At 44.0% G+C, this 288,358-nt stretch overlaps 1 protein-coding gene and 1 non-coding gene across 3 annotated transcripts; one reads left to right on the forward strand and one right to left on the reverse strand.

The window, feature by feature from the left end:
* Nucleotides 1-33,331: 33,331 nt before the first annotated feature.
* RAI14 (retinoic acid induced 14) lies at nt 33,332-211,480 on the reverse strand. Of its 2 annotated transcripts, XM_038743769.1 has the most exons (18): nt 211,419-211,480; nt 183,299-183,382; nt 116,812-116,942; nt 79,254-79,342; nt 67,582-67,646; nt 65,314-65,371; nt 63,995-64,065; nt 61,273-61,379; nt 58,132-58,310; nt 57,876-57,904; nt 55,724-55,810; nt 55,096-55,182; nt 51,376-51,433; nt 50,326-50,444; nt 44,649-46,181; nt 40,766-40,915; nt 36,476-36,541; nt 33,332-35,296 (listed from the first exon to the last, which is right to left on the reverse strand). In XM_038743769.1, the coding sequence occupies exons 2-18, from the start codon at nt 183,332-183,334 to the stop codon at nt 35,219-35,221; spliced, it is 2,943 nt and encodes a 980-aa protein (XP_038599697.1). In that variant the 5' UTR covers nt 183,335-183,382; nt 211,419-211,480; the 3' UTR covers nt 33,332-35,218. The 2 variants fall into 2 exon arrangements, with proteins under 2 accessions (XP_038599697.1, XP_038599698.1); XM_038743770.1 differs by lacking the exon at nt 55,724-55,810.
* LOC119926366 lies at nt 41,357-41,494 on the forward strand. The gene has a single exon (XR_005450248.1). It is a non-coding gene; the product is annotated as a small nucleolar RNA SNORA7 (small nucleolar RNA).
* Nucleotides 211,481-288,358: the final 76,878 nt, after the last annotated feature.

A 288,358-nucleotide genomic window follows, 5' to 3' on the forward strand; every position in this document is an offset into this window, starting at 1 on the left:
TTTATTGAGCGCTTACTATGTACAGAGCACTGTACTAAGCGCTTGGGAAGTACAAATTGGCAACATATAGAGACAGTCCCTACCCAACAGTGGGCTCACAGTCTAAAAGGGGGAGACAGAGAACAAAACCAAACCTACTAACAAAATAAAATAAATAGAATAGCTATGTACAAGTAAAATAAATAAATAAATAAATAGAGTAATAAATATGTACAAACATATATGCATATATACAGGTGCTGTGGGGAAGGGAAGGAGGTAAGATGAGGGGGATGGAGAGGGGGACGAGGGGGAGAGGAAGGAAGGGGCTCAGTCTGGGAAGGCCTCCTAATCCTAATTAAGAGGAAGGTCTTAATCCTCATTTTACAGATGAGGTAACTGAGGTCCAGAGAAGTTAAGCGACTTGCCCAAAGTCACACAGCTGACAATTAGCGGAGGCAGGATTTGAACCCGTGACCTCTGACTCCAAAGCCCTTGCTCTTTCCACTGACCCACGCTGCTTCTCCAGTATGACTCACGGTGCAACTAGCGACATCAACTATTCTTGTTTCATTCTCTAACAAAGGATTCTGCATACATCTGAGCACATATGTTTTTGATTTTGTAAGTCATAAGGCCAGGGTGCAAGGAAGGGAAACCCAGAAACACCACCACAGAGCACTAAGGGAGTGCTATGCCTGTGCTGCACAGAGGCCAAACTCAAAATCCTTGCCTGGGGCTGTGAATTTTGTTGAAAGCCGGAAGGTTTGGGATCTCATAATGAGATGGCATTAGCGCCAGGTTGAATCTCAGAGTGCCGGACAGCTGGAGGCTTGCTGATTCTCTCTGTCGTCTGGAGTCTGGCCCGACCAGGCACAAACTCCTCAGCTCCCAGCCTGGTTTCTTGCAGCTGATGGCTCTAGATCCTGAAGTTCCTGGGGAAGCTGGTCAGTTTGGGCCCTTGTGGTGACCGAGTTTCTATATCTTGGGTGTGACATACTGGAACTTCCCCAGATACCAATAATAATTGTGGTATTTATTAAGTGCTTACAGTGTGCCGGGCGCCGTACTAAGCACTGGTGTGGATACAAGCAAATCGGGTTGGGCACAGTCTCTGTCCCGTGTGGGGCTCGCAGTCTCAATTCCCCATTTTCCAGATGAGGTAACTGAGGCACAGAGAAGTTAACTCACTTGCCCAATGCCACACAGCCAACAAGTGGAAGAGCAGGGATTAGAACCCATGACCTTCTGATTCCCAGGCCTTTGCTCTGTACACTAGACCATGATGCTTCCCCAGTAGGGCAGACCCGGATCTGGCCCCTTTAATGTCCTTGGATTGGAGATGACCTCACGATCAGTTAAAAACCCTTGTACTTCCCAAGCGCTTAGTACAGTGCTCTGCACACGGTAAGCGCTCAATAAATACGATTGAATGAATGAAGGTCACAGCCAATCTGGGCTGACTCTCTCCATCCCCCAACCACAGGGGAGCACTGGCCCCAACCCAGACCGTTGTTGCGTAGGGATTGTCTCTATCTGTTGCCAAATTGTACTTTCCAAGCGTTTAGTACAGTGCTCTGGACACAGCAGGCGCTCAATAAATACGATTGAATCAATTTCAGGCAAAACTGAACCTTCTTTGTTTTTCCAAGGAGAGGAACAATGACTGATTATTTATAGTATTTCCAGCTCTCAGACTGGAACTGTGACCACCACAACCCATTCTCCTGTGGAAAAAAGAACCTAATTCTCCTCCTGGTTTGCCCAGAAACCCACACAGAGGTTGTTATCAGGTCATTAAAATACTCTTGAAGAAAAAAAAAAACCGTCAGATTTTTTGGCATAAAGCAGACCAGATAAAAGGACATGGTTAGTGAAAGTTTCTGTTGACCGCAAGGAGTAAAATAATACTTGGAAAAGTGAATTAATACTTCACCAATGGCCTTCCTCATATTTAGAGCTTCTGGGGTTACAGGTGACTCAAGCATATTCTTTTGCCATTAATATGAGAGGTCAAGGATCCATTTTTTAGAGGTTAGCGATAGTCTTTGAAAATGCGGGATTGGAATTTACGAGGTGGATTGGAACTAAATCTAGAAGGAACTCTTCAGGAAGAAACTCATTGCACAGGATTATTTGGAACCAGTTCCCCTTGTTTTTTATTAAAGGTAAAAAAAAAAAGGATCTTGTGGCCAGGTCTTTAAAATTGTTTTGGACGATATTAGCATATCTTGAGTCTTTGTTCTTTGTGCTTGCTGGTCTTATCTATTGCAGTGGTTCCAGTCCCCTGGGGGGTTACAGTGTTAAATATACAACAGGTCAAAGGGATTGGAAAACCGGGCCCCCAAAGTAGCATTTTTCTCTCTACCGAAGGTAAACAATCAAAAGTCCAGGAAAGGGACCAGATTCACTTTGCTTGTTCTGGTAACAAACTGTATCAGAGGAGGAGAAACGAATTATCCTACCTTAGAGGCAGCATGATGTAGTCGCACTGTGGACAGGCCTGAGAGTCAGAAGATCATAATCCCGGCTCCGCCCCTTGCCTGCTGTATGACCTTGGTCAAGTCACTTCACTTCTCTGTGCCTCAGTTACCTTATCTGTAAAATGGGATTGAGACTGTGAGCCCAATGTGGAACAGGGACTGGGTCCACCCAGATTTGCTTGTACCCACCCCAGCGATTCAGAACAGTGCCTGGTACATAGTAAACTTTTAACAAATGCCATAATAATAATAATAATTATTATTATTAGTGAAAGTCCCCCAGAGCGAAGGGAGTTTGTCGATGTCAGAGAAGGCTTTGCTCATGTCATTGGGCTGAAGACATCTGACATTGCTTATCTTTCTCCCCCAGCTCTGCCTCAAACTTCCCTTTCTTGTCTGTCTAGACTACCTTGTTCTTAATAATAATAATGATGATAGCATTTGTTGGGAACTTACTATGTGTCAAGAACTGTTCTAAGTGCTGGAGCAGCACCATGACATCTGTGACTTGGGCTGGGATGGGTTTGGGAGGGTATAAACCGAACGGCTGCAGCTTCATGAGGGCACTTAGTACAGTGCCTGGCACGCAGTAAGTCCTTAACAAATGCTATGAAAAAAGCACACACATTCCCTGCCCATAACGAGTTTACAGTCTAGAGAGGGAGTAGTCTGACTGCTAAGTTTTATATTTATTTTACTTGTACATATTTACTATTCTATTTATTTTATTTTGTTAATATGTTTTGTTTTGTTGTCTGTCTCCCCCCTCTAGACTGTGAGCCCACTGTTGGGTAGGGACTGCCTCTATATGTTGCCAACTTGTACTTCCCAAGCGCTTAGTACGGTGCTCTGCACACAGCAAGTGCTCAATAAATACGATTGAATGAATGAATGAACATATTGACTATTCTATTTACTATTTACTTTTACTTTTTATTTTTATTTTTTATCTATATTTATTTACTATTCTATTTAATTTTGTTAATATGTTTTGCTTTGTTGTCTGTCTCCCCCTTCTAGACTGTGAGCCCATTCATTCATTCATTCAGTCATATTTATTGAGTGCTTACTGTGTGCAGAGCACTGTACTAAGCGCTTGGGAAGTACAAGTTGGCAACATATAGAGACGGTTCCTACCCAACAGCTGGCTCACAGTCTTGAAGGGGGAGACAGACAACAAGACAAAACATATTAACAAATTTTAGGTAGGGACCGTCTCTATATGTGGCCAACTTGTACTCCTCAAGCAGTTTGTACAGTGCTCTGCACACAGGAAGCACTCAATAAATACAATTGAATGAATGAATACTGTTTTTTAACAGGAGGCAGAGAAGAATGCTGTTTACCAAGAAATCGCATCGAATAAGAAGATGATTCACAAAATAAATGAATAAATAAACCCCCCAGCTAACACTGGCACTGAATTCAAGTTTCCCCATTTCTGGAAATCAAATCTGGCAGGTCAAACAAGCACCAGCGTTAAAGGACATTTGAGCATCCCCCTCGAAGCCATTTGTCATACATAATAGTTAAGTGGCTTGAAATGGAGTCAATCACTATGGGCCGCCCATTATTCTCGTCTGTTGGTTCTCTCCCTGCTCCATGCCTTCCTCTTCAAAGGCCAGCTCTCCAAGCCACTGCAGAGGACTCAGCCAGAAGAGGATAATAATAATAATAATGATGGCATTTGTTAAGCGCTTAGTATGTGCCAAGCACTCTTCTAAGCGCTGTGGGAGATACAAGGTAATCAGGTTGTCCCACATGGGGCTCACAGTCTTAATCCCCATTTTACAGATGAGGTAACCGAGGCCCAGTTACCCTCTCTCCTCCCTCTCTCCGAGGCCGAGGTGTGAGGCCCTAGAGATAGAATCTGGGTGGGCAGATAATCAGGGGCTCACGGTGTCCATCCTGACTCTGCCACTGATGCTTCCATTGCTTTAATGCTTTCAACCGAACAGTGGAAAATGATCAGCCTCCCTCCTGCTGCCCCTCTGCTCTGACCAGCAACTGTTGAAATGATGGCTCTGCCTCATTTCCATTTCTTTCCTTTTGGCTGAGATTTTCCCAATGCCCACAGGGAGCTTGGCATTGCCCAGGGAACCTTATGACTCGAAATTCTTCTGACGTTCGTGCAGAACAATGTCGCTTCTTTTGTCTGAAGGCTCGCTTTCTTCCCCCAGGGTGAAAGAGGGAAGTGGGGCGTTTGGTCATCTGCAGATCAGATGAACTCACATGACACCAACTTTATATGTTCGAGGACGTCACGCTACGGGTCAGAAATTTTAGATACCGAGGGCCAGGTCTCGAGACAACGACCTGCCGGCTCCTGAGTGGAAAAGATCAGCAGTGAAATACAGCACACGCTCTGTGTTTGCTCTCCTCCCGAACAGGAGAACAGACCCACTGACAAAACTGAGGTCAGGCTTTCCGCATTCCTGGTCAGAAATCATCAGTCGTATTTATTGAGCGCTTACTATGTACAGAGCACTGTACTAAGTGCTTGGGAAGTACAAATTGGCAATAAAAGAGAGAGAGAAATATCATTTTTTTTTTTTTGGTACACAGCCCTTTGCAGACAGAGCATTTTACTCTATTATTAAATTGACACAGATAGACAGGGAAGAAACACACTGCGCAGGTGAAGGCAGATGCGCATGTACATTTACAACCTTATTTTACTTTATGCAGACGCTTACACACACCATTGTATTTACAACACTTATTTCTATACAGGCGCACATACACACACACACATTATATTTACAGACCGACCGCCAGGATTGAACCGACAACCTCTGAATTCAGAGACAGACCATTTACCCCTACTCCACAATCCAAGCCAGGCGTGAAGTCGAGAGGAGGAAGGAGGTGCTTTACCTCTAGCACCTCTTCCCGCCAAACGCAGGTCCTTTGCCTTACGCTTTGCGGTTAGTTTTAGGAAATTCAGGCCTCCAGAGTGTACCAACACACCCATTCCCTCATAACTTCTCATAGCTCTTTTTTGTTTTTTCCAAGGAGGGAACTGGATGTACCTTCTGAGCGGACTTCTGAAATGACCCGCAGAGCTGTGTTTGCAGCCTAGGTCTACAGCCCAGTGCACCAGGCTGTTGGGGACACCTTGCCCATCCAGTGCCAACTCATCCGCAGACCCTGGGTATTTCCAGAGATTCTAGAGGTTCCTCATGGGCTCATCCACCTCTGCATCAAACAGAAACTCCTCACCGTTGGCTTTAAAGCAGTCAATCACCTCACATCCTGCTACCTCCTACCTCACCTCACGACTCTCCTACTAGAGAAGCAGCATGACTCAGGAAAGAGCACGGGCTTTGGTGCCAGAGGGCATGGGTTCGAATGCCAGCTCCGCCACATGTCAGCTGTGTGACTTTGGGCAAGTCACTTCACTTCTCTGAGCCTCAGTTCCCTCATCTGTAAAACGGGGATTAAGACTGTGAGCCCCACGTGGGACAACCTGATCACCTTGTATCCCCCAGTGCTTAGAACAGTGCTTTGCACATAGTAAGCGCTTAACAAATGCCATTATTATTATTATGATTATTATTATTACTACAGTCCTGCCCCCATACTTCACTCCTCTATTGCTAACTTTCTCACTGTACCTCAATCTCGCCTATCTAGCCTCTGACCTTCCGCCCAAGTCTTGCCTCTGGCCTGGTACTCTCTCCCTCCTCATATCCGACAGACAATGACTCTTCCTTATTTCAAAACCTTATTGAATAATAATAATGATAATAATAATAATAATTGGCATTTGTTAAGCACTTACTATGTGCAAAGCACTGTTCTAAGCGCTGGGGAGGATACAGGGTGACCAGGTTGTCCCACGTGGTGCTCACAGTCCCAATCCCCATTTTACAGATGAGGTAACTGAGGCCCAGAGAAGTTAAGTCAATCGTATTTATTGAGTTAAGTGACTTGAGCAAGTTATTGAGCAAGTTAAGTGACTTGCCCACTGAAGGCACACCTTTTCCAAGAGGCCTTCCATAAGCCCTCCTGTCCTCTTCTCCCTCTTCCCTTTGCGTTTCCCCTACTTGTTCCCTTTATTCATCCCATTCCCAGCCCCACAGCACTTACGTCTGTATCTGTAATTTATTTATTTATATTAATATCTGTTTCACCCTCTAGACTGTAAGCTTATTGCGGGCTGTGAATATGTCTGTTATATTGCTATATTCTACTCTCCCAAGCACTTTATATAGTACTCTGCACACAGTAAGCGCTCAGTAAGTACGACTGATTGACTGACTGGCTCTGGAGGGTCCACTCTCTGTCATGGAGCCCTCCTCCCCGTTATCTCTGAAGGTTTGGCCTAAACTTCCAGTTCTGTGGGTTCTTTAATCTGGCCCAGACTGTCTTGGGGCCTCTCTCCAAGCAAACTGAAATCCCCAGACACACCTGCCCATCTGGGCTCCTCCAGACAAACATGGAAATCTCCAGCATAGATTTCTTGCTGCCTTTCCATCTTCTGCGGGGCAGGAGGCCTGTCTACCAATTCTGATGTATTGGTCTCTTCCAAGTGCTAAATACAGTCCTTTGCATACAGTAAGTGCTCAATAAATGCCATTGATTGATTACTGACCAACCCAGTGAGCCTCCCACATCCCCCTCACGTCTCTGAAAAATCCTTTTCTGGTGCCCATGAGAATGGGCCAGTCTCCCCAATTACCTGGACTTGATCCCTTTTGTTTTTGGGTTTTTTTTTTTCCCAAAGCACAACAAAATCCAACAGTATTTACAGTTATGTAATGGAAGAAATGTATTACCAAGCACCCACAAAGGCAAATCAAAACATGCCTTCAAAATACATACATTCTGTGTATGCGTACGTGGAAATTAGAGAACAGAGAGCTCACTGGCCACTTTGAGTATGGATACCGGACTCAAACATTTTCTTTACTTTCCATCAATTAACACCAATTATCCTTGGTTAGGAATCAAATGCCGTGGTAAATATAACTGATGCACCCATCGGTTCCAAAACAGCTTTCTTCTAAAATCCTCCATCTAGCTAACAATAAAAATAATAATTATCGTATTTGTTAAGTGCTTACCATATGGAAAGAGCATGGGCTTTGGAGTCAGAGGTCATGGGTTCGAATCCCGGCTTCGCCACATGCCTGCTGTGTGACCTTTGGGCAAGTCACTTCACTTCTCTGAGCCTCAGTTACCTCATCTGTAAAATGGGGATTAAGACTGTGAGCCCCGCGTGGGACAACCTGATCACCTTGTATTCCCCCGAGTGCTTAGAACAGTGCTTTGCACATAATAAGCGCTTAACAAATGCCATTATTATTATTATTATTATTACTAAGCACTGGGGTGAATACAAGTAAATTGGGTTGGACACAGCCTCTTGTCCTACACAGGGCTTCCAGGTTCAATCCCCATTTTACGGATGAGGTAATTGAGGCACAGAGTTAAGTGACGTGCCTGTGGTCATGCCACAGACAAGTGGCAGAGCCGGGATTAGAACCCATGACCTTCTGACTCCCACTCCTGTGCTCTATCCACTATGCCATGCTGCTTCTCAGATTCAGTATCTTCTCTAGGAAAATAGCCCTTGTAGACAACTCCAGTCCTCCCCCTGTGCTCCAACTTCTTCCATTCATTCATTCAATCATATTTATTGAGTGCTTACTGTGTGCAGAGCACTGTACTAAGCACTTGGGAGAATACAATACAACAATAAACAGATACATCCCCTGCCCACAATGAGCTTGCAGTCTAGAGGATGAGCTTATGGGGTGAAGCCACCAACCGAAAGGACACTGGTTCGGGGGGCAGGGAGCATCAACCGAGATGACCCCCGCGCCCCGCCAACCCCAAACTGCCCTCTGAGAAGGGGCAGTGTTTTTTCCTGTTTTTATCTGGCCGGTTTCCAAGATAGCCCTCTTCAAGTGAAACGTGCTCGCTGCTCTATAACCTTGCACTTGGAAAGACAACTGGCTAGACTGGCTTGTGGGGCCAACGTTGGCACTGCACCAAAGTTCGTGATGCAGTGCTTTGAGGGCACTTTAGACCTACCACGTAATCCAGGTCAGTAGCCTGCAATTGTTCCCTACCCTTGATTTGACCTAGGTTTGACGTCTAGCCAGCTCCGGGCCGACCCAAGAGAAGCAGCGTGGCCTACCGGATTGACCCCGGATCTGTGAGTCAGAAGGATCGGGTTTCTAATCCTGTCTCCTCCACTTGTCTGCTACGTGACCTTGGGCAAGTCATCTCACATCTCTCTGCCTCAGTTACCTCATCTGTTAAATGAAGAAATGAAGAACAGTCTTAAATGTTAAGACTGTGAGTCCCTTGTGGGTCATGGACTGTGTCCAACCTGATTACCTTATATCTATCCCAGCACTTAGAACAGTGCTTGGCATATAGTGAATGCTTAAAAAAAATCCAGAAAGGAGACACGTTAGAGGGGAAGGGACCCTGCTTCCTGTTGAATCGGGGACAATACCTTCCTACATTTTGAATACATTTGATCCTAGAATCAATCACTAGTATTTTCTGGGTGCTTTCTATGGGCAAAGTACTATACTGGGCATGGGTGATATCACACTGGGGCTCCATCTTCTCTTCCGTAAATGCAACCACAAGAGATCCGAAAACCGGCAAGTGACAACTCTGCCCCCAGTGACCTCTTCTCCATCCTATTTCTCCTCGACCTTTCAGCTTCCTTCAACATTGTGGACCACATACTTCACTTGGAAACATTATTTGACCTTGATTTCACTGACATTGTGTTCTCCTGGTTCTCCCTCCTATCTCTCAGGCCACTCATTCTCAATCTTTTTCATGGGTTCCTTCTCTGCCTCCCAACCCCTAAATACAGGAATCTCTCAAAGCTCAGTTCTGGGTCCCTTTTTGTTCTCCATTTACTCCCACTCCCTCGGAAAACTCATTTTTTCCCATGGCTTCAACTACCATCTCTATGCAGATGATTCCCAAATCGACCTCTCCAGCTCTTACCTCTCTTCTTCTCTGCAGTCTCATATTTCCTCCTGCCTTCAGAACATCTGTACTTGGATGTCCCACCGGCACCTCAAATTTAACATACCCAAAACAGAACTCCCTGTCCCACTTAAACCCTGTCCTTCCCTTGACTTTCCCATTACTGTAGACAGCACCATCTTTCCCGTAGCACAACCCCTAACCTTGGCATTATCCTACGCTCATCTCTCTCATTCAACCCACATATTCAATTTGTCACCAAATCCTTTCAGTTCAATCTTGGCCACATCACTAAAAGCCAACCTTTCCTATCCACTCAAACCGCTACCTTGTTAATGCAAGCACTATCCTATCACACCTTGATTGCTGCGTCAGCCTCCTTGCTGACCTCCCTACCTCCTGTTTCGTCTCCATTCCAGTCCACACTTTGCTCTGCTTCTCAGATCATTTTTCTAGAAAACTATTTAGTCCATGTCTTTCCATTGCTCAAGAACCTCCAGTGACTGTCCATCCACCTCCACATCAAACAGAAACTCCTTACCATTAGCTTTAAGACAGTCAACTTCTGCCTCTCCCCTCACCTTGCTGATTTCCTCCAACTCAGCCCATCCACTTCACTCTTCTAAGGCCAACCTACTCACGTACTACGCTTTGATCTTGTCTATGTTGTTGTTGACCCCTCTCTGACATCCTCTCTCGGGCTTGGAACTCCCTCCCCCTTCCTATCTGACAGACCATCACTCTCCCCACCTTCAAAACATTATTAAAATCCCATCTCCTTCAAGCGGCCTTCCCCGGCTAACCCCCTCATCTCCCCTACTCCTTCTCTACTGCACTTGGATTGTTTGATCAGCCTCACGGTACTTATGGACATATCCGTAATTCATTTATTTTTACTAATGTCTGTCTCCCTCTCCAGACCTGTGGATAGGGAACAGGCCTTCCAACTCTGTTACGTTGTACTCTCCCAAATGCTTAGAACTGTGCTCAGCAGGCAGTAACAACTCAATAAATACAATCGATCGATTGATAGAATATTTACTCTAAAATGAATGGGATTTTAAAATGATTTTGAAAATTAACTTGCATTGACACTCCCTTTCCCAACGTCAATATTCTGACACTAGCATATTCATACATGCTGGAGCCCCTTTGACAACTTGACTTTCACTAAGCTTAGTGCTTTAAATGCCCGCAGCAATTATTGTCTTTCTCTGAAACTCTAAATCCCACAATGGCTCTCCCACCCTAATCCCCACAACTTTTCCATGCTTTTCACGGTCTTCCACAAATTAAAACAGGATTCTTTGCCAGTGGAACAGTCAAGGGAAACACACACCGACACACATGCTGTCACAAAACAATGGTCGAAAAGGCAAACAAGAAGTCGGGATTCGAAAGCGAAAAAACAATCATTTCCTGGGCTCCGGTTTCCGAACCGTTGGGCAAAGACAAAATATCTTTAGAAAACCAACGGGGTATCGAATTTCTTGTGATGTTGGGGCAGGAAACTAATGGCAGCTGAAACAGGAGAAAGGACAAGATGTGGGAATTGAAGGCAAATAGAGAATAACAGGGAAGAGGTCATATTTCCCCAGTGGGTCATTAATGGTGGATTTTCCCTGAGCTGGTTCTGTGATGGTCGTGAAAGCAATTACAGAGCTCCTGGAGATTCCAATAATAACAGTGTTGTGGCCAAATAGAAATATTCTAAGAGGATGCATATTTTTTATGGTGTTGGTTGTGGGGGGCTTGCTATGCCAATGGCTATTCTGGGGCAGGTGACTTGTGCCCCCAGCTAGTTGGCCTCGAAGAGACAACAAAGGCAGAGTGGAAGAATTTACTCATAATGGCAAGAAATCCGAACCTCTTGGGAGAGTCTACATGAACATCTGGATTAGTACTTGATATCTCCCCATCCTCCACTAAGGTCTTTAGACAAATGATGGTCCCAACTGTGGAAGCAAGTGGAGGAAGACCACTGGAACCTTACAATCCTCACCAAAAAAAGTAGAAACCCAGTGGGCCTGGTGTTGGCTGATGTGCAGGAAAGGGAATTAAAATTTTCTGGAATTTTTTTTTAATAATAATAATAATGTTGGTATTTGTTAAATGCTTACTATGTGCAAAGCACTGTTCTAAGCGCCGGGGTAGATACAAGGTAATCAGGTTGTCCCACATGGGGCTCACAGTCTTCATCCCCATTTTACAGATGAGGGAACTGAGGCCCAGAGAAGTGAAGTGCCATGCCCAACGTCACACAGCTGACAAGTGGTAGAAGTGGGATTTGAACCCACGACCTCTGACTCCAAAGCCCGGGCTCTTTCCACTGAGTCACGCTGCTTCCCAATGGTATTGGGAATGGGAATGGTATTGGTATGGGAATGGTATTGGGAATGGTATTTATTGAACACCTACTGAGTTCAACATACTGTAGGAAGTGCTAGAGAAAGGACAACAGAAGCAAAACCCTCATTTCTGGTCCACAGAGAGCTCACAATCTCTCTCCCTTCTTTTTTTTAGTGGTATTTGTTAAGCACTTACTTTGTGCCAGGCACTGTACTAAGCGCTGGGGTGGATACAAGCAAATCAAGTTGGACACTGTCCCTGTCTCACATGGGCTCACAGTCTTAATTCCCATTTTACAGTCAAGGTAACTGAGGCACAGATAAGTTAAGTGACTTGCCCAAGGTGCCACTTGCCTGCTGTGTGATCTTGGGAAAGTTATTTAACTTCTTTATGCCTCAGGTTCCTGATAGGTAAAATGGGGATACAGTATCTTTTCCCCATGAACTGTAAACTCCTTGCGGGAGAGGAACTGGGTCTGATCTGATAATGTGCGTACCTCAGTGCTCAATACAGTGCTTGGCACAGAGTGCTTAACAAAAACACCTATTAGTATTAATATTAGCATTATTAGTACTATTATAATTATTATAATTTTGACTGCCAGCATCAAAAACATGTAAGCAGTGTCCTTCAAATCCCTGGGTTGCCCTAACACACATCTCTGGTAGCATGGCCAAGTAACAAGAGTACGGGCTTGGGGGTCCGAGGACGTGGGTTCTAATTCCAGCTCTGCCACTGCCTGCTGTGTGACCTTGGCCAAGTCACTTGACTTCTCTGTGCCTCAGTTACCTCATCTGTAAAATGGGCATTTAGACTGTAAGCCCCACATGGGACAACATGATGACCTTGTATCCACCCCAGCGCATAGAACAGTGCTTAGCACATAGTAAACACTTAACAAATACCATCATTATTATTATTATCTCTGTATTCTGGCGATTCTTGCGTCAGGGCAGCTGGATTTCTGCAGAGGTAATGAAGTCTATGTTCTCAAACACTGTCCAATGATAATAATAATAATAATAATAATAATAATAATAATAATGGCATTTGTTAAGCACTTACTATGTGCAAAGCACTGTTCTAAGTGCTGGGGAGGATACAAGGTGATCACATTGTCCCACATGGGGCTCACAGTCTTCATCCCCATTTTACAGAAGAGGTAACTGAGGCTCAGAGAAGTGAAGTGACTTGCCCAAAGTCACACAGCTGACAGTTGGCAGAGGCGGGATTTGAACCCATGACCTCTGACTCCTAAGCCTGTGCTCTTTCCACTGAGCCACGCTGCTTCTCTAATAATAATAATCATAATAATAATCATAATAATAATGATGGCATTTGTTAAGCGCTTACTATGTGCAAAGCACTGTTCTAAGTGCTGGGGAAGATACAAGGTAATCACATTGTCCCACGTGGGGCTCACAGTCTTCAGCCCCATTTTACAGAAGAGGTAACTGAGGCTCAGAGAAGTGAAGTGACTTGCCCAAGGTCACACAGCAGACACATGGGGAACAGGGATTAGAACCCATGACCTCTGACTCCCAAGCCTGGGCTCTTTCCACTGAGCCACGCTGCTTCTCTAATTTTAGTTGCACATTTTGTATCCTGGATTCTGGAAAAGTCAATAGGATTTTAAGAGTGGGAACGCTGCCCTTCTCGTGGACTGACTTGCCCGTCTCCTGAAGTGGTCCAACCACGAGATAGATGGCAGGACAGCCTTGATGAACATCAGACATGGCCTAACCCACCTCCTTTGAACGCGTCTTTAGTTTTGAAGGGAACCTTTTTATTAGGGGATGGCATGGGACAAATCGACCATTAAATGTCAATCTAACATCTGTGTTGAATGCACTTTACAGGCAAAATAACATTTTGGAGCGCCATACCAACTTTCCGTAATTATCCCTAAGATTAGTGTGACAGTGTGCTAGTATTCCAGTCTCCACCTCCTCACTTCTAGACTATAAACTCACTTTGGGCAGAGCCTACCAACTCTGTTATATTGTACTCTCCTAAGTGGTTAGTTCGGTGCTCTATAAATAATATTTATTTATTTTATTTGTACATATCTATTCTATTTATTTTATTTTGTTAGTATGTTTGGTTTTGTTCTCTGTCTCCCCCTTTTAGACTGTGAGCCCACTGTAGGGTAGGGACTGTCTCTGTATGTTGCCAATTTGTACTTCCCAAGCGCTTAGTACAGTGCTCTGCACATAGTAAGCGCTCAATAAATACGATTGATGATGATGATGATGATGCTCTGCATACAGTAAAAACTCAATGAAAACCATTCGTTGATCCTTTCTTCCCATCCCACTGATCACCATAATAATGATGGTGATTCATTCATTCATTCATTCAATTGTATTTATGGAGCGCTTACTGTGTGCAGAGCACTGTATTAAGCGCTTGGGAAGTACCAGTCGGCAACAGATAGAGACAATCCCCACCGAACAACAGGGTCGCAGTCTATTTACTGAGTGCTTTCTCTTGTGCCAGGTAATGTGCTGGTACTGGGTAAAATACAATATAATCAGATTAGACATAATCCTGACCTACATGGAGCTCACAGCCCCTACAATTGGATCCAGACTTCTTGTTTGGTTTTTTGACCATTGTTTTGTGAGAGTGTGTGTATGTGTGTGTGTGAGTTTTCCTTGACTGTTCCACTGGCAAAGAATCCTGTTTTAATTTGTGGAAGACCATGAAAAGCACGGAAAAGTTGTGGGGATTAGTGTGGGAGAGATTTAGAGTTTCAGAGGTAGGGAGAGAAGGCATCATATTCCCATTTTACAGAGGAGGAAACTAAGGCAGCAGAGCTAGGACTACTAGTAGTAATAATAATAATAATAGTACTTGTTAAGCACTTACTATGTGCCAAGAGCTGTTCTAAATTCTGGCATAGATACTTGCTAATCAGATTGGACACAGTCCCTGTCCCACGTGGGGCTCACAGCCTTAATCCCCATTTTACAAATGAGGCGACTGAGGCACAGAGAAGTTAAGCAATTTATCCAAGGTCACACAGCAGATAAGAGGCAGAGGTGGGATTAAACCCAGGTCCTTCTGACTTCCAGCCTAGTGCTCTATCCATTAACCCATGCTGCTGCTTCTACTAGTACGAATAATATTCTTTGTGAGCCCGTTGAGTGTAATGTCCTGTCCTGAGAGTCAACAAGGAGGGAGAAACAGTAGTTATGATGGGATCTAACTGCTTGGATCTGTACAGTAGCATTTTAGAGGGAGAGGAAAGGGGAGATTTTTAGTGATGTTGTGAAGGTAGAACTAACAGGATTTAGCGACACATGGAATATGTGGGTTGAATTCATTCATTCATTCATTCATTCAATAGTATTTATTGAGCGCTTACTGTGTGCAGAGCACCGTACTAAGCGCTTGGGAAGGACAAGTTGGCAACGTTGAATGAGAGACTTGGGCTTGGGAGGCAGAGAGAATCTTGTCTACACTGATGGCAAAGAGGTGGGAAGAACAAGGTTGGGGTGGGAATATTAGGAGCTCTCTATTGGACAGGTTTAACTGTACCAATGGGACATCAATCAATCAAACTATCAATGGTATTTATCGAGAATTTACTGTATCCAGAGTACTGTACAAAGTGCTTGGGAGAGTACAATATAACAGAGTTGGTGGCCACTTTGCCCACAGTGAGCTTACAGTCTAGAGGGGGAGATGTACATTAATATAAATAAATTATGGATATATACATAAGTGCTGTGGAGCTGATGGAGGCACGAATTAAGGGTGCAAATCAAGTGCAAGGGATATCTAAGTAGGGATGTCATGAAGACAGGAGGAAATATCTGTTCTTCCTTTTCATTCGTTCATTCAATCATATTTATTGAGCACTTACTGTGTGCAGAGCACTGTACTAAGTGCTCGGGAAGTACAAGTCGGTAACATATAAAGACGGTACCTACCCAACAACAGGCTCACAGTCTAGAAGGAGACAGACAACAGAACAAAACATGAGGACAGGTGTCAAGTCGTCAGAAGACTGTGAGCCTGGGACAAGGGCTGTGTCCAATCTGAATAACTTGTATCTACCCCAGAAATTAGAACAATGCATGGCACGTATTAAGTGCTTAACAAGAGCTATTCTCATTATTATTATCATTAAAAATAAAGCACTATGTTCCAGGCACTGTTCTAAGTGCTGGAGTAGATACAAGTTAATCAGGTTGGACACAGTCCCTGTCCCAAATTGGGCTCACACTCTTTAGGCTCACATTTTACAGTTGAGGCAACTGAGGCACAGGGAAGTGAAGTGATTTGCCCAAGGTCACACAACTGACATGTGGCAGAGTTGGGATTAGAACCCAAGTCCTTCTGTCTCCCAGGCCCATGCTCTATCCACTAAGCCACGGTGCATCTCCAGGACCATTTAAAAAAAAAGAGGAAATGTGAGACTAAAGAGAAGGAGATCAGGTATGGAGAGGTAAATTTGGGAATCATCCATGTAGTAATCAATCAATCAGTGATATTATTGTATGCAGAGCACACTAAGTGCTTGGGAGAGTACAATAAAACAGAGTTGATAGTCACCTTACCTGCCCACAAAGAGGTTTGAGTCTTGAAGGGAAGGCAGACATCAATATAAATAAATAAATTATGGGTATGCACATAAGAGCTGTGGGGCTGAGGGTGGGGTGATTAAGAGTGCCAATCCAGAATCCAGAGGATTAAGAGTGCAATGCAGAAGGAGGAGGGAGTGGGGGAAATGAAGGCTTAGTAGGGGAAGGCCCCTTGGAAAAGATGTTCTTCTAATAAGGATTTTAGGATGATGATTTTAGGAGGATGATGGTCTGTCAGATATGAAGGGGACGGGTTTTCTAGGCCAGAGGCCAGATGGGTCATCATCGAGATAGGTGAGATTGAGGAACAGTGAGTAGAAGGAGCCAAGTGAGCCATGCTGGGCTGAAGTAGGAAATCAGCAAGGTAAGATAGGAGGGGCAAGGTGACTGGGTGCTTTAAAGCCTGTGGTCAGGAGTTTCTGTTTGATTCAGAGATGGATGGGCAATCACTGGAGGTTCTTGGGGTGTGAGAAGACACGGACTGAGCAGTTCTGTAGAAAAATAAGGCGGGCAGCAGAGTGAAGTATCGACTGGAGTCAGGGGAGACATGAAGTGGGAATGTCAGTGAGGAGGCTGATGATGCAGTGGTCAAGGTGGGATAAGATAAATGCTGTCCTACAAGAGATAGTACTTGAAGTCACTGGAGCAAATGAGTTCTCCAAGGGCGTGGGTGTAGATGGAGGATAAAGGGTGACTCCAAACTGAGTCCCGAGGGATGCCCTCTCTCAGAAGGTGGGAGGCAGAGGAGGAGCCTTCAAAAGAGACTGAGAAGAAGCAGTGAGAGAGATAAGAGAAGAACCAAGAGAGGACAGTAGCAGTGAAGACGTCTCTATCTACAAATCCACCTATATACTTGCCTACTTTTGTTTTCATCTGAACTCATATTCCTTTATGTTTGCTTGTCTCTTCCATTATGTTTTAAGCTCCTCAAGAGCAGAGACTACCTATTGCTTTGCAGGATTTTTTCAGTAGCTTTGAAGAGCAAAGTTATGACATTTCTGGGGTTTTTCAGGTTTAAACCCTGCCAAAATAGCACCTAGAGTCACTTTAGTGGCTCCTGAATCCCCATTAGTTTCCCCTAGGTCCTCAATCCCTCCCTCTCTTCCCTTTGCAGGACATGCAAGATTTTGGAATCTCTACCGAACGAATTCCAAAATCCCTGCACCTCTAACACTGCACCATGCCTTCTCTCAAGTCCAGGAATCTTCCGGAAAGCAAGTGGATTATTCAGAGACTAGTCTGCCATTCCCATCCCAGACCTGGCTACAGGAAGCCCATGAAGAAAGCATTCCCTCCCCTTCCCTCTTCCTGCCAGATCCTCATGTCTCCCTGGTAGCTGGAACTTCTCCACCAGCCTAACTGCAGGCGGAAACCAAGATCAAACGCCTTGCAGGTATTCTTAGTGCATTCATCAGGTAACAAATCAACAGAATTACAATGCCAACCAACTTTCCTTATCTCTAATTCTTCATCCCACTACTCTCTCTACTGTCTTGGAGGTACTTTGGGCTCATTTCCTCTGATCCTTTCTCCTCTTCTCTAGAGGCATCTAAGTTTCCAGTCTCCCCTCTCCGAGTCCTTTGGGTTCTAGGGCACAACTGTGTCATTACTTTTAGACTGTGAGCCCACTGTTGGGTAGGGACTGTCTCTATATGTTGCCAACTTGTACTTCCCAAGCGCTTAGTACAGTGCTCTGCACACAGTAAGCGCTCAATAAATACGATTGATGATGATTTCTTCCTATCGGGGCAAGAGATTCGCCATTCCGGAGTACCATCACTTTTTTTTTTTAAACTCTGAATAAAACCTACCATGTATGTCAAGAAGCAACACCCTTCTGCAGGGAGTCAAGAGTTAAATTTCTAAGTAATGCTAGAATCTAGACTTCATTAAATTAACCAACACTGTTGACTGGTCCTGAATATTAGCCATTTTTTTTACAGAAGTTCTCAACTCCACAGCACTTATGTACATATCTTTCATTCATTCATTCAATCGTATTTATTGAGTGCTTACTGTGTGCAGAGCACTGTACTAAGTGCTTGGGAAGTACAAGTTGGCAACATATAGAGATGGTCCCTAACCAACAGCGGGCTCACAGTCTAGAAGGGGGAGACAGACAACAAAACAAAACGTATTAACAAAATAAAGTAAATAGAATAAATATGTACAAGTAAAATAAATAGAGTAATAAATATGTACAAACATATATACATATATACAGGTGTTGTGGGGAGGGGAAGGAGGTAAGGCTGGGGGATGGGAAGGGGGAAGAGGGGGAGAGGAAGGAGGGGGCTCTGCCTGGGAAGACCTCCTGGAGGAGGTGAGCTCTCAGTAGGGCTTTGAAGGGAGGAAGAGTGCTAGCTTGGTGGATGTGTGGAGGGAGGGCATTCCAGGCCCGGGGGAGGACGTGGGCCAGGGGTCGACGGCGGGACAGGTGAGAGCGAGGTACGGTGAGATTAGTGGCAGAGGAGCGGAGGGTGCCGGCTGGGCTGGAGAAGGAAGGATGGGAGGTGAGGTAGGAAGAGGTGAGGTGATGGACAGCCTTGAAGCCGAGAGTGAGGGGTTTTTGCCTGATGCGTAGGTTGATTGGTAGCCACTGGAGATTTTTGAGGAGAGGAGTAACATGCCCAGAGCGTTTCTGCACAGAGATGATCCGGGCAGCAGCATGAAGTATAGATTGAAGTGGGGAGAGACAGGAGGCTAGGAGATCAGAGAGGAGGCTGATGTAGTAATCCAGTTGGGATAGGATGAGAGATTGAACCAGCAGGGTAGCGGTTTGGATGGAGAGGAAAGGGCGGATCTTGGCGATGTTGCAGAGGTGAGACCGGCAGGTTTTGGTGACGGATTAGATGTGAGGGGTGAACGAGAGAGTGGAGTCGAGGAGGACACCAAGATTGTGGGCTTGTGAGACGGGAAGGATGGTAGTGCCGTCAACAGTGATGGGAAAGTCAGGGAGAGGGCAGGGTTTGGGAGGGAAGATAAGGAGTTCAGTCTAGGACATATTGAGTTTCAGATGGCGGGCAGACATCCAGATGGAGATGTCTTGAAGGCAGGAGGAGACACGAGCCTGAAGGGAGGGAGAGAGAGCAGGGGCAGAGATGTAGATTTGGGTGTCATCAGCGTAGAGATGATAGTTGAAGCCATGGGAGTAAATGAGGTCACCAAGGGAGTGAGTGTAGATCGAGAACAGAAGGGGACCAAGAACTGACCCTTGAGGAACTCCCTACAGTAAGGGGATGGGAGGGGGAGGAGGAGGCTCTTTAACTTATATACTAAAAATTATTTATATGAATGTCTGTCTCCACCTCTAGACTTGTAAACTCATTGTGGGCAGGAATTGTATCTGCTAACTTTGTTTTATTGTGCTCTCCAAAGTGCTCAGTACAGTGTCCTGCACATTCATTCATTCATTCAATCGCATTTACTGAGCGCTTACTGTGTGCAGAGCACTGTACTAAGCACTTGGGAAGTACAAGTTGGCAACATATAGAGACGGTCCCTACCAAACAAGGGGCTCACAGTCAAGAAGAATAGTAAGTACTAATTCATTCCATCGAATTTTTGGAGCGCTTACTGTGTGCAAAGCACGGTACTAAGTGCTTGAGCACTGCACTAAGTGCTCCGAAGCTTCCCTGACTTCTGATTTCCCAGAATGACAGCTCTAACCTTGATTTCCAACAAGGTTGATGGTCTTCCTCTAATCCACGAATCTTCGAATCTCCAAATCTCCGAACCTTCCCTGTATCCTGACCTCCCAGAATCACTCCAACCTCGATCTCCAACAGGGCTGATGGTCTTCCTCTCCCCATTACCTGTCCCCCCACCCCACTTCCTCCTTCCCAATCCTTCCCTTATTGCTGGGTTCCAAGTTAGGACTATAAAAGGCATTAGAAGCTGCTCATATTGGAATTCTCCCAGGGAGAGGCACTTTAGGATTCCATCTCCTCCAGGGTCCCTTCTTCCCCTCCTCAGTGTGGGGCTAGTTAATGTCAATCACAAAAGCACACCATGGACTGTGAATGCTTAAACACTACCCATCGGTGGTGGGAAGAAGGAGAAGTCTGTAATTACTGGGAACGTTTTGCTCAAGTAGAATCAGCTCTCCTTGAAAGAATGACTCCTGCGTGCTGAAGAGGAAAAATTTTCAATTCAAACATTTATCTCCCTTAGACAGGGAAATTAGTATAATCCCAAGGAGGCCGGGGGCTCAAAAAAGATCAGGCATAACCTTAAGTGAACCAGGCCTCGGGGTGGCAAGAATTCTAAGAATACAAAATATGGGAAGCAGCATGGTGAAGTTGATAGAACATGGGCCTGGGAATCAGAAGGTCATGAGTTCTAATCCCAGCTCCTCCATTGGTCTGCTGTGTGATCTCGGGCAAATCACTTCACTTTTCCAGGCCTCAGTTCCCTCATCTGTAAAATGGGGATTGAGACTGTGAACCCCAAATGGGACAGGGACTGAGTCCGACCTGATTTGCTTGTATCCACCCCTGTGCTTAGTACAGTGTCTGACACATAGTAAGCACTTAACAAATGCCATAATTATTATTATTATTAATGACCCCCAGCATGGAATGTTCCTATTCAGACTATCGATGTTCACTGAGGTGACCCCAATCAAAATCAAACTAGGCAAAGACTTTTCTGGTGTAAAGGCAGCAAGAAGCACAGAACTGCCTTTCGGCTCCTCCCGTGGGGATTGTGGAAGGTTTTATATGTGGTTTTGTCCATGGGGAGCACACTTGTGAATGAACGTGGGTTAGTTATTGCATACACAGCCATCTCCTTCCTGGGCAGTCTTCACCGAGGGCAGAGAGCAAATTGTTGTTTATCATCAAAAACGGGTCTCTGAAGCCCAGGACTGCAAAATCCTGGGGGGTCAAAGAAGGGACACTTTCACTGCTCTGGCTGATCCTTTATAAATTCTCTGGGTAGATTAGAGAGGATTTGTCTCTAGAGGGACGGCTGTCACTTTTCAAAAATGACTAATCTCAAACCAAACGCTACAATGGTGTTCAGGAAAATATACAATGGAGAAAGACACGACCTCTAGGCGGTTTTGTTCTTTTCCCTCCATCTCCCATCTATGGTTAGGGGTTGTAGGGAGAGCATGAGCCATCTCCCAGCTCAGAGGGATTCGGGAAGGCATTATGAGCTAGTTCTGACTGCTGAAGTCATTTTTTAAAGTGTGCTTTTTACCTTCTCTGTTGCTTTTCACTGTGCCTGCACCGATTTCTCCTTCGGTGCAGAAATGAAGCTGGAACTCCGTGCCTTTTCGTTTGGCTCGCTCCACTCTCCTGACCCGCTGTTGAGCCCCGATTCATTTTTACAGTCAGAAGCCCCGGTCCAAATGATTGCACGGCAGATAACTGGGATTGCTTATTCAGAAAATACCTCAGCCATGGTGCCGGGGATCAAACAGATGAGAACAAGAGACAAGGAGGCAAAAGAGAAAATAACATTAGGTGCTGCAAAAAATCAAAGGTGACAACATCATGAGGGACATTCTTTTTGTATGCGCAATGAGGCCAGAACTGTGGGTCCCCAAATGGCCTTTTCCAACATACCTGCATGGAGGTTTTCTTCAAATATGAAGTACAGCTATATTTATGTTTGAACCGAAGGGCAGAACAGAAAAAGGCTTCTTGGTAATGCACGACCACCGTATCTTTAGTCTGAGTAATCAAAATATTTTCTGTTTACCTTTGGGTGAAATGCAATTTGTACCAGAGTGTGAGATATTTTTAAGGGTTAATCACTCAGTCAGTCAATGGTATTTTTTGAGTGCTTACTATACGTGCAGAGCACTGTACTAAACGCTTGGGAGAGTACAATGTCACAAAATTAGTGGACACATTCCCTGCCCATAATGAGCTTACAGTCTACGGGGGGAGAGATAGTAATATCAATACATAGTTTTAATGTATAATTTAAATAATATAATCTTGATGCTAATGTGTCCCAAGGTGGGAGAAAATGAGAAGGGCTGAGGGGACGGGGCTGGGAGGGAGCACACTGGTCCATTGCTCCTGAATGGCCACCTACTCTGGGCTGATATGCCCCTCGCCAAATGGCCAATTTTGCATCTTTTGTAACCACAGAGCTCTGCCTGGGCCCGACGAGAGACTGGCTGGCGAGCTTTGTCCCGGACAGTGAGCACATCAGTCCATCCCTCCATCCGCTCCAAATTCAGAGATCCCCATCCACCCTGTGAATCTTCCGAGCCCCCACGTACATGAAAACACCGAGAAGTTGCTGCTTGCAGCCCATCCACAAAGAATCTGACTAAACTGGGCTAATGAATAAAGTTCAATCAACAAGTTTGATTCTACCCCACTCACCAGAGTTCACCTGTCAGTAGACACGCAAGGCCTGAACGATAAAGAAAAGATCTGGGGAAAATCTCCAGGGTGAAATTTGGACAAAGATCGCTGTGGAAACACAAGATGGACAGATTCAAGGCAGCCTCATCTTCTGAGGTTCAGTGGGAAGACTTAGAATTCCCTCTAGAATGTCCTCTAGACTGTGAGTTCATTGTGAGCAAGGGGTGTGTCTGTGATTATACTGTATTTCCCAAGTGCTTAGTACAGTGTTTCGCTTAGAGTTAGCGCTCAACAAATACGCTTGAATGAATGAATTCTATAATTCTGTGGGATCAGAATCGGGTCCATGATAAGCAGAGGGAAGAACATTTGGTCATTAAACAGGAGCTGTTCCTTCTGATGGAAAGGACACAAAACTGGACACCGACTACTTCTCAAAGTTTGTGGTTATTGCCTCCCTCACTGGACCTGACTAGATAAGTATAGAATCACATGCAGGATATAAAATTATATAGTGGTTGTTTACTGTGTCTTAAAAAATCATGATATTGCAGTTCAAATTAATTTCTTGGGGTAAGATTTGGATTTGTGGGGTGATTTCTGTTTTGCTTGTGTGTACAAGTGGGATTCTAGGGCGTCGTTACTGTTGCCCATAGGTTCGTGGTTGAGAGAAGACTGCATCTTCTTCCTACAGAGAAGCGTGAATTAGTCTGTGATCCCCATATGGGACAGGTTCTGTTTCTAACCCAATTAACTTCTGTCTATCCCACTGCTTAGAAACAGTGTTTGACACATAGTAAATGCTCAACAGATAAGAATAGTGACTAAGGTCCAGAGAAGTACTTCTTCCATTGAGAGTAAAAACACTAGATTCAAAAATCACAAAATTTTCCAATGACATTCTTGTGCTCTGGGCTTTTGTCATTATTGAGAAGCAGCATGGCTCAGTGGAAAGAGCCGGGCTTTGGAGTCAGAGGTCATGGGTTCAAATCCCAGATCTGCCAATTGTCAGCTGTGTGACTTGGGGCAAGTCACTTAACTTCTCTGTGCCTCAATTCCCTCATCTGTAAAATGAGGATTAAGACTGTGAGCCTCCGATGGGACAACCTGATCACCTTGTAACCTCCCTGGTGCTTAGAATAGTGCTTTGCACATAGTAAGCACTTAATAAATGCCATCATTCAGGGCTACACCCTTTTCCCATTCCCCTTATTCCAAAGTCTGACAAAATTGCACTAATACATTAGGTAAATGGAAGTCTAATAGTCAAACACCTCATTATCTTGGATAATCAGTGTGGTAGGGCTAATGAGTCTCAGAGATAGCCTTATGTTATTCATCATAATGCTTCGGTGGCCTCGCCTTTAAAATCAATCAATCGTATTTGACCAATTAGACCAATTAGACCAAAATTAGACCAAAAATTAGACCAATACTGAAAACAGACAAAACCCATTTCATATTTGCAGTATTTAAAGGTAGTTCGGTTTTTCTCTAGACCGTAACCTCATTGTGGACAGGGAATGTGCCCACCAACATTAATGAATTGAATTCTTCCAAGTGCTCTGCACACCATAAGTGCTCAATAAGTAGCACTGATTGGTTGATCGATTGATAGTCCCACCGGTTGTATTTATTGTATTTGCGCCTCTCCGGAGCTCTCTGTCTTGGTACCTCTCAATCTCTGCCTCTGTGTTTTTCAATGCCTTTTTGTGTCTCTCTTTTCTGTCACCTCAGGTGATCTCTCTGGGGATTCAGGAAAAATCCTTATAGGTCCCTTGTAAGAAACACTATTTAGGCCCAAATCAAAGCAGAGGGTTGAGCCGTGAGTGTGGAACACCACAATCTTCATTACTCAGGCCTGTTGCTTTATGTTCTTCCCCTTCTAGCTGGCTCCCTTTAATCATTTCATTTCTCATTAGCGACTCCATCCAGGGGCAGCTATGGGGAAATTAACAAATTGAAATTCAAACCAGTCAATCTTGCTGCTTTATAGTAACTCTGGTAAAGGTTTGGAGGGAGGTTGAAATATTGGATTTGGATGATCCCAGCTGAGGCTGACGCCCCAGAAGAGGGAACTGTTGGACCTCACAGACTTCTACGCTTTTCCAAGCTCCTAGTATGGTGTTAGACACCCTGGGAGTACACTGTAAGCTGATTATGGGCGGGGAATGTGTTGTTGTATTGTATTCTCTCAAGTGCTTAGCACAGAGCTCTGCACATAGTAAGCACTCAATAAATATGGCCGACTGACTGATTGATGGATTATCCCATTTGCATTCATTCAATCATATTTATTGAGTGCTTACTGTGTGCAGAGCACTGTACTAAGTGCTTGGGAAGTACAAGTTGGCAACGTATAGAGACGGTCCCTACCCAACAGTGGGCTCACAGTCTATTTCTTGGTTTGTGAACCAGCCATTTGACATGTGACAGCTTACTTTCCTGCTGTTCGGTACTGACGGCAAGGCTGGCCTTGGCCATACAATGTCTCTAACTGCTTTAAATACATAAGAGAGTAAAAGGATGCCCAGTCTTTATTTCCTGAGGGAAACTTCAGCGATGGCATCCAATGTGTTGCCCACTGATTCGGGTAATTGGGGTTCGTCACCGGCAACTAGTAGCAGTTTGCACTGCCTTCTGGTAGATATACCTTTCTTTTTTTCTTTTCAAACGCCAAGGGAACAGAGGTCTTCACCCAGGAGAGATCAGGGCACCATGGATGGAAACACCTGCCCAAAAAGGAATGACATTCTGTCATACTAGTAAAGTGTTCATAGAAAATTGGTCAGACCTCTTCTAACATGATGATGATAATAATAATAATGGTATTTGTTAAGCGCCTACTATGTGTAAAGCACTTTTCTAAGCGCTTGGGGGATACAAAGGAATCAGGTTGTCCCATGTGGGGCTCACAGTCTTAATCCCCATTTTACAGATGAGGGAACTGAGGCCCAGAGAAGTTAAGTGGCTTGCCCAAGGACACACAGCTGACAAGTGGCGGAGCCGGGATTCAAACCCATGACCTCTGACTCTCAAGCCCGTGCTCTTTCCACTGAGCCATGCTCGTTATACACCCACCACTGAACTAAGTGCTTGGGGAATCAATCAATCCATCAATTGGATTTATTGAGCACTTACTGTGTGCAGAGCACTGTACTAAGCACTTGGGAAGTCCAAGTTGGCAACACATAGAGACAGTCCCTACCCAACAGTGGGCTCACAGTCTAAAGAAAGATGGATACAGTATGGTCAGAGGAAATAGCACCTGTCCCACTTGGGGCTCACAGTCTAAGAAGGGAGGGAGAATGGATATTGAGAAGCTAAGTGACTTGATCAAGGTCATACAGCAGACAATTAAATTAGTAAACTGGGATTAGAATCTAGGCCTCCTGATACCCACTTTCCACTAATGCAAAAATCAATGTGCCTGCAGGCTAAGCATTCCTCACCTCCTCAAAGCTAAGTAAATAAGCAAAGATTGATTTAGCAGGTAAATCAGCAGGGATTGATTTAGCACCTTCCGGCTTCCCTACTCCAAAACTATCTACTCACAAAATGTTCTGCCTCAGATTATAATATAACAAAATCCTGTGGTTGGATATGACTCCGGCTCTTCTTCATCAGTACCTGTTCAAGATGGTCAGATTGTGCCTGTCCCACATGGGGCTCACAGTTTTGATCCCTATTTTACAGGGGAGGTAACTGAGGCACAGAGAATAAAAATAATAATAATGTTGGTATTTGTTAAGCGCTTACTATGTGCAAAGCACTGAGAAGTTAAGTGACTTGCCCATGATCACACAGCAGAGAAGTGGTGAAGCCAGGATTAGAATCCAGAGCCTTCTGACTCCCAACCCGTTCTTTATCCACTAGGCCATTCAACACAATCATCACCTTGTATCTACCCCAGAGCTTAGACAAGTGTTTGGCATATAGTAAGTGCTTAATACTATTAAAAACAAATACACACACACACACACTCACACACACAGTTCCTGTCCTACATGGGACTCACAGTCTTAATTCCCGTTTTACAGATGAGTTAACTAAGGCACAGGGAAGTGAAGTGACTTGCCCAGAGACACACAGCAGACCTCTAGATTGTAAGCTCCCACTGGACTGTAAGCTCATTGTGGGCAGGGAATGTCACTGTTTATTGTTGTATTGCACTTTCCCAACCGCTTAGTACAGTGCTCTGCACACAGTAAGTGCTCAATAAATCTGGCTGAATGAATGAATGAACAAGAGGCAGAACTGGGATTAGAACCTAGATCCTTCTGAATCCCAGGCCTGGGCTCTATCCACTAAGCCACACTGCTTCTGATGTGCAGGGAGTGGGGTCTCAGGGAGAGGCTCATCCAATAGAGTCAGAGCTTGTGGGGGAAGGCGGGCTGCTGGTGGCGGGGAATGACGATGAGAGGGAATGGGGGAAGAGTAGGTATCATCTCCTTTTTACGGATGAGGAGCAGTTGAGTGTCTTGTCCAAGGCCAACCAAAAGGCCAGTAGGAAAGCAGAGCCATTTGAACTGAGTCCCACAAAAAAGGAGCCACGCCAGCGTGGCTTAGTGGAAGTCAGAGGTCATGTGTTCTAATCCTGACTCTGCCACTTGTCAGCTGGGTGACTATGGGCAAGTACTTAACTTCTCTGTGCCTCAGTTCTCGCATCTGTAAAATGGGGATTAAGACTGTGAGCCCCACTTGGGGCAACCTGATAACCTTCAATCTACCCCAGGGCCTAGAACAGCGTGTGGCACATAGTAAGCACTTAACAAATACCATCATCATCAACATCTAGGGGCCCTGGGACCAGCCAGAAGCTATGGCCACAGCAGACTCCCACCCCCACCATCTCCATCTCCTGTCTCAGCAGGAGAAAAAAAGCCAGCCATCCCAATGACGGAACTGCTAAAACATTGAGAAGGTAGTACGGCCTAATGGAAAGACCACAGGACTTGGGAGTCAGGAGACGGGTTCTAATCCCAGCCCTCCCACTTATCTACTGTAACCTTGTTCTTATTACTTACCCGTTCTCTGCCTCAGTTTTCTCATCTGTACAATGGGGATCCTCTCTCAGGGTCACACCTGGGAACTCTACCAGTCTCGACTACAGGGGGGAGAGTCAGGCAGAGGCCTACCCATTCCATCCCTAGCTTGAGCAGTGGCTAGTGACTGGAAAGCAATCTGCTACAAGTCAAAACTCACCTGTTCTGGGCAGCAGCAGCGTGGGAGAAAATCAAGGGAGAGGACTGAAGTTTACTGCGCGGAAGGAGGCGATGGTAAACCGCTTCCATATTTTTACCAAGAAATGGATAACGCTATAGATAACACTACCAGAATGATTGCAGACAGAGGTGAGGCGTTCTGGGAGTCCCAAGCGCTTAGTACAGTGCTCTGCATGCAGTAAGCGCTCAATAAATACGATTGAATGAATGAATGAATGAATGAATGAATGGGAGAGATGTGACCATAGCGTCGCTATGTGTCGAAGACGACTCGACGGCATAAGACAAGACAAAATGGGGATTACTGTTCTTTCCGCTTAGATCGTAAGCCCCATTTGGGCCAGGGACTCGGTGTTTGTAATTGTATTGTAATTGTAATCTGATTGTATCTAGGGCAGCACTTAACCCAGTGCGTGACACATAGTAAGTGTTTAACAAATACCAAGGACTGTGGTTGCTATTCCTCCTCAGAATCCTCCTCCACAGAAACCTTTCCCACGTTGTTTTAATTTTGGAAGAGTGTGCAACTTAGTAGCTCCCTTTGTTATTGATTTTTTCCTTTGTCTATGTCTGTCCTCCCCCATTTAGATCATTCATTCATTCAATCATATTTATTGAGCACTTAACGGTGTGCAGAGCACTGTACTAAGCGCTTGGGAAGTACAAGTTGGCAACATATAGAGATGGTCCCTACTCAACAGTGGGCTCACAGTCTAGAATCATGAGCCCTTGTGGGGCTGTGTCCAGCCCGATTTGTTTGCCCAGTGCCCAGCACAGTACCTGACCCACAATAAGCACTTAACAAATACCACAATTATTATCATTATTATTGTTACTCTGGGACAGAGACGGTCTCTGAACTGTTTTACTTATATTTTCCCTAATGTTTGGCATACGGAAGTTGTAATTCTATTTGTTCTGATGATTTTGACACCTGTCTACACGTTTTGTTTTGTTGTCTGTCTCCCCCTTCTAGACTGTGAGCCTGTTGATGGGTAGGGACCGTCTCTATACGTTGCCGACTTGTGTTTCCCAAGCGCTTAGTACAGTTCTCTGCACACAGTAAGCGCTCAATAAATACGATTGAATGAATGAATACCATAATCAATCATTGTAGAGCTCGACAGAAAAAACCCGGGGCCTTCTGATTTCCAGTCGGATGTTCTTCCTCCTAGGCTATACTGCTTCTCAAAAGGAGAAAATCAAAGAGCAGGTGGCGATGGACAGAAATTAAGCCGACTGTTCATTCAACATAATGAAATGTTACAGTCAAGGCTTCAGTGTGATCCGGACAAGATCGTCAGTCCTCAAGGGACAAGAGGCAGCCCGCCCAAAGTTCCAGTAGGAATTGCTGATACTCAGGAGCTCTGAGTCTTATTTTGCCTTGCCCAAGTATCCTGTCCTGCTGCTCATCTCGAGTCCTTGAAGGATTTGACCTGGCCTTCCTTTTATCCTGTAGAGAAGGTGAAAGGAGCACCACAGGGAAATGAGGTTGGAACAAAACAAGCAGTGGGATTGAGGCATTTGAGCCCCTTTCCCTAGGTCCCTGATGGCCAAACCACACCGGCAAAACATTTCCTTTCTCTTTCACAGAAAGCCCATCATCCAACAGCGATTTGGGATTTTATTCCTCCTGCTCCATTCACAATCCAATATGTTAGCCTTGCTAATGTCCCAATTGAGGTAGATGTAACTTTTTACTTTGATTTCTATGAGAGGCTCAAGGTTCCTCTTTAGCATGCTCTGTGAGGGCTATGAGTAATTCAAGATGGGGCACTTTAAGATAATAATAATAATGGTAGTATTTGTTAGGCACTTACTGTGTGCCAAGCACTGTTCTAAGCACTGGGGTAGATGCAATGTAATCAGGTTGTCCCACGTAGGGCTCACCGTCTAAGCCCCATTTTACAGATGAAGTAACTGAGGCACAGAGAAGTTAAGTGACTTGCCCAAGGCCACATAGCAGAAAAGTGGCAGAGCCGGAATTAGAACCCACGTCCTCTGACTCCTAAGCCTGTGCTAAGCCACTAAGCCACACTGCTTCTCACAAAGCACAAGATACCAAAGAGAAGACACAATTCATTGCCTAGGTTCTCTCCAAGATGAAGAAATTAATTCCTATCATTTAATCGACTTTAACAAGATCTTTTAGATGACAAATATTATCTCATCTCTCCTTAGTACAGTGCTCTGTACACAGTAAGTTCTCAGTAAATACGATTGACTAACTCGCCACTGTTGAGGTTCATTATAATGTATGAATGTGCCTCCCCTTATTGTTACAGTCAGTCAATTGTATTTATTGAGCGCTTACTGTGTGCAGAGCACTGTACCAAACACTTGGGATAGCACAATGCAAACACATTCCCTGCCCACAATGTTGTTGCGTGTCTGTTTCACTTAGAGGCCCTGGGCTCTTAACGTGACAGTGGGAGAATTACAAGATTATCCACAATGTGAAGAGTCAAAAATGATCCATGGTGAGTAAATAACTGAGGGAGGTTGCTCTTGAAAAGTACAGGCAAGCTGGGAGTGGTACAGCTGGTGTGCTCTAGAGGTTACCTCCTGATCTTCGACTTAAACTGTGAGCCCACTGTTGGGTAGGGACTGTCTCTATATGTTGCCAACTTGTACTTCCCAAGCGCTTAGTACAGTGCTCTGCACACAGTAAGCGCTCCATAAATACGATTGATTGATTGACTAGAAAAGGAATCGTCCACTCACGGCTCAGGAGCCATAGCCTGCTCTTCTTCCTGATACAAAATGCGACTCTCGAGCACAGATGCTCGCTCCATGGATGGACTTAACACAGTAAAGGCAACACCTTGAATTTCACTGTTACAATTTGGGAGCAGAAAGTAGCTGGCTGGACTGCCCCTCGTAGTTAGAAAGGGGCTAAGGTTACCCTACTTGCCTTCCACCGGCGGGGCATGGTCCCTCTCGGCCTGGACACTGGCAAGCTCTGACCATCCTTCCTGCACAGCGAATTCAACTGGAGCTGCTCTCTTTCCCCTTTTCGCTCTGGGAACTGACCCAAGCAAGGTGAGCGATCCAAGCTGGCCAGGGAAAGGGTACACCCCTTGCTTCCCCAGAGGATACTCCAGGGGAAAAGAGCAGCAAGCTGCACTCTGGGCAGAGGAGCCTTGCCCGGATAAGGGCAAGAACAGTTTCCATGCCAGGGCCTGCCGGAAAAAACTCACACACATAAATTCGCATGTCTGGAACGGAGGCAGAGGCGGCTCTGGAGGAGGAACAGGATGGAGTGGGATGTGACAACCACAGGCAAGATGCTTTGCAATTCTGGAACCCACCCTTCTCCTTCCTTTTCCCAAATGTACAACTGGAATAACTTGGTCCCTTCTCTCTCTATGTGGCAAATTGGGATCCTCTCAACTCTGCTCCCAGATGAAATACCCACCTTAGGCCATGAGGAAGGCTCAGATGCTTCCAGCTTTTCCCTCCCAGAAGAGACCAGAACTCGATGGGTGGGGAAAGGGGTTAGAGGAACATTTCCACCTAGCAAACTCCAATCCTCAGCCCTTCAGGCCTCTATCCCCCATCCTGGCTCTCAGAGAAGCATCCTGAACAGTCAGGGCCCAGCCCAGCCAGCCATCCTCCTTCTCAAGCCTGGCAACTAAAAAAGCTCAGAGGCCTCTTCCCACCGACTTCCCAAACACAGCTCTCTGGCAACCAGAAATCACCCACACCCAGGAGACGAGGAAGTCAAAGTTCTGTCTTTGATTAGAAAAAAAGAAATCATCTTAATGAACATATTAGGCAACAAAACTAAAATAATTCCAATCCAAGTCACCACCTTTCCCTTTCCTCTAACACATTTCCCTCATGGTTAATTCCTTCTGTGGCCCTACCTCCAACAACTTTCACCTTTTCTGCGAGTGTTCCAGTGCAGCTTCCTATTTATGATAATGGTGGTGCATATTAGCATCTACTGGGTGCTAAGCACTGGAGTAGATACAACATTGTGGCTTAGAAGAAAGAGAACAGGCTTGGGAGTCAGAGGACATGGGTTCTAATTCCAGCTTCGCCACTTGTCTGGTGAGTGGCCTTGGGTAAGCCACTTGACTTCTCTGTGCCTCAGTTACCTCATCTGCAAAATGGGGATAAAGACTGTGAGCCCCACGTGGGACACCCTGATTGCCTTGTATCTACCCCAGCTCTTAGAACAGTGCTTGGCACATAGTAAGCACTTAACAAAAACCACAATTATTATTATTATTATTAATAAAATAGACAGGATATAGTCCCTGCCCCACGCTGGGCTCACAGCCTAAGAGGGAGGGAAAGAACAGGCCCTCAGGCCCTCCTCAGCCTCTCTAGGGGAAATCCTAAGATTCACGTTGACGCCCCTCCACATTCTTTGGATGTCAGCATGAAACTGTTGTCTACCCACACAATTGTTTTCATTCATTCAATAGTATTTAATGAGTGCTTACTGTGTGCAGTACTAAGCACTTGGGAAAGTACAATACAATAAGCAGACACATTGCCTGCCCACAATGAGCATACAGTCTAGAGGGATGAGTTTACAGTGTAGAATCTACATTCTATTCTCCCCCTCACACATACACTCTGCTGGGGAGAGTTTCCCTTTCCAGGGATCCTAGCCTTTGGATCCCAACTAGGAGAACCTTTGCTCCTGCGTCCTATCTCCAGGATCCCCCGGTCCCAACTTCTCAATTAACTAATTCCGGTGATTTTTCCCAATCCTCCCCTGTGACTGGCAGTGCTCCATGTGGGACCACTAAGCTAGATGCTTCGTTGCTAACCAGATTGGCTTTCCTTTAGGGAGAATGTCCCGGGAATGAGGCTTCCCTCCACGTCCCTATGGTATGTGTGAGATTGGCCTGAGTGACCATCAAGCTCCCTCTTCCTCCCCTCAACTCCCCTCTTCTGTTTCAATGGTCTCGTTGGCACTTTGCCCACCAACCACTAGAATTTTATTATTATTATTATTAGTAACAATAATAATAATAATTGTGGTGGATACAAGTAAATCGGGTTGGACACAGTCCCTGTCCCACGTGGGACTCACAGAGGTAACTGAGGCACAGAGAAGTGAAGTGTCTTACCCAGGGTCACCCACCAGACAAGTGGTGGAGCCAGGATTAGAACCCATGGCCTTATGACACCAGATCTGTGCTGTAGCCACTACGCCATGCTGCTTCTCAAAAGAGCTTTGGCTCTTTTGCCCAAAGAGGTAGCAGATTGCCGATCTAGGGATTAAACGGTAAGAGAAGAGAGCCAGGTTTGCACGATTTCAAGAAGGACCGGCAGTACAGGCAAGGCCAACCAAATATTGCTTTGCTGATCAGAGATGAGCTGTAACTCAACATCAAATCCACCAGTTGAGGAGTACGCTAAAGGGCAGAAATGAAAAAAAAAAGGGGACCAAAGTTTATTTTCTGAATAAAATTTTGTAAATTACAAACACGAAAGGCTAGAGTATAGTGTATAACGTTTCAATAATTAACCAGGATACTTGTAATAAATATGCATAATGAAAAATGATAAAAGACTAGATTCGTCAGGCAACCTACAAAACGTCTCAAGTTTTATTCTCTGTAGCATGTGCATGCTGGATTTCTTTTTTCGGAGGGGGGGTTATGCATTTTAAGTGCTGCAACAAAATGTCCTTTCGTATTTCTTGGGAGCATTTTCACAACTGGCTAACCAGAAAGGACACGGAATTAACCAAATTGAGAACAGTAACACCAAGGCTACTCCACTGCAAAGTTTTCAAGCCATTTTGCTTTGACACCGTTGGATATCATCTGATAGAGAGAATAGAGACTTGGAGTCCAAGCAGCCCGAAGCAGTGCAGACACTGTTAAAACAGGCAAACACTTCAGGTGCTAATAACCCTGAAGATTTACAGAACTGGATTTATCTCCTCCGACAAGGTCAAAACCATAAGGGAAGCAGCAAGCTAGTTAAAAGAAGGGTTTTTTTAACCTTTAAATGTAGTGGCTAACTATAAGGCTCTGTTCAGCACCGTAACTATACCATGTTTAGGACGGTGTCAATTCTCGCTTCAAGGTTTAAAAATTAGTGGGCAATGACAGTTCGTTCTCCCTATGGACAGTGGGCAGAAATATTGGCATAGTTAGACTGTTCAAAGAGAATTACCTGTCGCTATCTTCTGAAAAACTGCCCCTGTGGTATATGATGCAGACTCTTCTCATTTATTACACTTCACTACAGCTGAGTGCTTTGGGTCAAGGTATTTTTCTTAAGTCTAAAACATGGTTACCTAAAAGATTTTGCTAATATAGCTTAATGCAAACTTTCTGTAGTAAATGGTTAGGTACAAAAAAAAATGAAAGGGCCAATAAAAATATAAAGGGAGGAAAAAGATTTTTTACAAAAGTGAGGTGAGGGACTATGAGGCATTTCTTTTAGCTGTAAACACTCTGTTCACTGTAATCCCTTGTTTGAAAATTGTGTATTTGAATTTCCTGAGCTTCGCGGATTAACAGTAGTAGGCAAGCTTGCATAGAAAGTTCACAATTTTTCATAGTTTTGCTTAAAAAACCACCCAACCCCATTCGGCCTGTAACCCGGATTTTAACCGTGATTATAATCGTTCCCAATTCTCTGACTGCCGGGCTGAATGGTGGGGGTGTGGGGAGATGCAGCTCGGAAGGGAGACTGTAACCCAACTTGGAAACCTGTTGTGCTTACTCCACTGGGGGAGAGATGGAGGGGGGAGAGGGGAGTGATGAGCGATGGGAGGGTGGATCCAGTAACCAGGGGCAGGGACCGTCTCCTTCTACATCCCCTTCAGGAGAAACACAGCCTAGGAGCTGAGGTGCGGAACATGGAAAGGGGAAGGGGGGAGATGTGAGGAAGAACCAAGCCAGGGATCAGAATAGTGGGCCCTGAACCCCAGGCAGGATGCGGAGCAGACTGAAGCCAGAACCTCCCTTGGCTGGACCTCACAACCCCCAAAAAATACTCTTTGAAGCCTTCGGCCAGGCAGATCCGGACTCAGGATGGCCACCTGGACCCGCAGTGCTGGCGGGTCATGGGATCCAGGTTCGAGATTGTGAGGAGAGGAGGAGGGACGGCCCGGTCACCTCTCAGGACCCACAGACCGGTTCCGCCACGGGCCAGTCCTCATGGGCCTTAGTGAAGAAGGGAGACGCTGTTAGTGCTATTGTTAGCTCATAGTGCATTGCCGAGAACAGGACAAATGGCAGTGGTTGCCGACTACAACTTGTGTTTTAAGGCAAATCTGGGAAACTCCCTAGCTCCAGGACACCTGGGAGAGGGTTTCACTTCTTTTGGGACTGAGTCTTGCACATGGTGAGGATCTGTTTCAGAACCTTCTGGACATCTTCATCCATCTGACCCTAGGTGACAGAAAAACAAGAAAGCAAGTCAGCGACAAACAACGTGAATGAACAACGTAGCTGAACAAAAACAGATGCAAACACCGCTCCTTCTCTGGAGATGTAGTCTAAACTACTGGTTCCTCGTTACTCCACAAAGCAGAGGGGGCGAACCTCACCACTCTGATTTACACAGGGGAAACTGGGGTAGGGTGGGATTCGGGGGATTTGTCCTCAGCGCTGTGGGAAGGTAGTGGTGGGATCAGGTCCAGATTAAGGCTCGGGGGTGCCTTGGATATGCAGAACTGATGGGGTCATGGGGGCTTGTGAGAAAAGATCAATCAATCAATCGTATTTATTGAGCGCTTACTGTGTGCAGAACACTGTACTAAGCGCTTGGGAAGTACAAGTTGGCAACATATAAGGCAAAGATAAGGCAAAGAGGGAGAGGGGAAGAGAGGGAGAAAAGATGGGGAAAGTGAAAGGGCACCTTGGCAACTGACAGAGTCTCTGGCAGGGCTAGGAGTTGAGAGGAGCCTCTACATGATCTGAAACCCGGCAGAGGTAAAATGGGGAGGGGAGTGCTGGGTCCCGGGGTGGGTGGGAAACCTCAGTCGGTCAGCAGAATGCTCCACTTCCAGCTCTGAGGAACAGGGCTGTTCTGTCGAGACAAGGGAAGAATCCCCCCGACCGCCCCTGGACCTCCCTGGGCAGGATGGGCAGCTTTAACTAGCCCACTCTGCACAGAGAGCTGCGGACCTTCTCCTCCATTAGGGTTTGGTATCCCCGACTGACAGGGTTGGAGGGTTTGGGGGGCTACTTCTAGGACTTGGAGACTTAGGCCTCATATTCCTCCTGTCTTCCCTCGGCCCCCCAAAGCTGGCTCTGGGGGCGGCTGGGAACAGAATCCACCTAGTAGACTTCCAAGACCCAGTCTGCAGCCCCTCGTGTTCTCCCAAAAAACCCTGAAAGCTGATCGACTTCAGTTTGATTTAGCAGGAAGCAAAGGGCATGTGATGCCATTACGTTTAGCTGAACCCTCACTTGGACCTGAGCCAAATTAAACGGCAATTTCTTTGGCAGGGTAGAGATTCAGGCCATTTTCCTTCAGTCACGGTGTTTATTAAGCACTTACTATATACTAAGCACTGTGGTAGATACAAGAGAGATGTTCTGGGTTTCCATAGAAGGCTACTGTACCTGAACGGCATAGAGAAGATGCATTCTGTAAACTGATACAATCTCCTGGTGCTGCTTCTTGGTTTCCTAAAATGATCCAAAGGACACAATGAAGGGAGCACAAAGACATTAAGAGAAGGAAAGCTTCAGAGAGCCTGATTCTATCTCTGGCTCAGATGCCCTGCTAGCTTTTGATGTCAGTGGTTAGTGCACCTCTTGGTGACCAAGAGGCTTATTCATTCATTCAATCATATTTATTGAGCACTTACTGTGTGCAGAGCACTGTACTAAGCGCTTGGGAAGTACAAGTTGGCAACACATATGGACGGTCCCTATCCAACAACGGGCTCACAGTCTAGAAGGGGGAGATGGACAAAAAAACAAAACGTGGACAGGTGTCAAATCGTCAGAACAAATAGAAATAAAGCTAGATGCACATCATTAGCAAAATGATGATGATGATGGTATTTGATAATAATAATAATAATGATGGTATTTGTTAAGCGCTTACTATGTGCAAAGCACTGTTCTAAGTGCTGGGGGGATACAAGGTGATCAGGTTGTCCCACATGGGGCTCACAATCTTAATCCCCATTTTACAGATGAGGTAACTGAGGCACAGAGAAGTTAAGTGACTGGCCCAAAGTCATACAGCCGACAAGTGGCGGAGCCAGGAGTAGAACCCATGACCTCTGACTCCCAAGCCCGGGCTTTAAAATGAGTAGAATAGTAAATATGTACAAGGCTTATGAATGAGAGTCACTCCACCTGCCTCTAGCTAGCCAACAGGCTCTGCTCTATTCTAAGAATAACAATAATAATTAGGGTATTTGTTACCCTGTGCCAAGGACTGTACTAAGTGCTGGAGCAGACACAAGATAATCACATTGGACACCATCAGCGGAAAGAATGTGCTCTTTCTTTTACCATCCAGAAAAGCGACCTTCCAATTATCCAATTCCTTTCTTGGTTCAGGCCTAAGGTATAACCGATGCTGGGCAGATGGAAAAGGAAGCTAGGTGAGGTGGTAGGGCAGACCTTTCCCCTCCACTCCCCGCCCTAATATCTAAACTGGTGACAGAGTCAGCCCTGGTCTGACCATGTGAAGAGAGAGGCAGCAGTGCCGTCTAACAGCACATTTGGGGTCTGAGCAATGCCCAACCTTAAATGGCAAGGGACCACAAACGGTACCCTACTGAATTTTCATGGGCACAGTAAGCAGGAGATCCTCTCTCACTCTTGGAGACAATTTCGCCATCAGCAATATCATCTTCCAACCGAAAGTCAACTCTACTGGGGTTTGGATATTCCCATGAGTGGACGGAGTGGGTGGGTACATCTTTAGTGCTCCTCTGCAAGGCTACAGTGTGCCAGTTTCTACATCTGCCCAGGTGAATCAATCGGTCATCATCATCATCATCAATCATATTTATTGAGCACTTACTGTGTGCAGAGCACTGTACTAAGCTCTTGGGAAGTACAAGTTGGCAACATATCATCATCATCATCAACATCAATCATATTTATTGAGCACTTACTGTGTGCAGAGCACTGTACTAAGCGCTTGGGAAGTACAAGTTGGCAACATATCATCATCATCATCATCATCGTATTTATTGAGCGCTTACTATGTGCAGAGCACTGTACTAAGCGCTTGGGAAGTACAAATTGGCAACATATAGAGACAGTCCCTACCCAACAGTGGGCTCACAGTCTAAAAGGTCAATAGCAAGTACGTCAGATGAACGTCTTCCACAGTAGAGCAGCAGCGTGGCTCAATGGAAAGAGCCCGGGCTTGGGAGCCAGAGGTCATGGGTTCAAATCCCAGCTCTGCCAATTGTCAGCTGTATGTCCTTGGACAAGTCACGTCACTTCTCTGTGTCTCAGTTACCTCATCTGTAAAATGGGGATTAAACTGTGAGCCCCACGTGGGACAAACTGATCACCTTGTATCCTCCCCAGCGCTTAGAACAGTGCTTTGCACATAGTAAGCGCTTAACAAATGCCATTATTATTATTATTATTATTATTACGGTATTGTGGATACAGCATGGGCCTAGGAGTCGAAAGGTCATGAGTTTTAATCTCATGCTGTGTAAACTTGGCCAATTCCCTGGGCCTCAGTTATCTCATCTGTCAAATGGGGATTAAGGCTGTGAACCCCAGGTGGGACAGGGACTGTCTCCAACCTGATTAACTTGTATCTATCCTAGCGCTTGGCACATAGAAAGAGCCTAAACAAGTACCAGAATTATTATTATAATTTACTGAGTTCATATGGTGGGTAAAACACTATTTTAAGTGATTGGGAGAATAAAGTTAAAGTAAAAGACACAGTCCTTGTCATCAAGGAGTTTACTACTTCCCAAGCGCTTAGTACAGTGCTCTGCACAAAGTAAGTGCTCAATAAATACGATTGAATGAATGAAATAAGTTCCAGATAGGAGGACATAATAAGGGTGCCTAAAACATGTACATAAGTGCTACAGGGGGTTGTAAGTATGTAAGTACATACAAGGGGCAAAATATGGGGCTATGTGGTGGAGAGGTTAGAATTTTGTTTTTTTGATGGTATTTATTAAGCGCTTACTATGTGCAAAGCACTGTTCTGAGCACTGGGGAGGTTACAAGGTGATTGGGTTGTCCCATGGGGGGCTCACAGTCCTAATCCCCATTTTACAGATGAGGGAACTGAGGCACAGAGAAGTGAAGTGACCTGCCCAAAGTCACACAGCTGACAATTGGCAGTGCAGGGATTTGAACCCATGACCTCTGACTCCCCAGCCCGTGGGAAGGCCTCCTGGAGGAGCTGTGATGTCAGAGAGGCTTTGAAGATGGAGAGAGCAGTAGTCTGCCAGATATGAGTGGGGAGGGAGTTCTAGGCTGCGACAGAAGAGACCAAATGAGGCGTGAGAAGTAGGTTGCTTGAAATAATGAAGCATGAGCGATGATATGGTTAGTGGGAGAAGAGAGTGGGTAACAGGGAGACAGCTGAGTGAGTACTTTTAAACCAAGTTTCTGCTCAATGCAGAGTCCGACGGGGAGACACATGCAGAGTGAAGCCAGGGCGATCAATACAAATCCTTGTTAAACAGGCAAGTGGTGGTTTTGACTGGAGGAGATGAGAGCAGGGGTAGACGAGCCCCAGACTCGACTGTCTCCCGCAGCCAGTCTGAGGCAACCCTGGACCAGGCTCATCACTGACCTGCCTGGGAGAGTTTCAAACGATTTGACAAACTGGGATTGAGAACCAGACGGGTGATGAAGGGATTTCTTAGGACTCTAGGAGAAGAACTCAGAGGCTGAGCCTAGAAGCAAGATCCTGGGTACAGTCGTCTCTATGGTGACGTGGTGGCAGGGTACCATAGCCTTTCGTAAGAGCACTTGTTGACAGGGCGGCTGTGCCCAGGTGGCAGTGCCCAGGGAAGCAGTTCCCAAAATGGGGAGTGATCTGCTGAGAGCTGAGGGGTTGGGGTGAATAAACAGCCTGTTATCAGGTTTGTAGTTTATTTCCCTTCTTCCCCAACTCCTTCAGGATGTCAATCAATGGGATTTATTGAGTGCTTACTGTGTACAGAGCACTGTACTTAAGCAGCTGGGAGAGTACACTAGAATAGGTGGACATGATCTCTTGACCTCAAGGAGCTTGGAATCTAGTGGGAGAAGACACTATTATATATTAAAATAAATTACAGACAGGGGAAGCAGCAGAGTATAGGATATGTACATGAGTGCTGAGGGGATGGGGTAAGGACCCAATTGCATAGGTGATGCAGAAGGGAGGGAGAATAGGACGGGGAGGCGAGAGGTTAGTCAGGGAAGGCTTCCTGGGGGAGATATGATTTCAGTAAAGCTTCGAAGATGAGGAGAGCCGCAGTCTGTCGGATAGGAAAGGGGAGAGAGTTCAGCTAACTCCTTGCGGCTCCACCTCGGCCACCACTCCCAAAATGGCTGAAGTCCACTTGATTCTCAGTCTCAGTTGGCGTTAATTTAATCTGCTGAGCCGTTAACCCTCCTAATAATAATAATAATAATAATAATGGCATTTACGAAGCGCTTACTATGTGCAAAGCACTGTTCTAAGCGCTGGGGGGATACAAGGTGATTAGGTTGTCCCACGTGGGGCTCACAGACTTAATCCCCATTTTACAGATGAGGTAACTGAGGCACAGAGAGGTTAAGTGACTTGCCCAAGTCACACAGCTGACAATTGGTGGAGCCGGGATTTGAACCCATGACCTCTGACTCCAAAGCCCGTGCTCTTTCCACTATGCCACGCTGAGACAGAGAGAGAAGCAGGTCGGTACTTACCGCTAGCTGATTCTGCAGTTGTTTCACCTGCTGCTGTAGAGCGTCGAGCAGCTGACTTTGCCTCTTGGGGGTGCTTGTTGAATAGGACAGCTGAGAAAGGCTGTTCAAGGCTTCCTTTAACTTGATCACTTCCTTTGACATCTCATTTATCTAATCGGAAATAAAGAGACCATATAAAACTGCAAAGATAGGTTAAAAATATTTTCCTGACCTCTTCCTTTTTGCAAAGCTGCTCTCAGGAACAACAATAATAATATGGTATTTGTTAAGCGCTTACTGTGTTCCAGGCACCGTAGAAAGTGCTGGGATGGATACAAGCAAATTGGGTTGGACACAGTCCCTGGCCCACATAGGGCACGGTCTCAATCCCCATTTTACAGATGAGGTAACTGAGGCCTAGGGAGGTGAAATGACTTGCCCAGGGTCACACAGCAGACAAATGGTGGAGCCGGGATAAGAACCTGATTCCCAGGCCAGTGCTACGCCATGCCACTTCTCAGTAAACGCTACGGATGAATGAATGAGAGCCTGCTGTGTCCATATAACTGAACGGAGAGCTTGGGAGAATGTAATAAAAGGATAAGGTATCGTCCCCTCTTAGGGTCACACCTGGAGAGTTTCCAATACTCTGCCGGTCTCGACTACGGGAGGGAGAGTCAAGCAGAGGCATTTCCATTCCATTCCTAGCTTGGGCAGCGGCTAGGGAGCGGATGGCAATCTGCTACAAGTCAAAACTCACCCACGCTGGGCAGCAGAGACATGGGAGAGAGTCGAGGGAGGAGACTCGAGTTTACTGCGAGGAAGGCGGCGGTGGTGAACCACTTCCATATTTTCACCCAGAAAATTGTATGGATACACTACCAGAACAATTGGAAATGGAGGGTGGGGCATTCTGGGGAAGATGCGTCTGTGGTATCGCTATGGGATGTAATCGACTCGATGGCATAAGACGAATAGGGTATGGCCCTGCCCAAGAGAAACTGAACAGCTAATGGGAAGAGAGGCAGCCACCAATCAATCAATCAATCAATCAATCAATCGTATTTATTGAGCGCTTACTATGTGCAGAGCACTGTACTAAGCGCTTGGGAAGTACAAATTGGCAACATATAGAGACAGTCCCTACCCAACAGTGGGCTCACAGTCTAAAACACACACCAACGATATACATTCAGTGGGACGAGGAGGGAAAACTTCAGGAGAAATGAATGAATTAATTTAAAAATGGAGCATGTATATCGACAGATACCCAAGTATCTAGAGAAGTCGAGGGGCCTAGTAGACGGAGCATGGGCCTCGGAGTCAGGCGACCTGGGTCCTAATTCCAGTTCCACCACCGGCTGCTGTGTAACCTTGAGGGAGTCACTTAACTTCTCTGGGCCTCAGTTTCCTCATCTGTAAGGTGGGGATAAAATACCTGTTTTCCCTCCTGAATTGTGAGCCCTTTGTGGTACAGGTACTGTGTCCGACCTGATTATCCTGTATTTATCCCAGGGCTTAGTGCAGTGCTTGCACAAAGTAAGCACTTGTCTAATTCTGCAATTATTATTATTATTATTATTATTATTATTATTAAAAGTGCAGGGTGTGGGGGGGCTGTGGGGTGTATAGGGGTGTGGGTACACAAATGCTAGGGGGTTCTGTGGATACACAAGAGCTGGGGGGAGCTGGGGAAGAATTTTCAGCAGGGCTTTGGAAATATGGAAGAACCTGGGTCTGGTAGATTGGAACCCGGGAAGTGGTTCCTGGTGCGGGAAGGGATCCAGGGTGCTCAGGACATCGGAAATCTGTTTCTTCGTCTTCTCCCAAATGCTTAGTACAGTACCCTGCTCACAGTAAGCACTTAATAAATGTCACTGATTGATTGATTTTTGATCTAGTTCAAAATGTGAACCGAAAATGAAATTTGGACATCGGTAGGTTTACCGCAGCACTGACTCAGTCCTCTTTAAGGAAAAATGCGGCGTGAAAGTGATAAATAATGGGGTCAGTCAGTTGTATTTATTAAGCGCTTACTGTGTACAGGACACTGTACTGAGCGCTTGGAAGAGTACAACACAACAATGTAACAGTCACATTCCCTGCCCACGTTGAGCTTACAGTCTAGAGACAACAAGCTTATGGCCAAGGAAAATTCAATTATGTTCAATTTGCTGACTTTGTTAGGTTACTTGCCCATGGTCAAATGGCAGTGGAGTAAGGGATGGACTCTGGAACAAAGCCATAAACACAGACAACAGCCCCTGTAAATTTTGTTAATCTCTCACTGCGTTTGAGAGAGAGGAACAGTCCATCTTCTCAAAGAAAATAGCCCCAACTGTGGAATGTTAGGTTTGAATGCCACATCCCACAGTTTACATTTGGAAGTTTGAAGGGCAGAGGTTAATCATTACGGATGGGAAAAGCGGGTGCAGGATGAGAGCTATCCTGTTCTTCTGCTCCCCCTTGTCTTTCTTTGTGCGGGTTCCAGCCACGTTTCCTAGTCTCGGCAGCAAATCTCCTCCTCCTTCCCTGCCGCTCTGTGTCCACTTTTAAGAATGAGGGCTCAGGGGTCATTGTGGAGGGCCTGGGGTCTGGAGGAAAGGGATGAAGCTGAGGGTTTGCAGGCTTCCCTGCAGGCGAAGAATCCGGCAGACTCCTAACTAGTGTTGGAGTTTGGGATTTTGGCTGAGTCAGGGAAAGTTTATCGGTTTGAGAGTTTGCTTCTACTCTCGGACGCTAGCTGAGCTCCCACGGTAACAGTTGTAGAGAGAGTCAACTTCGGAACGCTGAACAACTGGAAATCACTTAATGATGGATGAGCCGCTGACAGGCCGGTTTAAGAGGAATTAATCCATACCACACAGGCAGGTCTCAAGACTGTAAGCTAGTTATGGGCAGGGAATGTGTCTACCAACTCTGTCATACCGTTAGATTGCACTCTCCCAGCTGCTTAGTACCGTGCTCAATAAATATGACTGATAACCCGTCTAGGGTCAGTAGGGATTTATGTTTGGCGCAATTGTAAATCATGTTAGTTCTATTCATTCTTGAGAAATGGCTAGTGGAAAGAGTATGGGCCTGGGGGTCAGAGGACCTGGGTTCTAATGCTGGCTCCGCCACTAGTGTGCTGTGGGACCTTGGGCAAGTCACTTAACTTCTCTGCACTCACTTCTCTCCTCTGTGAACTGGAGATTCAGAACCTGTTCTCCCTCCTACCTAGATTGTGAGCCCCATGTAATAATGGCATTTATTAAGCGCTAACTGTGTGCAAACCACTGTTCTAAGCACTGGGGAGTTACAAAGTGATCAGGTTGTCCCACGTGGGGCTCACAGTTTTAATCCCCATTTTACGGATGAGGTAACTAAGGCACAGAGAAGTGAAGTGACTTGTCCAAAGTCACACAGCTGGCAATTGGCAAGGTAGGGGTTTGAACCCATGACCTCTGACTCCAAATAATAACAATAATAATAACAACGGCATTTATTAAGCGCTTACTATGTGCAAAGCACCGTTCTAAGCGCTGGGGAGGTTACAAGGTGATCAGGTTGTCCCACAGGAGGCTCACAGTCTTAATCCCCATTTTACAGATGAGGTAACAGAGAAGTTAAGTGACTTGCCCAAAGCCACACAGCTGACAACTGGCGGAGCCGGGATTTGAACCCTTGACCCCTGACTCCAAAGCCTGGGCTCTTTCCACTGAGCCACGCTGGGACCCGATTATCCTGTATCTACCCCAGTGCTTGGCACATAGTAAGTGCTTAACAAATGCCGCTATTACTGTTACTAGTAGTGTTACTATTTTACTATCAGTAGAATACAGGATGCCAACCTTCCTGGAGGCTGCTGCAATTTTCACTTCTAGGCCACGTCTGCCAAGCTGCCTCACGAAACACCACTCACCTTTTTATCTTTATCTTCCTCCAGTTTTGAAGAGCTCTCTGAAGACCGCTTCATTTCCGTAAGCTCTCCTTGAGTCTGTTGGCATTTCTGAAGAAGCTCGTGCACCTCCTGCTCCTTAGATTTCAAGAGACTGTGAACATTTTCCTTTTCCCTTTTGAGCTGGGAGAGCTCACTTTTCACCTGAGAGGCCTCTAAAGTGGTCTTCTCTCTTTCCCTCTGCGAATCCTTCAACTTGGAAGTCAACACGCTGACTTCACCCTCCAAAGACACCCGGAGCTTTTCGTAGGAAGCCCGGGGCACCATCGCGTCGCTTACTGCAGCTTTCTCATCCGACAGATTTTTCTGGAGGCTTTTCACTTCGGCTTCCTTGTTGGCGAGCTGTTCTTTGAGACCGGCCATCTTCTCCTCCGTTTCCTTGGCCGAACTCCGGAGTGCGGTCACCACCTGCAGGTGCTCTGTGATGGACACAGAGTTCTGCTTCTGGGCATCGACCAACAGCTTGAGCTGCGTCACTTCATTCAATACCTTCACATACTGGGATTTCATGTCTGACAACGCCTCTTCCGCTTTAACTCTGGACGCGTTGTTCACCTGCATCAGCTTCTCGTGCTCCTCTTTATGGATGTAGTCGGACGTCACCTCCTCTAGCGACTTCCTCTTCCTGTAATCCTCCAGCTCTGCTTGCGCTTCCTTGTAGAGGTGAGACAGCTCGCTCACTTGTTTATTGAGTTCGTCTATCATTCTGTTCATTGCTTCTTTCATCTCGCCGGTTTCATCGCTGGATTCCTGGGGCACCTGACTTTTCAGGGTGTCTTGCAACCTTCTGATCTCTTCTTGCGCTTCTTTGTACTTTTCAATCACAAAAGCCTTCTCCTGGTTCATATGCTCGATAATTGAGGCATAGGAACTCTTCATTTTCTCGTACTCTTTCGCGGACATTTCATTAACCACGTTCCTTTCCTTCTCTCCTAGTTTCTCCTCCATCTCTCGCACTTTCTCCTTATTTCTTTCACTTTCTTCGAAGGCGTCCTGAAGCTTTCGTTTTAGCCCCTCCATCTCCTCCCGTGCCATCCCCAATTCATCCATTTTCGAATGGCCCTCCTTGTTTACCAGGGGAGGGCCTGATTCCATCTGCTTTGGTAGAGCTGAAACCACGTCTCTGGCCTCCTCGCTCTTCCTCTCGGTTTCTTTAAACTTCTTGTTCAGATCGGAGTTATTTTCTAACGCCTCTAAGCCATTCAAGCCAAGTGATTCTGGGACTCTAGACTGGAGCTGGGCCTCCAACTGCCTTCTCTCCGCTTCAGATTGGTCAAGCTTCATTTGAACATCTTGCAAAATTTCTTGTAGCTGCTGGATTTGGACCTCGCTGCTGCCGGTGGCTTTATCCGGAGGAGGGGTCAGTACAGGCTTAGGTGATCTTGGCTCTGGAGTCGTGGTGTCATTTGGTCGGTCTATCGAGGGTTCCAAATCAGTTTGGGTGGAATGATAGGAATCAATGCTCAGGTTTCCTTCTAGCCCTTTTGGTGACTTGTTCTGTGGGAAATAAGTAACAACATTGACATTTAGTTCAGGAAACTGGATTGCATTTGCAAAATAATTACAACTAATTGATCCGTCTCTATTAGATTGGAACAGAGTCTCCATTGTACCCTCCTAATAATAATAATAATGATGGCATTTATTAAGCGCTTACTATGTGCAAAGCACTGTTCTAAGCGCTGGGGAGGTTACAAGGTGATCGGGTTGTCCCACGGGGGGCTCACAGTCTTCATCCCCATTTTACAGTTGAGGTAACTGAAGCACAGAGAAGTGAAGTGACTTGCCCAAAGTCACACAGCTGGCAGATGGCAGAGCCTGGATTTGAACGCGTGACCTCTGACTCCAAAGCCCGTGCTCTTTCCACTGAGCCACACTGCTTCCTAAGTGCTCAGGACAGTGCTCTGAATATGTAAACATCCAGTAGAGTGCTCTGCACATGCTATCTTCTCAAGAAAATGGCCGAATGGTCTGCCTCTCGTACAGTACACCGCTGTGTTTATTTACAGGTAAACACACTTATGTGGTAATTATCTAAAATGCACAACAGTAACTCTTGAGATCTCCTATCTACTCTCAAAATCCACCATATGATCCTATTCCTTCACACTTTATCAAAACACTTGCCCCTCACACACACCCACACACACTTCCCTCCCTAACTGCCATCTTCAATTGTTCTCTCTCCAGTGGCTTTGTCTCCACTGCTTTCAAACATGCCCATGTCTCCCTTATCCTAAAAAAGACCCTCCCTAGGTGACCTCACAGCTCCCTCCAGTTATTGCCCCATCTCCCTCCTACCATTCTTCTCCAAACTTCTTGAGGAAGTCATCTGCACCCGCTGACTCAAATTCCTCTCCTCCAGCTCTCTCCTTAAACCCCTCCAATCTGGCTTCCATCCCCTTCACTCCACAGAAACCACCCTCTCAAAGATCAACAATGATCTCCTTGCCAAATCCAACGGCCTCTCCTCCATCCTAATCCTCCTCGACTTCTCAGCTGCCTTCGACTGTTGACCACCCCCTTTTCCTGGAAACGTTATCCAACCTCAGCTTCACTGACACTGTCCTCTCCTGGTTCTCCTTTTATCTCTCTGGCTATTTAATCTCAGTTTCTTTCACAGACTCCTCCCTGTCTCCCACTCCCTAACTGTGGGTGTCCCTCAAGGTGCAGTTCTGGATCCCCTTCTATTCTCCATCTACTCCCACTCCCTTGGAGAACTCGTTGTCCAAGTTCACATGGCTTCAACTACCACCTCTATGAAGATGATACCCAAATCCACAACTCCAGAGCTGATCTCTCTCCCTCTCTGCCTTCTTGCATTTCCTCCTGCCTTCAAGACATCTCTACTTGGACGTCCTACTGTCACCTCAAACTTAATGTGTCTAAAACAGAACTTCGATTTTCCCACCTAAGGCCTGCCCTCCCCCTGACTTTCCATCACTCTAAAGGGCACCACCATCCTTCCTGTCTCACAAGCCTGGAATCTCGGAGTTATCCTTGACTTCTCTCTCTCTATCGACCCATGTATTCAATCCATCACTAAATCCTGTAAGTTCCACCTTCACAACATCACTAAAATCTGCCCTTTCCTTTCCATCCAAACTGCTGCCATGTTACTCCAAGCACTTTTCATACCCCACCTTGCTGGCCTTCCTGTCTCCTGCCTCTCCCCACTCCAGTCCATACTTCATTCTGCTGCCCAGATCATTTTTCTATACAAATATCTTTTGGAAACTGAGAAGGGAAAATTTTAGCAGGTTCAGAAGGATCACAGAAAGAGTGTGCATGTTTTGGAATGAGCAGAGAACGTTCAGGAGATTAAATACTTGTTCTGCCTTCTATTTGGTTCCTGAGACTCATTTGGGACAGGGATTGTGTCTGACCTAATTTTTTTGTATCTCATTACCTAGTACAGTATTTGGCATGTAGTAAGCACTTAACGAATGCCACAGTTATTATTATGAAACTTCTGAATCTCACTATATTGTAAGTTCCTTGTGGGCAGGAATTGAGTCAATTCATCCGCCAAGCTAGCTCTCTTCCTCCCTTCAAGGTCCTACTGAGAGCTCACCTCCTCCAGGAGGCCTTCCCAGACTGAGCCCCCTCCTTCCTCTCCCCCTCCTCCCCCTCTCTATCCCCCCCGCCTTACCTCCTTCCCTTCCCCACAGCACCTGTATATATGTATATATGTTTGTATGAATTTATTACTCTATTTATTTATTTATTTATTTTACTTGTACATATTTGTTCTATTTATTTTATTTTGTTAATATGTTTTGTTGTCTGTCTCCACCTTCTAGACTGTGAGCCCGCTGTTGGGTAGGGACCGTCTCTATATGTTGCCAGCTTGTGCTTTCCAAGCACTTAGTACAGTGCTCTGCACGCAGTAAGCGCTCAATAAATACAACTGAATGAATGAACGTATATATGTTTGTACATATTTATTACTCTATTTTTTTTACTTGTACATATTTATTCTATTTATTTTATTTTGTTGATATGTTTTGTTTTGTTGTCTCTCTCCCCCTTCTAGACTGTGAGCCCACTGTTGGGTAGGGACCGTCTCTATATGTTGCCAACTTGTACTTCCCAAGCGCTTAGTACAGTGCTCTGCACACAGTAAGTGCTCAATAAATACGATTGAATGAATGAGAGTCTACCTTGTTGTACTCTCTCAAGTGCTTAGTACAGTGCCTTGTACATAATAAGTGCTCAATAAATACCATTTACCGACTGACTGATGCTTGAACCAAATAGGATCTTCAATCAAAGGGAAGTCCAGAGGAGGGAAGAGCTGGGAGAAAGGTTGGGAAAAGACTTTGAGCACTCACTGTGTGCAAAGCACTGTACTACGTGCTAGGGAGAGTATAATGTAACAGGGTTGGTAGACATGTTCCCTGCTCACAATGACATGCAAAGTTGATTCCAGATTCAGTACAGAGTTGACCGGTAAAAAAAAGAAGACCGTGAGCACTGGCTGATTAGCTTCTCTAGCGCTCACTCCAAGCATGTTTTTGGACTGCATCTAGTTCAGCCTCTCTGTTTATCAGCATAGCCTGCTGGAAAGAGTCGCGGCCTGGGAATCATAGGATCTGGGTTTCTAATCCCACCTCACCACTTGCTGTTTGCCCGTGGGAATCTTCAATTTCCTCATCTGCGCAGCAGAGGTTCAATACTTGTTTCTCCCTCCTACTGAGACGGAGAACCCCATGAAGTCTTTTAGACTGTGAGCCCACTGTTGGGTAGGGACTGTCTCTATATGTTGCCAATTTGTACTTCCCAAGCGCTTAGTACAGTGCTCTGCACATAGTAAGCGCTCAATAAATACGATTGATGATGATGATGATGATGAAGGACCTGATTATCTTGTATCTACCCCAGCACTTAGTACAGTGCTGGGCACATGGTAAGTACTTAAGAAATACCACAGTTATTATTAACTTCTCTATTCTGGTTAGGAGCTTAAAGAACCAAAGTTATAAAACTGAGCTAATTTGAATTCTTTGGGGAAGAAAACAGAAAGTTACAGAATTTACCTGATAACAATAATAATGATTATGGTATTGGTTAAGCACTTACTATGTGCCAAGCACTGTTCTAAGCGCTGGGGTAGATACAAGGTTGTCCCACGTGAGGCTCACAGTCTTAATCCCCATTTTACAGATGAGGCAGCTGAGGCACAGAGAAGTTAAGTGACTTGCCCAAAGTCACACAGCTGACAAGCGGTGGAGTCGGGATTAGAACCCATGAGCTCTGACGCCCAAGCCCGGGCTCTTTCCGTTAAGCCACGCTGCTTCAAGGTAAGGTCCCAAGGGCTAAATTGTTTCAAACTTGGGGACATGCTCTGCAATGGATGGATAGTATAATAATAAGTAATGGTATTTGTTAAGTCCTATGTGCGAAGCACTGTTCTAAGCACTGGGGCTGGTACGAGGAAGTCAGCTGGACACAGTCCCTGCCCCATATGGGGCTCACAGTCTTAATCCCCATTTTACAGATGAGGTAACTGAGTCACAGAGAAGTTAAATGACTTGTCCAAGGTCACACAGCAGACAGGTGACAGAACTGGGATTAGAACCCATGACTTTGACGCCGAGGCCCGTGCTCTATTCTCCACACCATTCTACATCCTGCTCACCTGTAGCTTGTCTTGTAATTCTTTATTGTGCAATGTAAGAGAAGTAACTTTTGCTTGCAGCAGTAGAAGAAGATCCTGATGGTCTGCATCAGAGCTTACATCCAATAAGCTATCAGCCCCTTTAAAAAGTAGAACAATTTAATTTAATGATCAGTACAGTGCTCTGCACATGGTAAGCACTCGATAAATACCACTGATTGATAGGAGGGGGTGCCTTTACCTTAGATGCTAATGCACAGCCTAACCCTAATATTTCAAGTTTAGGGATGTGGAGATGATTCTTCCCAGAAAAATGATGCTTCGTCTCCAAAGCCCGGCTTCATTGGATTTTTGCTATCTGACCATCTGACTTCAGCAAACTTGGTGAGCACAGAGGCCTTATACCAGCAGTCAGAGAAACTTGCCAACCTGACATAGTCACTAATGAGTCGAAAGGACCACTTTGTTTCCAAAGGACTGCATTTTTTTCTGGGCAAGATGGAGTACTTTGGAATTATAATTTGCCCCAGACCGATTGTGGACCCCTCCGACTTCTCCGGGGATTTGGGATTCCCTCCTGTCAGTGGCTGGGGGATGATATTAGGGAAGCCTCCATCTTTTTAACTTGGCATGGCCTGATGGATGCTGCAGGGAAATGGGATTTCTTGTCCAACCTCCACTTCAAGTCTGGAAAAAAGTGAGGAATTTCCTCACAACACGGGACTCACCAACCCAACCTACAAAGTGCTGGGGACTTCCTCATCCTTGGGTGCTAAACAGGGCTGGTGGCTAGGACTCACTATGAATGATTCGGCCCCACCCTTAGCCTAAAGGACCATAGGATGGCATGGCCCTCCTTAATCACAAAATATACAATGGGGGTCATTCAGAAAGGTCACTGAGACAGGTTGGAACTCAAGCTTCAAAACAGGTTCAAACTAAACTTCAAAACTTTCTCCTTAAATTTTCCAACTGAGTCTCTAAATCCTCGCACAAGAGGAAGCGGGTGGTTGTTGGAGATGGGGAAATGTAATAAGGACTAGTTTCTGGAACAAAGGCAGGGGATCTTACCCGCAGTGCTATCACTCAGCCTGTCCTTGTTTTCTCGTATTAAGCTGACTTCTTCTTGCTGAAAAAAACAAATGGGTCTTTTAGGGAGCATTCTCTAAGACATTTTCCTAGTCAAAAAATTATGGATATTTTTTTTCCCACAAGTTCAGGTGCAATGAAACCATTTAAAAGATGGCTAGAATTATTTTATAGAGAGAGCAGTAGTACATTTAACATGAACTGCTTCTTCAAGCCCTTTTTAATGGTATCTGTAATGTGCCTAGTATGTTCCAGGCACTGTGCTAAATGCTGGGATAGATATGAGCTAATCAGGATGGACACAGTCCATGGGGCTCACAGTCTTAATCCCCATTTTACAGATGAGGAAATGGAGGCACAGAGTAGTAAAGTGATTTGCCCAAGATCACACAGCAGACAAGAGGTGGAGTCTGGATTAGAACCCGTGACCTTCTGTCTCCCAGGCCTTTGCTCTATCTTTGCACTACACCATGCTGTTTCTTGGGAGCCTGTACTCTTCCAAGCACTTAGTACAGGGCTTTGTGCCCAGGAATTACTCAATAATTAACACTGATTGACTGAATGATTGACATCCATGTATGGGCCTAATGTGTGACTGAAAAGGCCAATGTGGGGGACCCCCAGTCCCGACCACACTATGCACACACTCAAATTGTCCTTTGCTGTGTTGTCATGTTTGTTTACAGTTTTTGCCACTATTTTTACCTCTGCCTTTGTGTCCCACTTTCCTTTCAGAGATTCTGTTTAAGAAAGGCTACACTTTTTCACGTTGCAGTATGCCATGCTAATCTGTTCGCAGTAGCCGTGTTCCAGTTTTTATTTTTCTTCTTATTGAATTGTTCCTTCTGACCTCTTTGTTTACAGTCAACCCTTTCTAGTTCACTGTACAATAGCTGTTTGGGTATTCTACCTATCATGCTTCCCAGATGGATCATTCTTGAGTCATATCACCCTTTTAGCCAGATTAGCAATGATGAATTTATTTATACCCCCCTTAGTAGTCATTTTTCTATGTCTACTCAGTTATTGACCCCTCTGGATTTATATATCTTTATGGTTTTGTCTCCCTTTAGAGGGAAAGCTTCTTGTAGGCAGGGAATGCGTCACTTTTTTATTCTGTTCTTCCCAAATGCTTAGTAAAGTGCACTACACAAAGTGAATGCTTGATAGACGCTTCTCCTTCTCCCATGTGTCTCCCAGTGAAGCTGTGTTGCAAGAAGCATCGCTTCACTCTTAGGAGACTAAAGTTTTTCCAGGACTTCATTGTCTGTGATGCTGTCTTGTCATTTGATGTTGAGTAACAGTGATAATTGTGGAATTTGTTAAGTGCTTACTATGGGTCAAGCACTGTACTAAAAGCCGGGGAAGATGCGAGATAATCATTCATTCATTCAATCACATTTATTGAGAGCTTACTGTGTGCAGAGTACTGTCCTAAGCGCTTGGGAAGTACAAGTTGGCAACATATAGAGACGGTCCCTACCTAACAATGGGCTCACAGTCTAGAAGGGGGAGACAGACAACAAAACAAAATATGTGGACAGGTGTCATACGATAATCAGGTTTCACATGGGACTCATAGTCTAACCAAAATGGAGAACCGGTATTGAATCTCTATTTTGCAGATGAGGGAACTGAAGCACAGAGAACTGAAGTGACTCACCCAAGTTCACTCAGGAGCGAAGTAGTGGAACTGGGATTAGAACCCATGTCCTATGATTCCCAGACCTGAATTCTTTCCGCTCGCTATGTACTTCTCTAAAGTGTAGGGTTTGTAAACTTCAGGAAGCCAGAATGCTGGGATGGAAGATTCAATTGTCTGTTCCAATATGGCATTGCTTAAGCCCTTATTCTCTTTGGAGGCTTAAAAAATTAAATGGAACAATGCAGTCCATTAAAGTATTCATTTCCTATATTATGAGCCCCCCAGGGGGAGAGAGCCCTGTCTAATTCCCATCTGTGTATTCTCTTCCAGCCCTTAGGACAGTGCTCTACACAAAGTACTTAATGTATACTATTACTACCATGACTAATACTTCTGGTTTTCAATGAATTTAGAAAATACATTTTCAAGCAAAATAATAATAATAATGGTATTTTTTAAGTGCTTACTATGTGCCAAACACGGTTCCAAGTACTGAGGTAGATACAAGGAAATCAGGTTGTCCCAAGTGGGGCTTACAGTCTTAATCTCCATTTTATAGATGAGGGAACTGAGGCACAGAGAAGTGAAGTGACTTGCCCAAGATCACACAGCAGAAAAGTAGCAGAGCAGGGATTAAAACCCATGTCCTCTAACCCCCAAGCCCGTGCTCTTTCCACTAAGGCACACTGCTTCTCTGCAAAAGGGATCAAGTCCTACACTGGAAGGCTCTTTTAAGGACATTCTAGCCTTGACTGAACATATTCTGGCAAGTTTTCTGGGTAGTCATAACTGCTGATTAACTGACTTGTTAAACAAATCATGAATTACCTTCTCGTGTTGATGGTCCAACAACAATATTTAGGAAAAACACCACTGTAAAAAAATTACAATAAAAACATCTAAAAGTATCTATGGACCTTAGAAATAACAGATGCACCCAACTCTAACCTTCTACTCAGTTTTCCTTATGAGCACAGAATGACCACTGAGCCTAGAATAATTTCCTCTAACCCTTTGTCCTTGAAAAGTCTACATGGGCTCATTTATCAAAAAAATAATCTGGCAGTGTCAAATAAGACTGTCACTTCCTGAAGTAATAGAGAAGAATGACCTCTTGCCTCCAGATTCGGCCAACTTGAGATGTTTATCACAAGGTGACTGTCAGCAAATACCCACAGTTAAATCGAGGGGTTCATTTTTGGAAAAAAAACAACAAAATAAAAACAAAAAAACACAACCCCCCAAATCATCATATATTTTCTTTTTCTTCAGCATTATTAAGCTATGGCAAGCATGTTTGCCTTTAAGTCCAGCCACTTTTGGAGAAAATAGAGTACTATTTTATCAATCTATTGTACTTGAGTGCTTAACTGTGTTCAGTGCACTGTATTAAGCACTTGGGAGAGTAAAATATGGCACACTTAGTAGACATGTTGCCTGACCACTGTGGACTTGCAGTCTAGAAAATGTTACAACATCAAGAAGTAGTATGGCCTAGTGGAAAGAGCCTGGGAGTAAGAGGACCTGGGTTCTAATCTTGTCACTTGTCTGCTGTGTGACCTTGGACGGGTCACTTAACTTCACTGTGCCTCTGTTTCCTCATCTCTAAAATGGGGATTAAATCTTCCTACCCCCAACTAAGACTATGAGTCCCATAAGGGGACAGGGAAATCCAACCTGATTAGCTTGTATCTCCCCCAGTGCTTCGAACAGTGCTTGTTATATAGTAAGCGCTTAACAAATACCATAAAAAACCCAAAAAAAAAGAGCTTCTTTTCCTTACTTCAGGTTTACTTTTCTCTTTTAAGTCTTTTGTCAAACAGTGCAGTATGAAGAGACTAGAGCCCACACTGTAATAAATCAGCATTTTTCTCACAATCAGGCCTCCCCATGGTAAGTACAGATGTGTAGTAAGGGGCAAAAAGTGTAATTTATACTCCCATTACCTTTGTTGCTTAAATCCACTTAACATTCCCATTTAACCTCCATTTACCCTAACAAACAAAGACTACTCAGTGACACAACAGTTAATAAATAAGTGAAAACAAGGGGAATACCTTGAATGGAGTTTCTGAGAAGAAAGCTGACTCTTTGCCAGACACTGGAGTTGAGGTAATTGAGCGTGGAGAGGAGACATCACTTAACTGGTAAAACAAGCACAAAACAACCGATGTAGGCAAAACCACCAATACAGAAGACCTCTCCCAGCATCTTCCATTTAGGTAGACAAGCAACTCACAGCTCAGGGCTAAACTTCCTTAATTACTCATACAGTGTTGACAACACAGTAGATGTAATACAATTTTTCTGCAATGAGTTAAAGTCCAATTTTTAATATGAAGTTTGTAGTTCATTCTCATTGTAGAAAACATAACCACCCCAAAAAATCCTATCGAGGGGCCGAACAATGTTTGGATGCATCAAAAGGCGTCTGAAAAAAAGCAAAGCAGGAAACGTTGTACTGTCTATTTTTCTCATGTCCGATCGATCCTGCCTTCCTTCTTCCAGAAGTCTGAGTGGCAAGAAATGATACCATTTTTCTACAAATCGCTGCCGCTTAAGCTAATCTCCTCAACATGCTACACTTGACTAAATGGCTAAAGCAAGTTCAGGTGTAAGGGTGCAAACCATAAAAACCTTCTTCTTTTCAATTTAATGACACTGAATTTGTTTGTTTTTTTTTACCTGGGAAGGACTGATAGGAGGAGGTGGAGCTTTGCGTTTTTTTGGAGTTCCACTTCTTTCTGAGTTTATTTTAGAGACTTGATCATGCTGAAAGTGTCACAGCCAGAAAACGGAGGCGGGTTAGTTTGGTTAGTAAGGTCTGAGCATGTTGCTTTAAACAATAAACCAGAATAACTCATACAGTTCATGCATTTATCGTGTTTTCAGGCTCAAAACGGCAAACCCCCAGAGGGTCTGGGCATGCTCCGAATGACTTCTCATGACAAACCATGCTTTAATATGAGACCAAAGCAAATACACAAATCCAAAACAGATTTGATGGGTGCTGGAAGGTGGGGAAATTCAGGATGACGAATCAATTGCTAGCAATTTCAAAACCACAGTTCACTCTCTCTTTTTCCCCCTGTGATTCAAAAACTGCATCGCCTATCTTTGAGAACGTGCACTGCCTTCCCTTGAAAGACGTAATAAAGCTGTCTCGACAGCAGCACCCCATGTTATCCCTGAATTCTGGGTCCACCAGAACGAGTGGTGGTCGTGCTGCCGTCCACCTGGTTGTCCCCAGACTGTCTCCCCTGCCCACCATGTCACCCAAAATCCTTTCTCACTCTCCTCCCCTGGACCTCAGTAGCTCCTCAGGTGCCCCACTCCCTCCAACCCACCAAATCTAGTCCTACGCAACTGGAAGACCAAGACTGTGAGCTCATTGTGGGCTGGGATTGGCACTCTTTATTGTTGTACTGTACTTTCTCAAGTGCACACAGTAAGTGCTTAATATGATTGAATAAATGAACGAGTGAATGTCCAGGAGGCTTTCTAGGGCTGGTTCCAGGGCATCTGATGTACTTTGCCTTTCATCTTCCCTTTCCCTACACTGACTATGATCCCCGGAGGCTGCCTTAGGTTTCTAGGCATCTCAACACAATCATTCTCCCCCCATGACCTAAATTACTCTGGGAGGACTAAGTACTGAGTTAGCCATGGATGGGAGAGAGACCTGGGAGCAGAGAAGTGGGCAATCAGGCTGGGATGTGGAGGAGAAGGAAAAAATGCCAGTACTGGCCTTGATAGTCCCTAAATGATGGAAATAGGAGCACAGCTAAATCCACACCATTGAGCTAACCAACTCTCACCACCCAACATGGCAGAGAGGGATGGCAGAGTACAACGGGACAAAAAGGTCGAGATTGTCATCCACGCTAAGGACCCTCGCTCTGGACTGTTGTCAGGGTTCTGAAGGTCAGAAACTCTGAACCTCAATTTAAAGATTAAGAAGCTCTTTAAAAATGCTTCCCCTCATCAATTTATCCTGGGGGCTAGGGAAGGCAGATTTCTAGTTCTTCCTGGAGGTGTTTTGATCTATCTGGGATGTACGATAGCCAGTAAATTAACCCAGTCAAGGTCTAGGTGAGGATTTTCTCCACCATATATATATTTAAAAGCATTAAAATGCCATCTGCACAAACAAGTTTCCCGATGAAAAGTTATTTTCAAGAAAGCAGACACATAATTAAGAGCTCTTACAATAACAGACCAATAATATCCTTACTGTTGAAGGGGTCAGATTGCTAAAGGAAAAAAAAAAAAACCTTCAGGAGGGATCCCAGACCCTAAGGATCTGAAAAAGTAGTTCCCTCAAACTAATTCCACCGCAAGCAACCTTCCAAGTATTTTAGAGTGTGCTAACTTCATTAAATAAATCTGGGCAAATAAAGCACTCCATTCATTTTCCCCTTTCCTTTAATAATCTCAGTCTATGTTCCTGGTTACTGGAATTTGTAATTAAAATGAATAGTGAAAATAATATAATGGGGGCAGTCTCTACAACCTTGATGTACACAGTATATTGTCCTAGGGTTTCAATTCTAAGATTGGGTCAATTCTCCCACTACAGAGAAATGAGTATTAGTTCATTTTGTTGAAAAAGTGCATCCAGGAGTTAAAAGTTTAATGCTACATGCTTTTGAACTGTGATTTGAAATAGCTTCTCAAAGCATCCAGTACACATTTGCAGTGGCATAACAGATAAAAGTCCCTGGGATGGTATTTCTTCTCCGCTAAGCACTTCATTTTCCTACTAGATCAAAAACGTGTATAGGTGGAACATTTTCAAACATCTGTAATAGAGAGCTAATGTCAAAAATGATCAAACCTGCTTTGGCTTTGTTGGAGTCTTTATGTCTGTAGAGGAAAAGAAAAAATATTTTGTACTTCATAATTTGTATAGACACCCATCTCCTCGCCCATTTCTCGGATGCGGAATATAGAGCAGTGTTTAAATTGCCTATTTCCCCAAATTACTCCACGAAGGATTATGCAACATTATTCACTGGGCAAATTCTTTTAATCTTTAGGGAAAGTCAGAGAGTCTAAATTTAAAACAACACTGGCTATTTTCTTTCACATACCAGGATCCTGAGAGATTTTGGATACTAAGAGGTTCTGAATTCCTGCATTTTCCACCAGCTGGGAATAATGAAGGGCATTGTGTCCGAGAGAGTCCACCAAGTTCAAGTCAGCCCCCTTCTGAACGAGAGCTTCCACGATGTCGGAGCTGCCGTGTTCACAAGCCAGCATCAGCGCTGTCCTGCGGGAGAAAAGCGATCACTTAATCACTTCTATCTGGCTTGTAAGTTCATTGTGAGCAGGGAATGTACCTGCTTATTGTTGTATTGTACTCTCCCAAGCTCTTAGTACAGTGCTCTGCACGCAGCAAGCTCTCAATACATTTGATTGAACGAACTGAATGGAATGGGAAGATTCTTTGCTGGAAAATAATTCCTTCCTCTGAGCATGTCAGCTGAGGCAATACTGGGAAAAGAGAGTGCAGAGGGGCATATTAACTTTGGCTGTTTTCACACAAACAGTTCTGTGAGCTTTACATTTTTTTATGGTACTTGTTAAGTGCTTAGTATGTATGTGCAGGCACTGTACTAAACACTGGGGTGGGTACAATATACGCAGATCTGATCCAGTCCCTGTTTGGCATGGGGTTCACAGTTTAAGTAGGAGGGAGAACAGATATTGAACCCACATTTTATAGATGAGGTAACTGAGGCCCAAACAAATAAAGTAACTTGCCCAAGGTCCCACAGCAGACATGTGCTAAGAAGCAGAATGTTCTAGTAGATAGAGCATGGGCTTGAGAGTCAGAAGGTCCTAATACTGGCTCTGCCACTTGTCTGCTACATGATCATGGGCAAGCTATTTAACTTTCCTGTGCCTCAGTTTCCTCATCTGCAAAGTGGGGATTAAGACTCTGAGCCCCAAGTGGGACAGGGACTGTAGCCAACCTGATAAGCTTGTATCTACCCCAGTGCTTAATACAGTATCTGGCACATAGTAAATCCGCCCCCCCGCCCTAAAAAAAAAGTGGTGGAGCTGGGATTAGAACCCAGTTCTTCTGCTTCCCATTTTTCATATCGATTTTCCCCATTCCTCTTCTGTTTCTCTCCTACTACTTCTCTCATCCCAGTTGTCTTTCCAAGGATCCTCAGGTTAGGTGTTGTTTCCATTTCAGTGGGCAAGCAGGGTTCAAATTTATCTGAGCAGGCCCATAGCTCCCTACCTCAGTGTGGGGCTTTAACACTTTGTAGGTTCAGCCCCCACAAACCTCCATAAAGGGATACTTGCTTGTGACAAACGGGTTAGGTCTTCTCCCTGACTCTGAAAAACATCAGTTAGGGACATTTCTGCTAGAACACATGCTTTCATTACAATATTCAGACTGGACTTGGTGGAGGCATTGGACATGTTCTTTCCACAACACAAGTCTACCTTGGGTGTAAGACAATCCTCAAGTTGGTATTGGTGTTTCGGTGTAGGAAGAAACAGTAGTGTGCATAGAATCGGTCACGACATGATGCTGTTAGCCTTCTCAGCCTCTTTCTCAGCCCTACTGTACGTATCACAGAGCACTTTGTGATTTTACAACTTTCCAGTATTTAATATAGCCTAATAACAATGAATGGCAAAGATGGAGGGCGTTTTGCTAGTGGTGGATGTAACAATAATGTGGGCAAGACCCACGATACACCTGTTATGTTCTTTGAAATGTGGTTGTCTCATGAGGTACCCTTTACCAGAGACTTGCATATGGTTAGTTAGATTCCATTAAAGAACCAGCCTTGACATGGTGGCCAAACCCTAGAGGTAAGTAAAAATGACACTGTAAATCCCTCCCCACCCTGTGATCCTATCCCCTGTTCCTAGCAGTTTTCTTGCCCCTCGCCCTCTCCCATACCCCAAACTCTTCTCTGACGTTTCCTCAGTCCTCACCCCATACTCTATTTCTTTTGTTGTTGCTTGAACTTCAGTCAGTGTAGTTAAGTAAACCCCCTCTTTGTCTGTGCCTCTCCCCCACTCCCTTCCTGCTCTACATTGTTCCAAGTAGTTTTCCTGTCCTCTTCAGGCACTCTAAACTTGGCCCCTTCTTTCCCACCTTCTCCCTCCTCCAATGTTTCTTCTTTTTAATAAAATTAGTTATAGGCTTGTCACCACTGTGTCAAGCCACATGGCACCTCCTCTTCCCATTCTTGGATTGGTATCCATAGTTGGGGCGAGGGAAGGGAAGGGGAGCAAAAAGCAGGGAAGAGGAAGAGAGATAGGTGAGCAACATTAGTGTCTGCAACTTCATTCTTTCATCTGCTATCCCTATCCTATCCTGGTCTTCCCTGTTCCCATTCCTGGCTGGGCTTGGACTTGAAGGTGGGGTGGCCAGTTGGAAGTGGAAGAAAGGGCTTAACTGCTGCAGGTGTTACTAAACTTAAAGAACAGAGAAGGGAGCGGGGAGAGAGGAGGAGGCCCTGGGGAAGGAATGAACTTTCCTGCAGTGAGTGGATATAGCATTTGGGGTAGGGCTTAAAATCCTGGGATATGCCAGCACAAAGTGTAGTGCAGGATATATCTCTGGTTCACAAGTATTGTGAAGTGACTACAACATGTGTTGTGCTTTAGACTGTAAAGCTCCTCCTCTAGGCTGTAAAGCTCCTCCCTTAGGCTGCAAATCTCCTCCCCTGGACTGTAAAGCTACTCCTCTAGGCTGTAAAACTCCTCCCCTTGACTGTAAATCTCCTCCTCTAGATGTAAAGCCCTTCCTCTAGACTGCAAAGCTCTTTGTGGGCAGAGAACGTGTCTACCAACTCTGTTATATGTACTCTTTCAAGTGCTTATTGAAGTGTTCTGCACACAGTAAGCCCTCAATAAATAACAATGATTGATAGGAATTGGAATTGAAAAATGTCAGCAGGGTGACTTCCACTATCTACTCCATAACCTACTAATTCCCACAGAATCAGTGTGTTTTAAATGATTTTTCCAGAATACAAGGAGCACAATTACTATGGAATAGCAGAAATATCACAAACAAGAAACTTTTTATTAAAAGCGAGAACTGCTAACTGTGGCCATAGCTCAAAGAATCAATAGCGTGAAAATAGCAGGCAAAAATAAAGAAATAAAGAAGCATCAGAACAGGGGTATGGCTTTTTAAATTGTTCCCAAAGGGCAGCATTAAAATCCCTTGATCACTGAAACTCAATTTAAGGTACCTTCCATTTTTGTCCCTGGAATTGATATCCGCACCATGATCCAGGAGCTGCCTGCAGACGTCGGTATGGCCATTTTGTACTGAAAGAAGTAGAGGTATATTCCCATCCTAGGAAACACATGTAAATCAACATTTTCACCTTGCTGAAGAAATGCCAGCTTCACAGAGAGGCCCCCATTTCCTCCTCCCTCTCCCTTCTTCAATCATATTACATTTGGCAGCTCAAACCATCTTCCTAGAATATCGTTCAGCACCCTTGCCTCATCAAAATTTCCAGGGCTTTCCATTATCGTCCCTATCAAGAAAAAAAATCCTGACCACTGGATTCAAGGCCTTCCAGCATCTCTCTCCTCCTTTCTTATCCACCTTTTTCATCTACTACCCCACAGTCCATTCTACAGTCCTCTCAAACTAACCTGCTCACATTTCTCCCACCAATCCAACCTCCAACCCCTGGTTCCTATTGTCCAACCCCTGTTCCCTTGGCCTGAAACTCCCCCCCCCCTCCCTTTAAATCTGTCAGACCAGAACACTCTCCTTGTGGGCAAGGGATCGTGTCTACCGACTCTGTTGTATTGTACTCTTCCAAATGCTTAGTACAGCGCTCTGCACACAATAAGCACTCAATAAATACCATCCATTGACATATTCTACTTCCATATCCTTTCTCTCATAACCACCTCTATCTCTTTCTCTTCCTAATTCTAAAATTTTTGAATCTACTTGTCTCCTCTGTAAGCTCCTTGAGGAACCGTGTCTTTTCCTCTATTAAGCATCCCGATATACTTAGCGGAGTTCCCTTCCCTGTTCACCTCCCAGAAGGTAATCAATACAGATTGATTTTATTAGGTTCCCAATCCATAATAACTGCATTTGTAGTCCTATCAACATTAATCAATCATCAGTGGTATTTATTGAGCACTTACTATGTGCAGAGCACTGTTCTAAGCCCTGGGAGAGTACACTACAGACTTTAAATTTTAACTATTCCAATCCATCATGGCTAACCTGGCAACCAGGCCAGATGATTTGACTGGGGGCAAGGAAGCAAGAAGGGGTAAAGACATGACTTGCAGTTTCCCTTGGGTCCAACTTCCAGGCTGGCTCTAACTGCGGGCCATTGTTAGCCTCCCATAGCTTGTATCTACTAGTGGGGAATCAGTGAGGTGCCTCTCCAACTCAGACTACAAGACAGGAGATTTTTTTTTTTTTTTAAAGTGCTTACTATTTGTCAAACACTGTTCTAAGCACTGGGGTAAGTGCAAATTAATTACATCGGACACAGTCCCTGTCCCACATGGGGCTCATGGTCTAAGTAGGAGGGCAGACAGGTATCCCTATTTCACAGTTGAGGACACTGAGGCATACAGAAGTGAAGTGACTTGCCCAAGGTCACATAACAAGCAATTGGCAGAGCTGGGATTAGAACCCAGGTCCTTCTGACTTCCAGGGCCCATGGTCTATTCGTTAGGCCATACTGCTTCTCTTGGAAGTTCTAGGGGGAGAGGAAGAAAATCCAAGAAGGTTGGCAAGATCCACCCTCTCACCTAGGATTCCTCTGACAGCTGATGGAACCAACCCTGAATCTGCAGAGGGGTGGGTATGGCAGGGCCGTGCATGAAACGGAGATGGGCACCAAAAGCTCTCAGCAACCTTGATATCTATCATCTTTCCCTTGGCTTGACCCTCCAAAACCTTTCTCACTTTCTAATCCTGGCCTTCTTTTCCCATTCCAAATCCCCAAACTTTAGGGTGCATCAACAGGTAGACTACCATTGGCAGAATCCACGCTTGAAGTGAGATAGTGAATTCACATACTGAGTTCACTTTTTCCCCTTTAAGATGACCCAAGAGATCAATCCAGGAAGCAGCGTGGCTCAGTGGAAAGAGCACAGGCTTTGGAGTCAGAGGTCATGGGTTCAAATCCCAGCTCTGCCAATTGTCAGCTGTGTGACTTTGGGCAAGTCACTTAACTTCTCTGCGCCTGTCACCTCATCTGTAAAATGGGGATTAAGACTGTGAGCCCCCCGTGGGACAACCTGATCACCTTGTAACCTCCCCAGCGCTTAGAACAGTGCTTTGCACATAGTAAGTGCTTAATAAATGCCATCATAATTATTATTATTATTATTATTACTGATCTATGTAACTTTTTTCTCCAAAGGGGTTAAAGTGTAGCACAGTCATTTTAACAGAAATCTCGCAGCATTACGGGAATGAGGGATAATACTAATAATAATGATATTTTTAAGCATATACTATGTGCCAAGCACTGTTGTAAGTGCTGGAGTAGACAAGGTTATCAGTTTGGAAACAGTTCCTGTTCCACTTGGGGCTCACAGAGTTGGGGGCTGACAATAGTAAGTCTGGTTAACAAAAAAGGCCAGGCAATTCAGGGTGACTGAGAATCTCCATAGCTGGGCCTAGAATCCAAGCACTATGGTGGGGCAGGAGGGGAAGGGAGTTTCAAGCAGACCTCCAAGAGTGGCAGAGTGCTTTGCTAAGCAGCCTGCATTTTCCCTTCCAGTCCGGGAATCACAAGCACCTCTCGCTCTCACCTAAATCAACAGTTCTGAGTACCTGCAGACTCCATTTCCCCAGCTCTGTGTCCCACATATAAACCCAGGCCACTCTCCCTCCCCAGCAAGATGACTTAATGGGAAACACAAGCCTTGTGTTTTGGGGGACCGTGAGGTTGGGGGGGTGTAATCGCTGGCACTCACCAAATCCTTGAGGTTAATGGGGCTTTTGTGCTCACACAGAACCTGAACCGCTTGAAGACAACCAAATGCCGCTGGAGAAAACAGTGTGAGAGAGAGAGAGAGAGCGAGAGAGAGAGAGAAACAAAAACCACCAAACCAGATCGCATGGCTACTTCTGCAGAGGGAAATCCCCTTACCACTCAAATACAGGTAAATCCTCAGAATTTCCAACTGAGGATTAGGAAGGAATGCCATTTACAGACAACACTCGGAAAGTTGCTAGGACCCTCAGATCCCCACTGGTTTCTTAGGAATGCATATCACTCTGCCCATGAGCAAATTAAGCTTGGCCCATTTATTGATTTCATAACCCAGACAGCATGCGTCGGCTGGCCAGTTCTAAGAACAATTCTAAGGGCCTGAAGCAAAAATGCTATAAACACATGTGTTACTACCCCTGCTACTGATACAAGATGTTTTGACTTTGTTTCCAGTCTCCAGACACAATTTTCAATTGTTCTAGGCAGAGCCACAGAATAATTTTATTTTTGGTTTCACTGTGCGTTAGTACTAGCATAGCTAATGACCAATGGAATTTATGCATATAATAATAATAATTGCGGTATTTGTTAAGTGCTAACTGTGTGCCTGGCACTGTTCTAAGCACTGGGCTAGATACAAGATAATCAGGTTGGACACAGTCCCTGTCTTTTTTCCCATTTTACAGATGAGTAACTGAGGCACGGAGAAGTTAAGTGATTTGCCCAAGGTCACACAGCAGGCACGTGGAGGGCCAGGATTAGAACCCACATCCTCTGACTCCAAGGTGTGTGCTCTTTCCACTCGGCCACGCTGCTTCTCATCTACCCCAAACAGAGTGTCCAGTGGATGTTTTCCCTGACTTTGTGGTAGCACAATGGATGGCCATGGTGAGTGAACAAGACATTCATATTTTGTGGACATCGGGGTTCAGAAATTCAGTAACAGTGCTCAGAGCTGAAAGGAAAATGGAAGGGGCCCCTTACTCCTCACGTTCCCCAAATGACTTGAACTTTCCAAAGTTTAAAAGGGCTGAGATCATATGCACTGCTTTGAGTTTTGTAAAACTGTAATGTTGTTACCGGTCAGTTAGAAGCGGAAATTTAGCGAAGTGATACACGGGGTGTGGGGAGACATACAAATGGGGCGAAAAAGGTGATTAATAAGGGTGCCAGGAAGGAAAGATAATCAGTGGTATTTATTGAGTGCTTCCTGTGTGCACAGCAATGTACTAAACACTTAGGAAAGAACAGTATAACAGAGTGGGCAGACACGTTCCAAGAAGAGAGAAGGAAAATTACCTGCATAATGTAAAGCTGTTTTTCCAGAGTTGTCGAGGCTCTCTACTGGACATTTAGACTATAAAGCAAGTACATAACATATATACAATTGTATTAGGCTTTGAAGAGCAGCTATTCAAATAAAATTCAATGCCACCCACCCTCCACCCCAACATTACAAGCTCTTTTATAGAAAGACCTGAAAGGCTTGGTCCTCCTAACCAGAGGACCAGCAGTTGGTATAAAGGGAGGATGGAGCAGTGATGATGTCAAGTAGGCCTGGGATGGGAATCAGAATACAAAGGATCCTTGGAACAAAAAGCCTATTATTATTCGATGTTGGAGAAGATGAGAAGTCCCTGATTCAGTCTACAAAAAGCAATTAAAAGGCTAGAGCTGGTTTTAACTAAATTCCAGGGGAAGAAAACTATCAGGATGCAAACCCTTGAGCCAATCCGTTAGAGAAGCCTGGGTGGTCTAGTGGAAAGAGCATGGGTCCGAGGGGACTTGGACTGTAATTCCATCTCTTCCTCTGGCCTCCTGGGTGACCTTGGACAAGTCACTTAACCTCACTGGGCCTCACTTTCCTCATCTGTAAAATGGGGATAAAACATTTGCTCTTCCTACCTCTTAGACTGTGAGTCCTGTGGGGAAAAGGTACAGTGTCTGATCCGATGAGCCCACTGTTGGGTAGGGACTGTCTCTATATGTTTCCAACTTGTACTTCCCAAGCACTTAGTACAGTGCTCTGCACATAGTAAGCGCTCAATAAATACGATTGATTGATTGATGACCATATATCTATCAAGTGCATGGCATACTGCAAGCGCTTAGTACTGCGCTCTGCACACAGTAAGTGCACAATAAATATGATTAATCAATTGAACACCACCAATGATAATGAATAATAATACCTATTTTTCTGGAATTCAGCTTCAGAAACCTGATAAACCTAAGCATTCCTAGCACTAGCAACGGCTAAGAGCAAAGCTCAATTGGTACAAGCTGCTTGGTTCATCATGGTGCTTGTGAAACTATGAACACTGAGAGATAATACAAACCAAAAGTAGTTTGTGGCTGGTTGGTGAGGTGAGAGTCTGCCTTATATATTGTTTCAAAAGACTGGAAGGCAACAGGAATCTTTGATTTTTTTTTTTTTACAGGTGCATGTTAAATGCTTCATCTGTGCCAGGCACTGTATTAAGTGCTGGGGTAGATATAAAATAATCAGGTTGAACACAGTTCCTGTCCCACATGAGGCTCACAGTCTTAAACCCCATTTTACAGATGAGGTGACTGAGGCCCAGAGAAGTTCAGTGACTTGCCCAAGGTCACACAGTAGACAAGTGGTAGAATCTGGGCCAGAATCTATTTGTTGCTCATTTTTGGAGTTGGAGTTTTTGCTGTTAGCGGGTGGCAAGAAACAGCTAGTTGTGAATATTTATTGGCCAAGTTTCACTCACGATTGGGCATTCAGTGTTCGATATGGATCATAAAATTTTTGTTACAGTTATAATTGCGATGCTATTTATTAAGTGCCTACCACGTGCCAATCACTGTGCTAAATGGTCGAGTGGATTACAAGATAAATCAGACTGGACACAGTCCCTGGTCCACATAGGGTTCACAATCTATGGGATAGAGAATTGGTATTTTATTCCTATTTTATAGACCAGAAAAGTGAGGCTCAGAAAAGTTAATGCAGAGAAAGTCATATAGCAGGCACAAGGCAGAGGTAGGACTAGAATGCTCTTTCCACTAGGCCCCATTGCCTCTCTAGTCAGACCCATGATTAAAAATACAAATGGTCACCAACCTCTGAAACATAAAGAACAGAATTCTAGAAACTGCTTAAGACTCACCTCAACGTCACAGGGAAAAAGACTTTTGTGGATTAAAACCCTACCCTCCTTGCCCTCCACCCCCCCCCCCAACAAAATAAAATAAAAAGAATTTCCTTCCATTAGGGAGAGAAAATGACAAAGTCAATAGGATGAAGGTATTCTGACCAACTGGGCAATCTTAGGGACTGGGTTTCTATGCTGGCCGCTGGGAAGAGAAAATGGATTGACTGGATATAGTAGAGTTTGAGGACCCCATAGGACATTGATAAAGAATTCTGCCTCTCTCTGGGAATGATCTTTCAAGTTGATGATAGAGGCTTGAAAATATAGGATTTTGAGATGGTTAATGTGAAAAGGGAACACACTTCACGATTTTCAAGGGGGGAAACCATGACCCTATCAAACCAAGTGACATAATCTGATCTTTGCATCGTCTCCGCTTTACCTGAAGAAGCTTCTTGACGCATTCATGGTGGCCGTTCTTTGCTGCAAGGTGTAAAGCACTGTGCCCTGAATGGCAGGAGGAAAAGCATACCGGCATTTAGAAACTCAGCATATTTCCATCATGGAGCAGTGACAAGCGAACAGGCTTTTCTACTACTGAGGTTACATCGCAAATAGAAGGTTCGGAGGTTCAAACACAGGCTCGTGGTAGAAGATGAGTAAGAGAGCAGAAATTCCGAGCTTAGAATAGTGCTCAGTGCTTAGAACAGTACTTGACATATAGTAAGTGCTTAACAAATACCATCACTATTATTAGTCTTCTAGACTAGTCTAGAAGTCTAGTCTAGTCTAGTCTTCTAGACTGTGAGCCCACTGTTGGGTAGGGACTGTCCCTATATGTTGCCAACTTGTACTTCCCAAGCACTTAGTACAGTGCTCTGCACACAGTAAGCGCTCAATAAATATGATTGATTGATTGATTGATTATTTTATCCCCATTTTACAGGTGAGGAAACTGACTTGCCCAAGGACACACAACAGGCAAGCTACCCAGCCGGGACTAGAAACCGTGTCTCCTGACTGCCGGTCCCAGCTCTTTCCATTTAGCCAAACTGCCTCCCAGGGTGGCGGGGGGAAGAAAAGTTTTCCAGAGCAACGTTGGGTCAGGTTAAAGAAAACTCCACAGGAAATGCAAGACAAGGAGCACGCTCTCCCTTCAAACACGCTTATCAGAGATGGGAAGCCCAGGTTTTCAGGGATCAAAGGAACGTTTTATTCACTTTGCCCTCATTTGGATAGAAGCAGCCAAACCGTATTTAAGTACAGTAGTAACTTAGATTAGCCATCATGCAATCTAGACCATGTTCCATCACCATCAAGCAAGATCGTTCTCCTCAACTACCCCTTCTTTCTATGCTCCCTGGGTTTGGAGGTAGTACCAGTCTCTTCCTCTTCCCTAACCTACTTCATACAGAATAAGTTGTGGGGGATTTCCTCATCCTTTGTTCTTTCTGGCACCCGCTGTCCTGAAACCCAGATCTGAGCTCACTCAGAGCTCACGGGGAAGCAGCGTGGCTCAGTGGAAAGAGCCCGGGCTTTGGAGTCAGAGGTCATCGGTTCAAATCCCGGCTCCTCCACTCGTCAGCTGTGTGACTTTGAGCAAGTCACTTAACTTCTCTGGGCCTCTGTTCCCTCATCTGTAAAATGGGGATTAAGACTGTGAGCCCCCAGTGGGACAACCTGATCACCTTGTAAACTCCCCAGTGCTTAGAACAGTGCTTTGCACATAGTAAGCACTTAATAAATGCCATTATTATTATTATTATTATTATTATTATTATTATTATTATTATTATCACTCATGCTTGCCTAGGCTTGCCAGTGCCCCCTTCTATTGTTTCCACCTGGTTCTGTTTGTCTGCTCCAACAAGGAAGCCAAATGGAGATGGCACGGTCTGGCCTAGCCAGAACCATGCAACTCGCCTTCTTGCCTCATCTCCTCCCCTCGCAAACTTCCCTCAACACTATTTTAACTAGACCTTAACCTAGCAATCAGGTGACAATATCGGTCATTTTTAAGAACGGTATCTCAGCCCTTTTGTCAAAATGTTTTACTTGGTTCCTTAATTCTAATCTTGCATCTGCTCTGCGTAATCTCTCTGGGCCTTGGTTTCTTCATTCGTAAAATAGGGACAGTGCCTCTCTCACAGGGATGGTGTGAGGATAAAATGAGAACATTTCACGTTAAAGTATTCCAGAAAAAATTACAAACTCAAGATGTTATTATTATGAAAGTGACAGAAGGATCTCCCCCTTCTAGACTGTGAGCCCTTTGTTGCATAGGGACCGTCTCTATATGTTGCCAACTTGTACTTCCCAAGCACTTAGTATAGTGCTCTGCATACAGTAAGTGCTCAATAAATATGATTGAATGAATGAATCACCCCTCATTTGGAAAAAGAAAATGCTAAAAGAAAGACAATGTTCACATGGTCTGATTGTTGTTCACAAGACTTCCACAGAAGTCTTGGGAGCTTTTCATGTGTTCCTATGTACAGAGCACCTCCACAGAACACACCTGCTACTTGCAGAGCACTGTACTGAGCACAAACTCTGTAATAATAATGATGGTATTTGTTAAGTGCTTACTATGTGCAAAGCACTATTCTATGCGCAGGGGGGATACAAGGTGATCAGGTTGTCCCACGTGGGGCTCACAGTCTTAATTCCCATTTTACAGATGAGGTAACTGAGGCTCAGAGAAGTTAAATGACTTGCCCAAAGTCACACAGCCGATAAGTGGCGGAGCCAGAATTAGAACCCATGACTTCTGACTCCCAAGCCCGTGCTCTTTCCTCCGAGCCACGATGTTGTACTGAGCGTTCCTGCTGTGCAGAGTGCTGTATGTCCGGGACAGGGACTGAGTTTTACACAAGAAATTGTAAATTTAAAATAGTGCTATTAATCCCATAGAAATGCCCTGCAATGATTTATCGAAAAAAATTCACCACCCGTAAAACTCAGATGCTTCATCATCATCAATCGTATTTATTGAGCACTTACTATGTGCAGAGCACTGTACTAAGCGCTTGGGAAGTACAAATTGGCAACATATAGAGACAGTCCCTACCCAACAGTGGGCTCACAGTCTAAAAGAATTTTAAAAGAATGTTTCTGCTTATTTTCTCTCCCCAGCTACCGACTCTTGGGTTTCATTAGAATTAATAACAGTCACAGCACAGGGTGTTTCCCACAGAGTACTGACCAATTAATGGTCCTTTCCTGCCCCTGAGGACACCTGTCTCTTTCAGTTCCTCTTTAATCTGGAGGAAAATCCGTGAAACTCTGCTGCGGCTATTTAATTCCACCCTTTTGGCAAAGCTGTATTGCTGCTCTTATTTAATTACTTTCTAAATAGGCTGACAACTATGAGGTAGCCAAAAGCCCTATGAAGGGTGGGTGTTTTATTCCCCCAGACTGATTTATACATTCAGATACCGTCTGAATACCGTCACCAAATCCTGCCGGTCTCACCTCCGCGACATAGCCAAGATCCGCCCTTTCCTCTCCATCCAAACTGCTACCCTACTCATTCAATCTCTCATCCTATCCCGACTGGACTACTGCATCAGCCTCCTCTCCGATCTCCCATCCTCCTGTATCTCCCCACTTCAATCCATACTTCACGCCGCTGCCTGGATCGTCTTTGTGCAGAAACGCTCTGGGCATGTTACTCCCCTCCTCAAAAATCTCCAGTGGCTACCAATCAATCTGCACATCAGGCAGAAACTCCTCACCCTGGGCTTCAAGGCTGTCCATCACCTCGCCCCCTCCTACCTCACCTCCCTTCTCTCCTTCTACAGCCCACCCCGCACCCTCTGCTCCTCTGCTGCTAATCTCCTCACCGTGCCTCATTCTTGCCTGTCCCGCCGTCGACCCCCGGCCCACGTCCTCCCCCTGGCCGGGAATGCCCTCCCTCTGCCCATCCGCCAAGCTAGCTCCCTTCCTCCCTTCAAAGCCCTACTGAGAACTCACCTCCTCCAGGAGGCCTTCCCAGACTGAGCCCCCTCCTTCCTCTCCCCCTTCTCTCCCTCCCCATCCCCTGCCTTACCTCCTTCCCCTCCCCACAGCACCTGTATATATGTGTATATGTTTGAACATATTTATTACTCTATTTATTTTACTTGTACATATTTATTTTATTTGGTTTATATGCTTTGTTTTGTTGTCTGTCTCCCTCTTCCAGACTGTGAGCCCGCTGTTGGGTAGGGACTGTCTCTATATGTTGCAAACTTGTACTTCCCAAGCATGTAGTACAGTGCTCTGCACACAGTAAGCACTCAATAAATACGATTGAATGAATGAATGAATTCAGAGGAATATAACCTTTCAGAGGAAATACATCAGAGTTAGCCTGAGGCCAAACCCCTGCGTGCTGAAGGAGAACTCCATCCAATAGTTGACAAAGGAACACCAAATAGCCATGTTATGTCTGTTTCCCAATGTCCCCCTACATAACCAAAAGCACTTTCCCCATTTTCAAAGCCTTACTGAAATCATACCTCCTCCAGAAAGTCTTCCCTGGCTAAACTCTCATCTCCTTCCCTACTGCCCCCTCAAGCACTTAGCCCCACTCCCTAAGCACTCAGGCACCCCCCACCTTAATAATAATAATAATAATGACATTTGTTAAGCGCTTACAATGTGCAAAGCATTGTTCTAAGCGCTGGGGAGGATACAAGGTGATCAGGTTGTCCCACATGGGGCTCAAGGTCTTCATCCCTATTTTACAGATGAGGGAACTGAGGCCCAGAGAAGTGAAGTGACTTGCCCAAAGTCACACAGCAGACATGTGGCAGAGCCGGACTCAGAACACAAGACCGCTGGCTCCCAAGCCCGGGCTCTTTCCATTGAGCCACGCTGCTTCTCTTATGTACACATCTTTAATTTATTTAATTATATGATTGTCTCCGCCTCTAGATTGTAAGCTCATTGGCATGTTTCTGTTTACTATTATATTGTGCTCTCCAAAGTGCTCTGCACTTAGCGCTCAATACAATTGACTGACTACACTTAGGCATAGATCCTTACACTCAATTTCTTCACTTAATAAATCTGTAATTTATTATAAGGTCTGCTTCCCCTCATAGACTTTAAGCTCTCTGAGGGCAGGGATAATGTCAGCCAACTCTATTGAACTCTTGCAAGTACTTAGTTCAGGACTCGGCACAAAGTCATCACTCAACACCCCCCACCCCCGATTGATCGAAATGAAGCTATCACTGTTAGCTGCCATCATGGACCATCACCAAACATTAATTTGATGCAGGTTGTCTTCATTCATTCATTCAATTCACTCAATCCTATTTATTGAGTGCTCACTGTGTGTAGAGCACTATACTAAGTGCTTGGGAAAGTACAACATGACAATAAACAGTGCCATTCCTTGACCACAATGTGCTTACAGTCTACAGTCCGCCCTATTCTTCCTCTCTTCTGCATTACTTACCTGCGCTTTAGACCAGAATCCCTAAATAATTTGAAACTCACTCCACCCCTCCACCATTTATGTTCACAGCTTTAAATCAGTCATCATCAATCGTATTTACTGAGCGCTTACTATGTGCAGAGCACTGTACTAAGCACTTGGGAAGTACAAATTGGCAACATAATGGCATTTACTAAGGGCTTACTGTGTGCAAAGCACTGAACTAAGTGCTTGAGAAAGTTGGAAGACACACTTCTCTGTTGCTCCCCCCTACTTCCCAGGACTTAATCACCTACCTCACCTCTTTGATGCCAATACAAATAAACAAAATTACAGATAAGTACTATGAGTCTGGGAGGGGGGGGGGGAAGAACAAAGGGAGCCTGTCAGGGCGACACAGAAGAGAGTGGGAGATGAGGAAAAGTGGGGCTTAGTCTGGGAAGGACTTTTGGAGGAGATGGGCCTTCAGTCAGTCTTTGAAGGGGGAGCGTAATTGTCTGTCAGATATCAGGAGGGAGGGCGTTTCAAGTCAGAGGCAGGACTTGGGCGAGGGGTCAGTGGCGAGACAGGCAAGATCAAGGCTCAGTGAGAATATTAGTACTAGAGTAGCCAAGTTTGGGGGCTGGGTTGTAGGAGAGAAGCAAGGCGAAGTAGGATGGGGCTGGGCGATGGAGTACTTAAAAGTGGATAGGGAGGAGTTTTTGTTTGATACAGAGGTGGATGGGCAACCACTAGATTTTTTTGAGGAGCGGGGTGACATGTCCTGAGCCTCTTTGCAGAAAATGATCCGGAAAGCGAACCTTCCCTTTTCATTCCCACACATCATCAAATGAATCAATAGTATTTACTGAGTGCTTACTGTGTGCAGAGCACTGTGCTAAGTGCTTGGAAGAGTGCAATATAAGAGTTGGTAGACATGTTCTCTGTTCATTCATTCATTCATTCAATCATATTTATTGAGCGCTAACTGTGTGCAGAGCACTGTACTAAGCGCTTGGGAAGTACAAGTCAGCAACATATAGAGACGGTCCCTACCCAACAATGGGCTCACAGTCTAGAAGGGGGAGACAGACAACAAACAAAACAGGTAGACAGGTGTCAGAACAAATAGAATTAAATGGAATTATTCACAAGACGATGGCTCCACCGTTATCACATTCAGGAACAGCATCCTAAGGAGGTGACAGTAACTTCCACTCTCTCCTGGAAACTCTTTTCAGCATTATATCCAAGTGGAAATTTCCCAATTCTCCAGCCCCACCTTATTCTTCCTCTCTTCTGCATTACTTACCTGCACTTTAGACCAGAATCCCTAACTATTTTGAAACTCACTCCACCCCTCCACCATTTATGTTCACAGCTTTAAATCAATGGCACTTACTAAGGGCTTACTGTGTGCAAAGCACTGAGCTAAATGCTTGAGAAAGCTGGAAGACACACTTCTCTGTTGCTCCCCCTTACTTCCCCGGACTTAATCACCTACCTTACCTCTTTGATGTCCTACTTCCACTCAGCCGGGACACTTGGCTCCTCTAATGCCAACCTACTCACTGTACCTCAGTCTTTATCTCGCCACTGAGTTCTTACCCCCATCTTGCCTCTGGCCTGGAACATCCTCCCTCTTCATAGCTGACAGATGACCACTCTCTCCACCTTCACGGCCTTATTAAAAATACATCTCTTCCAAGAGGCCTAACTACACCCTCATTTCCTCTTATCCAACTCCCTTCTGGGTCGCCCTCACACTTCTGTACTCTTTATTCACCCCTCCCTCAGCCCTACAGCACTTAGGTACATATCCATAATTTATTAATATTAATGTTGGTCACTCTAGACTCTAAACTAGTAGGCAGGGAACATTAATTCATTCATTCAATTGTATTTATTGAGTGCTTACTGTGTGCAGAGCACTGCACTAAGCACTTGGGAAGTACAAGTCGGCAACACATGGAGAAGGTCCCTACCCAACAACGGGCTCACAGTCTAGAAGGGGGAGACAGACAACAAAACAAAACAAGTAGACAGGTGTCAGCACCATCAGAATAAATAGAATTATAGTCATATACACATCATTAATAAAATAAAGTAATAAATATGTACAAATATAAAATGTATATTTATATACATTTATATACAATTCAATCATATTTATTGAGCGCTTACTGTGTGCAGAGCACTGTACTAAGCACTTGGGAAGTACAAGTCAGCAACATATAGAGACGGTCCCTACCCAATAACAGGCTCACAGTCTAGAAGGGGGAGACAGACAACAAACAAAACATGTAGACAGGTGTCAGAACAAATAGAATTAAATGGAATTATTCACACAACAAGAGGACGGCTCCACTGTCATCACACTCAGGGATAAATATACAAATATAAATATACAAGTGCTGTGGGGAGAAGAAGGAGGTAGGGCAGAGGGAGGGGGGTGATGAGGAGAGGAGGAGGAGGAGAGGAAAAAGGGGGGGCTCAGTCTGGGAAGGCCTCCTGGAGGAGGTGAGCTCTCAGTAGGGCTTTGAAGGGAGGAAGAGAGCTAGCTTGGCGGATGTGTGGAGGGAAGGCAATCCAGGCCAGGGGGAGGACGTGGGCTGGGGGTCGACGGTGGGACAGGCGAGAACTAGGCCCGGTGAGGAGATTAGCGGCAGAGGAGCGGAGGGTGCGGGCTGGGCTGGAGAAGGAGAGAAGGGAGTTGAGGTAGGAGGGGGCGAGGTGATGGACAGCCTTGAAGCCGAGAGTGAGGAGTTTTTGCTTGATTTGAAGGTTGACAGGCAACCACTGGAGATTTTTGAGGAGGGGAGTGACATGCCCAGAGCAAATACTCTTCCCCGCTTCAAAGCCTTATTTGAAGGCACATCTTCTCCGAGAGGCCTTCCCTGACTAAGACCCAATTTTCCTTATTTCCTATTCCCTTCTGAGTCACCCTTGTCTTGCTCCCTTTGCTCTTCCCCCTCTCCCAGCCCCACAGCACTTATGTATATATCTGTAATTTTATTTATTTGTATTGATGTCTGTCTCCCCCCCACACCCCACCCCACCACCGCAGACTGTGAGCTCGTTGTGGGCAGGGATTGTCACTCTTTATTGTTGTATTGTGCTTTCCCAAGTTGCTTAATACAGTGCTCTGCACACAGTAAGCACTTAATAAGTATGACTGAATGAATGTGTGTGTATGTATATAATAATAATAATAATAATGGCATTTATTAAGTGCTTACTATGTGCAAAGCACTGTTCTAAGTGTATATATATATAATATATATGTGTACGTATATATCAGATTAAATGAGTATAGAGAGAAACTAGGTTTTGTCTCTCTGATCCATTCATATCCTCTCTGTAAACAAGAAAAGGATAAACAGGAGTACCAAGCTCCATCAGCCCTTGCTGTTTAATCAGTTGATAGTGTCTGAGCGCCTAACAGGTGCCGACATTGGCACTAAACATTTGTTGAGGGGAGGGGACAGTAGAGGCGTGAAGGAAACATGGTCCTTGCCTTCAAAGAACTTACAATCTAATGGAGGAAACCGACAGACCAACTGATCACTGGCAGTTTTTGAGACAGACCCAAGCCATTCATAAATAGCTGTAGAAGCCGATAGCAGGAATATGGAAGGGTAGACATAGAAATGAGTCAGTTTGATATACACTGAAACTATGTATTAATCTAAGGGTAGGAATGATGCAATCCGGGGAGAAGCAGCATGGCCTAGTGGAAAGAGCATGGGACTGGGAGTTAAAACTCGACTCTGCCATCTGCCTGCTGGGTGACCTTGGATAAGTCATTCAGCTTCTTCGTGCCTCAGTCCCCTCATCTGCAAACTGCGGAATCAATCCCTGTTCTCCCTCCTACTTAGACTGCAAGCCCCACGTGGGACCTGAATTTTTTGTATCTGCCCCAGGGCTTAGTACAATCAATCAATCGTATTTATTGAGCACTTACTGTGTGCATAGCAAGTGCTTAACAAATACCACTACTGTTCATTATTATTATTGTTATTATTATTATTATTGTTAGGAGGACCTTAACCTGGGAATGCCTTCTGGAAGAGGTGGGATTTCAGGAGGGCTTTGAACAAGTTGGGAGAGCTGTGGTCCTGCACATTTAAGGGAGGAGGAAGTTCCAGGCTGGGGGTAGAACCTGTATATATGTATATATGTTTGTACATATTTATTACTCTATTTATTTATTTATTTATTTATTTATTTATTTATTTATTTTACTTGTACATATCTATTCTATTTATTTTATTTCGTTAATATGTTTGGTTTTGTTCTCTGTCTCCCCCTTCTAGACTGTGAGCCCACTGTTGGGTAGGGACTGTCTCTATATGTTGCCAACTTGTACTTCCCAAGCGCTTAGTACAGTGCTCTGCACACAGTAAGCGCTCAATAAATACAATTGATTGATTGATTGATTGATTGATAGGGCCTGAGCAAGGGGCTGGCTGATTACCATTCCTAGATTCTTTGTTCATGGATTTGCTCTTTGCAGTGACCCTCCATTGTGAGCAATGTCATGGTCCCCGGTACCAGGATCTGCTTAATCCCGGACATTTTCCCAGGAAGGGAATGGTTGAATAGAAAGGAAACAGTTCAGAACTGGCTGGACTTTGGAGACCGCTCTGGAAGGAGTGAAAACTGGGAGGAGTGAAGGCACATCTCCTCCAAGAGAGCTTCCCAAACTGAGCCCTACTTTTCCTCATCTCCCACTCCCTCTTACATCACCCTGACTTGCTCCCTTTGCTCATCCCCCTCTCCCAGCCCCACAGCACTTACACACATATCTGTACTCTTATTTATTTGTGTCGATGTCTGTCTCCTCCACTCTTGACTGTAAGTTCATTGTGGGCAGGGAATGTCATTGCCTATTTTTAATAATAATAATAATTATGGTATTTGTTAAGCACTTACTACGTGCCAGACACTATACTAAGCACTGGGGTGGATACAAGCAAATCGGGTTGGACACAGTCCCAGTCCCGCATAGGGCTCACAGTCTTATTTCCCATTTTACAGATGAGGTAACTGAGGCCCAGAGAAGTGAAGTAACTTGCCCAAGGTCACACAGCAGACAAGTGGCAGAACCAGGATTAGAAACCATGACTTTCTGATGCCCAGGCCCGTGCTCTATCCACTCTGCCATGCTGCTTCCCATTGTTGTATTATACTTTCCCAAGCACTTACTACAGTGCTCTGCACTCAGTAAGCGCTCAATAAATATGACTGAATGGATAAATGAATAGACAGAGCAGCAGCAGTGGCAGTCTTAACGACAGGAGTAAGGTGTCACTAGGATTTTGATGTTTCAGGGACGTGAGTCCAAGGAGGAGACAGGTGTTCTTATATCTCTCTCCCCAGCTGCCAGTCACTGTGGGCACCCATTTTCCTTCGCAGAACTCCTTACTTTCCCAAATCCACCAGGCCACATTACCATCAAAGCCCTTCTAAAATCCCACTTGTTGCAATTTCCCCAACTACTCCCCACTTCCCTGGTCAGGCCTCTCTACTGGCTCCTCTGTTAGCTCTGTTGGAACTTGGGCATGTAATAATAATAATAATAATAATGGCATTTGTTAAGCGCTTACTATGTGCAAAGCACTGTTCTAAGCGCTGGGGAGGTTACAAGGTGATCAGGTTGTCCCACATGGGGCTCACAGTCTTAATCCCCATTTTACAGATGAGGGAACTGAGGCACAGAGAAGTGAAGTGACTTGCCCAAGGTCACACAGCTAACAATTGGCGGGGTTGGCATTTGAACTCATGACCTCTGACTCCCAAGCCCAGGCTCTTTCCATTGAGCCACGCCGCTTCTCATGTACTCCATGTAATCCATTTATTCATTTATTTCAGTCTGTCATCTTCATGACAGAAGCCGTCATAGAGAAGCAGCGTGGCTCAATGGAAAGAGCACGGGCTTTGGAGCCAGTGGTCATGGGTTCAAATCCCGGCTCCACCACTTGTCAGCTGTGTGACTTTGGGCAAGTCACTTCACTTCTCTGTGCCTCAGTTACCTCATCTGTAAAATGGGGATTGACTGTGAGCCCCCTGTGGGACAACCTGATCACCCTGTAATCTCCCCAGTGCTTAGAACAATGCTTTGCACATAGTAAGCGCTTAATAAATGCCACCATTATTATTATTATTAGCTTGTAAGCACCTTGAGGGCAGACTTTGGTTCTTCCACTCTTATTGTGCACTTCCAAATACACTATAGCACAGTACTTTGGCATCCAATAAATCCTGATAATAAGCATACGTCCTTTGAGAGGCAATTGGGCACCTTGCAGAGAATATTGCGGATCTTATAACTGAACCAAATTACCTCCATTACTTTATCATTTGCTGTTTACAAGGATTGCGGGAATATAACCTCTAGGAACAGTGAGCGAGACCTGATCTGTAATCAATCAAAGGTATTTACTGAGTGCTTACCGTGTCATGGCACTGTACTAAGTGCTTAGGAGAATACAAAGCAATATAGGTTGAGCCCTGCCCACAAGGAGTTTAATGGGGGAGTTTACAATCTAATGGAGGAGTTTAGTCACCAGACCTAAATAGTTTAGAACAAGTGCCAGAACACACAACTGTTGTGCAAGCCAATACACACACACACAAACAAACACACTTCCAGGAAACCAAGATAAGACATTTTTTCCTTCCCGCTTAATAGTGGGGAAACCTACCAGCAGTATCCTGGGCTGTTACGTCCGCGCCATGGGTAACCATGCTCCTGAGGCACTCTGCATGACCTTTTGTGGCAGCCAGATGAAAACTGGAGATAAAAACAGAAGAACATTAAGGTTTAGCTAGCTAAGATTCACTATCCCCCTTCCCTCTTTCTCTCAAGCGCTCAGTACAGTGCTTGGCACACAGTAAGTGCTCAATAAATACGACTGACTGAGTGAATGAAAAATCACTAATGATAAGTGGCATTTTTTAATCACTTACTGTGTGCCAAGCATGGTACTAAGCACTGGGGTAGATACAAACAAATAGGATTAGCCACAGTCCCTGCCTCACATGGGGCTCACAGTCTTAATCCCCATTTGGCAGATGAGGTAACCGAAGCCCAGAGAAGGTAAGTGTCTTGCCCAAAGTCACACAACGGACATGTGGGGGAGCCAAGATTTGAACCCAGGTCCTTCTGACTTCCAAGCCAGTACTCTATCAATCAATCAATCATATTTACTGAATCAATCAATCAATCATATTTACTGAGCACTTACTGTGTGCAGAGCACTGTACTAAGCGCTTGGGAAGTACGAGTTGGCAACATATAGAGACAGTCCCTACCCAACAGTGGGATCCATTAGGACACACTGTTTCTCAAACTTTTGTTGCTTCTTGGATCATTACAGTTTTTCTAAAATGCCTTGAGCTAGCAGAAGACCATCTATAATCAGTCAATCAATGGTATTTATTAAGTGTTTACTGTGTGCAGGCCACTGTACTAAGCTCTTGGGGGAGGACAATGCAACAGAGTTTGTGTAGACATGTTCCCTGCCCACAGTGAGCTTACAGTCTCTAAGGGCTCAATATGAGTTGGTATTCTTTTATCCGACGCTCTCCCCTTTTCTTCCCTCTATGGATAATCAGGGGCAAATTGACCAGAGCATATGATCAGGAAACCTTCCACTCAAGAGGGGGCTTCTTTTTGAAAAGGAATGAAAATGACAAAAGGAAGGAAAATTTCAATCCCCCACACCAACCCTCCAAAATCACAAAGGGGTGCCTAACCCTGAAAAAGGAAAATGCTCAGGTGAAGGGGGGAGAAAGAAGGACAGGGGGAGAAAGAAGGGCGGGGAGAGAAAGAAAGGGGAAGAAAAAGAAAGGGGTGAGAGGAGAAATGAGAAGGAGAAAGCTGACCAGACAGATAGGTAGAGGACGCATTGGTCGGAGACTGAGATCAGAACCTGGTCTAAAGCAGAGCATCATCCTCATCCTTGTATAGCTTAGTGGGAAAGCAGCATGGCTTGGGAGTCAGAGGACGTGGGTTCAAAACCCAGCTACACCACTTGTCTGCGGTGTGACCTTGGGCAAGCCACTTCACTTCTCCGTCCCTCAGTTACTTCATCTGTACAATGGGGATTATGGCTGTGTGACCCACAACCTGATTACTTTGTATCTACCCCAGCGCTTAGAACAGTACTCTGCACATAGTGAACGCTTAATAAATACCATAATCATTAGTATTATTCTTCTTCTCATCTTGAGGAATGCTACTGCAGCAACCTAAGGGGATGAGTCAGAAAGAGTAGAAGGCCGGCAGCTGTTCCTTCCCTTCAATAGTCTTTTCTTTGTCCTTTTGTCTCTCCTCCCCTTTGTCTCCTCTCCCCGGGGCCCTCCCCTGAGGTCTAGAGGAGCATCACTATGGCAAAGGCTCTGTGGGGGGACCCAGCATCTTTCCCATCCAGCTCCGAGCAGTCAGATGCAAATGACTATTGTCAACCCTGCAGATTAATCCCCTGAAGCACAATGGAGCTTGGAGCACAGCCATGCCCCTGCCAAGTCACACTCAACTGGAATGTGGCCTCAGGATGCCAAGAAAATTATTGCCTCGGCTAACAAAAGGCAAGCCGGGGGCTGAAAGAACAATCTGGAGACATGTAGAAGCACTGGAGTACCAATAGCTGTGGGCCTGCTGGGGAAGACTTTGAACAAAAATCTTCAAATATTTCATCCTACGTTGGCAAACTAATTTATGGCTTTATGATTTTGATTGGATTGGTTCTTTTATGACTCTTAGATGAGCTAGGAGCATTTGGCTCTCTCCAGCAGTGACTGGCCATGAGAAAGTCATGGTTACGCATACTATGCATTATATTATTATGCATGTTATACACATTGTTGCCAAAAGCCTCTAATGTAATAGTTCAGAGAATTTCTTTGTTTCCATTAACCAACCATGCAAGACTGGATAACCAAAAGTAAACCCCTCAGGCACAACTATGGAAGTTCAAAGAGCAATAGATTTAGAACCTGAGAGACAGGAAACTCAGAAATGCATTTCAATCTGGGTACTCAAAGAAAAACACAGGAATGTTATGTTGATCCAGAGCCAGGGAATGCAATGGGAGGTCTTCCATGTGGAAGTTAGTGGCTGTTAAATTAAATGGCCCCCATAAAACTGAGCAAGAAGATACCAGGCTTCTAGATTCTAATAGGGTAAACTGAACAGGAAGGAGCTGTGAAGAGTGTTTCGAGGTGAGTTCATTTCAGATAACCAGACACATATTTTCAGGACAAGAATAAAGGCAGAGGAAAACTCCTTCTGGATACGTAAGGAGAATCAGCAAGGAGCAGCATGGCCTAATGGACAGAGCAAGGGCTTGGGAATCAGAAGGACCTGGGATCCACACCTAGCTCTGTCACTTGTCTGCTGTGTGACCTTGGGCAAGTCACTTCACTTGTCTGGGCCTCCGTTATCTCACGTGTAAAATGGGGATTAATACTGCAAGCCTCAAGTGGGACATAATATCCACTCTGATTAGCTTGTACCATCCCCAGCACTTAATACAATGCTGGCACACAGTATGTGTTTAAAAAGTTTCATTTAAAGAAAAAAAATAATTTGCATATTAGGAGGTGGATTATAAACTCTCTTTGAAACCCATGTGAGTTAATCATCACGCTAAAGTGAAGAGCATTTTGCTATTCAATCAATCATATTTATTGAGCACTTACTAAGGATGGAGCACTGTACTAAGTGCTTGAGAGTACAATATAACAGAGTTGATTGACACACTCAAGTGATGAGGGCATCTCTAATTAGGAATGATGGGGAAGTCTTGTTTTGAAGATCAAGGACCAAGAGCAAGCACTTTGTACAGTGCTCTGCACAAGGTAAGCACTCAAAAAATACAACTGAATGACTGACTGAATGAATGAATGACAGAGGAACTGATTCTAGTGATAGTGGCTTGCAGGGCATCCCTTGCACTATATTCATTCATTCATTCAATCGTATTTATTGAGCACTTACTGTGTGCAGAGCACTGTAGTAAGCACTTGGGAAGTACAAGTTGGCAACATATAGAGACGGTCCCTACCCAACAACGGGCTCACAGTCTAGAAGGGGGAGACAGACAACAAAACAAAACATGTGGACAGGTGTCAAGGCATCAGAACAAATAGAAATAAAGCTATATGCACATCATTAACAAAATAAATAGAATAGTAAACATGTACCAGTAAAATAGAGTAATAAATCTGTACAAACATATAAACAAGTGCTGTGGGGAGGGGAAGGATGTAAGGCGTGGGGATGGGGAGGAGGAGAGGAAAAAGGGGGCTCAGTCTGGGAAGGCCTCCTGGAGGAGGTGAGCACTCAGTAGGGCTTTGAAGGGAGGAAGAGAGCTAGCTTGGTGGATGTGTGGAGGGAGGGCATTCCAGGACAGGGGGAGGACGTGGGCCGGGGGTCGACGGCGGGACAGGCGAGAACGAGGTACGGTGAGGAGGTTAGCGGCAGAGGAGCGGAGGTTCCATGCCAGCTGGGGTCCTGCTGGGGCACTGAGGGCAATGAGCCAGTTGGCAGTCAGGGGTACAGCGTATTGTGAAGACCCAAGTTTGTTGCTAGCCCCGTTTACAGCCAAAGTCACCAGATCACAAAGCTGGTGCCGTGCTGTAGTCCCTGAGCCCAATTGTAGTCCTTGGTGGTGGCCAATCAATCAGTAATATTTATTGAGCACTTACTCTCTGTAGATTAATAATAATACTGATAATTATAATAATGGTATTTGCTAAGCACATACTATGTGCCTAGCACTGTTCTAAGCGCTGGGGGAGATACAAGGTAATCAGGTTGTCCCACGTGGGGCTCACAGTCTTAATCCCCCTTTTACAGAGGAGGGAACTGAGGCCCAGAGAAGTGAAGCGACTTGCCCAAAGTCACAGAGCTGACAAGAGGCGGAGCTGGAATTAGAACCCACGACCTCTGACCCCCAAGCCCGTGCTCTTGCTACTAAGCCATGCTGCTCCTCTGATTGCTGTATTAAGCCCTTGGGAGAGTACAATATAAGAGTTGATAATAGTAATGATGATGGTGTTTGTTAAGCATTTACTATGTGCCAGGCACTCTTCTAAGCGCTGGGGTATATACGAGGTAATGAGGTTGTCCCATGTGGGGCTCTCAGTCTTAATCCCCATTTTCCAGAGGGGGTAACTGAGGCACAGAGAAGTTAAGTGACGTCCAAATTCACTCAGCCGATAAGTGGTGGAGCCGGGATTAGAACCCACGATCTTTAACTCCCAAACCCATGCTTTTTCCACTAAGCCACGCTGCTTCTCTGCCTCATTTTGCCATCCTTGCTGGCCAGCTACTTTTTCAGAATTCCTACTGGGTCTATCCACCTCCTGGAATGCCCAAGGTGAATCTTGGGTCAGAACCAGACTGAGCCTCTTTTTTTCCTCTCATCCTCCCCATCCCCCCCGCCCTACCTCCTTCCCCTCCCCACAGCACTTGTGTATATATTTGTACAGATTTATTACTCTATTTTACTTGTACATATTTACTGTTCTATTTATTTTGTTAATGATGTGCATATAGCTTGAATTCTATATGTTCTGATGATTTTGACACCTGTCTACGTGTTTTGTTTTGTTGTCTGTCTCCCCCTTCTAGACTGTGAGCCCGTTTTTGGGTAGGAACCATCTCTATGTGTTGCTGACTTGTACTTCCCAAGCGTTTAGTACAGTGCTCTGCACACAGTAAGCACTCAATAAGTACGATTGAATGAATGAATGAACCCTCCATAGCCCCAATGGGCACAACTGCACTAGCACAGATACAACCCACTTGATAACTTGCTTCTTGTTTCCCACTAAGGTGCTCTCTCCAGTGGATCAAAAGCAGGGCTCGGGAGAGTGCACCATAATAATAATCATAATATATGTTAAGGGTTTCCTATGTGCCAAATACCATACTAAGCACTAGAGTGGAAACAAGATAATCAGGTTGGATACAGTCCCTGTCACTCATAGGGATCACAGTCCAAGTAGGAGGGAGGATAGGTATGGAACCTCCATTTTTCAGGTGAGGCACAGAGAAGTTCATTCATTCAGTCACTCGTATTTATTTATTTATATATTCATTCATTCACTTGTATTTACTGAGCGCTTACTGTGTGTAGAGCACTGTACTAAGCCCTTGGGAAGTACAAGTTGCCAACATATTGAGATGGTCCCTATCCAACAACAGGCTCACAGTCTAGAATTGGGAGACAGACAACAAAAAAAACATGTGGTCAGGTTTCAAGTCATCAGAATAAATAGAGGTAAAACTAGATGCACATCACTGACAAAATAAATAGACTAGTAAATAGGTACAAGTAAAATACATAGAGTCATAAATCTGTACAAACATATATACAGGTGTTGTGGGGAGGGGAAGGAGGTAGGACAGGGGGATGGGGAGGGGGAAAGGAAAAAGGGGGCTCAGTCTGGGAAGGCCTCCTGGAGGAGGTGAGCTCTCAGTAGGGCTTTGAAGGGAGGAAGAGAGCTAGCTTGGCGGATGTGCGGAGGGAGGGCATTCCAGGCCAGGGGGAGGACGTTGACCGGGGGTAGACACGACGGGACAGGCGAGAACGAGGCACAGTGAGGAGGTTAGTGGCAGAGGAGCGGAGGGTGCAGGCTGGGCTGGAGAAGGAGAGAAGGGAAGTGAGGTAGGAGGGGGTGAGGTGATGGACAGCCTTGAAGCCGAGAGTGAGGAGTTTCTGCCTGATTTATTGAGAGCTTACTGTGTGCCGAGCACTGGACTAAGCACTTGGGAAGTACAAATCAGCAACATATAGAGACGGTACCTACCCAAAAATGGGCTCACAGTCTAGAAAGGGGAGACAGAAAACAAAACGAAACAAGTAGACAGGTGTCTACAAGCAGGAAAAATTGTTTCTCATGCTGGGCTTTGCTGTTGGGGCATGGGTTCTTGGGTACTTGAGGTCTCACTGTCCATCTCTCCACTGGTGATGTGAAGGGGATGAACCAAAAAGCCTCATATTGTTTTTCTTTTATTTAAAAAAATGACACAAATAAAATACCCTGAGATCAGCAGCGGTGATGCAAATCAAAGTGGAAAATAGCCTTCAGAATTCTCATGTTTGTTTTCTCTGTATTCAAAAAAAAGACAAAAAGTCCCCCAGGTCTAGCTTCAGTCTGAGGCAAGGGTGACTCCCAACCAACCAAGTTAAATGACTTGCCCAAAGTCATCCAGCAGGTACGTGGCAGATGTGAGATTAGAACCCAGATCCTTTGATTCCCAGGCCTCGGCTGTTTCCACTAGATCGTATTGCTTCTCTCTACAGAAGCAGTCCTCTCTTCTAGAACGTGAGCCCGCTGTGGGCAGGGATTGTCTCTATTTGTTGCTGAATTGGACTTTCCAAGCACTTAGTAAAGTGCTCTGCACACAGTAAGCACTCAGTAAATATAATTGAGTGAACGAATGAATGAATAGAAGCAAAAGACACAGCTCCTGCCTTTTAACAGGTTAAATAAATAAAATATAGTTAGATGTGAGAGTTATTCTGAGTTAAGGCAGATCATATCACTGTCCAAGTCTCTCAAATGCACCATCTAATACCTAGATTCCATGAAGTCTAGACCTTGTCTCTTGGCATATGGAAGACACACAGAGGCCCAGAGTCTGGTTCAGAAAAGAGGCAAGTTAGGAGATCATTCGTTGGGACTTGTCTGTTTACATGGAGAAGTGGATACATGTAAAAACAATAGACACTAATTAAATGCAGACTGAAGAGAGGGCTTCATTTCCCATCATGACTAAAAGCCCTCATCCTCTACAAAGCACATATTGAGTAATCTGGAAATTACATCTATGCTATTGAGAGGAAAGGGCAGAGGAGTGGAAGCATATTTCTCTATTGTTTATTCTATACCTTTCCTTTGGAAGTCCAGAGGGTAGGAATTTTCCACTACAGGAAATCTGGTACCTATCACTAACACTAATTTCTAAAACGCAACAAAACAGATACAAACATGGTAGTGAAATATGTGTCCGAGAGGGAGAAAAAAAAGGTGTTCAAAAGAACAAGATAATCAGAAACAGATCTCGTCCATTTATTAAGGACGTGCATTGAATCCTATAAATGCTTCACAATGCAAAGAATGTCTCTAAGTTATGGTAAAGTGAAACCAGAAATACCTAGTAGTCTCCCCACCACCCCACAGTCAGCTAGTTAAGAAAGCCAGCTGTAGGCCCTAAGCGCTTTTTTGATTCCTGTCCATCTACCTGGATTTTAAGTTGCAGTCTTATGTCAATCAACACAGCTACAAAGTTAAAGTCAGTGGTTCACTACTCTGTCAAGTTAGGCACAACGTCTATTGCCCCGATCCACCCTGATACAGAGTTGCCGTCACCAGACGCAGTCTCAGTCTCCAGCAAAGTGCTCCACTTGAGTTGTTTACATTTTGACAGTCTTCAGAAGAATGATAAACACTTAAATTCAGTTTGGCCAGAGCAACGACACTGCATTATACTGTCAGAACGTGAACAAAAAACAGGACCCATTCATAAGACATTCAAGTTGCAAAGTTGGTTTTGCAAAGTTGGTTTGGTTTCATGGAAAAACACAAAGAGGGAAACTGTGCGTTCAAATAGAACAAAGACTTTCTTGACACCGAATGGAATGGTAAGCAACTCACACCTCTGTGGCAGTTAGCTGGCTCATTTCCAGAGTGCACTGCTTAGTTGACACTTAATTGATCCTTTCACTGAAAGGACATGGATTGGAGGCTTTTATCAAATAGACTGTAAGCTCACAGTAGGCAGAGATCATGTCTGCTTACTCTATTGTATGATACTCTCTCAAGCTTTTGGTATAGTGCTCTGCACACAGCAAGCATTCAGTAAATGCCATTGATTGAATAAATACCACTGACTGAGGAGATTATCCTATCTGCCTCCTGTCTCTCTCCGCTCTAATCCATACTTCACTCTGCTGCACGAATCATTTATCAGCAAAACGTTCAGTTCATGTCTCCCCACTCCTCAAGAACCTTCGGAGGTTGCGCATCCACCTCTCCATCAAACAGAAACTCCTTACCAATGGCTTTAAAGCTTTCAATCAGCTCGCCCCCATCTTACCTCACTTCACTTATCTCCTGCTACAGCCCAGCCCCTACACTCTTCTCCTTTACTGCCAGCTTACGTACTGTGCCCAATCTCATCTAACTCACCACCGACCCCTTTTCCACATCTCCCCACCACCCCCAGTCTGGAATTCCCATAATAATGATAATAATAGTATTTGTTAAGTTCTTACTCTGTGCCAGGCACTGAACTAAGTGCTGGGATGAATACAAGCGAATCGAGTTGGACGCAGTCCCTGCCCATATGGGGCTCACAGTCTCAATCCCTTCCATAAATGCCAGACCACCAATCTCTCTCCACCTTCAAAGCATTACTAAGGTCACATCTCCTCCGAGAGGCCTTCCCTGATTAAACGCCCTTTTCCCCGGCTCACTCTCTCTTCTGCATTATCTGTGCACTTCAATCTGTGATCTTTGGATGCTTGATATTCTCCCCACCCACAACCCCACGGCACTTATGTACATATCTTTAAATTATTATAAATTACTTATTTATTCATATTAATGTCTGTCTCCCCCTCTAGGCTGTAAGCTCATTGTGGGCAGGGAATGTGCCTGCTTGTTTTGCTGTATTGTACTCTCCCAAGTGCTTAGTACAGTGCTCTGTACATAGTACGTGCTCAATAAATACAACTGATTGATTGGTTGACTCATTGGTTAAGTGGGTGTTCTAAAAGCCAAAGGGTAGGGATTACAGACGTTGATGACCCTCTAAGGGGTAGGAAAGGGATTGAAGAGTGAGATGAGGTGTGTGAGAGAGAGAGAGATTTGGGAGAGACTGGGAGAATAATAATGAGAATAATAAAAGAGAATAATACTATTAATAATTTGAATTGCAATTGTGAAACTTTTTTTGTCACAAAAACATCATTCATTCATTCAATCGGATTTATTGAGCGCTTACTGTGTGCAGAGCACTTTACTAAACACTTGGAAAGTACAATTTGGCAACAAATAGAGACAATCCCTACCCAACAACGGGCTCAGAGTCTAGAAGTGGGAGACAGAAAACAAAACAAAACAGAAACAAGTAGACAGGAAACAATAGCAACTCATACTATCTCTTTGGGGCAGAGGCTATAATCCCAATTTAATAGCTGAGAAACCTCAGGCCCAAAGAGGTTAACTGAGGTGACCAAGGTCACAGAGTAGGCCTGTGACAGAGTCAGGACTGGAGTCCATGACTCATGACTCCGAAACCCATAGACCTTAGGCTGATCTCACTCTCCTCTCTCTTCAGGTGATCCCATAAACTGCCCAAATAACTATTGTTATTGTGGTATTTGTTAAACACTTAATATGTGGGGCTAGAGATATAATTACAGTTAGAGCATAGTCCCTGTTCCACATCTATGGTCTCTACACTATAAACTCACTATGGGCAGGGAATGTGTCTGCTAATTCTGTTGTATTTGTATAGTGTTCTGTGCACAAGTGCTCATAAATACAATTGATTAATCTCTAATTTTTCAGAGGAAATTGAAAGAGAAGTTAAGCCAGTTACCCAAGATCACGAAGCAAGGGTAAGCGGAAGAGCTGGGATTAGAGCCAGGTTTCCTGATGTCCAGTCCTGTGCTCTTTCCACTAGGCCTGGGAGAAGGGGAAGGGAAATAAGATAAATGGAGAGAAGAAGAAAAGGGGGAGAAAGAGAAAGGGAAAGGGAAGGTGAGGAAAGAGGGGAGGGAAGGTAGTTGGAAAGAGGTGGAAGGTTGTTAGTGGAAAGAGTTGGAGAGACAGAGCAGCAGTATGTTTTGCAACCACAGCTTTTTTCATTTAGAGATTAGAGAATGCATTTAGTGACATCAGTGTCTGGGGGTTGATGCTGACACAGTTACAGGATAGTTTTGCATGCTCTGAGTGTATATACTTGTTTTGTCAACACACACGATGGGAAAAACCGTTTGAGTTTCTCCGACTGCTTCAATAAGTTCTTTGGCCTTCTTTGGCCAGAGCTTTGCTGGATGCCCAGGTCAAAGAGGTCAGCGCAGCTCCATTTGCCCTCCTGCCTAAACCCATGCCCCAAGAAGCAGTTTCTGGGATGGGGTGGCAGCCTAAAGAATCTAAGTAATCAATTCCCCTCTCCCTATTCCCTTTGAACACCTGCTCATGATCAAATCCAACTTCATTTCCCTTTAACTACCTTCCCAACAGCTTGAAATCTGATTTTGAATCATAAAATCATATCCCAGAGAGGGACGGTTGTACAGTCCTCCTCTCCAGCCCGCACACCTGCTGTCAGGTGAACAAATGACAAAGCCAGTTCAGACAGATGGTCATCTTATTTTCCTCAGGTGTTGAATGTCTATGTATCACCATGGAAGCTGCCTATTTCTCCCTCGAGTCACTGAAGACAGAGAGAAAAATTAGGTGATATTTCATTAAAAAAAATTTCCACCTGTTTGGCGACTTGTCGCCCTTCAGTCCTTTCTTCTCCAAGCTAAGCAATCCTAATTCCTTTTCTCTTTCAACTCTCCATCTCATCTTTTCAGAAGTCAGCTGAACCAAACTCGATGAAATTATTTACTAATAACTTAGAATTAGTATTGCAGTTGTAAAATATGCACTTTCTCATGCCAGGTATGACATTTTATCCTTCCACTACCCCTTTGAGGCATAGGCTAGACTTAGTACAGTGCTCTGTACTTAGCTCTTAGTACAGTGCTCTGCACACAGTAAGCGCTCAATAAATACGATTGATTGATAGGCTAGTACCATTTTATAGCTGAGGAATCTCAGGCCCAGAGAGGTGCATCCAAGGTCTCCTGGCTTCCAAACCCATGCTATCTGTCCTAGATCAATCTTGCTCTCCTCTCTCCTCAAGTGATCCTGGAAGCAAACCAAATAAATGGCAAAGTCTGCTTCTTCTGGGAGCTCATGTTTACCAACTCTGTTGCACTCTTTCAAGCATGTAGTACAGTGTTCTGCACATAGTAAGTGCTCAATAAATACAATTGATTGATTGGTACCGACCTATGGAATCTGGAAACTGGGCATTCTCCTCCTGGGGCCTTATCACCTAGCAAATCCTCACCTACCTAATGCAGACAAGAAGAATATTTTGCTTTTTCCCTTCCATTCCCCCTGGTTGCTAGCACCTCTCAGTACCAAGTTGGCTCTTTAAACAATGGTACCACTTTACTAGATTATAAACTCCTTGTGGGTAGGGATCATGTCTATCCTCTCCCAAGAGCTTCCTAAACTGCTCTGCAAATAGTAAGTACTCAATAAATACCATTGTTTGCTACCCCACTCCTGGTGAGAGGATGTCCAGTTGTGACCCCAAAATAATGAAAAAAAAGTTGTGGCAATAATAATGACATTTGTTAAGTGCTTACTATGTGCAAAGCACTGTTCTAAGCACTGGGGAGGATACAAGGTGGTCAGGTTGTCCCACGCGGGGCTCACAGTCTTAATCCCCATTTTACAGATGAGGTAACTGAGGCCCAGAGAAGTTAAGTGACTTGTCCAAAGTCACACAGCTGGCAAGTGGCGGAGCCGGGATTAGAACCCATGAACTCTGATTCCCAAGCCCGGGCTCTTTCCACTGAGCCACGCTGCTGTTGTATTTGTCAAGGTCTATGTGCCGAGCACTGTGCTAAGCACTGGAATAGATACAAGATATTCAGATTAATCAGTGCCCTAGGTCTTTCCCTGTTGTACTTGTGAATGGCCAGTCTTCTCCACCTGGATGGTGATGAATATTTTTTATTGCTAATTGCACTTATCTACATTTGCCTAAAATTATTTCATCCTTGAAGTTTAATGTAGCTCCACAACAAGTCTTCTAGTGACACAAAACCCCCATTTCCCTCCCCAAGGTCTCATATAAAATCCCTGGGGGCAGATGTGGCTCACGGAGAAACAGTGTGGCTCAATGGAAAGAGCACTGGCTTTGGAGTCAGAGGTCATGGGTTCAAATCCTGGCTCCACCAGTTGTCAGCTGTGTGACTTTGGGCAAGTCACTTAACTTCTCTGCGCCTCAGTGACCTCATCTGTAAAAATGGGGATTAATACTGTGAGCCCCCAGTGGGACAACTTGATCACCTTGTAACCACCCCAGCACTTAGAACAGTGCTCTGTGCATAGTAAGCACTTAATAAATGCCATCATTATTATTATTATTATTATGATATAAAATCCCCGGGGGCAGATGTGGCTCACGGAGAAACAGTGTGACTCAATGGAAAGAGCCCGGGCTTTGGAGTCAGAGGTCATGGGTTCAAATTCCAGCTCCACCAATTGTCAGCTGTGTGACTTTGGGCAAGTCACTTAACTTCTCTGCGCCTCAGTGACCTCATCTGTAAAAATGGGGATTAAGGCTGTGAGCCCCCAGTGGGACAACCTGATCGCCTTGTAACCTCCCTAGCTTTGCACGTAGTAAGCGCTTAATAAATGCCATCATCATCATGTGGAGATCAAGCCTAGACTATATTGCATTCTGGCACATAGGTGGATGGACAGAGGCGTGGGAGGAATGCGAGACCCCAGGCCCAGACCAGATTCCAGGCAGCCCCAAGGGCTCTCCCACCCATCCCTGAGGTAGGAACTCCCAACCTCCCTCGTCTCCTGCTTACCCCCCATGACACTCCTCTCCCCCAACTCACCACAATGGGGCTTCTGCAGCATGCAAGGTGGATGCCCAGCGAGTCCTGGGACGGGGCAAATGGACCAGCGGTTGCCCCCTGGCAAGCAGAGACCCTCACTCACCCCCTCAACCTCACTGGGTCTGGGAGGGAGAAGAACTGGCCCACTGAGTTGCAGAAGCCCCTTCCAGGGAGAGCAGATGGACCTGAGGAAAGCAGGCTTGAGTGAAGGAGGTAGTGGAGGGAGACAGAGCTCCTTGTGAGCAGGGGACATGGCTACCATTTCTCATCATCATCATCATCAATCGTATTTACTGAGCACTTACTATGTGCAGAGCACTGTACTAAGCGCTTGGGAAGTACAAATTGGCAACATATAGAGACAGTCCCTACCAAACAGTGGGCTCACAGTCTAAAAGGGGGAGACAGAGAACAAAACCAAACATACTAACAAAATAAAATAGACTAGATATGTACAAGTAAAATAAATAAGTGGAGTAATAAATATGTACAAACATATATACATATATACAGGTGCTGTGGGGAAGGGAAGGAGGTAAGATGGGGGATGGAGAGGGGGACGAGGGGGAGAGGAAGGAAGGGGCTCAGTCTGGGAAGGCCTCCCGGAGGAGGTGAATTCTCTTGTACTGTACTCTCCCAAGGGCTTAATACAGTGTTGATTGATTAAAGAGGGGGCGGAGATCAAGGGGAAGAGAGATGAGGGGGAGAGAGTGAAGAGGACAGAGAGAGCAAAGGGGGGAGAGAGTAGGAGGGAGAGAAAGAGTGCTAGAGGGAGTGTGAGCAAGGGAGAGGGAGAAAGGGAGAAAAAGAGACAGAGATAGAGAGAGAAAGAGAGAGACAGAGAGAGACAGAGAGAGACCTGAGGACAGTCAGGCAAGTAGCCATGTACGGGTGCAGGGAGAGAGAAGAGTTGGACAAAAGAAAAGGGAACGGTTTTTTAAAAATGGAAAAAAAACCAAAACTTTTTCCAATAGGGAGAAAGAAGCAGCTGAGCAAAGAGCAGGAATTTCCACTTGTATTTTAGTCGACAGAAAGGGTAATTTTGAGATTTCTAAAGCGTAAACACATCTTGCTGATGTTTAAGACTCCAAAGGCACAAAAAGCAACAAAAGTACTTTTACTTTCACTGAAAAGATTTTCCAAAAGTAAGGATTTAAAAGCAAGAGCTCCAAACAGTCTTAAGTATCCTTCTTCATTTGAAGGACAGTTGTTTTCTTTCAAAATTCATCACTAAAAAGGATCTTGTTTTACTCAATGGCATTTATTGAATGCTTAATCTATCAACCATATTTTTTGAGCACTTTCTGTGTAGAGAGTACTGTATTGAGTTCTTGGGAGAGTACTACACAACAGTATAACAGACACATTCCCTGCCCACAATGAGCTTACAGTCTAGAAGAGGAGAGAAACACTAATATAAATAAATGAACTTTGGATATATATGTAAGTGCTCTGGGGCTGGATGGGGGTGGTGAGTAAAGGGAGCAAGTCAGGGCAGAAGGGAGTGGGAAAAGAGGAAATGAGGGCTTAGGGAAGGACTCTTGGAAGAGATATGCTTTTAATAAGTCTTTGAAGGTGGGTATGATATGAAAAGGGAGGGTGTTCCAAGCCAGAGGCAGGACTTTGGGTAGAGATCGGCGGCAAGATAGACGAGATTGAGGTGCAGTGACTAGGTTGGCATTAGAAGAGTGAAATGTGAGGGCTGGGTTGTAGCAGTAGATGATGGTAAGGAGTGTCTGTTTGATGTGGAGGAGGGTGGGCAACCACTAAAGGTTCTTGAGAAGTGGAGAAACATGAACTGAACATTTTTATAGAAAAATGATCCAGGTAGTAGAGTGAAGTATGGACTGGAGTGGAGAGAGACAGATGGCAGGGTGGTCAGCAAGGAGGTGGGTACAATAATCAAGGTGGGATAGGATAAATGCTTAGATTAATGGGTTCTAATCATGGCTCCACCACAAGTCTGCTGTGTGACTGTGGGCAAGCGACTTCACTTCTCTGTGCCTCAGTTAACTCATCTGTAAAATGAGGATTGAGACTGTGAGCCCCAAGTGGGACAGAGACTGTGTCCAACCCGAATTCCTTGTATCCACCTCAGCTTTTAGTACAGTGCCTGGCACATAGTAAGTGCTTAACAAATACCATAAGCAGAAGTGCTGAAGGCAGCAATGGGGAGGTGGGCCCAGGAAGGAGGACCATGACTGGTGTGTTCACGGCTCCTATCCTGATTGGTATTTTTACAGAAACAGTGTGGCTTAGTGGAAAGAGCACAGGCTTGGGAATCAGAAGTTATGGGCTCTAATCCCAGCTCCGCCACTTGTCTGCTGTGTGACCTTCGGCAAGTCACTTAACTTCTCTGTGCCTCAATTCCCTCATTTGTAAAATGGGGATTAAGACTGTGAGCCCCACGGGGGACAACCTGATTACCTTGTATCTACCCCAGTTTTCAGAACAGTGCTTGGCACATAGTAAGTGCTTAACAAATACCATTATTATTATTATTATTATTAACGAGGTAGTTTGGATGGAGAAGAAAGGGCAGATTTTGGCGACGTTGTGAAGGTTGAACCAACAGGATTTAGTGATAGATGGAATGTATGGGTTCAATGAGAGAGAGAAGTCAAGGAGAGTGCCAAGGTTACGGGCTTGTGAGACGGGAAGGATGGTAGTGCTGTCTACAGTGTGTGCAGAGCACTATATTGTATTGCGTTATATTGTATTGCGTGCAATACAATAGAGGAGGCAGACATGAATCCTGCCCACAAAGAGCTTACAGGCTAGAGGGGAAGTCAGACAACAAAATAAATTATGGATGGATATGTATGTAAGTGCTGTAGGGATGGGGAAAAAAGCAAAGTATGTGAGGACCGCAGACCCGAATGCATAGATGATGAAGAGGGAAGGCCAATAGAGGAAGTGAGAGCTAGTCAGGGAAGACACCTCTTAGAAGATGATAGATTTTAGAACAGCTTTGAAGGTAGGGAGAGTGTTGGTCTGTCAGATATCAAAGGTGAGGGAGCTTCAAGGCAGAAAGGAGGATGTGGGAAAGGAGTTGTCAGTGAGAGCAGGGTCCACAGTGAAAACATTGACAAAAGAGGAGTGAAGTTTGCTCGGTTGGTTATAGTAATAATAATTATTATGGTATTTGTTAAGTGCTTACTATGCAAGACACTGTACTAAGCACTGGGGTGGATACAAGCAAATCAAGTTGGACACCACAGTCCCTGTCCCACGTGGGGCTCCCAATATCAATCCCCATTTTACGGATGAAGTAACTTAGGCATAGAGAAGTGAAGTGACTTGCCCAAAGTCACACAGCAGACACATGTGGCAGAGCCAGAATTAGAACCCAGTACCTTCTGACACCCAGGTTTGTGTTCTAAGCACAGTAAGCACAGTCCTATTTTTAAAAATAATACACAAAGGAGGATCCAGTGTAGTTTTAAATACTGAAAATAATTTAAATAACTTCTCATCAGGCCAATCTTTCCAGGGGCTCCTCATCACTCAGCAGCAGCAGAAGACCACTTCAGGGGTATCCCTGCTCTGGCATTTCCCAATAACTTCACACAATGCATCAAACTCAGTAGAGGCTCAAACACTACCATTTCTTCCCCTATGATGTCCGAATTCTGAACCTGTCAGAAAAGCAGAATACAGCAGCGACACAAGGGCAGGGGAAACTCTAAGAATTTCAGCCTGATCTTGACCTCTGCTGTAGACACCCACATTCCCTTCCTGAACTACAAATTAATAGATGCACTCCATTAAAAAAGAATGCTCCTTGCTCTGCATCTGACCGGAATAGGCAGTGTTTAGGTTTACTCAAATTCAGCTGGGATCCTTCTTCCGAAACACAGTTTAAATGCACAAACAGAGCAGCTTGCGAATTTATATAAAACCACTTTGATCCCTTTGACCCCCTAATGATACTTGGAATTTCTCTGCTCATGTTCCTCAAAGAGTTCCCAAGGTTTTTATTCTGGTGATGGTGGGGGCAGGAGGGGAAGCGGGGGCTTGAGAAGAGATGGGAAAGAAGGAGGGAGGAGATGGTGGGATGAGAAACGGGGAGAAAGAGGTAGGTATCACCTTGTTTTTAGGTGAAGGAGAACCTCTCCCGTCCAGACTTTAAGATCTTTGTGAGCAGGGAACACGTCTACCAACTCAGTTATACTATATTCTCCCAAGCACTTGATTCAGTGATCACCATCATCATCATCAATCGTATTTATTGAGCACTTACTATGTGCAGAGCACTGTACTAAGTGCTTGGGAAGTACAAAGTGGCAACACATAGAGACAGTCCCTACCCAACAGTGGGCTCACAGTCTAAAAGAAGGAGAAAGAGAACAAAACCAAACATACTAACAAAATAAAATAAATAGAATAGATATGTACAAATAAAATAAATAAATAAATAAATAGAGTAAAAAATAGAGTAAAAAATGGAGTGATCTGCATGTAGTAAGTGCTCAATAAATACCACTGACTGATTGACTGTAATGAGCATTCCGGTCCACAGCAAGAGTTGTAGCAGTTTCCCCGAGATGGAAAGATTTGTAGGGAATGCTGTCTTTGCCAAAAGGGCAGGAGACTTTAAAGTTGAAAATAGGATGCTCCTGGAGCAGTTGTTTTGAACCCCCTATGTTGGTATTCCTTGTACGGGCAAGTAGAAGAACATGTTCCAAAGAGTCCAAACAGGAGCAACCGTGCAGGCTTCGTTTTTTTCTACAGCTTCTTCAGGGAGCTGTGCCTAAACAAACATTTACGGCCAGTGATGACACCTGGAGCCAGCCTTCCCGAATAAAGGTCGGAGAATCTGGCCGTCAGGGTTACAGTGAGGCCGTTTCCTTCTATCTTTCAGGGTGAAACATCCTTTAACAATAACAAAACCTATTCCGGTTTCCCGAGGATAAATCACATTTAAATACCCAATTTAGAGCAAATTCATTGGGCTGGTTTTAGAGTTCTGGTTTCAGTACTGCAACCACAGCTTCATTCATTCTACATTTCTCTCCAGCATATTTCTTCCCCACAATAGAGTTGATAAACCATCATCCTTGCCCTCAAGGAACTTGCAATCCTTATACCTAGATGGCCCTTCAGTGTCTCACATTAAACAAAGCCCCAGAGAAAACAGTGTCAGTAAAAACAAACCAATATCTATCATTCCTTTGCAGCTGTTTACTTATTTGGTGTTACTTAAATTGTGAGTTCCTCAAACAAGGAGCATTACATACACAAGATCTACAGGTTCTTCGGGGAAATGTCAAAAGTTGCCTGGGTTACTTTAGGCAAGTCACTTAACCTTTCTGTGCCTCATTTTCCTTATCTGTAAATTAGGGATCAGATAACTGCTCCACTTACTTTTTAGATTGTGAGCTCCATGAGGGAAAATGTCTGTCTAATCTGATTACCCTGAAACTATTCCAGTGCTTAACACCTGGATAATACTTAAAAAATACCATAATTATTTAACTGGAGGCATGAGAAGCCTGAAAACTATTCCTTTAACAGAAACATGTTGTCCTCATTGTTGTTAGGTACTGATTTTTGCTTTACAACACATGCTTTCTTTTTTCCCTAGTTTTTCCTCCCTCTTCATATAGACTCTGAGCTCTCTATGGACTAGGGGTTATGTTTGCACTATCCCAGCAGTCTTGCCCAATACACTAGACCCTTAAAAATGCCAAAAGAATGATGATGATGATAATTATAATTATAATAATCCCTACTGGGCCTTGTACAAGCTTGGAAATAGGGGACAATTCCTACTAGTGCCTGAACTGGTTTGGAATGGGCTTTGGCCAGTGCTACAGACCTACTTTCCCCAACTTATTGTCAGGGAATCATTTCGTCACTATTATCGCCTGCCTTACATTCCTGTCCTATTTACCCCTTGGCCAGCTTTGGGCTTTCGTGTGGTTGGTTTATGCAACCCCATTCACTTGCTGATATCGTAAGTCCTTCTTTAAAGGCTTAGCTGAGTAGGAAATAGGAAATATAGCTACCTGTGCCTGCAGTGAGCTTTAGAGTTTTTTTGTTGTGGAAAAATAATCCTTAGGTTACAAAAAAGCAAAAAAAGGAAAAGAAAAAGCCTTGTTTAGTAAACTACCGGGAATTTATGCGCCAATTATTCTCATGTGGATTATTCCACAGAGTTCAGGGCCTCTCTGGTGGACCATATCTTCCCTTCAAAGCCCTACTGAGAGCTCACCTCCTCCAGGAGGCCTTCCCAGACTGAGCCCCCTCCTTCCTCTCTCCCTCCTCCCCCTCCCCATCCCCCCCACCTTACCTCCTTCCCCTCCCCACAGCACCTGTATATATGTATATATGTTTGTATGTATTTATTACTCTATTTATTTTACTTGTATATATTTATTCTCTTTATTTTATTTTGTCAATTTGTTTTGTTCTCTGTCTCCCCCTTCTAGACTGTGAGCCTGCTGTTAGGTCGGGACCGTCTCTATATGTTGCCATCTTGTACTTCCCAAGTGCTTAGTACAGTGCTCTGCACACAGTAAGTGCTCAATAAATACGATTGAATGAATGAATGAATGAATGCCAAGCTGGCTGGCTTGGCTGGCAAACAGCGTTGGCTGGCTTTCAGATTATCTGTTAGGGCTTGATTTCCCAGGCCAAGAGGACTCATATTTGCCCAACTCAGCTTTATGGCCTCTGACGAGTCCACTTGGCAGGACTAGCAACATCCTGCCCCTCATCTGGGTTCAATGAGGGGTGCTGCATGGAAGTTCAGGGAGGGTCAGGAGTGAGATGGGACTCAAAGATCCCTCCATCCGTGCTTATTTCAGCCCTGATGGTGCCATACTGTACGATGGAAAAGGATCACGTCACACCCGTGAATCTCTTCTTTTTGTCATGCCAATGCAACAGGAATGCCCAATGGAGAAATTAACAACCTTGACAGGCAGGACTTTTGGGAGGTATCAGAAAGCAACGGGAAAGAGTAGAGGACCCGAAGGCCCAGTTTTTTGGTGGGTCCTTGATTGCTTTCTTTCAGTGGCATCACCTGAGCACGCCATAGTTTGCATCGGCCTCCTTGCTACCCTCTTTATCTCCTGCCTCTCCCCACTCCAGTCCATACTTCACTCTGCTGCCTGGATTATTTTTCTAATAAAAAACATGTTGGTTGCCTTTCCACCTTCCAGTCAAACAAAATCATCCACCATTGGCTTTAAAGCACTGAATCACTTTGCCCACTCCCATCATACCTCACTGATTTCCTAGCCTGTTCACTTTGCTCTTCTAATGCCAACCTTCTCACTGTACCTTTTCCATCTTGCCACCAACCCCTCACCTCTGGCTTATAACACCCTCCCGTTTCATATCTGACAGACGATCACCCTTCCCTCTGTCAAAGCCTTATTTAAATCACATCTCCTAGAGGCCTTCCCCAACTGAGTCCTCATTTTTCCAACTCTCTGTTCCTTCTGTGTCACTCTTGCACTTGCATTTGTATCCTTTATTCACCCCATGGCACTTACAATGCCAATCCATAATTTATTTCAATGCCTGTCTCCCCTTCTAGACTGCAAATTCCTTGTGGATAGGGAATGTGTCTTCCAGCTCTGTTATACTGTACCCTTCCAAGCTCTGCACACGTTTATGCTCAATAAATACAATTAACTGATTGCTGCATGATAAAAATGGGATGGGTGAAAATGAAGGGAGCGGTTGTAATGGAATAATATATTAAAGTCATCATAAACTGCCATGTAAATGCCCAGTACCCATAGGAGAATGCAGGGACTTGGGAGTCAGGAGACCTGGCCTCTAGTCTTGGCTTTGATACTGGCTTGTTCTGTGATTTTGGGCAAGTCACTCTGACTCTCAGTCTCAGTTTACTCATCTGTAAAATGGAGAGAATATCTGCCTCTCCTTGTGAGTATAAGATGAGATAATTAACACAAAAGTGTCTTGGAAAAAAAAATGGAATCAAGAACACGGATAATAAGAACACTGATGATGATGATGATGATGCACATAAGACATCTATAAAGGAGATACAGAAATCTGAATGTGCATGCTAGGAAAAAAAAGTTATTGAGAAACAGTGTTCTCTAGTGGGAAAAGCACGGGCAGGGCAGTTGGATGATCTGGATTCAAATTCTGCTTTGCCAATTGCTTGCTGTGAGACCCTGGGCAAATCACTTAACTTCTCTGTACCTCATTTCACAGGGACCGTGTTCAATCTAATCAACTTGCATCCATCCCAGCACTTAGAGAACAGTGACACATAGTAACAGCTTAACAAATACTATTAAAAATGTATTATGGAGATCACAGGACACAAAATACAGGGGAGAGCTTTGATGTATGCCTATTATTGCCGTTTCAAGTTTTTAGGGTGCACGACAGAGTATCTCAACTAGCTGAAGAAGGGAAAGATGCAAGCCTCCAAGATTCTAGTCATAAACACAATGAAGCACTAAGTTTTGCCCTGCCTCTGGGGACACCAACAAAGTGTAGCCAAACTGGCAGAGAAGCAAAAGTTCCCAAGACAAGAAAGTGTTTTGCTGGATGGCAATGGGGATGCATTGCTTTATGTTTTCGAAAGTAAATCGAAAGGGGGCTTTAATGATGGTCCCATTTAGAAATCTATATAGTGGAAAGGTACGAAGGCTGAAATATTGTTTGCTTTAGAAATGAAGGCACCGTTCCAAGGGGTTGGCTCACCGTCGACTTTAAAACACTCGATGAGCTCACTCCTCTCACCTCACCTCGCCTCTTACCACAACCCAGCCCACATACTTCACTGTTCTAACACCAACCTACTCACTGTACCTTGATCTCATCTATCTCATCGCTGACCCCTTCCCCACCTCCTCCATCTAGTTGGAATTCCTTCCCCTTTCATATATTCATTCATTCAATCGTATTTATTGAGCGCTTACTGTGTGCAGAGCACTGTACTAAATGCTTGGGAAGTACAAGTCGGAAACATATAGAGACGGTCCCTACTCAACAACGGACTCACAGTCTAGAAGATAAATATATGATAGACCACCACTCTCCCCACCTTCAAAATCTTACTAAAATCACATCTCTTCCAAGAGACCTTCCCTGACTAAGCCCTCTCCCCCCCCTCCCCATCTCCTTCTCCCTTCTGCATCATCTATGCACTTGGATCTTTAGCCTTTAATGACTTGTTGTTCACCATATCCTCAGCCCTACAGCATTTACGTACATATCCATAATGAATTTTAATATCTCTCTCCCCCTCTTCCCTGTAAGTTTGTTGTGGGCTGGGATCATGACTACTGGTTCTGTTGTATTGTGCTTTCCCAAGCACTTACTATGTAGTGTGCTGTGCACAGTCAGCATTTAAATACCAATGATTGATTGGGAAAGACTTTAAAAAGTAAAGTATAAAGAAAGATGAATGGCCCCTTCATCCAAGAAATGGATTGACTGCCCCAAAGTTGCTGCCATTTCTTCAGCGACTAGGAAATGGGAATTCATCTTGATATAGTGAGAGGATATGCAACTCTTCTGGGCCAACAACTGACATGTGTTAGGAAATTGAACATAAACTTAACAATAGGGATTTAAATTTTACTGAACTTTGGTTTCATTTAAAAAAAATGAGCTAATTGGATATTCAAAAAGTGCATGAAATCTACTGCAGCACTGTTCTGGAACCACTTTCATTTGATGTTTTATTAACGTGAATTTTCTGAACTCTCCCATTAGAATGGAACTTCCCCGCAGGGCATGAGGCATTTACTGTACTCTCCCAGGCACCGGGACAGGAGTCTCCTCACAGCAGACACTCAGTTACTGCTCAACAAATCACCACTGGCCCTTATAATGTGCTTAATTATTTTTTAGAGGTGCAGAAGAAGCTCGTAGCTCCCATTGTTTCAGTCTATCAATAAATCATATTTCATGGATGTAATCGTATTTATTGAGCACTCACTGTGTGCACAGCACTGTTCACAGAGTACAGAATAACAATAAACAGATTTCCTGCCCACAACTGCCTACTGTATTATATGTGGAGCACTGTACTAAGTGCTTGGGAGAGTACAGTATAGCAGAGTTGGTAGACACATTCCCTGCCGACAATATGCTTACAGTCTAGAAGGAGAGAAAGACGTTAATGTAAAGAAATTAATAAATTAGGGATATGTATGTAAGTTGTGTGGGGCTGAGGGACGGGTGAATAAAGGGTACAAATCCAAGTTCATTCATTCATTCATTCAATCATATTTATTGAGTGCTTACTGTATGCAGAGCACTGTACTAAGCGCTTGGGAACTACAAGTTGGCAACATATAGAGACGGTCCCAAGTGCACCCTTTATTTTTTTCCTGCATATAAGGCAGGTTCTTTCAACCCATGATGGGGGTCACCATCTTCAGAAAAGAGAATGTGTTGCTCATGAAAAAGGAAAAAAAGCTGAGGAAATAGGTAAAAGACTGAGGAGACAGAGAGAAGATATTGAAGTCATTGACTACTTCAAAAAAGAGAAATTCATTACATGGGAAACCCTTGAAGATTAGAGCAAAACTTTTCTCAGATTTTAGCAAAATTTCAAGGTTTGGAGAGTTAAACCTCAAAATGATATCTCTAAGTAGAAATGAAATTACTAGAACTTGGAAGCTAATTTTGAGATGTGCCTCACAGGAAAGGTGTGTTCTAAGCAGTCCAGAAGCCGTCGGTGAAGAGCTGAAGAAACGTTGAAAACCCTTGAGACAAGGTTCTATGCTTTTTCCCCCTAAATGTGTATAGGTCCTGGCTGTGTCCAAGTGACCAAACCCCAAAGCAGTGTCATTTGATTTAAAACTCCAGTATGGCCTGGACCCCATTCTTAAATTACTTCAGGGCACTAAGCTTCATCCATCTCAAACAAAAACTTCTTAATACTGGCTTAAAGGCACTCAACCAGCTCTCCACTTCTATCTTATATTGTTCATCTCCCAAGAAAACCCAACCAGCAAGCTGTGCTTCTCTGATATTAATTTAGTTACTGTAGTTACTGACGTTTCTCTCCCCATTCAGCCCTCCCGCATGTCCTCCCTCTAGCCTGGAACTCTCTTCCCCTTAACATCTAACAGATCACCACTCTCCCCATCTTCAAAGCCCTTCTAAAATACCTCATCCCTGACTAATCTTTCATTTCCCCATTCTATTCATCCTCCTTTTTCACTTATGCACTTGGGTCTGTACCCCTTTAGCACTCTGTTACCCACCCGACTCCCAGCCCCACAGTCCTTATGTACATTCATTCATTCATTCAATCATATTTATTGAGCTCTTACTGTGTTCAGAGCACAGTACTAAGTACTTGGGAAAGAACAATACAAAGTGCACATCCTTATACTTTGCTGGCTTCCATTATTTGTAATTTATTTTAATGTCTGCCTCTCCACAACTGTCTCCTAACTATATTACATTCTCTCCCAAGTGCTTAGAAGAGTGTTCTGCATCATAGTCCAGTGAAAAGAACACAGGCCTGGGTTCTAATCCTAACTCTGCCAATTGCTTACTGTGTGACTCTGGGCAATCAATCTATCAATCGTATTTATTGAGTGCTTACTGTGTGCAGAGCACTGGACTACCTGCTTGGGAAGTACAAGTTGGCAACATATAGAGACGGTCCCTACCCAACAGTGGGCTCACAGTCTAGAAGGTGAGCTCACAGTCTAGAAGTGGCAAGTGACAAGTGGCAAGTGACAACTTCTCTGTGCCTCAGTTATCCTGTTCTCCCTTTCAGACTGTGAGTCCCATGCAGGACAGGGACTGTGGCCAACCTAATTAATTTGTATCCACCCCAGGCTTAGAACAGTGTTTGACATATAATAAGCACTTAACAAATATCATAAAAAGCACTCAGTAAATAATAACAATCAATTCACTGATCTTCATGCTGAAGCAGCATGGCTCAGTGGAAAGAGCACGGGCTTTGGAGTCAGAGGTCATGGGTTCAAATCCCGGCTCCGCCAATTGCCAGCTGTGTGACTTTGGGCAAGTCACTTCACTTCTCTGATGTTCCCTCATCTGTAAAATGGGGATTAAGACTGTGATCCCATTGTGGGACAACCTGATCACCTTGTAATCTCCCCAGTGCTTAGAACAGTGCTTTGTACATAGTAAGCGCTTAATAAATGCTATCACTATTATTATTATTATTCTAGGCCAGGCTTTCTTTGAGCTCCATTCAGCAGAAAACTCCTCTTTCTATTCCAAGGATGAACGCAAAAGTTCAAGGATACACAAGAAAAAGACTTAACACCAATGACTTCTTGCAGTCCACGAGTCAGGGCCAGGCCCGGGTGTCACTGAGAACGATTAGCAATAGCAGCCAACGGGTTTTGGTCAACGATGCCGGAAGGCGCTGGAGTCAATCAATCAATCATATTTATTGAGCGCTTACTGTGTGCAAAGCACTGTACTAAGTGCTGGAGTCCCATTTTCCTCACTGTTCCTATGCATCGCTCACTTCCTCAGCTCACTGCAGAATCATGTTAAGGTTAATTTGGAGATGCGCCTCTGAGCCGGAATGGAGCTGCTCTGTAAAATGATCCTTCCAGACATCTGGCTGACCAGCGTTTTACCTCCCCACATCCTGAGGAAATTCAAGTCATTTCTGATGTCAACAGGACCGAGGGCCTAAATTATATCACACCAGGGATTCCAAAGTGGTGGTGTCACTGGGATTAAAATCCAGGTTTCTCCTGAAAAACCACAGCGTCGCAGATCAGGAAGGACTTTAGAGAGGTCACCTGGTCCATCCTCCTTAGGGCAGGCCCTCATGTCCAACAGTCCAGGCAGATGAGAACATTCAATTTTTATAAGATAATTTTTTTCTCCTTGAAATTTAGCCCAGCCCCGTTACAGAGAGTTATCTTCAGATGATAATAATAATAATGGCATTTGTTAGGCGCTTACTATGTGCAAAGCACTGTTCAAAGTGCTGGGGGGGATACAAGGTGATCAGGTTGTCCTATGTGGGGCTCACAGTCTTAATCCCCATTTGCCAGATGAGGGAACTGAGGCACAGAGAAGTTAAGTGACTTGCCCAAAGTAACACATCTGACAAGTGGCGGAGCCAGGATTTGAACCCATGACCTCTGGCTCCCAAGCCCGTGCTCTTTCCTCTGAGCCACAAGATAGCCTGGCCTAGTGGAAAGAGCATGCGCCTGGAAGTCAGAGGACCCGAGTTTGTTCATTCATTCATTCAATCATATTTATTGAGCGCTTATTGTGTGCAGAGCAGCATTCTAATCCTGGCTCTGTCGATTGCTTGCTGTGTGACCTTGGGCAAGTCACTTAACTTCTCTGTGCCTCAGTTTCCTCAACTGTAAAATGGGGATTAAATTCTATTCTCTACTAAACTGTGAGCCCCATGGGTGACAGAGACTGTCCAATCTGATAAACGTGTATCTGCCCCAGCACTTAGAATAGTGTTTGACACATAGTAAGCACTTAACAAATAACATAAAAAATAGGAATGATCAAAGATCACAGGCATATGGCAGCATGCTGGTGAACTGACATGGTCAATAATAATAATAATGATAATAATGATGGCATTTATTAAGCGCTTTCTATGTGCAAAGCACTGTTCTAAGCACTGGGGAGGTTACAAGGTGATCAGATTGTCCCACAGGGGGCTCACAGTCAATCCCCATTTTACAGATGAGGTAACTGAGGCACAGAGAAGTGAAGTGACTCACCCAAAGTCACACAGCTGATAATTGGCGGAGACAGAATTTGAACCCATGACCTCTGACTCCAAAGCCCGGGCTCTTTTCCACTGAGCCACGCTGCTTCTCTGAGGAGACGGTACAGCAGGGAAACTCCCCCAAGCATTCTTGCTTACCCAGGAGGGGCAAAGAAGGAGGGGAAAAGGGAGCAGAAGGGGGCAACAGATGTTGGACTATCTTTACAGTGCAGGAGAGAGTAATCTTTATGTACATATCTGTAATTTATTTATTTGTATTAATATCTGTCTCCTCCTTTAGACTGTAAGCTCACTGTGAGCAAGGAATATGTCCCTTACATTGTAATCTCCCAAGCGCATAGTACAGTGCTCTGCACACAGTAAGCACTCAATAAATACGATTGACTAACTAATCTTAAAATTCCTCCTAGCCAAAATTAATTCGCACAATACAGTGATATATGTTTATATGGCACTTTTTATTTTTCCAAAGCATTTTCTTATTAATGATCTCATGTTGTCCCCATAACATCTCTATGAAATAGGGCTAGTATAATCTCTATAATCTCTCTGGGGCCCAGAGAGGTGGGTGATTTACCTAAGGTCACACAGAGGATCAGCGGCAGTACTAGAACTCCTTGACTCCCAGCTCCATGTTCTTTCCATTCATTCATTCATTCATTCAATAGCATTTATTGAGCACTTACTGTGTGCAGAGCACTGTACTAAGCGCTTGGGAAGTACAAGTTGGCTACATAGAGAGACAGTCCCTACCCAACAACGGGCTCACAGTCTAGAAGGGGGAGACACACAACAAGACAAAACATGGGGACAGGTGTCAAGTCATCAGAATAAATAGAAGTAAAGCTAGATTCATTCATTCATTCATTCAATCGTATTTATTGAGCGCTTACTGTGTGCAGAGCACTGGACTAAGACCTTGGGAAGTACAAGTTGGCAACATATAGAGACGGTCCCTACCCAACAATGGGCTCACGGTCTAGAAGGGGGAGACAGACAATGAAACAAAACATGGGGACAGGTGTCAAGTCATCAGAGTAAATAGAAGTAAAGCTAGATGCACATCACTGACGAAATAAATAGAACTGTAAATATGTACAAGTAAAATAGAGTAATAAATCTGTACAAACATACATGCACCGAGGCTCAGTGGAAATCAATCAATCAATCGTATCCATTGAGCACTTACTTTGTGCAGAGCACTGCACTAAGCGCTGGATCCCAGTGCCTCAGTTGGAAACTTATGAACAATGAAAGGATACAACTCTGCCCACTGGTGCCATCCCCCAGGCTAGACCCAAAACAATCACTAAAGGCAGTGCTAGAGAGAAGACTGGATGGGGCAAAGGACTGACCTTTTTCTCTTCTCCCCACCTCAAGGTGTCCAACTGTTATTTCAGCACTTCCATACCATTTAAACACTTAAATGATCATAACCTCCTTTAGCACTTGTGTGCATATCTTTACAACCTAGTACTTCCTCCTATTTGTAATTTATCTTAGTGTCGGTCTTCATCTAAGAAACGGGGTCAAGTCTACTAATTCTACTGTACTCTACTAAGCATTTAGTATGGTGTGCTGCACACAGCGGATGAGGAAACAGAGGTAGAGAGAAGCCGGACAGTAGCGGCGCTTAGACTCAAATCCAAGGTCCTCTGGCTTCCAGACAGGCATGCATCCCACCGCACCAAGTTGCTCCCTCTGCTATTGACTGAAGCACTGATGGGGCATGCTGTCCTTCCAGTCCGAGAATTAAGCAAGTTTCTACACCACAAAGAGCCAAATTCCCATTAGCAGAGTTCCCGGAAAAGGGACCGCTCTGATCATCAACAGTGCAGGCCTGGCCAAAGACTGCAGGACGGCGGCCAGCTGTTTATCCTCAACAAGGATATAAAGAGACATAATGGGTGTAAGATACCCTAAGAGAAATTTGGGTAAGATGTGAGGAAGTCTTGAGTTTAGCAGTAAATTGAGTTTGGCTGAAAGGATCGTGAGATTGGTTTACAAGAGGAAGTTGTGAAATCCCCTTCCCAGAGACTTTTAGGAGTAACGGAAAGAACTGTCTGCATGGATGGTTTAAAAGGTGGGGGGACTGCACAAGATGGGGGTCTCTCCGGTTTAGTGAGTCTACGAAATCCATAATTCACTACTGCAACTTATTTCAAGTGAATCCTCCAAACCAGAGCAGCAGAACAGATGGATGTAAATTCATCCATTCATTCAATCATAAATATTACTAGCACTGTACTTACTAAGCACTTGGGAAAGTACAATACGGTAATAAAGAGTGACAATCCCTGCCCACAAGGAGCTCAGGGTCTAGAGCAGGGAGACAGACATCAGTACAAATAAACAGACATCAGTATAAGTAAATACTGCTCACTTCTGCAGTCTACAGAGAACTTGTCAACCTTTACAGAATCTCATGAAAATCTTTAAGAAAAAACCCCCCACAAAGACTTAAAAAACCAAAAAGAATGAAAAAAGGGAAAAAACTTCAAAAAGATGCTAATCAAAATGGTTTTCAATGGGGAGACTGTACTCTAGACTGTACGTTCCTTGTGGGCAGGGAACATGTCTACCGACTCTGCTATACCATACTCTCCCAAGTACCTAGTACAGTGCTCTCCAGAAAATAAGCACTCAATAAATATGATTAATTTATTTTGGAGGAAAGGTCAAAAAAGAAGAGGAGAAAGAAAGATGGAAGACAAGGAAGAAGGGGAAGGCAACTAGAGAAGCAGTGTGGCTCAGGGGAAAGAGTACGGGCTTGGGAGTCGGAGGTCATGGGTTCTAATCCTGACTCCGCCACTTGTCTGCTGTGTGACTTTGGGCACATCACTTAACTTCTCTGTGCCTCAGTTAGTTCAACTGGAAAATGGGGATTAGGGCTGTGAGTTGTCTGTGCCTCAGTTACCTCAACTGGAAAATAGGGATTAAGGCTGTGAGCCCCACGTGGGACAACCTAATCACATTGTATCCCCCCAAGCGCTTAGAACAGTGCTTCGCACATAGTAAGCAGTTAACAAATACCATTATTATTATTAAGGCCAATGGGGTGGCAATTAATTGGGATGGAGGGCAAGGGATGTGGAAGGAGATTGTAGAATTTGTTAAAATTATCTAAAATATGTGCTCAGATTTCTTTTAGGTCCTTCCATGGACACATTTGCAAGAAGGAACTCCAAGAACAAATTCTATTCACCTGGATAAATTATATTTCTCCATGAGAAAGTGGAGACACCAAAGTGGGAGAAGTAGCTGTGGCCCTGAGCAGCCTGGGCATTGAGAGTTCCAGGATTATCAGGGCATTTCAGCTTCCCAAAGCATTGTTTACAAACAAAGTTTCAAGCTCTTTTGCTAAGTACCCACGGAGACAAATCTATCACACACTGGCAAAGGAAAGAAAAACTGAGAGATGGTGAGTCTGTTCAAAAACTGCAGCTGCAAGCAGCTATTTTATTTAGTCTGATTGTCCCTAAGAAAAACATACATAGATTTGATTAAATACATATCAAAATACGGAGGAAAAACCCTCTTGAAGCAATTACGACGCTCCTCTGGCCATCTGGGGGAAGAGTTTAAGGATATCACCATCTCCTCCCCACTTCCTCACATCCAACACACAAAGAGAACAGATGTAGTCAAGTGAGGCAGACCGTGATTCTAAACACAGCCTGGAGGCAGTGTTTCCTACCCTACGCTTTTTTAGTTTTAAGTTATATTTAGTAAGCGCTTATGTACCAAGCATTGTGCTAAGCACTGGGATAGATGCAAGATCATGAGATCGGACACAGCCCCTGACCCACAAAAGACTTATAATTTATTAGGTGCGGTGAGCAGAAAGTATATTCCCATTTTAAGGAGAAAGAAATGAGCATGGAGAGATTAAGTGATTTTTTTCCAGATCACACAACAGGCTAGTGACGGAGCTGGGTCCTGATTCCCGGTTCCATACTCTTTCCACTTGGCTGCACTGCCTCTCTAGGACCCAAGATACTGGCCTGCCTCTTCTTTTTCCAAATCAATCCAGTGTATTCTGGTTCTTTTGCCCAGACTGTTGGACAGACAAGTTTATTCATTCATTCATTCAGTAGTATTTATTGAGCGCTTACTGTGTGCAGAGCACTGTACTAAGCACTTGGGAAGTCCAAGTTGGCAACATATAGAGACGGCCCCTACCCAACAGTGGGCTCACAGTCTAGAAGGGGGAGACAGACAACAAAACAAAACATATTAACAAAATAAAACATACTCCGGATCAGGTCACGGCCCCTCTGGTTGAATCCCATTTGCCGCTTCTATGGGACGCTCCCAGGGGCACAAGACATTAACTCCACAACTCCCAGCCGGAATCCACTTCTCTGGGAGTGGGAGATGGCTTAGTGGAAAGAGCACGGGGTTGGGAGTTGGAGAACTCGGGTTCTAATCCCACCTCCAACACTTCACTTCTCTGTGCCTCAGTTACCTCATCTGTAAAACGGAGATTAAGACTGCAAGCCCCATGTGGGACAATATGATTACCGTGTATCTACCCCAGTGCACAGAACAGTGCTTGGCACGTAAGTGCTTAACAATACCATAAGAATAATAATATAGGAGCAAAAAGCCTGACACGTATATCAGCCCCGAGAGCATCAGCTCTAGACACACTGCCTAGGTGATTTGTTCTTATCATTGCCACTCTGCCCCTTTTTGAAAGGGAAAGAAAGTTTATATTTATGTCTGTCTCCCCTTCTAGACTGTAAGCTCGTTACGGGCAAAGTGTCTTTTATTGTACTCTCCCCAGTGCTTAGTACAGAGCATCTGCACATAGTAAGGGATTGATAAGTACAATTGAATTGAACAAATGAAGTTTCTGCCAACGTACTTTACTGCACAGGAAAGATCAGTCCCTCAGGAAAAATTAACCTCAATTGTGGTGAAGCAATTTTCTAATGAGGCCTTGTTCAAAGCTCTAGCTAAACTCCTTCCATGCACTGGTCTCAGTTTACCAAAGAGCAAGAGGATAGTGGAGAGGGGAGAAGACCAGAGAGAGAAGGAGACAGAGATTTGAGCCCTCCTAGGGTTCTGGGACTTTTTGTCAAAGAATGTGGATATTTGGAGCATGTGGGACCCAGTCAATCAATGGTACTTATCAAGCCCTTCTGAATGAATCCAAAATACACATACTCTGAGCCAGGGAATCAGGGTATCTTCCAATCCTGTCTAGGGAACCCTCCTTTGTGCTGATTCTTGCACCATAGGGAAATCCTCAAATTCAAGATAGAAAACAGTTTCTCCCTCAGGCTTCAAAGAAGAGGCCTCAATCGATTGGGCAATAGTATCTTTCGAGCATTACTGTATGCTGAGCACTGTACTAAGCACTTGGGAGAATAATGATGGAATTAGCAGACATGATCCCTGCCCTCAAGGATCTTACAAGGTAGCTGGAGAGACATACACTACCAAATAAATTACACAGAGGAGGAAGAAGGAGAATAAGATGTGCACATGAATTAGCACTTAAGTGGTGGAAAAGTGCTGAGAAGGAAGGAAAAGGAGATGTGTTCATGAATTAGTACTTACGTGGTGGAAAAGTGCTGAAGAGGCAGGAGGGGATATGAAAGGAAAGGAGAGTAGGTGATCAGATGAGGTGTCCTGGAGAAGAGAGGCTAAAATCCTCCCTTTCCTCTCCATCCAAACTACTACTAGAGAAGCAGCGTGGCTCAGTCGAAAGAGCCTGGGCTTGGGAGCCAGAGGTCATGGGTTCTAATCCCGCCTCCTCCACTTATCAGCTGTGTGACTTTGGGCAAGTCACTTCACTTCTCTGGGCCTCAGTTACCTCATCTGTAAAATGGGGATTAAGACTGTAAGCCCCTCATTGGACAACCTGATCACCTTATATCCCTCCCCGCCCCGAGAGCTTAGAACAGTGCTGTGCACATAGTAAGCACTTAACAGTGCCGTCATTATTATTATTACTACTATGCTGATTCAAGCACTTATCCTCTCCTGTCGACTATTCCATGTTGACCTCCCTGCCTCCTGTCTCTCCCCACTCTAGTCCGTATTTCACTCTTTTGTACGAGTCATTTTTCTTAAAAAAGTTAAGTACATGTCTTCCCACTCCACAAGAATCTCCAGTGATAGCTCATCCATCTGTATATCAAACAGAAACTCCTTACCGTTGGCTTTAAAGCATTCATTCAACTTGTCCCCTCCTATCTTACCTCTCTCATCTCCTATTACAGTCTAGCCTACACACTTCATTCCTCCAGCACCGCCTTACTGCGCCCTGATCTCATCTATCTCACCACAGACCCCTTTTCCACAACCTCCCTTTGGCCTGGAGCTCCCGTCCCTTCCATATAAACCAGACCAACACTCTGCCCACTTTCAAAGCCTTATTAAGGTCACATTTCCTCCCAGAGGCCTTCCCCAATTAAGTCCTAATTTCCCCAGCTCCCTGTCCCTTCTACATTGTCAATGCACTAGGATCTGTGAGTTTATAGACATTTGATATCTACCACACCCTCAGCTCCACAGCACTAATGTGCCTATCTATAAATTATATATTAGAAATTATTTGTATTAATGTCCGCCTCTCCATCTAGATTGTAAGCTCCTTGTGGGCAGGTATCGTGTCTACCATCTCTACTGTACTGTATTCCCCCAAGTGCTTAGTACAGTGCTCTGCACACAGTAAGCACTCATTAAATAACTTTGATGATGATGAAGATGATGATACGAGTTTCAGAAGGGTTTTGAAAATGGGGTCTGTCAAATGTTTGGAGGGAGGATGGGGAGGGAATGGGTAAGAGTTTGTGGTGGGAGAGACAAGAAAAGGGTACAGTGATCAAGGCAGGCTTAAAGGAACAAAGAGCAAGAGCTGGGGTGTAGTGGGAGAAGAAAGTGGCAAAATAGTGGGGAGAGGACTAACTGAGGGATTTAAAGCCAGTTGTCAGGCCAAGCCAATTTTCTGCTGGATGCAAAGAGAAATAGGTAATGATTGGCATTTTCTGGCAGCAGCATGAATTATGGGTTGGGAAGAGTTTAGAGGCAGGGAGATCAGTGATGGAATCAGTGGTATTTATTGAGCACTTACTATGTGCAGAGCACTGTACTAAGTGCTTGGGAGAGTACAATACAACAGAATTAGAAGTCACGCTTCCTGTCCAAAATGAGCTTGCAGTCTAGGAGGGGAGATGGACATTAATAGGAATGAGTAATTTATTATCTAGAAAGGAGCCAGGCTCCAGGGGGACCAGGATAATGCCACTGCCATGGGCTTCCGAGGAAGGGAAAATATCATTTTTGTCAAATGTAACGGGAATGTTAGGTCAATGAGAGGATTTGGGAGGGGAGATAAAGAGGTTCAGTTTTGGACTTATTGAGCTAGAGGGGTCTGCTGGACATCCATAGTGACCCCGTTGTTGTGTAGGAACCGTCTCTATATGTTGCCAACTTGTACTTTCCAAGCGCTTAGTACAGTGCTCTGCACACAGTAAGCACTCAATAAATGTGATTGATTGAATAAATGAATGAGTCCATAGAGAAGCAGTGTGGCACAGTGGAAAGAGCACGGGCTTTGGAGTCAGAGGTCATGGGTTCAAATCCAGACTTTGCCAACTGTCAGCTGTGTGACTCTGGGCAAGTCACTTAATGTCTCTGCGCCTCAGTTACCTCATCTGTAAAATGGGGATTAAGACTGTGAGCCCCCAGTGGGACCTCCGCAGCGCTTAGAACAGTGCTTTGCACATAGTAAGTGCTTAAAAAATGCCATTATTATTATCCATATAACAGTCTTGGAGGCAGGGCGAAATGTGCAATCTGCAGAGAGAAGGTAGGATTAGGGAGGTAGATTTGGCAGTCATCAGCCACAGCAAGGATGAGCTAGCCCAAGCTGTGAGTATAAAGTGAGAGGAAAATGGGAAACAGAACAGAGCCTTGAGAAACTCATTTAGTAGGTGAGAAGCTGAGAAAGAGTTGATGTAAATAACTTAGGACTGGTCAGAGAGGTAAAAGAAGAACCAGGAGAGAGCTATGTCAGTAAAACCAAGGATAAATTATATGTCCAGGAGAAGGGAGTTGTCCACAATGTCAGCAGAGCAGTGCTCTGCATAGTGTAGGAGCTCAATAAATACTATTGACTGATTGAAAGCAGCTGAATGGTCAAGGAGATATTGGAAAAGTAGAGAATTATATCTGGCAAGAAAGATGGGGCTCTAAAATCCAGGGGCCTTGGGGCACCTGGGATGATTGAATGGACTCAGTCATTTCATTCATTCATTCAAATGTATTTACTGAGTGCTTACTGTGGGCAGAGCATTCATTCATTCATTCAATCATATTTATTGAGCGCTTACTGTGTGCAGAGCACTGTATTAAGCACTTGGAAAGTACAATTCGGCAACACACAATCTCTACCCAATAACAGGCTCACAGTCTAGAAACGGGGAGACAGCCAACAAAACAAAACAAGTAGACAGGCATCAATAGTGTAGACAGGCATCAATAGCATATCCCTGTTCTGGAAGAATGAAGAAATCTGGGAACCAGGCATAAATCCAGATCACAGATTCTTTTTCCATTGCCACCACAGTCCCTATATTTATTGGGCAGCTTGGTTCAACAAGGAAATGATGGTTTTGAGAGAAGCCTTTTCTCTCAACTCTGGCTTGGCTGAAATCCTGGGATTCTCCTCTGAGAGAACTTCCCCAACTAAGTCCCTATTTTTCTTCTCCCTGCATCAACCCTTGCAGTTGGATTTGCACTCTTTACTCACCCCTCCCTGAGCCTCACAGCACTTATATACTTATCGGTATTTTTTTTATATGTCTCCCTCTCTGGACTGTAAGGTCGCTGTGGTCAAGGAACATGTGAGTCAGTTCTATTTAACTCTCCCAAGCATTTAAGTACAGTGCTCTGCACACAGCAGGCATTCAATAAATACCAATGATTGATTGATTCTCTTTTCCCTTCTGTCTCCCTGCCGCCTTACAAGGTGTCTGGCAATGCTCCAGGGGCCCTAATTTGGATTCCTGACATGAACAGCAGGATATGCCATTTACACAAGACCATACTCAGTGGAGGAATTGTTCCTTCCCACCTTCAAGTGCTCCTCAAAGGAGACTTCTTGGGATCTAGGCCTCCAGTCTAATCTCTATTTTAAGGATGAGCAAATCAAGTCAAAGAAGATAAAAGGCTTGAGGGCAGCTCCAGGGGGAGGGTTAGATCCAAGGTGAGAATTGTTACTTCATGAAGCCCAGGTGTGAGCTAAATCACACTCTTCGGCAAACACTTCATTCCCTGGAATTGCAAAATGGGGTTATGTCCCCACCATCTCTACTCCACCACCTACTCCAAACCCGGGCCCCACTGGCCACACAGGGCTACGGTTTGATGTGGAGGAAGCATTTGGTGGGTTAGATTCCAGTGTATGGCACTCCAATTCCATCCAAGTGTGTTCTTGAATAAGTGAACCCCTATGGACGGGAAAGGGCAAGACAAAACCCTCTAAAAAATCTTCCGCAAGTGAGAGGTTTCAAGAGTACTTGGGCAGGGATATGAGATTAGACTAAACACAAACAAAGAATTTGTACTCTTCCAAGTGTGAGCCATTGAAATGAGACTATTCTTTACAAGGGAGACAGAGCTCAGCCATGTTCACCTCTGCACTGTGTGATAGAGAGGGTAGGTCTGCTGGGAGGTCCTTAACTCTGTTCTGGGGCCAGGAAAAAATACAAAGCGTCTGAAAAAGGGCAGGGGGGGGGGGGTCCCCGCTCTTCGATCCAGGTGGGAGAAACACAAAAGGGAACCCAGTCATCCCTGGACACCATCCCCTTTCTTCCCTCCGACACAGTTTGAGGGCTGTGGGAGTGTCACGGAGCCGAGGCTTGGGTTTTTTTCCATGGGTAGTAGTGTGTCACACATTCGGAGTCACCCCCGTGCTGCTGAGACTCTAACTTCCAGCAACCTATGGGGCAGTTACTCAAAGAAGCAGTGTGGCCTAGTTGACAGAGCAGGGAGACAGAGGACACGGGTGCTAATCCCAGCTCTAAACGCCAGCTGTGTGAACGTCGGCAAGTCACTTAACTTCTCTGTGCTTTAGTTTCCTTAAACAGTAATATGGGGATTAAATACCTTTTCTCCCTCCTACTTAGACTGCGAGTCCCATGTGGGAAAGAAGACTGTGTTCCATCTGATTAATCTGTACCTATCTTGGTGCTTAGAAAACTATCTGGCACGTAGTAAGCACTTAAAAATTATCAAAAGAACAATAGTAATAATAATAATTCCAATAATAACACTAATAATGTAGCAATGACTGCCAGAAATGGGCCTCAGGCACATTCTTGGTTCATTCCAGATCTATTTTCAGGCAAATTGGAGAGCAGAGGCTGGGTCTAGTCTGAATCAGAGGACATAGCAGGCTGCAGATTTCTAGCTTGTCCAAAGCTTCCTGGGTGAGTCAGCCTGAAAATTTCACCTCTCTTTCCAAAAGCCACTGTGATTGAATGGAAAGGGCCTGATTCTAGGAGTCAGACCATGTGCATTCTAGTTTAGCGCCGTCACAACTTGCTGTGTACCCTAGGGCAAGTCACTTTATCTCTCCAAGCCTCAGTTTCTCCATCTGCAAAATGGGTTCAACATTACTTGCCTCTCCCTACCCCTCTGAGATGTTGTGAGAAATCATGTGATAGCTTTGGAAAATAAAAAGTGCTTTACAAACTCGAGGTAGCCACTCATGGCCTCCCAACCTCCCCATGCAGCATGCCTTCCCCATTTCTCTTCTCCAACCCGGCAAGCTAGGGAAGCAACCCCAGGCCAAGATGTAGGACTTACGCGGTTTTGCCTTCGCTGTCGAGTTTAGTGGCACTGGCTCCCTTTTTGCCCAGCAGAGAAGCCACCTTCTCAGCATCTCCATTCTCCACGGCCTGCAGCAGCCGATCATCATTCTTATTCCACTCATTGGTCTACAGGGTGAGGAAACAAATGAAAGAAGTGAGTAGCAGTCATCGCTGCCCACATTTGGACCTATAGCCTTTGTTCAACATCATCATCAATCGTATTTATTGAGCGCTTACTATGTGCAGAGCACTGTACTAAGCGCTTGGGAAGTACAAATTGGTAACATACAGAGACAGTCTCTACCCAACAGTGGGCTCACAGTCTAAAAGGGGGAGACAGAGAACAAAACCAAACATACTAACAAAATAAAATAAATAGAATAGATATGTACAAATAAAATAAATAAATAGAGTAATAAATATGTACAAACATATATACATATATACAGGTGCTGTGGGGAAGGGAAGGAGGTAAGATGGTGGGGATGGAGGGGGGACGAGGGGGAGAGGAAGGAAGGGGCTCAGTCTGGGAAGGCCTCCTGGAGGAGGTGAGCTCTCAGCAGGGCCAGCTCTCAGCTGGCAAAATCTTGTCTGATTTTGAGACAAGGAAGCATTCATTCATTCATTCAATTGTATTTATTGAGCACTTACTGTGTGCAAAGCACTGTACTAAGCACTTGGGAAGCAGAAGTGAAGGCAGTGCCAGACCCTGCAAACATGACAGTGCAACAAAGGCAGTTTGTGTGTGCGTGCATGCAGTGTCATTGGTGTTGTGTGTCTAGCATTGGCTTTCTCAGCCACACCGCACCCATAGGGGGATTTCAGTGCCAGTGGTACCTTCCTTGAGTTTAAAAGACAAACATCTATCACTGCCCACATACATTTTTGAAGGTGTTTGATTTTCCATACAGCCTCCCCATCATCATATATATGTTGGAAAAGCTGTTCCCTATAAAGTTCCCAAGTAACATCACGTTTTTATGCTTTACCAATTCAGGAGCGAAATTACCCCCATTAAAGCCAGTTTCTAACTTGTGAGCTGGGAAGCCGGCCTGATACCTCCTGACCTATCGATTCAGTTGTAGCCAAACCTTCCAGATTTCTGCTGGGAATTTCAACCTTTGTGCCCATGTGCAAAGTTCACCCAGGGTCATGGAGCAAATGCAGAAATGCATCCATTCATTTTCTCTGGACCTAAGAGGTTGTACACACAGTTGCTTTTGTATTTTTCTCTCCTGTTACTGTCCCAGGGTTTTATTTACCTAGAAACAATTCCTTGATTTGCTTGCTGACTCAGGGTGGCTTGTTGGGTCTGCTGCTGCCTCAGCAAGATGCTAGCCTGCTCAGTAAAGCCTTTCTTTTTAGTAAACAAAAATCAGAGCTGTTACGACAGCTTCCAAAACCAAAAGAAAACAAAAAGCCAGTCTCTCCAAGCCATGATGACATATTAATGGATGCAACTTTTCCAGTGAATAGGAGATTCCCGAACCCACAGTTCTCCTATGATGTGAGAGTTACATTCTCAATGAACTCCACATTAAGGAAAGCTCACACTGTAGTGTAGAGAAGCAGCATGGATTACTGGAAAGAGCATGGGCTTGAAAGTCAGACATCATGGGTTCTAATCCCAGCTCCACCACTTATCAGCTGGGTGACTTTGAGCAAATCACTTAAATTCTCCGTGCCTCAGTTACCTAATCTGTAAAATGGGGATTAGGACTGCAAACCCCACTTGGGGCAACCTGATTACCTTGTATCTACCCCAGCATTTAGAAAAGTGCTTGGCACACAGTAAGCACTTAACAAATATCATCATCATTATTAGTAGTAGTGGTACACACACCTTGACTGATGCCTGTTGTATGCACACAACCATTTCTTCCAAAACTGTGTCCTATTTTTATCACAATCTTTGTCCTTTGAATCTTTGTTCGCCTTTCCTTATATGTCTGTGGGTAATCACCGCTGCCTCACCTCATTCTTAGATTGGAGCCCGAGACCCAGTGCTTAGTACCGTGTTTGCACACAGTCAGGGCTAAACACTGTTATTACTACTATTGAAACTATTAATAGAGGTGTAGTTTCAGAATGTTCCCTCATTTCCTTTCAGCATTCTATCTAAAGCATGTAGTGAAAACACAAGTTACAGAAGATTTTAGCGTACCGTATTAGCTCGATTTTCCAGTGATCCTTTCTTCAGCCCCTCACCCCCTTGCCCCAGAATAGATTTGTAGTCCATAAAATTTCACTCTTCCTAAACAGACAGCATTCCTTTCTTGGAGGGGTTAAATACCTCCTGCTGCCAATCTTCAGGATGAGAAGCCAAGTCTCGAGCCTATTTTCTTCCCCATGAGCTGGTTACCAATAGGGCAAGTCCCTGGATAAATTTCTGGTAAAGAAACCATTTTCTGCTTTCAGGATGTTCTATGCTCTGAGTGATACGAATCTGCTGGGTGGCCTTAGGGTACATCCTCCCCTCCTTATAGGACCACATTTTCCCATTGGTAAAACAGAGCTGGGAATGTTAACATTGTGAAGCCACTGGGAATCTCTATTTAACTCTATCATGTGTATCTCTTCTATGTGCCAACTCTTCCATGTGCTAACACATTATCCAGAACCACAAGCACTTAAGTTCCAGCCAAAATAAAAATCAATCAATGCCTAATGCCAACAAATGGGCATTTTAAAAATGGTATTTAAATTCTTATAATGTGCCAAGCATTGTAATAAGTACTGGAGTAGGTATTGGATACTCAGGTTGGAAACAGTCCCTGTCCCACATGGAGCTCACAGTCTAAGTAGGAGGGTGTAAGATTTAATTCCCATTTTACAGATGAAGTAACAGGCACAGAGAAATCAAGTGACATTTGCCCAGAGTCACAGAGCAGACAAATGGTGGAGCTGGGATTAGATCCCAGCTCCTCTAACTCCCAAGCCAGTGCTCTTTCCAGTAGGCCACTCAAGGGGTCCCAGGCTAAATTCTGCCCTCCAATTCCTCAACAATTCTTCACAACATTGCTAAAATCTGCCCTTTCTTCTCCATCCAAATTTCTCCCTTGCCTAACCAAGCACATATAATAATAATAATAATAAAAATGGTGGCATTTATTAAGCACTTACTATGGGCAAAACATTGTCTAAGTGCTGGGGAGGTTACAAGGTGATCAGGTTGTCCCACAGTGGGCTCATAGTCTTAATCCCCATTTTACAGATGAGGTAACTGAGGCCCAGAGAAGTTAAGTCACTTGCCCAAAGTCACAGAGCTGGCAATTGGCAGAGTCGGGATTTGAACCCATGACCTCTGACTCCAAAGCCCATGCTCTTTCCACTGAGCCACGCTGCTCCTATCCTATACTTTTTATAATGGCATTTATTAAGCACTGACTATGTGCAGAGCACTGTTCTATGCGCTGGGGAGGTTACAAGGTGATCAGTTTGTCCCACGGGGGGCTCACAGTCTTAATCCCCATTTTACAGATGAGTTAACTGAGGCACAGAGAAGTTAAGTGACTTGCCTAAAAGCTGACAGTTGCCAGAGTTGGGGTTTGAACCCATGACCTCTGACTCCAAAGCCCGTGCTCTTTCCACTGAGCCACGCTGCTCCTATCCTATCCCACCTTGACTACTGCATCTGCCTCCTCACTGACCTCCTGTCTCTCCCCACTCCAATCCATACTTCACTCTGCTGCACAGATCATTTAGCAACAAAAATGTTACGTCCATATCTTCCCACTCCTCGAGAACCTCCAATGACTGCCCATCCATCTCTGCATCAAACAGAAACTCCTTACCATTGGTTTCTCTCCCCATCCTGCCTCTCCTCACTCATCTTTTACCACAGCCCTGTCCGCATACTCCACTCCTCCAACTCCAGTTTACTCACTGTGCCCCAATCTCATCTATCTCATGGCTGACACCTTTCCCAAGTGCTCCCCTAGCCTGGAACTCCTACCCCCTCCAAATAATGCCAGACCACCACTCTCTCCACCTTCAAAGCATATTAAAGTCACCTCCTCCAAGAAGCCTTCCCTGATTAAGCCAGCTCACTTTCCCATCTGCGTCATCTATGCCCTCGGATCAGTGACCTTTGATCATTTGATATTCACCCCACCCCCAACCCCACAGCACTTCTGTAGATATCTTTAAATTCTACATTATAAATTACTTATTTATTCATCTTAGTGTCTGTCTCCCCACCTAGACTGTAAGCTCCTTATGAACAGGGAGGGTGCCTGCTAATTCTGACTCTCCCAAGCCCTTAGTACAGTATTCTGTACCTAGTAAGTGCTCCATAAATACCATTGATTGACTGATAATTCCTCCATCCATTGCCTCCCATGAGAGATTAAAACGGTAAAAATGGAGTTGGAATAGGCAAATATACTAAATGTATTAGGGCATTACACGGGTACTGGCTATGTATAATCCACAATCTGGAAAATCCACTTTCCTGCTTCAAAAATGAGATTCTGTAGCTTCCTTGAGAACATAAACCTCAGTGGTTCATGCATTTCTGTATACTAGCCAGGTTTATTTTTGTATAGGGAAATGGTCCTTGGTTTAAATATTTGCTGGCTGAGTTCATTTTCAATACAGTACATAGGATACCTATCAAGCAGTGTCTTGGTCCAAAAAAAAAATGTCCAGGGCCATGTCTCCAAGCACTCATGACTTCATTTCTTTACAAACAGCAGACAATATTCTGACTCCACCAGTAGTTATGAAGTAAATTTCATTTTGGCCAGTAGCACATTAGATAGGTAGTAGGAGGCCCAGCATTTGTTGCAATGCACTTCCTCTGTTTATATATTTCAAAGATGACTTGCTGCTCCCTTTCCCAAACTGGCGGAGTTTAACAAGCAGTTTCAGGGAAGTATACTTTGGGAACCATTACTTTCAATCTGCTTTCCCCCACTTCACAAAGGCAAAATCATTGTTAATCCTTTGAGATTGTTCTGGTGTCCTGAGATGATCAGATTCAGTTTCCACAAACCCAAAGGGCTCCAGGCTGCAGACAACACAAAGATTGCCGGTACTGAGGAAAACCCCCATGGACTGGTTTCCTCTTCAGATCAGACACAGCATTCCTATAAAGCGAGCAGAGACCAGGGTCTCCTAAGATGAGTTACCAGAGGTTGAGAAACAAGACAGTCCAAGAGTTTACTTGGCCGGTTTGCCAAATGTTTGGATGGACAAGTTTCAATGAAGAGTTGTTGCTTCCCTTTCTACCGGAATGCTTCATGATGCACCTGCCTGAAGCTAGCTTCTGCTGCCCTTGGCTGGCAGAACAAGGCTGTAGCCAAAGGAGATAACAATCGTTGCCAGTTTGCCAGCCTTGTGCAGGAGGAAGGGAAGGGGAAAACAGAAAGGAAAAGGCAGTTCAAGTATATTTACTCTGAGAAGCAGTAGAGAAACAGAAGAGAAGCAGCATGGTGTAGAGGATAGAGCATGGGCCTGGGAATTGGAAGGTTATGGGTTCTAATTACAACTTCACCACTTGTCTGCTGTCTGACGTTGGACAAGTCATTTCACTTCCCTGTGCTTCAGTTACCTCATCTGTACAAGGGGGATTGAGACTGTGAGCCCAACGTGGAACAGGGACTGTGTCCAACCCCATTTGCTTGTATCCACCCCAATACAGAGCCTAACACATAGTAAGCGCTTAACAAATACCATTATTATTATTGTTATCTTAGGATATATGAGCTGCACAATTGGTATTTCTTACTGGGGAGTCCCTCCTCTCTCCACATCCACCAGACTACATTCTCCCCATCTTCAAAACCCTTTTAAAAGCCCACTCCTCTAGGAAACCTTTCCTGATTAATCCCCACCACTCCAAGCTGCCATCCTCAATAGTTTGTATTTGCATCCATCCTCAGCACTTTTGCATACTACCATGGATCAATTCCCACCTCAGTACTTCTGTCTAGAATCGATGTTTAGATCAATGGCATAACACGTGTTTACCCGTCTCCCTCATTAGGTCTTTTGCTCCTTGAGGGGGGCAATCATGTTTTTGTTTCTTTTGTACTCTCCCACCTGGCTCGGATGGCACACAGCAGGCACAACTGACTTACTCACTGAATTGGAACCAGAGAATGATACTACGGATGAGGAAGGGAGAAAGGGATTGCCACTACAGAATCCACTGAGGGGTGAGGGAAGGTGAGGGCTGGGAAGGAAAAAGCAATAAACCACCCAAGGAGAAAAGTAAAGGAGCTGCGATAAATACATTTTTGAAACTCTCACAGGGAAAGGGGAAGAGAAGGAGTACACCAGTCGCCTTAATATACAAAACCAGACTACGAGCAGCTGGCCTCCTAAGTTGTGGGCCGGCTATCCAGACAACCATGATTAGTTCTTGGGGGTCAGTTGATGCTTACAGAGCACTGTTCTCTGGACATAGGCCAGGCAGCTGTTTATACTAATAATAAGCTTTGGAATCCACAACCGTCCACTTCACATCCCGTTCATAACCACAGCCCTCGGAGTATCATCACCATCATCTCTCTAGGGGCCGACCGAGACTTTCCCCATTTCCCGTCTCTGGTGTGGCAAGTCTGTCTGTCCAGGGTAGGCTGGACTAAAAATCCTATTGCCACATATAGCACTTGAGACAACAGATGCTTAATATGTTCTGTGACTATTGTGGCTTCTTAGGAAACAAAGACAAAGGCAGGAATTTTTTGCAACCCAAGTGAGGAGCTGAAATCCAAGAATCTTACAGTGGGGACCATCCCCAAGATGCCCGCCAATGTTCAGCCCCTTCTTTATCAGGCCAGGCTCTACTTAAATCATCTCAACAGGTGAGTGTTGGTCAGAAACTCTGAGCTCTCCAATGCAGTGAATTTCCGTATGTAAAAATCGGGGAATTCTTCTTCACATTCCATCAAACTCATTTTCTCTTGCTTGACAAAAGTTGTTTCATATATTTTGAATGCATCGGATCAACTTTCACATTAATCTTCTACTAACCAATCCCTACTTTCTTTAACCCTTCCCCAAAGCATCACTTTTCCAGCCTCTGTCATTATCTCCTCTCCAGCACCTCAATTTCACCACCATGCCCTTAAAATGTCCCACTTCCTAAAGTGTTATTCTAATAAGGGTGTGAACAATTTCAAAATATTAAAGATATTTCATGCATCGGGAGCCACAATCTCCAACAGCAAGCAGCCACTCTTCTACAATGCTATCAGAAAGCCATTGAGACATTGGACCTGGTGTTTCTAAGCCACTAAAAGTGATCTGATGAAAATGATTCAGAAACATAAAAAGACTACTTGCAAGAAAACATGTATTGCACCTAACAATATCCCAAGACCCTTACAAAGAGAGGCTTTCCATGTCAAGATGAAGGGCTCTAACTTGAGAGACAAGCGCAAGAGTCAGTGGGATGCAAATGAAAAGAGATCTAAGGTATGCAGGCCACCAAACTGAAGATATCCATGCAATCAATAAAATCAGACAATGGTATTTTACCTCATCTGTTACCTCATCTGTTACCTCAGTTACTTCATCTGTAGAACATGTTTTGTTTTGTTGTCTCTGATCATAATCTTCTCACCTGCCTCCTCACTCACACTCCTTTCCCCTGTAAATCCGTATTACTCCCTCACAGAGATCTCCGCTCTCTGGACCCCACCCATCTTTCGGAACGCCTCACACCCCACCTCGCCGCCCTCTCCTCTCTACCCAGTCTTGATGATCAGATTACTGCTCTCAACTCTACCCTTTCTACTCAGCTAGACTCGCTCGCTCCCCTTTCCCTTCGCCGCTCTCGCACCACTAACCCACAGCCCTGGATCACTGCCACTGTCCGCCTCCTTCGCTCTTATGCTCGAGCTGCCGAACGCTGCTGGCGAAAGTCTAAACACCATGCCAACCTCGTTCACTTCAAGTTTATCCTTTCCTGCCTTAACTCAGCCCTCTCTTCTGCCAGACAAAACTATTTCTCCTCCCTTATTGACACCCATGCCCATCACCCCCGCCAGCTCTTCCGTACATTCAACTCCCTTCTCAGGCCCCCGGTTCCTCCCCCTCCTCCTTCCCTCACCCCCAACGATCTGGCCTCCTACTTCATTAACAAAATTAAATCCATCAGGTCCGACCTCCCCAAAGTCTCTTCCCCCCTTTCTCCAACCCCCCGGCTCTCAACATTCTCTGCTACTCTCCCATCCTTCCCAGTGGTATCCTCAGAGGAACTCTCCTCCCTCCTCTCAAGTGCTACTCCGGCCACCTGTGCTTCTGACCCCATTCCCTCTCATCTTATGAAATCTCTCGCTCCATCCCTTCTCCCCTCCTTAACTTCCATCTTCAACCGCTCACTCTCCACTGGTTCCTTCCCCTCTGCCTTCAAACATGCCCATGTCTCTCCCATCCTAAAAAAACCCTCTCTTGACCCCACCTCACCTTCTAGTTATCGTCCCATATCCCTCCTACCATTCCTTTCCAAACTCCTTGAACGAGTTGTCTACACGCGCTGCCTAGAATTCCTCAACAACAACTCTCTCCTCGACCCCCTCCAGTCTGGCTTCCGTCCCCTTCATTCCACGGAAACTGCGCTCTCAAAGGTCACCAATGACCTCCTGCTTGCCAAATCCAACGGCTCATACTCTGTCCTAATCCTCCTCGACCTCTCAGCTGCCTTTGACACTGTGGACCACCCCCTTCTCCTCAACACGTTATCTGACCTTGGCTTCACAGACTCCGTCCTCTCCTGGTTCTCCTCTTATCTCTCCGGTCGTTCTTTCTCAGTCTCTTTTGCAGGCTCCTCCTCCCCCTCCCATCCTCTTACTGTGGGAGTTCCCCAAGGTTCAGTGCTTGGTCCCCTTCTGTTCTCAATCTACACTCACTCCCTTGGTGACCTCATTCGCTCCCACGGCTTCAACTATCACCTCTACGCTGATGACACCCAGATCTACATCTCTGCCCCTGCTCTCTCCCCCTCCCTCCAGGCTCGCATCTCCTCCTGCCTTCAGGACATCTCCATCTGGATGTCCGCCCGACACCTAAAGCTCAACATGTCGAAGACTGAGCTCCTTGTCTTCCCTCCCAAACCTTGTCCTCTCCCTGACTTTCCCATCTCTGTTGACGGCACTACCATCCTTCCCGTCTCACAAGCCCGCAACCTTGGTGTCATCCTCGACTCCGCTCTCTCATTCACCCCTCACATCCAAGCCGTCACCAAAACCTGCCGGTCTCAGCTCCGCAACATTGCCAAGATCCGCCCTTTCCTCTCCATCCAAACCGCTACCCTGCTAATTCAAGCTCTCATCCTATCCCGTCTGGACTACTGCACTAGCCTTCTCTCTGATCTCCCATCCTCGTGTCTCTCTCCACTTCAATCCATACTTCATGCTGCTGCCCGGATTATCTTTGTCCAGAAACGCTCTGGACATATCACTCCCCTCCTCAAAAACCTCCAATGGCTACCGATCAATCTGCGCATCAGGCAGAAACTCCTCACCCTGGGCTTCAAGGCTCTCCATCACCTCGCCCCCCTCCTACCTCACCTCCCTTCTCTCCTTCTACTGCCCAGCCCGCACCCTCCGCTCCTCCACCACTAATCTCCTCACTGTACCTCGCTCTCGCCTGTCCCGCCATCGACCCCCGGCCCACGTCATCCCCCGGGCCTGGAATGCCCTCCCTCTGCCCATCCGCCAAGCTAGCTCTCTTCCTCCCTTCAAGGCCCTCCTGAGAGCTCACCTCCTCCAGGAGGCCTTCCCAGATTGAGCCCCTTCTTTCCTCTCCCCCTCGTCCCCCTCTCCATCCCCCCGCCTTGCCGCCTTCCCCTCCCCACAGCACCTGTATATATGTATATATGGTTGTACATATTTATTACTCTGTTTATTTATTTATTTATTTATTTTACTTGTACATTTCTATCCTACTTATTTTATTTTGTTGGTATGTTTGGTTCTGTTCTCTGTCTCCCCCTTTTAGACTGTGAGCCCACTATCGGGTAGGGACTGTCTCTATGTGATGCCAATTTGTACTTCCCAAGCGCTTAGTACAGTGCTCTGCACATAGTAAGCGCTCAATAAATACGATTGATTGATTGATTGATTGATTGTCTGTCTCCCCCTTATAGATTATAAGCCCGCTGTTGGGTAGGGACCGTCTCTATATGTTGCCAACTTGTAATTCCCAAGCGCTTAGCCCAGTGTTCTGCACACAGTAAGCACTCAATAAATATGATTGAATGAATGAATGAATGGTTGCAGCACCTCTGAAAAGTGAAGTTGGCTCTAGCCTTGCCACAATATTCTCTTGAACACATCTTCTACTACTGAAGAGAAGGTTCTACCAAACCTAGAAGACCAATTACCAATCTCAATTGAAAAGGATGAGAAGCAGCATGAGCACAGGTTTAGGAGCACATGGGTTCTAATCCCAGCTCCACTATTTATCTGCTGTGTGACCTTGCGCAAATCACTTCACTTCTTCATGCCTCAGTTACCTCAGCTGTAAAAATGGGTTTAAGATGGTGAGCCCCTTGGGGGACAGGGACTGTGTCTAACCTGATTACCTTGTATCTACCCCAGTGCTTAGAACACTGCTTGGCACATAGCAAGTGCTTAACAAATACCATAATTATTATATAATCTTTTCAGTCAGAGCCACAAAAAATTTCCAAACACTTGGACCCAGTTGCATATCTGCAGAGATCTACCATCACAGAGAAGACCCTTTCCTAAACTCTAACACATCCTATTTAATAAAATAATGATGACATTTATTAAGCGCTTACTATGTGCAAAGCACTGTTCTAAGCGCTGGGGAGGTTACAAAGTGATCAGGTTGTCCCACGGAGGGCTCACAGTCTTAATCCCCATTTTACAGATGAGGGAACTGAGGCCCAGAGAAGTGAAGTGACTTGCCCAGGGTCACTCAGCTGACAATTGGCAGAGCCAGGATTTGAACCCATGACCTCTATTTGTCAACATGTGGCCCACAGCAATGTCATGGGATCTCTAGACTGTAAACTCCTTGTGGGCAAGGAAAGTACCTACCAACTCTACTCTCAAGCACTTAGAGCAGTGCTCAGCGCACAGTAAGCTTTCAATAAATTCCATTCATTTAATGATCAATCTCTGAGATGCCACCAGCACTACCATCTCCAAGAATGAAGCTGAAAGATCAGACTGTGGCAACTAATGCCATTTCTCACTCCTCCCCACTTCTGACAAAATTCTAGCCAAAGTCCTGGACTGGCTGATTTCAGGGATTAAAAGCAGTTTGTTGTCGCCTGTTAAATGGTGTTAAAAGGCCTTGAACACACCCAGAAAGTTTCAAACATGCACTGGCTTTATGAAATATGTGACACTTTGTCCACAGGCATCTTTATTAAACATAGGCCATTTATTCTATGCACATATGACAATGTTTTCAAGCTAAAAAGGCGTATGCTAGATTACAGAAACATATGTAATGCTTCAGCTATGAAGGGCAGCATGTGGGTAATGCAGATTTGTGCTGCAATCTTGTCTCAGAACATTCTTGCTAATATACCACAAATGAGTCCTTTAGTGACTGGCAAGAAGTTTATTGCAGGGATCCTTCCAAAATGATGCTCACTTTAAATAATTTTCCCCATTAGGGTTTGACTCTCTGGAAATAAGAGTTTTTATGCCCATCTGATGAAGGGGCAGACTAAGTTAATGCACTTTCAATGACCACAGTGGTACTGACCACATTTGTCCAAAGAGTTTCCCACACAGGCTGAAACTTAGTCATTTATGGGCAGGAAATGTGTGTACCAACTCAGGTGTATTGTTTTCTCCCAAGCACACAGTAATAATAATAATATGGTATTTGTTAAGTGCTTCCTATGTGTCCAGCACTGTTCTCTGCAGTACAGTTCTCCTGTACAAAGTAAGCACTCAATAAATTCCACTGATTATCCTTTTTTATTGCCTTACCATTCAGGAGTCTGAGACACTCCCCAAAGATAGGAGGCTGCTTTTCTGTTTCCTTGTCTATCACTGTATCGTTGAACATTGTATTGCCGAGGTAGCATAATCCAATCTTTCAGTCTTTTATTGAGTGCTTACTGTGTGCAGAACTCTGCATTAAGCGCTTGGAAAGTACAGTAAAGCAATAAAGAGAGACAATCCCTGTCCACAATGGGCTCACAGTCTAGAGGAGGTGCTGCCCCTGAAGTGCTCTTTTCACTGGACCTAAAGCAGGGCTCAAGGTCTAGAGCTTCTAGTTCAAGGGAATGCTGAATGCCACCTTCATTGCCCTGCTGAAGAAAACACCTTTGGAGAAGATTAATTTCCATCCTGTTCCCAAATTGTTTTTTTTAAAGCGTATTTAAGCAGTTTTCTATGCGTCAGACACTGGGATAGATTCAAGACAACCCGGTTGGACACAGGCCTTGACCCACATGGGACTCCTATCTCAATCCCCAATTTATGGATGAGATGACTGAAGCACAGAGACGTGAAGTGACTTCCCCAAGGTGACACATCAGACAAGTGGAGTAGGATTAAAACCCAGGTCCTTCTGAGTCCCGGGTCTGTGCTCTATTCACTAGGCCATGCTGCTTCATATGTACTACATATGAATACATAAATACATATATATATATATATATATATGTATATATAGTTAAGCACTTACTATGTGTCAAGAACTGTTCTAAGCGATGGGGTTAATAAAAGCTAATAACATTGGGCACAGTTCTTGTCCCACATGGGACTCACAGTCTAAGTAGGACGGAGAATAGATAACAAATACCCATTTTACAGATGAGGAAACCGAGGCACCGAGAAGTGAAGTAACTTGCCCAAGCTCACGCAGCCGGCAAACGGCAGAGGCAGGATTAGAACCCAGGTCTCTTGACCCGCAAGCCCAGAATCTTTCAGCTCATGCTGCTTCTTTCTTATAGAATCCAAAGTGGTGGGGTTTTCCCGGGGAGATGTCACATACATGGAAGCCAGAAGAAAACACACACACACACACATACACACACACACACACACACAAAAACCACCCTCAGGAGACTGCAAAATTGTCAAGGAGCCAGAAAATCAAGAATGCTAAAGATTCACACTGATTTATAGATGAATTCTCAACATGATTACTTCTCAACAATATTCATAGCAGACAGTTTTAGAACATTGAGCATTTTTGAAAAAGCATCATGTCACAAACACACCCATTCACCAAGTTTAAAGCGAAATATTCAACTAGTTTTCAAGAAAACCATAAAACCAAATGGATGTTTGTACAAAGAAGTTGTAGCTAGATGGCAATCTTGGGTTAAAATCCAGTCTTTGATCAAGTCACCCGAAAGAGCTTCACCTTTTTAGCAGACACGTTACAAATTGCTCCCAAAGGATGGCCTTCTACGATTAATGCCCTCATAAACAGTTGTCCTTTTTAGATGATGACATTGCTGGTGGATACATGCTATCCATACAAGCTAACGTGGCTGCAAGTGACTGATCCTCCTTTCTGCTTTGCTTGCATCTAAAATAAGTCCTCGCCACATTAATGGGTTTGTCCCATTCAGAGCCTCTGTCGAGTCACAGTACTGCCCTCATTCATGAGGAGATGGAAGAGTTGTCTCTGATGGTTAACTAATCATTTCCCTTTTAACATTAGAGATTGGATCCAACTTTTATCGGTAGGTTCTTACGAATCATAAACATCATCCTCTAACTGAGAAGCAGCATGGCCTAGTGGAAATAGCATGCGTCTTAAGGAGTCAAAGAAACTGGGTTCTAATCTCAGCTCCACCGCTTGCTTGCTGCATGACCTTGGGCAAATCAACTGGGTATTTAGTGAGCGCTTACTGTGTGCAGAGCACTCAACTGTACTAAGTGCTTGGGAGTATATGACAGAGTGGGTAGACACATTCCTTACCCATCAGGAGTTTAAAGTCTTAAGGGGGAGACATACATTAAAATAAATGATGGATATGTTCGTAAGTGCTGTGGGGCTGAGGGTGGGGTGAATATCAAGTGCTTAAAGGATACAGCTCCAACTGCACAGTATAGTTAGAAGGGAGAGTGAGGGAAAATAGGGCTTAATTGTGAACGGTCTCTTGAAAGAGGTGTGATTTGAGGAGGGCATCAAATAGAAGCAGCATGGCTTTTCAGATAAAGCCCAGGCCCGGGAGTCAGAAGAACCTGGGTTCTAAGCCCGTTCCTGCCACATAATAATAATAATAATGATAACAACAACAATAATGGCATTTTTTCAGCACTTACTATGTGCAAAGCACTGTTCTAAGCGCTGGGGAGGATACAAGGTGATCAGGTTGTCCCACGGGGGGCTCACAGTCCTAATCCCCATTTTACAGATGAGGTAACTGAGGCCCAGAGAAGTTAAGTGACTTGCCCAAGGTCACACAGCAGACATGTGGGGGAGCCGGGATTAGAACCCATGACCTCTGCCTCCCAAGCCCGTGCTCTGTCCACTGAGCCACGCTGTCTGTTGTGTGATCTTGGGCAAACCACATAACTTCTCTGGGGCTCAGTTACGTCAGTTACGTCAGTTATAAAACAATAAAATGGGAATTAAGGCTGTAAGGCCTAGGTGGGACATGGACTGTGTCCAATCTGATTATCTTGTATCTAACCCAGAACTCAGTACAGTACCTGGCACATAGTGAGTGATTACCAAATACCATAATTTTCTTTATGAATAAATCAATGGCATTTATTCAGCACTTAACCGTTTTCAGAGCACTGTACTAAGTGCTTGGGAGAGTGCAACACAACAGAGTTGGTAGACAGCTAGGGCTCACACTCTTAATCCCCATTTTACAGATGAGGTAACTAAAGTCTAGAGAAGTTAAGTGGCTTGCCCAAGGTCACACAGCAGACACGCAGCAGAGCCGGAATTAGAATCCAGGTCCTTTTGATTCCTAGGCCCGTGCTCTATCCATTAAGCCACATCTCACCCCACCTTAGGGCGCTTTCAGTCAGAAGGCCCGTCATGGCACTGCCCTCTTTGCATCCCTACTACTTTCCCCCCTCACGTCTTCTTCCTCGGGAGTGCTTGGTCCCAGAGAAACTAGTCCAGTGGGATTGGGGAGGAACATGAGCTAGGGATGAAGGAGGAAGACAAGAGTCTAGAGATGGGGCTCCTGCACCCAACTCCCGCTGTCCAAGACACCACGAGGGCCAGGCAGTTCGAGAAAAATCTCTCCGCTCTGCCCGTCTCCCTTCAGGGACGGGGACCGGGCCGCCCACTTTTGTCATTCGCTCCCAAGCTCCCTCTTCGCAACCTGTACCCACTTGGCAGTTGTTAAATACCAATGATGGCTTCCTCCAAATACAAGCACACATCCAACAAGAGCAAAAATAAGACTTAAGTTGTTGTTGTTTCAAAGAGGTTGGCATAAGAAAAGTTGTTTCAAATGGACGTTAACAAGCTAAGGAGCACTGTAGCGCATTTAAGCAGTCTGGGCAGCACAGCCGGCCCATTCATTCATTCATTAATTCATTCAATTTATTTATTTATTTTATTTGTACATATCTATTCTCTTTATTTTATTTTGTTAGTATGTTTGGTTTTGTTCTCTGTCTCCCCCTTTTAGACTGTGAGCGCACTGTTGGGTAGGGACTGTCTCTATATGTTGCCAATTTGTACTTCCCAAGCGCTTAGTACAGTGCTCTGCACATAGTAAGCGCTCAATAAATACAATTGATGATGATGATATTTATTGAGCAGTTACTGTGTGCAAAGCACTGTACTAAGCGCTTGGGAGAATACAATGCAACAACAAACAGACACATTCCTGGCTCGTTAGCAAAGTTCTCAACACAAAGACAGAACATTCCAAGGCAAATCCAATTTCAATTCAAGCGTATGTCAGAAGTATTTCAAGCATGTATCTGAGCGCATTCATCACCCTCGATTCCTGCATCTCCCTTGGCAACAAAGTAGCACAGTATAGATTTCATACGGCACATCCAGATGGGCATTGTTAAAAATAAATGTCTTGCACACATGATGTCAGTCTGCAAGGAGTCTAGGTTTCTGAGAAAACATATTGTGTCAAAGGCTGGGGGTGGGAATTAGCTAAAAAAAATTCTCAATTTCAGAAGGAGAAAGGGCCAGTATGAACTGATAAGCTTGAATATTTGGACAAAAGTGGCTTAATAAAATGCTCTCAGAAGTCATTTTAGATTTGACTTTCCATTCCACTTTCTGAAGGTGGTGTGGTCTAAAGGAAAGAACACAGGCCTGGGAGCCGAGAGACCTGAGATCTAGTCCTTGTTCTATCACTTGCCTGCTGTGTGATAGTGGACAAGTCACTTAACCTCTCTGTGCCTCAGTTTCATCGTCAGTAAAATGAGGATTGAAATACCTGTTCTTCCATCTACAAGTCTAGTGTGGGACAGGGATTGTGTCTGAACCTATTCAATTTTATCTACTCCAATTGTTGGTCCAGTGTCAGGGACATAGTAATGGCTGAATATAATAGTTATTATCTTCCCCCATGAAGCACACTTAAGTGATAGCCTGAGGATGAATTCTGAGCCAGTGCGTCCTCTTTCAAAGTGACTGATTGACATTTCATAAATTAATGATGCTGAAGCAGCGTGGCTCAGTGGAAAGAGCACGGGCTTTGGAGTCAGAGGTCATGGGTTCAAATCCCAGTTCCGCCAATTGCCAGCTGTGTGACTTTGGGCAAGTCACGTCACTTCTCTGTGCCTCAGTTACCTCATCTGTAAAATGGGGATTAAGACTGTGAGCCTCCCATGGGACAACCTGATCACCTTGTAACCTCCCCAGCGCTTAGAACAGTGCTTTGTACATAGTAAGCCCTTAATAAATGCTACCATTATTATTATTACTGAAGCTCTTTATTTGAAATAAAAATGAGACAAATAACTTCCTGAGTGCAAATGCGTGAAACATTCAGCAACCCTGCATGCATCATGTAGAAAAATAATTTCAGCTACTCAGTTACTTTTCGAATTTTGGAACTTAATTCTCATTGGCTGAAAAAAATCTCTACTTGCATTCCCCTCATCCACAACCCTACAGGATTCGTTCTTTTCAAGCCAAATAGTTTCCTGAGCATGTCCTAAGGACATGGCTCTTTTTAGGTTATTTTATGGAGACCTCTGCAGTATTAATCATTAATATGGTCTACTTATGTTTGTCTTGTTTTTCAAAAAGCCATGGTTACTTGAATCTCCACCAACAATACATCAGGAAAATTTTATTAGCTTCACAGTGCTTATGGAACTTGAATAAGAAACTGATTAACTGATTAGGAGAGACATCGTGCCTTGGTTGCCAAAGTCAAACATTTTCTGGAAAATGTTCTTTATTTGTATACAGAGATGGCAAGCAGTAATTACCATAGCCTTAAAGATAAACTATAGTTCCTATAAGCACAAAGTCAGAGTGAAGTGAGACGAAGACAATATTTAGAGTTCAACACATCATTCGTCCACTCACTTCCTCCCCTCCCACTACATCTGGTTATTAACAAATGCCTGAAATCAACAGTCAGAGAAGCATCATAGCCTAGTGGATAGAGGAGGAATCTGGGAATCAGAAGGCCCTGGGTTCTAATCCTGCTCCACCGCTTGTCTGTTGTGAGACCCTGGCGAAGTTTCTTAACTTCTCGTGCCTCAGTGACCTCACCTGCAAAATGGGAAGAGTTGTTTCAAGTGGATGTTAACACTTCCACTTGAAGTGTAGAATTTGTAAAATGGGAATTAAGACTCTGAGCCCCATGTGGGACAACTGATTACCTTGTATCTGTCCCAGTGCTTTGAACAGTGCCTGGCACTTAGCAAGCGCTTAGCAAATGCCATAGAAAAAGGTATCTGCTGAACACTTAATGTGTGCAGAGCACTATACTAAGCGCATGGGAGATTACAATACAACAGAGTCAGTAGACACCTGCCCTCAAAGAGCTTATCAGTCTAGTGAAAGAGACAGACAGTAAAATAAATCGCAGGGGAAAGACAAAGTATCAAGCCTATGTACTTAAGTGCTAAGTGTCAAAGTGCTTAAGGGTGCTGACAAATCACAACTGATGTAGAAGAGAGGTCGAATAGGGTGGGGGAAATGATAGATTAGACAGGAAAGGCTAAGACATCATTTTAATAGGGCTTTGAAGATAGGGAGAGTGATGGTTTGTCGGCAATGAAGAAAAGGAAGTTCCAGGCCAGAAGAAGGATGTGGGCATAGTAGACTGATTAGAATTACGTTGCTTTCCATTATCTCTAATATCAACAATAATGGTGGCATTTGTAAAGTGCTTACTATGTGCCAAGCACTGTGCAATGTGCTGGGGTAGATACAAGATAAACAGTACACAGTCCCTGTCCCATATCGGGCTCTTGGCCTAAGAGGAAGGGAGACAGGTGTTAAGTCTCCATTTTACGGATGAGAAAACTTAGGCACAAAGAAGTTAAGTGACACGGTCAAGTTCACACAGAAGACGAGGGGTTGAGCCAGAATCTGAACCCAGGTCTTCTGATTCCCGGGCCACCCTACTGCTTCTGTACATTTGTTATTTCTTGGAAGTTATCCCCAATCACCAAGTTGCTTTGGCTAACTACCCTGAAGGAAGTCCTTTACAAGTTCCCCATGGAGACGGAACATTTTCAACATTTCAGTCATAGCTGCTCACCAGGATAATAGCTCAACACCAGCAGCAATAGCATCTTCAAACCCCAAGGGCAGCTAACAAGGCCTAAATGCTGCTCTGCTGGCCTACGGGGGCTGCTTCATAACTGAGCAGCAAGCAGCGCACGATTTGGCCTCATTCCCCACAACAGAACTTCTTCCCTGAGGGCTGTGAGCAGCTATCAGTTTCCCTCCAGATTCTTGCCTTCTCCCCTCTCCCATCTTGGATTTCCTTATACACCCTGGGTTAAAACAATGGTAACCGAGAAGGAGGAAGATCAATCATTCTGGGAAAGGTTTTCCAACCCCTTCTTGCCCATTTCACTTGGGGAGGCAGCAGTCCTCAGCACTCTTTGCTCTAGGTGAGGTGTGGTTTTCACCTAAAGAGGATGGGAGCATTGATACATGCCTTCACTCAATAGCATGTTGAATACGTGACAAGCAGTGTGGGCTGATGGGTAGAGCACAGGCCTGGGAGCCAGAGGCCTTGGGTTCTAATCCTCCTCCACTTACCTTCTGTGTGACCTTGGGCAAGTCACTTAATTTATCTGGGCTTCGGTTTCCTCATCTGAGAAATGGGGATTTAATACCTGTTCTCCCTCCTACTTACTCTGTGAGTTCCAGGTGGGGTTGACGTATAGTAAGCACTTAGATACCATGATTATTATTACGCTCAAACAACTGTGTAAGCTCTCCATGGTCATCCCTAACAAGTGGAAAGAGCACAGGACTGGAAGTCAAGAAACTTGAATTCTAGTCCTAGTTCTACCAGTGGCCTACTGTGTGACCTTGGGCAAGTCAATTAACCTCTCTGGGTCTCAGTTCCCTCATTTGTAAAATAATAATAATAACAATGGCATTTATTAAGTGCTTACTAAGTGCAAAGCACTGTTCTAAGCACTGGGGAGGTTACAAGGTGATCAGGTTGTCCCACAGGGGGCTCACAGTCTTAATCCCTATTTTACAGATGAGGTAACTGAGGCACAGAGAAGTTGTGACTTGCCCAAAGTCACACAACTGACAATTGGCAGAGCCGGGATTCGAACCCATGACCTCTGACTCCAAAGCCCAGGCTCTCTCCACTGAGCCACGCTGTTTCTCTGAGCAAAAATGGGTATGATAGTCCATGTGAGGCAGGACCATATTTGAAATCATAATCTTGCATCTAGTCCAGTGCTTAGAATGTAATGAGACCTTAATAAGTGCCATAATTAGCAAAAATTAGATTATCCAACATGCAAAGTTATTTTTAAAACAATTAAATGTGCTTTATGGTTTTATGTTCTTATTTTCCAAACTTGCTTGGATGTAACTTCACTCCTCGCCAGTGTACTTCTACTCCTTCTGCCTGCCCTTTCCCATCTCTCTCTCTCAGCTGAGATCCAAGTCTAAACTCTTCCATGCCTATAAAATCCTTCCTTCAACTATGCTAATATTTCATTTCATAACATGACTTTCCTAAACCTGGCTACTGTGTCCAACCTGGTTGTCTTATAATAATAATAATAATAATAATGACGATGGCATTTATTAAGCTCTTACTATGTGCAAAGCACTGTTCTAAGGCTGGGGAGGTTACAAGGTGATCAGGTTGTCCTACGGGGGTTCACAGCCTTAATCCCTATTTTACAGATGAGGTCATTGAGGCACAGAGAAGTTAAATGACTTGCCCAAAGTCACACAGTTGGCAATTGGCGGAGCTGGGATTTGAACCCATAACCTCTGACTCCAAAGCCCGGGCTCTTTCCATTGAGCCACGCTGTTTGTCTGAGCAAAAATGGGTATGATAGTCCATGTGAACAAAGACCATATTTGAAATCATAATCTTGCATCTAGTCCAGTGCTTAGAATGTAATGAGCAAAATAAATGCCATAATTAAACAAAAATTAGATTATCCACCATGCAAAGTTATTTTTAAGACAATTAAATGTGCTTCATGGTTTTATGTTCTTATTTTCCAAACTTGTTTGGACATACCTTCACTCCTCGCCAGTGCACTTCTACTCCTTCTGCCTGCCCTTTTCCATCTCTCCCTCAGCTGAGATCTAAGTCTAAACTCTTTCATGCCTATAAAATCCTTTCTTCAATTATAGCTAATATTTCATTTCGTAACATGACTGTCCTAAATCTGGCTACTCTATCCAACCTGGTTGCCTTATGCCTACCCCAGTTCTTACTACAGTGCTTGCCACATACTAGGCATTTGAAAAGCATCATCATAATAATCATCATCATCATCATCAATCGTATTTGTTGAGCGCTTACTGTGTGCAGAGCACTGTACTAAGCACTTGGGAAGTACAAGTTGGCAACATATAGAGACAGTCCCTACCCAAGAGTGGGCTCACAGTCTAAAAGATAATCATAAAAGTAATCATAAAAGTATTTCACTATATTTGTTCAATTATATTTCTCATTCAACATTTCCGCTTAGGCCGCAATAGCGTGTCAAAGAGAAAAGGACCAAAAACACCATCAATTTCTCCGATTCAAAAAAATATGTGTGTATCTACTGGATAATCTGAGATTTTGAGTGATCGAAAAACAAGATCTCTAGCACATTTTAAAAATCTGTCTGAACATTTTAGACTATTCTGGGAAAGAGAAACCATTTGATCTATTTATAATTTAATTCTTGTAATTCTCTGAAAGGGCATATTTGTTGTAGACTTTCTATCTTCCCTCCAATAATAACAGAGTCAAAAAATCTGAACGTTCCCCAAGAGGAAAAATAATACTAGACCCAGGAAATGATTTCTGTCTGCTGTCGAAAGGCACAAGCCAGTGTTAAGAGTCCTAGACCGAGGCCAAAAGTTTCATTAGCGGGCTGATGATCTAAAGACGTTGGATGAACATATGTACAAACATCTGCACTGTGGACTGACCTTCTGCTCTGCACCATACATCAGTCCACAAGAGATATACAGCTACCAGAAAAAAACCCCAAGAGAGCTATAGTTACAGTTAGGGATTGCTTAATGAGAGGAAATGAAGTCAAAGCACAAGGCAACAGGAATCCAGAGAAGGAGAACTTTGGGAAAAGCATTGACATTAATGGCTATTTTAGAGAGCTAAATGTTATGCTAAAGAGTTTTATGATGCAGCTAGACACCAAATGAGGCTGGACATAAAAAACAAAGTCATAAAGGGAAAATGAATTCACTTAAGCACTACTTAGGCAAAAGACCTATTGGACTAAGATTCTGACTTCAGGAATCTGAAGTCGTGAACGAATTTCTGATGATTCATTTTCATGAAGGGAGACATTTTTGCCCAGAATACTGCACCACATTCTATTTTTCTAGGACATACTATACATTACTTTGACATGTGTCTGGGTCGGTGTGGAGACAACGTGCTTCTCAATGGCTAAGTGGTGGATATGAGCGTGGAAACGCAAACTTTTAGTCTGGGCCTTATTTGGGATGAGAAGTTAGTGGTATCATTCAGCCTATTTCCTCCTGAAAATATCTTCCCCAATCATAAATATGGCCCAAAGGTACAATGGGTATGTGCTAGGCTGTGACTTTTTGGCCTTTACTCAAACTTACTCAGAAGTCACAACAGTCTTAGGAATCATGAAGAATGCCAAGTCCTGGGAAGAAAAAACATGTGGGTTTTCACTTGAAAATATGAACTCAAAAGCTTTCGATGATCAATTTCTTTGAACTATACACTCATATATAAAGACAAATACAGTTACAGGGGACCAATCTCAACAGAGATGAAATAGGCATTCCGGTAATCATAAAATAATCCTTCCTTGCTAGATTGTAACTTCTCTGAAGGTAGGGATCATGTCTGCTTACTCTAATCACTCTCCCAAGAGTTTAGTACAGTTTAGCTTGGCACATGTAAGCATTCAATAAACATCAATGATTGATTGATTGTGGTTCAGGTCACCTCTGCCCTTAAATCACGGATATGCATGACTGGGAAGAATTCCGAGAAGTGACTTCAAAGGAGAATCTTGCCTGCATGGATGTCAATGGAATTTTTCATAAAAGTGAGGTTTATTTCCAAACCTCTATGACCATTTAAAAGTACAAGAACTCACAAGCTACTGTCCTTCAGAACAAATGAACTGACAAGAAATATTATATAAATTTCTACATGCATCATGAAATTGATGGGGGGTGGGGGAACGAAAGAACAAAAATGCAATTTTGGGTTGCTACTAGAAGCATTTCTTATTTTCTTCCTTATGAGATTTTTCTACTTAAAAATCGTGTGGTTAAAACATCGGTCATTTTGCTTATGATTTGTAGTTTGATATGGGATGATAGAGACGAGATGAATTTGTCAAAATGGAAGTGACTACCTTTCATCCTGAAAAGATGCAGAATCTTGTGCCTCTGGAAGAATCTGCTGCAGAATCAATCAGTGGTATTTGTTGAGTGCTTACTATGTGCAGAGCTCTGCACTAGGTAGTTTGGAAAGTGCACTGCATAAACTTGCAGTCTAGGTGGGGGAACATGCTTTGCATGTGTTTTGTGCTATCCTGTTTAAGGTAAAAAGCCATGTTTACTTTTAATACTAGCAAGAAAGGACTTCACTATACTTACTGAACTGGTTTAAATTTGGGAAATTTAAGAAAGTGCTTTTGGTGATTTCTCCGTCTGTAAAGTGACGATACTAATACCTACCCAACTCTCTCTGTCACACAAGGTTAATGGGAGGATGAATAGTTTCGCTACAAAATAGCAACAAAGAGGGAATCACAAAATTCATGTTGCCATGACAAACGGTGGTAAAAAATGAGGTAGGGAAAAACTATTTGAGGACATTGGCTCCTGGTCTCGCGGAGCGCTGTTTGTCCAAGAATTTTCCTTTGAAGCTGTATCCTTTACAGTTCAGTTCCAGTCTGTGCTGAGGCAGGGTGTGAAATGAGATGTCACTGAAAGCACCAGTGTTGAGAAGCCAACTCCATGCCACAATGATTCACCCAATGGCGATTAAAAGAGGCAGAAGAACTAGGGAAAAGACCACAAGATTAGGAGTCAGGAGCCCTAGATTCTAATCCCAGATCTGCCCCTGGATTTCTGGGAGACCTAGAGCACATCACTTAAATTCCCTGTGCCTCAGTTTCCTCAACTATACAATAAGGATTAGAGACTGACTTTCCATACCACAGATTGTACGCCCAGCATGGGACAGGGCCTGTGTCCTAGCTGATTCCCTTGTATCGACCACAGTGCTTGGCACATAGTAAGCATTTAAGGCTATCGTTAACTACTTTTAAACCATGATAACAAAGATGGGAACAGTACTAAGAAACCGTACCCTGACAGAGCACGAAGGATATGCATAACTTGCAACCCATCCGTATTTTGTGCCAGACCAGTGCTGAGATAAAACTGCCTCAGGAAAAGCAGTGTGGCTTAATGGAAAGACCAGGGGCTTGGGAGTAAGGGGACCTGGGATCCAATTCCAATTTTTCCACTTGTCTGCTGCAGGATCTTGGGCAAATCATTTAACTTCTCTTTTGCCTCAGTTTCCTCACCTGCAAAATGAAAATAAAATCCTACTCCCATCCACCTAGACTTGTAAGCCCCATGTGGGACAGGAACTGTGTCCAACCCGATAACTTCATATCTAGCCCTGCACTTAGAACAGTGCTTGGCACAAAGTAAGTGCTCAACCAATGCAATAATAAAAACCCTCCTCAGCTACCCATGATCAGCTCTTTCCTCCTTCTTTCCCTCATTTCTCATATTGTGAGCCCCTTGAGGAACAGGAACTATGTCTATTTGTTCTGACGATTTTGACACCCGTCTACATGTTTTGTTTTGTTGTCTGTCTCCCACTTCTAGATTGTGAGCCCATTGCTGGGTAGGGACCATCTCTATATACACTATGTATATAGTATATATATATATATATATATATATGGAGAAGCAGCGTGGCTCAGTGGAAAGAGCGCGGCCTTTGGAGTCAGAGGTCATGGGTTCAAATCCTGGCTCTGCCAATTGCCAGCTGTGTGACTTTGGGCAAGTCACTTCATTTCTCTGTGCCTCAGTTCCCTCATCTGTAAAATGGGGATTAAGACTGTGAACTCCCCGTGGGACAACCTGATCACCTTGTATCCTCCTCAGTGCTTAGAACAGTGCTTTGCACATAGTAAGTGCTTAATAAATGCCATCATCATCATTATCATATAAAGCACTATGTACAGTGCTCTGCACACAGTAAGCGCTCAGTAAATACGATTGATTGATTGATTGAATTAATGAATGTCTGATCTATGTAGCTTTTTTCCCCAGGAGTATAACAATGCTTTGTTCATAGTAGATGCTTAATAATTGCCACCATTACTAAACAAGATCCATTCAATGTCTACAACCCTTAATCAATCAGGGGTATTTATTGGGTACCTATTGTTTGCAGAGCACTGAACTGAACATATAGTAGAGTACAATCAACCAAATTGTTGAGCACTTCTCTGCCCACAATGAGCTTACAGTCTAAAGGGGAAGTCAGAGATTAATATAAATATCTGATTCATTCATTCATTCAATCGTATTTATTGAGTGTGAAGGCAGCCCAGAAGGGAGGGTGAATAGGGAAAATGAAGGCTGTCAGGAAGGCCTCTTGGAAGAGATGTGATTAGAGGAGGGGTTTAAAGGTGGGGACAGTAGTAGTCTGTCAGATATAATAATATTCATTCCTTCAATCATATTTATTGAGCGCTTACTATGTGCAGAGCACTATACTAAGTGCTTGGGAAGTACACGTTGGCAACATATAGAGATGGTACCTACCCAACAACAGGCTCACACTCTAGAAGGGGGAGACAGACAACAAAACAAAATATGTGGACAGGTGTCAAGTCATCAGAATAAATAGAATTAAAGCTAAATTCACATCATGAACAAAATAAATAGAATAGTAAATATGCACAAGTAAAATAAATAGAGTAATAAATCTGTACAAGCATATATACAGGTGCTGTGGGGAGGGGAAGGAGGTAGGGCCGGGGGGATGGGGAGGAGGAGAGGATGTCACTGGCAAGGTGCTAACTATTCCTCCCTTCACTTTCCCACTTACAAAAATCATCTCGTTCCATTTGACTCCATCAGCTTTACTGAGGGAAAGGGTACATTTAAGCAGCTTCCAGGCCTGGTGGTTGTTGCTGCTTAGCAACTTTTCCAAGATGAAACCAGGGAAACTTGTTTTTTGGGGGTTTTTTCCTATTTTTTTAATGAATACAGTCAGTTCCACTCTGTTGTGGCTGGAACCAGTATTGTCAACATGACATGAAAGGTGAGGTAGGCATTCTAAAGGAAGATGGTTCAATGCTGATATAACCGCATTCATTTAGTCATTCATTCAATGGTATTTATTGAGCGCTTACTGTGTGCAGAGCACTGTACTAACCACTTGGGAAGTACAAGTCGGTAACATATAGAGACAGTCCCTACCCCAAAACGGGCTTACTGTCTGTTCTAAGCACTGGGGGCATACAAGGTGGTCAGGATGTCCCACGTGGAGCTCACAGTCTTAATCCCCATTTTACAGGTGAGGGAACTGAGGCACAGAGAAGTTAAGTGACTTGCCCAAAGTCACACAGCTGACAATTGACAGAGCTGGGATTTGAACCCATGACCTCTGACTCCAAAGCCTGTGCTTTTTCCACTGAGCCATGCTGCTTGGCAATGGAGGCAGGATGGTCTTGTGGAAAAATCCCGGGTCTAGGACTCAGAAGAACTGGGCACTCGTGTCTTGTCTGTCCCTGGCCTGGAGTGTTACCTCAGGCAAGTCCCGTAGCCTCTCTGGGATTCAGTTTCTTCATAGGTTAAATAAAGGGATAATTGATAATAAGAAGAGATTATTGCACGCTAGGCACTCTAGTAAGCTCTGTGATCAGGTAATTAGGTTGGACCCAGTCCATGTCCCTTATGGGGCTCACAATCTTAATCCCCATTTTACATTCATTCATTCATTCAATCGTATTTATTGAGCGCTTACTGTGTGCAGAGCACTGCACTAAGTGCTTGGGAAGTACAGTTTGGCAACATATAGAGACAGTCCCTACTCAACAGTGGGCTCACCGTCTAGAAGACAGTGGGCTCACAGTCTAGAAGGTGGGCTCACAGTCTAGAGATGAGGTTACTGAGGCACAGAGAAGGTCAGCGACTTTCCCAAATTAACACAACACACAAGTGGTAGAGACGGAATTAGAACCCAGGTCTTTCTGATTCCCAGGCCTGTGGCTTATTACTGTGGGGAATTTGCCAGGTCTAAGTGACGTGCGGTAATATGTCCCATGTGACATATTGAGCAAAGTTGCTCTGGCCAAGTTATAATGAAAGTGCTTGAAGCACATTGGAGGCAAAGAGTTAACAAAGGTATGATTATAAAAGCCATTGACATCAACCAGAAAATCCTTGAAAAGTCATATGCAAATAGCTTGCCAATGTTTGCCTGGCATCAAGCAGAGATAGTTTCCCAAGATAAAACAGTGTGCTGACCTGGACAACATCAGTTGTTTCAGTCAAATTGTATGGGTGCCAATTTTCCCAACCAACTAAGGTCTTATAGGTCTGTGCAAAGGTTTTGCTCAGGAATGGGCAAGGAGGGAGACAGTGAGAGGATACAGGCCAAGGAAGGGCTGACCCTCATTCATTAATTCATTCTTTCAATCATGTTTATTGAGAAATTACTGTGTGCAGAGCACTGTACTAAGCACTTGAAAAGTACACTACAGCAATAAAGAGAGACAATCCCTGCCCACGATGGGTTCACAGTCTGTGTGGGGAGATAGACATCAGTACAAGTAAACAGGCAACAATATAAATAAATATAGCAGGAGGCAGCCTCCTTTCATTCCTTTCGATTCGACTGGAAACAAGTGCCCTCGCTCCCTGATCACTGGCACGTCAATGGGACTAGCTAGATCCAAGAATAGGGGAAGGGACCGAGGAATCTGTGAGACAACGCTCTTTGGGCAAGTCACTTAACTTCTCTGTGCCTTAGTTATCTCATCTGTAAAATGGGAATTATGACTGTGAGCCCCACGTGGGACAACCTGATTACCTTATTTCTACCCCAGAGCTTAGAACAGTGCTCGGCACATAGTAAGCGCTTAACAAATGCCACCATTATTATTACCCACAGGAGGACTGTGTCAAGGAAGAGGGATCAATCAATCAATCAATCATATTTATTGAATGCTTATTCTGGGCAGAGCACTGTACTAAGCGCTTGGGAGAGTACCATATAATGGAGTTGGAAGACATGTTCCCTGCCCACAACAGAGCTTACCATCTAGAGGAAAAGGCAGACATTAATATAAATAGATAAATTATGGATATGTACTTAAGTGCTGTGGGAGAGATGGAAAAGGGGGGCAAATATGTATTCTAAGTAGACACACTGAGTATGCCCAGACTTTCCATACTGCACAATGATGATGATGATGCTAACAAGTTAATCGGCAGGATTCCAGACATTGAAAAAAAAATAAAGAAACTGTTCAGAAATGCTAAATTATTCTTAGAAATCCCAATGGCTAAATCAATAACCTGAGGGATATGAAATGGGAAATGAGGAAAGTCTGTGGAATTTTTAGTAGTTTTCAGGACTTGGGACAAATTATGCCAATTCAAGTTCTTTCTAGGACTAAAGAATTAGAGGCAGCAGATAACACAACCATGTGAGGCTTCCATTAAAAGTTTCCTTATAACCTGAAAACGTTGGGAAATTAGCAAGGTCTCTGGGGTAAAAGAAAAGGGCTCCCTAGCTCTGATACGCTTAAATATCACTGGGATCCATCTGGCTACATAAAGGTACTGGAAAATGAACATCTAGTCAACACTTTGATCTTTCAAATTAGACTAAATGTATTCAAAAATGAATGCTTTTCATTTTAGTAGGATGCCTATAGAGCTAACCCTTGGAGTTAAGGCTACCTGCTGATTTTCAAAGTCCATGCATTGATTTCTGTATTCCCAAGTCCTTGGGTACTCAGCCCAGCCCCACAGCATTTCCCCCTACCTATAATTAATTTTATGTCTCTCTCCCCCATTACACTGAATGCTCCTTGAAGGCAGGGATCATATCCACTTACTCTATTATCCTTTTTTAAGTGCTCAGTATACTGCTCAATAAATATGAATGATTAAAGCAGTCCTTATCTTTTCTGAAGGCACTCTCCTTCTGAATGGGCCAATCGGATTAGCTTGCTTCCTACTTTGAACTTGGAGTATTAAAGTGATGATTCATTTTTAAAGTGAACATAATTAATCACCATTTAAGGACATTTCCCCCTCTCAGTTTGGGTGTGTCTCATTGGTCTTCTTTCATCGACACTAAATCTAGGAATTGGGTGGTTTACTGCCCTCAGTAATACAGGAATTTCTGAATAATGTTAATCTTCAGTTTGAATGACTAATTCCTAAGCATTCATAAAATCAAGACAGACCGTGAGCCACTCAAGGGACTGGGTTGTGTCTAATTCCCATTGAATACTCTTTCCCAGCACTTGGTGCAGTACTCTCCACACATTAAATGCTTAATAAATATTACTACTACTACATTCTTTATTAACTCTCTAAAACAAGGATCAATGGTGTTTTTAAATGCGGCATTCTGAGACAACGGCTCCTTCAGCCCTTGCCTTCCCCAACAAACCATTTCCCACTGCCGTCATATTAGCAAAGAGCATAAGTGACTGGTCTGTCTTTTATTTTTGAGTTTCCTTTCGGATGGAAGGGGCTGATGAATCATAACCTAGCCAAAAGGGAGATAGGCAGACGGAAGAAAAGAAACAGAGATGTTGCTACCCAAATGAACAAGTTTTGCTTATGGAATTGGAATGTTCACAGAAGGTCAACCAGGAACCCGATTCTTATTTTTAATGAATTATGTCTCTACAGGAAAGGAAAGCAGCTCAGTGTGGCCCTCAAATCAGTTAACAGCAAAAACCAGCAGGAAGAATGCGTGGAATGCTCCTTACAGGGCCTGCTTCAAACAGGAGCGATATAATCAGCCACTGAAGGAGAAACATGTGACATCCATTTTATCCGTGGTAACTGGATTCCTTCGAGAGATTGTTCAGCTGGTGTTTAGCCAGTGTCCAGGAAGAAGGGCACTTCCAGACTTATTTACCACCTCTTCAGCACTTGGGTAAATATGCATAATCAACAATCATTTATTCTGCTAACCATATTTGTAAGTATTTTTATATCTGTCTCTCACATTAGACTGGAAGATCCTTGTGGGTAGGGAATATGTGTCATGCTTTTATTATATTTTCCCTAAAGCTTACTTAGTAATAATAATAATAATCATAATAATAATGTTTTTGTTAAGCGCTTACTATGTGCCAAGCACTGTTCTAAGCTCTGGGATAGATACAAGGTAATCACGTTGTCCCACGTGGGGCTCACAGTCTTAATCCCCATTTTTACAGATAACTGAAGCGCAGAGAAGTTAAGTGACTTACCCAAAGTCACACAGCTGACAAGTGGCAGAGTCTGGATTAGAACCCACGACCTCTGACTCCCAAGCCCTTATTCTTCCACTAAGCCACTCTGCTTCTCTACAGTGTATTACAGTACAGTGCATTGCATCCACTTTAATTTCATTACTAATTCTACCAGTGTGACTCTCAATCAACTGCACTTATTGAGTGCCTTCTGTGCGCAGAGCACTGGACTAAGTTCTTGGAAAAGAACAGTATAACAGAGTTAGTAGACATGTTGCCTGCCCACAGTGAGCTTACAGTGGAGAGGGGGAGACAGACATTAATATAAATTAATAAATTATGGGTATGTACATAAGTGCTGTGGGATGAGGGAGGGGTGAATAAAGGGAGCAAATCCAAGTGCAAGGGTGATACAGAAGGGAGTGGGAGAAAAGGAAGTTAGGACTTAATCAAGGAAGACCAGTGTGGCTCAGTGGAAAGAGCCCAGGCTAGGGAGTCAGAGGATGTGGGTTCGAATCCTGGCTCTGTGAGTCCCATGTGGGACAACCTGATTACCTTGTATCTACCCCAGTGCTTAGAGCAGTGCTTGGCACAGAGGAAGCATGTAACAAATACCACAATTATTATAATAATTATTATTAAGAGATATGCCTTCAATAGGGCTTTGAAGGGAAAGAGTAATTGTCTGTCAGGTATAATAATAGTAATAATGATGGCATTTGTTATGTGCTTTCTATGTGCAAAGCACTGTTCTAAGCGCTGGGGGGATACAAGGTGATCAGGTTGTCCCACGAGGGGCTCACGGTCTTAATCCCCATTTTATAGATGAGGTAACTGAGGCTCAGAGAAGTTAAGTGACTTGCCCAAGGTCACACAGCAGACATATGGCGGAGCCAGGATTAGAACCCATGGCCTCTGACTCCCAAGCCTGGGTTCTTTCCACTGAGAAGAGGAATGGAATTCCAGGCCCGAAGCAGGACTTGGGAAAGAGGTCGGTGGAGAGGTAGATGAAACTGAGGTCTAGTGAGTAGCTTGGCATTAGAGAAGAGAAATTGTTGGCTGGGTTGTAGTGGGAAAGAAGCAAGGTAAGGTAAGAGGGGGAAGGTGATTGAGTGCTTTAAAGCTAATGTTAGGAGTTCCTGTCTGATGTGGAGGTGGATGAGCAACCACCGGAGTTTCTTGAGGAGTGAGGAAACACGGACTGAATGGTTTTGTAGAAAAATGATCCGGGCAGCAGAGTGAAGGATAGATTGGAGTGGAGACAGGAGGTCAACAAGGAGGCTGATGCAGGAATCATGGTGGGTTAGAGTAAGTGCTTGGATTAACGTGGTAACATTTTGTCTGTGAAGGTTGAACCAACAGGATTTAATGACAGATTGAATACGTGGGTTGAATGATAGAGATGAGTCATGGATTATGCCAAGATTACAGGCTTGTGAAACAGGACGGATAATGGTGCTGCCTACAGTGATGGAAAAATCAGGAGGAGGAAAGGGTTTGGGTGGGAAGGAAAGGCTTTCTATTTTAGACGTGTTAAATTTGAGGTGTTGGCAGGACATATAAGGAATAATAATAATAATAATGGTATTTGTTAAGCACTCACTATGTGCCAGGCGCTGTACTAGCTCTGGGGTGGATAAAAGCAAATCGGGTTGGCCACAGTCCCTGTCCCATTTGGAGTTCACAGTCTCAATCCTCATTTTACAGATGAGGTCACATAAACTAAGTGACTTGCCCAATGTCCACAGCAGGCAGGTGGCGGAGCCGGAATTAGAACCCATGACCTCTTGATTCCCAGGCCCATACTCTATCCACTACACCATACTGCTTCTCGAAGTAGAGATGTCTCCAAGGAAGGAGGATATGTGAGACTGCAGAGAGGGAGAGCGATCAGGCCAGGAGATGAAGATTTGGGAATCATCCACACAGAAGTGGTAGTTCAAGCCATAGGAGACAATGAGTTTGCCAAGGGAGTGGGTGTAGATGGAGAATAGAAGGGGTCCCAGAACTGAACCTTGAGGGACTCCCACAGTTAGGGGGTTGGAGACAGAGAAGGAGACCACAAAAAATAGGAGAGAACCAGGAGAGGACAGTGTTGGTGAGGCCAAGGTTGGATCATGTTTCTAGGAGACGGTGGTGGTCGAGAGTGTCAAAGGCAGCTGAGAGGACGAGAAGGATTAGGATGGAGTAGAAACCATTTGATTTGGAAGGAAGGAAATAATAATATAATAATTATAATGGCATTTGTTAAGCGCTTACTATGTGCAAAGCACTGTTCTAAGCGCTGGGGGGGGGATACAAGGTGATCAGGTTGTCCCCCATCGGGCTCACAGTCTTAACCCCCATTTTACAGATAAGGTAACTGAGGCACAGTCTTAACCCCCATTTTACAGATGAGGTAACTGAGGCACAGAGAAGTGAAGTGACTTGCCCAAAGTCACAGAGCTGACAAGTGGCGGAGCCGGGATTAGAACCCAAGACCTCTGACTCCCAAGCCCGTGCTCTTTTCACTGAGCCATTTGTGACCTTTGAGAGTGTGGTTTCTGTGGAGCGAAGGGGATGGAGGCCAGATGGCAGGGCAGTCAAGGAGAGAATTGGAGAAGAACAGGAGACAGCGGGTGCAGAAAAAGCGTTTGAAGAGGAATAGTAGGAGGGAGATGGGGTGATAACTGGAAGGAGCCGTGAGGTCACGGGAGGGTGTTTTTAGGATGGGGAGACGTGGGCATGTTTGAAGGCAGTGGCGAAGCCACTGGAAAGAGAACGGTTGAAGATGGCAGTCAGGGAGGGAAGAATGGAGGGGGGCAATTGCTTTGATAAGGTGCGAAGGGCTGGGGTCAGATGTGCAGGTGGAGAGGGTGGATTCTGAGAGAAGGGAGGAGATCTTCTCTTGAGTTGCTGATGAAAAAGATGGGAGAGCTGACGAAGAGGCCAGAGGGAAGGAAGGATAGGAGAGGAGCAGGGGAGATTTTATGGAGATCATGCCGTATGGTTTCAATTTTCTCAATAAAGTAGGCGGCCAGGTCATTAAGGACAAGAAATGAGAGAGGCAGGGGGATGGGGGAGTTTGAGGAGGGAGTTAAACATCTGGAACAACTGCAGAAGGCAATGGGCATTAGTGTCAATAAGGATGGAGAAATAGTTTTACCAGGCAGAGGAGAGGGCAGAGTTAAAGCACTGAAGGATGAACTTGAGTTCGTTCTTGAATCTCACAGGCCTGAAAGTCAAGAGACAAGAGTTTTCATCCCAGTTGGCTACTAGCCTGTCAGCAGTCCCTGACCGAGATTTGGTATGTATAAGAGGTACTTGGTTGGCTTACAAATTTGTCTGGGCACCCTATCAGTTCTTCCAATCCTAAACCAAAGTGATGGACGACAATTCACCATGATCCCACCTCTCATCTGCCAGTCACATGACACAATCTGACGCCAGCCTAGGTCCCACCCCCCACATGCATCTGTGGCAGAGGGAGGTGGAAAATCGGAAACATTTCCACCGTGGTTCTCCCATTTGGGAGAGTAGCCGCTGCCACCAGTGCTGGCGTCCAGGCTCCTGGTCCTGCCCTGCACCCCAGAAATCCCCACAAGAAACTCCAGCCACCCCTAGCCCCCACCATGGGGGTCAGCTCCAGGAAAGAAGTAGTATAGCGGGATGCATGCTCCCTGGTCCAGTGGAGGAAACCATGCATATTCCCAGGCAGAATGCCTCCCCTGGCTCCGACAGACAGCCTCAGCAGGGATCAGCTCTGGAGGAAAGTCCCACTTGCCTCTTTCCCACTTCGCCCTCTGTTTGGAAGGTCATTCATTCATTCATTCAATTGTATTTGTTGACAGTTTACTATGTGCAAAGCTTGGGAGAGTACAATGTAACAATAAGCAGACACATTCCCTGCCCACAAGGAGCTCACAGTCTAGGTCAGGCTACTTTGTAATTTAAAGAATGCAGAGAGCAGAGGAAAAGGCGCTTCTTTAGGATATCATCTTGAAGGATTTTGCCTGCTAAAGTTCGTAGCTCAAAACGCACCAATCTGTCGTGGAATCTGGATTCCATTTTTCAGATACTTCTCCTAAATCTACCCAGTGGCTTTCCTAGTCTGGTAAGAGGGGGATCATAGATATTAAGGGTTTCTGTTGCACGCTTACTATAAGCCAGACACTGTACTAAGCATTGAGGTAGATTCACTTAATCAGATTGGACATAGTCCATGTGCTACACTGGGTTTCACCATCTTAATCCCCATTTTACAGATGAGGTAACTGAGGCACAGACACATTAGGTGACTTGACCAAGGTCATATAGACAAGCGACGGAGCCAAAATTAGAAGCCAGGTCCTCTGATTCTCAGGGCTGTAGTCTTTGCACTAGGGCACACTGCTTCCCAACTCTCTCAAGTTGAAGAATAAGGCTTCACTCCCTTCTGGAATATTAAAACATCAAGTGATTATTAGATATACATAGCACACATGCACTTGTTCTGAGAAATCAAAGTTCTTGCCTCTGAGGATGCTGTGATAATTGTGATATTTATTAAGCACTTCCTATGTCCCTAGCCCTGTTCGAGGCACTAGGGAAGATACAAGATAATCAGGTTGGACACAGTGCCAGCCCCACATGGGGCTCACAGTCTGTGTAGTATAGGAAGGCTGCATGGCCTATTGGAAAGTGCACAGACCTGGGAATCAGAGAACCTGAGTTTTAATGCCTGCTGTGCAACTTGTCTGTTGTATGACCTTGGACTAGTCACTTCACTTCTCTGTGCCTCAGTTATCCATCTATAAAATGGAGATTAAGATTATGAGCTCTGTGTGGGAGAGGGATTGTGACCAACCTAATTACTTTTTATCTGCCCAGCACTTAGTACAGTGGCTGGCACACAGTAAATGTTTAAACACCAAAAAAAAATGTTGCAATAATGAGCATGGCTGGACTTTCCCCACTTTTTAATGAGGCAAGATCTCCTCTGGTCTGAAGCTAAAACGGCTTTAGTAGAATTCTGCCTCTCCCTTACTGGATGCCTGTCATCTTTGGTCAAAGAGAGAGTCATCAGGTCTCTGATGGCTGCTTGCCAAGTTGCCAAGTCTGCTGCTATTGTTTCTCAGCATCCTATAGCCTGTATATCCTGCTGTGTTATCACAACCCTGCAGACTCTTAACTGAGCTTGGCGCTCAGGACTGGGACACGTTGGTGCCTTGTTCTGCCTATGAGTTTCCCCAAAGGACATGCTGGCTTTCTGAATTTGGCAACTTCTTTCAATTTTCAGTTGGCTTTATATAGAGACTCCCTGGTGCCAACTAACACATTCTTCTAAGATTATGAGCCCACCAAAGGAACAGCAGTGATATTTCCTAGAATCTAAAATCCCCAAAACAGAGCATGGACTAATATATGTGTGTATGTGACTATATATATGTGTGTATAAATATATACACACGGATACACACACACACATATATATATATATACACATATATATAGTCATATACACACACATGTGGGTGTGTATGTGACTATATATATATATATATATATATATATTTATATATATATATATATATATATATATATATATATAGTCATGTACACACACATGTGGGTGTGTGGGTGTGCGTCCGTGCTCTCTCACATCTCTCTTTGAAGTTCAGAGTTGAAATTGGAACAGTAGCCCAGAAAGGCACCAAGCAAAAGGAGGAAGCAAGGGCATCCCTACTTCAGAAAACTAGCCGAACCCGACAAAAGAGAATAATAAAGATGGAGAAGAATAAACACAGTGCCACGGAGCAGTAAAACAATCCAGGAACTTCAGAGCTAGAGGCAGAAATTTTAAGCTCCTTAAGCCCAGAGAATCTGCCTTTTACTTCTATTTTACTCTTCCAAGTATTCAGTCCAGGGCCTTGCACACAGTAGGCACTCATTAAATACAATGATGAAAAGATGACCCCATAAAGTAACCCAGACTTCACAGTTGTGTCCATGGGAGGGCCAGAAACTTCACAGTTGTATCTAACACAGACTTCGCAGTTGTGTCCTTGGAAAGGCCAGAACCAAAGTCAAAGGAAAGAACCTTCTGCTGCCTCATTGTCTCCACAGCCTCTCTGGCTGATTCACCCACTCTAGCTGTTCCCCACCTTTTCCTCTTACTGCAACATGGATCTCTGGCCATTTCCTGTCTGGGCTGGGCTCAGCTCCGGTGACCGCCTTTGGAAACAGAATCAGTACAAGGCAGCAGTTCTGCGGGTGACTGAGCAGATCAGAACAAAGGTGCTTGGCAAAGTTGGGGCAGCATTCAAACGTCCAGACCTGCTCTAAGGTCACATCTGCTCTTGTATCTGAATCTGAGTCCTTTGTTTTACTTCTGATTCAAACAGTCTTCATACTTGTCCTTTACTCTGGATTTTACAAGATGATTTCAGGCAGTACATAGGGGTTTTTAACTGTCTTTTGCCTAACCTGTAATCGAAGAAAATTTCAAGGTCTACCAGGAACAGAAAAGTTTAGTTGGAGATCAGTCAATTATGCTACTTGTCACTTTCTTTTTATGTGTGTCGCTTTTTCCTCCTTTGGAAAAGCAGAACTTGTAATTTAAATGTCAGGGAACCGGAAAATGGAAGTGAAAAGTGAGTGACAGCTAGTTTATGAGCTTTACCAACTTACTCCATACATCCTGATATGTTCTACCAACCCCCTTTCCAGACTTGGGAAAACCAAAATTAATTTTTCACTTGACTAATAAACAAATTAAAAAGAGAAAGATATCTAGTACTTCAGATTATGACTATAAGGGTATCACTGTTAAATGTGATTTTCAAGCTTGTCTCAGTTCATCAGTGTTCCAGAGTGGCAATCACTCACAGGCCTCTGAGTAAAAGACAACTTAATGGGTGACATGAATCCAACACTACAGTTCATCAAGTCACAAAAACGCTCTGCACACAGTAAATGCTCAATAAATATGACTGAATGAATGAAATGCATTTTTCCCATCATCTTGAGGGTGCTTTTTCTAAGATGACCTACCCAATTAGTTCATTTTCAAACTGTATTTTCCTTGAGTTTGGCAGAGAACTCCCAACAGTATTATTGTTCCCTTAAACACTAATTCTTCCAGTTCTGTGTACTCTGGAAAGGACAAAGATCCAGTCCTATCATATGGTCATAAAACATACCTCATTGCAGAGGGAGTGAAGCACTGAGATTCACTGAATCCAGACTATAAAGAGTCATGCTTTATATGGTACATCACTGAAGTGGTTACAAATGACTGTGCTCAGCCAAAGACTGGTTGCCTAGGCGACCCTTCTTGGCAGATCTAACTGAAGTCTCCAAATGAATTGAGTCTGCCTGAGGCAGCCTTCAATTTAAGTCAGACCAGGGTGCTAAGCTTCAACAGAACTGATAGTGGAAGGGTCACCAACTCACCACAGTGGAAACATCATTATAATCCTGTTCCCATTTTTTTAAAATCCAAATTTCAGAGTTTGCAGAACAAGAATTAAATGGGAAGTCCACATTCAAAAGGAAATCAAAAGACAAACCAGTTTGGTTCTGATACAGTGTTTTGATGGAAAAAAAACCCCACTTAGCCTACCAGGAATTCTTAAAATAGAGAGTGAGAGAATCTTGAATTTTAAGAGATAGTAAATGCTCTTCCACAACTTACTGAAGTTCTGACTATTTCATAAAGAAAGGGGTAGATGAAACCAGCTGGAAGCATATATAATTGTCCTTTGATTCCAAAAATAATATTTCTGACATGCATTCAGTTGTAGCTGAAAGGACCAACATGTGCTCAATACTTCATTGCATTTCTCTTTGTAGCCGCAGCCCTGCTGATGCTTCAGTGAACAGAAAATAGATCAGGGGATCAGAAGACATGGGTTCGAATCCCAACCTCTCAAGAAGGTAAATGTTGCCTTCTGACCAGAGTGGACCCTAAACATGTTCACATACACACTCTCTCTTGCAAATATGAGAGTCCCCACTGCTGCCACTCATGACTACAGGCCACTCCTTTACCAATCCAAAAGTCACGGGAGTAGTTTACATGCATTGTACAGGTTACATGATGTAACATTACTATCCGGTAGAAGCCATTTTACAGAGAGCCTCAAAACCTAGAACTTGTCTCCAGAGACACTGCAGGTCACTGTCAAAGGGAAGCCACCCTTTTTGCCCAATAAAACTAGACACATAGTCACTTAAATACACAAGGCAGTTACATTTCTGAATGTCCAGCTCCACCCAGGCATTTAAACTGATTTCCTTTAAAAAGGAGGTTGGAGAGTGGGGGAAGGTGGAAGAAGGAAGGTGTATGAGAATAGTTTGGGGGACAGCTTCATTAACAGGCCAGGAATGTAAAATGCAGTTTGGAACAGATTAAAAAGGAACCCAGAACTCATTATTTTACATTCTGCTCATATCTGTCCTAATGAGGAAAGCATTTTGGTGTATAATGCTCTCGAGAAAGGCCTCTCTTGCACAAAGGCCAGGCTCCTCAGTAGAGTCTCTCTTCAGCTACACAGACTAAAAAGAAAACACAAAGCAACTGGGGGTTCTTCAAAAAGCACAATACAGCGTTTCATTCTGTGGCCATCAGATGGACAATGGCCCACGGGGAGGCCGACTGTGGCCCCCAGACAGACAGTAACCCCCTTCATTTTGCCTATTTTTCTACTGCTTTCTATTTGTAATAATTCTTTATTGTGAAAATCGGGCAAAAGGTATCTTTGGAATAATTCTACCTTGGAAATGCCTTCCTCCCTTTTCCCCTCCCTAACAGCCATCTTCAAACGGTTCACTCTCCAATGGCTTCCTCCCCACTACTTTCAAACATGCCCATGTCTCCCTTATACCAAAAAAACCCGTGCCTTGACCCCACGGCTCCCTCCAGTTATTGCCCCATCTCCCTTCTACTGTTCCTCTCCAAATTCCTTGAGGGAATCGTCTAAACCTGCTGTCTCAAAGTCCTCTCCTCCAATTCTCACCTTGACCCCCTCCAATTTGGCTTCCGTCCCCTTCACTCCACAAAAACCACCCTCTCAAAGATCACCAATGATCCCCTTCTTGACAAATCCAATGTCCTCTACTCCATCCTAATCCTCCTTCACGTCTCGGTTGACTTTGACCCTGTCGACCACCCCCTCCTCCTGGAAACATTATCCAACTTTGGCTTCACTGATAGTGTCCTCTCCTGGTTTTCCTTTTATCTCTCTGGCCATTCATTCTCAGTCTCCTTTGCAGGTTCCTCCTCTGCCTCCCACCTCCTAACTTTGGGGGTCCCTCAAGGTTCCGTTCTGGGTTCCCTTCTATTCTCCATCTACACCCACTCCATTGGAGAACAACTACGCTCCCATGGTTTCAACTATAACCTCTATGTGGATAATAACCAAATCCACATCTCCAGCCCTGATCTCTCTCCCTCTGCAGTCTCACATTTCCTCCTGCTTTCAAGACATCTCTACTTGTATATTCTCCCAGACTGAGCCCCCTCCTTCCTCTCCCCCTCCCCATCCCCCCGCCCTACCTCCTTCCCCTCACCACAGCACCTGTATATATGTTTGTACAGATTTATTACTCTATTTTACTTGTACATATTTACTATTCTATTTATTTTATTTTGTTAATATGTTTTGTTTTGTTGTCTGTCTCCCCCTTCTAGACTGTGAGCCCGCTGTTGGGTAGGGACTGTCTCTATATGTTGCCAACTTGTACTTCCCAAGCACTTAGTACGGTGCTCTGCACACAGTAAGCGCTCAATAAATACGACTGAATGAATGAATGAATCCTCCCATCACCTCAAGCTTAACATGTCCAAAACTGAGCTCCTTATTGTCCCACCCAAACACTGTCCTCCCCCTGACTCTCCCATCACTGTAGATGTCACCAGCATCCTTCCTGTCTCATAAGCCCATAACCTTGGCATTATCCTTAACTCCTCTCTCGCATTAAACCCAGATATTCAATCCATCACTAAATTCTGTCTGTCCCACCTTCACAGCATTGCTAAATTCTCCCCTTTCCACTCCATCCAAACTGCTACCATGTTAATACAGTCACTCATCCTAACCCACCTGGATTACTGCATCTGCTCCCTTGCAGACCTTTCAGCCTCCTGGCTCTCCCCACTCCAGTTCATATTTCATCTGCTGCCTGGATCATTTTTCTACAAAAACGCTTAGAACATGTCTCCCCACTCCTCAAAAAACTGCAGTGGCTGTCCATCCACCTCCGCATCAAAGAAAAACTCATCACCATTGGCTTTAAAGCACTCAATCACCTTGCCCCCTCCTACCTCACCTTGCTACTCTCTTACTCTTACTACAACCTAGCCTGAATTCTTCATTCCTCCAATGCTAACCTTCTCAATGTGCTTCTATCGCATCGATCTTGCCGATGACCACTCGCCCCCATCCTGCCTCTGGCCTGGAACGCCCTTCCTCCTCAAATCTGACAGACAATACTTTCCACCGCTTCAAACCCCTATTAAAGGCACATCTCCTCCAAGAGGACTTTAACAGTATTGTCCTTTCCCAAGTGCTTAGTACAGTGCTCTGCACACAGTAAGTGCTCAATAAGTATGACTGAATGAAGGAACTAATGGCAATAGCTTAATAGCAAGAGGTACTTTGAAAAAAACGCCCTGAACAAAATCTAGCATATCCTGATTTGGTCAAACCAGCCGATGAAAAGTTCCATAACAACGACTACTATAAAATTTCCATATTTCTTAAAAATACTTTAAATGGACTCATGGATCTCTCATTTTGCTTTTCTACCAGATACAGAAGCCTACATCATCCTTCAGCATTCACTGGCATGGTGCCCCCTCTTCATATAGCCTAGCCAGCTCCAAGATGGTTCAAAGGAACTAAAATTACTGACGGTGACTGAATTTTACTCCTGTTGACTCCAGCTGTGCCATGAAAGTTGATTATGGTTATTTGCAACTCAGCTCATAAAACTTCAACTCTTAAAATTGTCCCCAGTTAGTGGAAATGTACCTCCTAAATATTGGAAATATTTGTTTTTCACTCAATTCCCTTCATGGCTGAAATTCATTACTTTAAAAAAGAAAAGGCAGAATTCTGAGTAGATAAGCAAAGACTATAAATGAGGATGGCCTGCTTTTGTTGCCTTTGAATTCAAAGTATATTTCACAACAGAGTATACCTGAAATATTTTATACCACATCTATCTGTAAGTCAAAATTGCAAACATTCCATACCTGAGGCTCTTATAGTCAATAAATAGGTGTTCAAGCCAGACTATGTTCCTTATCACATATTAAGTCCTGGTAATGCACCTAGTCAAGGTTAATTATTTGCAAAAAATGTTTGGTTTTAAAACCGCAGCTCTTAGCTCATATGCCCTTAAATAATTACTGCTAAAAAATATTTTTTTACTTTGGCAAACACTGTTACAACAAGCCCAGGAACAAGTGAAAGTCACAGGCTTGGACCTAAACGCGAAATCATACTGCTATGTTTTCCAAAACTCAAAACTCTCTCTCACCACCCGTTCCACAATTATAAAATTATGTTCTCAAGTTAAGAACTACTGCTTCATTTACAATGTTTCCTCAGTTTTTGAAAATTAAGGATTAAAATCCAAGTTTAACTATTGCCCAATGTGACTATTTAAGGCTATTTTGAGTACTATGCGTCCCTTTGGAAAAGTAGACTGTTGAGTGAATGTCTAAAATGATTCAGATGAAGCTTTTGGGAAAACGTCACTGAGAAATTTGTTATTAGAGGCTCATTAATTTAAATATAGTGATAAGCTGGAAAACCTTCAACCGGATTTTAAGAAAACTCCAACCCATTATGCAGATAGAGAGGGCTTATTATAATCTCTCTTTGCAGTCATATTTGAAATAGGAATCATAAAAATATATTGACCTATTTCCTGGAAATTTTGCTTAAAGGAGATAAAATGAGAAGTGCCTTCCCTATCAATCCAGATTCAATAAAAAGGAACTCTTCCCCTTACTGAGGGCTAAGTCTAAGAAAACTGATCAGTCTTATTTCGCTACCCCTTCAAAAACCTCCAATGGTTGCCCTTCCACCTTCATATCAAACTTCTCACAGTCGGTTTTAAGGCAATCGATTCTCTCCCTCCTGCAGCACACTCTGTACACTCTATTCCTCTTAGACCAAACTATTCTCTGTACCTCAATCTCCATATCCCACCACCCTTTGCCCACATCCTCCCCCTGGCCTAGGAACTCCTTTCTCCTTCATATCCTACAGACCACTGCTCTTCTCACCTTCAAAACCATCCTAAAATCACATCTCCTCCAAGAAGCCCTCCCCAACTAACCCCTCAATTCTCCTACTTGCCCCTCTCCTCACTGCCTTTGAACTCAGATCTGTACCCCACCCTCCATTCACCCCACCCTCCAGCCCGACAACACTTATGTACATATTGTTTCACCCTGTCATTTCCCCTCTCTGTAATTTATTTTAATGTCCGTCTCCCTTTCTAGGCTGTAAGTTCCATGTGGGCAGGAATTGTGTCTACCCACTCTATTGTATTGTACTCTCCCAAGCACTTAGTACAGTATTCTTCAGACAATAAACCATCAATAAACACCATTGATTGATTCACCTCAGCATACTTGTAAACACGTTTCTACTGCAAATTATTTTGAAACGAGTGAAGAGTACCTATATATTATGATTAATTCTGGGTGATCTGTTTGACAAAGCAGATTTCCCTTAAAGTCATGTCTTATTAAATTCATTCATTCATTCAATTGTATTTATTGAACGCTTACTGTGTGCAGAGCACTGGACTAAGCGCTTGGGAAGTACAAGTTGGCAAGATATAGAGATGGTCCCTACCCAACAGCGGGCTTACAGTCTAGAAGGGGGAGACAGACAACAAAACATATTAACAGAATAAAATAAATAGAATAGTAAATATGTACAAGTAAAATAGAGTAATAAATCTGTACAAACATATATACAGGTGCTGTGGGGAGGGGAAGGAGGTAGGGCGGGGGGGATGGGAAGGGTGAGAGGAAGGAGGGGGCTCAGTCTGTACTTCCCAAGCGCTTAGTACAGTGCTCTGTACACAGTAAGCGCTCAATAAATACGACTGATTGATTGATTGATTGAGGGGGTTCAGTCTCATACACGAGAGTGGGTTGTTCCTCAAAGAGTCTTTAGAGTCAGGAAAGAGCCATCCACTTACCTGAATATAATCTACACTCCAAAATGGCAGTGTGCTCACCAAGCCCTGCCCTCTTAACATTTTGCCTACTATCACATTTGCCTTAATAGCACTATGGAGTGAAATCCTAGGAAAGAGTCAAACATGTAGCCAACTCCAAACGGCTATTTTATTACAATGATTTAGAACCACAATATAATGAAAAGGTAAAAGGAGCCAGTGATCCATGTCTGTTCTTTCTGAGGCCTTTCAGACAGGGGAATTTTATAAACACTACACTTCAGGGTTTACACAATGGGGCTGTGATATTTCCCCTTTGGTTCAAAGAATTACAGTAATAATAATAATAATAATGGCATTTATTAAGCACTTACTATGTGCAAAGCACTGTTCTTACCCTAGAGACTTTTCTTCTAGAGCAACCCAGGAGCAACCCTACACAATCGGGAAACGTTTTTCCAAATCAGAAGAGTATAATTATGGGGCACATTATCCTGTTATTCCCCCAAATGTATGAATTCATTCATTCATTCATTCATATTTATTGAGCGCTTACTGTGTGCAGAACACTATAATAAGCACTTGGGAAGTACAAGTTGGCAACATATAGAGACGGTTCCTACTCAACAACGGGCTCACTGTCTAGAAGGGGGAGACAGACAACAAAGCAAAAAAAGAAATGGCCTGGTCATAGGATTGTAATAGAAAAAAAAAATATCAGCCTAATTCCAAGGCAGAGCAATTTACCTAAGTAGCAGACGGTAGACTGTACTTGTTAAAACAGCTGTTATCCTATAGAGGATCTACCATGAATCAAGGGAGGGAAATGGACAAAGGGGGAAGATTCCCTTCAAAGCCCTACTGAGGGCTCACCTCCTCCAGGAGGCCTTCCCAGGCTGAGCCCCCCTTCCTCTCCCCCTACTTCCCCTCCCCACCCACCCACCCTACCTCCTTCCCCTCCCCACAGCACCTGTATATATGTATATATGTTTGTACAGATTTGTTACTCTATTTATTTTACTTGTACACATTTATTCTATTTATTTTACTTGGTTTATATGTTTTGTTTTGTTCTCTGTCTCCCCCTTCTAGACCGTGAGCCTGCTGTTGGGTAGGGACCGTCTCTATATGTTGCCAACTTGTACTTCCCAAGTGCTTAGTACAGTGCTCTGCACACAGTAAGCGCTCAATAAATATGATTGAATGAATGAATTCTCTAAGAGGAGCTATGGACCAGGAGCCAAGGCCATGGTTGCCTCCTCCTTCACCCAGACCAAAGCCCTGCCTCTCTCCCACAATGTTGAGAAGGCTGAGGCAGCCTGGAACAGAAATCTCACTGCCTGGAATGAGGAGGAGATTTAGGCCCCTCCCCAATCCCACTTCCAAATACTATTTAACAGATACCTTTTTACTGTTCATTATAATCATTGTGGTATTTGTTAAGCATTTTCTATATGTCAAGCACTGTACTAAGAGAAGCAGCGTGGCTCAGTGGAAAGAGCATGGCCTTAGGAGTCAGAGGTCATGGGTTCTAATCCCCACTCCGCTGCCTGTCAGCTGTGTGACTTTGGCAAATCACTTAACTTCTCCGTGCCTCAGTTACCTCACCTGTAAAATGGGGATTAAGACTGTGAGCCCCACATGGGACAACCTGATTACCTTGTATCCACCCTAGCACTTAGAACAGTGCACTGCACATAGAAAGCGCTTAACAAATGCCATCAGTATTTATTATTATTTATTACTAAGTCTGTGGTAGATGCAAAATAATCAGGTCTGACAGTCATTCATTCATTCAATCCTATTTATTGAGCACTTACTGTGTGCAGAGCACTGTACTAAGCGCTTGGGAAGTACAAGTTGGCAACATAGATCATGTTTTTATGCTTGAACTTTAGCCTGTTCTCACTGTGTTTGTAGGATATTCTTTTGCTCTGGGGTCTGTACTCTCTAAGACTGTGAGCTCCTTGAGGGAAGGCTGTTTACTGCTGAGTATAGTTTGAGGTTTTGAATTTCATTTTCAATAATAAAAAGCAAAAAGAAATCAAATGAATTTCCTTGCATTTTTCTTGAATGCCTAGCACAGTGCATGTTATGTCTGGGCTTGGTAAAGGCTAAAAATAATATTGAGAATAGAGAGCGGTCAGCTGTGCAGGAGAGCATTAAAAGGAGGGAGAGAAGAGGAAAAGAAGGAATAAGTCACTCTGGAAGGGAGAGGAGTAGAGAAAAGAGCAACTTCCTTTTCTACCTGTTTCTCCCTTCCCTCTCACCCTATCTCCAGGCATGGGAGAGGAGAAAAGGTGGCATGGGAGGGCTTCTCACTTGGAGTTTAAGAAATCTGTTTACTTCCTCTGGACAACTGGACTGGCAATTGTAATTTAATTGGACTATTAACCACAAATCCCTGAATAGCAACCTTTTTTTCTTTCTACTATTTAGGAAAAGTCTGTCTTACCTGAAGTTACTGAAACTTTCAGTGATGTAACTAACAATCCATAAATAAAGCCCTGTGGCATTCACAGCAGCTGAGGCACCCATTTTATTTTTAAAAATCCATCTGGATATAAGAGGGGTAGTCTTTTTTTTTTTTTAAGGAGCCAGGGGAATGAAAGTGCAGAGTACTACTTTAACATCTCAAATGCACTTCTGGCTTAAACTGCAGAGTATTACAAAATTCATTTGATTTCTTCTTGCTTTTTATTATAGAAAATGCAATTCAAAACATCAAGCTATACTCAGCAGCAAGCAGTTTTGCCTCCTATGACACCACTTCTCCTAGCAAGATAAGATTTCCTCACTAATTTCTAAAAATATCTGTTGGCAACTGCACATGTATTTATGGATCAAATCTATACATTTATTTTCTAATAGGAGCTTGATTTTTCCCGGAGACAAGGTCATAGACTAGGGCACTTCCTGTCTGCGGCATGTTTAGGCAGACAAGAATCTTCTGACAAAAGGCGGATTTATTTCAACTGCATACTCCAGGATCACATTTTTTTCCTCTTCTCGTTTGTACTTAATCAGTCAGGGTTACCACAAAACACACACCCACTATGGTCAAGAGGAGGAAATGTTTCAGATGGCAGAGGGCGGACACTGATAAATGTAGTGGAATTGCAATACATCCTGCCATTTTTTTCAGCAGCCCGTGTAGTTCCCGGCACACATGAAGTTAAAATATACATTCTGCTTCAATTTCCATTTAGGAAAGCAGCAGTCAAATTCATTCAGTCGTATTTATTGAGCGCTTACTGTGTGCAGAGCACTGAACTAAGCACTTGTGGACGAATGTAGAAGCATTCTGATCAATCAGTTAGTCCAGGGTATGGGTATTTAGTGAATGCTTACTGTGTGCAGAGTATTTAGTACACTACTGTACTAAGTGCTTGGGAAAGTTGGTAGGTGCCATCCCTTCCCACAAGGAGTTTCCAGTCTACAGAGGGTAAATTCTGATAATAATGGGTGAGGATTAACTATGGAAGTGTGGTCAATGGAGGTCTATGGTATGGATACATTCCTGGGAAGGTTAGAGAGACTGCCACAGGAAGGTTGGAAAGTCCAAGACCTATGTGTGACCCAAAGCATTTAGTAGGCCAATAATAGGGCAGAAACGAGTACCACCCCAACTTTTCTGGTCACCAGAATTGTTCTGGGAGGATGGCATCTTCAGGGCAATGACAGGCCCACACTCTTCTAAGGGAAGCCAAATTTGGGAAACAAACTTGAAATCAGCGATTCAACTTAAAAAAGCCACAAGATAGTCTCAAGGAAAAGGAAAAATACAAGTTCACACACAACCATGAAGCTTTGCAGACCACTGAAATGAAATCTTCCCCTTAAATACTGAGAACTCAAGGACTCAAGTAGCATCTTCGGGGTCTGAATTTACAAAATTCACTGCGGCCAACACTACAGCAGGCTGTCAGATGTATTAAGATATATAGTGGATAAAGGAACAATATCCCATCAGTAAATCAAGCTTTGAGCGATGTTTGTTGAGCAATATTTAAATTTGCCTAAAAAAAATCTGCATGGTATTCAATATGATGAACAATTTTCTGATATGCACATATGCTGCAAGACCACGTGAAGCCAATGACAAAGTCGGCAATTTAGTATTTCAGGGAAAATAATGAGGTACAACAGAGTCCGATCTCTTTTAAAAGTGCGAATTAGAATGCATTGCAAAAACAAGGAAGTGATTATAAATCTAAGTTCCATGCATGGAAACTCCCTTGTATGGACAGAGAAAAATACTGTGGCAGAACAATTACATTCCTCTGTTACCAGAGTACTCAAAGAAAAAAAAAAAGCCTGCAAAGCTAAAGCATGGAATGTAGATTTTGGTGAGAGGCATTACTGAAATCATGAATATTGGGCCCTGATTCAAATTTTCTTTGAGGTCTAAGACAAATAGTGGGTGATTTTCTCAGAGGTAGGGGTTGTTTACATGCAAGTGAAATAAAGGTATCTGGATCACTGGACTCTGTGTTGACTTTAAGGTACACTCTCAGGCCTGGGGAGAGAAAGTTTATACTCTGTCTTATCAGCCAGGTGAAGTAAATGCTTTGCCTACAGGAATGCTAACTCAGCGCCCACTCTAGTCTTGCTAATGGCTTTTGGTAGGACTTGGTTATTTTTGGCTTATGAACACCACCACTTCATTCATTCATTCATTCATTCAATCATATGTATTGAATGCTTACTGTGTGCAGAGCACTATACTAAGCGCTTGGAAAATACAATTCAGCAACAGAGACAATCCCTACCCAATAATGGGCTCACAGTCTAGAAGGGGGAGACAAACAACAAAACAAAACAAGTAGACAGGCATCAATAGCATAATGATGGAGCGGTAACCCAGAATCACCAGAAAGTGTCCAAATCGAAAGAGTAACTGCAGCCCTTTCACCTTCAGCCTCCAGGACAAGCATCCTACAGCTGCGTGGGCTTAAAAGCTCTGTCCGAGCTACTTAAATGGGCTGTACCTAGTCTGACCACCCTTCTCAAGGTCGCACCTGGGGAGTTTCCAGTACTCTACCAGTCTCAGCTACAGGAGGGAGAGTCAAGCAGAGGCCTATAATAATAAGAATAATGGCATTTATTAAGCGCTTACTATGTGCAAAGCACTGTTCTAAGTGCTGAAGTAGATACAAGGTCATCAGGTTGTCCCACGATCTTACCTCCTTCCCTTCTCCTCAGCACCTGTATATATGTATATATGTTTGTACATATTTATTACTCTATTTATTTATTTTACTTGTACATATCTATTCTTGACATACAAGTGCTTAAATTATTAATAATAACAATAATAATAACAATAACAACAACAATGAAGGAAAGCGGACAGAAGGAGTTTCATGAAGAGGAAGGCAATTCTGCCAAGGACTGGCAGAACAAACTACTTTTCACTCAGTCCAGAGAGAAAGGCAATAATTTACAAGGAAGGAATGCTGGACCTGTTCACCCAGGAGAACACTTCACCTCAAACAATCCCGGTGAAATAAACTTGGATAAAGTCAGGCCTTTTGTTATTAAAAATAACACCAAACTTATTATCCCTTAAATCTTCAATCACAATCTGCATTTTGGTTCTTTTCTTCCCTCTTCTAGGACCCCTCCCCTTTAAAAACCGGTCGGTCCGGCGGCTTCTATTTATTTGTTCTCCACCCCTCTCTTATCTCAATAACCAAGCAGCTCTCAGGCTGGTAATTCTGAATTTGGTTCGTGCAAGTCACTGAAATTAGTTTTGGTCAACCTTTTCCCACGATCCTTAAACGATTATCTGTGGGTGGCCCAGGGAACCTGGAGAAACCACCGCAGAAAGGCTCATTTGTTTGGTGAATGGGACCAAACGCTACTCTAAGGCGGGAATAGTGGGGGTGGAGGGTCAGGGAACACTTTCCACAAAAGATTATTTTAATTTCAAGAGGACTTGATGATGACCCCGCTGGATGAATCAAAACGCATTCTTCTGATTCCGGTAAGGCCCCAACTGGTCAGTGAAATAACCGGTACTGAATAAGACCTTTTGGAGCCCTCCAAAAATCAGTATACCTCAAACAAACCTTGCTTCTTCTCAGGTGCCCAAGACAGTGTGTGAGAGGTCAAGGCTCAATGCCTTCCCGGGGTCCCATTTTTTTTAACCAACTGCCACCATCCCCCCAAACCAGCCTCTAAGGTAGATCCAGGCAAGTACCAAGTCAAATGCCAGTTTGGGACAACCCCGAGAATCTCCGAAACAGCTTAAAAATTGCATTTATTGATTTACTTTCCCCATACTCTTGTGATTACCGATTGTATCTGCTTTTCCTCCTTCTCTCACTGTATATTTACAACTTATATCTACCTTTGTCCCCCAGGAGCCCACTGTTGGGTACGGACCGTCTCTATATGTTGCCAACTTGTACTTCCCAAGCGCTTAGTACAGTGCTCTGCACACAGTAAGTGCTCAATAAATACGATTGAATGAATGAATGAATGAGAACATAAGGTCCTAGAGAGCAGGAATGATATCTTTTATTTTTATTGTATTGTTCCAAGGGCTCTATACATGCTCAATTGCAACAACAACAACAATAATAATGATTATAATAATAATAATGCTATTTTAAAGCACTTTCCAAGCACCGTGCTAAGTATTGAGGTAGAAGTTATAAAGACACAGGTCCCTGTTCCACATGGGCTTCACAGTCACAGGATTACAGCGCTCAATATACCACAAATTGTTACACTTGGGAAATGACCACAACCTATAAAGGGGGTTTAAAAACTTTATAAAGCTAAATATTTCCAATCAGTCTCATTTAAACCCAAACAAACCACCCAACACAGTAAGTCTTCTCTCAGGAAGATCTTGGCAAGCTATGCATCTGAATGCCACTGTACCATCATGGATCAGTTTCAGTTTCTATACCTAGTGATTTCACAGTAGCACCAAAGTTATCATTAAATTAAAACAACACGGTAATGCTGCAACTACTTCTCAAGGGAGATAGAGCCCTCTCAAAGGGGGTTGCTGCCTCCCCAAATCCACTATCTGAACGGGTGAGCAAAATTATTTAAAGTCCAACTGGGTTGAAGAGAAATGTTGAGTTCAGGCCCTCATTACCGTAGGAATTCGCTCCACTCTAAGTAACCCCATGGTTCCTGGGTCTGTGACTTTTCAGCTGTGAAATATGACCAGGATGGGGGGAAACGGGGATGGACATACAGAGCACACACTATAATGCACCTCTTTCACAAACATAATTATAATTATAATAATGGTACTTGCTAAGCACTTACTTTGTGCCAAGCACTGTTCTAAGCACTGAGGTACTTACAAATTAATCAGGTTGGACACAGTCCCTGCCCCACATGGGGCTCCCATTCTTAATCCGCATTTCACGCAAATGAGGCCCAGAGAAGTGAAGTGACTTACCCAAGGTCACAGAGCAGATAGTGGCGGAGCTGGGATTAGAACCCAGATCCTTCTGACTCCCAGGACAGTGCTCTATCCACTAAACCATGCTGCTTCCAAAACATGACCAGCGTTTGAAAAATAATTATAGAGCACTCTCAGCCCCAGAAAATGGAGCCCTGAACGTAGTAGCCACACAGCCTTGTGGCCTCCATCCATTCCCACATGACAACGCACCCTATGACCCCAGCCAGTCGATGAGGCTGCCCAAGAAAAGGAGGTTAATAAAGTATAGATCCCCAAAGAATTCTTATCCAAAGAAAATATTTTCCATCTGCAGACCCTGAGAGATGACATTTTCATTAAAGCAACAAAACCACTCAAATATCTGAATGACTAAGCGTGCCAAGATAAATTGGCTTTGTCACTGGATTATGTGGGGAGGGGGCGGAGAAGGAGGCTGTCAGGGATAGTCACTGACTGTCATGTTATTAAAGGATTTTTTGAATACACACCCTATTTCAAATGGAAATGGAAAAATAAGCATCTTGGAAGAGGACTGAGCATTATCTATACCACCACACTCAACTAATTAACAAATGCCTTTGGGTGGAAGTTCAAATGTGAACATCAGTCCCTCCCTTTGCAGGTACAGATTCTCCCTGAGGGGGAACCCACCCAACAATATCTGTCAAATGCAAACTGTTCTGGGGTGGGCTCTACCCTAACACTAGCTGGAATATTGTTCATCATCATCAACCATCATCAATCGTATTTATTGAGCGCTTACTATGTGCAGAGCACTGTACTAAGCGCTTGGGAAGTACAAATTGGCAACATATAGAGACAGTCCCTACCCAACAGTGGGCTCACAGTCTAAAAGACTGTTCAGTAACAGATTGATGCCACAAGCTAATGAAAGAACGGGGGAGATTCTAACGGATGCCCAGGACAGTACGTGCTTTTAATAGTAAGGTGACCAGATGGTTCCAATTTTAAGAGTGATTTTTACTCGTTGTAGGGGGCATCTTAAAAGATACTAAGTGCTGTGGTGACTAGGTTATTTCAAATTAAGATAATAATAATAATAGCATTTATTAAGCGCTTACTATGTGCAAAGCACTGTCCTAAGTGCTGGGGAGGTTACAAGGTGATCAGGTTGTCCCACGTGGGGCTCACAGTCTTAATCCCCATTTTACAGATGAGGTAACTGAGGCACAGAGAAGTTAAGTGACTTGCCCCAAGTCACACAGCTGACAAGTGGCGGTGCTGGGATTTGAACCCATGACCTCTGACTCCAAAGCCTGTGCTCTTTCCACTGAGCCACGCTGCTTCCCACGATGAATCAGTGCTATTTGTTTAGTTCTTAGCTATTTGTTTAGTTCTTACTTTGTGAAGATAATGCATTAACCTTCTGGGAGAGTATACCAGAAATCAAAAGTGGGGCCCCTGACCTCAAGGAATTTGCAATCTAATGGGGAGTGGAGGAGAGCTAGCCCTAGATTGCTTACAAATAGTGAAAGAAGGAGGGAGAATAACCTTACAAAGTCAAGAAAAGAGTAGGAGACACTGGGAATTTCAGGACAGAGTTAAAAGTAGAGACTAATTTATTTATTTGTACTGATGTCTGTCTCCTCCCCTCTGGACTGTAAGCTTGTTGTGGGCAGGGAATGTTTGTTTATTGTTGTATTCTACTCTCTCAAGCACTTAGTAGAGTGCTCTGCACACAGTTAAGTGCTCAATAAACATGATATTGATGGGAGTAGGGGGCATGGCAGGCGATTAGGAGGACAGCCATGTTGGTGAATAGAAGGGCAGCACTGGAGCAGGTAAGGGTGAATGTGAAGTGTCAGAAGTCAGCCTGGTGTCTGGGTTTCCTCCAACAGCATCCAGCTGCACAAATGCTGAGAAGAGAAGCAGCGTGGCTCTGTGGAAAAAGCACAGGCTTTGGAGTCAGAGGTCATGAGTTCGAATTCTGACTCCGCCACATGTCTGCTGTAGGACCTTGGGCAAGACACTTAACTTCTCTGGGCCTCAGCTACCTGATCGTAAAATGGGGATTAAGACTGTGAGCCCCACGTGGGACAACTTGATCACCTTGTAACCCCCCCCCCAGTGCTTAGAACAGTGCTTTGCACATTGTAAGCACTTAACAAATGCCAATATTATTATTATTATTATTATTAAACGCTGGAGTCAGAGGAACATACTGTTGGGGGTTGGGGTGGGGGAATTCAGAACTGAAGTTGGTGGGGCAAGAGTGATGGAGGGACAAGTGATGAGGGACCTGAGTTTGGGGAGAGGGAAGCGCCAATGGTCCGGATTTGTGCAACACAGCCAGAATGGGAGGTAGGGAGCCTAAATAAAACAAGATAGCTTGGCATAAGAGTAGATTAAGGGGCTAAACAGTGGAGATCTTGGGGGGCATGGGGTGGGGGAAGACAAACAGAATTTGGGTAGAGTTGAGGGTGAGGTAGCACTGTGGGTAGAAAGTTATATTTCAGAATGAATAAGATAAGAAAAGATGCAATGATTTGTACTGATGACTCCTTGTTGGACTCAAAGTTGACGTGTGAGTAAAGTTTGGTGGGGCAGGAGGATGGCAAATATGACAAGTGTGTGGAGGCTGGGTGTGTGTTGGGGGTGGGGAGAGGGAAGCGTCCTCTTGGATTTTGAAGCTATGTGGCCTAGTGGAAAGAGCACAGGCCCAGGAGTCGAGGACCTGGGTTCTGATCCTAATTCTGCTACTAGTTGGCTGTGTGATCATGGGGAAGTCACTTAACTTCTCTAAGTCTCAGTTCCTCATCTGTAAAATAGGGAATCAAGACTGTAAGCCTCATGTGGAATATGGCTTGTGTCCAACCTAATTGTCTTTTGTCTACCACAGCGCTTATTACAGTGCCTGGTACTGTGTAAGTGCTCGATGAATACCATCAAAAAAAAAAAGTTGAAGTCCTCCAAGGTTCAGTGCAGAAGCGAATAAGAGAAGGAAGGAAAGGTATCAAGAACACCTAGAAAATTGCACAGGTGGGATCAAATGGGCAGCAGATGAATGCAACTATAACCTGTAAGCTCCTTGAGGCCAGGGCTCATATCTACCAACTGTATCACATTTTCCCAAGCACTTAATATCAGCTCTGCAGAAAGTAAGCACAGAATAAATAGCATTGATTAACTAGTGGGTGGTAGAGATGGTGGTCATGGGCTTCTAAAGAAGAGGTTGTGAGGGATGGGGACAGTGGAATGATGTGAGAGTGTCGTTTTGAGATCAAGAAATAAGCAACTTCTGTCCTTTTCCCATGAGTCAGAGGGGATGGGAAACAGTGATGCTCTGTCATCAGAGAGTGGCAAAAGTATCCAGCACCTCCTGGGATCATCCAAGTTTCCAAATTCTTCTCTCTCATCATCATCATCAATCGTATTTATTGAGTGCTTACTATGTGCAGAGCACTGTACTAAGCGCTTGGGAAGTACAAATTGGCAACATATAGAGACAGTCTCTACCCAACAGTGGGCTCACAGTTTACAAGGGGGAGACAGAGAACAAAACCAAACATACTAACAAAATAAAATAGAATAGATGTGTACAAATAAAATAGAGTAATAAATATGTACAAACATATATGCATATATACAGGTGCTGTGGGGAAGGGAAGGAGGTAAGATGGGGGGGATGGAGAAGGGGACGAGGGGGAGAGGAAGGAACCAAGCGCCAACCAGACACCTATTTGCAGGCTCAGCCACAACTCCAACCCCTGATTAGTGTCCAGGGAATGTGTCTGCTAATTGTTATAGTGTACTCTCCCAAGAGCTTGGTACAGTGCTCTGCACACAGTATGCGCTCAATAACTCAGTTACTCACTTAATCTCTCTCTTGGTTTTCCCAACTTGTAAGCTCCTTTGGGGGCAGGGAACACAGTAAATGTTCAATAAATACCATTTGTACTCCCCTTGAGGGCTAGAGTCCCTGTCTATTTCCCACCTTTGTAAACTTTCCCTGTGCTCAATACAGCACTCTGCAAACAGGAGCAGCGTGGCTTAGTGGCTAGAGCATGGGAGTCAGAAGAACCTGGGTTCTATTCCCGGCTCCACCATATGTCTGCTGTGTGACCTTGGGCAAGTCACTTCACTTCTCTGTGCCTCAGTTACCTCATCTGTAAAATGGGGATTAAGAGTATGAGCCCTATGTGGGACAGGGACTGTGCCCAACCAGATTAATTTGTATGTATCCCAGTGCTTAGAACGGTGCTTGGCACATAGTAAGTTCTTAATAAGAACCATAATAATAGTAATAATAATAAGCACTTAATACTATTACTACTAGTACTACCACTGAATGATTGAACATATCTTTTTCTTCTGTTGTTCTTTCTAAATTGCTTAGCATTTTCCAACAGGAAAATAGTCAGATTTGTCGCCAACTCTGAAATTCTGGGCTCTCTCTCACTGCCCACACAGCCCTATTTGTAAAATGGAAATAATCATCCCTTGCTTTCGCTGAGAAACACTGAGAGGGCAAATGAAGTGTTTTGCATGTATAAATGCTTGAGCTCATAAGAAGAAGATCATTATGTAAGAACACATTATTATAACAAGGATAAATTGGATGTTGGTAAAGTGTTTTGAAATCCTTGGTTAGCTGGCATATAAATTACTGCGTGGAGTTTAATTATCTTTTCAGCCTCTCTCATACCCCTCACATTCTGAATTTCAGGGTGCTCAAAAGCTTGATTAGTATTTCTCAGAATATCAACCTAAATTGTGAAATCAGAAGATACCAGCCACATTCACAGTCCTTAGAACCGTGCCTTGCACCTTATTCATTCAATCATATGTATTGAGCACTTACTGTGTGCAGAGCACTGTGCTAAGCACTTGGGAAGTACAAGTCGGCAACATATAGAGATGGTCCCTACCCAACAACAGGCTCACAGTCTAGAAGGGGGAGAAATAATAATTATGGTATTTGTTAAGTGCTTACTATGTGCCAAGCACTGTTCTAAGCACTGGGGTAGGTACAAGATAAGCAGGTTGTCCCATGTGGGGCTCACAATCTTAATCCTCATTTTACAGATGAGGTAACTCAGGCCCAGAGCAGTGAAGTGGCTTGCCCAAGGTCACACAGGAGACAAGTGGCGGAGCTGGGATTAGAACCCATGACCTCTGACTCCCAAGCCCGTGCTCTTTCCACTAAGCCACGCTGCTTCTCAGTAAGTAGTAGTCATTAGAAGCAGCATGGCTCAGTGGAAAGAGCACGTGCTTTGGAGTCAGAGGTCATGGGTTCGAATCCTGGCTCCACCATGTCTGCTGTGTGACCTTGGGCAAGTCACTTAACTTCTCTGAGCCTCAGTTACTTCATCTGGCAAATGGGGATTAAAACTGTGAGCCCCACGTGGGACAACCTGATCACCTTGTATTCCCCCCCCCAGCACTTAGAACAGTGCTTTGCACATAGTAAGCACTTAATAAATGCCATCATTATTATTATTCCCCTTCTAGACTGTGAGCCCACTGTTGGGTAGGGACCATCTCCATATGTTGCCAACTTATACTTCCCAAGCACTTAGTACAGTGCTCTGCACACAGTAAGCACTCAATAAATATGATTGAATGAATGAATGGTGTATATAGAGCAACTACTGATTAAAGCACACTTCACTAAGCAATTTGGAAAGTGCAACAGAAGTAGAAATGTTCCATTAATCAATCAATAATAGAAGTAGTAGTAATTGTATTTTTTAAGTGCTTACTGTTAGCGGAGCACTCTATGGAGCACACAAAAAGTACACAGAGGTGGGAGATAGACAGGGACTCTGGCTCTCAAGGGGCTCACAAATGGTATTTAATGAGCACTTACTGTGTTCCCTGCCCCAAAGAAGCTTACAATCTAATGGAAGAATTTACAATATACTGAACTGTACCAAATTGTTGATTACAATGAGAAGCTCTACTGAAGGAAGCGACTGATGCTTTTGGCCAGAAATTCGGGGAATTCAGAAACCAAGGTCGCCAGAGTTAAGCTGTGGTTAACATCGTGTCTACCAACTGTATTGGAACAACAACTTGGATATTTGTTCAGCGTTTACTATATGCTAAGCACTGTACTGGGGTTGTTGCAAGTTAATCAGGCCAGATGCAGACTCCGTTTGATATGGGATTCACAGTCTATGGACGGGGTGAGGTCCACTAATTATATTGTAGTTTACCAAGAGCTCAGTATAGTGCTTCACACATAGTGAGAACTCAATTCACTGATGGTATTACCTTTCTAAACATGTCACATTAATCCAACTGCGCACAGCCTATGGAAAGATCACGGGCCTGGGAATCAGAGGACCTGGGTTCTAATCCTGCCTCCACCACTTGTCTGCTGCGTGACCTTGGGCAAGTCACTTAACTTCTCTGCGCCTCACTTATCTCATACGTAAAATGGGGATTAAGGCTGTGAGCCCCAAGTGGGACATGGATTGTGGACAACCTGCTTAGTTTGTATCTACACCAGTGCTTGGTACAATGCCTGTAGGTACAATGTAGGAATTTATAGAAATTTCTTTAAAAATATGCAGCCAAAGTAGCAAGCTGTCTTATTCTTGGGAATCAACTCTGAAAGGGCATCTGGGAATTTAGTACCAAGGCCAACAGAAATGCCCTGTTTTTTTAAATGTTTCACCTGTTGTTCTCCACTGTGTCACGATAGTCAGCTGTGCCACTACTGGGGGAAGGTGCTCAGTTTTCAAGTCTGCCAAAATCCCAGCATTATAATTTCTGATGAAATACATATTTTCATTACATGAATTGGAAAGAACACTATGGAAATCAGTCTTCCAGACTACAGTAAATTTCTTGTTGGCAGGAACGTATTCTGTTACATTCTACTCTCCCAAGCACTTAATACACCAGCACACAGAAAGCACGCAATAAATTTGATTAATTGGTTGATTGGAAAGGTAGGGGAATACATTTTTCAGCTCTGAATTGGGGCTCTGCCCCAGACACCACTTCAGGCATATATGTGGAAACTCTCATCAGCTCATCATTAGCATTTCAAAGGGAAGCAACTGCAACTATTTAAAATTCATTGTTTACAAAACACTGATTTCAAGTGCCACTCTGTCAGAGAAACAAGTGAGGCTAAAACTTGAAGTGAACCTATCTCAATAAGGCTTTCTAGTCTTTTATCACTTTCTTGAGAAACAGCCTGACCCCTAGGCTGCTTCTAGATAGAGCATCTGTTAGATGGAACTGGGTTCTAATCCTGGCTCCGCCGCTTGTCTGCTGTGTGGCCTTAGGCAAGTCACTTCACTTCTCTGTGACTCAGATACCTCATCTGTAAAATGGGGATTAAGACTGTGTGTCCCCTATGAGACAGGGACTGTATCCAATCCAATTTTTTGTATCCATTCCAGCCCTTAGTACAGTGCCTGGCATGTAGTAAGCACTTAAATACCACAATTATTATTATTATTGACTTTCCCCATAGTATGCTCAAAGCTGTGTACCATTTCCACTGTTTTCAACCATTCTCCTCCCAACCCCTTACTTCCCAAATGGTCTACTCTCTCTCTCTCCAAACATATGTGATATTTTACTTAAAATCGGCTCGTGACCCTCAAGCTTCTAGATATATTGCTCAAATCACAAATGAAACATTTAAACTAATTCTGTGGCTAAAAGGCTCCTTTAAAAAATAAATACCAGAGGAGTACCTGACAGGAAATGCCAAACTAAAATAAAGACAGCTATGTATTGTTAACATGAAGGCCAAGGAGCTGGATCTTTGCCAAGGCAAGATGGGGTCAGATAGCATTTTCCAAAAAAACCTACGGTTCCCCAAGATTTCCACTACGCAGGCAGAACTTCTTAGCTCAATCCTGCTACACTAGCCTACTTAGGAAAAACAATATCAATTCAAGCCCAACTACCCTGCTCTGGCCGTGGAATTTATGGAGTAAAAGGCTTAATCATTCATACTTTTAGATGAAAATATTGAATTCAGAAAAAATTTGTCAAAAATTGAGCTAACCAATGCAAACTAAAATGAAACAAGTTTTGAGACCATTTTGGGGAGATTATAAAACATCTCTTGATTCGATTTCCAACCTCTACCCCTTCAGTTTCACAGCATAAGAAATTGGCATAACATTTCCAGGAGAATTCCAGAGGTCTGAGCAGGCCATTAGCAATGGGAAATCCCAACCTTCGTGGCCTCATTTTTGATGACGACTGCGAGTTTTCCCTGCTGAAGCACAAACTAGCTGGAGCAAAGATTTATAAGGGGGGAAAAATGTCACTTCAAACCTGAATCACTGAACTCAAGAATAAGAAAGAAAAATGGAAATTAAGAGCCTTTTGCTCATTTTATACCATTAAAAGTGAAATATGTATTTTAAATCCACCTCCAGCTACAGAAATAACAGCCTTCATAGTAAAGTGCTTTCTGAACAATCCCAGAGGCAACCTACGGGATTTTTCAGTTTGCATTTCAAGTGCAATTTAAAATGCGTGGTGTGTGGGATTGACCAGGCAAAATAAACTGAGAATTCACCAGTCATTTCTCTCTCTCTCTCTCTCTCACACACACACACACACACACACACACACACATACACACACACACAACAATTGACAGTAAACAGCAAAAGACTTTGAAGTATGTGAGTTTAGGAAAGGAGTGTTCCCTAACTTTAAAGAAAATAAGAAATGTGTTTATGGCCAATCCCTTTGTTTCAACAGTCTCTCTTTACTTCCATTTTTCTCATTTCTTAACCCCTAAATGAATCTAGTTTTAATCAGCTCACATCCCGATATAAACTCCTCACACTTCAAATCCCAAGCAACACTGTGCTCAGGGGCAGAACTGAAATACAGATGCCAATTTTCATTAGGCAGTATCTTACTGCTTTTCTGTTGCTTTCATAAAGAAAACAAAACAAGCCAAAAGAGCTGGCTTGCAAATTCAGATTCCTTACTTTGGATTCATGCTATGCCACCTAAAGATACTCGAAGGGCCTGAGCTCCTAGAATTTCTACTTTTCCTGGAAAGTTCAGCTCAATTCAGCCAGCAGAAAAGGACTCAATTCAGTTAATGTTTCATTTTGTAGTTCATTAAGAGCCTCCAAGGTAGTCTCAGCATTGCTAGGTAACGTCCCACTGCAACCATTCTTCAAATTTGATCAGTCATATGTATTAAACGCTTATTGAGTGTGCAGGCACTGTACTTAGCTCTTGAGGGAGTGCACTATAACAGAGCTGGTTGATAATAAGAATAACTATGTTAATAATAGTGGTATTTGTTATGGGCTTCCTATGTTCTAGGCACTGTACTAAGCACGGTGGGAGATACAAGCAAATTGGGTTGGACAGAATCACTGTCCAACATCGGGCTCACAGTCTTAATCCCCATTTTACAGATGATGCAGCTGAGGCCCAGAGAAGTGAAGTGACTTGCCCCAGGTCGTACAGAAGACAAATGGTGGAACCGGGATTAGAACCCAGGTCCTCTGACTCCCAAACCCAGGCTCTTTCCACCAAACAATGCTGCTTCTCCTAGCTATGTTCCCTACCCACAGTTTACAGTCTGTTCTAGTCACCCCATTCCATAGTTATTGTCCCACTCCTGTTAAGGGAGGCAGGTTAGCCATATGGAAAAAAACTTGAGAATGGGAATCAGGACACCCAGGTTTCAATCTCATCTCTGCATACTGTTTCACCTCTCTCTAGCTGATCTGTAAAATGTAACAAAGATGTCGTGAGGGGAAAAAAATGATATAACCTATGGGAAAATGCTTTGGGAAAATACAAGGTGTTATTAAACAAAATGCCATACGTTGCCAAAAATCAGGTTGAGCAAAATGAAGGATTCTAGGGAAGGGCTGAAACATTAATTCATCATCTGCCTGAGAGAACCATAATGCCAGAACGATTTTAACAGAAGACACTCAGGGACTACCTCACGCCTTTCAACCCTCCCTCAGTGGGATTTTTATCTCTCCTTTCATAAATCAATCTGGCCTCACACTTCAGAGTCCTGGACTGGCTGAAATGAGGTCAGATCAAATGGGTCATCTGCTTCCTCTTTACAAATGCACCAACATGACCTGTTTTCCCACTTCTGCCCATTCTCCAGCAATTCAAAAAAACGCCTCCCCATTCTGCTTCTTTCGCTTTACAACTTGAACTGGGAACTCCATTGCTGTTGATTTACGATTATTCCTGGTAAAGAACTCCTCAGATTATTACTTGGGTCATTCAGTCACAAAAGTCCTTATTAATACTTTTTTCTATCACATAAAGTCCTTAATAATGCTATTTTCTACCTTGGATCTTTATGAGTAGTGCATTTCCCTTTTTCCTCGTTGCTCACCTGTAGTGTCAAGAGACTAGAAAAGTTGTATTACTGCATTTTCATGGTCACAGTGTGCAAGAGACTCTCTCATCAACACTCACTCACAGACAGATTTTCACCATCAACCCCACTATCTTCCAGAAAATGGACCATTCTCCCAACCCCTTCTAACTCCCTTCCCCAAAGAATTTTTACGGGACTCCAAGGAACAAGCCAATGGATCCAAAGGCTCAAATAATCAATCTTTTCCTTGACTTATTGCAGTAGTTTTGGGGTCTTTTGGTTTTGGGGTGGGGGGAGGGAACGTTTGCATGGATATACACATGGGGTGTATAAAGGGAAAAGAAGAGAGAATACATTCAAGATTAAACATGGGTGACAGACTCATCACTTAATGTCCAACCCTAATCCAGGGGAAGCAAGATGATGCTGTTAATGTTGATGATACAGTCTTCTGTCATCAATTATGGATGAGCCACCACCCCAATCACCAGGGATTGAGAACCTGCATAGGGATATTGATTAGAATGCCACTGGTTTTGCGCATTTTCCCTGCTCTCAGCCATGTTGATGGGTAGGGTTGCTGCACACTGCCAAATGCAGAAGAGTTCTGTGTACGAAACAATTTGGATCAGTGATATTATAGCCACAGTTTGGTACTGTTATTTAAGGAATTGTTTATTATCACAGTCATCCATCTTCTTTAGAAACCGAAACTGCAAGTTGATCAGGCAGGCATATTATGGACATAATTTATACAATTTTATATAAACTGGTTAGGTGAAGAGAATCTGGGGAAGATTTTCCATTTAGCAACTTAACTTCACCCCTTTTGGCTCATCACCACTCTGTGAAATCTCCTACCAGGAAGTGGAAAAACTTCAAATAAGTTAATTTTGCTGGACTGAGGAAGGTCTTTCAAGGTCTGATGGGGGTTAGGAATTGAACCACTAAAACTGAAAAGAGGTTTAAAATTATTAGTGACTTTCCCTCTACTTACAGATAGTCTGTGTCCCATACAAAGACAAGGAAAAGGGGAGAGAAGAAAACTGCTGCATGACCTTGTACAAGTTGCTTAACTTCCTTGTACCTCAAGGTCCTCATCTGTAAAATGAGGATTCAATACCTCTTCCCGCTCCTGTTTATACTGTGAGCCCCAGGTGGGACAAGAGCTGTGTCTGACCAAATTGTTGTATCTACCCTAGGTAAGATATTGTAAGGTAAGATATGGCCCATGGTAAGGGCTTAAGAAATACCACTATCATTATCACATTGTATTTATGTAAGACAAGGACTGCATCCAATCTGATTAACTTGCATCTACCCCAGTTCTTAGTAAAGGGGTTGGCCCCTATGTACTTAACAAATACAAAATTATTATTATCGTTAAAACGTTGGGTCCAGAGTTATCTAGAGATGCATGACAAGCAAATCATAAACAGAACTATTCAGGAGCTATATATCTTCATTTCTACCAAACATCTAAACCCATGACCGAATAAACACTTGTGATGATGAGCCCTGGACTCTCCCCAAGGAAAATTATTGTTAGGGCTATAACTACGTGCAATTTTATACATGTATAGTTCATGTGTCCAATTCTTACACCCGATTTTGAAGGCAAAAGACTCTGGCAATATATTCCACACTGAAAGGTGGTTTGGGGGCTTTTTGATTGGAAAAAGAGGCTCTTCCTTATAGAAGCAGCGTGGCCTAATGGATAGAGCTTGGGTCCGGGAGTCAGAAGGACCTGGGTTCTAATCCTGACTCTACCACTTGTCTGCTGTGTGACCTTGGGCAAGTTACTTCACTTCTCTGGGCCTCAGTTACCTCATCTACAAAAGGGGGAATAAGACTATGAGCTCCATGTGGGACAGGGACTATGTCCAATCTGATTACCTTGTGACTACTCCAGTGTTAGAACAGTGCTTGGCACATAGTAAGGGCTTAATAAATGCCCTATCATTAATTATTATTATTAGTGCTGGCCTCCAAATACAGCTCCAACTCTCCCTCGTGTCCACAAAGAAGTGGCTTCTGCTGCCAAATCCTATCAGCAACTCCTATTCATCATAAGAAGCTCATTTCTTAAGGTAAAATACTCTAGGGGGTTGTGAGTAGAAGGGGGTATGATGCTATGGATCAAAGGAGGGCTGTTTGCCAACAGCACACGGGCTAAATTCCCTCTCCAGGCACACAATTTATGTCACTTTTTCAGGGAAACATCTGGTCGTAGCCCAAAATCCCACCCAGACCTTGCCTGTATCATTTCAAAAATGAGGTAGTTGCGACCCTACTCACATAGACCTCCCTTTGTGTACCATACTGTAGAATTAATGATCATTTTAATTCTCCACCCACTGGGTGCAATGAACTGTATGACAAAAGCAGCAGCATAGCATAGTGGATAGATCACAGGCCTGAGAGTCAGAACGTCATGGGTTCTAATCCCAACTCTGCCACTTGTCTGCTGTGTGACCTCGGGAAGTCACTTCACTTCTCTGTGCCTTAGTTACCTCATCTGTAAAATGGGGATTGAGACTCTGAGCCCCGCATGGGACGAGGACTGTGTCCAACCTGATTTGCTTGTATCCGCCCCAGCGCTTAGTACAGTGCCTGGCACATAGTAAGTGCTTAAATACCATAATAATAATAATAATAACAACAAAAGCAAGTGAGCCATTCACCACCCACAAGAAGCTTACATTCTCATGTGAATCTAGCTATGCTGGCTAGATGAGCTAACAGCATTCCCTTGGAATGGAGAAGTATCCTTCCTCCACTTATAAACTCACACTGCAGAGCACTATTTGTGAAAATCCAATCACTAGACTGATTTCTTCCAACTGAAATTCATCTTCACCTGCAGGAACTCTGCCTTCTCCTCTGCAACATTATTTCTCCATCCTGTAATGGAATTTAATGCCTTCTCCCCCACTAGATAGCAAACTTCTTGAAGGCAGGGTTGGTGCCTATTTATTCTATCGTACTCTCCCAGGCATTTAGTAAACTGCTCTTTATAGAGTAGACACTCAAACACTACCGACTGATCGACTGAATTTAATTATCATGGAGACACAATGGTTGGGGAACATCTTCCTTTTCTGGTGGTTCTTCCACAGGAACATAAGATTTCAGTTATAGTGTCCCATGGGATGAAAGTGAAAGAAGTTGGAACTGTGGGATCAGGACATTTGAAATGGGAGAATTTTTTTTTTTAATATCAATCAATCAATCGTATTTATTGAGCGCTTACTGTGTGCAGAGCACTGTACTAAGCGCTTGGGAAGTACAAGTTGGCAACATATAGAGACACTTACTATGTGCCAGGTACTGTACTAAGTGCTGGAGCAGATACAACCTGATCGGGTTGCATGCAGTATCAGTTTCACGTGAAGCCAACGAGTCTTAACCCCCATTTTACAGATGAGGTAACTGAGGCATAGAGAAGTTAAGTGACTTGTGCAAGGTCAAGCAGCAGACAAGCGGCTGAGCCAGGATTAGAACCCAGAGCCTCTCAATCCCAGACCCGTGCTTTTTCCACTAGACCGCACTACTTTCCACCTCAGATGACCCCTTGCCACGAACAGGAGCTTATGTTTGCCTTGGCCGCTAATGGCTTCCAGCTTCACTTCTCGTACCATACTCACTGGCAGTCATAAATGCACGTGAGGGACAGGACAACCACAACGCTGTCACCTCCATCTACTGCAAAACGCCAAGCCACCCAATATCATTCAAGGCAGAGTAATGGGGACCAGCACTCAGGAGTATCTTAATTAAATAATGTTAAAAGCTTGGGGAGAACTTGATTATAATGTCCCTACAAGCCCCTTGTGTGAACCCAGTATTAGCTGGGCTTCTGTCTCCTTTATTACCACAGGCTCTGCCTCCTAAATAGTTCTGTTACCAATGATCTGGAATGTAGCTTGCAAAAGAAGTGTCTTCGTTCTTAGAGCCCCATACAAAGGGCTGATGGGGGGCTGAGAGTGGGATGGCTAGTAGTGAGGTAACCAGCCCTAAGGCTATCTGCTGTTTCTTGTTCCTCCTCCAATTCTGTCCTTGTCTCTGGGAAAACATCATCATATATATATATATGATATGATATATATGTATGTATATATACATATATATACATATATATACACACACACATCTATACGTATATATGTATATACGTATATATATACATATATACGTATAGATGTGTGTGTGTGTGTATATATATATATATATATATAAAACCTTTGCAAACAAGAGGCTCTACATTTTCATATTTTTTTAAATTTGCAGGATGCCTTGTTTGAGTGCATTTCAGACTACAGTAAATGTTTGTCAGATTGACTAGAGCTTAAAAGCAGCAGGTATGGGAAGTGAGAGAAGGGAGATGGGAAATGAGGGGAAAGGGAATAATGATAACAATTGTGGTGTTTGTTAAGCACTTACTAAATGCCAGGCGCTGTACTAAGCACTTGGGTGGATACAACATTATTATTACAAGCAAATCGAGTTGGACCCAGTCCCTGTCCCATGTGGGGCTCACACTCTCAACCCCCTTTTGCAGATGAGATAACTGAGGCACAGAGAAGAGAAGTGACTTGCCCAAGGTCACACAGCAGACAAGTGGCAGAGCAGGATTAGAACTCATGTCCTTCTGGCTCCCAGGCCTGAGCTCTATCCACTAGGTCTGACATCCAGCACCTTACGGGGATGGACACAAGAATTTCAACATCCTTGGGAAATTCCTCCACTGCCATAAAGGACATTTTATTTTTAACCAATAAAGCCCTGAAATTAACCAAAATGCAGGTTTGTTTCCAGGGATTGATCCTGGACAGATGTAGACCACGGTTTTTAATGTGCAAGGCCTAGTGGAAAGAGAACAGGCTTGGGAGTCAAAGGACAGGATCTGAATCCTAGTTCTGCAACTTGCCTGCGGCATTACCTTGGGCGAGTCATTTAACATCTCTGTGCCTCAATTTCCTCATTTGTAAAATGGGGAGTAAATACCTGTTTTCCCTCCCCTTACATTGTGAGTTCCATGAAGGACAGGGGTCCTTTACACCCTGATAATCTTGTATCTCCCCCATCTCTTGACACATAGAAAGCATTTAGATATCACTACAATTATTATTATTCAAACATGCTGATAGGGACAGCCTCTCTCCTATAAGGCACCTTCCACCTCAAGGCATTTGCTAAATACCAAAATCTTCTTCAAATCTACTTCTACTTTAGAGTCATTAACATTTCTTCCTCCCTCCACCTCCCCACTAGCCCACCACACTTCCTCCTCAGCACCCTTCTGGACGCCAAGAACAGCCAGGTGACTAACTCTTCAGAGTTGCAGACTAAAGCTGAAACATTTTACCCACATTTCATTCACAAATGCTACCCTGAAATAAGGGACAAAATGCTTCTATTTTCTGTAGTTCATTAACCAAAAATCTTATCAAGGTGGGAACCGGGCTAACGGGGTGAGCAGCCAGACTCTGAGTCACAGGGTACTTACATCACTCTTCCTGAACTTTGCTTTCAAGCTCTTCATGTTTAGCCCATTCAGCCTTCCAAAGCCTTCTAAGAGACTTGTCAACACCTAAGCAAAGGAGAAAGGAAAGTAAGTGTCTAGAAGTCCAAATAAACACCATCTGTGCATTCTCCTGGGTTATACGCAACTCAAACTTTTATTATAGCCTCTGGGAAAAATCAATGGCGTTTAATGAGTGCTTACTGTGGGCAGAGTACTATACTAAGCGCATGGGAGAGTACAATGCAACAGAGCTGGAAGACATACTCCCTGCCTACAAGGGCCTTATAGTCTAGAGAAAAGAAAGCAGGAGTCCTCAAGGTGTGTTATTTCTGGGGTCTACAAATTCTAACCCAACACACGAAGGAGGCTTTAACATTGTCCAAATACAGTGGGCCTTGCCCATTAAATACAAGAAATAAATTTATCTGCTTCTCTCCAGCTTCAGGGACCACTTTAAGAAGCATTTGCCCGCCTATATCAGCATGAGACGGGGAACCTCTCATTAAAAAGCTCATTATGGGCAGGAAATGTGTCTACTAGACTGTGAGCTCATCTCTAGACTGTGAGCTCATGGTGGGCAGGAAATGTATCTGAGGTTATATTGTACTCTCCCAAGTGCTTAGAACAGTCCTTTGCCCACAGTAAGCACTCAATAAATACAATTGAATGAATGATGTAATATTGTACTCTTCGAGCACTGAGCACAGTGTGCTGCACGCAGTAAGTGCTCAATAAATATGATTAATTAGGCCGATTAAAAGTGGACTGGGGTTGGATGACTGAAATGGAGGAAGGTTCTTTACTACTACCTCTCCAATATATTCTTGGGGAAAGGGGAAAAGAAATGAGAGGTTTAGAATTGCAGGCACTCACTCAAAATATCCATTTCAGCAGCATCTGGATAGCCCTACTCTCAAGGGTGGGTTTCTGTAAAATATCTGTTTACACAACTAGTTCCTCTACATAGTCTTCTTTTCAAGAGTTAAGCCGTTCACTTCCTTGGGAAGGAGTGCAGAAGTGAAGAATGATAAGGAAAACAGTTCAGATTCCAGATTCCATTCCTTCCCTATCTATTTGTGTTTTTCCATGGCATGGGGCAATTACTGAAAAAGCAGCACGAAACAATCAAACCCTCCAAACGAGTTCCTAAGCCCAGGGAACCAGAGCTAGTCATAACTTACAGCTCACTTTCGGAGCCAAATACAAAGCTAATTAAACAGAGGAACCTTAATGAGGGAGGTGAAGGGAAATGAAAATTCATAAATTGGTCTTATTTTCTTTCCAATCCAAGTGGGTACAGCAGTTTTACAAGCGTCAAATGAAACCAAAATAATGACCACGGAGCACAACTTGAGGATGGAGGAACTTCAACACATCTTCCTCTGGCTGAGCACTTAAAACATCAGGAGCATGTTCCACTGTTGACTAGTTACGATTCACAAAATGCCTTTCAAGGTCAAATTTTTTTCTTAACTCTTCCATCCACTCACCCCTCCCCGGTTGGACTGTAATTGGTTCGGTCTATAGGAAAAAAAAATGCAAGCAATTTTACAGCTGTTCTATGTCATACTATAGTGCCAATTACTGAAATTTAAAAATATCTAGCTTTTTTTAACTTTAATTAGAGCAGTTGCATTTACATGAGATTTGCACAGCTGTTTGATAAATGATATAGAAAGTTATCCGGCTTCAGTTTTTTTTCATATAAGCATTCCAAGGGACTAGGCCCTTGAAAAACCCTTTACTACTCTCTCTAGTATTCTGTTATGTTTGGTAACATTGGACTAGCAGTGGTAGTTAGTGAGATAAATCATAAATCTTACGGAGCAGGCAACACTCAGCTCCTCCCTTGGCTAAGGAGCAAAACTCACGGCAAAGTTGGACTGAAACAAGATACTCACTTTACTACGTGAATACAGCCAGCACTCTGTTTTGTGGTTATGCCTAGATACATATGCCATAAACAAAGCAAACATATGCCGAATAAGGAAAGCATAAATAATGATAAATTACAGAATATCCCATATCTTCATTTTAGCCAATTTATGAAGACATCACGTACCAGTGGGAAGAGCACGGCAAACATATGCAGAACAGGGAGAGTATAAATAACGATAAACTACAGAATATCCCACATCTTCATTATAGCCAATTTATGAAGCTATCGCCAGTGGAAAGAGCATAGGATTGGGAATAACATTTATTGAGGTCCCAGTGAGTGTGGTGTACTTTGTTCATTGCTTGGGAAGTTCAGAATAAAGTGACATTTTCCGTACACAAAGAACTTATACTCTAGTAGGGGAGACTAGTACTTCCCAAGCGCTTAGTACAGTGCTCTGCACACAGTAAGTGCTCAATAAATATGATTGAATGAATGAATGAGACAAATATAAGAACATTTCCATGTAGATTGCCCAAAAACCCAGCTCTGCCACTGGTCTGCTATTGTACCAGAGAAGTAGCACGGCCTCGTTGACAGAACACAGGTTTGGGAGTCAGAAGGACCTGAGTTCTAATCCCAGCTCTGCCACTTGCCTGTTGTATGACCTGGGGCGAATCACTTCACTTAACTTCTGGGCCTCAATTCCCTCATGTGTAAAATGGGGATTAAGACTGCGAGCCCCATGTGGGACAGGGACTGTGTTCAACCTGATTAAGCTTGTATCTACCCAAGCCCTTAGAACAGTCCTTGACACATAGTATGTGCTTATTAAATACTATACTTAGAGAAGCAGAGTGGCTCAGTGGAAAGAGCCCGGGCTTTGGAGTCAGAGGTCTTGGGTTCAAGTCCCGGCTCTGCCAATTGTCAGCTGTGTGACTTTGGGCTAATCAATCAATCAATCGTATTTATTGAGTGCTGACTGTGTGCAGAGCACTGTACTAAGCGCTTGGGAAGTACAAGTTGGCAACATATAGAGACAGTCCATGCCCAACAGTGGGCTCACAGTCTAAAAACTTAACTTCTCTGTGCCTCAGTAACCTCATCTGTAAAATGGGGATTAAGACCGTGGGCCCCCCGTGGGACAACCTGATCACCTTGTAACCTCCCAGTGCTTAGAACAGTGCTTTGCACATAGTAAGCGCTTAATAAATGCCATCATTATTAAATGCTATCATTGTTATTGTTATTATTATTACCGTGGGCAAGTCGTTGACCCTCCAGGGGCCTCAATTTTCTCATCTGTATAACAGGGATAAGATACTTGCTCTCCCTACTTCATTCATTCAATCGTATTTATTGAGCGCTTACTGTGTGCAGAGCACTGCACTAAGCGCTTGGGAAGTACAAGTCGGCAACATATAGAGACGGTCCCTACCCAACAACGGGCTCACTGATAGGACCTGTGTACAAGTTGAAGAACTTGTATCTACCCCAAAGTGAGTTGAACACAGACTTTGGAAGTGCTTATGAATAATAATAATAATGATCATAATAAATGTGGTATTTGTAAAGTGCCTACTATGTGCCAGGCACTGCACTAAGCGCTGGGGTAGATACAAGCAAATCAGGTTGGACACATTCCCCTGAGCCATAAGGGGCTCACACTCAATCCCCATTTTACCGTGTCACAGCAGGCAAGTGGCAGAGGCAGGATTAGAACCCAGGTCCTTCTAGGCCAAGCTGCTTCACCCCACCAAACCTTTAAACTATTTGCCAACAACTACTATAATTAGCATATTTCACCAGACATAAACATGAGTGACATCCCAAGCGTCTCAATGATGATACAAGTATCATCAAGAGAAGCAGCGTGGCTGAGTGGAAAGAGCCCGGGCTTTGGAGTCAGAGGTCATGGGTTCAAATCTCGGCTCCGCCACTTGTCAGCTGTGCGACTTTGGGCAAGTCACTTAACTTCTCTGGGCCTCAGTTCCCTCATCTGTAAAATGGGGATTAAGACTGTGAGCCCCCTGTGGGACAAACCTCATTACCTTGTGACCTCCCCAGCGCTTAGAACAGTGCTGTGCACATAGTAAGCGCTTAAAAAATGCTATCATTGTTATTATTATTACTATCAAGGGCAGTCTGTGGCCACCCCACAATCCAGGCAATGTAGGGCTGGCAATACGGAGCTGAAATGGGCATCACACCAGACCCGCCTTGCTGCTCCCTGTGGTCATTCATTCATTCATTCATTCAATCGTATTTATTGAGTGCTTACTGTATGCAGAGCATTGTACCAAGCGCTTGGGAAGTACAAACTGGCAACATATAGAGACGGTCCCTTCCCAACAATGGGCTCACAGTCTAGAAGGGGGAGACAGACAACAAAACAAAACATGTGGACCGCTGTCAAGTCGTCAGAACAAAACCGTCGACTCTGCCCTCCCTCTGCCCAGTCCATGCATCTCCGTGCCTCCCCAGAGACAATCTGATTTGTCAGGGTCAGTTCACCTGCCTCCATCCTGGCAGGCTCCAGGTTCATTCCCAGTTTCCTCATCTGTAAAACACGAATGAAATAGGGGAGCACCAAGACCTAATGGATAGAACATGGGCCTGGGATACAGAGAACCTAGGTTTTAATCCCAGATCCGCCATTTTCCTGCTGTGTGGCCTTAAGCAAGTCATTTCACTTCTCTGTGCTTCAGTTACCTCATCTGCAAAATTGAGATCCCATTCTTGTTCTCCCATCTGCATCAACTGTGAGCCATATATGGGACAGGGACTGTGTCTGACTGGATTAACCTGTAATTACTCCAACACTTAGCACAGAACTTGACAAGATTAACAAATACCATAAAAAAAGGACTGTTTTTCCCTTTGGACTGTAAACTCATTGTGGGCAGGGAACCTGTCTCCAGATCTGTTCTGTTGTACTCTCCAATCACTTAGTACAGTGCTTTGTACACAGTAAGTACTCAATAAATACAATTGATTGATTGAAATACCTGTTCTAACTCCCCCTTAGACCGCGAGCTCCGTGAAGGACACCAACTGTGACTGAGCTGATTATTTTTCAAGCAATTAGTACAATGCAGTATACAACTGAGAAGCAGCATGACACAGAGGAAAGAGCATGGGCCCAGGAGTCAGAAGGACCTGGTTTTAATCGCGGCTTTGCCACGTGTCTGCTGTGTGACCTTGGGCAAGCCACTTCACTTCTCTGGGCCTCAGTTACCTCATCTGTAAAATGGGGATTGAGACTGTGCACCCCATATGGGACAGGCACTGTGTCCAACCCGATTTGCTTGTATCCAAATAACAAATACCCTCATCAATGGTTTTTTTCCCCCAGTATTTAACACTCTGCTTTGTATTCAATAGGAGCCAAATGAATACTACTGAACAAATTACTCCCACCCCCCACCCCCCACCTTCTAGACTGTGAGCCCGTTGTGGCCAGGAATTGTTTCTATTTGTTGCTGAATTGTACTTACCAAGCACTTAGTACACTGCTCTGCGCACAGCAAGCGCTCAATAAATACGATTGAATGAATGAATGAAGGTTTCGCAGATAAAATACGCCCTTAAGTCCATAGTAACTTACACGGGCAGAATGGTCTAATAAAGATTTATGTGGTCACCGTAACAATAGTTTATTTTAAAAAGCATTCCATCAGAACAACTTCTTTTCTTTGCCTCCCAAGGACAGCATTAACTCCAATAATTTATCTTTTCCTCTGCTGTCCTGTTATCTCCTCTCATCTCCATACTCACCCAGAGTTTCCGCCCTGCTAACTGGTGGATAGATAAGTCAATATCTTGAAAGATACACACTACGCGGAGAAAAATCCCCCAGGTTTTACAGTAGCCACATTAATAGAAATCACTTGCAGCTATGCTGAATCTGATTATGAGTCCTCTGAGCCGTACTCCTCTTTGCCAACAAGTAGCATTGGAAAAGGGCTACTTCCAGCCCACACTCTTCACCCCTCCCAAGCTGACCTCCTCACCGTCCCACACTCTCACCTCCCCGACAAACTGGCTCCATCTCCCCGTAAACGAATAGTATTTACTGAGTGCTTAGTGCCTCGCACTGGCTCCGTCAATCAAGAGATGCTAATTTAAAACTATACATTATAAATTAGTTAATTATTCATATTAATGTCTGTCTACCCCATGAGACTGTAAGCTCATTATGGGCAGGGAACCTGTCCGCTAATTCTGTTGTAGTGTACTCTCCCGGCACTTAATACAGTGCTCTGCACATAGTAAGCACTCAATAAATACGAGAAGCAGGGAAACACCCCGAGAAGCAATGTGGCTTAGTGGAAAGAGCACAGGCTTGAGAGTCAGAGTACGTGGCATCTAATCCCGACTCCGCTACTTGTCCACTGTGTCACCTTAGGCAAGCCACTTAACTTCTCTGTGCCTCAGTTACCTCATCTGTAAAATGGAGATGAAGACTGTGAGCCCCACGTGGGACAACCTGATTGCATTGCATCTACCCCAACGCTTAGAACAGTGCTTGGCACATAGTAAGCGCATAACAAATACAATTTATTAAGTATTGATAATTGATTGGACCTGCACAAAGTTTATTATTATTATTATTACTAATAATAATAATGGCATTTGTTAACCAGTTTGTATTTGCCAAGTACTGTAATAAGAACTGGGCTCTATAGATACAAGATAATCAGGTCGAACATGGGGTTCTCAGACGTTAATATAAATGAATTACAGATATGTACATACCTGCTGTGGGGCTGGGAGGGGGGATTAATGAAGAGAGCAAGTCAGGGTGCCACAGAAGTGAGAGGAAGAAGAGGAAAAGAGGGCTTAGTCAGAGAAGGCTTCTTGAAGGAGATGTACCTTTAAAAATGCTTTGAAGGTGGGGAGAGTAATTGTCTGTAGATATGACAAGGGAGGGAATTCCAGGCCAGAGTCAGGAGGTGGGAGAGAGGAAGAGAGAGTGAGAGAAAGTTAGCATTAGAGGACCAAGTGTGCAAAATCAGAGGACCTGGGTTGTAATTCCAGCTCCATCACTAGCCTGCTGTGTCACCTTGGGCAAGTCACTTAAGTTCTCTGTGCCTCAGTTTCCTCAACTGCAAAATGGGGATTAAGACTGTGAGCCCCATATGGGACAGGGACTGTGTCCAACCCAATTAGTTTGAATCTATCCCAGCGCATACTACAGTGCCCAGCACACAGTAAGTGCTCAGTAAATACCACAATTATTATCATTATTATTATTATTGAACCCGAATTATTTCCGTTGTTTTCAAATTGAAATCCCATTAAACGTTCCTGAGATGCCTGCGGTAAGGACGGGAGAAGAATCTCCGGGTGCAGGGACCTTTTCACGGATCTGAGAATCTGCAGGAGAGAAGGCTTTCCCACAGGTTTCCTTTAGCCAGACTCAGGATGGGGGTGGTAGGGTAGTCCCTGATCACCTCTTTTTTTATGGTAATTGTTAAGTGTTTACTATGTATCAAACACTTTTCTAAGCGCTGGGGTAGATACAAATGAATTAGGTTGGACACAGTCCCTGTCCCGCACGGAGCTCACAGTCTGAGATGGAGGGAGAGCAGGAGAACTGAGCCACACAGAAGTTAAGTGACTTGCCCAAGTCACACAGCAAGCAATTGGCAGATCCGGAATTAGAATTTAGGTCCTCTGATTCCCAAGCCCATGCTCTTTCCATTACGCTATGTTGCTCTTCATGTCAAGCACATGCTAGTGGTGGGAATAACGTTCACGACTTAACGATTGGTGTCTAAAGCATTTCTTATCCAGAACAGCAAGGGTCTATTCTAATTAATGGTACTTATTGAGCACTTGCTGTGTGTGGAAATTGCATTATGGACGTGGAAAAGAATAATACAACAGATCTGGTAAATTCATTCATTCCTTCATTCAATCATATTTATTGAGCGCTTACTGTGTGCAGAGCACTGTATTAAGCGCTTGGGAAGTACAAGTCGGCAACATATAGAGACGGTCCCTACCCAACAACGGGCTCACAGTCTAGAAGGGGGAGACAGACAACAAAACATGTAGACAGGTGTCAAAATTGTCAGAACAAATAGAATTATAGCTATAGGCACATCTTTAACAAAATAAATAGAATAGTAAATATGTACAAGTAAAATAGAGTAATAAATCTACAAATATATATAAGTGCGGTGGAGAGTGGAAGGAGGTAGGGTGGGGGGGATGGAGAGGAGGAGAGGGAAAAGGGGGCTCAGTCTGAGAAGGCCTCCTGGAGGAGGTGAGCTCTCAGTAGGGCTTTGAAGGGAGGAAGAGAGCTAGCTTGGAGGATGTGTGGAGGGAGGGCATTCCAGGCCAGGGAAAGGACGTGGGCCAGGGGTCGACGGCGGGAGAGGCGAGAATGAGGCACAGTGAGGAGGTTAGTGGTAAATGTCTTCCTGCCCACAAGGAGCTTATAGTCTACAAGGGAAGACAGATTCTGTCCAGAAAAGGTACATGCTGTCTTTACAAAGACATGTGCACATGCTGTCTTTTCAAAGACAATATGTGCAAGCAAGCAAGAGTGTCACTGAGAACTTCATACACATGGATCCAATCTCACCATTGGCGATGTCACCTTCAAACCAAAAGACAGCTCTACGTTATGTGTCATATACTATTTTTTATGGCATTTGTTAAGCATTTACTATGTTCCAGGCACTATACTAAGCGCTGAGGTAGATACAAGCTAATCAGTTTAGACACAGCCCAAGTCCCCATTTGACAGATGAGGTCACTGAGGCACAGAGGAAGAGAAGTGGCCTGCCCAAGGTCATACAGCAGAGAAGTGGGATTAGAACCTAGGTCCTTCTGACTCCCAGGCTTGTGCTCTATCTACTAGGCTGCGCTTTTTTTCTCCCCTCGATCATGAATATACTGGGAATCAAGATTGCCATCAACCTCTACGGAGTCACGAATCCACCAGAGGCACTAACCAAGAAATGTCTGTTCCTCTGGAAGGTTGGTTTATCATCCATCAAGCCCATCCCAGCCACCCAAGTCCAGAAAACATCCCCAGAGACAAAAGAACCATCCCAGGATTATTTCATCCCCTGAGGTTCCTCCACCTCCAAAAGTCATTACTCAAGTCGACACCCTGTTTGTATTTAATCTACTGCCCTCCAACAGTTTCACCTACAAGTCTCACCACATCCAGAAAACATCTTATGGGTACATTAAAAAAAAAAGCTTTCAACCTGCATTTCATCATCATTTCCAGAACACCCCTCCTCTTCTCTCTGCATCCATAAGCATGAGAAGGCAGTAATAATGATGGTGGTATTTAAGTGCTTAGTATGTATCAAGCACTCTAGTGAGCACTGAAGCAGATACAAAATAATTAGTTTGGACACAGTCTCTATCCTTCATGGGGCTCATAGTCTAAGGAGGAGAAAGAAGAGACATTGAATCCCCATTTTACAGATGAGGGACCGAGGCTCAGAGGAGTTCAGTAAATTTCCCAAGCCCACAGCCGGCAAATAGCAGAGCCATTTAGTACCAAGTCCTCCTCCTCAAGGGCTGATGCTCTTTCCTCTGGGCTAAACTGTTTCCTCCAAAGGGTGACCAACTCCAAAAGGAAGCTTTTCTTTTGTACACTACTTCTTCAAGCAACTCAGTATTTCCTGCCGATCCATTCTCCTACCCACATCCATTCCAGAAATTCAAAGGACCAAGAGATTTTTAAAAATTTAACCCAGCTGAGATTGTGCAAGATAGCCCTAGCTATCCCAAGGACAAACACCCATTTATAGGATTACTGCATTCTAATTTTTGTGAAAGAGATGCCATTTAAAGCCTTCAAAATTAGAACTGCCAAACATTTCAGAAGTACTCAGTTTGACTAATTATTCAAGATAGGAGGAGTTGATCTTGCCTCAGCTGGAGTGCTGGAAATTCCCAGGGAAGACGGCAGTAGTGGACAAGAAAGTGTTTATTTCTGTCTACTTGGGGCATCCTGCTGCCCTGTCTAGATTTCTGCTCTTACGGGGCACTAAGAAAATGTTTTACATCACACTCGTGTGACAATAATGAGGTTTTCATCCTGCCAAGATAACAGTCACTATCCATTTACACCAGCAAACCTAGGATGCTTGTTTGAATTACACCAAGACATGTCCCCCTCTCCTGGCTCAGACTCTGGACACCATTTCTGAACCAAAAGATAAAGACTCGTAGTCCCAGAGGTACATTGCATGCAGACCTCCCTGGCTGCTCCTTGTCCCTTCTGGAAGGAGGCTTCTCTCAAAAATAAATATTTACCAAATGCCCACGATGTGCATGGGATTGTACTAGTTCCACAAGAGCAGCTTCAGGGAATTTTAACAATTTAAATGGGAAAATGTCACACACATAGAATACTAACCACCACCAGAACAATTTGTCAGCTCTGAATTTCTTAGAATAGGAGAGAAGGGGAGGAAAAGACATGGAGGAAGAAGCACTATAACTACAAGAGGAGTGCTGATGTGAACAAGTCTTTGTGCATAATTTCTCAAGCATTTATTCTTAATGCCCCCCAATTCCCAAGTTGAATGAACATCAAATTCTTTGTCCTTCAAGAGCAAAATTCCTGCATTATGGAAGAAATATAGACGTGCCAAAGAGGAGAAATTTTAAGAGCACCAGTCATGTGCCACAACAAGCTGTATAAACATCCATGAGGAGTGGAATGGACTGTTAGTCACACTTTGGCCAAACACACACACCGACAAAGGTCTCACCGACAGTAGCATCCTCTTTGAACAGGAAGGACAGATAGTCACACCCACCCAAAAATTGACAAGCGACAAGTGGGGCTACTGAGGAGCAGTGTGGCCTCGTGGCTAGAACATGGGCCAGGGAATCAGAGGGACCTGGGTTCTAATACCAACTCTGCCACTTCTCTGCTGTGTGACTGTGGGAAAATCACTTCATTTCTCTGTGCTTTGGTTTCATCATTCTGTAAAATGGGGATTTAAATTGTGAACCCCATGGGGAACATGGACTGTGTCCAACCTGATTTACTGAGAGCTCACCTCCTCCAGGAGGCCTTCCCAGACTGAGCCCCTTCCTTCCTCTCCCCCTCGTCCCCCTCTCCATCCCCCCATCTTACCTCCTTCCCTTCCCCACAGCACCTGTATATATGTATATGTGTTTGTACATATTTATTACTCTATTTATTTATTTATTTTACTTGTGCATATCTAGTCTATTTTATTTTGTTAGTATGTTTGGTTTTGTTCTCTGTCTCCCCCTTTTAGACTGTGAGCCCACTATTGGGTAGGGACTGTCTCTATATGTTGCCAACTTGTAATTCCCAAGCACTTAGTACAGTGCTCTGCACATAGTAAGCCCTCAGTAAATACAATATGATGATGCTGATGATGCTTGCCTCTACCCCAGGACTTAGTACAATGCCTGGCACATCAATCAATCACACTTATTGAGCACACTATTGCAGAGCACTGTACTAAGCACTTGGGAGAGTACAACGGAATTAGCAAACATGTCCCCTGTCTATAACAAGCCTACAGTCTAGAGGGTACATAGTTAGCACTTAAAAATACCCCAATTATTATTAGTGCAAATAGAGTAAATAATAATAATAATAACTCTATTTTTAAGCACTTTCTATAGGCAATTTGTTAAGCACTTACTGTACTATGTGCTGATTGTAGGTGCAAGATAATTAGGTCGGACATAGTCAATCAATCAATCAATCACTCATATTTATTGAGCGCTTACTATGTGCAGAGCACTGTACTAAGCGCTTAATAATGGCATTTATTAAGCGCTTACTATGTGCAAAGCACTGTTCTAAGCACTGGGGAGGTTACAAGGTAATCAGGTTGTCCCACGGAGGGCTCACAGTCTTAATCCCCATTTTACAGATGAGGTCACTGAGGCCCAGAGAAGTGAAGTGACTTGCCCAAAGTCACACAGCTGACAGTTGGCAGAGCTGGGATTTGAACCCATGACCTCTGACTCCAAAGCCCGGGCTCTTTCCAGTGAGCTACGCTGCTTCCCCATCTAATATAGGGCTCCCAGTCTAAGGGTGAGGAAGCATAGGTGGCATTGTGGCATTTGTTACTATAAGCCAAGCCCCCTCACGGGACTCAGAGTAAGTGGGAGGGAGAACAGGTGTTAAATCTCCATTTTACAGATGAGGAAACTGAGGCACAGACTAGTTTAGTGAACTGCCAAAAGTGACAAATCAGGAAAGTGGTGGAGCTGGGATTAGAACTCAAGTCTTCTAACTCCCCGGCTTATACTCTTTCCACTAGGCTACTGATTACAGGAGAGATACCAAAGGAAAATTAAGCCATCCAGCCTGTTACAATTCTCTGGTGAAAATGTAGGATTTGGAACAACGGTCTAATAAACCCTACTTGAGGTTCTAAAGGACAAGAATCTTCACAATAAGCAACAGCACCCCCCAAACCCAAAACTGAAGTGGATAAGGGAGCTCTGCAAACTTATTGGTTTTGGAAGCAGCATTTCAAGCACATCCAGAGCCCTGAGCCCAACCAGCCACCAAATCCTGTATCCCAAAACAACTTTATGGGGTTGCCTATAAACAAAACTTTCCAATGGGCCCAGGGGGAATGTGGGAAGTAAGGGTCCTTTGTTAAAAGTGACCTTCCCTTACACAAGAGAATGCCTGGAATAGCAAGTGATGAGTGAAAAAGGAATCAGAGGGAACACTGGAAAAGAATGCATTCATTCATTCATTCATTCAATCATATTTATTGAGTGCTTACTGTGTGCAGAGCACTGTACTAAGCGCTTGGGAAGTACAAGTTGGCAACATATAAACATGGTCCCTACCCAACAGCGGGCTTACAGTCTAGAAGGGGGAGACAGACAACAAAACAAAACATATTAACAAAATAAAATAAATAGAATAAATATGTACAAATAAAATAAAGAAATAGAGTAATAAATACGTACAAACATATATACATATATACAGGTGCTGTAGGGAGGGGAAGGAGGTAAGGCGGGGGGATGGGGGTGGGGAGTACATCTTTCAGTTGGTCCTTAAAATGGTGCTTTAAATGGCTTTCATTCATTCATTCAATTGTATTTCTTGAGCTCTTCCCTAACAAAGTTTTTTTTGTTTGTTTTCTATGGAACTTGTTCAGCACTTACTATGTGCCAGGCACTTTAATAAGCTCTGGGGTAGATACAAGCTAATTGGGTTGGACAACGTCCATGTCTCACATGGAGCTCACAGTTCTTAATCCCCATTTTACAGATGAGGTAACTAAAGCACAGAGAAGTTAAGTGACTTGCTCGAGGTCATCCAGCAGACAAGCGGGAGGGCTGGTATTCGAGACTTCTGATTTTCAGGCCCATGCTCTATCTACTAGGCCATGCTGCTTGAGGGTTTACTTCTCTTTCAGAGTCTCCAAAGGAGTGAAGTAGCAATCAGCATAAAAAATAGATCAGATCCAGCAAAATGTTTGTGACCAATATAAATAAATACAGGTTGTAGCAGGGAGTGAATTTAAGAAAAGATTTGGGTTGGATCTCACCTCTAGACTGTAAGCTCATTGTGTGCAGGGAATATGTCAGTTATATATTGTTGTGTTGTGCTCTCCCAAATATTAAATGAGAGTAGAGATGACAGAATTGGGCCCTTTTCACCAGTCATTTCTCCTTTAAGCCCCTCCATTTGTGAATCGTCATCAATGATGCTTATCAAGAGTTTAATGTGTGTGCAACACTGTACTAAGCACTTAGAAGAGTAAAATACAAAAGATTTGGTAGATAAATTACATCAGCTTGTCTCTCCCACGAGACTGCAAGATTCCTTAAGAGCAGGGACCATGTGCCCATAACAGTGCCATGCTGGGCATACAATTTATCAAACACCTTCTGAGTGAACAAAGTACCATGAAGAATGAAGACGTACCATGTTTACTGTAGACAAGTGCTTAGTACAGTGCTCTACACACAGAAGCACTACATAATTCCATTGCTTGAAAACAGGGAGATAAAGGGAAAGGACACTGCACTATGATGCATCTCATGTAAATCAATCGATGGTATTGAGAGCTTACTATTCATTCGTTCGTATTTATTGAGCACTTACTGTGTTTAAAGTACTGTACTAAGTCCTTGGGAGAGTACGATACAACACACAGACACATAATAATAATAATGGCACTTGTTAAGCACTTACTATGTGCAAAGCACTGTTCTAAACACTGGGGAGCTTACAAAGTGATCAGGTTGTCCCAAGGGGGGCTCACAGTCTCAATCCCCATTTTACAGATGAGGTAACCGAGGCACAGAGAAGTGAAGTGACTTGCCCAAAGTCACACAGCTGATAAGTGGCGGAGCCGGGATTTGAACCCATGACCTCTGACTCCAAAGCCTGTGCTCTTCCCCCTGCCTTCAACGAGCTCACAGTCTAGAAGAGGAGACAGACATTACCACACATAAATAATTGAATGAATAAATAAATTACAGATATATACAAATGTGCTGTCGAGCTGGGAGGATGAATGTAAATCAATCAATGGTATTGAGAGCTTACTATTCATTCGTTCGTATTTATTGAGCACTTATTGTGTTTAAAGTACTGAGCTGGGAGGGAGGAGCAAGTCGGGGCAACGCAGAAGGGAGTGGGAGAAGAGGAGAGGAGGGTTTAGTCAGGGTAGGCTTCTTGGAGGAGATGTGTCTTCTATGAGGCTTTGAAGTGGAGGAGAGCAATTATCTGATATGAAGAGGGAGGGTGTTCCAGCACAGAGGCAGGCTGAGGGTGAGAAGTCAGCGGCAAGATAGGTGAAATCGAGGCACAGTGAGAAGGTTACCATTAAAGCATTAACGGGCAGTGGAAAGATCATCAGGAACTTCTGTGTGGATCTTGAAGTCCGCAGTGATCAATGTAGGCATGGAGAAAGAGGGAAGGAATGTGAGCAAGGGATCACAATGGTTCAAGAATTTGGAGGTGGGATCTGAAGGGCCGTAGATGACCGTTATTAGAATCTGGAGAGGGTGGTAGAGGCGAATGTTATGGGCTTCGAAGGAAGGGACGGAAAGGGAGGTGGAATGATGAGAAAGCGGCATTAGAGTGCAAGAAGGAAGTCGACACCTCCTCCTTTCCCAGTGAGTCTGGGGAGTGGGAGAAGATGAAGCCCCCTTTGGAGAGAGGAGCAGGGGAGACCGAGAACTAGGGAGAGCCAGGTTTCAGTGATGGCGAGGACGAGGAGTGACTGGGACAGGGACAGGCCAATAATGAAGGGACGCTTCCCCATGATGGAGCGGGGGTTCTACAGGCCTCACTTGGCTGAGGCTGTGGAGACGGGACACGGGTGGGAGCTGGGCGAGGGGTAGAAAGGGGTTGAATGGGGATGAGCTGGCAGGGGCCAGTGCAAGGAGAGAGGATGAAGGGTGGCCCTGGGGCAGGATGAGAGGGATGGGGCTGGGGAGAGGGTGGATGGATGTGCACTGAGGAGGGCTGGCCCGTGGGGAGGGCGATGAAGAGGGGTGCTGGGCATAGGGGGCAGGGGAAGGGCAGGGGTTTTTTGTCCCTGTATGTGCACTGTACTAAGCACTTGGGAAAGAACAACACAACAGAGTTAGCAGACGCATTCCCTGCCCATAACGAGCTTACGCAATGAGTATTTTCAGAGCACCTAAGGTATGCAGAGCACTATACTAAATGCTTGGGAGAGTATAAGTGTAAAAGGAGCTTACAATCCACTGTTGGATAAAACACAGCTTAGGCGGATTGACTCACAGAAGCTAAAGTTGGACAGTCGGACAGCAAATCCGACGAAGTGGACAAAGGAAAATTCAAAGCTATTAATTCATAAGCCATTTAGCCGTAACACTTCATCCAAGCTCACCTTCTAACTGTACCTAACTCTCACCTCTCATTCATTCATTCAATCATATTTGTTGAGTGCTTACTGTGTGCAGAGCACTGGACTACGTGCCTGGAAAGTACAATCCAGCAAGAAACAGAAACAATCCCTGCCCACAATTGGCTCACAGTCTAGAAGTGGGGGAGAGAGACATCAAAACAAGTAAACAGGCATCAGTAGCATCATTAAAAATAAACAGAATCATAGCTATATATACATCATTAATAGAAATAAATAGAATTATAATTATAAATATGTACATATACACACAAATGCTGTGGGGCGGGGAGGAGGGTAGAGCAGAGGGAGAGAGTCTGGGCAGTGAGGGGGGGAAGGGGAGCAGAGGAAAAGGGGGGCTTAGTCTGGGAAGGCCTTCTGGAGGAGGTGAGCTTTCAGTAGGGTTTTAAAGTGGGGAATTGCGCTAGTTTGGCGGATTTGTGGAGGGAGGGCATTCCAGGACAGAGGCAGCATGTGGGTCAGGGGTTGACGGTGGGATAGGTGAGAACGAGGCCCAGTGAGAAGCTTAGTACCAGAGGAACGGAGTGTGCGGGCTGGGATGTAGAAGGAGAGAAGGGAGGAGAGGTAGGGAGGGGCAAGGTGATGGAGAGCTTTGAAGCCAATAGTGAGGAGTTTTTTCTTGATACGGAGGTTAACAATCACTGGAAATTTTTGAGGAGGGGGGTGACATGCCCAGAACGTTTCTGTAGAAAGATAATCTGGCAGCAGAGTGAAGTACAGACTGAAGTTGGGAGACACAGAAGGGAGATCAGAAAGGATGCTGATGCAGTAATCCAGTCGGGATATGATGTGTGATTGTACCAACCGTGAACTCACACTGTTTCCCCAGACTGGGACCTCCTGCCACCCTCAAATCTGCCAAGGCCACAGCTCTCAATTCATCCATCGTATTTTTTGAGCATTTACTGTGTGCAGAGCACTGTACTAAGTGCTTGGGAGAGTGCGGTACAACAAAGTCAGCAGACCTGTTCCCTGCCCACAGTGACCTTACAGTCTACAAGGGGAGACAGACATTAATATAAATAACTTATAATTTAAATATATGTACATAATCAATCATATTTATTGAGCACTTACTGTGTGCAGAGCACTGTACTAAGCACTTGGGAGAGTACAGTACAACAGAGCTGGTAGACTTGTTCTCTGCACACAACAAGCTTACAATCTAGAGGGGGAGACAGATATTAATATGTTAGGGATATGTACATAAGTGAAGCAGCGTAATAAGTACATTAGAGAAGCAGCGTAGGTCAGTGGAAAGAGCACGGGCTTTGGAGTCAGTGGTCATGGGTTCAAATCCCGGCTCCGCCAATTGTCAGCTGTGTGACTTTGGACAAGTCACTTAACTTCTCTACGCCTCAGATACCTCATCTGTAAAATGGAGATTGACTGTGAGCCCCCCGTGGGACAACCTGATCACTTTGTAGCCTCCCCAGTGCTTAGAACAGTGCTTTGCACATAATAGTGCTTAATAAATGCCATAAAAACAGTGCTGTGAGGCTGAAGGAGGGGTGGAAAAAGGGAACAAATCCAAGTGCGAAGGCGATGCAGAAGGGAGTGGGAGAAGAGGAAATGAGGCCTTAGCCAAGAAAGTCCTCCCCATCTTTATCAGTCAATCAGTAGTATTTATAAAGCCCTACTAAAATTTCACCTCCTCCAGGAAATATTTCCCAGTCAAGTCACAACATCCCAGGAACGTCTGTCCAACACCCATCTTGTGTAATTTTAAGTTGTGTACTTTATTCTTGAGTGTTCTTTAGTTATAGATTTATCAGTACATTCAATTATTTGTTCAGCTGTTTTGGTCCTGATATAATAATAATAATGGTGTCCCGATATGCCCATACTGCTCTATCCTTACCTTTCTTCCACCTTTCACCGGCTAGAAATACTTTTTGCCTGTCTTCCCATTAAACTCTAAGATCTAAGGCCAGGGAATGCATGTCTTACTACTGCCGTACTTGTTCAAAGGCTCGGTACAGAAACCTAGCAGTCAGTAGCCACTCAAGAAATACAGCTGATTGAGCATCTGATCTGGGGAAAACACGACAAGAGAACTGGGGAAGCCTCTTTCTGACAAAGTGCAACCGTCTGGATGGAATGAAATACAGTGTTGGGGGAAACAATTGTGAGCACATGTGAGCTGTTGTATATATGACAAGTGCTACCGAGTGAATTTTCTGTAACACAAGATGCTTCAAGAAAACAAGCTGGACATTATAGGAGCACTTAGTGTACTGTATTTTCTTCCATTGTTCAATAGCCTGCTTGGTGCCCTATTTGTCTTTAAGGGTTAGATTATTGCTCCAAAGAATAATATATATTATGGTATTTGTTAAGCCCTTACTATGTGCCAAGCACTGTTCTAAGCACTAGAAGATACAAGGCAATTAGGTTGTACCACGTGGAGCTCACAGTGTTAATCCCCATTATACAGATGAGGTAACTGAGGCACAGAGAAGCTAAGTGATTTGCCCAAGGTCACACAGCAGACAAGTGTCAGAGCCATGATTAGAACCCACTTCCTCTGATTCCCAAGCCCGTGCTCTTGCCACTAGGCCTTGCTGCTTCACAGAGAAATAAGGTGAGTAAATATGGAAAAATCCATAGATTTCAGTAGGGGTATGGCCAGTGAGTTTTCTATTTATAAGGAGTTATGTATCTCTGTAAATAGCAGTTAGAACCAATGGGCATGGTAATCCCGTTAGAATGAAAACAGAAAGGCAGAGACTGTGTCTTTTAGTTTTACTGTTGCTCTCAAATGCCTTGTATGACTGTACTCATCAATCGTATTTATTGAGCGCTTACTGTGTGCAGAGCACTGTACTAAGTGCTGGTATTTATTTGTTGGTATTTATTGAGTTCTTAATGGTATTTATTGAGTTATGTGAGCAGAGCACTACTCTGAGTATTTGGGTGAGAATAATACAATAGAGTTCATAGATACGATCCCTGCCCACAGGGAGCTTATAGTCTAGAGGAGGAGCCAGATATTCAAATAAATTACAAATAGGGGAAATGACAGAGTATAGTTGTACCTATGTATATGCACTTGATAGTACATATCAAGTACAAGTGCTGAAAGGAGAATAGAGTGTATAGGCAACCCGGAAGGGAGGGTGAATAGGGGAAATGAGGGCTGTCAAGGAAGGCCTCTTGGAAGAGATATGATTAGAAGAGGGGTTTAAAGGTGGGGAAAGTAGTAGTCTGTCAGATATAATATTCATTCCTTCAATCGTATTTATTGAGCGCTTACTGTGTGCAGAGCACTATACTAAGTGCTTGGGAAGTACAAGTCGGCAACACATACAGAGGGTACCTACCCAACAATGGGCTCACAGTCTAGAAGGGGGAGACAGGCAATGAAACAAAACACATAGACAGGTATAAAAATCGTTAGGATAAATAGAATTATAGCTATATGCACATCATTAACAAAATAAATAGAATAGTAAATTTGTGCTGGTAAAATAGAGTAATAAATCTGTACAAATATATACAAGCGCTGTGGGGAGGGGAAGGAGGAAGGGCGGGGGGGGATGGGGAGGAGGAGAGGAAAAAGGGGCCTAAGTCTGGGAAGGCCTCCTGGAGGAGGTGAGCTCTCAGTAGGGCTTTGAAGGGGGGAAGAGAGCTTGCTTGGCTGATGTGTGGAGGGAGGGCATTCCAGGCCAGGGGGAAGATGTGGGCCGGGGGTCGACAGCGGGACAGGCGAGAACGAGGCACGGTGAGGAGGTGAGAGGCAGAGGAGTGGAGGGTGCGGGCTGGGCTGGAGAAGGAGAGAAGGGAGGTGAGGTAGGAGGGGGCGAGGTGATGGACAGCCTTGAAGCTGAGAGTGAAGAGTTTTTCAAAAAAAAGATCAGTCCATGTTTAACAAATATCATCATCATCATCCTAACTTCTCAAGAACCTCCAGTGGCTGTCTACCAACCACCACAATAAACAAAAACATTACTTACCATTAGCTTTAAAGCACTCATTCACCTTTCCCACTCCCACCTTACCCTGCTGCTTTTCTACTACAAGCCAGCCCATACACCTCCATTCTTTAACGCCAACCTACTCACGGTACCTCGATCTCATCTATCTCACCACCAAACCCTCACCTACAACCTACTTCCAGCCTGGAACTCCCTCCCACTTCATAGCCAACAGACCATTACTCTCCCCACCATCAAAACCTTAAATATTGCATCTCCTCCAGGAGGTCTTTATGGACTAAGCCTTCATTTCCTCTACTCTCTCTCCCTTCTGTGTCACCCTTGTGCTTGGATTTGCACAGTACTTAGGCACATTATATGTAATTTTTTTTATGAATGTCTGCTTCCCCTTCTAGACTAAAAGCTCCCTGTAGGCTCCCTGTCCCCTTTTGGGACAACCTGATCACCTTGTAACCTCTCCAGCATTTGAACAGTGCTTTGCACATAGTAAGCGCTTAATAAATGACATCATTATTATTCCAAAGAAAAGTCACTCCTACCTACCCTACTAAGGTCAACACTAAAGATGATACAAACAGTAGCAATGGACACAATAAAACTGTTGAGTTCTTTCCTAACACAAGCCTTCAATACACCACAAACTTGTCCAAAGGTTTTGTCAGTCTAGCATGGATTTTTTTTAACCTTCAAAATCCACAAAAGTTTTTCACCAGCACTAAATATTTTCACCAACCAGCAATCATGCATCAGACTGCAAATGAGCACTAATTTACTGAAGAAATGCAGTTTCAGTGTTTGGGGCACAGGGCTGCAGAGAAGGGGAAACGTTTGTAATTTTTAATTTTATTCACCATCCACTTAATTTACTCCAAGTCCCACCTAATTTATGTCAGACAACTAGATCCGTAAATCCGTGCTAATTTGTGAACTGTCTTGCGCTTAGCTAACATGGTTTTGCTTAGACATAAGGACATCTGTTCTTGTCTGCATCAGTAGTTATTTATTTACCTGTACATATGTATATATGTTTGTACATATTTATTACTCTTTTTATTTTACTTGTACATATTTATTCTATTCATTTTATTTTGTTAATATGTTTTGTTTTGTTGTCTGTCTCCCCCTTCTAGACTGTGAGCCCACTGTTGGGTAGGGACCGTCTCTATATGTTGCCGACTTGTACTTCCCAAGCATTTAGTACAGTGCTCTGCACACAGTAAGCACTCAATGAATACGATTGAATGAATTTATTTAAATCCTTGTCAAAGTTTGCTAACTCTCACGAGGGAGTAGTGATCACAAAGGCAGGATTGTTACCTCATTGCTTACTACATTCCATTTTTTTCTAGTTCTGGCAACTTCCAGTTGTCAAAAACCAACATACTAGAATATGTACACCTACCCCCCTCTAAAATACATGATTAGATCTGGAATGACAATCTCTTTACATCAAATAGATCTTCATTACAACACACACACACACACACTCACACACAAAATGGCCTAATTACCAGAGCTCATGATTTAAAGATTCATTCAGGAACACCAGCTGGACAGTAATCAACCAATCGTATCTATTGATCACTTAATGTGTGCAAAGCACTGTACTAAGTGCTTGGGAGAGTACAAAATAACAGTTGGTAGACATGTTCCTTGCCTACAGAGACCCCCTTTTTTAATTAACATTTAATAGCTGAGGAATCATATATGAATTGTCAATCCAGTGGGACTTCAATTGATCCACTTTGGAGCAGATTATAGAGCATATTAAAACAGTTGTTAAAAATAGAAATAGCCCTGAGAGTCATTTTTTCCCTTATTATGCCTGCAGTAAAACATATTTACAGCTTGGATTTTTAGTTCTATTTTAGTATATTTATTTTTTATCGTTGCAACTTTTTTCCCCATGTAACAAGAACCAGATAATTTGATCTGTTATTAGAGAAGGAACACTCTGTGCTTTAGTACTGTGGCTTGCCACAACTGCAGGTTAAGGATATGACAGGTCTTAAATCCCCAAAACTCTGCTTAGCTGGCTTCCAGCACTTTGGCACTGAGTTATTTTCCCTTCTGCTTCCAAAATACATTGTTCACCAGAGGCAGGGACCTCATGGATGAATTCACAGTTGTTTAGTCGATTGGGTATGCTCTATCTGTGGAAATAGGTGCCACTGTTCGTTATTAGCCATGGTGGGGTGGAAAGGGGTTGTTTGGGAGCAGCGATTTGCTGCTTGGACAGTTCTTCCTGGAGACTTGGGCACTGATGGGCTCTTGCATCTTTCAAAGGAAAGTTTACAAACAACAGGAAGAGTAGGCAGAGGCTATGCTTTCCACTTTTATTGTACTATCCCATTGTCCCCAGCTTTCAACACTGTGCTCCGCATGCAGTAGACACTCAATAATTATTATTGATTGGCATACACACCCACAACAGAAACTCAAGTTTTCATTTTAATGAAGGCTTACCCACAGTTTCTTGTGCGCTAGATATTAGTGCTTTGTAAGACAACTGCGTGTAGACTAAAGTGCACGTGAAATGAAACTCAGTTGTTTCCTAGGATACATTATTTCCATCTGGTTAGATCTACATTCATTCTCATCTCATTACCAAAAAAAAAACAACTAGAGGAATAAAAAGGTTGCCCTTTGAACAGATTTTTTTCCTTTTAATCTCTGCTTTGTAACCCACTTTTGTTATGTAGGAGAAGAAAATACAGTTGGTGTTTTCAATTCAAGACCTGTCTGGCACTAGTCCCTAGGCTAAAGATTATGACAATTTTGGATGCCAGTGTGCCAAAGGATAAATCCCTGGCCTAAATGGCAACACCCTCCCCTTCCAAATCCCCAAAATATCTTAACCTCACTCAGTAGAGTTTAGGACAAAGAAGATGTGTAAAATGTATCTGATAAAATTCCCCCCATATTTTCCTCTTTCTGGATTTTCTGGTTACGGAAAAGGTACGTGCCATCATCAGCTTTTAATCTGCAGTCCTCTTAAGCAACTGAATAATGTCTTTCAACACTTTGCTTCTTAAATAGTCACCCACATTCCTGGTACCTACAAAATCTTATTCCACCCAATTACACAAATAAATACAAAGCACATTGGCTTCGCTTAAGTAGTTTTAGACATCCGAGATGGGGCACTGTGTGATACCTGGGGTAGACTGGAGGATAGCAAACAGTGGGGAATGAATGAATCCTAATTTTGGGTTGGACAATCGCTCAATGGAATTTAGTGACTGTCTATTTGGTGAAGAGCACTGAAATCAGCCCAACTTCACTTAGGCTACAGTTACTGGATGACTCACTAAGGGACACCCTAAGGATGGTGGGAATTGCAGTGAGAGCAGAATTCACTAGGGCCAGGTGGCTCTCGTTTGGATTTAAATACCACACAGAGTGCTAGGGAAGAAAATGATGGTACTATTAAAATAACACTATAATTGTCACCATGCCATTTTCTGTGGGCTTGGCCTCCTTTGACACCACCCCCATAACAATAGCAAATTTAAAAAAGCCCAAAACACTTTGTCCCCTAGAACTATCTCATCCAACTCCCTGAAGTGGTGAGGTGCAGTCTCACTCTGTGGCGCCTACCAACAATCCAGAGTCATTTATCTTGCGGCCTTCCTCTTTTCCAATATATGTATATATGTTTGTACATATTTTTTACTCATTTATTTATTTTATTTGTACATATCTATTCTATTTATTTTATTTTGTTAGTATGTTTGGTTTTGTTCTCTGTCTCCCCCTTTTAGACTGTGAGCCCACTGTTGGGTAGGGACTGTCTCTATATGTTGCCAATTTGTACTTCCCAAGCGCTCAGTACAGTGCTCTGCACATAGTAAGCACTCAATAAATACGATTGATGATGATGAAAGATCAACACCAAGGTAGCTGGTACAATTCTGAGGAACAACAGAGTCTCAGCAGAGAAGCAAATGACTAAGTCTGAGAAAACAAAAGGGTGGAACAATTCAGTTTTTAGTTAAAGCCAGAGATCAGATTCTTATGGAAGTCCATAGGAAAGGTTGATCTGCTAGCAATGACTCAACTCTCCCACTCCAATGAGTACCCATTCCATGATTGGTTGAAAGGGCTATCCTTTGTAAGGTTGTCTGGGCAAGAGGGCTAGCTTCCCTGGACTCAAAGAGGGAGGACGGAAGCTGCTTTCACTTATACTGGGGCCATGGCTCACCTACAAGTCTGCTTCAACATGAAGGAAGGTAAGGGATGAACAAAGCTGCCTTGAGGGATGTTGGATAGCCTGTGGCTTCATTCTTCTCGGTCAACCAGAGGCCTCACTTGATCCCATTGACTCACTTGCTTTCCTTCTGCTGAAATGGCCTTAACCAGCCATTTGACCACACAGATCCAATATTCATTCAGCCTGGCTGGACAGTTTTGTGTTGGCCTACCTTCCAGAAAGTCCTCAGTTTTGTCAGAGCCATGCCCACTTCTGACGTATCATAGAATGTGAGCTCGTTGTGGGCAGGGCATGTGTTTGTTTACTGTTATATTGCACTCACCCAAGCACTTAGTACTGTGCACACAGTAAGCACTCAGTAAATATGATTGAGTGAACAAATGGATAAAGAGTACTGGAAGCCTATGCTGCTATCACCTTAGCCTCTGCCAACTCCTGGTGAGGCTAGGAAGGAGAGAGACAAGAAGGAGGGGATGGAAAATAGTCTTGGTGGAGCCTCTCAGGGCCTTCAAGAGAAGAATCCAAAGAGATTTTTCCCTCTTCTTCCCCTCACCCCTGCTCTCAGATTTGTACAGCTTTCTCTGATCGTCCACTTGTTGGGAACTAGCAGTGTTTCCTTTCTGTAGGTTCCGAATTGGAACCATTTCCATGTATGATTTATTTTTAAAAGGAAACAGCTAGAATGACTTCAGTTCATTGAATTTTTGGGTTCTCGGCTTTGAAACGCAATATGACTATTACCAATATGGCAAGGAGGTAGAAAGGCAAGAGGTAAGATCTCTAGTTGGTGGGGGAGGAGGAGAGGAAGAATGGTGGCCTCTCTGCAGCTTGAAGGTGGAGTTAGTGAAATCTCCCTGCGAAATGAAAGATTTGGCCATCAATTTGACTACGGCAGATCCTGACCAAGACCAGAGTTGAGCTGCACGCCCTGGCCCACTTCACAGGCTGGTCTGGTCAGGGTCCGGAAAATGAGTGTAGTCTGGGATGGCATGGGATGGGTTGGAACGCACCACTCCCCTTTCCTCTGCTGGTTAGGGCCCAAAAGCCAAGGTGAGTCTAGCCAGTGGCAGGTGATATAATATATAATGGCACTCTTTAAGTAGTTACTATGTGTCAAGCACTGTACTAAGCACTGGAGTAGATACAAGATAATCAGGCTGGACAACAGTCCCTATCCCACATGAGGTTCACAGCCTAAGAAGGAGGATTTAATCCCCATTTTACAGATGAGGTAACTGAGGCACAGAGAAAGTTCTGACTTGCCCAAGACCACACAGCAGGCAAGTGGCAGAACTGGGATCAGAACTCAAGTCCTCTATCACCAAGCCCTTCTTTGTGTGCGTGTGGAAGTTCAGACAACTTCCAGCCCCATCCCCTGAACCAAGAGTAAGGCAGGTGTCAGGACAGGAAAAGGGATTGGATAGGTCACTGACTTCTATAACGTGGTACGAGCTGACACCTTGTGATGGAAATGATCTTTTCCAACTCTACTCCATTTATACAAGTTCAGGGTTAAAATGCTCAGAAATTGATCAAATGGCACAATTAAAGGCAGCACAAAAAATCCTAGTAAGAAACCCAGACTCTAGACGTCACTAAGGTTACCTGTGCCAGTAATAAGATTTGGAACACCTCCTCATCACCACACACACACACACTATACAGCACAGCCTTCGTGTAGGAAATGACTCCAATCTCCTAGGGCTGCCTTAGTCCTGGGCACTTGTGTCTTCTCTCAGTTTCTTACAGATGTCAGCAGGACACTAGGTTTCCTCTTGCTTCCTTCCTTTAGCGCTCTCCCTAATTGATTTCCTTCGCTTTGTCACGTACAAGCAGCCCTTAACATCAAAACCCGTGCTCAAGGATACAGAAGCGTAGCCACAAAGGAATTTTCTCACCCCTCTTTCCAAGGGAGAAATCAAGACACAGAGAGTGGTCCAACCCTTTCTCTGGTGCCCCAGTGCACACCAGTAACCACAACGGTTTCCCCAGGATCCAAAGTAGAACTGTTGGTGAAGTGACTGTGAGCCTGCTGTTGGGCAGGGACCGTCACTACATGTTGCCAACTTGTACTTCCCAAGCGCTTAGTACTGTGCTCTGCACACAGTAAGCGCTCAATACATATGATTGAATGAATGAATGAAAGTGCAGTAGCCCAGGGCACTCCTAAATTCGATAAATCCTAGAGAGCAAGAAGTCAGAATGGGGGGGGGGGGGGGGGGGGGGGGGGGGAGTGCAGTATTCTTTGATGCTGTTTTTTAAATTTGGGTCCATTTGTTTGAATTCTCCTCCCATCCACTGGTGCTTTTCAAGGGATCCGATGCCACCCCATGCCGAGGGGGATATAGCATCTGAATGAATAGTGAACCTGAGGCTGTGCTGGCCAGCAAGCACAGCCTGGCCACTCAGGGGAAACACTGAGTCCAGTGGGCACAGCTGGGCATCCTCACGGGAAAAGAGGAAACCAGCTCCAAACCAAGAGGCCGAGACGGGAGAGGGGAGAGCAGAGCTCTGCCACCCAGCTTAGATTCTCAGCAGCCTGGGAGAAACAAATGACTCCTCTCCCCCACTTTAAGCTTGAAGAAACTTTCAGCTTTTCAGAGATCAAGAGAAGAGGAGACCCATAGACAAGCTGTGGGGAGAGGAGAGAGGCTGGGGGAGAGGAGAGGAGAGAAGCTAGGGGAAAGGAGAGGACAGAAGCTGGGGGAGAGGACAGAAGCTGGGGGAAAAGAGAGGAGAGAAGCTGGGGGAAAAGAGAGGAGAGAAGCTGGGAGAAAACAGAGAAGCTAGGGGGAGAGGAGAGAAGCTGGGTGAAAGGAGAGAAGCTGAGGGAAAGGAGAGGAGAGAAGCTGAGGGAAAGGAGAGAAGCTAGAGGGAGAGGAGAGAAGCTGAGGGAAAGGAGAGGGCAGAAGCTGGGAGAAAACAGAGAAGCTAGGGGGGAGAGGAGAGAGAAGCTGAGGGAAAGGAGAGAAACTGGGGGAAAGGAGAGAAGCTGGGGGAAAGGAGAGGGCAGAAGCTGGAAAAGAACAGAGAGGCCGGGGGAGAGGAGAGAGGCTGAGGGAAAGAAGAGGGCAGAAGCTGGAAGAGAACAGAGAAGCTAGGGGGAGAGGAGAGAAGGTGAGGGAAAGGAGAGGGGAGAAACTAGGGGAGAGGAGAGAAACTAGGGGAGAGGAGAGAGGCTGGGGGAGAGGAGAGAGGCTGGGGGAGAGGAGAGAAGAGAAGCTAGGGGAGAGGACAGAGGCTGGGGGAGAGGAGAGAAGCCGGGGGAAGGGAGAGAAGCTGAGGGAAAAGAGAGGAGAGGAAGGAAGGAGAGAAGCTCAGGGGAAAGTTGGGGAGAGAAGAGAAGCTGAGGGAAAGGAGAGGAGGGAAGCTGGAGGGAGAGGAGAAGAGAGAAGAGAAGCTGGGGGAGAGGATAGAAGAAGGGTGAAGGGAGAGAAGCTGGGGGAGAGGAGAGACGAAAGGTGAAGGGAGAGAAGCTGGAGGGGGAGAGGAGAGAAGAGAAGCTGGGGGAGAGGAGAGAAGAAGGGTGAAGGGAGAGAAGCTGGGGGAGAGAAGAGGAGAAAAGCTGGAGGAGAAGGGAGGAGAGAAGCTCAGGGGAGAGAAGAGAACCTGGGGGAAAGGAAAGGAGGGAAGCCGGGGAAGAAGAGGAGAGGAGAGAAGTTGGGGGGAGAGTTGGGGAGAGGAGAGAAGGTCGGGAGGGCTAAGCCTAACGGGGAGAGGAAAGAAGCCGGGCGGGGGGAGGCGGCTAACGGAGGGACAGAAAGAGAAATTCCCGGCCCGCTCAGCCCATCCCGGTGCCCGAGCCGGGGGGAGCCGGGAAACCTAAAGGGCCCCTGAGAAGGCCGGGGAGAACAATAGCCGGGCCGGAGGCAGCGGGGGCCGGAGGGAGATGGGGACGGGGGGAGCAGCGGGACAGACAGACAGGGAGACAGAGAGAGAGAGAGGGCCGGGGGGAGAGGGAGAGACAGACAGAGAGAGAGCCCGCAGGACGCTCCCCGCCAAGTTGGGGGCTCGGGGGAGCCCGGCGGGGCGGCCCCTCCCGGAGCCGGACAGCCCCCAGACTGGGGCCCCCCGGTCCTGCCCGGCCCTGCCCGGCCCCCCAGGGTGAGGAGGCAGTATACCACCCCCACCACCACCACCCCCACCACCCCCACCGGGGACTCACCCCATAGAGGCGGCGGCCCGCGACGCTGGCCCAAGCCCGGCTCCGCAGGGCCCCCGGCCGGCTCCCGGCTCGGCCTCCCTCCCTCCCTCCGCCTGCTCCTCCTCCTCCCTCCCTCCTCCCCTGGCTCCTCCCGTCGGGGCGGGGGGGGGGGGGTGAGCGGGGGCGGCAGCTCCACCACGTGGACGGCGAGGCCCCGCGGACCCACGCCGGGACCCGCCCGCGGCCGGACAGCGCACGGACACAGGGGAGGGGCTGCCCGCCACCAGCATCAGCGGCTTCTGCAACTGCATCATCATCACCCTCCTTCTCCTCCTCTTCTTATTCCTCCTCCTTCTCTTCTTCCTCCCCCTCCTCCTCTTCTTCCTCCTCCTCTTCTTCTCCCTCATCTCCCTCCTCTCCTTATCCCTTCTCTTCTCCCCCTTCTTCTTCCTCCTCTTCTTCTTCCCCCTCTCCCTCCTCTCCTCCTGCCTCCTCTTCTTCCTCTTCTCCCTCCTCTCCTTCTTCCTCCTATTCTTCTTCTTCTTCCTCCTCTTCTTCCTCTTCTCCCTCCCCTCCTTATTCCTCCTATTCTTCTTCTTCCTCTTCTCCCTCCCCTCCTTCTTCCTCCTATTCTTCTTCTCCCTCCTCTCCTTCTTCCTCCTATTCTTCTTCCTCCTCTTCTCCCTCCTCTCCTTCTTCCTCCTCTTCTCCCTCCTCTCCTTCTTCCTCTTCTCCCTCCTCTCCTTCTTCCTCCTATTCTTCTTCCTCTTCTCCCTCCTCTCCTTCTTCCTCCTCTTCTTCTTCTCCCTCCTCTCCTTCTTCTCCCTCCTCTTCTTCTCCCTCCTCTCCTTCTTCCTCCTATTCTTCTTCCTCCTCTTCTTCCTCTTCTCCCTCCTCTCCTTCTTCGCCCTATTCTTCTTCCTCCCCTTCTTCCTCTTCTCCCTCCTCTCCTTCTTCTTCCTCTTCTTCCTCTTCTCCCTCTTCTACATCCACCTCTTCTTTCTCCTTTTCATTCTCATTTTCATTCATTCCTAGTGGCAACGGGACACACTGTGCTCCAGGACAAAGAAAAGATCCAGTCCCCTTCCTCCGGGACTGAGCAGCATTTGTGATTATTTTATTCATTCCATTGTATTTATTGAGCTCTTACTGTGTGCAGAGCACTGTACTAAGCGCTTGGTAAGTACAATTCGGCAACAGATAGAGGCACTCCCTACCCCACAACGGGCTCACAGACTAGAAGCAGGTGCAGACGGCAAAAGTGGTCAGCTCTGGGTCCTGATAAACTGAGTCACCGACTCTTGTCCCGTGGCTTATTGGTGGGTTTGTCTCTCCATTTTTTTTTAATAAACTTCAACCCATAAAAAAGATCCTAACGTTAAGTAGGGCCGGCATGACTCCTCAACTAAAGGCTTCCAAAGTAGAGAAGAAGGCTCAGGAATGCCTGCTGATGAAAGAGTTGTCCTAAATTTAACTATTCTTCCATCTCAGACTGCATGGATCCCCCCTGCTCTCTGGCAACGTGTGCTGCTGGGCACACTGGAGCTGGGCTAGAGAGTGAAGATGATTCCGATCAACCTATCACCCCTATTGCCAGACCAATTCAAGCAGTATTTCATTTTTATCCAGTTAGGCTTGGAGATGAAGAAAACTGGGACCCCTCCCCTTGCTAAGTGAAAGTGCTGGAGAGCAGGGGCAGTGGGGACAGAAAGGCAGAGAATTTTGATCGATACCATTTAGAAACACAATCAGCTCTGGCCCCTCCCTCTCACCATCCTGGAAACCCACTTTCAGGGGTTTCCTCAACTCAGACTTCCAACCTCCTCAACTGCATCAGATCCCATGGCCCAGTGGCTCTGCTACCATTATTGGAGAATAATGGCTTGGACCTGTAGTAGATTATCACCTGGACCTTTTGTGAATATGTTCCCTGGGCTAAATAATAATGATGGCATTTTTTAAGTGCTTACTATGTGTCAAGCACTGTCCTAAGTGCTGGATCTAACCCTTAGGATAGAAAATGCTCATGTCTTGCTTAAGCTGCTTGGGAAAGGTTAGTGCCTGGAATCTCTGAGGAAGGGTGACGGTGAGGGAAGCCTTTCACCATGCTTTTCAAGAAGGCTTTTACCTACACCCAAACTGAGTAGTATGAGTCGAGTGGGGGTGAGGCAGAAAGGTGATAGAAATTTGGAGGAAGGTGATTACATGTGATTTTTGGGGAAGGGAAAGGAAGGAAAGAAATTATGCCCTCATCAGTAGGACCACCCAATTCCCTGCTGGATTCATGGGAATTTTTTTTTTCCCAAGTTTAATTGGGTCTGGTTCAAAGTGCCTTTCATCCAACTGGGAAAATATTCTTTATGCTCTCCCAACTCACATCCCTTTCTTAATGTATTTGAGAAAGTGTCCTTCTTTTTCACTTTTTGAATCTGGTTATCCTATCTAATCCCTTAAAGTCAATCTCTCTCTTTCTCTTTCTCTCTTTCTCTCTCTCTCTCTTCTCCCCCTGATCCCCTCCAGTTTTATCTCTGTCCACAACCACTAGCAGTTTATGCCTAGAGTTTTACAAGAAGTCTCTGAATTTTCAGCTCACACTGGAGTAAAGTGGAGAGAGTGACTTCTGTGAAAAGAGAAATAGAGGCACAAGACATGCAGGAGGCTAAATATCATTCTCTTGGTCCATTAAGAACTGGTCAGTTCATTATTGTCTGGAATAACTAGATAGGATCTTGAGAGTCTTAAGTACAACGCTTTGCATACAGTAAGTGCTCAATAAATGTGATTGAATGAACGAGAAGGGTGACAAAGGAGTTGCGGGATGGAGGAATTACAAGGAAAACCAAGGTGTTATTTTATATGAAGGAGGGAAGAGGGGGAGGAAACTATTTTTGAGTGTGGGATCAAAAATTGCAGCAGAAGATATTTCAATTAGACCCATTGAACATAGCAAGGGTGGAATCCCAGAATAACAAATTTGTGGAATTTCTGACCCCAGTGGCTTTCTGAAAAAGGTAGAAGCCCATTTGATCTCACTTCTACAGAGGTACTTGTCAGTTAGTCAAACAATCATATTTATTGAGCACTTATTGGGGGCGGAGCACTGTACCAAGCATTTGGGAGAAGAACATACAATGAAAACTAGACAATTTCCCTGCCCACAGTGAGCTTCAGACAATTTTCTACAGATGAGAGGATTAAGTGATTCTCAAGAGCGTCATGGGAAAAGCTTGGTGGTTGGAAGGCTGAGAAGGGGAAGATATGGAGGGAAGAAACCTAAAAAAGATGAAAAACAAATCAAGAATAACAACTGTAAATGTATTGCTGATTTTTAGTATTTAGTCCTATGCAGATAATTACCATCTGATTTACCCACAACTTCCCAGAGAGCAAAATGTGCAGTAGTCTGGTTTGTTTTGAAGAATATGTAGCACCATGCTGTACCCATGTGAGCAATAAATACTATTTGATAACATCATGATGAAAAAGTAATAATGATGAAAAAGTGAAATGTCATTCAGAAAGGGGATCACTTTCAGCAATCACTTTCAGAGAAGCAGTGTGGCTCAATGGAAAGACAATGGGCTTTGGAATCAGAGGTCATGGGTTCAAATCCCGGCTCTGCCAACTGTCAGCTGTGTGACTTTGCACAAGTCACTTAACTTCTCTGTGCCTCAGTTCCCTCATCTGTAAAATGGGGATGAAAACTGTGAGCTCCCCTTTGGACAACCTGATCACCCTGTAACCTCCCCAGCGCTTAGAACAGTGCTTTGATAAATGCCATCATCATTATTATTATTTTTATAATGCCGTTGGGCTTTTATGGTCATTAGCCTAGACCTTAGTTGTAGGGTCTAGGGTGGCCAGCCAAAAGCTTCCCCTCCAAACTGTAAGCTTATTATGGTCTGCTAATTTCTCTTATAGTGTACTCTCCCAAGCTCTTAGAATAGTGCTCTGCACATAGTAAGCACACGATCAATACCACTGATTGAGTGATTTGGTTTTATATCAGACAGTAGGATTTGTCCTACTGTCCCTGCCTGATATTGATATGGCACCCGATGCCTGTTTGATATTTTCATTTTCAGCACCGAGCCTTCCTCTACTCAGTTCTTGCTGCTTCCACACCTTGGAAGTGGCAACCATTTTCACCTGGGGCTGGGAGGGGAACGCGGAAGTGTTGGAGCAAGTGGGAGAGGTCAGAATTTTCCCGGAGAAAGTCTTTGTGGTCCCTTTAGAGTTCCTCAGGTGGGTGAAGTGGAATCCTTTCTACCAGCATGGATATCCCAGGTGGAAAAGAAGCTGTGGCTGAAGGACCAGAATAGCAGAACTGGACTGTGTGGCCTGGAGAGCCTCCATACTACACAACATTACACTCCTATCAGCATTACCTCCTCTAGCAGCGAGTGCTCTCTCCCCACAGGGTCTTTCCTTCTTCCCTCTTGCCTGTCCGCTCTGCCACTGGGGCATTCAGGAAGAGAGGCTGGGGTGATTCAGGGAGGAGGCAGAGGAGCAGCATGGTGTAGAGAAACCATAGTAGTGGTAGAGCATGGGCCTCGGCATCAGAAGGTCAGGGGTTCTAATCCCTGCTCTGCCACTTGTCTGCTGCGTGACTTTGGGCAAGTTACTTCGCTTCTCTATGCCTCAGTTGCCTCATCTGTAAAATGAGGATTGAGACTGTGAGCTCCTTGTGGGACAAGGACTGTGTCCAACCTGATTTGCTTGTATCCTCCCCAGAGCCTAGTAATAATAATATAATAATAATGGCATTTGATGGCAATGGCAATGGATTTGAACCCATGACCTCTGACTCCAAAGCCCGTGCTCTTTCCACTGAGCCACGGTGCTCTGCACACCGTAAGCACTCAATAAATGATTGAATGAATGAATAATCAGATTGGACATAGTCTGTGTTCCACATGGTGCTCACAGTCTTAATCTCCACTTTCCAGATGAGGTAACTGAGGCACAGAAGAGTTGTGTGACTTGCCTTAGGTCACACAGCAGACAAGTGGGGAGTCAGAATTAGAACCCGGGCCCCTCTGACTCCCAGGACCATGCTCTAGCCACTAAGCTACACTGCTTCTCTGATTTGCACAAGAGGAGTCTGGTTGGATTACCAATGTGTCTGGGTGTTTTTATCGAATCTGCAAATCCCCAGTAGAAGAGATTGAACAGGCTTCCCTCTCCTCTTACAGAGCCCCTCCTCTCCAATCACAACCTCCTTTCCTGCCATCTCTCACACACCACTCCCTCCTCACAAAACTGTCCTCTCCCTGCCATCCACCCCCTGATCTCTAGACACCCACCACTTATGCCCCAGTGGGATCCCTACCCAACCTTCCCTCTCTTGATGCACATACTGATGTTCTGACCTCCTCCCTCACGACCAAACTCAACTCCTTCTCCTTCCTGTTTGTCTATCTCACAACCACAAGCCTCATATCATCTCCACAGTATGCTTCCTCTGTTCCTGCACTTATGCCAGGGAGCATTGTGAGGGGAAATTCAGGTAACAGGCAGTGAAGCAGAAGCGTTGTGGCCTAAGACAATCAGTGTGGCCCAATGGAAAGAGCATGGGCCAAGCACTTAACAAATACCATTATTATTATTAGTATTATGGGCCTGGGGGACAGAAAACCTGAGTCTAGTCCCAGCTCTTCCACTTGTCTGCTGTGTGACCCTGGGCAAGTCACTTAACTTCTCTGTGCCTCAGTTACCTCATCTATAGAGATTTAGACAGTGAGCCCCTGGGATGATGATGGCATTTGTTAAGTGCTTACTATGTATCAAGCTGTGGAACATGGACTTTATCCAACCTGATTAGCTTGTATCTACCCAGCACTTAGTATAGTGCCTGGCACAGAGCACAGAGTAAGTGCTTAACAAATACCATTAAAAAAGGCCCACTTCAGCCACTTCAGATTCAACCTCGCTTGTTTTAACTCTGCCCACTCTTCTGCTCAGCAACACATTACTTCACCTTCACTACCTACCTTCCCTACCCCATGAGAAGCAGCATGGCTCAGTGGAAAGAGCCCAGGCTTTGGAGTCAGAGGTCATGGGTGCTAATCCCAGCTCTGCTGCTTGTCAGCTGTGTGACCTTGGGCAAGTCACTTAACTTCTCTGTGCCTCAGTTACCTCATCTGTAAAATGGGGATTAAGACTGTGAGCCCCACGTAAGACAACCTGATCACCTTGTAAATTCCCCAGTGCTTAGAACAGTGGTTTGCATATAGTGCTTAATAAATGCCAGTATTATCATTTTTACCTACTTTAATTCCCATTTTCCCCAACTACCCCAGATCTTTAATTCCTTTCTGAAACTTCAATAGCGCCCACCTCCTCCCTCTTTTGCCCCCAATGACCTTGCCAACTACTCTGATAAAATCATAAACACTGGGCAAATGTTCCCCCAAATCACCTCCTCACCTTCCAGTACCTCCCCACCCACTCAATCACTCTCTCACCCTCCTTGTACTTCTCCAGAAAAAAAAAAAAGACTTACCTGCTTCAAAATCTACCCTTTCTGTCTGGACCTCTGACCCTGTTACTTTTCACTTTCTAAAAACAGCTGTCCCTACTCTTCATCCACCTCTGACTGCCACCCTCATCGGTTCACTCTCGGATGATTCCTTTCCTCCTCCCTTCAAACATTCCCACATCTAAATTAAATTAAATGTATGGCATTTGTTAAATGCTTACTAGGTGTCACACACTGTTTTAATTACTGGGGTAGATATAAGCTCACACAGCATGCAAATGGAGGAGATGAGATTTGATTAGATTAGGTCCTCTGGCTCTCAGGCCCATTTTTACCCACTAGGCCATGCTGCTTCTATAATCTTTGATAATAATTAGTATTAATACTACTACTAATAATAATTAATACTATTAATAATAATTGTAGCATTTGTTAAGCATTGACTGTGTGCCGTGCCCTGTACTAAGTGTTGGAGTAGATACAATATAATCAGATCAGACCCTGTCCTATATGGAGTTCACAGTTTAAGGGCGAGGAATAAAAAACATTTTATCCCCATTTTGCAGATAAGGAAACTGAGGCACAGAGTAGTTAATCGAAGTTAAGTTATCTTTCCTAATTTAAGAAAAAAACCTTCTCTGAAGCCCACTCACTATCCAGCTATTGCCCATCTTCTTCCTTCCATTCCTGTCTAAATTCCTCAAACAGGTCTTCCATACCAACTACATCCATTCCCTCTAATCGAACTCTCTTTCAGACTCTCTTCAATCCAGTTTACACTCCCTTCACTTCAATGAGACCACTCTCTCCAATGCACCAGTGACCAGCAATGATCTTCTGGCCAAATCTAACTGACTCTAATCCTCCTTAACCTGTCAGCTTCCTAGGACACCGTAAACCACTCCATTCACCTGGAAACATTAACTACAGGTTTTTCTGAAACAATTCTCTATTTTTCTCCTTTCCATTCACCTGGAAACATTAACTACAGGTTTTTCTGAAACAATTCTCTGATTTTACCTTTCCACTAGGCCACTTAGATGCAACCCCTTGTATCACTTATATACATAGTTTTAAGTTATATTTCTTCATCCTACCTGAAACTTATTTTAGTATCTATCTTCCCCCCTAGATTGTAAATTTTCTTGTGGGCAGCAATCCTGTCTAAAAATTATACTGACTCGCTCAGCCATATTAAGCACTTAATAAATACTATCCACTGCTTGTTTAATAGAACAGTGCTGTGCACATAGTAAGCACTTAATAAATGCCATCATTAATTAATTAATAGTGGGAGACAGGGAATGGCTGGGGTACCAGGCCTTTGGCCCATGAGGTCATCATATTATGCTGACTGCCCTGCATAATATGTGATTTCAGAGGCATAAAAGCAAGGATTTATTTTTACATTCACCCTTGGAAATGTTAAAAACTGATCTTTTTGGAGTTCTCAGTGAGTAAATACCAGACTGCAGAGGTGCACGTTCTGCTCAGCAATAACATGCTCGTGAAGTGTCAAACCTGGAAACGCAATTAAATGCAACTGGCACAAGTTGACCCAGCTGGGATCAATTAGTTAGGTCAGGCAGTTGACTCAGCTGCAGAATCATGGTATCATTCCGGCCACAAACACACACTCAGTGGGAATAGGCTATATATGCTATTAACTTGGAGAAGAATAGGAATTTTAGAATCTTGTTGGTTTGGCGGTACAGTCCCAATAAGGCCAGGGCTTTCACCACTGCTACAACCCCAACTTCTTACTATTCTCGTCTCGACCAGCATTTTCATCCCCTAATCAATCTTGATGTTGCTTTGGTTGATGAGTTCTTTCAGATCTATCAATGGGCTCTTGTTCCAATGGCTCGAGGGAGCCTGCTGACTGGCTCGTGTTGCTCACACCCCTTTCCATTTCCTCTAAATTCTTGAATCTAGAATAACAATGTTACTGTGGGGAAGTTGTTTTCTCTGTTTGCTCGGTGAATTTCTTCTTCAGGAGACTTTTCCTGCCAGTTGAGAGCTTAAAATATGCTCTAAAGCGGCTAAGCTTTTTTTCTTTTTTCATTTTCAAGCTCCTTGTTTTTGAATCACTTTCTGTAGGCCTGGAAATGTGTTTTCTTTAACTTCTATTCCATTTCTGACTTGAAACACCTGAGGTCATTCCATGGAACTTGGGAAGACATGAGCATTCTCTTACACATGCCAACTTTCCTGCTCTTCTTTTTCATATGTCTACTTGCCAAAGTAAAAAAGAAAATTGATTTAAGATAGTTCAGGCCTAGGATCACTTCGTCTTTGGCTTTGGAGCCTGACCCAAGGGCAGTGAGGATTAGGGAAGCGGAATGGGAAGCAGTGTTCCCTATAAGAAAGAGCACTGGCTTGGGAGTCAAAGGACTTGCTCTACTACTTGCTGTATAACCTAGGGTGAGCCATTTAATTTATCTGTGCCCCAGTTCCTTCAGTTGTAAAATAGGAATTAAATACCCATTCTCTTTCCTACCTAGAATGTAAGTCCCGTGTGAGATAGGGATTGTGTCTGATTTGGTTATTTCATATCTATTCCAGTACTAAATTAAGTGCTTGGTACATAGTAAGCATTTTACAGATAAACAATTATTATGAGTTGGTGAATTTCTATTCAGGAAAGCCTTGGGAAGGGCCATGGGAAGCTGAATTGGTTTTCTGTTGACTTTTATGGTTATGTTATGTTTCTATTCTTAATCTCATTATATTCAATCTGCTTCTGTCTCTCCTTTTACCTTGTAAACTCCTGAAAAGTAGGGAACATCTTTCATTTTGAATGTATGTTTGCAATAGACATTCAGTGCTCTAAACAGAGTAGGGACTCAGTAAATATTGATGATGATATGTCCTTTAACCAAATTAATCTCTCTACGGTGACCACAGAAATAAAATGAGGCATTATTACCCACTGATTCAAGGTTTAAGAAATTGAATGGGACTAAGTAGCCTAGAATCAGCTACCCATATTGATAGTTGACAGCTTTTTGATCATAACTGTTAAGCACTTATGTGCTAGGCACTGTACTAAACACTGGGGTAAATACAAGCTAATTAGGTTGAACATAGTCCATATCTCACATAGGGCTCTCAGTCTTAATCCCCATTTTCCAGTTGAGGTAACTGAGGCACAGAGAAGTTAAGTGATTTGCCCAAGGTCATACAGCAGACAAGTGGTGGTACTGGAATTAGAACCCTGGTCCTCTGACTCCAAGCCCCGTGTTTCATCCACTAGGTCATGCTGCTTCCCAGTTCAAAATGACAATAATGCTAATATCATGATATCATTTAGAGCTCTACTTAACAGCAAATGGCAAGACGGGATCAGAAACAATGTGATTCAGAAATGTAGTCATTCTCTTAGCTTCGAAGCTACGCTCACTTCCACGCAGCAATGCTGGTGGGACAAGTGAGGAGAATCAGTGACAGCAGGATACTTAAATAATTGCTGTATGGAGAGCTTAAATCGGGAACCCAAACTCAAGTAAAATGGAGAAAACAGCTTAGAGACAGGGTAAAAACACATCTGGATTGGAGAGAGGAAGGAGAAAGTCACAATCTGGGCTGGTGCACTACGGAAAGGGTAGGCCTCATTAAGCCTCCAATTGCCTGTGACAGGACACGCAGATCAAATGAAGACCCAAGCAGAACTAGAGGTTAAAGACAAAGGCTGAAGAGATTTAGAGATAAGCCGTTGGCCACCAAACCAGGGATTTATATTTGCTTCTAAAGAAGCTCTATCGCCCTGTCCGACTTCCACAGAGCCATTAAAGAGTACAGGTGAAACTATGTTTGAGCCTTCTATTCTTTTGGGCATCCAAAATAAGCCGTAATACAAAGAAAAATCTGGTTTCCTGTAATCTCTTTGTGTGCGGAGAACACGCCTACCAACTCTGTTCTATTGTTATATTGTACTCTACCAAGTGCCTAGTTCAGTGATTTGCACACAGTAAGTCCTGCAAAAATATGATTGATTGATGATTGTTTCAAGGGGATTTCATATAGTTACGGGAGCTCCACGTGGAACGGGGACTGTATCCAATCTATATGTATCTCCCCCAGCAAGCCCGTCCTCTAGAGTGCAAGTTCATTGTGGGCAGGGAATGTGTCTGTTTACTATTGTTCTGTACTCTCTCAAGTGCTTAGTACAGTGCTCTGCACACAGTGAGTGCTCAATAAATATGATTGAATGAATGAGTGCTTAGCACATAGTAAGCACTTAAATGCCATAATTATTATTATAAAAGGGGCTAGGTGGACTCTCTTCTACCTGGCAGGCAGAGCAAGGGCAATAGCTAAAGGAGTTTTTCATCCTGCCCCACTGAAGGCTCTCCACCTTGGCAAATGTAAGCCATAGGGATGGGAGTGCTCTGCACACAGTAAGTGCTCAATAAATACCACTGGTTGATTGACTGATGAGAGGCCCACCTACTCTCCCACATCATCCCTGAGGAGAAGCCCTCAACTTTCGGAATGTAAATCTTACCAGGTAGAAGAGAAGAGTAGAAAGTGACAGATCTCCCATGCAAACTCACGAGTTCATTTATTCAATTGTATTTATTGAGTGCTTACTGTATGCAAGGCACTGTACTAAGCCCCTGGGAGAGTACAACAACAAACAGACATATTCCCTGCCCACATTCCCAGACATGCTCACAGTCTGTGTTGATGGTAAAACAGCTTTTTGGTTTTTGGCCTTTATATTGTGTCTGCCCATGTACCTGCCTTATCTTTGTAATTTCCTTGAAGGAAATTTACCTCCACTGACTATCACCCAGCAATCTGTGGATACTTAGATGTTCAATTTAAGAGGTGGAAACACCTGTCCATTATGATCCGGAAAGGTTCCGTTTACGGTAGAGGCAACCTGCTTATTTCTGAAGATTATCCTGTATTTTGGAAAACTATCTTTAAAGAAGCATAACGTTGCCATTTGTCATGCGCTTACTATGTGTCAAGCACAGAACTAAGCACTGGAGCAGATACAAATGTCAGATCAGACACACTTCCTGTCCCTTATGGAGCTCACAGTCTAAAAGGAGGAAAATGGGTATTTAATCCCATTGTACAGGGAGGAAACATAGAAGTTAAGTGACTTGCCCAAGGCCACACAGCAGGTAAGTGGCAGAGCTGAGATTAGAACCCAGGTCCTCTGATTCCTAGGTCCATGTTTTTTCCACTAAGTCTCTCTGCCTCTCTCAGTTACTGCAAGTGGCTGGAAGACCTGTATTTAGTCACATAGATGCTGTTCGTTTCACCCTCTTTAACACACAACAGATTTATTCCTATAGCAAACGTACTGTAGCTGATGGATTACTTAGGTCTGCAAGTTTCTATTCTCTGTTAAACTAAAACTCTCTATTTTCCACATTCTTCTAAAACCACTGTTAATCGCTCGGCATTTTGGTTGTGATACAATAAGCAATACCATAAAAAATCAGAGCAATTCTCCCAAAGGAGGTTTCAGTTACATGTTTATATATAATGCACAGAAAGGTACTCTTTGTTCTTTTTCAAGTTTTCTGTTCCATTCCTGATTTGTAAATCAATTTCCTGTTCTTCCTCAAACCAAACCAATACGCATTCCTGCATATTTTGCCTGTTGGTGTTACAAAGAAACCGGACACCAATAAATGGCATTTTTGAGCCAAACACTTTTAGAAATGTTTGCTGGATGTTTTGTTTAATGCACTCGGTATCCACAACACACAGCTTAAACTCTGAGTCAGTGAGAGTTTTTTTGGCTAATTCTAATTCTTGTTCTCCTTTTCCACCTATGTGATTTCTACTTTCTTACTGTTTTCAAGAGCTGTTTCCAAAGCCATAAAACTTTTGACTTATTTTTTGACTTCTATTGCTTTCAGGGGCTGATGCAGAACAGGAGAAATTCAGAGTTAAGGAAAAGGAAGTTCAGAAAAAGATCTTTCTCAGTATCAGTGAAAGAATCAAAAAAGAGACGGTTACTTTTTGAAAGTTTTCGTGAGGTTGCATACTACCTACCGGGATATTTGAGGAAATTATCAAAGGCTGGGAAAGTGGGGCAGTATCCAAGTTTTTAGTCTCTGTGATTTAATGTAAGCCCCGATGGGATTTCTGCTCTTTTCAGAAGGGCAGATATAAACCTCATGTAATCCTTCTCCTAGAGTGAGGCTCGGTGGATAAGAAACCTCAAGAACGAAGCACTTAATTATAACCAAACATTCAGCAAGCAAAGGAGCTGGAGTGCAGTATGGATGTTTTATTTGAATCCTGGCTACAAGCACAAAGCTGCCTCTTCCAAATTCTGTTAAAGATCAGTGGCAACCCGGAATGTCTCATTTTGTGTGTTTGGAGAAAAATTCAGTTTGAAGACCTATTCTGAGTTATTGGGAAAAAAATGCTCAGGCACAGGACAGGGCTGCATTTTGAGACTGATTTTTCGTTGAACAATCAGTTTTACTTCACCATTATTAGAAATGAAAATATTTCTATTTCATCCACTTTTGGTAGTTGTGTAGTAGTAGTAGTATTTACTGACCATCCACTGCGTGTAATATATGGTACTAGGAACTTGGGAAGGATAACAGATGAATGAAACACATTCCTTGCCCACACAGAGCTTACACTCAATAGGGGAAGACACTTGAAAAGCCATTTCCTTCGTTAGCCTTGAAGAGGAAGATCACGTTTTCAGAGAGCTACCCGATCGACTGATAATGAATCAGGTCCTTGTCAGGTAAGTTTGAAAAGAAAAAGTGAGTCAGTAAGAAATATCCAGTTAAAATGTCTGCAATACTAAGACAAGGCCTCTGGAAAATGTGGCAATCATTAAATAAACACCTGACTCACAAAACATCAAACTTAAAAGAAAAAATCAGCTTCCTAATTTCTTCCGCCTGTACGTGGTTTTCATTGTCGTATTTATTGAGCGCTTACTGCTTGCAAAGCACTGTACCAAGTGCTTGATTCTATTAACTGATACATTCTGTAAAGATTTGAAATATCCCATCTGGTCAGCATATAGAAACACTTCTTACTGAAATTGGCAAATAGAAATTTTGTCCAAGGACTCCACAGGAATCTATTCTTTTTCTAACTAATCTGACTGCAGAACAGATCTCTGTGTACTTCCTAAGACCGCCTACACATTAATTAATTACTTGGCATTTCCCCACCTCTCCTCTTTCCCCTCCTCAACCTCCTCACATAATTACCCACATTTAGTAAGTATTAGTGTTGTATAAGCATTGTACTAGACCCTGGGGAGATTTCATGGAAGGGAATTTAAGATCAGGTCTTTGGCTTCAGGATCTAGGGGTAGGAGTGGGAGGTAAAACACACAGAGAGAGAAAAGCCAACAACTTAAAATGCTGAATTCAAAATTCAGTACTTCAAGCTAGCACACCACTGATCTCCTTCTTGACAATTCCATCAGCCTCTACTCCATCCTAATCCTTTAGATTGTATGCTCCTTGTGGGCAGTAAACATCTTCTAGCCTGTGTGTCCAATGTTGGGTAGGGACTGTCTCTATTTCCTACTGAATTGTACTTTCCAAGCACTTAGTACAGTACTCTGCACATGGTAAGTAATCAGTAAATACAACGAATGAATGAATGAATGTGCTCTGCACAGGGTAAATATTCAATAAATATGACCGAATGAATGAATAATGGAAAATTCAACAGTTCAAAACAGCTCAGAGAAATATTGATGGAATTAAGGTCAGGACCATCCCATCGACTAGTTGAGCCACCAGGAGAGAAGGATTTAAGGACCAGAACCACTTACCCACATTTTTTTTTGGTGGGGGGGAGGAGAGTGTTTGTTATAGTTGCTTACTACGTGCCAGACATTATACTAAACGCTGGGGTAGGTACAAGTTAATCAGATTGGACACAGTCCATGTCCCATATAGGGCTCACAGTTTTTATCCCCAATTCTACAGATGAGGGAACTGAGACCCAGAGTATACTCAAGTATGGTATAACTGAACTTGTAGATATGTTTTCTGACCTCAAGGAGCTTACATTCTACAATCTAGCAGATTATATATATATATATATATATATATATGTCTTGCTTAAAAGTTCTATATTTGGAAAGAACTGATATTTGGTCGTGGACCACATTTCAGAATCAGCTTTGGATTCAGACTTGTCCACAGCCAGAGCCTTGTCTCTCCCCTCAGTTAACCGTTCTCCCTTTCCCCACCTTTGGTGAAATCTTTACCTACTCTCTATAAATAACATCAGAATACCAAAAAGCCTCTCTCTCATGAGTCGACTGGAATAACCACACACCCGTTGGGCAGAAAAAACAATTTAAAAAGATGACAAAGCAAAGCCTCGAAACTTCAAAGGCTCGTAATCATATTGCAACTCTTCATCAAATATTATGATGTTGTGTAGTCTTTAATAAAGATGACAGGGTATAGTTTAGCCCCTTCTCATGGTGGTACCTGGAGAGTTTCCAGTGCTCTACTAGTCTCGGCTACGGGAGGGAGAGTCAAGCAGAGGCATGCCCATTCCATTCCTAGCTTGGCCAGTGGCTATCAAGTTGGAAGACAATCTGCCTCAAGTCAAAACTGACCTGTGCTGGGAAGCAGCAACGTGGGAGACAGTCGAGGTCAGGGACTCAAGTATACTGCGCAGAAGACTTCTGCACCTAATCCATGTTATTGATTAATTAATTAAAAAACTCTAAAGATCTATGCCCAGACATTTTATTTTTCAGATAGTATTACTGGAGCAACGGGAGCATCTAGTCTTAAATAAATCCTATAAACTGCCTTGTTAAAGTCAACTGTCATCTGTTTTGTTGTTGTTTAATAGTTCCTAACCACTAGTTACCAGTTCATTTGATTCTTTTTATTTTCCTTTTTTTTTTCCACTTATAGTTTAGTGTCCAAAGAGCAGGCTAAGGAAATTGCATTAAAGGCAGGTAACTCTCCAGTTTTAATCATTTGGAAGGGAATCCCAAATGGTAAATTATGAACTGACATCTTCAATCTAAACCTGTTGCATCTTTACCACAAAAAGCCACACAAATCACACACATATAGAGTCTCTCAGTACATTCCTGTTGCAATTTTTTTTTTGTCCTTTGCTGAAAAATAGCACTCTGGAAAATGGGAGGGAAGACAGTTGAAGTCTAACATAATAATGGGTAGGAATATCACTGTCCAGTTTTCTTCTTTTAATTGGCAGACCCAAGGATTTCATTATTTCACCTTAATAGTTGGGAAAGTAGGTTGATGTAAACAATTTAAAACATTATTTATCATCTAGGAAGTAGCTAATAAATAATATGTAAGACAATCAATCAGTGGAATTTATTGAGCTCTTCCTATATGCAGACACTGTACTAAGCACTTGGGAAAGTACAATTCAAGAGAGTTGGCAGACATGACCTCTGCCTTCAAGGGGTTTACAGTCTACAGACTATATACAATCTATAAGACTCCTTCTCTGACAAGACTATAACCCATTATGAGCAGGGATAGTGTTTACCAACTCCATCATGTTTCTCCCAAGTGCTTAAGCACTCAGTAAATACAATTGGTTGGCTGATTGAATCCCTAGAGAAGCACTTTAGCCTATTGGAAAGAACACAGGCTTGCGAGTCAGAGGACCTGGGTTCTAATCCTGGATCTGCCACTTGCCTAATGTGGGACCTTAGGCAAGCCACTTAACTTCTGCGTTCCTCAATTGCCTCAACTGTCAAGTGAGATTTGAATTCCTGTTCTCCCTCCACCTTAGATGGTGAGCCCAGTGAGACACCGGCACTGTGTCTGTCCGGAGTATTTTGTATCTACCCCAGCACTTAGTTCGTAGTAAATGCTTAACAAATACGATTATTATTATTCTTCCCAAAGGGTTATGACTCTAGGTCCAAGGAAATTAATCTTGATCTCAGGAAGTACCATTGAACATTACCTTATGGACAATTGGTTTCAGTGAGCAGGATGTAGAGATTTGTTGAACCCCACTTGGCATAAGTCTTACAATGCTTCAGTCTTAGTATTCCCATGGCACCTTGGCTTACTCAAAATCCTCACCAAATATTAGTTAGCTATTTATTCTTTAATGAATCCAAACCTCTCTTTTTGTCATTCATCTGTCTGATGTTCTTCCTCTCCTTTGTTCATTCTCTCTGCTCTTTAGACTGTAAGCTCACTGTGGGCAGGGAATGTGTCTTTTGTATTGTGTAGTACTCTCCCAAGTGCTTAGTACAGTGTCCTTCACACAATAATGCTCAATAAATACCATCGACTGATTGATAGTAGTAGTACTAGTAGTAATAAAAGGAGTATTAATAATAGTGGTAATAATAGTAGTAGTAGCAAAAGGAGTATTAATAATAGTAGAAGTAGTAGTAATAGGGGTAGTAAAAGTAGTAGTAGTAATAATAATAACAATGGCATTTATTAAGTGCTCACTATGTGCATAGCACTGTTCTAAGCATTGGGGAGGTTACAAGGTGATCAGGTTGTCCCATGGGGGGCTCACAGTCTTGATCCCCATTTTACAGATGAGGTAACGGAGGCACAGAGAAGTTAAGTGACTTGCCCAAAGTCACACAGCTGACAATGGGCGGAGCTGGGATTTGAACCCATGACCTCTGACTCCAAAGCCCGTGCTCTTTCCACTGAGCCACGCTGCTTCTCTATAATAATAATAATGGCATTTATTAAGCACTTACTATGTGCAAAGCACTGTTCTAAGCTCTGGGGAGGTTACAAGGTGATCAGGCTGTCCCACGGGGGGCTCACAGTCTTAATCCCCATTTTGCAGATGAGGTAACTGAGGCCCAGAGAAGTTAAGTGACTTGCCCAAAGCCACACAGCTGACAACTGGTGGAGCCGGGATTTGAACCCCTGACCTCTGACTCCAAAGTCTGGGCTCTTTCCACTGAGCCATGCTGTAGTAGTAGTAGCAGTAATTATTAGAGATAGTATTAGTAGTAATAGTAATGATAATATTTATCGAGTGCCTACTGTGTGCAATGCACTTTACTCAACATTGGAAAATATAAAAGAGAGAAGTGACATATTCCCATGTATACAAGGAGATTGTCCCCAAATATCTTAGATTCATTTTCCTGAGTGCCTCAAAGAACAGCACTAAATACAGAAAGGAATACCCTGCCCTTCTGAGACATTTGCCCAGTTATATTTTAGATAGAAATCAGAGAAATTTCTAGTGTTCTGAAATGTCCGTGCTCTTAACTCAGATATTTTCTCTTTTCTCTTCATTGGCTTGGACTGGTTTGTCAACAATACTTGTATATTCCTTTTCAGGGGCAGGGGAACCTAAAATGAGATGGCATAGTGTCAGCTTCACAAGAGGAATCTTGCATCCATAGATCTCTTTTTAGTAGAGGTAAAATATTTCAAGTATATGGGTGATCTTTGGTTTGTTCAACATTTAGATGTATGGACTATCATTAAATCGGTTGTCCATGTAAAGACAGAATTCTAGGATAAAAGTGAAGATCTCTCCCTATCTATTTTCATACCGTGCCTTTCTTGGATCTTCTGTCTTGCTTTGCTTGCTCTTTCCACCATGAAATGAAACTCTTCAACATAGATGTAGTCTATAATTAAAATGCAGTAACCTATTCATAATCTGCTATAAAATAATCATAACTAAAATATATGAGTGAATTGGTAATTACACATCTTGATACTCAGTAGTCTTGAGTTTTCCTCTCCTCAGCCCCAACCCTCACGCTCTGGTGGAATCAATCAATCAATCAATCAGTCAATCAATTGTATTTATTAAACGCTTACTGTGTGCAGAGCACTGTACTAAGCGCTTGGCCAGCCTGGCCCTGCTTAGAGCATTGCTTACCTGCTGCTGCTTCCCTTCTGCTCCCAGATGTCCTGATAACTAGTGGGAGCCCACGAGGAGCCTTTTCTGAGCACTGAAAATCAGTAGGCTGAAAAAATAGTGGGTAAACCACTGGGGGGTGATTTGCCCAAGAGACGTTTGATTGGATTACTGATGTGCCTGGGGGCCGTATCGAATCTACCAATTCCTAATAGAAGGGATCGAATTACAACCTGCTCACAGTCTTAACCCCCATTTTACAGATGAGGTAACTGGGGCACGGAGAAGAGAAGTGACTGGCCCAAGGTCACACAGCAGAGAAGTGGCAGAGCTGGGATTAGAAGCCAGACCCTATGACTCCCAAGGATGTGCTCTTTCCACTAGCCCATGCTGCTTCTCCAATGATTGACATCTTCCAGTCACATCAATCAATCAATCAATCAATCGTATTTATTGAGCACTTACTGTGTGCAGAGCACTGTACTAAGCGCTTGGGAAGTACAAGTTGGCAACATATAGAGACAGTCCCTACCCAACAGTGGGCTCACAGTCTAAAAGATGATACAATTTGACTCCCACCAGGGTCCACTCCCCACCCACTCGGGAGCCAATTATGTGATGCAATCTAGATCCTCTGCAGGTTAGTCTGAGAAGCCTGAATCCCTGGACTGCTCCTGGTAGGACCCACAGTACAGCAAGTTCCAGGCAGGCTTTCAGGGAGGATACTGTGCTTTGGAAGACTACTAATAATAATGATAATAATAATAATAGTGGTGTTTGTTAAGTGCTTACTTTGTGCCAGGCACCGTAACAATAATAATAATAATAATGATGGTATTTGTTAAGCGCGTACTATGTGCCAAGCTCTCTTCTAAGTGCTGGGGTAGATACAGGGTGATCAGGTTGTCCCTCCTGGGGCTCACACTTTTTAACCCCATTTTACAGGTGAGGGAACTGAGGCACAGAGAAGTTAGGTGACTTGCCCAAGGACACACAGCAGACAAGTGGCTGGATTAGAACCCACGTCCTCTGATTCCCAAGCCCGCGCTCTTTCCACCAAGCCACGCTGCTTCTCAAGTCTAAAGTGGAGATGTCAGAGCCTGATACACACTAAAGAAATGTTCTACCTTTGATCTACACACCCGAACACTGGAGTGGATGCAAGCAAATTGGGTCAGACACAACCCCTGCCCCACATGAGGCTCACAGTCTTAATCTCCATTTTACAGATGAGGCACAGAGAAGAGAAGTGACTTGTCCAAGGTGACACAGCAGACAAGTGGTGAAGCTGGGATTAGAATCTAGGTTCTTCTGACTCCTGAGCCTGTACTCTATCCATTTGGCCATGCTGCTTCTCTGCTACTCACGAGCATCAGTCAGTGGTATTTATTTCAACATCATCATCGTCAATCGTATTTATTGAGCGCTTACTGTGTGCAGAGCACTGTACTAAGCGCTTGGGAAGTACAAGTTGGCAACATATAGAGACAGTCCCTACCCAACAGTGGGCTCACAGTCTAAAAGGGGGAGACAGAGAACAAAACCAAACATACTAACAAAATAAAATAAATAGAATAGAAATGGACAAGCAAAATAAATAAATAAAAAGAGTAATAAATTAGCTCCTCCTTGGTGCAGAAATGTGTGCAACCCAGATCCACCCATCCCTAAACCTGGCTGTGAACCCAAATGAAGCCATAGATTGGGAAAATGCTGTGTTCACTGGGGCTGAAAGCAACACAGCAAATAAGCATGGGGGAAACGTTTTCTTTCCCCAGTTTAAACTCACCAAATGCTACCCCACATGTCTGCTGTGTGACCTTGGACAAGTCACTTAACTTCTCTGAGCCTCAGGTACCTCATCTGTAAAATGGGGATTAAGACGGTGAGCCCCCCCATGGGACAACCTGATCAACCTGCTAGGGAAGCAGCATGGCTCAGTGGAAAGAGCCCGGGCTTTGGAGTCAGAGGTCATGGGTTCAAAGCCCAGCTCCGCCGCTTGTCAGCTGTGTGACTTTGGGCAAGTCACTTCACTTCTCTGTGTCTCAGTTACCTCATCTGTAAAATGGGGATTAAGACTGTGAGCCCCCCGTGGGACAACCTGATCACCTTGTAACCTCCCCAGTGCTTAGAACAGTGCTTTGCACATAAAAAGCACTTAATAAATGCCATTATTATTATTATTATTTTATTATTATCACCTTGTAACCTCCCCAGCGCTTAGAACAGTGCTTTGCACAGAGTAAGCACTTAACAAACACCATTATTATTATTATTATAAGCTCGTTGTGTCTGCTATATTGGTATACTGTACTCTTCCAAGCACTAAGTACAATGCTTCGCACTCAGTAAATGCTCAATAAATGAAATTGATTGATATATTCAGTTTTCCGTTAGCCAGCATTACTCTCACAAGGGAGAAAATAAGAGATTCATTCATTCATTCATTCAATCGTATTTACTGAGTGTTTACTGTGTGCAGAGCACTGTACTAAGCGCTTAAGAGATATACTAGATGTCTCAGTACAGGAGATACTAACCCGATATGGGTGGGACAGCCCGGTTTCATGGGAAAACCTGGGATTCAGGAGACCTGAGCCATTTTCCCGGCTCTGCCACTGGCTTTCTGTGGGACCTTGGGCAAATCATTTGGCCTCTCTGGGCCTCAGTTGCCTTATCTATAACATGATACTTCCTCTCCTACCAGTTAGTTTGTGTGCTCTGGGTGGGGCAGGGACTCTTTCTGCTCTTTATGTTGTATTTACCCCAGAGCTTAGCATAATGCTTGGCAAATAGTAAGTGCTTAACACATGCTAAGACAAGCTAAATTAAATAACTTGTTACCCTTGCATTTCAAGGCATTACCACTATGAAAAAAGATGCATGACAAAATGAATTTAACAACAACAACAAAAAAAACCGGGCAGAAACCTTCAACATAGATTAATGGATAACAGTAATTTAACTAGATTCAAGCTATATTTTATAGCTTATCTGATTGGGAAACCATTAGACAGCTCTCTTAGGAAGGAAGAGGGATTGATTTAACATTGAATAAGAATTCAGGAATGTTAAGCATCTTACGCGGGGGAGATTTTTTTGGTTTTACGAAGTGGAAATTATGGTCGGAAAAAAATGTTCCTCGCAAAATAAATTACTGAAATCGACTTGTTGGCTCATCCAAAGAAAGTCTTTGTTTTTTGGGATCAAAGCTGGCTCAAGTAAATAGACTGATTTGGAATGGATTAAGGGACTTTGCCTAGATTAAAAATCGATTATGGAATTTTCATTGTACATTTGAGACGATTTCTTTTCTGAAGTTCTGATGAAAAACAGTTCAAAAGAGGCTGGCTCTCCATTTAATGTTGCACAACCATCACAAGGATTTGGTTCATAAACACCACAAGGTAGTTCCAATTTCTAAATCAATTATCAGCAATGAAAAAATGCATACCGTATCATCATCATTAATATAAGGAGCCCCTATTGTATGAAGAGGGCTATATTAGGTACTCACTGAGCGTAGAACTTCTACTAGGCATTTGGGGGGATATAATTAAAGTAGAAGACACAGCTCTTACTCTCAAGGGGCTTCCAACTTAGATTTTAAAAAAACCCAAAACCCAGTATCGTTTGTGCTTCCACAGAAATCAAAGACACAAGGTGATTCCAGTTCATGCAAACTCTTTTGATAATAATTATAACAATGATAATAATACTATGTATGAAGCATTTACTATGTGCCAAGTCCTGGAGTAGATACAATATAATCAGTTCAGATGCAGTTCCTGTTCCACATGGGGCTCACAGTTATAGGGGAAGGGAGAACAAGTATTTAATCTCCAGTTTACAAATGAGGAAACTGGCACAGAGAAGATTAGTGGCTTATCCAAGAAGACACACAACAGGCAAGTGGTGGAAGAGAGACTAGAAGCGAGGTCCTCCTGCCTTCCAGGCTTGAGCTCTTTCCACTGATAATAATAATAATAATGGTATTTGTTAAGTGCTTACTATGTGCCAGGCACTGCACTAAACGCTGAAGTTGATACAAGCAAATTGGATTGGACACAGCCCCTTTCTCACAGGGGGCTCACAGTCTCAATCCCCACTTTTCAGATGAGGTAATTGAGGCACAGAGAAGTAGAATGACTGTCCAAGGTCACATAATAATAATAATAATAATAATTATGGCATTTGTTACGCACTTACTATATGTGAAGCAATATTCTAAGCACTGGGGAGGTTACAAGGTGATCAGCTTGTCCTATTGGGGGGCTTACAGTCTTAATCCCCATTTTATAGATGAGGTAACTGAGGCACAGAGAAGTGAAGTGACTTGCCCAAAGTCACACAGCTGACAAGTGGCGTAGTCGGAATTTGAACCCACGACCTCTGACTCCCAAGCCTGTGCTCTTTCCAATGAGCCATGCTACTTCTAAGCCAATAGGCCACACTACTTAGAAATCAGCACATACAGGTAGAGTCCAAGGCTGTATATTTATTCAATCATATTTACTGAGCACTTACAGTGTGCTAGGCACTGTACTAAGTACTTGGGAGAGTACAATATAACAAAAGACACATTATTCCCCACAATGACCTCACAGTTTAGAGGACTGTACATAGGACCAGCAAATAAGACCAAGAGACTCATAGAACTGCTGAAGGCATAGGCTAGGGAAAGGCAGGCTCAAGGAACAACTGTAGTGTAAGCCTGGCATAAACAAATCCAAATTCACAGATTCTAGAAGCCCAATGCTTTACCTCATAGGATAGGGAAAAATCATGCATGTAAATCCTACATCCAAATCTTGGAGTGGGCCCCAACTCCAGCTGAGAGCAAGACATTCCAAAGTAGAACAAACGGAGGGAAGGGTCCCAAAGACATTCCTCTCTTGGTGGTCAACAGACCTAGAGTCCACCCTAATAATCTTTTATGGCTTTGATGACTTGATGAGATCCACTTCTGTTTTTCCCTACTCTCCAGGGCTCTCTTATCTGTGGGAAGGCAACAGAATTCTAAAACCTTTAAGAGTAAGATAAGAATGTAGGTCTCTCCACTCCTCAGTGGTCCCCAATGGTGGTCCGTCCATCTCTGCATAAAACAGAAACTCCTCACTGCTGGCTTAAAAACACTCAATCAGCTCTCTCCTTCCTACTCACCCTCACTCTTCTTCCAGCCCATACACTTCATTCCTCTAACACCAACATACTCTTGTAACCTACCAGTTGTAGTTAGATTTTGCCTCACTCACACCATCGACTTCTTGCTTCCTCCTGCTTGAAACTCCCTCCCCCTTCATATCTGGCAGACCACTAGTCTCCCTGTTTTCAAAGTCCTACTAAAATCATCTCTCTTCCAAGAAGTCTTCCCTGACTAGCCTTGTTTTCTCATCCTATTTTCCCTCCCTCTGCATTTCCTATGCACTTAGATCTGAGCCCCTTAAAGATTTTGATACCCAGCTTTCAGGGCCAGAGCATGTATTTATATTGATGTCTGTCTTCCTCCCTCTAGACAGTGAGCTCGTTGTGTGCAGGGATTGTCACTGTTTATTGTTGTTTTGTACTTTCCCAAGCACTTGGTACAGTGTTCTGCACACAGTAAGCACTCAATAATTTTGATTGAATGAATGAATTAATGTATCCTTATACTTTGCTGCTTCCTCTATCTGCATTATATTTTTATGTCTGTCTCCCTGACTAGATTGTAAGCTCCTTGAGGGCAGGAATCGTGTCTACCAACTCTATTGCATTGTACTCTCCCAAGTGCTCAGTACAGTGTTTTACACACAGTAAACACTCAATAAATATCATGGATTGATTGATCAATGTTTAGTAAGTACTCAATGGATGTCAGCAGGCTGCAGAAGAGCATCATTCTAAACTAAGAAAAGGTGAGTGGAGTGGGTAAACTGTAGCATCATCCTGTCCTGTCTTCTCCACTGCCAAACAATTGTCAGTGTTCTCCCAACCAGCATTATTGGAGAACATGACCCACTTTCCCTTTTCCTGGCCAGTCAGACCAGAGGACAAAATGTTTGGACTATAGTTTATTTATTCTCTGCTTCTAGCTCTTTTTTTCTGCTTCCTCCCAAAAATGATGTTCTGTCTGGGATTCTGTAAAATTTCAACCAGGACAAGACATCTTTTTTTTTATGGTATTTGTTAAGCACTTCCCACATGTCAGACACTTTACTAAGCTCTGGTATAGATCCAAGGTCATGTCCCACATGGGATTCACAGTCTTAATCCCCACTTTACAGATGAAGTAACTGAGGCACAGAGAAGTTAAGGGACTTTCCCAGGGTCACACATCAGGTAAGCAGTGGAGTCGGTATTAGAACCAAGGTCCTCCTTATTCCTGGACCTGTGCTCTGTCCACTAGCCATGCTGCTTCCTTGCTGATTTGGAAATAATAATAATAATGATGGCATTTATTAAGCACTTACTATGTGCAAAGCACTGTTCTAAGCGCTGGAAACTGATCATTTTCCTGAGAGACATTTTCAGTGTCAGCTTCACATTTTACCTCCATTCATGCAGAGTGATGTAGTGGCAATAGCAGGGATCTTGGGAATCCAGAGACTGAATTCTAGTCTCAGCTCTGACACTGTCCTGAAGTGTCATGTTGAGCAAGTCATAACCTCCTGGGCCTTTATCCTCAGCTGTAAAATGGAGACAGTGATGGAATCTTCCATCAGGATTGAGAACACTGACAGGGGAATCAACTGTAGTCAGTCAGTCGGTCACTCATATCTACTGAGCACTTTCTGAGTACTTGGGAGAGTACATTATAACAATAACAATAATTGAGGTGCTAAGTGATTAACATTGCACCACTCATAGTCTCCGGTCCTTGCCAGTCATGCTCCCACTGGGGCACAGAGTGCACAAAATGGGGAAATACCATCTGCATGCTCTACCACCCAGAGATGTTGGAAGGACCATGACTCCTTTGGAAGATAAAAGTGCTCTACGAATTCAATGAATCATTCATGGAGTTAGTGAGGGTCAAAACATCCACTGTTCTGAATCTTTTAATAAACCATTGCCAAAACATCTGATATGAACTTTCTGGAGGCTCTTTTTCTCTCTTAAAAGGCAAAGTGTACAACGTAACCAAGTCTTAAACCTAGGGCAATAACCCTTCTGTAATTAGCCTCTCAGGGAAGCCCATTTCTAATAATAATAATAATGATAGCATTTATTAAGCACTTACTATGTGCAAAGCACTATTCTAAGCACTGGGGTGATGAGGTGATGAGGGTGTCCCACAGGGGGCTCACAGTCTTAATCCCCATTTTACAGATGAGGTAACTGAGGCACAAAGTGACTTGTCCAAAGTCACACAGCTGAAAATTGGCAGAGCCGGGATTTGAACCCATGATCTCTGATTCCAAAGCCTGTGCTCTGTCCACTGATCCATGCTGCTTCCCTGGACTGGGTAGGACCGTGGTCCCAAGAACCTGAGAAGCAGCTTCTCAAATCCCCATCAGAGTCCCACCGTTTTTGAATTCCTTTAATGGTGAATGTTAACCAGTTAGTGAACCTGATTCAGTGTCCAAAATCCAGTTCAATGGTGAAAGACAAAATTCATTTTTAGTAAGATTTGGTTACCACAGATACAACCGAAAGGTTCACAAGCAGGTCAGCTTCTGTCTCTCCACAGGTTGGCCAGCACCACTCTGCTCTCAAGAACTGGAAGCATTATTTTTAGAGAAGTGGTGGTCAATGTAAAATCCCTATCTAATTTTTTGTAGATTTATCTAAGAGGAGAGTTCGGTAAGGATGATTACAGTGTTAGCATTATAATTTTTGGGCAAATGATCCAGAAATTCTATTAGTGTTCATTCATTCATTCAGTCATATTTATGAGCGCTTACAGTGTGCAGAGCACTGTAGTGTTGACATATACAAATAATTCACAAAAGGTAGCAACCTCATGATTTCAACATAATTCGTTTTCCAAGTGATGTGCACATGTTGAAAACACTGGATCATGCAGTTTTCTGTTAACTTTTCTTCATTAGCCTATTTGGGTCTCCTGACATGTTTCCCCAGAGAATACAAAAGTAGAGTTTGTAGACATACAGTACAAATAAGAAGAAGTGATCAAAATGGGTTTGGGTAATACTTGCATGTGAAGACACACACTGAAATATATTAAGGCTCTTAAAATAAATTGAGGGCTTTTGGATGTAATACTAAAAGCAGTTTCTTAAAATAGCATTTGGCACTTATCAAAACAATGGCAGCTGAGACCATTTATCCCTCCTTCTGCTTTCCTGTCCTCTGTCTTTTTCCAATCAAGGTCTCTAGGTAGAAAGAGGAGGGCAGAACAAAACACCCTGGAAAGACGTTTTGTATTCTGTTTGTCGTCTTTCCCCTCAATGTTTGTGCCTTTAGATCAAAAACTCCTCTGTTAGGCTGTAAGTTCTTTGAGGTCAAGGAATTCATGGTTTGTTTTTTTTCTGTAGTTCGCTCCTAAGCTCTGCTTTCAAGAAATGCCACTAATTTATGGATTGATTTTCAATCTGCTTTAATATCTCTCTCCTATGTCTTTAATCTTAAATCTTGATGCCTCCACATGAGCAGTCTTTGGCTGCTGTAAACTTATTTAGTGGTTCTTCATTTTCAGAGAAGAAACCACTGGGGATGAAATTCACTTAGGAGTTCATGGTGACTGAAGAAGCCAGTGCCTGACCCAATGCCCTGCCCACCTTGTTCATGTAAAAGTCTGCCTCTTATTGTGTTGGTAGTTTGAGTGTTTTCAGCCCCTGGAGCTGTTTCCTCTCTTCATCTTTCATGAGTCCTTAAAATGTTTCTTCTGCCCTCCTTGCTTTTAGCGCTTGAAAACAAAGACTCAAACAACAAAAAGGATGGAGGAGATGGATTAAGAAAAAAAATGGAAAAGAAAAGGTTGAAAATATAGAAATGAGATAGGTGTCATATTTGACACTTTTTAAAAAATGGTATATGTTAAGTGCTTACTATGTGCCAGGCACTGGGGTAGAGACAGGACAATCAGGTTGGGCACAGTCCATCCCCCATATGGGGCTCACAGTCTTAATCCCCATTTTACAGATGAAGAAACTGTGGAATTTAAGTGACTTACCCAAGGTCACACAGTAGACAAGCAATGGAGCAGGAATTAGAACCCAGGTCCTTCTGACTCCTGGGCCCGTGCTCTATCCACTAAGCCACACTGCTTCTCATTTTTCAATTCTCACATTCATTCATCAGCTAGCTCTGACGATTCTTCCTCTACAACATTTTACAGATCTCTCCTACTTTTCCACACAAATAGATAAATATCACCCTGCTCTAAGCTACTGTCTTATAATAATGATTATTATGGTATTTGTTAAGCGTTTACCATGTACTACGTAGTGTTTTAAGCTCTGGGGCAATCAGGTTGTCCTACGTGGAGCTCACAGTCTTCATCCCCATTTTACAGATGAGGTAACGGAAGCACAGAGAAGTTAAGTGACTTGCCCAAGGTTACACAGCAGATAAATGGCGGAGCCAGGATTAGAACCCATATCCTCTGACTCCTAAGCCTGAGCATTTGCCACTAAGCCATGCTTTTATCCCAGATCAACATTATCACTGGCCTCCTTTTCCCTAGCCTCTCTCCTCTTTAAGAGAACAGCAGCAGGAGGGAAGGATAGGGTTAGTGGGAATGGAAAGTCTGACATGTTCTCTGTCAATGTGTTGGCAGAGTCCCTGAGGCAAGCTTGAAGTCCAGAATAGTGTGATTCCCTAATAATGGTAATAACAACTATTCAATCGCATTTATTGAGCACTTACTGTGTGCAAAGCACTGTACTAAGCGCTTGGGAAGTACAAGTTGGCAACATATAGAGACAGTCCCTACCCAACAGTGAGTTCACAGTCTAGAAGGGGGAGACAGACAACAAGACAAAACATATTAACAAAATAAAATAAATAGAATAAATATGTACAAATAAAATAAATAAATAGAGTCATAAATACTTACAAACATATATACAGGTGGTGTGGGGAGGGGAAAGAGGTAAGGCAGGGGGATGGGGAGGGAGAGGAGGCATTTACCATGCGCCAGACACTGTACTAAGCTCTGGGATAGATACACTATAAGCAGTTTGGACATAGTTTCTGTCCCATAAAGGGCTCCCCATCTAAGAGAAAATCTCATAGATATTTAAGTCCCATTTTACAGATGAGGAAATAGAGGCCCAGAGAAGTTAAATAATAATAATGATGGCATTTGTTAAGTGCTTACTAGGTGCAAAGCACTGTTCTAAGCGCTGCCGGGGGGGATACAAGGTGATCAGTTTGTCCCACGTGGGGCTCACAGTCTTCATCCCCATTTTACAGATGAGGGAACTCAGGCACAGAGAAGTTAAGTGACTCGCCCAAAGTCACACAGCTAGGACTAGAACCCATGACCTCTGACTCCCAAGCCCGTGCTCTTTCCACTGAGCCACGCTGCTTCTCTGGTCCTGCAGCAAGCAAATGGTAGAGCTGAGTTTTTCTTGTCTTTATGCTGTTGAGTTATCTCCAACCCTTAGTGGCTTCGTGGACCAATCTCTCCCAGAATGCCCACCTCCCTCTGCAATCCTTCTGGAAGCGTATCCATTGAGTTTTCTTTGGTAAAAATACAGAAGTGATTTACCACTATCTTCTTCCTCACAGTGAGTTTCCACTCTCGACTTTCTCCCATGCAGCTGCTGCCCAACACGTGTGAGTTTTGACTTGTAGCAGATTGCCTTCCACTTACTAGGCACAGTCCAAGCTAGTAATGGAGTGGGTATGCTTCTGTTTGACTCTCCCTCCCATAGCCGAGACTGGTAGGATACTAGACACTCTCCAACTGTGATCCTGAGATGGGAGAGTGAGGTCCCAGGCCTGCCCTTGCTCCTTCCCCTCTCCTGTTCAGCAAAACATTGTGTCTACACTTCGGCCTAGACACGTGCTTGTCTGGAATAGAAGTAATGCTAAAGGAGAAACTTACAAGGAAAACTCTGTAGATGTTGCTAAATATTATTTACTAGCAAAGCAGAACTGAGTATGTAATATGGTTGTCATGCCAGCTTTCAAAGGGCAGCAACTATTTCGTTTATATCTATGCAGGGCTTAACATGGGGATCAATAATAATAATAATTATAATAATGATGACATTTGTTAAGCGCTTACTACGTGCAAAGCACTATTCTAAGCGCTGGGAGGATACAAGGTGATCAAGTTGTCCCATGGGGGGGCTCACAGTCTTAATCGCGATTTTACAGATGAGGGAACTGAGGCACAGAGAAGTGACTTGGCCAAAGTCACACAGCTGACAAGTGGCGGAGCGGGAATTGGAACCCATGACCTCTGACTCCCAAGCCCGTGCTCTTCCCACTGAGCCATGCTGCTTCTCAGCGGGCTAGAAAAAAAAAGAACTCATTGGAAAATACATTTTAATGTGGATACACAATACAGTTTAAGTTTCAATATTTATTGGTTTCAGTTGTTGGAAGATGATGACACCCAGGCCCCAGGTGGGATTGTTTCGATGGCAATTACAATGAAATCAACTGGGTCCACGCTTAACTCAGCTGACCTTATTGGACACCCCCTCAGGCTTGGCTCGTGTCTACATTTTTGATAGGGGAGAAACCGGGAAAGCAGAGGAGAAATTAGAGATGTTAGATGGTGAATACCTAACTTTTATGTTGGTGATGTTAAGGAGGGCAATTTCACCTGATTCCTCTAAGCATCCCACTGTCACGACTGGAGACAAAATGCCAAGCTGAATGGACCACTCACTTGACCCAATAATGTCTTGTTCTACTATTGAACTGGAAGGTTTTTTTTGTCCTTTTTTATATTTGATAACAAGTCTATGTGGCTTTTACCACCAATACTTCAGCTCCAACGTCATGCAAGATTTCACGCTGATCTGGGAGATGACTGCCAGTGTTTTTTTTTTTTATGGTATTTGCTAAGCACTTACTATGTGCCAGGCACTGTTCTAAATGCTGGGATAGATACAAGGTAATCAGGTTGAACAAAGTTCATGTCCCATATGAGGCTCACTTTCTTAATCTCTTAATTTTATAGAGGAGGTAACTGAGGCCCAGAGAAGTGAAGTGACTTGCCCAAGATCACACAGCAGACAAGTGGCAGGGCCGGGATCAGAACCCAGGCCCTTCTGACTCCCAGGTTTAGGCTCTATCCATGATGCCACACTGCTTCTCCTGCCTTGCTGCCCCCAGTTTGAAGATGAGATGACAGAGGCAGGGAGGATATCACTTATCAGGCAGGAGAAAGGCATACATCTTCTCACCCAGGAAGCCGCATGGGTGGAAGATGCCCCGGGCCAAGTTTCCTTAGTTCAGGACCACAGGAAATTTACATTCTCCCCAGAAAATGGCACCTGGGACATTACCAGTTTATGCTCTAGTTACATAGAGTAACATGTATGAGGTCTCACCCCCAGCCCACGTCCTCCCCCTGGCCTGGAATACCCTCCCTCCACACATCCTCCAAGCTAGCTCTCTTCCTCCCTTCAAAGCCCTACTGAAAGCTCACCTCCTCCAGGAGGCCTTCCCAGACTGAGCCCCCTCCTTCCTCTCTCCATCCTCCCCCTCCCCATCCCCCACCTTACCTCCTTCCCCTCCCCACAGCACCTGTATATATGTACATATTTTTGTACATATTACTCTATTTATTTTACTTGTACATAGTTATTCTATTTATTTTATTTTGTTAATATGTTTTGTTTTGTTGTCTGTCTACTCCTTCTAGACTGTGAGCCTGCTGTTGGGTAGGGACCGTCTCTATATGTTGCCAACTTGTACTTCCCAAGTGCTTAGTACGGTGCTCTGCACACAGTAAGCGCTCAATAAATATGATTGAATGAAATGAATGAATAAATGAATCTCTTTTACTGGTATATGGAAGGGCTGCCAGCGGCCACCCTAGCCAGTGGATTCTGTTTCCACAGGTGGAGTGAGACAACATCTTGGATTTATAAATCTAAGGACTCTGTCAGCAATATAATTTATTACGCACCAAGCGCTGTGCTAAAATTTGAGGCAAATTCAAGTGAATCCCATCAAACACTGTCCCTGCCTCACCTGGGGCTCATAAAGAAGGCCAGGTATCTCATCCCCAGTTTGCAGAAGATGAAACCAAGGCACAGAGGTGCAAAATGATTTACTTTAGGCTACCCAGCAGCCCTGTTGCAGAGCTGAGACTAGAATCCGGGTCTTCTGCCTCTTATCCCCATGTTCTTTCCATTAGGCCATTACTGCCTCTACTTTCCGATTTCCAAATGCATCCATGAGACATCTTGTTTCCTTAAAATTTGGTGTATTCTATGATCCTCTATACCAAAACCAAGAGATGAAAATTGCTCTGAGTCAAAGAGGCTTTCTCTTCTCTTCTCACATTTTTTCAGGTCATTTAAATAGGTTTGATTTATAGATTTCCTCTCTGGCCCAAAGCTATAGAGCCCCAGAGGAGGCGCAGATTTTCCTCTCAGGGTACAATGCCAAACACTAACAGATCATCTTTCCTGTGGCTTCAAAGTATTTATTGCTCATAAATTCATGAGTGCTAACTTTCCATCTTTTATAAAAAAAAAAACCCAGTATCTCACTTGGCTCCTTTCTGTGAGAACTTTCCCTTAGAGATTGTTTTTGGACAATCAGTTGTTTTCCGACAAATAGGGAATTTAGGTTGGATTTCCCCTGAAGTTTGAGATAATATTTACACAATAGAAAACAAGTCAACTTCTTTTGCATTACATAGTCAATATTATCATGACTAGTATTTATAATAAAAATGATAATATTGCTCCTTGATAATTTTGATACGTACCAAGTGCCTCCTATGTGCTAAGTCCTGGGACAGATACAAGATAATCAAGTCAGACACAGTCCCTGTCCCACATGAGGTTCTCCATCTTAAAGTCACAATATAAAAGGCATATAATTCACAACAATACAGGGATCAGGATTATCAATAAAAGTATGTGTGGTGGTTATGCAACTAGTACGAAAAACTATTCCAATCTGCATTTTAAAATTGCTCTGAAACGCAGGTCATAAGTGGAATTTCCTGATTAGCTGCAAGGAATACTCTGGACATCATATGAATCACATCCACTGTTTGTGCATTCCATTTCATAATGGCAATTTGACACGACATACAGAATGTATCTGTCAGATTATAGAGGGAAAATGCAGTTTAGCTGTTAAAAACTCCTGACTCATTGCCATGAGATCTGTGTTCTGTGCCTCCATTCCCCCGGTCACTTCTAAGAATCTGTAAAACCTCTCTGGTTCTCACACATACAATATAGTGAGCTGGATCTGCTCTGGGGTACACTTGGGTTAGAGTCTGTCTTAGGTCAAAGGGAATTCTTGTCTCAAATAACATCGAGAGTCTCGGCCTCTAGACTGAGAGTTCACTGTGAACTGGGAATGTGTCTTCCTGCCCTGTTGGATTGTACTCTCCCGGGCGCTTAGTACAGTGCTCTGCCTGCAGTAAGCACTCATTAAACACCACTGACTGATTTGGGACTGAAAACCTGCTGTGCAATCATTCCAGCAGGTTGTCAGTCATGGCGGTGGCATGAGCCTCCCCCTTCCAGACTCTGAGCCCGCTGCTGGGTAGGGACCATCTCTACATGTTGCCGATTTGTACTTCCCAAGCTCTTAGTACAGTGCTCTGCACACCGTAAGTGCTTAATATATACGATTGAATGAATGAGCGATGTGAGATTGGGTCTGATTCTGTTTTGTTTTGTTGTCTGTCTCCCCTTCTTCTACCTTTTGTTGTAGAGATGAGGAAACTGAGGCACAGAGAAATTAAGTATTTTATGCAAAAATCACACAGATGGCAAGCGGAAGAGCTGGCTTTAGGACCCAGGTCCTCTGACTCCCACCCCCAAGCTCGTTCCACTAAGCTACACTGTTTCTCAAAATGACATTCTGCCCTGGTTTTCCTCATGTCATGACCCAGGGAAACCAGCACTGGGAAAGCTGTCCTGGCTGACCCCTCACCCCTTCCCAGCTATTTCCTCATCACCTCCCCATCTGCTTCCTAGAGGTGCTCAGCTGAGTCTCCCAGCTTTCATCATTCTCCTCAGTTTGAGTCCAACCTCAGAAGCTCTTTCAGCTTGTCCTGTGGAAAGAAGACTTCCTGAAATGTGGTTTCACGAAGGGAAAGCTTGGCAGACCAAAGATATGACCTATTGGAAGGGTTGTGCGAAATTGCTCACAGTGTTCTGCCGATAAGTTAAGTGTTTTAAAAATAAATAATGGCATCTATAAAGATAGTTTATGGGATAATAAAAAGCAACAGCAGGAGCTGCCCAGAAGTAGAGTCAGTTTGGCCCAACTTAAGGACGGGGAAAGGGCAGGGACACCAACTTTTTCTATATCTCCTGGACACAACTCGCCTCCTCCAACCTTTGTTTACAAGTTAGAAGCACCCTAGTCTAGTGGAAAGAGCACAGTCCTGGAACCTGGGTTTAAGAATGTAATCTCATTGCGGGAAAGAATATATCTCCCAATTCTGTTGTATTGTACTCTCCCAAATGCTTAGCACCATACTCTGCACGTAAGTGCTCCATAATTTTTTTTTTTTGGTATTTGTTAAGCACTTACTATATGTCAAACACTGTTCTAAGTGCTGGGGGAGGTACCTGTTAATTAGGTCAGACACAGTCCCTGTCCCTCAAGGGTTTCACAGTTTAAGTAGAAAGTAGTACAGGCATGGAATCTCCATTTTATGGTTGAGGAAACTGATGCATAGAGAAGGAAAGTGACTTTTCCATGGTCACACAACAAGCATTTGGCAGAGCTGGGATTAGAACCCAGGTCCTCTGACTTTCAGGCACGGGCTCTTTTCACTAGGCCATGCTGCTTCCAATAAATAAATACCACCGATGGAGTTATTCTAATCTCAGCTCCACCACTTGTCTGCTGTATGACCTTAGACAAGTCACTTAAGTTCTCTGTTTCTGAGTTACCTCGTTTGTAAAATGGGAATTAAGACTGTGAGTCCACATAAGACATGGACTGTGTCCAATCTGATTAGTTTGTATTTACCCCAGATGTGCCTGGCACATACTGCCAGATGTGTTATGTGCCTGCCACAAAGTAATCACTTAACAAATACCATAAAAAAGTGAGGAGACCTTGATACCATTTGTAAGAGAACAAATTAAAGGGAACTTGGGGATAGCCCTTCTAGGAAACTGCCTCCCTTTCACAAATAAGTAACAGTAAGCACTTTCACAGTAAGCATTCAATAAATACAATTGATTGAATGAAAGAATGAATGAATGAAATGCCTCACTGGAAGTCTAAGGCAGGAGGCATTGGGAGCATAGTCAGGTTTATATGCTTTGAAAAATTGATCTGAAAAGGGAAAAGCAAAAAAAAGCTTTCATGATTGGTCATTAAATGGCTCCTCCTAAAGAATAACGGGTTTCCACAGGACTGTAAGCTCCTTGAGGACAGGGTTCATGTCTACCAACTCTATTGTATTCCCTCCAGCACTTAATATAGTACTTTATGCACAGTGAGCACTCACTAAATACCATTGATTGGTTGAATCCTTATGACCTCCGTTTGTAAAGGATAATTCACGTAACTGTAAATCAAGAACAATGTTTTCAGTTCAGTATACCAGCCCCTGAGGAGGATAGGATTGAGCCTATTGGCAGCCTCTCCCATTTGTCAATAAAATGGTCTTTTCTCCACCTCAGCCCAGCCTCCTTTCCAGCTTATTGATTAGTAGGTCATGTGAGGTAAAATCAAAGGCCTGGCTAAAATCAAGATGAACTGCATGTATCCTTCCTTTCAGTTTCCCCAGTGGGTGTGGTGAGGAAGTAGAGCCTCAAACAGTTGTATGCTTTTATGGCCATTTGTTTCCACAAAGAACAGTGTGAATAGAGAGGTTATTGTATTTGACATCTGCACAGTTGTCAAGCATCCATCCCTAGTTTCTGAGTAACATTTTCTGTTCAGCCACAGAGAAGCACCAACTTTGTCCTCCTTTTGTACGCAATGTGGAAAAAGGCAGGCTCATTTGTCATCCTGGGAACCTTTTGGAGAAAAGGTTCCAAGATGAGTTGGCACATTTTGCTTTTTGAAACGTTTTGAAGGAGAAATCCTTCAAGATAATAGGACAAATGTGTACTTTTTAATGGCCAGTGATTGATCTCGAAGTTCACATTACGGGGTCGTGGGATCTTCCAAACAGGGGGAGGGACTGGGAAAGAGGGAGGAGGGACTTTCCGTGAAGCTTAGGAGGAAGGGACCCAGGCTGAACACAGGGACCTTGTGTGGTTTCTTCTGAAACCAAAGCACGTATGGGCAGACCTTGAGTTGACCCTCGCAGTAAGAAGGACCCCAGTCTGGGCCACCACAGGAGGAGGTTTTCCCAGCCGGTCAAGGAGAGCTGTCATTGGTATTGTTGCCACTGCCAGGCTGTATGGGTGAAGGGAGATACACCCAAACACGTGGTTTCCCTTGCTGGACCAGGAGACAGAGACCACTCTAGTAGGGATGGGGTGGGGAGGAGGTGCTTTTCTGTCCCCTTAAAGAAGGAAAACAGCACAAATCAAAGTGGTACCGAGCTTCTTGGGAGGGTTCTTGCTACCCGAGGTCCATCTCCCCACTGGTGTGTGGAAAAAAGGAGAGCACCTGCGAGAAGCCTCATGTTTGTTTTCTTTTAACTTAAAAAAAATGACAAAAAACAAATCCAGCTGGGCCAGCAGTGGTCCCAGGTAGAGGTGACCCCCGCAGACCGGGGGACTTCACAGCCAACAACTTGACACTTGTTCACATGTTTTGTTTTGTTGTCTGTCTCCCTCTTCTAGACCATGAGCCCGTTGTTGGGTAGGGACCGTCTTTATACGTTGCCAACTTGTACTTCATTCATTCATTCATTCAATCGTATTTATTGAACGCTTACTGTTTGCAGAGCACTGTATTAAGCGCTTGGGAAGTACAAGTTGGCAACATATGGAGACGGTCCCTACCCAACAGCGGGCTCACAGTCTAGAAGGGGGAGACAGACAACAAAACAAAACACATTAACAAAACAAAATAAATAGAACAGTAAATATGTACAAGTAAAATAAATAGAGTAATAAATCTGTACAAACATATATACAAGTGCTATGGGGAGGGGAAGGATGTAGGGCTGGGGGGATGGGGAGGGGGAGAGAAATGGGGGAGCTCAGTCTGGGAAGGCCTCCCGGAGGAAGTGAGCTCTCAGTAGGGCTTTGAAGGGAGGAAGAGAGCTAGCTTGGCGGATGTGCAGAGGGAGGGCATTCCAGGTCAGGGGGAGGACGTGGGCCGGGGGTCAATGGTGGGACAGGTGAGAACGAGGCACAGTGAGGAGGCTAGTGACAGAGGATTGGAGGGTGTGGGCTGGGCTGTAGAAGGAAAGAAGGGAGGTGAGGTAGGAGGGGGCGAGGTGATGGAGAGCCTTGAAGCCGAGAGTGAGGTGCTTCTGCCTGATGCGTAGGTTGATTGGTAGCTACTGGAGATTTTTGAGGAAGGGAGTAACATGCCCAGAACATTTCTGCACAAAGATGATCCAGGCAGCAGCATGAAGCATAGATTGAAGTGGGGAGAGACAGGAGGATGAGAGATCAGAGAGGAGGTTGATGCAGTAATCCAGTCGGGATAGGATGAGAGATTGAACCAGCAGGATAGCAGTTTGGATCTAGAGGAAAGGGCGGATCTTGGCAATGATGCGGAGGTGAGACCGGCAGTTTTTGGTGACTGATTAGATGTGAGGGGTGAACGAGAGAGTGGAGTAAAGGAAGACACCACGATTGCAGGCTTGTGAGATGGGAAGGATGGTAGTGCCATCAACAGTGATGGGAAAGTCAGGGAGAGGGCAGGGTTTGGGAGGGAAGACAAGGAGTTCAGTCTTGGACATATTAAGTTTTAGATGGTGGGCAGACATCGAGATGGAGATGTCTTGAAGGCGGGAGGAGACACGAGCCTGAGGAGAGGGAGAGAGAGCAGGGGCAGAGATGTAGATTTGGGTGTCATCAGCGTAGAGATGATAGTTGAAGCCGTGGGAGCGAATGAGGTCACCAAGGGAGTGAGTGTAGATAGAGAACAGAAGGGGACCAAGAACTGAACCTTGGGGAACCCCCACAGTAAGGGGATGGGAGGGGGAGGAGGAGCCTGCAAAACAGACTGAGAATGAACGACCAGAGAGATAAGAGGAGAAACAGGAGAGGACAGAGTCTGTGAAGCCAAGGTTGGATAGCGTGTTGAGGAGAAGGGGGTGGTCCACAGTGTCGAAGGCAGCTGAGAGGTAGAGGAGGATTAGGATAGAGTAGGAGCCATTGGCTTTGGCAAGCAGGAGGTCATTGGTGACCTTGAGAGGGCAGTTTCGGTGGAATGTAGGGGACGGAAGCCACATTGGAGGGGGTTGAGGAGAGAGTTGGCGTTGAGGAATTAGAGGCAGCGGGTGCACTTACTGTGCTCTGCGCACAGTAAGCACTCAATAAATACGATTGAATGAATAAATGAATGGCCCAGTGGGGTCGTGTGCAGGGGTGCGCACCAGGCCGATGTCAGGAGGAAAATACTAGTAAAAAGCCTTTTGTTTGTTTTCTTTTTTAAAAAAAACCTGACAAAAAATAAATCCCCTGAGGCCAGCAGCAGGCCAAGGCACTGGCCAGCCCCAGACTGGAGAGCGCTGCGGTGGCTGTTCGGCCCTATGGGACACATGCGGAGGAACCCGGCCAGAGTAAGATTGCATCATAAGACTGGCAGGGGGAGGTGGATCGTAGTTCATCCCCTTCACCTCAGGATTGGTAGAACACCAGGCAAATTCTTAAGCCAACCAAACACCTACTATGCAAATCTCACCCCTGTAACGGACCCGGAGAAGATAACTCGGTGTAAGAAATAATCTTTTCTTTGCTAGACAGGGTGTAGGTATGTTGAAGATGTCTCCTTGCTTTGTGGAGATGCTGTTTACGTGCCTAAGTGTTCCCAGACATGCTAGAATCAGAGTCCCGAAGCACAGGGTTATTTTTATGTCTGGGATTTCGTTCAAACATTCCATGTTCTCTCTACAGCAAAGCTGATTGTTAAGAGAACCCATTAAAGGAATAGATCTCTCCCAAGACCTATCTGAGTACCAGAACACAAAAAACTCCTCAATGAAGACGTCTTTTCTAGTATATTCCCTTTTTAAAACAAAATGTTTCAGGTCACACAAAAAAAGGAGATTGGGGAAAATCAATTTGTTAAATGATTTTGTGTGATAATAGACTGGGTTCATTCACATGAGAAAGATACCATTTGGTATAAATGCATTAAGCTCTTGAAGACATTAAAGCACCATTTAGGAAAATATTGAAAAATAGAATAGTTCATGTGGAGTAAGCGTTAAACTAAATAGTTTAACTAAATAGTTAAGCTAAACTAAATAGTTAAACATTAAATGTTTAACAAAATGTTTCAGATCACACAAAAAAAGGAGATTGGGAAAAATCAATTTGTTAAATGATTTTGTGTGATAATAGACTGGGTTCATTCACATGAGAAAGATACCATTTGGTATAAATGAATTAAGCTCTTTAAGACATTAAAGCACCATTTAGGAAAATATTGAAAAATAGAATAGTTCATGTGGAGTAAGCGTTAAACTAAACTAAATAGTTTAACTAAATAGTTAAACGTTAAACTAAATAGTTTAAAATCTTTCATGAAACTATGATGGTCAATTTCAGTCACTGTTCTTTGAGTAAAAGGTTAGTTCAAAGAAGCCATCTTTTCAGTTTGATAGAAATCATTATTTGATAGGACAATGAGCCCAGGGGTTGAAGCCTCATGGTTAAATGACGAGAAATATTAAGATCATGAGTCCTATGTGGGACAGGAACTGTGTCCAGTCCGATTTGCTTGTATCCATCCCAGCACTTAGTACAGTTCCCGGCACGTAGTAAGCACTTAGATTTCACAATTATTATCATTGGTCACTTCTGGAAAACCTACCACCACGTTCAGACAAGAGGCAGAGGTACGACCCTCTAGCAAGGCAGCCTAGTGAGATCCACAAATGTGAGTTCTGGCTAGAAGATGCTATTGACACCAGTACTCAACTATACCAGTCCCACTTTAGCCAATCCCCCTACCCTTTCCTCCCGCTTCCTCCCAGAGCCAGAGGACAGAGCAGTAGAAACCTGTACAGAAGACCTCCCTAGCTTTGAAAAAAACCCAGAGATCAGACCGTTGAACTTTTGCGTTCCAGGAAATCATGATATTTCTGAGGGAGAAGAGGGCGAAATGTGATGTCTGAACAACACAAGTGAATCAGGAGTCAAAGAACTCGTGATTATTTCTCCTGCCTCTTCTTTCTCCATCTATTTTTCTCTCTCTCAGCTCTTCAGTTCTTTAAACAAATACTTTATGAGGCAAGAGTCCAGATGAATCCATTTCCTTTCCTATAGATTGCACTGAGGGAGAGGGAAAGGGCCTGAAACTGTTCACGTTGGATGCAGATGGCCAGAAAACAACAACACATTCTAGAAAGTTGCCAAGGCAACCACAACTGCTTGTGATAAAATAGGAGGATGAGAGACATTCGGATTAAAATAATTTCAACAGTTTTTTTTTTTTCCCCGGAGGCAATCATTAAAAAGCAGAAGTCTTCCAATTGGTAAGAAAGTGAGAATGTTATTCAAGTTGACATGGACTTTAAAACTTCTAGAAGGACTGTGAATTCTTTTGGAAATTGATCAAAGCAGAGAAACTCCAGCCATGATATATTTATTATGCATTTAATATATAATTTTGTATATATGTCTGTACATGCATATACAGACATATGCATATACAGACATATATGGACAGTCAGAACCCCAGCATTGATGTACTGTCCATTCACTGCACCACACCCCGGGTGGTGGGACATGTGCAAAGAATGGACCGCAAGATACCCAAGCAGCTGCTCTTATGTGAGTTGAGGCAACCACAAACTGGGTGGACAGATGCGATCCTTCTGAAACAATAAAGCAAAACCTCAAATGATGCTGTACAGCAGAGGAAAGTTAGGAAAGTTGGCGTGCAGCAGTCAAAAATGGTGTGATTGTCTTAGAGAAGAATTTGGGAGGCTGTAAGGAGTCCCTACCCGGCAGTGATTCCCCCAAACTCAGACTCAGTTGCCTGTCTGTCACAGATGGAGTACATTAACATTGACTACTAGCCAGGGGGACTCTAGGTTAGGACAGAAGCTGGCTTACCACGTGTACCTCCCCTCTAGACTATAAACTCATTTTGGTCAGAGAATGTGACTGTTTATTGTTATATTGTACTCTCCCAATCACTTAGTACTATGTGTGCTTTGCATACAGTAAGCACTCAATAAATACCATGTCCATGACCATGTCCATTGCATGAATGAATGAATACTGCCCCTTTGACCCGCAGCAGGAGCAGAGAGAGAGTGCAGTTAGGAGAGGTAGTCTTAGCCTTCCACCTCTGCACACCCATTGTCTTTGTTATGTATACACATTTCACATTCACACCTTAAATATCTCAGACCGGGCAGATTCTCCATGGGCTTCAAGAATCCTCTCATTATTGCCCCCACTGACATTTTAAGGACCCTGCAGACCAGTTTTTGGCACCCTGTATCTTCACTCCAGGACATGAATAGATTTGGGCCTTCCCTCAGGACAGAGGCCCACCAAAAAGGGCTCTATTCTCACGAAAGAGATGACCGAGTCACCAGATCTCTGATGACTCTCAGCTTGGCTGGGCTTCTCCCAGCATTTAGGACTGACCTGTGAGGCTTTCCCAAGTTTTGGGGGTATTTGTGTCTGGTTGAGTGGTCTTCATAGAGTCAATCATATTTACTGAGTACTTACTGTGTACTGAGCACTGTACTAAGCACTTTGGAGAGTACAATACAACAGAGTTGGTGGATACATTCCCTGCCCACAAAGAGCGCACAGTACAGAAGAGTCCATCCTAATCCCACCATCTCTTTCCTCGTGAGGTTATGGGCAGTTCACAAATACAACCATTTACACATCCATCCTCCAGCCTGTGAGAAAAACGACAGACAAATCTACAGGGAAGATGGAGACAACAAGAAGGAGAAGAGAAAACAGTGACAAGCACTGAAGATAAGAAATGCATGGGTATCTTAAGGAACATTCTTTGCATGCACACTATTCTGAAGGGACTGTCAGACACCCCCTTAGTTTTGCGAGCACTGCCCCACCCCAGCACACATTGATAAAAAATCTCATTGTCAGCAATCCTTTCCCCAAAAGGATAGCCAGTTTGAATGTGAGTGGAGAGAGTGAGCTTAAATGAGGACAAAGGGAAGTATTGAGTTGAAAACTGGCTGGAAAAAATGTTTTGTTCGAGACAGGGTAGTGAATTAGATTCCACCTGGAAATGCATTGGATAAAGTGTGTAATGTGTACCCGGGAATTTTGGAGGTCTGGAATTTGTTTCTGAAGACCCACTAGCAGTTGTTTTGGGTGTTTCATTTGCTATTCTGACAAAATTGTGTCCTCTATATGACTGTGAAGAAGACTGTCCCCAAGAGGTTGGAGCTTCTTACCGAAAAAGGCTACATCTCGAAAAAGCCTCATGACTAGTCGAAAAAGAAAAAGCACTCCTCTGTGGATTGAGCACGGGAGGCACATTGCCATACAAAACACTTCCATTTCCTTTTGGGTGAATTTTCTAGCACATGATGAGATCCCTACCCTGACATTAATGCTCCAAAGTCCAAGCTGCATCTGGTAATGCAGCGACCTGCTAACTTGTCTGGCAGGATTAGCTTCCTGAAGGTTAAAATGCCTTTCCCTCATTTGGCAGTCAACTCAAGCTGCTGAAACAAATGTGGGCAGAGATGAATGCCTTCTCTTCTGTCCTCCAACCCCACTCCCCCCAAAATGGATTTTCTGTAGGGCCACAGAAACCTCAAAAACAAATCCAACAATGGAGGTGGATGTGCTAGGAGGAAGTTGTTGCCAGAAGCAACTGCCCACGGGTCATCAACGCTGGTTGAGGTTGCAACTACTTACTTGGCTGCAACAATGTGCAGCTAAAAACTGTGCAAAAAGTAGGAATGGCCAGGCACAACCAGAATCAATAGCCTCTTGGAGAACTGGCCCAATTCTGAAAAGGTTTTTCTACACGATGCACCAAAGAGAAAGGAAGAAATTAGGGGGCTTTAATCATCATCAATTGTATTTATTGAGCGCTTACTATGTGCAGAGCACTGTACTAAGCGCTTGGGAAGTACAAATTGGCAACATATAGAGACAGTCCCTACCCAACAGTGGGCTCACAGTCTAAAAGGGGGAGACAGAGAACAAAACCAAACATACTAACAAAATAAAATAAATAGAAAATATGTACAAATAAAATAAATAAATAAATAAATAGAGTAATAAATATGTACAAACATATATACATATATACAGACATATATACATATATACAATGTAATGTACATATATACAATGTAATGTACATATATACAATGTAATACTTTAATGTTAATCACTGACTCTCTGTGCCTTGGGTCAACATCCTCAACCACTCTGGGCCTCCTATTTCTCTTCTCTATAATGGGCTAGAAATACTCTCTACCCTTTTCAGGTTTGTGTAAGGGATAATGTCATAATAATACCCTGAATTTTATAAACCATTTCCACATCACTGATCTCAGTTTGACCTCACTGTGTCTTGGTGAGGAGGGAGATGAAGGTATCATTATTTCTATTTTAGAGATTAGAAACTGAAACACACTTGTTTCTATGACTTACAGGTCACAAACTTGTCGGAGTCAGATCCAGTCCTAGAAATCAGGTTATCTATCAATCATATTTATTGAGTGCTTACTGTGTGCAGAGCACTATATTAAGGGCTTGGGAGAGTTCAATACAACAGAGTTGGTAAACACATTCCCTGATCACAGTGAGACTACAGTCTAGAGGTTATCTCCCCTGTAGTAGTAAGTACTCCATTCCTACTTATTAACAGAAAATTTTCTCCATATAATAATTTCTTTGAGTCTTTCCTCTGATTCTGCATTGTAGAAAAATAACTAAGTAAAAATCTGTATTGAAAACAGATACTTTCTTCTTTCCTTCATTGTACATTTGGAGACATTTATTGTGATCTTGCTAATAGTCCAGCGGAATGAGTACAGCTCTGGGAATTAGATGTGAGTTCTATTTCTGGCTGCCCACTAAACCCTCTCCTCCACCTTCTTTCCCATAACCATTGACAATGCCACCGTCCTCCCTGTCTCTGAAGCACGCAACTGTGACATCCTTGACTCCTCCCTTTCTTTGAACACTCATACTCAATCTGTCACCAAATCCTGTTGTTTTTTCCTCCACAGCATAGGCGGAAGAATCCACCTCTTCCTTTATATCCCAGTGGCCACCACACTCAGCATTTGCAAATATCCTGCCTTGGCTACTGTATCACTCTCCTCATTAATCTTCTCACTTCCAGTTTGTCCTTTCGCGCCTCAGGGTCCAGTTCTGGATCTCCTTCCCACTCCCTTGGAGAACTTATTCATTCCCACAGCTTCACCTACCATCTCTGTGCTGATGATTCCCAAATTTACCTCTCCAACAGAGATCACTCTCCTTCACAATCTCACATTTCCTCCTGCCTTCAGGACATCTCTACAGACACCTCCCACAGACACCTCCAACTAAACGTGTCCAAAATAGAACTCGTCTTCCCATCCAAACCCCTTCCTCCAGACTTTCCCATCACTTTAGACAGCATCACCATCATCCCTGCCTCACAAGCCCATAACCTTGGCATTATCCTTAACTCAGCTCTCTCATTCAACCCACACATTCAATTTGTCACCAAATCCTGAAAGTTCAACCTTCACGACGCCTCTAAAATCCCCTCCTTTCCATCCAAACTGCTACAATGGTGACCCATGCACTCAGTCTATCCTGCCTTGATTACTGCAACAGCCTCCTTGCTGACCTCCCTGCCTCCTGTCTCTCCCCTCTCCAGTCCATACTTCACTCTGCCGCCCAGATCATTTTTCTGAAAGATGCTCAGTCTAACACATCCTAAAACCTCAAAAACCTCCTTTGCCCATCCACTGGCCATCAAACAGACACTCCTTGCCATAGGATTTTAAGGTGCTCAATCATCTTCCCCTCCTACCTTACCTCATTGATTCCAACCCACACATTTCACACAAATCATTGTACCTCAGTTTCATCTGTCTCTCTGTTGACTGCTAGCTCATACGCTTCCTCTGGCTTGGAATAACCCCCCTTTGTATCTGACAGACCACCAACCTCCCTACCTTCAAAGCCCAACTTTACTCACATCTTCTCTAAGAGGCCTTTCCTGAGTCCTCAATTCCCCTTTTCTCTCTCCTCTGTCACCTATTCATTTTGATTTGTATCCCTTAGGCAACTGATATTCACCCCAGCCCCACAGCACAATGGAATTTGTTGAGCACTGTTTGGCAGAGCACTGTACCAGGCATTTAGGAGAGCACAGTACAACAGAGTTGGAGGACACGTTCCCTGGCCCACACCTTATTCTCTGCCATTTCCCCCATCTATAATTTATTTTAGTGCCAGTCTCCTCCTCGAGATTGTAAATTCCTTGTGGGCAGGAATCTTGTCTGCTCACTCTACTGTAATGTACTCTCAATTGCTTAGGAAAGGACCCTGCCCACAGTAAGAGCTCAATAAATACTAAAATTAAAACTATTGTTCTCCCCCAGTTGCTTAGTACCCTGTTCTGTGGAGGGGGTGCTCAATAAACACTGATTGATTAGCTCTGCAGGTAGGGTATTGCCTGCTGGGACTAGGTTAGTAGTGAAGGAGGGGAAGGTTTCTGACAAGAACCACCTCAGTGCTCTGTTAAGTGGACAAATCCACAGGAAACCTGGAAACTCACCAGCTAAGGTGGGTGGCAAATGTCTATTGGCTAATAGTGCTGTGGCAAAGGAGCAGCTCTAACCTACAGTCATTCTTGGCAACAAATGAGTCTTACGCATAAAAAACCTTTGCAAGGTGCCTCAAGGTGACACCACCCCAAACATGTCCCAGGTAGGAACAGAACTGGCAGGGATGAGAGAGGGCAAGGAGCTTTGCACTGCTACTAATCTATAATCAATTTCTCCCCGTAGCTTCTCAGGCCAGAGGCTCCGTTACTGGACAGAGGCTCCTCCATTGTTTATGATGGGAGTCTCCATTTTCACACACCATGGATACATTCTTGTGTCAGATTTCTCCGTATATATACTGGGAGTTAATTAGAGATTTAGGGAAGGTGTGTTAACTTTGCAATGCCAGTGGGCACCATTGACATTTGCTGTCTGAATGATCATTTTTTTCCCCCACACATCAAGTCTTTAACTTGGTGTGTATTAGACATTGACCGATCAAGAAATAGCATTTATTGAGCACTTACTATGTGCAGTGATTGGGAGAGTAAAGTACAACAGAATTAGCAGATATGTTCCCTACCCATAGTGAGTTTACAGTCTAGATGGGAAGGCACATAGTAATAGGAATAAATAACTAATTTTTAATGTATAATTTAAAGATACGTATGTAAGCGCTGTGGGGTTGGAACTGGGGCAAATAGCAAAGGTCACAGTGCCAAGTGAGAACTTAGAACTGTTCTACACCATGAGAAGCAGCATGGCGTGGGGATAGAGTAGGGGCCTGGGCGTCAGAAGGTCATGGATTCTAATCCCAGCTCCACCACTAGTCTGCTGTGTGATCTTGGACAAGCCACTTAAAATTCTCTATGCCTCAGTTGCCTCATCTGTAAAATGGGGATTGAAACTGTGAGCCCCAGGTGGGACAGGGTCTGCATCCAACTTGATTTGCTTGTGTTCACCCCAGCACTTAGTACGTGCCTAGCACATAGTAAGCACTTAAATACCATTATTCTTATTCTTCTTCTTATTATTATTATTTTTAAGTGCATAGATGACTCACCCCTAACTGCTTGTACTTGTCTGTATGATTATTTATATATGTGGGTCAGGCAAACCCTCACATATTCATTCAATTGGGAAGTACAAGTCAGCAACATATAGAGATGGTCCCTACCCAACAACGGGCTCACCTTCTGAACATTGTGTCATCTTTGAAAATGAAGTACATATTTATATATGTCCCCTGTTAAACAGTAAACTCCTAGAGGGCACTGATTATATCTACCAACTGTATTGTACTCTCTGCACACAGTACTCACTCAAATACCATTGTTGATATATGTATTAGGCATATAAATGTGTATATATATGTGTGTATATAAAATATATATATATGTATACACATGTATTTAAAAACAACCATGATCATATATCTATCTATCTATATATTCTCAGTACATAAACAGGGTGTTAACTAGAAGTTCTGTGAAGGTGTATTAACTCTTTTACTCATCAATCAAGTCTAGTTGTTTGTACTTGCCTGTAAGATTGTTATCTAGATATACATGTGTGTATGTAAGTATGTGTACATATATTTACATAATCATAATAATGATGGCATTTGTTAAGCACTTACTAAATGCAAAGCACTGTTCTAAGCGCTGGGAGGGAGACAAGGTGATCATGTTTTCCCACGTGGGGCTCACAGTCAATCCCCATTTTACAAATGAGGTAACTGAGGCTCAGAGAAGTAAAGTGACTTGTCCAAAGTCACACATCAGACATGTGGGGGAGTAGAGATTAGAACCCATGACCTCTGACTTCCAAGCCCATGCTCCTTCCACTGAGCCACGCTGCTTCTCTCTTTACATATATACACACATAGAGGGGGCAAAGATGTTTTTCATAGATTTTCTTTGATGAATGAGAATCAATACACAACTGATATTTAGCCAGAAACAGTGTGTTGCGAAGCACGGCGTACTTCAATCCTCTTTAGTGATCACCTGCTGGAGAATAGGAACCTTCAGCACAAGACTTACCTTGAGCACCAAGGGCCCATGAGCCTGAGGTCTTCGTGGGCAGGGTAGTGAGCATGGAAACCCACAGAGAACAGTTCCACAAATTTCCTGCCATTACCTAAAATGCATTTGCCTTGCATGTGTAATCTCTGTGTTTAGTTTAAACCGCATAAGTTCCTGGAGATGCATAACCCATTGCAAATGGTTTTCAAACAAAAAAATCACATGCCCTCTAAAATCTGTGCTAGTCTCCCTCCTAGCTATTACTGCCAGTGTTTCCTTTCTCCTAGCTGCCCCAACCATTGCAATCTAGTGGAAAGACCATGGGCCTGGGATTCAGAGAACCTGGATTTAAATCCAGGCTCTGTCTCTTACGTGCTGTGGGATCTTGGTCGAGTCACTTAATTGCTCTCTGATTCTGTTGCCTGTAAAAATGGGGATTAAATACCTGTTCTTGTCCTTCTTGGGCCAGCTAATGTGTCTGATCTGTAGGTACTAAACCTATCTCAGAGCTTAGGGCAGTAAGCGCTTAACAAACATTACAATTTTCTTTACGGTATTAAAGTGCTTACTATGTGCCAGGCACTGTACTACTCAGTGGGGTAGACATAAGCTAATCAGGTTGGACACAGTCCATGTCCCACTTGGGGCTCACAGCCTCAATCTCCATTATACAGATGAGGTAACAGGCACAGAGAAGTTAAGTGAGTTGTCCAAAGTCTCCCAGCAGAAAAGTGGCAAAGCTGGGATTAAAAGCCAGGTCCTTCTGATTCCCAGGCCCGTGCTCTATCCATTTGGCAAAATTACCCATTAGGCCCCACCTGAGGCTTCTTAGGCTGATTGTTTGATTCTTGTTTGCTCAGTTCTGGTTTATTTCTATCTCTGGGCATGTAGGTTGGCACCTATCCTTATGGCTGAGCTGACAAAGTGAATGTTGTGCAGTTTGATTCTCTGTGACTTCAAAGTCAATCTTTTCCATGTGTGGGTGTGGGAGGGGGATGGGAATTAAGCAGAGGGAAAATTTCTATACTGGCAGGGGGTGGATTTAATGACTAATAGAATTTTTTTTTTCCATCCACAACTTCAGAGATTCCATGATTAATTCAGACATCTGGTTTACCTCTCTAGCAAGATAGCATTTTATTAACTACTGTGTAGGAAACTGTCTTGTTATCCCAGACAGAGAAATAGTCACTCCCTGCTTCCTCAAAATGTGCAATTCAGCCCAGCTAATAACTTTCTCTAATCTTTTCTAATGGGCCTGAAAAGGACTGCTTTTGAAATCGACCCAATAAAGACCTGTCAGGAGACCTGAAAAGCCAAGTTTCTGAAACAAGTGGAAAAATTAATTGGAAAAGCTTTTCTCCCAGAGAAAGGGATACTTCTCAACTGCTGTTCGTATTTCTACATTCATTCAATCGTATTGATTGAGCGCTTACTGTGTGCAGGGCGCTCTACTAAGTGCTTGGGAAGTACAAGTTGACAACATATAGAGCCCAACAACGGGCTCACAGTCTAGAATACAATGCATCACCGTTACTCGTGTTTCTAAGCAACATTTAGGTATTTGAACCAAGCTCTCTGTATTACTTACACATCACTCAGGGAGACTGGAGAGAGACAGAGAAAAACACAAGAGGGTTGAACGAAAACCCTCCCTTTTCATATCCCCCAGACAATTACTCTCCCCACCTACAAAGCCTTATTGAAAGCATATCTCCCCCAAGAAGCCTTCCTTAACTAAGCTCTCCTTTCCTCTTCTCCCACTCCCTTCTGCATCACCCTGAGTTGCTCTCTTTACTTATTCCCCAACTCAGTCCTACAGCACTTACGTACATATCTGTAATTTTATTTATTTATATTAATGTCTGTCTCCCCCCTCTAGTCTGTAAGCTCGTTGTGGGCAGGGAATGTGTCTGTTATATTGTATTCTCCCAAGTGCTTAGTACGAGGTTCTATGAACACAGTAAGCACTCAATAAATGATTGACAAACATCCATCAGCACTGGTCCTATCCAGATACTGAATTGGTGTCTGGAGTCTGAAATGACCTAGCAGCATCCAACCTGGAAGCAAAGAGGTGTTGCCCAATCGTGAAAACTCTGAGGGTTGAAAACACTATAAAAAAAAAACCCAACCACAAATGTAATCATTTTCTTAACTTCTAGGAAAGGATGACTCAGAAGACGACACTTCCTTCTGAATCAGTGATAAACCATGTCCCGAACATGGGATTCAGAGGGTCTGGGCTGTCCAGGAGCTGACTCTGGGGCTTGGATCACAGGGTTGAGAATGATCAGGAAACAGGAACTCAGTCTAGCCTGAAGGCCCGGGTGTAGTTAGTTCCTCCTGAAGGTCAGAAATACTTCTCTCTGTAAACCGTCCCCTGGTTTTGCTGGGTCGACTCATACTTATGGCAGATGCAGGAGCCCTACCAGTGGCAGAGTCATTTCCTTGGTCCTTTTTCTACATTGGAGGAGATAACACAAATCTTAGGGGATTTTTTCCAAGTTGCCATTGAGAAAATGAATAGCTCTGGAAAAGAGAGGAATTCAAACAAATAGCCCAATTGCATAACATCCCCAATTTTCCAAGCTGAATTCCCCTATTTGCAAAAAGGGGAAGAGCATTCCCGATTGTGTCATTAAATGGCACCATCTTAGGCGGAGGATGGTAAAAGATTTGCTCTGTTTTGTTCTCCATGCTTTGTCAAGTGCCAAAATGTAACTGAAGAGGTAGATGGCTGCAGATGTTTTTTGGCGCGGCACTTTCAAGGGAGGGTCCAATTTCTCAGGATCTTATCCCTTCATCTGCTGCAGTGGCTTGGTCCTGTTCATTCATATATTCATTCAATCGTATTTATTGAGTGCTTACTGTGTACAGAGCACTGTACTAAGCACTTGGGAAGTACAAATCATCAACATCTAGAGATAGTCCTTACCCAACAATGGACTCACAGTCTAGAAGGGGGAGACAGAAAACAGAACAAAACAAGTAGACAGGCATCAATACCATCAGAATAAATAGAATTATAGGTTTGTATGCATCATTAATTAAATAGAGTAATAAATATGTACAAATATATACAAGTGCTGTGGGGAAGGGGAAGAGGGTAGGGGAGGAGGAGAGGAAAAAGCTGGGGGCTCAGCCTGGGAAGGCCTCCCCTGTTCCCTATGGGATTCATGATCTAAATACAAGGGAAAACAGAAATTTATTGCTCAGACAAGAAGCAGCACATGGCTTGGTGGATAGAGCATAGATTTAGGAGTCAGAAGGACCTGGGTTCTAATCCCAATCCCAGCTCCACCGCATGTCTGCTGTGTGACCTTGGGCAAGTCACTTCACGGGGCCTCAATCTCCTCAACTGCAAAATGGGGGTTACGAATATGAGCCCCATGTGGGATAGGGACTGTGTCCAACCTGATTAACTTGTATCTACCCCAGTGCTTAGAAAAGTGCTTGCCATGTAGTAAGTGCTTAACAAATACCATAGTGATTATTATCATCATCATCATCGTCATTAGATGAGGGAACTGAGGCATGGAGAAAATGGATGACTAGGTTGAGGTCACCCAGGAGGCAAGTGGCAGAGCCGGGAATAGAATCCAGCCCTTGCTCCATCCACAAGAACCATCTGGTTTGCTCTACATCGGCTGCGAGCACTGAATCCAAGGAGGATTCGGTCCCAGCCTTATCAGTGACAAACTTCCTTCTTCCATTTTGGGCCAGCGTTAGGTGGCTGCCAGTATTGCCACTGCAGCCTTCTTTGTATTTTTCCTCGTGGAGTGCTTCAAGACAACATCACCATCACATTAACAGTTTATGTGGTGACGTGCTTGCTAATGGTGCTGCTGATAAAAAAAAAACAGTGCAATTTTAGAAATCTAGTGGGTAAATAAATACTCTTTCACTGTCCACTCATCACTCCCAGCTTTCTGCTTTCCTGAGGCGTAAGGCAGTGAAGGAGCCACTTTCAGATTTTCCTCTCCCTTACAGACATCTGCAATCATAATAATAAAAGTGGGGTATGTTAAGGGATTACTCTATGCCAAACACTGAACTAAGCATTAGAGTGGATATAATACGATTGGGTGGGGCACACTCCCTGTCTTACAAGGGGCTCACAGTTTAAGGGGGAGGGAGAACAGGTACTTTTCCCCCATTTTACAAATGAGGGGACTGAGGTACAGAGAAGCTCAGTGACTCACCAAAGGTCACACAGCAGTTAAGTGACAGAACAGGGATTAGAACCCAGGTCCTTCGACTCCCGGGTCCGTGCTCTTTCCATTAGGTCATGCTGCATCCTTCAACTAGGCCATCATTGGACAATATCTGGCCAGAGCTGTAATTATTCATTCATTCATTCATTCAATCGTATTTATTGAGCGCTTACTGTGTGCAGAGCACTGCACTAAGCGCTTGATTACAGCATTCCCTAGAAGCTGCCCACATAAATCAAGTCCCAAGGGCAAGCTAGAGTGTGTGCACAAGAAAGCAGCTCTCTTTTGGAGTGTGTCTAGCCTCACCCCTATGGGACAGAATACTGATCACCGAAACACCTGCAGGTCCTTCTGTACCCTTCTCTCTCCCAGATAGTTTCCACGGGTGGTCCAGATGATCTAAATCTATTCTCCTTCCTCTTCCGAGTAACTGCTTTTGGGTTGGTGGAATTTCCCCTGGAGATGGGATAACAATGAAAATTCCAATTCTTAAGCCACTCTTCAAACAAACGAGCAAATGCATTTCCAGTTCAAGTGTCCTGGCCTCCACCATCCAGATGTGTGGTTGAGCATGTGTAGTTGGGGAAAGCAGCGTGGCTTGGTGGATAGAGCACATGCCTGGGAGTCAGAAGTCATGGGTTCTAATCCTCCCTCTGCCACTTGTCTGCTCTGTGGCCTTGGGCAAATCACTTCACTTCTCTGTGCCTGTTAACTCATCTGTAAAATGTGAACCCCACATGGGACAGGGACCGTGTCCAACCCAATTTGCTTTTATCCATTTCAGTGCTTAGTAAAGTGCCTGGCACATAGTAAGCACCTCAATACCATTACTATTATTGAGACTTCATTTACTTGGGAAAAATTACCTAAATTACCTCATCTGTAAAATGGGGATTAAATCCCCTTCCCTCCACCTTAGACTGTGAGTCCCATGGGGCAGGGATTGTGTCCAACCTGATAAAAGTTTTATCTACTCCAGGGCTTGGCACAGTGCTTGACATAGAGTAAGTGCTTAACAAATGTCATAATTATTAAATTAATTAGAAGCCAGGAAATGGTGCAGGTCTGAGGTCAGAGCACAGAGAAGCAGTGTGGCTCAGTGGAAAGAGCACGGGCTTTGGAGTCAGGGTTCATGGGTTCAAATCCCAGCTCTGCCAACTGCCAGCTGTGTGACTTTGAACAAGTCACTTAACTTCTCTGTGCCTCAGTTACCTCATCTGTAAAATGGGGATTAAGACTGTGAGCCCCCCGTGGGACAACTTGATCTCCTTGTAACCTCCCCAGTGCTTAGAACAGTGCTTTGCACATAATAAGCACTTAAAAATGCCATCATCATTATTATTATTCTTGCTTTCCCACAGAGCACACATATTCACAAGTCTGATGATGATGATAGCATTTGTTAAGCACTTACTATCCGCCAAACACTGTACTAAGCTCTGGGGTAGATACAAGGTAATCAGATTCAACCAGTCCATGTCCCACATAAGTGCTGTGGGAGTGTGAAGTGGGATATATTTGAGTATTTTTTATGGTATTTGCAAAGTGCTTACTATGTGCCAGGCACTGTACTAGTGTTGGGGTAGATACAAGCTAATCAGTTCGAACACAGTCCATGCCCATGTGGGCTCACGGCCTTAATCTCCATTTTACAGGTGAGGTAACTGAGGCCTAGAGAAGTTAAGTGACTTACCCAAGGTCACACAGCCAGACAAGTGGCAGAGCTGGGAGCAGAACTGATTCCCTGGCCCAGCTCTATACACTAGGCCACGCTGCTTCTGGTCCTTATAACAAATGCAGGCAGATCCTGGGGCAAATAGAGGCTCCCTGGAGGTTTACAGGCTGTATGCTTTGAAGAGATTGAGTGAAATTCTTATTCTGAGGTTCAAGCACTGGATTCATTCATTTGTATTTATTGAATGCTTACCATGTGCAGAACACTGTACTAAGTGCTTGGGAGAGAACAACAATAAGCAGATATTCCCTGCCCACCACAAGCTTACAGTCTAGAAAGGGAGACAGACATTAATATGATAGTGAAATATACACCAGAGCTCAGGACACAGACCAGCTTGAAATAAAATGATAGAGCTCAAAGTGAATATTGGAGTAGGGCATCTAGGGGCCAGAGCCAGAGATTTAAACATAACATGGGAGAAGTCAGGAAAGGGAAGTGGGAGACAGAACTACACATGAAACCACACACATATACCTCTAAGGGCATATGATATTTGTTAAAAAGTTTACTTTGTATCGAACACTGTACTAAGTGCTGGAGTAAATGCAAGGGATTTAGACCAGACACAGTCCTAACCCACATGGGTCTCACAGTCTAAGTAGGAGGAAGAATAGGTATGGAATTCCCCCCTATTACTGATGGGGAAACTGAGGTTCAGATAACTGAAATGACTTGCCCAAGATCACATAGCAGGCAATAATAATAATAATATTTGTTACGCGCTTACTATGTGCCAAGCACTGTTCTAATCACTGGAGTAACAATAATAATAATAATGATGGCATTTATTAAGTGCTTACTACGTGCAAAGCACTGTTCTAAGCACTGGGGAGGGTACAAGGTGATCAGGTTGCCCCACGTGGGGCTCACAGTCTTCATCCCCATTTTACAGATGAGGGAACTGAGGCCCAGAGAAGTGAAGTGACTTGCCCAAAGTCACACAGCTGATAATTGGCAGAGCCGGGATTTGAACCCATGACCTCTGACTCCAAAACCTGTGCTCTTTTCCACTGAACCATGCTGCTTCTCAGGGTAATACGTTTGTCCCATGTGGGGCTCACAGTCTTAATTCCCCTTTTACAGATGAGGTAACAGGTACAGAGAAGTGAAGTGACTTACCCAAAGTCACAATGCTGACAAATGGCAGAGCCAGGATTAGAACCCAGGACCTCTGAGTCCCAAGCCCATGCTCTTTCCACTAAGCCATATTGCTTCAGAAGTGGTAGCACACTTGGAGTAGACGCTCCGTACTTGCTAAAATGGTTGGGGGGCGGGGTGGGGGGGAGCAAAAAATGATAAAAAGAGAAGTCGCAACTGACAGACCCTGTCACAGCTGCCTCAGCCCCATACTTCTCGTGGTGCTGTCTCTATATGTTGCCAATTTGTACTTCCCAAGCGCTTAGTACAGTGCTCTGCACACAGTAAGCGCTCAATAAATACGATTGATTGATTGATTGGTGATGCTGCAGTGGCTTTGGAAGAGCTGCACAGTAAGTGCTCAATGAGTAGGATTGAATTTATGAAGGAATGGAGATGCGAGTGGACATCACAGCAGCTGATGTGGCCTTCTTCCCCACCCCGAGACTGTCATCCGCAGGGCCGGCATCAGAAGCTGCGTGGCCTGGTGGAAACAGCACGGGCTTGAGAGTCAAAGGACCTGGGTTCTAATCCTGGCTCTGCCAATTGCTTGTTGTGTGACCTTGGGCAAGTCACTTAACTTCTCTGTGCCTCAGCTCTCCAGTTCTCTCTCCTATTTAGACTGTGCACCCCATACAGGACAGGGACTGTGTCCAAACTAAACAGTGTTGGACACATAGTAAGTACTTAAATACCATTTAAAAAAAAAAAGATGAGTGAGGCGGCCATCAAGGGGCACACTGCAGCAGATAAAACTGTGAAATCAATCAATGATATTTATTGAGTGCTTAGTAGGTGCAGAGCACTGTACTAAGCATGTAGGAGAGTACAACACAATGGAATCAAGAGACATGTTTCCTGTCCTTAATCTCCTCAGCCTTCCTTTGCCCAACTCAGTCTGTGCCTGTGGTCACAGGGATTTGGGAAAGAATGCAGTGGTTCTGGAGTAAGGACAAGGAGGCAGATGTGTCCCCCTTGCAACTCTGAGAAACCTTCTAAGTTTTGGGGTTTACATGAACTTTCATATGGCTTCATCACAGCACTGGCCCTTGGCCCTTGCTCCAAAGCGAGGCTTTGGCAAGTCCCGACCATCCCAACTAACATCCAGTATGTGGTCACTCTGTGGGTCTCCTACCCTTGTGTCTCTATTGTATTGTACTCTCCTAAGTGCTTAATATAATGATGTAAACCCTAAAAAATGCCATCGATTGGTCAGTTGTTGTCCACTGTCCCCCAAACTCACAGTTGATTAGGGGAGGGGAGAGGAGAGGAGGATCACATGGAGGCATTTTTTTCAGTCTCAGTCATCGTATAATAATAATAATGATGGCATTTGTTAAGTGCTTACTATGTGTAAAGCATGGTTCTAAGCACTTGGGAGGAAAGAAGGTGATCAGGTTGTCCCACGTGGGGCTCACAGTTTTAATCCCCATTTTACAAATGAGGTAACTGAGGCCCAGAGAAGTTGACTTGCCCAAAGTTACACAGCTGACAGTTGGGGGAGTCGGGATTTGAATCCATGACCTCTGACTCCAAAGCCCATGCTCTTTCCATTGAGCCATGCTGCATATCAATCACTGTCCCTTCAACAGCCACTGTTGTCCATTTGGATGATGCCAGGGAGCCCCAACTGGCTCTGAGGAAAGGCTGGAATGGACGAAGTTCCTGACTCCACCCAAGATGGGGCTCCCCAGTGAGGAGCCGGGGGCCTGGGGCAGTGACTTAAGCTGCCCGAAAGATAATTCCACCCTTGATGCAAACTTCCTATCCCTTAGTCAAGGGAAACAAAGGCTTTAGTTCCAAAATCCCAATGACCTTTTTACTTTACACTCATCTTCAGCACTTGTGTACATGGTATTTCAAAATATTGGTCTAGGTATCATTTGTTAAGCACTTACTATTTGCCAGGCACTGTACTAAGCACTAGGGTTTAGACAAGATCATCAGGTTGGACACAGACCCTGTCCCACATAGGACTCTCAGCCTTAATCCCCATTTTACAGAGGAGGTAATGAGGCACAGAGAAGTGAAATAATAATAATAATGACAGTATTTGCTAAGCGCTTACTCTGTGCCAAGAACTGTTCTAAGTGCTGAGGTAGATAGAAGGTAATCAGGTTGTCCCACGTGGGGCTCACAGTCTTAATCCCCATTTTACAGATGAGTTAGGCACAGAGAAGTTAAGTTACTTGCTCAAGTTCACGCAGCAGACTTGAGGCTTGCTTCTGTTGCAATCTTTTAAGTGCTTAGTACAGTACTTTTCATACTATAGACACTCAATAAACAGCACCGATTGAGTAGACTGAATTTTTGGAGCAAGCGGGGAAAAAGGCAGCTAAATACTTGGTCTTCTTGGTGCTGATCCTAACCTCTCCAACAAGTCTTACCTCCTATACTCATCTCTCCAGAGACACCAAGTTTTCAGAGAATTTTTTCTCTTGTTCTGCAGGAAAGGTGAGGAGGCTATGCTAAACAGTTTTCCATTACATTCCCACTTTCCTCCTCCTCCAAAAGCTTACCAGGTGCCAGAACTGATGATTGCTAAGGCAAGATGCAGCCTGCATATTTATGTTATGTCAGGTGATGGGAATCTCATCTCTCTGCTCCCCTCAGTGAGGACTGCGGGGAGAGTTATTCACTTTCACACAGGACAGTGCACTGTAAAACTTCTAGGGCAGCTGTTGACTTGAAACTTCCCAGGAAGATTAAGATTTTTCATTGACATAAATCAGTTAATATGTAGTTCAAACAATACCATCTCTCACCTTTCTATTGGACTTTGGCACGACCTCTGTTTAAAAAGTGCCAAAGGGGATGATGGGAAAGAATAAAGTAGTTGATCGCACAACGTGGCTTTGGTTATTAGTTTCTACTACGAAGTTCAGGAATGCTAAGTCAGTGAGCCTCTCAATCTCATGACTACACATTTTGGCCCTGTTTCAAAATGGTTGATGCATTAATTAATGATTGAAGAGAATATCAGTCTGCATTCTTCACGTTACTACTCCATGGCATAGCAGGCTCTCCGCCCACCAAAAACTCATTGTCTCTGCTCCCTGCATGTGTTAACAAGACACCTTGCTTTATGAATTTCACAATGTTCCAAGCATAAACCAGTGTGTAGGGAGGTGTGTCTGTGTGGAGGGGTGGCTCTGCTTCCTCAGAAAGGCTAAATATGGCAACACTCATTTGACTCCTTTTATGAAAGGAATGATGGATGGGTTTGGAAGAGGAAGAGGGAGGAGGTCTCAGTCTAAGGCAAAAAGATGGATGGAACTAGTCAAAGAACCAGAGTGAGAAATGAACTCAGCATTTCAGGTTTCGGCAAGAACTTGGAACTCAGACTTTTCATTCACAGGTTTGCGCAAAGCTTTGATCTTAACCCCGTAATCCAAGCCAGTTTCCAGTGTGCTTGGGCTGGTTTATGACTTCATTCTGAAATCATTCAAAAGCCTAGGCACTCAGATTGAAAGTTTAGTAGCTCAGACGTCATCTTACATCCAATATCAACTGCCCCAATACCATTTTGGATTGGTTCTTCCAAAACACTAGGCACTGGAAAATGGTGAGACCTAGCAGAAAGATTAAGGGACTGGGAGTCAGAGGACTTGAGTTTTAATCTCAGGTTCTGTCAATTGCTAGCTCTGTAACCTTGGGCAAGTCACTTAACTTCTCTGGGCCTTAGTTTCTTCAACTGTAAAATAGGGATTCAGTACGTGCTCGCTACTTTGTGAACCCCATGTGGGGCAGGGAGGGACTGTATCTACCCCAGTGCTTAGAACAGTGCTTGACACATAGTAAGCACTTAAATACCATAAAGAAAGATACTAGAAACATTAGGGACATCAGAGGGGGAGGTTTGAATCATTAGCAAGCTAAACACCATGGACATTAGTCCGTAAAGGAATTATTTGAAGGGAAAGTTAGGAATTTAGGAAATCCATTCCTTTCTTTGAAGATGGATGGCAATCTTCACAGCGCTTCTGCTCATTGTGGGACGAGAACCTGTCTACCAATTTTGTTGTAGTGTAGTTTCCCCAAACACTTACTACAGTTCTCTGCGCACAGAAAATATTCAATAAATACCCCTGACGACGATGATGATGATGTTTCTACAGGTTTCCTTTAGTGCCACTACGAGACAGAATGCTGGACTGAATTATCCGCTAGTCTGACCCTACATAACATTTAATCAACGAATCCATATTTAATAATCTACTGTGTGCCAAGCACTGTACTCTAAGTGAGTATACACAATCCTTGACCTCATGGAGCTGACGACATTTCTTCTGTCCTTATCTCCAGGCACAAAACCTGAAATTGGAATGTAGAGGAAGCTGGACAAATTGTACTGGACTGAAAAATTTCTCTGTCAGACATGGAATTTCCAGGTTTTCCTTCACCCTGAGAAGACCCGGCCGGTTCAAGTCTGTGGCAGAACTTTACTGCTCCTCTATTCATTCAATCATATTTATTGAGCACTTACTGTGTGAAGAGCACTGTAACTAAGCACTTGGGAGAGTACAACAATAAACAGACACATTCCCTGACCACAACAAGCTTACAATCTGGGGTGGTTAAGGTGGAAAGACAGCCATTAATATAAAAATGTCAACTGTAAGCTCGTTGTGGGCAGAGAATGTGTCTGTTTATTGTGATATTGTACTCTCACAAGTGTTCAGTACGATTTGCACCCAGAAAGTGCTCAATGAATATGACAACGAATGAATGAACTACAAGGAACCACTTACTCTTCCTGCTCCCCAGTGCTAACACCATTCCTAGCTGGGATCACAAGCCAGTAGTAGCTACCCAGGTCAAGATAATCTTTCCTACCCATCTCCACGTATCTCTTCCCACTCTACCTTCCTCAACATTCCTTCCACAAATAACCTTAACCATCCTGAATGTTCTTTCGTCGGCTTCCCTCATGCCCATGACCTGACTATGCCACCTTGGTCCAATCTGTTGCCCTCCCGAGAGGGTTGGTCACAAATTGCTGTTAAAGAGGTCAGCTGGGCCCTATGCCATAGCAAGAATTCAAGGCAATAAAGTTTCTGCTGTCAATTGGACATCTGTGATGCCCCCACCGCCCGGCCCCACCCACACCAGAGAGTCCTAGTTCATTCAAGAGGCATCAGGATCAAACGGATGTTCTTCCGCGTTGAAACGTTATTTACCTGAGGGCGAAGCAGGTATTTAAGAGGACTCCTTCAGAGGCCTCCCATTCCCTTCTGGGACAGGAGATGCCTTGTTGAAAGGAACAAGGAGTGGGGTTGCCAGATGAGTCTTCAGAAGGACTTTCTTCCCATGCCCTAGTCCTTTCCCAGCTCCATGCCATTCCCCTGGACAGTTTCTCCTGAGAAAAACAAGGAAGAAGCAGCATGACCTAGTGGAAAGAGCATGGGACTGGGAATCAGAGGACAAGGGTTCTAATCCTGGCTCTGCTAATTGTTAGCTGGATGATCTTGGGCACACAACTTCTCTGGGCCTTAGTTTCTTCAGCTATAGATGGGGATTAAATCTGTTCTCCCTCATACTTGCACTGTTAGCCAATGCAGGACAGGGACTGTGTATGACCTGATTAATTTATATCTGCCCCAGCGCTTAGACAGTGTGTGACACACAGGAAGTGCTTAACAAATATTAAAAAAAGGAACCTTCAAGTGCTGGAGAAGGAGAGATTTGAGGGACTGGAGTGTTTCCGTTGGTAATCTCTAATGCTGGAGGCCAGAGAAGACCATGGAAGTTGATTAGAACTGCTGCTTAGAACAGTGCTTTGCACATAATAAGCGCTTAATAAATGCAATTATTATTATTATTATTATTATTATTATTATTATTATTATTATTATTATTACAGAACTAAAAGGGGCAAGCTTTGAGCACCTGAGAATATGGGCTAGTTTGGGGCAGAAACACAGCCTTGTGTGCTACCTACCTGTTGCCTAGAGGAGGATGTCAAAATTAAAACAAAACAGAAACACAAACCTGCCCTCCTTTACCAGAAATGTTTGAAGTAGTGGCTTGGCTCTCACAGGCCTCTGAGCATGTTTACCCCCCATGTAAATTAGAGTCGGACTCTAAGCTACTTCATGACTTCTTTAGCCTAGGCCAAGGTTTGGGAAACCAAGGCTCACAAACTACAAAGAATTCTTCTTTAACTCAAGTATGACACTCAATATAGGCACCCACCTGTGGCCTTGATACTGTGAGGAGACACCTTCAATGGCAGGCTCTCATCCACTGTGTTTTTCCCCCCCCATTACAGAATTTTTCATGTATGCGTGATATACCTGTGTCAAGGGACTTCCTAACCTTTTTAACTCATAATTTCCAAGAACTCCTGTGACCTTCCACACCCTCTAGCTAGCAGAATGCTGATTTGTCCATTTTTGAGACATTTTGGAAAATGCACCTCCTCCAGGAAGTCTTCCCAACGCTTACTGCTATTTCGACAGTTCCACATCACCCAAACACATGGGTACTCATGGCCCCAGTAGCGTTTACGTACACCGCCCTTCTAGGTTGGTTGTTTCTGACCAAATGATCTGCGGGACCCATCTTCCCTTGGCAAAAAAATAAGTAAATAAACAAAAAACAATCACCTGGAACTCTGATTACGGGAGAAGCAGTTGTCTGAGTGGTCTAGAGAAAGAGTGTGGTTCAATGGAAAAAGCATGGAATTGGGAGTCAGAAGTCTTTGGTTCAAATCCTGGCTCTGCCAACTGTCAGCTGTGTGACCTTAGGCAAGTCACTTAACTTCTCTGTGCCTCAGTTACCTCATCTGTAAAATGGGGATTGAGACTGTGAGGCCCAAGTGGAACAACCTGATCACCTTGTATCCTCCCCAGCGCTTAGAAAAGTTCTTTGCATGTAGTAAGCACTTAACAAATGCCATCATCATTATTATTATTATTAAGTGTCTAAGGAAGAAGAAATAAAAAACCCAACAAAGACACAGAACGTGTGTGGTGCTTTGTTCAGACAGCAAAACACAAACAACTAGTCACAACCCCTCTTGGGTCATCTAGCTATGGATGGACTGCACCAATTATCCGTGCTGAAGTTGCACCCAAAATGAAAATGTTCAACAATGGCTTTAAGCATTCTCGTACAGACTATTAAGCATGGCCTAGTGGTAAGAGCATGGGCTTGGAAGTCAGGGGACATGGGTTCAAGTCCCGACACTGCTGTCTGTTGTATGACCTTGGGCGAGTCACTTCACTTCTCTGTGCCTCAGTGCCCTCATCTGTAAAATGGGGATGTAGACTGTGAGCCCCACGTGGGACAACCTGATCACCTTGCATCTACTCCAGCGCTTAGAACAGTGCATGGCACATAGTAAGTGCTTAACAAATACCATTATTATTATAAGCGCTTAACAAATACCGTTATTATTATTAACACTTCATCAGAGGTGTGGCTCAGTGGAAAGAGCCCGGGGTTTGGAGTCAGAGGTCATGGGTTCAATCCCGGCTCTGCCAACTGTCAGCTGTGTGACTTTGGGCAAGTCACTTCACTTCTCTGGGCCTCAGTTACCTCATCTGTAAAATGGGGATTAAGGCTGTGAGCCATTATTACTATTAATAAGCGCTTAACAAATGCCATTATGATTATCAACACCTCATCAGCAGTGTGGCTCAGTGGAAAGGGCACGGGCTTTGGAGTCAGAGGTCATGGGTTCAATCCTGGCTCTGCCAATTGTCAGCTGTGTGACTTTGGGCAAGTCACTTCACTTCTCTGGGCCTCAGTTACCTCATCTGTAAAATGGGGATTAAGGCTGTGAGCCCCCCGTGGGACAACCTGATCACCTTGTAACCTCCCCGGCGCTTTGCACATAGGAAGCGCTTAATAAATGCGATTATTATTATTATTATTAGGGAGGGAAACGCTTGTGGTTTGCAGATGTCTCCTATTCCAAACTCCCGAATTATTATTATTATTATTATTATTATTATTATTATTATTATTATTATGGGAAACGCTTGTGGTTTGCAGATGTCTCCTATTCCAAACTCCCGATTTATTATTATTATTATCATTATTATTATTATTATTAATATTATTAAGGGAAACGCTTGTGGTTTGCAGATGTCTCCTATTCCAAACTCCCGCGTGCCATCTAGTGGAATAAGTTAGTTTTACATGGTGGCCGAGAGGAATCTGCACACAATTCGCAGATTTCCACTATTCCTGGGAATACCAAATCCTTGTTTGGAATGTTCATTCCATCTGAGGTCACCTAACCAGTTATGGTTGGTGAAAACGATGCCCACAGGACCTCTAGGTAAAGAGAGCCAACAAGTCTGACATAAAGGCAGTGTCATCTGCCGGAGAAAGGATGATGATGATGATGATGATGATGGCATTTATTAAGCGCTTACTATGTGCAAAGCACTGTTCTAAGCGCTGGGGAGGTTACAAGGTGATCAGGTTGTCCCACGGGGGGCTCACAGTCTTCATCCCCATTCTACAGATGGGGTAACTGAGGCACAGAGAAGTTAAGTGACTTGCCCAAAGTCACACAGCTGACAATTGGCAGAGCTGGGATTTGAACCCCTGACCTCTGACTCCAAAGCCCGGGCTTTTTCCACTAAGCCACGAAGGATAATTTTAGAGGGTCAGGAGACTGGGGTTTTATTCCCAGAGAAGCGGCATGGCTCAGTGGAAAGAGCCCGGGCTTTGGAGTCAGAGGTCATGGGTTCAAATCCCAGCTCTTCCAGTTGTCAGCTGTGTGACTTTGGGCAAGTCACTTAACTTCTCTGGGCCTCAGTTACCTCATCTGTAAAAATGGGGATGAAGACTGTGAGCCCCCACGTGGGACAACCTGATGACCTTGTAATCTCCCCAGTTCTCAGAACAGTGCTTTGCACATAGTAAGTGCTTAATAAATGCCATCATTATCATTATTACTATTATTCCCAGCTCTGCCGCTGGCCTGCCATGTGACCTTTGGAAAGTTACTTAACGGTGCTAGGTCTCCGTGTCCTCATGTGTGAAACGGGGTTAATAATCTCTGCTTTTTCCTTACAGGCATTGTGACTCTACAATTAGATAATGAATGTGAAAGCATTGTACAGATTCAGGGTGTTTAGTTGCCAAATCTAGTCCTGAGGCTGTTTCCATGAAAGCAGACTTCCCCAGAATGAAATGGGGGTAAAATTTCATTTAAAAGGACTCTCTGTCTATTGGCAAGTTCAGATTTACTTCTATAGAGAGGTGATATTCTCTAGCTTGTCCTTGAAATTATAGTAATAATAATAAATAGCTCAATAATAATAATTACTCATGTTGGGGAAATTGTTAAGGACTATTACAATTATTGGGGAAATTGTTAAGGACTTTTTAGGTGTGAAGCACTGTACTAAGTGTTAAGGTAGATATAAGGTAATCAGGGACATAAATTAAGCAATGTATCTGCACCCACAAAATAGAAAAATAGAGCACCATTCTGGGAGTCAGGAGGACCTGAGTTCTAATCCACACTCCACTACATGTCTGTTGTGTGACCGTGTGACCACGACTTTGTGACCATAACCGGCTCATATGTTTCCAACTGAATTACCTGTCCATTTCAAGCCTTCCCCCCAGAAATAGCTGGACAGTGCAGTTCCAGTGAACATGTTGAGGTCTGAATTACCCAGATGGTTTGTATTGGGAGTGAGTTGTCTTAAACAGCCCTGGGTGAATATCTCCACGGCCCAGTTACCTTATCTGTAAGTTAAGTCATTTAACTTCTCTTGCCCTCAGTTACCTTATCTGTAAAGTGGGGATTAAGAATGTGAGCCCATGTGGGACAGGGACTGTGTCCAACCTGATTAACTTGTATCTACCCCAGTACTTAAAACAGTGCTTGACACATAGTATGCACTTAACAAGTACCGTAATTATTAATTATGATCATCATTAGGGCTTTGGAGATAGAGGGGAGTGAGACCTGCTGGATTTGGGTAAACAATGTGCCTGAGTGTAAAGAGCACAGGATTGGGAGTCAGAGGATCTGGGTTCTTATCACAGTTGTTTGTTGTCACATTGTACTAATGCACTCTCCCAAGCGCTTAGTACAATTCTCCGCACACAGTAAGTGCTCAATAAATATGGTTGAATGAGTTCTATCACTTAGCTGCTGTATGAACTTGGGAAAATCCCTTACCTCCTCTGGGACTTAGTTTCCTCTTCTGCAAATAGGCAGTAAGGTCATTGTGGGCAGGGAATGTCTGTTATATTGTTGTGTTTTACTCTCCCAAGTGCTTAGTACAGTGCTCTGCACACAGTAAGCACTCAATAAATATGATTGATTGACTGAATACCTGCTCTCCTTCCCACTTAGTCTGTAGGTTCCATGTGGGATAGGGACCTGTGCCCAACCTGTTAACTTGTATTTACCCTAGTTCTTAGCATGTAGTACAGTGCTTAGCATGTAAGCGCTTAAATGTCTCCATTTTTATTATTATTATTAGGGAAGGGGGGGGGGGTTCCACTATGCCCAGTGCTTCCCTTCCTTCTCCTCTATACTGCAAACTTGTTGTGGGCAGAGAGCATGTCTACCAACTCGGTTCTATTGTACACTCCCAAGCACTTAGTATAGTGTTTTGCAAAAAGTAAGCACACAATGAATACAATTCATTTATCTCAGACTGGCAGAACAGCATGAACAAGGAATCCAAAGAGGTAGAGTTGAGACCAAGATAGAGTTTGAAAGAGAGCTTGGGAAGAGTGAAGATCGAGAGTTGGGAAGTAGCAGGCAAAAATCAGCCGACATGAAAGATGAGGAAAGCTGGAGGAGAGCGGAAAGGAATGGAAGGGGGAGGTGAAGCCAATGGTTAGAGGCTTGGTTGATCCAGAGGGACAAAGGGCAACTAATCCCATCGTCCGGGCCGGCTCAGGCACTTCAAACTCAGTTACCTGTCCATTTCAAGCTTCGCCCCGGAATAGCTCAACAGTTCAGTTTCAGTGAAAATTTTGAGGTCTGAATTACCCAGGTGGCCCTTATTGGTAGTGAGTTGTCTTAAACAGCCCAGGGTGAATAGCTCCCTGGCCCAGTCTAGCCCACATATCTTAAGGATGATAAAGTGTGAAAACTGGAGAAGTCACTGTGCCTGAATGCACAGTAACTTCAGCCGCATCAAAAAAGAGAGTTCTTCCCATAGAAACACTTACCTCCCTATCATCCCACACCACTCACAGCTCTTGGCTCTCCTCTTATCCCTTGGATTGAAATGTTTGTTCTGGGACAGATCCAAAGGATGCACTTTTGGAAGGAATTTGGAAAAAGCAGCATGTTACAATAGTTAGGTTATTAGCTAGTGAAAGAAAGCCACGTTGTGGAATAATTGATATTTATTCTTCATTTACAATAATAATAATGACATTTATTAAGCACTTACTATGTGCAAAGTACTGTTCTAAGCGCTGGGGAGGTTGCAAGGTGATCAGGTTGTCCCACAGGGGCTCACCGTCTTAATCCCCATTTTACAGATGAGGTAACTGAGGCCCGGAGAAGTTAAGTTACTTGCCCAAAGTCACACAGCTGGCAATTGGCGGAGCTGGGATTTGAACCCATGACCTCTGACTCCAAAGCCCGTGCTTTTTCCACTGAGCCACGCTGCTTCTCTATTTATGCACCCTGAGGCTCAAGGTGTTTCAACGTTTCCATAAAACCATCTGAAATTATGGTAAAAATGGAGCATTCCTTTGGAGTTGTTTTTAGGGCCAAAAGAACACATTATAAAACCTCCCAGGAATTTATAGCTGACATGTATTACAGTTTCTCTTTTCCCCTCCAAACATAGCTGACCAGATAGATTGTTAGCCGCTTGGGGATAGGGGCTGTGTCTTTTGCTCAATAAATATGATTGATGAATCTCTTACTGCTCCTAGGAAACCACTCTATATAAGTGTGTATAACTGAAAACTACTGTGTATAACAGCCCTGTGAGCCCGTTGTTGAGTAGGGACCATTTCGATAAGTTGCCAACTTGAACTTCCCAAGCGCTTAGTACAGTGCTCTGCACACAGTAAGTGCTCAATAAATATGATCAAATGAATAAATGAATGAATAAGGTGATTTTTCACACATTCACCCAAAGTAAAGCAAAAATATCTCAGAAGAGGAGGGATGTGCTCATGTGGGCCTCTGTGAGCCAGGTTCAGCCAAATGATTCCCAGAACATTGTTCTTATCCACTGTGCTTCTCTAACGTGCTGTAAGCCAAGGGGCTGGGGCGGTGGATTGAAGATAGACACGCTTCTCAAACTCCTCTGCTTTCTAGGAATCAATCCATCATATTTATTGAGTGCTTACTGTGTGCAGAGCACCGTACTAAGCGCTTGGGAAGTACAAGTTGGCAACATATAGAGACAGTCCCTACCAAACAGCGGGCTCACAGTCTAGGAGAACCCAGCCTGGCCTTAATGAATTATAGAGTCGGAGAGCTGGACCTCAGAAATTCATCTCAGTGGTATCTACTGAGTGCCGACTGTGTGCAAAACAACGGACAGGGCATTTGGAAGAGCCTCTCTCACTCCCAAACTGTGAGCCCTAGGTGGGACAGGGATTGTCTCCAATCTGACCATTCTGCATCTATTCCAATACTTAGTAGAGGCCTGGATGCATAGTAAGGGCTTAACAAGAAGCAGCACGGCATAGTGTATAAACCATAAGCCTGAGACCCAGAAGGACCTGGGTTCTAATCATCATCATCATCAATCGTATTTATTGAGCGCTTACTATGTGCAGAGCACTGTACTAAGCGCTTGGGAAGTACAATCCCAGCGCTACCACTTGTCTGTTGTATGACCTTAGGCAAGTCATTTAATTTCTCTGTGCCTCAGTTATCTCTTCTATAAAATGGAGATTAAGACTGTGAGCCCCAATGTGGGACATGTCCAATCTGATTACTTTGCATCTACCCCAGGGCTTAGAACAGTGCTTGACACACAGTAAGCGCTTAACAAATACCATCATCATCACCATTATTACTACAACAGAGGTAGGGGGCTGGGTGTTTGGGAGGCTTCCAGTTTTGTGGGAGAGAAAGATGCGAATTATTTAAAAATAGCCGGGAGTAGAAGAAAGAACCAGGCTAAGACAGATAGGAATACAAGTTTGGATGAAATAGCAGAATAAATCATTGAGCATACAATTGATTAGGATATATATGTTTGGTTTTGTCATCTGTCTCCCCCTTCTAGACTGTGAGCCTATTGTTGGGTAGTGACCGTCCCTATATGTTGCCGACTTGTACTTCCCAAGCACTTAGTACGGTGCTCTGCACACAGTAAGTGCTCAATAAATACGATTGATTGAATGAATGAATGAATATATATGGTATTTATTGAGCACTTACTGTATATGCAGAGCATTTTACTAAGCACTTGGGAGAGTTAGGTACAACAAAGTTGTTAGAGAAAAATGAAAATTATTTAAAAATAGTAGGAGTTGAAGGAATAGGCAGGCTAAAACAGATAGGAATGCAGTTTTGGATGAACTAGCAAAATAAATAATTGAATAGACAATGGACTTTGCATATATACATGATATTTGAGTGCTTACTGTGTGAACTCGCTTGGGCGAGTTCAGTACAACAGAGTTGGTAGAAGCCTTCCATGCCCACAATTAGTTACTATACATATATATATGTAGGTCTATATCTATAAATAGATATATAGATGTATAAAACACACAAACAGGGGCTGAGGATGTTAGTAAATATGTAAATTCTCAGAGTAGTTTCTGGGTGACTGGAACCTGGGTTCTGGGATTAATCAGGGAAGGCTCTTGGACCGGGTGGGATTTTAGGTAGTCTTTGAATATGGGCAGAATGGCTTTCTGGAAGATTTGAAGAAGGAGGGTGTTGCAGATCGGAAAGTATGAGCAAGGAGTCAGAGGAAGGAGAATGAAGAGTAAGGCCCAGTTCAAAGATGAGTTTGAGAAGAGTGAAGAGTGTAAGCTGCAAGTGGTTGGAGAGGGCTTAATAATAATAATAGTATTTGTTAAGCGCTTACTATGTGCCAGACACTGTACTAAGCCCTGGGGAGAATAAAGGCAAATCAGGTTTGACACAGCCCCATATGGCTTTTGTGTAGGAGGAAGAAAACTGAAGGAGAACCATGAAGTGACTACTTGATGTGAAGGAAATATGTAACCACTGGAGGTTTGTGAGGAGTGGAGAGATGTGCGCTGAACAACATTTTTTACATTTAGAAAGATGATCCAGGCAGCTGCCTGTGGTAGACCGAAAAAAAAAAGATGTTTTTTGTTAAGCGCTTACTACGTGCCAGGCACCGTACTAAGCACTGGAGTGGATACAAGCAAATCAAGTTAGACACAGTTCCTGTCCCATGTGGGGCCTGGGTTCTCAATCCCCATTTTCCAGATTAAGAAAGTCCAGAGAAGTGAAGTGACTTATCCAAGGTCACACTGCAGCCAAGTGGCAGGGCTAGGATTAGAACCCATGGCTTTCTGACTCTCTGGCCCGTGGTTTTGAAGTGGGAAGAGGCAGGGGAACCAAGGGGGAAGTCTAACAGGGATATGGCAAGAACACAGAGAAGCAGTGTGGCTTAGTGGAAAGAGCATGGGCTTGGAAGTCAGAGGTCATGGGTTCTAATCTGGCTCTGCCACTTAGCTGTGTGACTTTGGGCAAGTTACTTAACTTCTCTGTGCCTCAGTTACTTCATCTGTAAAATGGGGATTAAAACTGAGCCCCACGTGGGACAACCTGATAATCTTGTATCTACCCCAGCGCTTAGAATAGTGCTTGGCACATAGTAAGCACTTAAATATCATTATTATTGCTATTGTTATTATTATTATTATTATCATTAACATGACCCAGGGAGGCTGGTGACCTTTAGCCTCCAGACAGTTGAATGGTTAAAGTGGAGTAGCCCAGGAAAGGAGGGTTGTTTGAACCAGGGGCAGGGGCTAGCAGCCATATCAGAACCCTCTGTCCTGCTCTCTGATTCACCCAGACCCCCTTTTCCTCTATTCCTCCTTCCCTCCCCATCTCCCTAACTCCCTCCCTCTGCTCTACCCCCCCGCCCCACAACACTTGTGTGTATATATGTACATATTTATTATTCTATTTATTTTATTAATGATGTGTATATATATCTATGATTCTATTTATTTATATTGATGCTATTGATACCCATCTATTTGTTTTGTTTTGTTGTCTGCCTCCTCTCTTCTAGACTGTGAGCCCATTGTTGGGTAGGAATTGTCTATCTGTTGCTGAATTGTACTTTCCAAGTGCTTAGTACAGTGCTCTGAACACACTAAGTGCTCAATAAATGGAAGGAGGGAAGGAAGGAAGGAGGGAAGGAAGGAGGGAAGGAGGGAAGGAGCGAAGGAGGGAAGGAGGGAAGGAGGGAAGGAGGGAAGGAGGGAAGGAGAGAAGGAGAGAAGGAGAGAAGGAAGGAGGGAGGGAAGGAGGGAGGGAAGGAGGGAGGGAAGGAGGGAGAGAAGGAGGGAGGGAGGGAGGGAGAGAAGGAGGGAGGGAGGGAGGGAAGGAGGGAAGGAGGGAGGGAGGGAAGGAGGGAAGGAGGGAAGGAGGGAAGGAAGGAGGGAAGGAGGGAAGGAGGGAAGGAGGGAAGGAGGGAAGGAGGGAAGGAGGGAGGGAGGGAGGGAGGGAAGGAGGGAGGGAGGGAGGGAGGGAAGGAGGGAGGGAGGGAGAGAGGGAAGGGAGGGAAGGGAGGAAGGGAGGAAGGGAGGAAGGAAGGATGGATGTAGGTGGCTCTCTGGATTCAAAAGGACTTTACTTTCCCTAAAGATTTTGTCACTGATCTTTTTTTCTCCCCAAGGCAGGAATGATGAGGCTGTCTTAAGTACTCGAGTCATCAGAATCTTAAAAACACACTGATGGTTTTGAGGCAACAACAGGGTGGTTTCAAGCAGTGCTCTCCCCCGACACTCATTTCCATTCCCCTGAGCTCTGTGCCGCTTCCATCCTCATTCTGAAAGCGGCACCAGAAGCAGAGAGAAGAGAGTCCAGGAATGCCAGTCACCCACTTATGCATCTATGGGAATTCCCAGGCCAGAGAAATCACTCTGTTGGCCCCACGTAGGCCAGGAGGCTGGTCAAACAGGCACATTTAAGAAGAAAAGCACCATGGCCTAGTGGAAAGCACAACTAGCTGGGAGTCCTGAGGCCTGGATTCTAATGCCAGCTATGCCTGATGTGTGACCTTGGGCTTGTCTTTTAAATTCCCCATCTGTAATATGGGGATTAAATAACTGTCGCGTTTCTCTGTGGGAGGGAGCCCCATATGCGACAGACACCGTGTCTGATCTGAACATATTGTATCTACTCCAGTGCTTGGCACAGAATAAGCACTTAAATACCACAGTTAGTACAGTGCCTGGAAAAAGTAGAGAAACATACACGTACACCTTGTATACACACAAGGGGTTTATGAAGTCTTGATTCAACTTTCAACAGGGAACTGTGGGCTGCATAGGATATGGAAACTTGAAATGCTCCTATGAAAATTCATTCATGGTGGTTTTTTTATAGCATTAACGGGGCTATTTACAAATTAAACACTCCAAATGCTAGGTTTCATTTTAGATCCATGCCTTACTAATATGGTGATGGTAGAAAAGAAGATTGGTTGGTTAACGCAGAGAAGCAGTGTGGCTCAGTGGAAAGAGCCCGGGCTTGGGAGTCAGAGGTCATGGGTTCTAATCCTGCCTCTGCCACTTGTCAGCTGTGTGACTTTGGGAAGGTCACTTAACTTCTCTGTGCCTCAGTTACCTCATCTGTAAAATGGGGATTAAGACTGTGAGCCCCACATGGTACAACCTAATTATCTTGTACACCCCCCAGCACTTAGAACAGTGCTTGGCACATGGTAAGAGCTTAACAAATGCTATTATCATTATTAACTGAACTGTTGTCACTCCTCTTGTGGGCAGGGAACAGGTCTATCAATTCTATCATATTGTACTCTCCCAGGTGCTTAGTACAGTTCCCTGCACACGTTCAGCACTAAATGTTATTGAGAACACACTCATAGTGAAGTAAAACAAAATTTTTGATGGATATCTAGAAACAGAATAAAAATTGAATTTGCCGAGGGAATTTGTAACCATTCTGTATGTGTAGTCTAGGGCTTAGATGTTGCAAAATTTTACATACTCCTTTTTCAATAAACCTCAAACCCAAATATTTGCACTTAAATTTTGACACCCTCCCCCCCACAAGTCTGGACACTCTACCCAAGAATATACAGGCTCCTTTCTTCTGAAGCTGTGGGAATGCAGTCCGTAGAACTTGCCAGCAACCTACAGAGCAGAACTCACTACTCTCTGGTTCACTTATTCAGTGGTGATTATTAAGCGTCTACTGGGTGTTCAGGCCCTGAACTTTGGGCAGAGTAGAAGCCTCTCTACTATGGACAGAGATATGAACTTGATTTTGGGGAAAAGTGGTGTCGGCCTAGTGGAAGAGCACAAGATTGGGAGTCAGGAGACTTGGGCGTCAGTAGACTTGGGTTCTAATTCCAGCTCTTCCAATTGCCTGCTGTGTGACCTTAGGAAAGTCACTTAACTTCTCTGTGTTTGTTTCCTCACCTGTAAAATGGGGACTAAATAACTGTTCTCTCTCCTATCCAGACAGTCCCATGTCGGGCGGGGACAGTCTCTCATCTGATTGTATTATATCCACCTCAGTGCTTGGCATGTAGTGAGTGTTTAACAAAATACCACCATTATTCCAAATAATGATGGTACAGTAAAGGTAGAAAATACAGTCCCTGCTCTTCACGAGTTCATAATGCTTCTGTTATGGTTCCTGAGTGCAATTTTCACTGTACAAGAACAATTGTTTGTTGATTTGTTTAGATACAGTTTTAAATATGTTGGTACGTGTTCTTAGTAGGCCAGTTCTCAATTGTTCAGAATGTCCTTGCTGGGGGGTTCCTTGATGATCCGAGAAACAGTTTACAAATTTGTAAAATTTGCATCTAGAGCAATATTTTCTTGACAGAGGCTAAACTGAATCTTGGTCTTTGTGCACAAAGACAAAATGAAAGCAAATTTTTTCAGATCACCTCAAATCTTGCTGTGCTCAAGTGTTCTCCTCCTCATCAATGGTCAGTCCAGTGAGCTGAACAGCCGCAAGCATCCTTCCGGTGAAAATGGCCCTATGACTTTCTAAGGACTTGTCTTGCCATTTAATGGGGGTGATGGCTTGTAAGACTTAGATATGAAACACGCAACCCCAATGTTTGTTTCTGTGTCAATTCCAGTTCTTGCAACTACAAAGTAAATGTCCCTAGCCTACCACTAATTGGCAAATTGCCAAACAATCTCAGTTATACAGGCCAGATGATCATTCTTGGGGAGCAGGTGGGAAGAATTATCCTGCAAAACACCACAATTCAATCAGCATGGAGTAATGGAGAGGGCAAGGGCCCCGGAGTCAGAATATAGGTTCTAATCCTGGCTCCACCACGTGTCTGCTGTATGACCTTGGGCAAGTCACTTAACTTCTCTGTGCATCAGTTACCTCATCTGTAAAATGGGGATTAAGACTGTAAACCCTACATGAAACAGGGACTGTGTCCAACCTCATAAGCTTGTAACTACCCCAGAGCTTGGAACAGTGCTTGCCACCTATTAAGTGTTTAACAAATACCATCATCATCATTATTATTATTATTACTAGGCACTTGGAAGAGTTTTTATGACATTAAGTGCTTACTATGTGCAAAGCACTGTTCTAAGCGCTGAGGAGGTTACAAGGTGATCAGTTGTCCCACAGGAGGCTCACAGTCTTAAACCCCATTTTACAGATAATAATAATGATGGCATTTATTAAGCGCTTACTATGTGCAAAGCACTGTTCTAAGCGCTGGGCAGGATACAAGGTGATCAGGTTGTCCCATGGGGGACTCACAGTCTTAATCCCCATTTTACAGATGAGGGAACTGAGGCACAGAGAAGTTAAGTGACTTGCCCAAAGTCGCACAGCTGACAATTGGTGGAGCCTGGATTTAAACCCATGACCTCTGACTCCAAAGCCCATGCTCTTTCCACTGAGCCATGCTGCTTCGGAGTTGTACCCCAATTGTACCACAGTTATTATTATTATTATTGTTAGAGGTGGTAGAGTCGTCCCCTGCCCACAACAAGCTTATTGGCCCCCAAATCATCCTAACCTAAAGACAACAAGAGCTACTCTGCCTCTCACCAGTTACTTCCTCGGAGTAAACTCACTTGCTCCCATGGAATTCCTCCCCAGATGGGGCCTCTCTGACCAGTGTCATCTTGGGGCACCTCTGCCCATCCAGCTGGCTAGCCCCACATCTCCGTGGAACCGACTGGACAGCTCTTCACAGTGCCAGAACAAGCTATGACAGATCAGGTTACTGCATCAGCCTTCTCTCTGATCTCCCATCCTCGTGTTTCTCCCCACTTCAATCCATACTTCATGCTGCTGCCCGGATTATCTTTGTCCAGAAACGCTCTGGGCGTATTACTCCCCTCCTCAAAAATCTTCAGTGGCTACCAATCAATCTGTGCATCAGGCAGAAACTCCTCACCCTGGGCTTCAAGGCTGTCCATCACCTCGCCCCCTCCTACCTCACCTCCCTTCTCTCCTTCTCCAGCCCAGCCCGCACCCTCTGCTCCTCTACCGCTAATCTCCTCACCGTACCTCGTTCTCGCCTGTCCCACCATCGATCCCCGGCCCACGTCATCCCCCGGGCCTGGAATGCCCTCCCTCTGCCCATCCGCCAAGCTAGCTCTCTTCCTCCCTTCAAGGCCCTACTGAGAGCTCACCTTCTCCAGGAGGCCTTCCCAGACTGAGCCCCTTCCTTCCTCTCCCCCCCTCCCCCTCTCCATCCCCCCCATCTTACCTCCTTCCCTTCCCCACAGCACCTGTATATATGTATACATGTTTGTACATATTTCTTACTCTATTTATTTATTTATTTATTTTACTTGTACATATCTATTCTATTTATTTTATTTTGTTAGTATGTTTGGTTTTGTTCTCTGTCTTCCCCTTTTAGACTGTGAGCCCACTGTTGGGTAGGGACTGTCTCTATATGTTGCCAATTTGTAGTTCCCAAGCGCTTAGTACAGTGCTCTGCACACAGTAAGTGCTCAATAAATACGATTGATGATGATGATGATGATGATGATGATGATGATCAGGTTGCTTATCAAAGTTCCTTTTCCTCCTATTGCTTGAACCTGCGTCCAGAGAAGACACAACCAGGAGTCAAGTCAGAGAGCGGAGGGCTTAAAGGAACTCGTGTTCATCAAACCGTTCCTCTCCAGTCACCGACAGAAAGTTTCCCACACTGCTCTGAGGTGGCCCCAACCTGGCCCTGATCCTGGGATCCTGACTCTGATTCTGCATCCTCGACTAGCACTGTTTAGTGACCTGAAATACCAGCTCCCCCTCATTTCACATGGAAGTGGGGAAGCTGGATGCTCGATTTTCATGTGGAATCCAGTAATTCCCTGGCTACATGACTCAACTTTCTGAACATCAGGCATCCCACCAGAACTACACGCAGTAGCTCGGTGGAGCTCCGGTTCTCTCGGAACTCAGCTTTCAGAGAATTTTCATGCCTATTCATGCAAAAACAGCAAAACTAAAAAAAAAGTTGCTTGGTTGTCACCTTCCTATGTCCAAAGTCTCTAAATGATTAGAAAAATGCAGTGGAAGAGAACTGCAGGAACTCCAAAGCAGGCTGCTGGTTGTGCTGCAGATCTCTATCCAATTCTGAAATTCCTTCTAGGAGCCGTTTGCAATGCAGGTTAATTCCAATTCGGTCCCTCTGGCTATTTTCCTGGTCAGATACATCTTTTGTTCTCTGTCTCCCCCTTTTAAACTGTGAGCCCACTGTTGGGTAGGGACTGTCTCTATATCTTGCCAACTTGTACTATCCAAGTGCTTAGTACAGTGCTCGGCACACAGTAAGCGCTCAATAAATACGATTGATTGATTGATTTTGTTTGCAAAGACCTCATTTCCAGAGGCTCTGAGCACTTCCTGTTGAGTGGGATCTTGGGACAAATTTCAAAACCTACATCTTGCGACTCTAACCTTCCACTTATGTTCGTTCGTTTGGTCATATTTATCGTCACCTACTGTGTGCAGAGCTCTGTACTAAGCACTCGAGAGAGTACAATACAGCAATAGACACATTCTCTGCCCACAACAAGCTTGCAGTCTAGGGGAGGAGACAGACATTATTACAAATAAGTAAATTAAAAATTTGTGCATGACAAGACCAGACATAAGTGCTGTGGGGCTGGGGAGGGCAGGGGGGAGAACAAAAGGAGCAAAAACAAGTCATGGTGATGCAGAAGAGAGCGGAAGAAGAGGAAAGGGGAGGCTTAATCAGGGAAGTCCTTCTGGAGGAGATGTGCCTTCAAAAATACTTTGAAGCCAGGGCAGAGTAATTGTCTGATATGAGGAGGGTATTCCAGGCCAGATACAGGACATGGGCGAGGTATTGGTGACAAGATAGGTGAGATTAAGGAACAGTAAGAAGGTTAGCATTAGAAGAGCAAAGTGTGTGGCCTGGGTTGTAAGAGGAGAGAAGCAACGTGAGGCAGGAAGAGGCAAGGTGATGGAGTGTTTTAAAGCCAATGATGAGGAGTTTTTGTTTGATGCTGAGGTGAATGGGCAGCCACTGAAGTTTTTTGAGGAGTGGGGTGATCTGTCCTGAACGTTTTTGTAGAAAAATGATCATCATCAATCGTATTTATTGAGTGCTTACTGTGTGCAGAGCACTCTACTAAGCACTTGGGAAGTAGACAGTCCCTACCCAACAGTGGGCTCACAGGCAGCAGAGTGAAGTATGGACTGGATTGGGGAGAGGCCGGAGGCTAGGAGGCTTATGCGATAATAGTAATAATAATAATAATAATAATGGTATTTAAGTGCTTACTATGTGCCAAGCACAGTTCTAAGCACTGGGGTAGATACAAGGTAATCCTGTCCCACATGGAGCACACAGTCTTAATTCCCCATTTTAAAGATGAGGTAACTGAGGCCCAGAGAAGTGAAGTGACTTGCCTAAGGTCCCACATGGAGCCCACAGTCCTAATTCCCCATTTTAAAGATGAGGTAACTGAGGCCCAGAGAAGTGAAGTGACTTGCCTAAGGTCCCACATGGAGCCCACAGTCCTAATTCCCCATTTTAAAGATGAGGTAACTAAGGCCCAAAGAAGTGAAGTGACTTGCCTAAGGTCACACAGCAGACAATTGGCAGAGCCAGGATTAGAACCCATGACCTTCTGACTCCCAGATCTGTGCTATATCCACATATACCATGCTGCTTTTCATGCAGTAATTTAAGTGGGATAAAATAAGTGATTGGATGGAGGAGAAAAGTGAATTTTAGTGATTTGTGAAAGTGGGACCGACAGGATTTAGTGATGGATTAAATATGTGGGTTGAATGAGAGAGAGGAGTCAAAGATAATGCCAAGGCTACGGGCTTGTGAGACAGAAGTATAGTGGTGCTGTCTACAGTAATGAGGAAGTCAGGGGGATGACAGGGTTTGAGTGGGAAGATAAAGAGTTCTATTTTGGACAGGTTAAACTCAAGGTGACAGGAGGACATCCA

Source organism: Tachyglossus aculeatus, chromosome 3, assembly GCF_015852505.1.
Source record: "Tachyglossus aculeatus isolate mTacAcu1 chromosome 3, mTacAcu1.pri, whole genome shotgun sequence".
NCBI classification, from domain to species: domain Eukaryota; kingdom Metazoa; phylum Chordata; class Mammalia; order Monotremata; family Tachyglossidae; genus Tachyglossus; species Tachyglossus aculeatus.

Coding starts and splice junctions, on each gene's coding strand:
- RAI14 (XM_038743769.1), bottom strand. CDS start 183,334: ATGAAGAGCTTGAAAGCAAAGTTCAGGAAGAGTGAT. Junction 65,372..67,581: donor GCGTCAAGAAGCTTCTTCAG/GTAAAGCGGAGA, acceptor CTTGCTTTATAG/TCTAAATGTCCAGTAGAGAG. Junction 55,183..55,723: donor CTCCTATCAGTCCTTCCCAG/GTAAAAAAAAAC, acceptor TTGTTTTACCAG/TTAAGTGATGTCTCCTCTCC.